Source organism: Columba livia, chromosome 11 (assembly GCF_036013475.1).
Source record: "Columba livia isolate bColLiv1 breed racing homer chromosome 11, bColLiv1.pat.W.v2, whole genome shotgun sequence".
In the NCBI taxonomy this organism is placed as follows: Eukaryota; Metazoa; Chordata; class Aves; order Columbiformes; family Columbidae; genus Columba; species Columba livia.
In genome coordinates, this window is record NC_088612.1 from 19771792 (window position 1) to 20017320 (window position 245529).

At 44.9% G+C, this 245529-nt stretch overlaps 5 protein-coding genes and 1 long non-coding RNA gene across 12 annotated transcripts; 2 read left to right on the top strand and 4 right to left on the bottom strand.

Annotated features, from left to right (window-relative positions):
- Window positions 1-7689: 7689 nt before the first annotated feature.
- Window positions 7690-10607, bottom strand: LOC102094992 (zona pellucida sperm-binding protein 3). Its single transcript, XM_005513035.3, has 9 exons — window positions 10170-10607; window positions 9466-9584; window positions 9278-9381; window positions 8921-9098; window positions 8725-8845; window positions 8526-8617; window positions 8311-8456; window positions 7935-8054; window positions 7690-7856 (listed from the first exon to the last, which is right to left on the bottom strand). Exons 1-9 carry the CDS (start codon window positions 10575-10577, stop codon window positions 7750-7752), a joined length of 1395 nt encoding a protein of 464 aa, XP_005513092.2. The 5' UTR covers window positions 10578-10607; the 3' UTR covers window positions 7690-7749.
- A 1944-nt stretch (window positions 10608-12551) lies between these two features.
- CD276 (CD276 molecule) lies at window positions 12552-27860 on the bottom strand. Of its 4 annotated transcripts, none has more exons than XM_013370650.3 (9): window positions 27838-27860; window positions 25519-25626; window positions 22076-22223; window positions 20381-20725; window positions 19720-20016; window positions 18814-18954; window positions 17570-17611; window positions 17086-17121; window positions 15121-16121 (listed from the first exon to the last, which is right to left on the bottom strand). In XM_013370650.3, exons 3-9 carry the CDS (start codon window positions 22122-22124, stop codon window positions 16099-16101), a joined length of 933 nt encoding a protein of 310 aa, XP_013226104.3. In that variant the 5' UTR covers window positions 22125-22223; window positions 25519-25626; window positions 27838-27860; the 3' UTR covers window positions 15121-16098. The 4 variants fall into 4 exon arrangements, with proteins under 4 accessions (XP_064933182.1, XP_013226104.3, XP_064933183.1 ...); XM_065077111.1 differs by lacking the exons at window positions 25519-25626; window positions 27838-27860 and adding exons at window positions 22321-22592; window positions 22785-22932; XM_065077110.1 differs by lacking the exons at window positions 25519-25626; window positions 27838-27860 and adding an exon at window positions 24639-25481 and having other exon boundaries at window positions 12552-16121.
- Window positions 27861-29697: 1837 nt separating this feature from the next.
- On the bottom strand, window positions 29698-31022 carry LOC135580587 (uncharacterized). Its single transcript, XR_010475484.1, has 2 exons — window positions 30929-31022; window positions 29698-29929 (listed from the first exon to the last, which is right to left on the bottom strand). It is a non-coding gene; the product is annotated as an uncharacterized LOC135580587 (long non-coding RNA).
- Window positions 31023-40347: 9325 nt separating this feature from the next.
- Window positions 40348-93915, top strand: NPTN (neuroplastin). 2 transcript variants are annotated; one of them, XM_065077114.1, is made up of 9 exons: window positions 40348-40598; window positions 63548-63895; window positions 69150-69312; window positions 73576-73670; window positions 82029-82162; window positions 83514-83787; window positions 90897-90918; window positions 92381-92454; window positions 92804-93915. In XM_065077114.1, the coding sequence occupies exons 1-8, from the start codon at window positions 40511-40513 to the stop codon at window positions 92439-92441; spliced, it is 1185 nt and encodes a 394-aa protein (XP_064933186.1). In that variant the 5' UTR covers window positions 40348-40510; the 3' UTR covers window positions 92442-92454; window positions 92804-93915. The 2 variants fall into 2 exon arrangements, with proteins under 2 accessions (XP_064933186.1, XP_064933187.1); XM_065077115.1 differs by lacking the exon at window positions 63548-63895 and having other exon boundaries at window positions 40358-40598.
- A 26-nt stretch (window positions 93916-93941) lies between these two features.
- REC114 (REC114 meiotic recombination protein) lies at window positions 93942-106041 on the bottom strand. Its single transcript, XM_065077116.1, has 6 exons — window positions 105867-106041; window positions 105234-105323; window positions 99496-99579; window positions 97100-97312; window positions 95749-95817; window positions 93942-94167 (listed from the first exon to the last, which is right to left on the bottom strand). Exons 1-6 carry the CDS (start codon window positions 106008-106010, stop codon window positions 94006-94008), a joined length of 762 nt encoding a protein of 253 aa, XP_064933188.1. The 5' UTR covers window positions 106011-106041; the 3' UTR covers window positions 93942-94005.
- Window positions 106042-106276: 235 nt separating this feature from the next.
- HCN4 (hyperpolarization activated cyclic nucleotide gated potassium channel 4) lies at window positions 106277-243359 on the top strand. Of its 3 annotated transcripts, XM_065077113.1 has the most exons (9): window positions 106277-106502; window positions 111977-112068; window positions 175258-175681; window positions 202955-203116; window positions 212508-212726; window positions 224435-224581; window positions 226426-226666; window positions 228366-228530; window positions 238950-243359. In XM_065077113.1, exons 3-9 carry the CDS (start codon window positions 175277-175279, stop codon window positions 240503-240505), a joined length of 2895 nt encoding a protein of 964 aa, XP_064933185.1. In that variant the 5' UTR covers window positions 106277-106502; window positions 111977-112068; window positions 175258-175276; the 3' UTR covers window positions 240506-243359. The 3 variants fall into 3 exon arrangements, with proteins under 3 accessions (XP_064933185.1, XP_064933184.1, XP_021156452.2); XM_065077112.1 differs by lacking the exon at window positions 106277-106502 and having other exon boundaries at window positions 111386-112068; XM_021300777.2 differs by lacking the exons at window positions 106277-106502; window positions 111977-112068 and adding an exon at window positions 146009-148416.
- Window positions 243360-245529: the final 2170 nt, after the last annotated feature.

Here is a 245529-nt window from a genome sequence, read left to right on the forward strand (position 1 = left end):
TAAAACGAGGACACAGCCCGGCCAAAGATCCAGAACGGCAGGTACCTCTGCCACACATCCTGCTGGTTTTTGGCTGGGACGGATGCCCAATGCTGGAGCTTTGCTGGGCTTTAAAGCAGAATTGCAGCTTCATATTCAAATCCTCCAGTTCTGACCCTCCCCACGGCGCCTGTTTGAGTTGACCTGAATTACGAGAGGCTCTGCTGGGGTTTGTGTTTTGAAGAAACTCCTCTGGTTCTCACCCAATCCCTCCAGGCTCGTGAAATCCAGCTGGAAAGTTTCCCCTCAGAATAAGCCGTCTCGCTACATCTCGCTTCAGCGAGGGCTGAAAATAGACCCCGACTTCACTTCTGAGCTCGCTGACGTGAAATGCAGCCATCTAAGTGGATAACGGGATATTTTCCAGCCAAAGGAAGAGCTCCAGCTCGGGGTCAGGCTTTGGGAAGGCGAGTTTTGCAGGGGATGGGAGCCCAAACTGCACCCACAAGCCCCTGTTCTCATCCAAACCTTCACTTTTGGCTTCCCAAGGGTGGTATCTCCATAAACAGATGCAGCTTTTTTGCTCAGATCTATTAGGATCCGCTCTCAGGGGACTGCAGCAACCTCTCCCCCCACAGAGTTGGGCTGGATTTTGCATAGGCCTGGCTCAGACCAGGCTACAACCAGCTCCTCCTGGCAAAATCATCCCCAAATACTGAACCGCCTGCACTGCTCAGGGCTGGTTGCTCGCTGTGGCTGGAAGACAAATGCTTTGTTTTTGAAGGGAGAGGCTATGCCTCCTGCCTCTGCTAATGTACAGCATCTTGTCTTATTTGTTCCTCGCTGTTCCACGGCTGAATTACTGCAAGTGATGTACCGGCGCTTTGTACGACACTGCTTCTTCAGAGCTGCAAAAAGAGTGCTCCTTCATCCTCCCTTGCTGGCTTTCGGGAGTTAAATCCATCGTGTGCTCTGCCAGGTGGCCACTGAGGCTCTTCACTCCTCATCCTCACCCTTCCATCCAAAGCGCTGCTCTCCATGGGAAGAAAAGGAGCCTCCCCCCAAAACAACGGTCCCTGGGGCTCAGGTTGGTTTTGCTCCATGGTGCAGCAAGCTGGGGGTCGCATCCGCCATGCCTCTCTTATCTCCAGGCTCGGAGGCAGATAACTCCCCAGCAGCAGTTATCTCCTAGCAAGAAAAGGCTGCGGGGGGGGGAAGCAAAGAGCTTTGCACTGTGCAGAGCACTCACACGCTGCTCACAGCACCCCAAAACCATGCCCACCCAGCACAAACCCAGCCCTCTCTCCCCGAGGAGCTCTCACAGCATCCCGCATCCCTTCACCTTCTCACCTCCAGCCCAGCACATCCTTGTGGGAGGGGGAAAGTGGCTTCAGGGGCACCCAGTGACTCACAGATTCACCCCAATGCAATTTGGCACTAAAACCCCAGCCAGAGCAGCTCCCCTGCTCACACTCCTCTGCCAGCCAAGCCCTCCTGGCAGCCACGGGATGGAGATGCATAAGCCAAACCCAGCCAGACATGGGCCTGAAATGGGTGCTTATGGCCACGGCGCACTAATTAATCCTTGTTTGCGCCTGGTACTCGCCAGCCTGTAATTTCACAGCTTCCCCGGGGCCTCCGTACTTCAGGATGGCTGCCGATCACTCTGTGGCCAGGACAGCTTCCCTGTGTTTATGCTTGGGCTGATAACCCCAGGATGGAGCGGTGGCAGAGGATATCTGACAAAAAAACCCACCCAAACAACTTTAAAAGGGATGGGTGGGGAGCTGGGCTAGATATCCAGCAATGGGCAGGAGCCTTCAGCAAGAGAGAAAGGGGACGAGGGGGAAACTGGTGTCAACAGGGAGCTCAGAGCATCAGGAAGGTGGTGGGGATGAAGGTCCAAAGCAACGTGAGCAGAAGCTGGTGGGCAACGGGCATGGCTGGAAAGCAGCATCCCTGCAGCCCAGCTCAAGCTGGGACCAATGACCACAGGCTGAGCTTAAATGGGCTCCTGAGGCCACAGGCAGGGTGTGAGTGGGTGTCCCAGGAGAGGCTGCCCGGGCCATTTAATATCTCTGGGGTGGTGGGAGGCCAGATTTGAGGTGAAAATCTCTGCCTGACCTGCTGAGCTGATCCAGCAGCTCCACCAGCACCTCCAGCCCAGCAAACCCGCTTCTCCAGTGGCTGCAGCTCCTGGAGCTCAACCCTCCAGAACCTCAACTTGGCCCTTGCTACGCCAATAGGAAACATAGATTCATTTATTATGTTATCTCGCCTTCTAAAATTAATTTTCTGGGTGCTCTGCCACCACTGGGTGGCAGTGGGAACACACGTGTGCCCCACACAAGGGCTGTCTCCATCCTCATCACCCCTTCTGAGACCTGGGATAACGTGGTGGCCCCATGTCACCTTTGTGGGTGGATGTTGTCACCACCCCATGTGCTTCACCCCTAGGGGGGGACATGGGGACAAGGCAGCTTTGGCCTGGCCACATTCTGAAGAGCATCTCCCCAAAAAAACAACCAGAAAAGGCAAATTTAAGGCCAAAATTGCTTCTTACCTCCACGCCCTGGTGGCGGCAGCAACCTGGGTCTTGCCTTGACCATGGGATGAAGGTGCTGGGCCAGAGCATCCCCTGTTTGCAGGGCAGCACCCCCATGATGATCCCCAGCCCCCTCGGAGCCACCGGGTCCAGCTGAGCCCGCTGAAACGCAGCCACACTGGAGGAGCCCTGGAGGTACTTGTAAGACAAGGGCTGACATGCTTGATGGGACTTCTTAATTAGATCTCGCTAAACCAAAACGCACCGGGGCTCCCCTGGCAGAACAGCGTCAGACAAAACATTAATCACGCTCCAAATAAATAATTAAAACTTTGGGTCTCTTAGAAGGAAGGGGGAAAAAAAACATACACCAAACCGCACAGACCACACAAACAAGAAAAATCAAAGGCATCAGTGCCAGCCCATAATACGGAGCAATGCTACTGGGTCTGGCAATGGGGAGGGAGCAGAGCTGTGTCCCCAAAGCCACCTGAGCCAAATGGGATACAACATGCTCATGGAAATCCATGCCCAAAGTCTGGAGAGGTGTCAGGATGAGGTTGGAGACCTTGTAACTTCACACCTGGAGTTGCAGGATTATATCCCCATCTCAGCTGTACGCTAAGAAATGGATTTTAAAAGGTATTTCCCTAGCAGTTGGCTCATGCAGTGCCCTGGGACATCATCGCTGGTTCACCTCTGGGACACCATCCATGGTCACCTTTGGGATGCTGGACAATACCCAAATCTCAGGTTTTGGCAAATGCCTGATGAAGCACGAGAAAGTCTGTTCACCCAGCACTTAAGAAACACTTTTGGGAAAACACAACAACAAAAAAAGAGGCTTAAAAAAAGCAAGCACTCCTTTCTTGTCCCTGCTTAGCTGGAGTGGAGATGATTATTCAGTATAAGCAACACAGAGCTTAAATTATTAATGGAGCCATTTGCATCAAAGAGCAGGATTGAGGCAGAGCTGGTCCTGTCCCTCCCGTCTCCCTGCCCACACCAGTGGGATGCAGGAAGGTTCCTTGGGACCACACAATCCCCATCCCTGCATCAGCCTTGGCCAAAGCCTCTGGTGTAAGTTTAAAGGGGGAAGTAAATAGGGGACAAAAAAGGTGCAAGGGGCTGCAGAGGGATGTTTTCCCCTGTGTGACCATTGAAATCACTTGGTACCAGCCTTCACAAGCAAAACAGCTTTCTTCTTCTTTATCTTTCCTACAATATATTTATTAAAGAGCAATCTATATTCATTAAAAAGCAAAACCAGGGTGATGGTGGGATGGTGCTGCTCCCCTTGCTACACCAATGAGTTGACAGCTGCTGAAGAATTTGATTTAGCTTCTGGTTTTCCCCCCTGTAAGGCTGCGATGCCACAGGGAAATAAGGTGTTTTCTGCCAAGGATGCTGTTAACCCAGAAAGTGGGCAGCATCCCTGACCTTCCTCATCCTCCCAGCACATCACCTGGGTACCGAACTCACTGGGACTGAAGGACTCCACCAAAACCAGCTTTATTGCATTAATATTTACTGGTAATGAAGTCAGCTAACACTTAAAACTCCAATCAAATTAGGGAAGCTATAATGAACAAGAAGTGGTGCATTAATTCATTAGCAGGGAATTACGCTACATTATCTCAGCAAATACAGCAAAACTTTAATTGACTGGCGGTGTTTTCAAATGGCTTTTGCTCCTTTGTCTCCATTTACACTGTGGTGTTTTTTTCTGGCAGCAAAGACAGGAGAAGTGAATTAACTCCAGCTCCTTGGGGAAACGCCTTTGTCTCTTGGATGGGAACAAATACCCAGAAAAGATACTAGAAATTTTCCTTTTCAGTTCCTTCTGCATGGAGAAAATGAATGTTATTTATAATAAGCAACTTAAGTGCTCAGGAAACACCTTTGCAAAGGTCACTGCCTGTAAAAGCTCCTCTAGCAGCATCAAGACTTAAAATAACATTCTAAGTGAAAAAGGAGAGGGGGAGGAAAAATGTGTAGCAACTTCCTTGAATATTCATGTACATAATTGGGAAATTAGCCCTGAGAGCCAGCTGCCACTTTGTATGCACTTTATATATAAAGTTTGGTATCAAAAAGTAACATACTCTTTAATGTCCATGGACCTGTGCAGATGCACAGGGCTGAGAACAGACACAACTCAATAAATCCCTGCACCCTTCACATCCAAGCACATCACATGTGGGGTGACTTCCACTTGCAAGAGCCAGCTCACATCCCCTCTACCCCATCTCTTCACTTAAAACACAACACTCAAAGAAACTCCAGCCTTTAAAAAGACCAGAGGGCATTTTCCATGCTTTTTCACATAGAGGGAGTATTTATTTCTTTTTAACGAGCTTCCTATGGCTTCACAAATCTCCAGGAGCTGCTGATTTAGGGACAGCTCTGCAGTAGAAGAGTGTGGCTAAAGCCCCTTAGCTGGGGTCTAAGGACAGCAAATAAAGCAGGCTGAGATCCCAAAGACATAAGAAATAAGATCCTTGGGACATCAGGGAGTTGATTCCCGGGGTAAATAGAAGGTGGAAAGGAGCTCCTTGCACCACAGTGCATCAGCAGCCACAGCAGCATGTTTAAATGGCCAGGTCTGCACCAGATCTATGCAGCATTTAAGGCAAGAGTGCTCTTGGATTGGAAAAAACACACACACAGAACAGCAATAAATAACACTAGGAAGTCCTTGGGCTGCACAGATGTAGCTCCCTGCAGCCACAGGGCTTCACAAGCCAGGTTTTATTTGTATTTAATTACAAGGCAGGCAGCTCCAGGATCTTCAGGGAGGCTTCCTGCTTTCAAAACTGGGAAATAAACCCTTGAAATGACACCCCGGCCTCAGCAACCTGGAGTTTTCCATCACATCCAGAAATTTAGGTTAAAAAAAGGCAACTAACCTACCTTACAGAGCAGGAATCCTTCACAGAAAAGTCCCTTTTGCTGTAGGACAGGTGACAGTGCAATAAAGGGGACAGTCCCATGGGATGAACTGAACCACCTGGTCAAATATCCTGCTTAAATATAAATCCCAATCCCCTGAGTGGAGGATGAGGGTGCACTGGTCTTGATAAGTCTTCCATTAACTAATTATTTTACCCAGCCTTTAATTGTTCTTGCTGAGGTGGGTGTTAGCACTCCCACCACTTCCACAGCACAAATCTGCAAATGAACATACCAAGCAGCTCATTTTTACCTCTAAATTCCTGTAAGAAGTACCTAATCATTCTCCTGTGTGGCAAATTATTTTTCTTTTAATTAATTGTCTTGAAGGCCACTTACAGCCTATCACCAACATCTCCATGTAACAGGGTACTTCCAGCAAACTGGAGACACACATGAATAACCCCCACACATCCTTGTTCGCATTATTAATTCCTACACATTGATTGCTCCGCCAACATCTACAGCTTTCTAATTAAGTCTTCACTCAGACATTCATGTGTGCAAGCAAAATGAATGCTAATAAAGGCCAGAAGCGGCAGTTCTGGGATTGGGGTTGCTGATGTTCACAGGTGGGGAAGAGCAGGTGAGTTGAGCATCACCACCAGCACATGCCACGTATTTTCTCTCTTCAGGAGAATGAGAACACCAGGTCCTTCTTGTTGGTAGATTCTTGGGAGGATAGGAAGAGAGTGGCTTTATAGAGGAGTGAGGAGCCTTAAGACACATGGTTAGAGGACCATGCATGTGGGACCACCCATGAAGGACAATCTCCAGCACCAACAGCCCTTTGGCACAGTGACATCCCAGCCTGGCCACACACTCAGCCCAGCCTCACGCTTTGCATCACAGTAAAAACATTCATTAAAAAAACAATAGTTTTTAATCTTCTGCAGCTCCTTCAGGATGTAGCTGGTGCATAAAACATGAAGGCTGACAGCCTGATCTGGGAAGATTTCAGCCCAAAACAAAAGCTTACATAGCTGCCTCATTTTTCCACCTGATTATTTCAGCTCAGCTGCTTAATTTCTTGAAAACAGAAGCAGAAACATTTGCCCTAAGCACAGACATCCCCAAGCTTTCCAACCCAGCCTGCCCAGGGAGGCCGTTCCTGCTCCGAGCCCATGGAGCACAGACACCAATTTAATTTCTCAGTGTGAGGAAAGGCTCATTTACAGAGCTGTAGCTGCACTGGGGCTTTGTTGGAGAATGTCACATGGAGAATCAGCATCACTAGATTGCAGCCTAATGGTTGGGGGTTTGTAGCCCAAAGAGCTTCAGGGCAGAAGTACCATTTCCAGCCTTGAGCCGCCAAATCTAAGTAATGTCTTTAACAGCAGCAGTTTTCCAAAGACACTAGTAAAAGCAAAAGGACCAAACAGCTGAGAACTGGGGCTGCTGGCATTACTCTGAGATGAATTTGCTGCTTTGCACTTTTTCTGCTCCTTATCCAGGGCCAAGAGCAGTTTCCTCAGCTCAGAAAAAGCTGTTGTGAGCATCAGGTCTCTGACTTCCCTATTCATCCTCTTTCTTTCAATCAGAGTGTCCAGCTCCACCTCCCCATCCAGCCATCACCCCCTGCTTTTTATACAGCCAAGGCCATACCAACCAGAAGTACCACCCATCTTCAGCCCTTCTCCATCTCCAATACCAAGTCTTTCACAGTTGTCCCAGTAGCAGAAGCCATGCTCAGCCTCAGCACCCACAAAAATCCCAGGGTTAGAGCCACCTCCTTATCCAAGCTACAACAAACCCAAGACAGAACTGCTGTTATCATGTTCTCCAGTATCATCACTGATAAGGAAGAGCAAACTGGACTTCTCAACCAGGAATCCATTCAAGATCATATAGTATTCCCTCATTCACCTGAAAACATGAGCCATACCTTGTTTGCAGGCAGTAATTTGGATTCCTTGCTGTCAGGCACAGTTTTGCAGGCTGGGCATCCACCACTCATGGAACCTCAACAGGACATTTGGAAAGTCCTCCTGCAGAGAGGCACCTTCCATCTCCAAGTGCTGTGGTTTGGGAGATGCTTTCAGGTTGCAACAGCTCTGCACATCTTTGGTTCATTGGTGGCTTCCCAAGAGCTTGTGGCCACCCCCCCAGTAGGTGGCTTATCTGGAGGATAGTCCATGAGGACAACCCCAACTCCCATTTGAGCAGAGCAAAGGCTGCCTGCTGTCCCTCCTCCCCACTGAGGACACAGGAAAGGACAGAAACGCTTCTCTTTATTCAGGTTGAGGAGTTACAGTTAGGCTTCTGGAGGGCAGCTACATTTTTCTGCACCCAAGAAACAATCCAAGAGCAGTTAAGCTCAGGACAGCGGCTGCTATGAGCAGTGCAACTTGGACCAGCATAGGAAGCCCTTCAGCAGCACCTGGAAGAGACAAGAGCCACTTACCAGATCACCTTCAATTAAGACCTGAAGATACCCACCAAAAAAACCCACACATACCATGTGAAGTCTTCCCTGATGGCACAAGACCTCCTGAGGAACTTCTTAATCCCTGAGCTGAATCCAGGATTAATAGCGGTCCAACTGAGACTTCAGCCTCCGCTGCCCTTGAGGACCCACCTAAGAAGGTATGGACATGAACGAGTTCACAGGAGAGGTAATTCCTGCTTAGGCTAGACTTACAGAAGAGTAGCTTTCCAGCAGTTTTAAACAGAAGGACATACACACACAGTTACTTGCCCAAGGATGCTGGAGAATAGCTGGGTTTGTCCTTAAGGCAAGATCAGTTTTCTTAAGATCTTCCAGCATCTTTGGCCATCCCAACCTATAGGCTCACCCTGCCTTGGGGATACATTTTGGAGACCCAGAGCCCTACCTTGCTTGGAAGAGATGTCTCTCTTGGATCGTCTTGCTGGCCATCTGGCCAGAGGGTTAGTTCTCCCGGGGTATCCTCCATACAGTGGACAGCTGCCAGTCTCACAGCAGCTGCAGATGTCTCCAGTACCCTCCACAGGAGCCCACCTGGAACAGAATTACCTGTAAAGCATTTTCTCCAGGCTGGTCCCCTCCCTTCATGCACCAGCTACTCACAGGCTGCTGGCTTTGTTGAAGGAACAGGCCTTGTTCAATGGATTTGGGGCTTGGTCAGCCGGGGAGACCTTCAGGTGGCAGGTGATATAGATCTGGAAGGGGAAATTAAAGAAACATCCAAGGTTAATTAAATTCATCCATGCAGAACAGCACAGCTTCTGAACACACCAAGGGTAGAAGAGTGGCCACCACATCTCACCAAGTTTCTGTTGTCTCCTGCAAACTTGAATGCATCAACTGTGAACTGCAGCGTTTCCTGCCTCAGCCTTGGAGAGATGAAGGTTGAAGTGGTGTCATCTGATCTCCCATCCACCAAGCACCTAGACAAGGGTCAGAAGTCAGGGACATCCCAGCCAGCTGCAGCAATATCACCCAGAGAGCCCCACACCCCTTACCCGCTGAGGTCAATGAAGGCATATCGGGGAGAAGAACTCCTGTCAGGACTCAGAGTAGCAACACAGTCATCCACAAAGAGCCTTAGAGGTACATGGTCCCCAGAAGCAACATCAGCCTGGAGATGCAGACTTTCCCCAAGCTGGAAGCCATTGGAGAGCCTCTCAGCACTCCAGTCATCTGGAAGGTAGATTCAAACTTACAGGTTAATTTAGAGACTGCCCCTTACACACAGGACAGCTTAACTGAGCAGCAACCCCATGTGCTACTTTCACAAGGTGTGATTTTAGCCCAGATTAGAGCTCCAGGCTCTCAGCATGTGACGAAGAAAGACAAGGGGCTGCCAGGTCTATACCTACCATTCATGAGACGTAGGGAGAACATCAGCTTCTCCTCCGCCGACAGGGTAGAGCGGAACGGAGCCCATGTGGGCTTGATGGCGCTGCTGCTCACGTTGCCCTTCCTAAATGCAAAAGATGGGTGTTAACAAGGATATCACCATCACCTCAGGTGCGTGGGAGGAGAGACACTGCCCCCATTTGCTCACCTGGGATAGTGGCACTCAATAGGAACCACAGCTGCATTGGTCCTTACAATCACTGGGTTACCAGAAGGAGTAGGTTTGTAGGACAAAATTGTTTTGTAGATCAAGGAGTCTGGGGTTATCTGGGAAGAACATTTGGGAGACTCAATAAGACAAACCAGTCAACTAGAAGCTCAGCACCACCAAATACCCAGTACTGCCTGTACTGGGACACACAGGTCCCTCAGGTGTAAAGGCACAGGGTGACCTCCATGCTCCCAATCCAGTCCAGACAGGATGCTGTGAAGCTTTGCATTGCCATCCCAGCCCAGGAGAACATACACTCACACAGTTGCGTCTTTCTAAGTCATATAAAAGACCACAAGCCTTACTTGCTGCTGGGTCTACGCCTGACCTAAGTCCTCAGGATGATACCTCCCCACAAAGAACTACCTCTGCTATAGTCACACCATCAGAGATCTGCTGCAACCAGCTGAGCCCCTTCTCATGGCAGCACTGTGCCTCTTCATCGCCAACCCTGTTATCACCTTTACTAGATCATCTCTAGGACCAAAGATGAATTAGGCAACACAACTGCACATTGCTCTGTAGCAGTTAAAGTGCCCACAATAATTCTCATTTCCCCAGCCAGTGCTGGTGAAAGCCCAGGGAAAGTCCATTACCCATGCAAGGATGGAGAAGCCCCTCACCCCAGTGTCCCACCTCACCTGCAAGATGCTGCCACACTCATGCAGCCCAACCACAAAGGTCACCACGCTCTCAGCAACATCCTGTGCCAGAGGTAGGCAGGCAGCCGAGCCCAAGGTCAAGTCCACAGCCTTGACAAGACGCCCTGTACCAAAGAGGTCCCTGTGCACCGTGACCACAACCTGCGCCTCCTGGCACTGCACAGCCACAGGGTGCAATGGGGCAGCAGCCTGGAGCTGGGAAACGTCCACCCATGCCCAGGGGGAGGGCTGGGAGAAGGAAGGGACACGGGGCCGGCTCCAAGAGGAGTCCCCCCGCACCCTCAAGACCGCCAAGTCCCTTTGGGGCAAACCCCATGGACTGTAAGATGCTACTTCAACCAGCACCCAGCAGAACAGAGTTGCACCCAAGCTGCCTCCAGACCCCATCCTGACCCCAGCAAAACCAGTTCACAGAGGAGATGCTGCTCAGGAACCTTTTATAGCAGCACTCCCAGCAGCCCCAGCCCAGATGGGACACACCTGGGGTCCCCACCCAGCCAGGAGCAACCCAGGGCAATGGGATCCAGCTGGGACCATCCCTCCCTCTCAGGGCATGGAGGGTGATTTCCCTGGAGCAGTTTGTCCCATGTCCCTCTGTCTTGCCTGTTTGGGATAGCATCAACTGCCATCACCTCAGTGGCCAACTGGCCACAAGCCCGTGTCCTTCTATTACATGAGATGAAGCCAATTTTGGACACCAACATGCCAAGGGCCCAGACAAACATTTATCCTCTCATCTCCTCCACAACATCAGCATCAGCAGTTTCCCAAAATCCAGGTCCTGGAGCACCACTCGAGGTGGCACATTCAGAAATGGAGAGGACTCTGACTGCAAAACCCACCTGGGCTCTGGCCCGTGGGTGTTGACAATCTGTCCGTGCTTGATTTCATGGGTATCCGTGCTGGGTAATCTTCTATCGAGTAATGAAGGCATCATAACCAGCTTATTTGCATAGAAAGCAGAGGTAAAAAAGCCGATCTTCCCATAATAGCAGCTGATAAGTGAATGGCAGGCATAACCAAGAGATTAATTGGCCCTCGTGTCTTAATTACGCTAATTGGCACAGCTGCTCGTGTGTGCAGTAGGATGACTAATGGCTCTACATCGCTGAGCTGGATGAAGAGGTTGGGGTCACCCAAAGCTGCTCGTGACGGTGGCAGAGCCCAGTGAGCGATGTCCCCCCAACACGGGAGCGATGCCCCCACTCACACCCGCTCTTCAACGGAGCAGCCGGACAAACCAGGAGGGTTTTTTAGCCTGAGTGGCTGTGTTTCTACCAGTGCTTTACATGGGTATGCAGGGAAATGGGGTTTACTGGCTGAAGCATCTGTCGTGGTTGAGACAGACAAACGACATAGACCAGGTTCTTCCAGGATGAAAGTAGTAGATACCATTTATTGCCACAAATGCATTTTTATACAGTTTTACCAATTCATGGATCTTTTCACTGTTGATTACAAGTTACAGCAGTAACATCTCATTGGCTATTTTTGCTATCATCAATGTTACTCTTTTACTTCCTTCTCTCTCACGGGTACATCCTGAACATCTCTGGATACTCCTTTACTCCCATCTTTCTCATGGGTAGGCCTTAATATCTTCAATGCTAATTTCTGTTCCTATGCCCTCCATCAGGGAATCCACAGATCCACTGTAGTCCCACAAGCATCTTCCTCCTGGTTTGCTGGGATCTGGGGGGTGGGTTTGGGATGGGGTGACTGGTCATTTTTAGGGGAGACCCCAGCAAGGAGCTGGATGAACAAAGCTCCACCAAGACCAGGGGGGTGCCCAAAAACTCCTGGGGGGATCCCTGCATTGCGCATTCGCTGGTGTCTCCCCGAAACATGAATAAAGCCACACACACGCACGCCATCCTCTGCTGGCATGATCTCCATGTCCCAGCCTCACCCCTGAAATTTTTATGAGTGATGAATAAACGATACAAGAAAAATCTCGCCGGTGGCTCGAGCTCTCTTTATTAATTCAGCAAGAAATGGGTTATCACCAAACCCAGCTCATCCCTGTGCTACATCGGTGGCTTCCACCCCACTGGGACATGCCAGCCGGGTTTGCTCGGGGGTGCTCCTGCAGCCAAAAGCATCCAGGAGGATGAGAGGTGACACTTGTGCTGCCCACAGCCCAGTCACCCTCCCTGGCACTGAATGTGCAGGGGCTGATTCACCCAACCTCCTGCAAACCGTCCCTACGGGGAACATCCACAGGGATGGGTGCCTGCACCCCGCGCATCTTTGCTCCCGCTCCAAAGGGAACGGGATGGAGGCGAATAAATTCAGGTGTCTGGGATGAAACAGGGACGGGAGATTAAACAGTCTGAAAAAGCCTTAAAGAGTCTGAAGCCGTTCAATGGGGAACTGCTTTTATTCTCGTTCGGGTGCAAAAAGAAATCAATAGGCAGCAAACAATAAAAATCATCCACCACCTCCCTTCTCTCGTGCTGCAGCTTGTGCCTTATCCATCACCGTAATCTGCATTTAATAGCCCTTTCTGTCTGCAGAGTCCTCCGAGTATAGATTTCCTCCGGGAACAAAGGACACTGGGGGACATCTTTTTGCCGCAGTGGGTTAACAGAAGCTTGGGGTCTTCTGCTAGGTGGGCAAGACCAATGGCTGCGTACGTCCCATCCACGCTCCTCGGAAAGCCTTGGGTTGAGCACGACGACTCCCACGGTGAAAATCTTGGATCCATGCTGTAGAAAGCAATATCCCAACCTCCCTTTGGGATGGGTCTTCTGAATTTTTCAGTTTTATTCACAACTTCAGCACCTGAGATGAGAAAAATCATCTCTCTGTCGGGCACGGCAAAGAACTGCACTGTCAGGGCTTTATTTGCCAGGGTGCTTCTTCACTGGCGTGTTAAATACTGTATTAATCAGGGAATGGAATACTTCTCCGGCAATATTTAAGCAACATTTCCTTACCTGAGACAGCACATGTTTCTCTAAGGCTCATTAAGCAACACCAACCTCCCTCCATCGTCCCCGAGAAAATGATGCTATCATGGCTCAGATTCCGCTTGCAAAAGCATTGCTGAGGGGTTTGTCTCATCTACTCCGAGTAATGATGGCAAAACGACATTGAAATGCCACCCGATCATAAAATGACATAGAAACATCACCCCAGTTCCCTCACCCCCATGCCAGCCCACAGAGAAATGCTTGGCCAACATGGGAAATAAAGGGGAATTGGAGTTTGAAAATGGCATTGCTCATTAATTTTCCTGGCTGGAGACAACTTCTTCACGCCAGGTAGGGGTTTTTTAAAGCAATGTCACTGTTTCGTTTCAAATCTCTCTTAAACGGCTTCTGAGTCACCACGATAAATATTCCCTGTGCTTCCTTTCTGCTTCGGATCCCTTGTAACTGCTGAGGGATAAATTGCTTGAGTTACCCGGGATAAATCACGCAGGATATCCAAATCTGTAATTAAAACGTCTCTCAGCCCCACTGCTAACTCTGATTTAACAGAACCAGATGCACGGGGAATAACCCGCTTGGGACTGGGCTCTGAAAAATGGGTCCTGAGAGGGAAAAACTGGCTCTGAAAGTGCTGACTCCACAACGTTTCCTTAGGAATACCACGTCGCTCGGCATCCCCCATCAAAATGATTTGGGTACCAGCACCGATGGCACAAACGGAGAGTTTTTCAAGGCCTTTTCTTGCCAAAAAGGAACTTTAGAGCGTGCCAGCGCTTTGCATTGGCTCCGGCTTGCCCCTGGAAAGCAAATGCGCAGAGCTGGTGCTGAGCTGGGGGGTTTCCCCATCTCACTTGTTGCGCTGGGAGAAAACCAAAGGGAAATGAAATGAAAACCTGTCACCCACAACAAATCCTGGAGTCTTTGACAAATTTAAATCTCCTTTTGGTTATTGCTCCCCAAGCAGAGGTAGAAAGGGATTTTCAAAATGATTGGATGGGGAGACTCATTCTGATGCTTTCTGAAATAACCAGCCAAATGCGATTTAGTAGTTGTTTTTTCACCCGTCGAGGGTGTTTGGATGAACTCGCAGCCTCGCCTGCTCCCGGGAGGGATAAGAGCAAACACGAGCGAGCTCCAGCAGCTGAGCTGCTGCCAGCTCTCCATGCCGGGTCCTTCGCCCTCTGTACCCCTGTTAAATCCCACTTTCGTGACTGGAAACTCACTGTTAGCCGGGAGTGGGAGGGGAAGGATGGAAACCCCTCAGATCCACCCAAAGAACTGCCCCAGAAAGCTCCAGCTGGAGGAGACATCCCCAGGGACGCCGGCACCATCTCAGGACCTTTCAAGATGGACATGGGGACAACACATCCCGCCACCCACCAAGGAGCTGGAGGTGGTTAACGGCTTCATTAATGATACCTCCTGGCATGTCATTAAAAATGGCACTGGCACTTAATTCAGGCTGTAGATCAAAGCCCCAAAATAAAATCCATCCCCTCCCTAATCTGGGTTTGATACCAGCACGCTTTCCCTCATCTCGCTGTAAGAGATATTTTTCTATCAAAATGTAGAGCCTGGCTTCATGCCCAGGGAAGGACAACTAAAAATAATCTTCCACAGGTGACTTAGGAAGGTCCCTTCCCCATCAGACCCCACTTGCATCCCATCGATGGCATTAACCAGCCTGAATTTCTGAGCAATGTCTGACAGATGACAACGTCCCTTCAGGATTTTGCTCTTCGTTCTGCTGCTTGAAGTGTTAAAATAAAGCGGAACAAGAGGTCCTCCCCTTCGCTGGAGTGGTTTTTCCCCCATGCTGGGTGAGGGATGAGGGTGGCAAAGTGTAAGGTATCATGGTAGTAACAAGGGACCGAGGGACAAACAGGGCAGGTCTGAAAGAGGGACACAAAGCTTTCACTCCGGGAATTTCAGTATTTAAACTAATTACGGCTAAAGCTGCATCCCGGAGACCACGCCAAGCCCAGAAAGCAGTGTCCAAAACAACCCCCGAATTTATTTCGTCAAGGCACAAAAGTCCCCTTCAGCTTCTGGATTTTAAATAAGGACAAAAACCAGCAGAAGAGCCGAAGGGCACAGTGGGGACTTCACCCACCGGAGCAGGACCAGGGACACGCCACCTTGGATGGGGCTTCGAGAAACCTGGTCTAGTGGAAGGTGTCCCTACCCATGGCAGGGTGGGTGGAACGAGATGTTTAAGGTCCCTTCCAACCCAAACCATTTATGATTCTATGATTCACCTGGCCAGCAGGTCACCCCCAGGCCCTGCCTTTTAACCACCCCTCAAAAAAATCTCCCAGGTTAATTTGAGGCAGGGGATACCCACCCCAGTGGGATTTTGCATTTAAGGCAAAAATCAAAGTCCAGTGGGAGCCACACTGGTGTAACATGAAAAAATAATCGTCCCCATACGTCCCCGGAGTGACACATTCATTGGGGCCAAGAGCATGGGCTCTGTCTCCCCTGTGCCTGGGCATCCCGCAGCTCCCATCCATCTTCCCAGAGCTCCGTCGGTCGCTCCCAGGGACCTCGCTGAGCCCATCACCCATCCCAAGGTCTCTGGCTTGGAAAAGGCACCGAAATTTGCCCCGGAAGGCACCTGGAAGGCAACTTGTTTGGCTGTGGCCACCCAGAAGCAGGCACAGAGGGTGCTCAGTTGTTCTCAGCCCCACATGGGGACGGACAGACGGACGAGGAGGAGCCTCCACCCGCGATACAGCATCCTTGAGAAGGATGCAGTGGTCTTCAGGGTTCACCGGGGATAAAGAGATGCAACCTCTCTCCAGCCCCAGGGCACCCCGAAGACACAGCCGGGGAAGGTGGAGGGTGACAGGGCCTGGGATGAGGGTGGCAGCAGGTCCGTGCCCTCCCCAGGGGACCCCACTTGTCCCCAACTAGGGACATCTCAGCTGGTCCAGGGTACAAGGCGCTGCTTGGGGGTGTCCCAACTCCTGTCAATCAATTTCTTGCTCGTTATCTGAGGAGAGAAAAAAAAAAGACCAAATAAAAATTGGCAAAGGCATTAAAAAGAATAACAATTCACAAGTTAATGAGTTAATTTGGTCACCGGCAGCTCTGGGCTCTCCTTGCCCTGGAAAACTGGGATCCCCACTCCCAGGGCCTTAGGCAAATACAACCAGGTACATGTAGGGGTGTTTTTATCCCTCCATCCATCCTCCTGGATAGAAAACACCCCCACAGGCAGCAAACCCTGGGAAATGTTATTATTCAAGCTTCGTTTCTGCTGCAGAAGTGGTTGAGGAGCAAGCGGGAGACGTCTTGCACGCGAGGTTAAGCAAACAGGCTGCATCGGGGATGAAAAGCCGAGGGGCTGGGAAGCCAAGCACGGTCTGCAGCGGCTGGCGAGGGGGAGATAAGGGCAAAGAGGGGAAAAAAAAGAGAGGAAAAGTGGAGCAGGTTGATGCTTTGCTAACCGAGTGAAGGGAAAGGGAGAAAAGGCTTTTAAAAACCCATCGGGGTGGCAGGATGGGGGAAATTGCATTGCAGAGAAAACAAGGCTGGTAATAAAAGAGGAAGGAAGGGTTAAATTAGCAGCAATTCACTGGCAGCAGAGGACAAGCCTCTGCCTTTAATAAGAAAGGAAATAAATTAAAAAGATTTTGATCTTGGGAGGAGGATGAGTCGGGGAGGAGCGGGGCTGACCAGGCACCGGGCTGGGATGGGTGATGGGCTGTTGGCAGCATCGAGGTTGGGAGAAGATAATGAAAGAAATAGGAGCTTTGACTAATTCTCATGAATTTCCACCAGTAATTTGGTGCTGGGCTGCTGGTGGGGAATTCTGCATGGGGAGGGATGAAGCTCATGCCTCCCTCTCCACAAGGGAAGAATAGACCCCAGCAATTCCCCTTCCCTTTGCAAACTGATGGCAATGCTCAAAAACAGACCCAAATTCCTCGCAATGCCCCGGGTTGGGCACTCACCGTCTTTGCTTTCCTTGCTCTTCAGCGGCTGCAGAGCTGCGAAAAGCAAACCAGCATACAGTCAGTCTCCACCACGTGGGACGGGGGGAAGCGAGAAAATGCCTCCCAGCCCCATTTTGGGGAACACACCCCAGTTGCACCCACCAATTTCCATCTCAAACCAACCCCCAGTCCTGAAATCTCCCTGGCAGTGGAGCCGGCATGCCAAGCAGGCTTGCTCTTGCAGATAGAAGCAATGACTACACGTATAATTAACCTGTTTAATGACACCAGAGCACTATTTATTACAAGATAGCGTGGCTTATCACGGAGCTGCCAGCCTGAGGGGTGCATGGCAGAGCAGGGAACATGCACAGCAGGGCTGAGCATCACTGGAGGGTGCAAAGCACATGAGTGTTTGCTGGCGTTGGAAACAGTGGCACGAACATATACTATAAGGCATATATATAATAATAATATTAATAACAAGTATATAATGACCCACCTGTCTTGGACTGTTCCCCCTCTCCGATCTGCTCCTCTGTCCCTGCAAAAGAGCAAGCCGGAGCATGTGAAGCATCTGCCGGGCTTCACCCCACCCTGAACCTCATTTTCCAAGGTTTGGTGGGTGTCCCTTAGACCACCACCGTCCCCATCACTGCACATCCCGGGCTTTGCTCGGCACCAGGCGCTGCCGAGCCGCTGGTGATGCTCGGAGAGGAGGCGACTGGTACCCACTTGCACCCAGCACCCCGTGGAGGGTATTTCCCCCATCTCAAGGCTGTGCAGGGTCCCTGCCTGATTTCTGGCTGACCCAGAGCCACAGCAAAAGGTTACTGCTGAGGGCGTGCAGCTGTCAGTGCAAAACATCGCAGGCTGGGTGCCGCGTCCTGATGCTAAAGGACTGAGGTCAGCTGGCCTGGGGCCATGGCTGAGCTTCACAGTGCTCCAGATCCCCTGGCCGAGAAGAAAATACTCTGTTACAGAGGGAAAAAAATACATATATACATATATTTCTAATATATATATCCTGCAGATGGTTCTCTGCAATCTGCCAGGGGAAAACCCTCTTGGACCCCACTGCTGGGGACACCCCACAGCCAGATATGGTACCCCCCGGCAGAGAAAAGGGGAGCGAAGGGGGAGGCCCCGGGGAGGGAGGCGGCGAGTCCAGGCCCCGCAGCACGATGCTGGCAGGGAAAGGCTTTGGCAGGAGGTGGCGAGAGAAAATGAACAGGGGAACGTCAGCAAAGCTGCTCCTGCAGCCATTTTTAAAGCAGCAAAGCCTCCCCTTTTTGTGCAAGTATCCCTCCATAATAAAAATATAAATTTAAAAAAAAAGGAATTAAAAAAGCAAACAGGAAAAGGATGCGGAAAACAAGAGCATGGAGCATCTCATGTTATTTCCACGTGTCAAAGCATGTGGCATTTCCACGGTGGCACCTTCTCAGAGGAGATGCTCCGCATACCTCCAGGTGTGGGTACCACAGAGGATGCTCAGAGCAGGAAGATGAAAGGGGGAAGATACATTGGGTGGCAGGAAAACCAGGTATATGTTTGAAAAAGCCACCTGGAGTGATGTGTGCAACCAGCACGCAGCCAACCCCAGCAGCTCCAAGCATCCCTTCATCCTCTAAAAGATGCCCCACCAAGAAAAACCCGTGCCAGGTAAAATTTGCCTTGTCTCCCCCATCCATCACCCCCTGCAAACCCCATCCCTTTTAGGGGGGAAAATAACCGCAACATTACCTGCGTTTTCCTCCTCTTCCTCACAGCTCTCGCGGATTTTCTTCTGGCACACGTATGCCAGGACGATGAGCAGCCCCAGGACGCAGATGGCGAGTGCCACTGTCACCCAGAGAGCCACGGTGGGGAAGCGGGGGTGTTGGCCTGGCAGGGAGGGGGGAAGAGAAATACCAGCATGGTGAGCATCACTACTGGACTTAATATTGTTCTTCTCCAAATAAAACCTTGCCCCAAACCCTGCCCCTCCACAGACGTCACCCCAAGACTCAGCATTTGCCCGCACAAAAGCTCCCCCTCTGCTCCCAACTAGCAGCATCCATGGGAGTTTTCCTGCAAGAGTTCGATGCATCCAGCCATAAAGCTTATGCTCCATCAGGGACCCACCTTCCCAATCCAGTAAGTGCAATACCAAGAGCAATTAAACACTAATTAATGTTCCCGGGGAGAGCACAAGGTTATAAAGAGCTCCAGGAGGGCAGTGGGAGGAGCTCCAAGTGAAGGCATAAGGCTGAAGGCGCTTGAACTCCTCCAACTTGGGTTTCTGAAGCAGGATTGTCACAGCTGAGATGGAGAGCCTCAAATGGAGAGCATCCCATGGCCACGTGCCAAGGAGAAGACAACTACCATGCCCTGTGCTGGGTTTCTGCGGTGGTTTCAACTTGGATGAGGCAACCAGCAAAACGAGAGACTAAGAACTAAAAATGTTAGTTCTAGCTGGGACGCCAGCATGGGGTGACAGGGAGGACAGCACAACCCTTGTAGGTCCATGGGGAGAGATGTAGAGCAGGGATATGGGGCAGCAACCTCCTGGGTGGTTCTGGGTCACATTAGGGACCCTGGTACCACCATGGTCACCTTGAGACAAAGCCCATCCCATCCTTCCCCCAACTTAGGCCCTCACTGGCTCACCCGTGATGGTGACGGAGGCACGGGTCTCCTCCTGCAGCACCGGGTTTCGCACCAGGCAGAAGTAGGTGCTGCTGGGCTCCACCAGCACCTGGAGGACACTTTGCACATCAAAGAGACCTTCCTCGTTGGCCACCTGGGACGTGGTGATGTTTTCCGTGATGTTGCTGCCCTGGCCATCTTGCCAGAGGACGCTGGCCTGGGGGTAGCCACGAGAAGCGTGGCAAGTCACAGCCACAAGGTCTCCTGGCTTCAAGTCCTTGTTGGGCTCCAGGTACATACTGGGCTTGGAGTACGGAGCTGCAAAGGAGAGGACAGTCAGGATGAGGCAATGGAGAAGAACAAAGCAGCAGGATCTGGAGTAAACCAAGAGGGTGAGCAAGCCCTAGGACAGACTCTAAGAAGATCAACAAGTTGAAGCCTCCTCAGTTTTCACTCATGTATGGCCATGCTTCCAGGTGGATGGCACAGGAGGAAGCACCTCCCCCTGTCAGCAATATTTTGGGGAGATGAAGCTGGTTGGTCTCTATGAGACACCTGACTTCATGGGGAGACTACAGCAAGGGTGGAGAGAGAAAGAGGCTCCACAGAGGACCAAAGCATGATGAAGAACCCTTCTCTGTGGGGGAGACATAGAGAGACACCCCAACTCTCCATCTCTCACCTGCCACCTGCAATGTCACGGCCGCGCTACTGGAATCCCGGACAAAGCAGGTGAAGCTGCCTTCATCTGAGACCTCCACACGTCGGAGGAGCAACGAGACATTGCCCTGGGCCAGCTGGTCATAGAAGAGGGCCGTACGGTTGGCGTAGTCCCCGCCCTGGTCTAGCAGCTGGTCCCGGCCACCAGAGAAGCTGTGGACCAAGCGCTTGGTGTCCGTCAGCTGCCAGATGAGAGTCAAGTCGTCAAGGCTGAAGTTGGCATCGGGGGAGAAGGAGCAGTCCAGAGTGGCATCTTGGCCAAAAAGAGCCACCACGGGCTCATCCGGGACCTGGACCTCCATGGCACCTGGAGGACAGTGGCGAGGGCAAAAGCACATGGTGGTGAGACCTTAGAAGATCTACTTCCTTAATTCTCCATCCATTTAACATCTAAGCAAATCGAGGGATGCCCACGGGAGGGACCTGTGGGCAGGTGGCATCTCAGGACCCTTCCTAGCACCAACTCCCAGCCAAGCCCACAAACCTGAGGCATTGCTGCCTTCAGCTGCGGCACGGGCACCCAAACCTGCACCCTCCAGGACACACAGCCCATGTGGGAGAGAAGGTCGGTGGGTGACAGCAGTGGGGACACAATCCCATGTCCCCAGGATGAGGCAGCTCTGGGCAGGCAGGCGCTAGATGGCACCAGTGCTCCAGCACGATGCCAACTGGTGTGCCACAGCAAGATGCCAACAGCATTCCAGCACCACGGCAGGATGCCAACCGCATCCCAGTGCCACGGCATGATGCCAACCATGTCCCTGAGTCACGGTAGGACGCCAACCCTGCCATTATGCCAGGGATCAGTATCAACCGTGCCAGGGCTGCTGGTCCCTTCACACTCAGAGCTGGTCCCATTGGCAGCGAGTGGTGATATCACCCAAAACAGACCCTGGGCACCAGCAGCGCTTCGTTCACCAATTCCTCCCAGTCCCAGCAGGAGGAGGAAAAGGGGAAAAAACTGACCTCAGACCAAGTTTTTGCTTAATATTCTGACTTTAACAGAACAGAGCAAAGCTGTTACCTGCACCAAATACCTCCTTGAGGATGAGGGCAACAATGAGACATTAAATTTTAAACAAGAGCCCGAGTGGGGAGGATGAGGAGCCACAGGAAGGAGCTGGGCTGCAGAAGACCTGCCACGGATCTCAGACAGGCAGGAGAAGAGTCCTCAGGCAGCCTCCCTGGCTCTTGGCAGACTCGAGAGCGTCACATCTCCCCCTGGCTAATAATAAATGCCAGCACGTTTTAGGAACATCACCCAGCCTGGCAGGAATCGCTGCTGAGCATGCCAAAAGGCTCCTGTCCCCACATCCCTCCCAGGCTGAGGTGCTGCAACCTGGGGGGCCAGCACATGGGGACAGACCCAGAGAAATAAGAAATTTTCAGGACTGAGTCCTCCCCCGCCTTTGTCATTCAGCTTTAGCATACAGGAGATGATGTCCCATGCTATGAGAGTGGCCCATGTACACCAGAAGCCATCACACCTATGGGGTGATGCTCTGGGCAGCTGGAGGACCACAAAAACAGGAGAAACACCTTGTGGGCGCTGCCACCAGCTCAAAGGTCGCTTTCTCAGGATGAACATTCAGGACGTCTCCTTTGGGCTTGTGACACGCAGACAACGCCAACCCCAAACCCTCTCAGCCCCACTCACCTGCCAGGCTGAGCGCCAGCGCTCCCAGGGCAAGCAGCGGGCAGAGCATCCTCGGCAGGAGCAAAGCCGGGGTGAGGAAGCAGATGCAAGTGAAGTCCCGGGTGTCCTTCTCAAAGGGAAACTTCTCTCTTGTGGTAAATGCCTTGAGCTAGGAAAGAAACAAGAAGGAAACACTGAGATGGTGCTGGGGAGCAGAGACAGAGAGCGAGAGGGCAGGAGAGACACATGCCAACCAGAGCCCCCACCCTGTCATAAAACGCAGGAGGGGCTTTGCTTCCAGCCTGGTACCGGCCCAGGGAGCGGTGCAGCCCCTGCACCGGGCAGCCGAGGGACCCGGAGGCAAATCTTGCGCCGGAGGCGTTGGCCGGTGCCCTGGGGAAGCCACGTGAGCCTCTTCCCCTCCTCGCTGCTTCTCCTCCCCTTTTGTTTCTCTCTTTCTCAGCTTTTCCCTGCAGCTTTTGGCTGTTACATCCCCATCCTCCAAGAGGAAGCAGCTCTCTCCCGGTGTCCAAAATGGCTAAAAAACAAACATAAGGGATTTGCAGATTCCTGGCTCCACCAGAGGCTTGAGGACTGTGAGGTTCAGCCCTGCTCGCAGTGAGAAAGTCTCTGGCATGAGGTTGCCCCAAAAAATGGGGAATAAAACCAGAGCGTCTCGGAGCTGGGTGTGGGGAGAGGCAAGGGCAAGCTGCCCAGCACCACTGGCTACCGTGGCTCGCTTCCCGAGCATCCCTCCCCAGCCGTGCCAAGAACTCGCCGAGCCCCTCGTGACCCGCGTTCCTCCCTCGCAGCATAAACGAGCTCCAGATATCGCAGCCCGCGTCACCGCTGCCGTGTCCCATCTCTCTCCCAGCACATCCCAGAGCCCCGCTGCTCTGCCTGGAGCCTTTAGCACCGATGATTTTTGGTGTAATAGTCGTATTTGCAATTAATCAGTGTTGTGATACCGGTTTCCCTGGGTGCAGCGGGAACAACCTCAGCCATTGGCACCTTCCTCCTTAAACCCTCTTTAATCATGGAAATGGGCAGCCCCGAAGCTCTGCTCAGGTCCCAGAGGGGAAACTGAGGCACGGCTCTGCCCCAAGAGCTCTGGGGTAGCATCTCCTCTCCTTCCCTCCTGAGCATGAGGCTCCTTTAGGCAAAACAGATTATCCAGCTTTTTTTCTGAACCCATATCCCTAACTCTCACCCATTCCCAAGCCGATGAGCCCGGAGGAAGCCAAGCGCCAGGCAGCCGGGAAGTGAGGGAGCTGCAGGGTGGCGGGACATCGCTCGGCTGCCCAGGCCAGGGACACGGTTACTCATCTCCCCTGGAGCTCTTTCCTTTTCCTGGTGATACTAAAATAAATACTATTTTATAGTTTTCACAACCTGCCGGACCATCTCAGAGGTGTCACAGGAAGGGGACACCCTGGTCCCCAACTTTCTTTCTGCAGCTGGGAGCCAGAGGGGGTTTTCTTTGCCTTTTGGTGGGTGTCTCGCCTTTCCGTGACCCAGTTTCCCCATCTCTGTGATCTGAGCCTGGCCAAAAGACGGGCTCTGCCCTGGACCTCAGCTTTCATCCTAAGTCAGGATACAACGAACCCCACAAACATGTCCCTTGGAAAAGGGATGCCCTCGTGCATAGCAAATCAGGAGGGCTGAACCCTCCATAAACCCAAGAAATAATTAAAACCCGTTACAAAGCATCCGAGCACCATTACCGAGCCAGGCAAGCACCACCCGCACCACGTGTGCCGTTTGTTGCAGTGGGACCTCGGGGACCATACGTCACCTGTTCTCCTCTTTAATATTTACTATGGTGCAGCCAAAACTCTGCTGGTTTTTTTTATAATACCCGGATTACCAGCTGCCAAATTATCACCCTCAGATAGGTGGAGATGTAAAGAAAACATCTGCTGGTCCAGGGGCAAGTCCTCACCCACCGGTGCGGGTCGGTCCCGGCTTTTGTGGGTGCCTGGGCTGAGCCCCAGGCTTTGCTCCGCTCTTGCCCAGGGTTTGTGCCAGTGAAAAGCTCGGCTCTGCTCTAGACTATTTTTAGTCCCTGCTTAACTTCTCGGTGTGCAGCAGAAGCTCAAAGCAGGACCCTGTGGGGATGGGGGACACGACAAAGGAGGAGTGGAAGGATGGGGTGAAACCCCCAAATCCCGGGCGGGGATTTGGGGTGCGATATGTGGCGGTGGGAAGGAAGGGACATGGAAAACGGGCACAATCGCTGGGTTTTTTTGTCCCACGCGTGGGGTGGGGTTTAGTTCTATACATTAAATATGGCATTTTCAATTGGATGGCTCTATAAGCACCCGGGGACGCTGCCGTCGCTGCATCCACACGGTGGGGACACCGCCTGCCCTCCCGAGAGCTCCCCGCACCCCCCAGGGGATCCCCGCACCCCCCTGGCACCGGCTCCCGGTGGGAGCCTCATTCATTTCGCCCTCCCGGAACAACGCCCCGGGGTCTCGAACCCGTGACCCACGGGAGCGGAACCGGGAGCGGCGGGTCCGTGTCCGTCCCGCTCCCCGTCTCGCCCCCTCCCCCTCCCGCCGCGCCGGGCGCGCGCACTTACCGGGCAGTCGGCGCGGGACGGGCGGGAGCGCGCGCTCCGCCGACGGGCGGGGCTGGTCCCGGGGCGGCGGCCACGGCCCTGATTGGCTGCGGCCGCTTCCGGCCGGGTCCCGCCGGCGGAGGAGGAGGAGGAGCCGCGACCGGGAAGGACCGGGGGGTGGCGGGGACTGGAGTGCGGGGGAGCAGGGAGCACCGAGCGGGGGATTGGGGACACCAAGCCAGGGATTTGGGGTGCACAGACATGCGGAATTGGGGGCACCGAGCCAAGTGATCGGGGTGCACAGAGATAGGGAGTTGGGGGCACCAAGCCAAGGGATTGCAGTGCACCAAGATGGGGGGCACCGAGCCAGGGGATTGGGGTGCTCAAAGTTGGGGGACTGGCGACCACTGAGCCAGAGGAACTGGGGTGCGTGGGGCCAGGGGATTGGGGGAGACTGAGGCAGAGGAAGTGGGGTGCATGGGTCTGGGGCTTTGAGGAGCACCAAGCCAGGAGATTGGGGTATATGGAGCCAAAGGGTTGGGGTGCACCAGGCCAGGGGAGTGAGGTGCGCAGGGCTCGGGGGGTACACACGAAGCCTGGGGACTGGCATTCACAGAGCTCGAGGATTTGGAGGGCACAAAGCTGGGAAACCAGAGCATATGGAGCCAGGGGGGTTGGGGTGCTTGGAGCAGAGCCAGGGCATTGGGGTGCACAGAGCCGGGGGTCAGGGTTTACAGACCCAGGGAGCCAGAGTGCACTGAGCCAGGGCATGTTGGGGCGCACAGAACTGGGGGATCGGGGTGCATAGAGCTGGAATGTGAAGCCCTCAAAGCTGGGAGATTCAGACATGCAGACCCAAGGAACTGGGGTGCACAGAGCCAGTAGATTGGAGCGCTTGTACCTGGGGGTCTTGGGGTACGCAGAGCTGGGGCTTTGGAGCCTTCCAAGTCAGGGCACTGGGGTGCACGGAGCCGGGCTGTGGTGAGGCAGGAGGGCTGAGCCATCTCGTCTGGGGAGAACAAAAGGCAGTTGGAGTTTCCCCTGTGGAGATGAGGCCACTTCCTGGGGAAAAAACTGGCTAATGCTTGACCCACAACAGCTGCCCAGAGGCACCAAAAACCACACACTATGCTTGGTAGAAAATGCTGCTGGGGGCTAGAGGGGGACCCCCCAAATAGCTGGGAACTGCAGTGCTGGAAGGGGACACCCATGAGTGCCCCCAACTAGAAGAGCAGGACTTCAGATGCATGAGGCATCGGGGCAGCCTCCCTCCTGCATCAACCACCAAAGGGACCGCAGTTCCCTTGGAAAACACATCTCAGCACCTTTGGGGGTTTGGTTTTCTGGGGGCACAGGCTGGCTGGGTGCTGGGGGGACACCACCATCGCTCCCATAACCCATGGGGTCAACTTTAGGCTGGGGCAGGGTCACAGCACTGAGCTCCCACCCACAGTCTTGCACACAATGTCTCCTTTTATACAGCCCCGGGCAGGCAGCACCCAGCACCACTCCCAGACACGCACGGAGGGGCCTCATCAGGACTGAGACTGGGAAAGGGAGCACGGCAGGAAAGGAGGAAGAGGAGGAGGAAGGCAGGAGGCAGGCTCTTTGCAAGGGTGACTTTTCAGCAGCACACACACACACAACACAGATGTTTCCCCAAAGGAAGCAGCTTCTTGTTTTCGAATCTGTTTTTCACAGAGGGTCTCTCAGCACCAGAAGCTCTCGCCGTGTCCCCAAGGCTCTGGTGGCAGCGGCTGTGCCCCACAGCCAGGTCCCTGCGTGGGAGGTTTGGGTCTTTCACAGAGCAAAGGAAGCTCCTCACCCCTTTGATTACAGAGAAAAGCTGGAACAACCAAACCTGGAAAGCTTAAAATGAAAAGGCAAACAAAAATAACCTGAAACACACTATATTTAAAACCAATTCTTTTCCCCTTGCGTGCAAGGAAGGATTTTGCAGTGAAAGACCTGAATGCCTTGACCCAGGCACCACAGGTGACAGCAGCAAGAATGAGAAAAGATGAAGCCAATAAACTTCAGAAGCCTGTGACTAAATTGGGAGCCCTGTGCTTGATTCACAGATGCACCCTGTGAATCAAGAGGATTTTCCATGCCCAGCTGGATGTGCGGAGCAGCTGTGTGATCCCAGCTCCAGCTAAGGACCACCTGCAGACCAAACTTGAGCCATCTCATGTTGGCACATTGTCCCCATCCTTTTTTGGGGGCTGATGGTTGGATCTTCTCCATCAGTCCCCAATGCTGCAGCAGGAAGATGGTGTGGGTTGCAGGGACCTTTTTGCATGAGATTATTCCCGCTCCAAGGAGCAATAGGTCCATGGGCATCTCCAGCATCAAAGCTCAGCAACCCAAAAATGCAGGTGGAACCCAAGGGTTTCACAAAGACTCCCCAAAAGAGACACAGGGGCTTCACACCATCACAGCTTCATGGCTTGGTCCCTTCTCCCAACAGTTCATGTGATAAAAGCAGCATCACTACTTTGATATCTTAACTGTGAGTGCAATTCAGCTTCTGTTGGTCTTTGAAGATGCAAAAGTGAGCATCTGAGCACCAGGAGCTTTCTTAGTGTTAAATACAAACACACACAAAAAAAGTAAAAACTAAGAAGCTTGGAAACAAACGCGGATTTTTCAACATCAAAACTAGCTAAAAATTAAAACCCATGCTGCTTGCAAGTCTGCTCATAATTAACAATGAAAGGGCTTCCAGGGAGGAATTTAAATAGTAGATTTTCTCCATCCCAAATGATTATTTTTGGCTAATTTTCCTTCCTCAAACCCTGCAGTACCCAAGATATGCGCATAAGAAATGTGCATAATAATGAAGCTGATGAAAAAAATATACAGAAAGACAAAGAAAAAGGCTACAATTTGCAAGTTTAATTTCATGCTCAGCCAGAATTTGATCAAGGAGAGGACGGATGGAGGCGCTGGGGCAAATGTGGAGCCTCCCGACAAGGTATCCACAGCATGCAGATCAGCTCCAGGCATCCCAGGGAGGCTTGCATGGCTGCTTCTCCTTCCCATTAACCCCATGGATATACTGCACAGCACCAGCAGCTTCCAGCTGCTAAAGTTGGAGAAATCACACATGCAGTGCCCAGGAGGATCTCTTGGATTTCCTTCCAGCACAGGGTAGTATGCACATGTCATCTTCAGAATGTCTCTGGTAAAAGGCAGGGGAGCGGAGGGTAGATCCCACCTTGGCCACGTGCAGATTTCCATCCCCCGAAAGCTGCCAAGATCATCCATTTTGAAGCACTTTGGAACCGAACATCAGCTGGATCCACATGGCAGCTGCTCCACCGCAGAATCCTTGGACGTACAGAAAGAGGCTCCTGTTCCTCTCGCTGCCGCCTCAAATGAATGCAAGGAACATTGCAATGGCAAAAGGCAAAGGATGTGGAGGAGCAGGAATGTGTTTTTGAGGCTGCTTTGAACCAAAAAGGCAGAGCACCAAGCCAGTCCCAGGACAAGACACACCACAACACTAACGTGGGCTCCTGAGCCTTTGTTGATGAGGCTGCATCTGGAAAACCTCATTCCTGCTCACTCAGGAGGAACAGAGCTCAAAGCGCTTTGGATGTGGCCGTCCCGAGACATGGGGTTGGGGCTGGGGACAGCGAGTCGCTCACCACCACCCAAGCGCAGATGTTTGAGGTCTGCACATGTGACAGGAGGCCACTTTGGCGCCAGCTCAGCATTTTTTGCAGCACACAAAGGTCATTCATAAGCAGAGAGCCCAGCGATGGACTCCAGATGCAGAACCATCCCAGTGGGATGCTGGCAAAAATGAGTTCCCGGATGTGGGTGCACACCTAGCCAAGCCCTGATCCTGCACCTGGGTGGCACCCACATACACACCAGCCCTTTCCCTCTCCTTCCCAAGCACAGGCCCAGCAGATCCCACCACCAGGAGATGCTCAAATTGGGGGCTCAGAGCCTTCATCTGTCCTTCAGTTCAAAACAGCTGCTGCAAATCATTCCACCCTAAATTTAGAGGGGCTTTATCTGTCCTAAAATCTGGATGGAACCTAGGATGGCAATAGCTGAAGTGCTAGAGGTCTGGGTTGCTAGTGCTGGTGCTCCCACAACTGCAAGATGAACCAATCATGCTGATTTTTATTTGGAAATTGAACAAATGATTGGGATCAGCAGCCCAAATTCACACTGGGGTGCCCCGGTGCGACGAAAGGGGTGGGAACATGCACTGGGGAGCAGAGATGGGGCCAACACTGCAACAACCTTTACTTAGTTTTGCCTAAACTGTTGTGAAGTTGCCTTGAGGGTCCACAAGGTGTAATGAGAGAGGGTGAGCACAGGGTTACCCCATGACATGGGGGTCTGCACGCCCAGAAAATGTTTTCAGAAGCCCATGTGAGGAGAGCCCTGCCAACAGTCAGCCAAGCCCACGCAGCCTTCCCAGTCACAGCCGCAAGGGTATTTATTGTTCAAGTCATATTACATTTGCAGCAGCGGTGGATGCAATCCTTGCACTTAGACCTCATGTCCGCTTTGCCAGACACAGCTCAGAACACATCCTCAGTGGGACTGGCCATTCCCCAGAGCAGAGCTGGAGCACGTCAAGAAGTTTTTTGCCCAGATCTGGTTTCTGGGAATGTCTGTGCCCTCAACACCCCAAATCCATGTCATTCTCTGCCTCCTGGCTTCACGCAGGGGCTCTCAGGAGCAGGAAGGTGAAGCTGCCCTGTTTGCAGAGGTTTTCATGCAGCCTGCCTCACAGCAGACACTGCAGGGTGAAAAGGCTCCTCTTTGTTTCAGCTGCATGGCTTTTGAGGCACACAGGGGTGAAGAGCAAGCTGCTAGGCTGAGCTGCACACCAGGCCCTTGGAGAGGACTTCCCCTCCTCCAGACATGGAAAATTAGGCTTTTTTCCTCCTCTTCCTCCCCTCCCACTTTGTTTCCACATCCCCCAGTCCTTCCGCCCAGCCTTGCTGCTATGAGCATCTACAGCATGAAGCAGCTTTCCTGCACCCACCTCAGCTCTCCAACAAGCCAACTGGACTAAGGGACTCAGCAAACAGCCAGCAAGGACAACATAAAGGAGAAAAGGGGATTTATTTTCCCAAATCTAAGACATAGGAGAGCTGGTCCCCAAAGGCATCGCTCCTCTCTGCATCCAGGCATCACCAGAGCCTTCATCTGTCCCCACAACATCCTCTGCTGTTCCAGAGCCACCCTTGTAGTGGGGTCATCGGGGTCTGTCCCTCCTCATCCTGCTCCAGCCGGGCCGTGGGTGCCAGCCTGGATGGGGGCAGGCAGGAGCATTGCAGCTGCCAAACCCAAGGTCAGAAAAACGCCTCAAATCCAGCGCTGACAGCTTCGCAAAAGGCATGTCCCTGTCCTCCAAGGGCCTGGGACACTGGACAGCCCAGCTCTGGTCCTGCCATGTGTCCACTTTAACGTAGACTGAGCTGGAGGTGGGGGCAGAAATGGGAAGCTGCAGAGCCCACCCTAATATGGGGTAAAGGTCCCATAGTGCTGGCAGCTCCCTCCCAAATTTCACATTGCAGAAGCAAGAGGAAATTCACAGCAGGGATCTCCATGCTTTTCCCCCCTTACCTGATGGCTGCCTCCATTAAACCCCACAGCTTTCATCGCTTTGACACCAACAACCAGATGCAGCTTCCCAAACACTGCCACATGGCCACCACCATCCCCAGCAAGCCCATTTACCTGTTGTCCCCATACCCATCATTGTGGGCTCTGTCTCCTGAACACACCAGACATTCTGCTTATTCACAGAAAAAGCAGACAGGAGAGCAGGGTTTTCTGGTTTAGTTATAAAGCATGTCCTGCATTTTGATCTCCCAGGAAATTAATTCCATTCAGAGCAGGCTAGCTATCTGTAAATATTAGTAAGGTATTTTCTTATCAGAGAATCTCTGCAAGATTAGTTTCACTACAGCTTTCATTAATTCATGATTTGGAAAAAAAAAAAAATCTCTCTAAAGCCTTTTCTTAAGGTGTTTTCTTTAATAAATTCGACATTGCAACCATAAGCAAACTCCATGCAGGCAGAACAGCAGCAACAGCACAGCCAACCTCAAGTGCATGCACAAGGGAAATCAAGCAGAATAAATACCCAGGCAGCACCAAAGCGGAGCCGCGGCACCACAGGACAGGATCACCATGTCCCAAGGAAAGCAGTGACACCGCAGCCCAGCCATGCAGAACTTCAAAAGATCAGGCACCGGTGAAGAACAAACCACACAGAGAAGACAGATTTGCCTGGGCCATTAGGTACTCAGAAGATACGCTGCAAAGGATACATGCTGCGCACAATCCATGTGCGTGCAAGCACCAGGTTTGCTCAAAAGCTGCACAGTCTTAAAGGAAACTGTTCCTGGTTGACTCAATGCTTCTATTTACAATTACATGGTATGTGAAGTTGGCTAAGCCTTATAGCAGGGCGTGACTGAGCTAATGCAAAGTGTTATGCTATTCCCCCACAAAACACAACCGTAATCAGCTAATGGGGCTAATTTGATCTAACCAGTGGGGAGCCTGAGGCTGCATTACATATTAATTACATATTAGTCCCCCTCCTGCCTGGGGGATGCCCCCCAGAGCCCACACAGGACCTGGCAGAGCCTTGCACGGCTGGGACTGCTTGGCAGCTTCCACCACCCAGTCATTACTCACCAACTGCTGCACCAGCTCCTAAGTCAGAGCCTGCAGACAGACACACAGCCCAGATCTCTCCTGTGCAGCATCCCCAGCGCTCCAGCAAAATCCTCCGCAGCACAGCAGCAACCCTAAAGTAAAGGAACCATGATGCCACCAGTGTCCCTGCTGTTAGACACACCAAATATCCCTTTTAAGCCCAGTTTTCTAGGGCAGCTTAAGTGCTGATCACATTGCTGGCTGTCCTCCTTCTCCCCAGGAACATACTAGCAAATTTTACCTAAGCCTGAAATGAGGTCAAAGCCTAAGGGGTGGTTTGGTTCCTACCAGCTTGGGTAAAAATTTAGCAGAAGTATTCAGAGCAACACACTGCAACACATCCCAGCTGCCCATCAGCTACTCCATCATCACCATCATCTGTGCCATAGTGGTCCCAAGAGGTCATGGGGAGAAGGAGTTATTACAGCAGTGGGTAAGGTATGATCCAAAGAAAAATGAAGCCTTCAGAGGGAATAACCCCCACGCTGCTGCTCCCGGAGTAGCTGATGTCAGGAAGCCAAGCTCTAGTGTACCACATTTCCAGACTCTCCCACACATTTTTGGAGCCCACCCTGTGCTGCACAGAACAGAGCCTTTTCCAAGAAAAGCCCTTCCCAAAGCAGCTCCTCCATCTCAGCACCATCACCATCCTCCTCCTCATTCTTCTCTTCCTCCAAGGCAGCTGCCAGCAAGGAAAGGAATACAGCAATTGCAGAAGTCACCACGAAGCTTGTCTACATCTGATGGCTTATAAATTGCAGCTGCCCCATGGCAACGTGTCAAACGTATCATGCACAAGATGCCACATTCGCACCATCATCCCCATCGCAGTCCTCCCCACTGCCATCTGTTTGGAGATGGGCCCCCTCAACAGGTGGTTGGTGGGACGGCAAGAGGAACCATCAGCTTTTTAAGGGATCTTGCAGCACGGGATACACCGAATCTCTCCCAAATATCCTGTCACCTGCTTAGGCACAGTCCCACAAGGAGATTCCCACTCACAAAGCCAGGCAAAGATATTGTCACGACAAACTGAAGATCAGCTGTTCCTTCCCCCACACTTTTGCAGCAGCTTGATGGGCATCAGGGGAGGTTTGCAGCATGGACCACCTTGTCCCACAGCACAAGCCCCATCAGACACACAGGTGGCTTCAGGACAGTTATTTGAGCTCACGCAGACACACTCCTCTAGCAGCCTTCTTTTTTTAACCTTTAGCCTGTGGTTTGTTTGCACTGCGCTTAAATCGAGCCCAAAGAAGGGCAGATGTCAGCAGAAACCTGAAATAACCACATACCTCTGCACTCTCCTCATCAGCTTTTTCTAGAGACCAGAAGGCCTCAGGACCAAGGTTTACCTGAAGTTTGGGAACCTTTCCCAAAGCCCACCGGCATCCCAGGGTGCAACAGTGTGTGCTGAAGACCCTGCGGAAGGGAGGGATGGTGAAGAGATGCTGTACAAGCACCCACCTCTGCTCCCAGCAGCCCAGCCTTGCTGGAACACAACCATCCTCCACCGCCCACGGGCTCTGAGAGGCAAACCAGCCAGGACAGCTGGCAAGGACCTCCAGAGATGAGATTTCCAGCCTTCCCATCACTCTTCAGGCTTCCCCAGATTTGCCTCTCACTGCTGGCAAGCTCAGAGCAGTTCCCTTTCCATGCACAAATCCCTCAGGCTCAGCATTGCTCTCTAAGGTCCCTTCTTAACACATCCCTTGCTCTTCTTTAGGGGTTGCCGTGCCTATTTTACATCTTTTTCTTCCCCAAAACTAGTTCTGCTTTCTAAAAGCACACATGAAGGTTTCAAACTTTCCACCAAAACCAGCTTTTTTCCCCCCATGCTTCCCCAAAACTGTAATTCAAACAACTTTAATTGTCCATTATTTTCTTTCAGAGTTGCCCCTATGGATAATTTATCTTCTTTTAGCCTAGCTGTAAGGAGTACAATCTTATCTTTCAGCTCCAGCAATGCTGACAATTTCCTATCTTCTGATGCCTTCTGCTCTTTACTATGTTGGGGCTTTGTTATATAGTTGATTAAAGCAAAATTGCTTTTTGCTGCAATTTTACTGCAATCTAACCCAGAAATGCCCAAAGAATCATAGTCATCTTTCACAACACTCATCTGTTCACTGCTATAAAAGTCCTCCCTGCTCAGTCTGGAGTGTCTCTAATTCTGTACCAGCCATAATGTTTGCCATCAATTAAACCTCCCCTATTGACAACTCCTCTGAGCTTTTTGTAGGTGAGATACTGAAGATATTCAGCTGAGCCCACGGTCACTCACTGCTACCCCCCATTGTTCATTTTCTTCTATTGATTAATAATTCCTCTGCTCAGAAATTGCTTTTCTTTTTGCCTTTGCATCTATAAGCTCTTCCCAAGCCCTCTTCAGTGCAGCTTCCCCTGGAACTTTTGTTTCTTAAAGGTGCAAAAAAAGCCTGAAGCCCAGATAATTATCCCCAACACCAGCAAAGCCTAAAAACTCCATAGAAACCCCCAGTTCTCCCAGTCTAGCCCATTTCCAAGCCTTAATGTGGCATAGCACTGATCAACACAGCCTGAAAGCCCAAGTTAGGACAGACTCACACCAGCTCAAACCAAGAGCAACCTCCTGGCTCTGAGCTTATATGGAGCGATGGGCAGAGGGTGTGTGGGTGGGGGTCTCAGGTGAAGCTGCTCAAGGCCATTAAAGCCTATTAGTGCCCACATGGCTGGACCCAGTTCTCTCATAGGACTGGTATTTATTTTAGGTGTCATAGTCTGAAGGGAAAAGGGAGTGTCACATTTCATCAAATTGCTTTTATTAAGCCATGGCATCACTGGCTAAAATAAATGCCCCCCAGGCCAGCACAGAAAGCTCCATCTCGAAAGTCCTGACCAGAGGAAGCCAAGAGAGTCATTAAGGCTAGAAAAACCCACATCTAATCTGACCTGCATCACATAGGATTAGGAAAATAGGCTGAGCTGAGCTAATTGTATCATTTACCATACTGTAAAGGCTGCTTAATACCTTTAATTTTGTTTTAGCTGGTAAAAGCTGACCTGTAGGGGATGCTAAAAATAGATAAATGTCACATATAATGCGATAACCAGCACACACAACACGTATGGTCTCCCACTGCCCACCATCATGAGTGATCCATGCTGCCACGAGCTGTTGTTTATCAGCTGGATAACGAACTCCTGACTAGGCTATTCCCTCTGTCGTCCCCCTCAATGATCCAAGCCTGATCATCTTCATTTCATTTTAATCATCGGCATTTAGTCCAACGTATTGGCGTTTCCGCCTGGTTGGCTGTGCATGGCCGGGACCCAGGGGGAGGCAGCGAGAGGACTGCGGTCGATGCAAAGCTGCAATAACACAGCTGTCATCGATGTCTGGGTCACTGGGCTGCCTCCAGCTCCCCCCCAAACCAGACTTAAGCACCCCCGCAGTGACACCCGTATGTGGGTGCTCCTTTAGGAAGAGACTTACGTCATGGGGGAGCTGGGACTGGGAACCATGAGCCCAGGAGGGAAGAGCAGAAGGCCAGGGTGGCACAGCCAAATGCAGCCCTGAGGAGGAGGTGAGGGGCTGTGTGACTCACTGAGGTGTCCCTCGGTGTATTCATTAAAATATGTATGCTTAAAAAACATTAATAAAAATGATGTATTAATAAAACACAATGTGCGGCATTTTGGGGATGGCACAAGCTCTTCTATCACTTGAGCAAGGTGACCCCAGATGACAAGTCCTGGAGGCACTGATAGCCCTGAGCAGTCCCACCTGGGACTCCCACCCATGGGCTTGGGAACCCATTTAAGCTCAGCCCAGGACACTTAGTCTTCATTTGAGCTGTGCCCCTGGGGTGCTGGTCTCTAGTTCAGCCCCAGCTACATGTATACCTAGCTGTGAGTCCTGTTGATCTAAATCCTGATCCAGGCTGATTTCTTAGTGTGAACTCAGGTCTGTTTTGTCACCTTGGACCTGCTTAGGACTCACCTGGCTGTGTCTGACCCTGGTTGCCCTCACTGGGATTGATCCTGCCCTGTGGATTGATTTCTCAGCTTGATCTTATTGCTGTGAATGTACCTGATGATTTGGGCTCTCGGCTGACCCTGGCTGCCTCCTGCTTTCCTTGCCCAGGTACCCTGGGGCTGGTCCTTTCCTGTCAGCCCTGGTGTCCCCCTTCTTTCCCTGTCCCTTAGTGGCCTTGGCACAACAGCTCTGCTTGCTGTGGGCAGCCCTTGACCAAAGCCAAGCCTAGCCCCTAGGCTAACAAAATATGATGGGAATAGCCTGAGTACCTTGTGGGGAATAGTCCCAGGACACAGAGATGTCCCTGCATGCAATTAAAATAACCCATTTCCCTGCTTTTCCAGGAGACAAAGCTAAACCCGAGCTTTAGGCATTGCCCAGCCTGGCTTCCACTCACCCTGAGCAAGCCCTGTGTAATCCATGGGTGCCACCTGCTGTCTACTTCTGATGGCATCACCCACAATTTCACCTTTGCATCCTGCCAGTTGCTCCAGGTATTCAGCTTTTTCCCTTTGTGCCTTTTCGAAGGCCTCTGGTTGGGACCTACAGCATGTGGAACAGAGCTGGGGTGTAGCGTAGCCCCCGTGCACCCTGGAGCTGCTCCTAATGAGAACAGGAGGATAACGATATCCCTTTCCTTGGGATAATGAGGTCAGGGAAGAGCTCTTGTGTGTCTGTAACTGGAAACTAAGCTATTAGACCCAGTTCTCTGAAAAAAATGGGTAGAGAAAAACATTACTGTGTGGCTGAGCTGGATGAAAGATCTGCAATTGAGAGAAAGAGCTTTGGGGTTGGATCAGAGACAGGAAAAAAGCACTTTATTTTTGTATTTTCTTGCTCTTTTTCTGTAAAAAAATAAGGTTAGACAAACTTCAGGTGTTCTTTTAGTTAGTACAAAGATGAAATCAAATATGCTGATACTTCCATTGGACTCTTTATTTACATTGCAGATCATTCTGACCATAATTACCCTTTCTGTCACAATGTTTGTTTTGTTTAAAAAGATAATTCTTCTCAGAGGGAAAAAAAGTCAGTTAAAACATTTTGACCAGTTCTGACAGGAACATTTTAACACGTGGGAGGATGGGAGATCACTCTATATAACCAAACTGCCATCACCCAGTGGGGCTGAGATGTACAAAGCCAGCTTTCTGCAAAATAAGAAAGCACATCTCTATTGTCTCCTCATTACTACCCTGGGCTCTTTCCTCTTTTCCTCAGAAAGCCCATTTCTCCATAATTTCAGCAGCTTTCTCTTTGCCTCTCACACCTCAGAGCACATTACTTTATGATTTTATGAGCTTTTCTTTTGCCTCTTGTTCTTCCAACTTTTTCAGTTCAGTCTTTCTCTGGCTATTTAGGATGACTGACTGGTGACTAGCTGGGATGGGTGTCACCTCTGTCTGGTGGCTCCACTCAGGTATCTGATTGCGTTAATGATGTTCCCCACCCGCCATTGTGCCTTTGGGGCAATTAAAATAACATTAATGATGTGTATAACCCAAAGGCCAGAGCTACCTTTTAGAATGCTTTACCTCCAGTACACCTCTGCAATGACTGCCAAGGGCTGGCAGCCTTATATAATGTATATACACGTATAGATTGCATTGTGTTTGCTCATTCACCTCTCCCCCTGCATGCACAAAACAAACAGCGCATTATCTTTTGATTGCACACTTAACAATGCAGTTTTCCAGTGTGGAGGCATTCTGGTTTGCCAGCACACCACGTGCGTGTGTCTGTGGACGAGGCTGCTGGATGTGGATCTGGGTTTTTTTCTAGCATGTCGCCCTCAAAGCATTAACTGCTGTTATTCAGCATTTCTCAGCCCTGAGAACAGCTGCAATAGCTGAGTTTCACTGATACACATCAGCGAATGTTTCATGCTCTACCTTACATTTTCAACTTGCCAATAATAGATTCAAAAGAAGGAGAGTCTTCTAGAGGCAAAGCTTTCTTTGAGTGCCAAAGCGTATCAATAACTACATTGAAATAACAGGGATGCCTTAAACACTTCCAGCTGCAAGAAGACATACTCAAAGATCATACAGCAAAAGTCTCTTTGCTGTTCTGCAATGCTACAAGAATTGAAACTCTTTCCTGAATTTGCTGCTGTTGGCTTGTTTTTTTCTTCTTCTTTGCTTGTTTCAAATCCAAGATTTTCTGTTGTACTGAGGAATAACCGGAGAGTAACAATTGAGACACCCCAGGCAAAAAGAAGCTGGGTCTTGACTGAAAGGGAAACACAGGGATTTTGAGTTACTGTATTTGGAAGCGTTGTTGACACGTCTGAGTTCCCCTGCCACTCAGGAGGTCAGGAATCGCCATACCCACACAAGCACCCACCACAAAACTCAGCCTGCCTTTGTCAGAAACATTTCCTTACTAACAAGCTGCTGTGTTGGATGCAGTGCTGGTGAATCCTATTTTCCTCCACAACAAGAGGAACCTCTTGTAGAGGATATGCTCTTGTGTGGTAAAAAACCAGCTTTTTACCTGATGCTTAACATGGCTGGATACCTGAGTAGGGCAAAAATAGATCTTGCTATATTAGGGATCTGTAGGAACCCCAAAAGACTCTTGAAGGCAACAGACTGGGCCCGTCAGCACAATACTCTTCTGGCCGTGGCAATCTTCTGCTTTGGTTTCTTGCATCGTATGTTCACAGCACGTCTGTGCCAACCACAAACCCACAGGTAGCTGAGTGTGTGCAGCACCTTCGCTAACCGCTCTGGGTAACCATCTCCGACCGAAGCCTCCGAGGGAAACCCCGGCAAAGCGAAACCAGCCGTAAGCGGGGCAGGGTGTCAGAGCCAGAGGAATGCGAACCTGACGGGTGAGTTATGCAATTGTGGGGAGAAGACCTAGCAAAACAACAGCGTGCTGAGCTGGTTACAGAGGGGAAAAAAAAGCCTTCTGCTAACTTTGGCCCAGGCCTCTGGCAGCATGAGTCACTGTGAGCTGCCATGGTTACGAAACAAGTATTACTGTGCAGATACAAACCATGCTCAGAGGCAAGTACAGCGCTAACTAGTTCCAAACTTGGAAAACATTCGAGTGTAGGTAAGGCCTAATACTGAGTGGGTGTTTGCAAAAGGGAGAGCTACAGCAAAGTCCTCTGGAGCTAACATTCAGCAGGCAAAACACCATGCAAAGTGCGGAAAGAAGGACACCGCTGTGTGAAACCTTCATTTTTTTTGCCTGTTCCTTTTGGTTTGCAAGTGCTACTGTTTGAACTGTTCCACAGAGAGGTGGGGAAAAAGGATGTTTCTGCACCATGGCAAGAAAACAAATAGTAGAGTCACAGATGATTCAGCTGGCATGAATAGTGAGTCATGGAAATGCACCATGGAAATTCTTCGGCGCAGGATACACGGCACAGTGGAATATCCAATGCATATCAAATCGAGCACCGCGGCATCCTTGGGGAGTTAGGGGCAGCCGGGATTACGTACAGCACCTGTACATGCCCAAACGTTTCTCAGCCCCCTGAAGATTGTCATCCAAGTCCTGAAGTGCTTGAGCAGCGATTTCCAAGCGAGGAGCAGGGTTTTAATGGAAAAGGTGTGTTTGATCTCCCTTTTCAGTCTTTGAGTCAAGCCAACAATAAAAGGACTGGGTTTGCAAACGACCAGCTAAGAATAACCAGGATGAGCCAGTCCTCCCCATTGTGGGGACACCAATGCCTGCAGAGATCTGTGTTGGAAACAGAGGAGTCTGCAGAAAATCTGGTTTTCAGGGATTTTCTGCCACCCCCCCATTCTTTTTTTCTCTAGCATCCTTGTTTGCTGGTCCACCCCATGGTCTCCTGCATCCCCTGTATCTCCTCACTTTGGGTGTGCGATAGAACAGACTCACATTCAGCAGCGCAACCCAGCAGTTTGTCTTGTCCTGAGCAAACAGCAAACTGAAATCTGGCTTAAATACCACGTTGAGTTTACCATGGGCTGGGCTCACCAGTGCAGTGCTAAGCAACTGGAGCGTAAGAAGTAGATCTGACCTGGGACATGTGTTTTACAAACAGGGAAATAAAGAGAAAACCTGCCCAAAGCTCGGCATCGGATGTTTTCTGTGACACTTGGCAGGTCGGGTGAACCGGGAATGAGCTTTTGTGCTTTCTGCCCCCAACTCCCCCACTGACCTGGGGAAAAATCTTTGCTGCCTGTGGCCTTGGACTCCTACTTGTGCCAAAAGGAGAAGGTGCTTGAAAAAACACATTAACTGCTTTATTTGTTTAATACAAATGAGTAGCAGTGATTGATAAAATGGTGTCTAAAGTAATTTTGGTCTTTTGTATGTGTGTGGACGCGAAGCGGATGGGGGAAATGGGAACAATGTAGGAGACAATTATTCTGCAAATATAATAGGCTCAGGCAGGATCTCTCAGCAATCTTTTTAATAATGATATTGCAACAGTATGTGTTGTACCTAAAGGTCGGCACACATAAAGGGGCAAAATGCTCCTGTTAATATCCCCCAAAATCCTGGCTGCCATTTCCCTCCCCTGTTCCCCACTGGTTGGTACTTCAGGGTTTACAGACCACCCGACCCTGCCTCTGTTTATATAAAGTAATACATAAAAAGGGGAGCCCTTATCAATCCATTTAATATATGGATTCCTGATACTTTGGCTACTCATCCCCCAAAGTTAACTTGTAAATACAAGTATCAGTATGTATACAGGTATCAGTATATATTTTGGGAAGAGACTGCGTTTTAAATTAAGGATTCACAGTCTGCTGTCTCTCGGTTCTTGTCCCTAAATTAACGTGTAAATACGGGTATCAGTATGTATACACGTATCAGTACATATTCCGGGAAGAGACTGTGTTCTACATTAAGGATTCATAGTCCGATGTCTCTCGGTCCTTTCCCTTTGCTGGGGTCAGGTGCCAGGTTTTTAGTTATGTAAAAACAACAGTTTTTGGGTAAGCGTTCCTCACGACAACATGGCGGCCGAGAGGGGCGGGCGGCGCCACGCCCCGTCCTCTCCGCCGTCCCGCTCCCTCCGCCCCGCTGAAATCTCGCGAGAGTTGGCGGCGGCGTCGCGAGAGCGGGCGCAGCGCTGCGGTAGGAGGTCGGCGGAGAAGGACGGAGCCGCTTCGCTCCCGCCGCCGCCCGCCTCGCCCCGCCGCCCCCTTCCTCCTCCTCCTGCCTCCCCTCCGGGAGGATGCCGCGCTCCGGGCCGCTCCCCGCCGCCTTCTCGTTGCTGCTGGCGACGGCCGCGCTCCTGCCGGGACCCGCCGCGGCGCAGAACGGTGAGGGCGGCGGGGCGGAGGGGAGGGCGCGGGGCTGTGGGGGCGGCTGGTTATTTCGGGGGTGGCTGTGGCGGGGGACGGAGGTCAAGCGGTGCGGGGATACGCTGTGTTCTACCCCCTGGACCTGTGGCGGGGGGGCGGGGGGGGCGCGACCCAGGGTTTTGTGGGAACCCCCCCCGTGTTTTCGGTTCCCTCAGGGGAGGGGGCGCTGACAGGGCCGCGCCGCGGCGGGTCCCCCCCCACCCCGCTTCTCCTGAGGCTGCCGGTAAAATGGAACATCTCCTCCCGCCTACTGAACCTGCATCTGCCGGGCTGCCTTAAATCATTTATAATGCAATAAAACCGTAGTTCCTTAGCAACTGAAGAGGTCCTCTGATAGGAGCGTAAAAGAACAAGGAAAAAAAATCTAAAAAACCCACCCTTCTCTGTTCCTTGAAGGATAGCGTGAGCTAAATGGAGCGCGGAGTGCCTCCTCCCTGTGAGTTTGCAGCCAAGTGCATGACAATTAGTGGCAGAAGGAAGCGGGGCCGAGGGGCTGGAGTGACCCCGGGTGAGCCTCCTGCTCCCAGGGACGTTCCTGCAGCGCTCTAAAAATGTGTGTTTTATCGTGTGGCGGGGAAGGCAGGTTTTACCCGCTCCAGGAGTGCCCGAGCGCAGGCTTTCCGAGGCGGCTTCCTATGCAGCATCATGGTGAAGCTGATGGCGGGGGTGCTTTGGCCTGTAAGTGCTGTGAAGGGCAGGGATCTTGGCTCGCAGTTGATGTGCATGGGGAAAATTTACCTAATAGGAAGGGATGCCTTACTAATATACCAGTCCCACACAAGGCTTTGTAGTTTCATCACTCTTTCCCTCTTCTTCCTTTCTGCTCTGCAGAGATTATTCACTCCTAGCGCTTTCCTTCTACCGAGGTGAATTTGCCTTGCAGCATGTCAGTTGCTTGCTCTAGAAAAAAATGAGGCTTTCAGCAATGGTAGGAGAGATGTATATGAAAGAAATAACGTCCTGAAAATCCCAGATCACAATTATTGTCCTAGTATGTGCAGACTTTGCAGTCTGAAACTAGAACTGAGCCTCTGCTAATCAAACAGAAGCAGCTTTGACATCCAGGCTGGATGAATGGAAATCGTGGGCTTTCTGCAATGTGAGGGACTTCTTGTGGAGCCTAAAAGGGTCTGGGCAAATTCCACTGGGGTTCAGTGGGAATGAGGGACCTGGCAGGAATGTGCTAGTGGGGCTGAGCAGTGGTGGAGGCTGGTTCTCTGTTGCAGAGATGCTGTCTGCTTCATGTGATAGCTGTGCTATCTGAGCATCGTCTCAGGCTTAATCTGCCTGTGCCGTGGGTGTTTCCCGTTGCCTTTGGATGAAGCGAGGTGAGAGTGGTCTTCTGACGTTCAGTTTAAATGGGCTGTGTGCCTGAAGCTGTTCCTGTGCAGAGTTAGCAAGCAAGGTGTCAAATGCTGGCAGCTGGTATAACAATTCCAAATAGCTGGTAGGCAGTACAAACATTTGGTGTTTGACAGTAGTTATATGTCTGGAGGTCAACAATGAAATAAATTTTTGGGATAGGTGGAAGGCTTCAGCCTCTTTGTGTCTTAATCATGACTTCCATACCTGACATGAAGGTAACCAAGCAGTAGCAGATCTAAGACTGCAGACCCTAGATGTATCATGAAAACTCATTAATTTTTTATTTGACTTACTAGGGTCATCCAAGCAATTAAATGGTAAGGGAGGCTCTGAGTGTCTCTGCTGCTGTAGGAGTTTACACAGGCGAGTGTGAATTTTCTTGGAAAGGAGTTAGAGCCCTTTGAAGCCAAGTGGAAGGTGGAGGTTCTTCTGAATAAGGTTTATTGCTGCTCTTGATTTTTTTTTTTACCCCGATTTGAATGCTGTTGTAACAGAAGGGAAAAAAAAATTAAAGACTGTGGTCCCTGCCACAGAGGAACTGTTTTCTTGCAGCAAATAATGGCAAATGAGATGCTTAATGAAACGGAACAATTCCTCTTTGGCTTTGGCATGAAGAATAGGTACAGCCTTTTCCTGAATTGCGTATACTCCTTGTAAGTCATTAGGAAAAATGATGTTGTGGTTTGAACAGGCATGTGGAAGGATGTCAGTGACAACTCTTTTTTTAAAAGAAAAACAAACAAATCTAACACACAGGTGTGGGCTTTGGAGGTATTCGGAAGGATCCCAAAGTGTACACACAAGAATTAGGTTACTTATTATTGATATGGAGCAAAAGGTGATAGTCCATGTGCTGTTGAACGTGTAGTAACACCGTGTGAGTTTATGGTGATAATGGAATGGTAACGAACTTGTTGAACCTAGAGTAACACCATGCGAGTTTAGGATGATAAAGGAATGGTAATGAACTTGTTGAAACTGCAGGGCAGGTCACCACTCACCTGGCACAGAAAATGCCCAGTGGAATCCTGAGTGTCTGTGGGAAGCAGCGTTTTCTTCCTGCTTTTGACAGGAGATCACTGTTGAATTGTCAGTGATTTTTCCAGAATTAATGTAATTTAGAATATGTTTAATCCAACCCAACTGTAGACTTAAATTTACTAAAACTGGAAGTAGGTTCTTGACACTCGTATGGATTACTTTTAAACTCTTGCGTAAGCACCTAAAGATCACAGAAAAAATTGCATGTCAGATATTTAACTTTTCCTGAATATTCTTCTGAGAAACTTGTCAGGTTCTTCAAGGCTGCATTTCTGGTGCACATTAGCTCATCACTCGTATCCAGAGCGTAGTTTAGATGAAGTGGCAGAAAGGAGGGTTAGAAGAGACATGAAGAAACATGAGGAGGAACAGCTGGAAAAAGCCAGTCTGTCAAGATGATCTATGTTAAACCTGTAGTTTCCAACTGGTGTTTGTTGGAAAATCACTTCGGTGCTTCAAAACAAACATCCTCCTCCTTACGGAATGGTGCTTGACTTGCTGTTTGGTGATGAATAACATGCCTTTTCCAGTTGCTGGTTTTTAACCTTTGCAATACCTCTGTTTCTCCAGCTGCTTGTTTAGAAATAAAGACTTCAGTGTACTAATAATTTCACCTTGAAGTGTTTGAAGTAGCATGGTTGTATTTGACTGTTGTCTAAAATAGATGCTTGGACTGCCCCCATGAAATCCGGAGTGTTTGTTCAGCAAACTGACATGCCCGTTGAATTGCTAGCAATTTTTCAAGTTCTTCCCTTTTCAGAGCTTTGGTCTGGTAAAGTGAGCTTAAATCCAGAACCAAGTCGTGTTCTGTAGAGGAGGGTGTTCTTAAACATCACATTTTTAAAACTGAAAACCGCGTTATTAAAATTGCTTGGGTTATTATTCAAAGCTAGACTTAAGTGGAAATAAAGCCAAATGAAGTTAGGTGGTGCTTGTGTAGCTCTGCTCTCTTCATCCTCTTCTTGGATGAATGAGAAAGAGCTAGCTGGCTAAAAAAAGAGTGTGGCTTTTCGGGTGGCAGAAACCAGTACAGAAATGACCATAAAATCGGGAAAGAGTAGCTTCTTAAATGAGCTGCTTCTTAAAAGAGCAAGTGAAAAAACTTGCTTTTGTACTTGTTGTGCTATTTCTGACTGCTGATTCTCATCCATTTTGCACTGATTGTATTCTGACATAATTTTAATGGTCCCCAGATAAAACTAAAAAACAGTTTCATACAGCATTTATGGAGCGAGAGTGTGGGCTGAGCAGTGAGGAAAATGTTCAAAGTTCTGTTCTCTTTCCCACCATTGCCATTCTCCTTCCTCCTACAACTCCCGCATAGGAGAATTAAAAACAAGCAATATGACTAATGTACGTATCCTTCTCAAACATTGCACCGAATTCTGAGAGATCTCAGCTAACAGGTAAAGAGGCAATAAACTGCTAGTTGTTTCAAATAAGTTTTAATTCTGTCGACACCCAGTTCAAAGCGAGCAACTCAATGGAACTGCTTTTAATGATGAATATGCTGAGAGTGTTAACTGTCCTTACAACACAACTACTGTCTGAAGACTCCTTCTCGTAAAATTCATGAATGAGGCGCATTGTCCCCTTCACAATGAGCTGTTTCATTTGCTGTAAGTACTACTTGAGAGGAGGCAATTGTAAAAACTTGCATTGCAAAGGACAATGCTAGCCTGTGATTCATCCTTGGGTGGTAAAGCCCGAGCATTCAGACTCTTCTACAAGTGCTGGAGGTGCTGCAGCTCCCACCAATGAACCGGTTAAGATTGAAAGTTAGATAAACTATTTCTGCATATCTATTAGCTGGAAAGATCTTCTGGAAATCAAACATAAACCTGCTTTCCTATGGTCTTGGGCTTTTTATTCTTTTTAGCCTTGCAATTTAGAGTGGGGAGGAGGGTGTTACCTTCTCGTCAGCAATGACTTGCTGTACTTCTCCAGGTTAATTGTCAGGGTTGCTCTTGGGAAGTTTCATTTTCCTGGCTGTTCCTGGGGCTTTTCTGTGGATTTTCTGCAGTCACGTTTTCTGGAGTGTGATGTATAAAACCGGACATACTTCTAGTTGGGACCAGACCAAGGTTCAGTGGAGTGGAAGGATCACTCGATGCGTCTTGCAGATGGCATTCCTGTTTGCATCACCTATTTTATCTTGTGGAGCATCCACCCCTGCTTCAGCTTGCTTCAGTTTCATCATTTCAGCTTGAGAGACCCATCATGTCTTAATTTCATTCTGTTTTCCATCTACTTGTACTGTTATTTCAGAAAAAACACGCGGTACGCCAAGCTACATTAATGAGATTTTATGTTTTGTTATGAGGCTCTTATATAGAGCAGTGCTAAAAGCTTTGCTACATTAGGGAAACTGTGTCTGTTCTTTCTCCTCTAGAGTCACCTTTGGCTTTTATTAACTTTATAGTAGGAGGTCAGATTGTCATGGGCAAACTATTGAACCACAGGCAGGCAATACAAGTCTGTTCTTCTTCCCTTCCCCAAACCCTTCTCTGTTTTTATGGGTATTTCATAATTTCATATTGCACTTAGAATATGAAACCTGACTTATATAAAGGTGGAGGAGGGTGGCTGTTAAAAGTTAACTCTGGAGCTATCAAAGTTCTGTATAAAATATAATATCTGGTTGTTCAAATTGCTGTAGTTATCTGAAATGTTATTTGCATGACTTGATATGTTAAATTTATTTTCACTCTATGAGTTAAACACTTTTTTGATGTCTTGTACTACATGGTCTCTTTGGTGTTGAAGGAGATTGAGTCTAAATATCATTTCAACCTGGATTGAATGTATCTGTGTCAAAACTTGAAAATATTTATCCCCTAGTAAGACAACTACCATAGACTTTTAAAAATTCATGCCCTGTTGATAAGCTTGAAGCTTATCTGGGTCATCCGGGTAGTTGAAGTCACTGCTTACACACTGACGCAAACTCATTCAAGAAAAAAGCCAATAACTTTTGAAGCTGTGAAGGGTTCCTCATCATGTGTCGTCAGAAGCTGTGGGCCTCTGCTATAATAAAGAATGATAAACTTTTTTAGAGCATAATGTCCTGTTCTGGATTGAATAAAGAAAAAAAGTGGGCTTAGATTGTACTATATTCATATAGGCTTGTTTTACGTTAAGTATTTTAAAATGTTGCATTAGTGAATCTGTTGAGGGGGAAGTGCTATTTAGTGTAAGTAAGTAGCGCAGGTATTTACTGTTTCCCACGGTTTGTGGATTATTGCTGGCTGTGGGTGCACGTAGGGATCGTTGTAGCTCTTCCTAGAGCTTGTGTGTGTGCTTGGAAACCAGAACTAAATGCATATTGAAGAGATGAGAAAATAAGAGGAAGGGGAATATAATGGGCTAGAAAAGGGGAGGTGTGAAAAGACACAATCAGTCCAAAACTTCAGCAGTAAAAGTGGGTGGAAAAAAAAATAATTCTGGGAAGTTGATGAAACTGATAACATTTTAAATGAAAAAAGAAGGAAATTGAACTTAAATGCCTAGAAAAGAGCTTGACAAGGATTTTGGCAATGCGGTAAGCTCTCAACAGGCATCATGGCAGACCCGAAGCAGACTGCAATAATTCACTGGAGGCATTCAGCAGGAGCTTGAAAAAAACCAGATGCTTGAGTGTATTTTTAAAAACCAAGTAGATACCATCTTGACTGATCACTCTTAGATTTTTTTTTTTTTTTTTGCCTAGTTTGTTAGAAAAGCTTTGTGGTAGTTAATGAAGATAATCTACTTTAGCAAGTTCAGGTTGTGAATGTAGAAGTATTTTAATTCCTATTATATTCATTCAAAACTCCTAATAATTAAGCTATGCTAAACTGGTTGAAATGCAGTTATAAATTGGAGTTCAGCTGCATTGTTTCTGTTAGTCTTGTTAAATTCTTGCAGGTGTTGTAATGTTAAGAAGCTCTTGTCTTTCCATGATGCTATATGTAATGATTGACTTAAGTGTTCAAAATATTACATGATGCTTTCTTGCTGGAGGAAAATCTGAAACTATTACGGTCCAGAGCTTGGAAAGGGAAGGAAGGTCCCTTGATACAGGATCTGAGATTGTCAGACATTGGGAGAATTGGATATGGGTGGGTTTGGTTTCTGGTTTTTTGTTGGCTTTTTGTGTGTTTGGGTTTTGTTTTTAATCTCAGTACAGTGAAGTTATGGCCATTGTTACGCAGGCTGTCAGAGCAAACAGTTAGAAGATCCATGACATACAGTTTTGCAGTATGTTGTTGATTTTTGTATTCTATATATCTTCAAGGACAGCGAATTTCCATTTATTGTGCTTTTGGTTGTTAATATCTGCTTGAGGTATTCTAACCTGTATGTACAGATAGTTTAATATTGCTTTGTTCTCTCTGCTTTGCTTTAAGCATCCAAGGTTACAAGCAGCTGACTCCCACTCTCACATTTTATGCTGTTGCATATCTATGATTTTTATAGAAGCGTAATGACATATTAATTCACATTTTGGGGTATAGTTTGAAATGAGAAAAACATATCACAGTATGTAACTGGAAGTAGTTCTTAGATCTGTATATTCAATCTAGAAAACTTGTAAAAATTCTGTTTTAGAAGGAAAATCTTTGCATACGATTACTGAGATATTGAGGACCTTTGCAGGAGAATTAGTATTTTCCAAAATTATTTTTTTTTAAATTTAAAACTCATATAATAAAATGTCATAGTTGAGTCTTTAATAACAAAGTGCATGCTAGGGTGTTGTACAAGAGAAAGAGGAGATCTGTAACGTTTGGATCCTCACTGGTAGGCATGCCTAAAGTTTGGTAGACCTGAGCAGACGATGTCCTCTGCTGTTCTCTGCAGTCCTGGGTCATCTTCGTTCAGAAAGGGGCTTCATAGCAGAAAAAGACTGAAAACTGTTCTAGTGAGGATTGAGGAGGGAACTAAGAGATTGAGATCAAAGCCAAGAATAAATTATGTGGAGGAAATATATGTATATATATATATAGAGAGAGAGAGAACAAGTCTGGTGAATTTAGTATAGCAAGAAATGTGGTGATAGGATGTAAAAATTGCAGTTTTAAGGCAGATAGTCACCAATTAAGTAAACATTTAGTCTGAACAGAATTGCATTATCCTGTGTTTCTTGAGTTGGTAGCTGAAGACTTTCAGTGTAGGGTCAATCGGGCAGCTTAGTTTTTGCTTCTGATAGATTACCTTAATGTGTCTGAATAGGAAATCTAATTATTTGGAGATATCATTTCATTCAATGTTTGCATGTGGTAAAACAAGTTCTGTAGCAAACTTCCTTCTCTGGTGCTGCCAGGCTACACAAGGCTGAGTTCAGCAGTTATTGCTATGGAGGTTTAGCACTTTGCTGGAAGAGAGTTGCCTTGGGGAAGTGTTTTCAAAATCCTGAAGCAGCTGAACATGGAGGTTTTGTGACTCTGGATGGACTCCTCTTCTATATTGATGTATGTTGGGAAGCTACAGCTTGCCTGGTCTGGCTTTTTTTCTTTTCATGCAGGAAGCCTGAGAAAGTGAGCAGAGCCATTACTGGTGCTGTGCTGTATATGGCCCATCCTATCAGAAACAAGTGATTTTAATTTAACCTAATGGCAAAATCCAGGTATGTCTCAGGCATGCTGGGACACTTGGTGCAGATACTTCCAAATTGCAGGTGAAAGGATTGTCTTTAGCAGTTATTTGAAGACATAGATGTTTTAGTTAGACTGGGAGAGGTTTGCTTTTGTACAGCTGCTCTACATCTGCACTGAGAGAGAAACATTCAGATTGCCACTCCCTTTGTGCTTCATGTTATTTTAAAAAGTGGTATATTTGGTGCCTGTTTGGCCCCCATAATCTACCAACAGTGCCAGTTATTTCTGTATTTAATTCAGGGTACTTGCCTTTTTTGTTTTACAAGCTTCCTGCCTTTGTGCAGACCTGGGGATCTCCGTGTGTCTCTGGCCCAGCACCAGTGTTCTCAGAACTGCCAAGAAAAAGTTGCATTTCACAAAATTGTCTTCTCTCCCTTCTACTGTATTTGGGCTCATGTTTTTGTTGATGACTGGCACCCATCATACAACGCCTTAGGTTGTATTCACCTTTGGGTTTCCCTCACAATCTTAGTGCTGTCACCTCTGACTCTTGCACTTCTGGAAATACTTGAGCTTTATCCTATTTGTTTGATGCAAAGGGTTGGGAATGATGCTTGAGTACCTGGCTGTAACCATTCAGTACTGTAAAAGGCATTTCCGTCTGTTGTGTCATTTGTGTTTAGATTGGATATAGTGCAATGCTCCCCATTTTTTACCCCTTAGACCCAACATGTTGTAATGCAGTGTTCCCTTCCCAGCTCTTTCCTTCCAGAAACAAACTCCTGGAAGTAGACAGGACAGTTCACATATCTCCCCAGTTTCGAGGGTACTGAACCAAATATGAGACTTAGATGTGCGGTATTGATGGTTTGCTTTCGGATTTAAGTTGTTAAATTTTGCACTTGACAGGTTTTTCAGCACTTTGCTGCAAGTTCTGTAGTGCTCAGTAGCAACTTATGGTCCCAGCCCAGGGTCTAAGATTGTTTTAAGCAAAGCTGCAGACTTGCAAGGCTCCTATTTTTAGCAATACCAGGATCAATTTAGTGACCCCAATCTTGAACCATATGGAGTAAGGGGGATGGGGGGAAAGTTGTTTTTTGGTTTCTAGGAAGAGAAGTAGTTGGGAGAATGGGGCAAAAATGACAGGAGAGAAATAACTTCTAAGAAGCTATAAATAATAGCAAAGCAGGAACTGTGAAAGGGCACAGATGAATACAGACCTGTTTTCTGTCCCTGTACCTCCATCTTCATCTTCTTGCTTGAAGTAGATACAATAAGGTCTGTGGCTTTGTAGTACCCAGTGAAAATCTGGGAGTTACGGTTGTTTGTCAGTGGCCTACATTCACATTTTTTTTTCAAAGCATTATCGCATTTTGTTTCCCCTTTTTAAAGAAAATTAACTGTAGAGATGATTTATCCTTTTAACAGCACCTACTGAATGTTAATCTGACATTGGCTGCCCAGTCAGTACCTTGTCCTGCGTTGCTGCTCTCCTGTTTTGGGGCCTCAGTGTGTCAAAAATAAATGGATTTATAGTTCCCAAAGGGTTTTCCAAATATTAAACTGTTGTCCTCCTTTTGCAAACTGAAACAGAGCTCTTGCTTCTCAGAGATGGAAAATTACCAAAGAAAGATTTTCGGTTTCTTTGTGGAAATATAAACTTGCTCTATGATGGCAATGAAAACATCACCTCTGGTTTAGGAAAACCCTCGGCACTGAACTCTTGCAGGCTGGCAGAAGATCACTGCGTGTTTGCCCTGTTCTTATATTCTTGCTGTGACCACCACCATTATCCTGGTAGAGGAGAAATTCTTTTAGTGCAATTTGTCTGGTCTTTAGTAAGGTATTTTAAAAGTATCTTTTAATGCTGTTGTAAAATGGCTGCACAATTGAATGTGGTCTTTGGTTCAAGAGCACATGGAAGATTCTTAGTGTTAAGTACGACAGCTCTTTATCGGTGCTGTGATATTAAGTAGATGAAGTGCCTCTCTTACTTGGTTTAAGGGAGGTGATCCAAATTAGATTTTAAGCAAATTGTTTAGGTCACCATTTATACTCTTCTCGAACACCAAAAAAATCTCTAAAATGTAGTTAAATACTCTTAAATACATCTCAGCTGGGTCTGGATTCCCTGGTATATTGAGTAGGCCAGGCTTGAGTTCTCTTAATGCTGGCTCTTGCCACTGGCATCTGTGTTGCACTTTTTTCATATCTCATCAGTTTTATAGTGAAGTCATGTCGAATCCTTGCCTTTCAGTCTTCTCGATTTCAGTCCTGTCAAGCTATCTGTTTAAATTCGTTGTATCAGTGATGTGCTGGTACTGCTGCTCAGGTCAAAAAAATCAGAAGAATTTCCAAATGAATGTTTAAAAACTGCTTAGTGAACTGTTAGGGGGCTTCGCTTTCATTCTTGCAGAAGCCTTATAGTAGATACAGCTGTTGTTGTTTGCGTTGGGTTTTTTTTTCACTTATGATTAGTATGGTAGCGCAGTGGGGTTGTTTTGTAAAGTTGCCTCTTTATACTGAACAAAGGAACAGGTTTCTGTCAGTATTTTATGTCAGCTGCCTTTTATGCTGACTGCTGCTTGAAGAGTCCAAATCTGCTTGGCCCTTTGCTGTGGAGCAGGGGAGCCTAAACAGGAGGGCTGTACATTGTGTTTCAAGCTGTGAGGCTGACTCTCTCAGCTAAAATTGACCCCTTTAACCACAACTGGCATTTGGTGGGGGCTTGTTGACCGCCTGCACTTTATCTGGAGTTGGGGGGTGACACAAGTCAAGAGATGCAAGTGACTCTGTTCCTGATGACAAGCAGCTTGCGGCTGGAGGAAGGTGATTTCTGTGCGTGGATCAGGGTGCACGGTGTGGGTGATCACGTTAGGCTTGTGTTAATCTTGACCGATACTGAACTTGAATTTCATCTCATCAATAGCCACGTTTGATGCTGTAGAGGAGCTGCCCTCAGCAGTTTATTTTAGTACTCATAATCTAAGTGGTGTCAGTAGGCCATGCGAGATCAACCCCCCGGTCCGAGGCGGGATCCGATTTATGGCGTAACCCTGATGCAGCTGTGTGTGCTGGCACAAAGCTCGGGGAAGGCAAAGGCTATTTCCCTTGGCACATCCTACATAAAAGCAAGAAGGTAGTCAGCTTGGTGTGGATGTCAGAGTTTGCAAAACTTTCCTGTGGTCAGAGGCATCGTCAAAACGGGAGAAGCTGAACATTCCTGTAGAAGTGGCTTGGGGAAAAATATGGAAAAATGCAACTTGAAGCAAGCATCTCTCCATTTTCGAATGGGCGTAAATCTGGCAAACACATTGTGGCATCCTTGCTACATTTTAATACATTTCATTCCTGCCTTCATCTTCTCCTGTAACTGGAATATGTTATAATGTTTTCCTGGAGAATAACCTGGCTTTGGGCTGCTGGCTGCCGCTTGTATAGCTTGTCTGACCAGGGAGATCAAGACCTGACCTGCTAGAGATGTGTTACTCTGAATTTAGCAGTTAGCGGGCAATCATTCTCTCCAGCTACAGGGAGCATAAACTTTTGAAATAAATAAAACATCCCTCCTCTAAACCCATCTCCTGCAGTGGAGCTGGTATTTTATACATTTACATTTTTATATGTATCTAAAATGCGTTGTACCTTCTGCTAATAGCATTTCTTGTGCATGTAGATGGAGTTTGAAATTTCTTTTCTTCACTGAATGACTTGTTCTCAGCCCTGCCTGAGATTGTGTGACCTCTTACATAACCCAACGGTTCTGCAAAGGGCATTTCTTTAAAAAGGTCGGTGTATTCAAATGCCCTGCTTCTCCATCACGGATGAGACACAGCAGCGCGGTACTTCTGCAGAATGCATAACAGGGGAAAAAAGAGGTTTGCGATTCAGGATGTGCTTCCTTTGTGCTAAAGAGAAGTGTAATCAGTCTCCTTTCAAACACCCGTTTGTTGGATCAGGAAAGGTCAAAGCAAAATTGAGGAGTACTTTAAACCTTTAGCTCTCTAATGGTGTAGTCTGAGATATTTTTTGTTGTCCTCGCCAGCATTTCGTAGTGTTCTCAATAGCTGTAGGGTGCAAATCTGGTGGTCTTAATTTTTGTTTCAGATCTTTAGCTTGCAGGTTTCGGTTGCTGTGTTACATGTGAACATTGGACAAATTTAAATTGCTGTCTACTGAAACTCAGCTTTTCGGTGTTGTGAAGCTGAATTCCTTCCTGCTTATTTCCAGACAGTGGGTTCTTAGTTGTTGACAATTTTTGGCGATGTACAGGAGCTTTTCTGCTCCTGTGTGGTTTTGCTTTGGAGAAATTATTGTACATTCATTAACTACAACAATAGTATTTCTGTAGTAACCTAAAAAAAGGAGTTAAACCTAATAAATGCTGGCTTATTTATTTTTCTCTCACTGCATGGATAATTGTAAGTCGTTTGTCCCTAAGTTGTGGAAGTGAGAAGCATAAATGGAAAGAACAGGAAAATAATGCCTACCTATTCTGAGGATGATGCAAGCTTATTAATCTTTGGAAAAACCATAGAGAAAGTAGCCTACAAATTCAACATGGAAGAAAATCTCTTGTGATAAATGCTTCTTGATGCATTCAGACCAGCTTCCTGACAGCGTGGGCTCTTTTGAACAACCAGGCCTGCAAGAGCAGCGTTTGCTGCACAGTTAGAGAGTTGTAAAAAGGCTTCGTGTAGCATCCTGTGCTGTGCCAGCATCAGGCAAGCAACCGGCCCAGCTCCTTCAGGTGATGAGCTTGAGTGCCTGATTCCAACAGCCACTTGGGGATTTTATTTTTGGCCTTCAAATTAGAAATAGTTTATAGCTCAAGGTGGCTACTTAGTGAGCATGATTACCACTTACATGTGTGCTTTGGATCCCTCGTCAGAAGATGAAAACTGCCTGAAGTCGCTTGAGTCTCACATCAGTCCTGCAATGCTGAGCCCTTCGGTTTGCAGTCAGCCCAGGGGAACCTTTTCCAGCCATCCATGTAGTATTCAGGAACCTGATTATGACAAGCCTCTCTTGTATTTTAAGCTATTTTGATATTAAGACTGGCTTGCGTTCTGCTGGCGCTGCCCTGAGTTGAGATGCGTGTCCTCTGTGAGGATTGACTTGCCGTTTTCCTGGGCTCGCTCAAAAGCCGCCTCGTCACCCACGTTTGTTTAATTGGTGTTAGGCAGGTTGTTGCTCTACGCAAACTGCCAAATGAAGTTACCCAGACTTGCCTTTTTCAAAGCACCTGATTGAAATGCCACATGGCTAAATATAATTCTGTTTAGGGTTTCGTCTTCTGTGCTGCTTGTGGTATACATGAGCTGCTCTAAAGACAGCCAGGTTAGTTATTGACTGATATCCTCTAATGGTTTCTTTGAAATATGAAGAAATATGCTTTTTAAGGCACTGAACGAATTGGTGCACTTACTGTTGATCTGGACGTCATTAATTATTTGACAGGCAAGTTGACATGTGCGTCTTAGAACTGCTTTGAGCTGCATTTGAAATGTCTCCATTAATCTATTGTTTATTTGGGGAATGCTGGTCCCAGTAAATGAGGGATTTTCTTATCTTCCTGTGGAAGAGAATGACTTAATATCATGTCTGCAGTGATATTTTAAAATGTCTCTTCAACTAAAACAGAGAGAATCACTTTAATAAACAAACTCAACTCATAGGGCAGAAGAGAGGCTTGGAGCTTTCTCGTTAATACTCCTTCGATGCCTCTAAGCAGATGGGCTTAGAAAAAAGGGAATACTTTCATAATGAAGAAGCTATAAATCGAAAATAGAGCTTGCACTCAGTGGAAAATGGGCTATGATAGGAACTGCAGAGCAGACCTTAGGGACAAGCCTGTGTAAAAATAGCATCTTTAACCCCATGTCTGCTTCTCATGGGTCATCTGAATAGTTAGTTTATACATGTAAACCACTACTTTATTTACCAGCACTTCTAAGTCCCTTACAGAAAAATAGAGGAGTTGGTGAGTTAACTAAGTGAGCAAATAAATGTTGATATCAAGGCTTGCTTATAATTTTAAAGTGGAAGGTATTTCAGCTTTGTTGCATCATTTTTCCAGTAACTAAGTAAAATACCAAGTTTCCCAATTGTTTGTAAAAGACTTAAGTCGGTGTTTTGGTTACTATATACTGGAGAACTAGAAGAACCTGGTTCTTTCCAGCTAAAGAACTAGGAAAAAAGATCTGCGTAACTCCTACACTGCCAAAGGTGACTGTAACCAGCGGGCTGACATCAACGTGGGGCCAAAATGAGGGAGTAGGTATTAATTTCATCTTCTGACTGTTCTTCTTTTGCTGGGTATTCCAGACTTGAATTGCTTTTCATGTCTTCATCATGATATCAAACATACAGATATGGGGTTGTTGCAAAAGCAGAATTGTAAACGCTGCCCACAACACATGAAATCATGTGCGAATGAGAAAGATGCCCAGAGAAGGGTTCTGAACCCAAACAGTTTATATAATGAGAATATATTTGGGGTGAAAGTAATTTCCTGAAATTGAAGCATGTAGCTGTAAATGCCACAAGTGTCTTTTTCTATCCAGTAATGTTTCTATGAACTGTCATTTGATGTGTTTTTTCATGTATGTGTTTGTTTTTCGGTGAATTATGGTTACTGAGATCAGTGTTTGCATAATAAAAGTGACCGTACAATAATAGTTGCGCTCGGAAATCATTGTGGTGTGAAGCTGAGCATTGCTTTTTTATTCTGAGTAAGCTCCGGAATAAAGCATCTGCACTGGATGTACGTGGGAGAAGATGAATGGGCAGCTTGAAGGCCTCAACCTGATCTAAGGCATTTACATTTGGGGGAGGCAGTTGGACCAGAGGACCTTCAGAAATCCTTTCCAGTCTGAATGCGTTTGATTTATAACCCAGAAGCTGATCAGTGTGTCCTCTCCCCATCCATTTGTGCCAGAGAAGCGTCTCTTGGCTATGTGGGGCATGTTCCCAGGATGGCCTTGCAGCAGTGAAGGCTCTGAAACTTAAGGACTCTGGATTTTCCTTCAACAAACAAGTGGAATTAGTTCATCCATAAATCTTTTTGCATGTCAAACTAAGCCTGGGTTTCTAATGCACAGAGAAATAAGGAATGTTGGTCTGCATCCAGAAAATGTTAATCCTCATGTCTGTGGACCTGGAGAAAAGTAATTCTCAGGTTTCCCTCTCTGTGGAATGAATCTAACGCTACATCATGAGCTCATGCATTTTACATGATGCTCTCTGGGTGGCGTTTTCCTCTGTAGCAAGTCATAACCTACCTTCAGCTATATAAAGCTGCAAGATGAGATTGCAGGAATTAATTTCTTGTATCGCTCTAGTTCTCATTATGCTTATAGATGGTATAGGCTCATTTGGGTATCTGATATGCACATCGAAGTACTGGTCTTAAAGCTGCTTCTGTAGTTGGCTAAATAGGGCAAAACAAACTCAAAATTAATGCCTTTTGTTTAGTTTATGGAACTGGTGCAGTGCACTTCTAGCCAAAGGTTGATGCAATATAGAATGTGTAGGAATGCTGTGGCAGCTGGTGAGTCACCTGCAGCAATGAGGACACTGTAAAACTGTGAAACATCTCTTATCAGTGAAGTGATTAAAGCCAAACTCATTTCTTGCCATTGGTATGATGAAAACCCATGCTTTCTAGTGATAAAAGAGTGGGAAACCGTCAGACCTACTAAATAATAGGCAAAACCAGGCAGGATGCTTTAGTGCTTCCATGGAATTGAGATATTTTCAGGCTTCTCCAGCTGGCTGTCACTTTTTTTGGTAGATTTGACTCATTTCAAATACTTTGGTTTAGTAAAGGTGAGTATTGGAAAGAAACTAGACATTAATTAGGCAGCCTTTTGCCCATCCTAAATGAAGCAAAAATGCAATACATTGTCAAAGTGATGGTGGGGTTTCTTCTGCCCACGAAAAATTGTCACCTAATTAACACCCTTCAGTGAAGAAGCAAAAGGTATTAATTAGACAGAGTACGGGTTTGAGAAGCAGACACCTGGTGCTTGATTTTGGAAGCCTGGGTGATGGGTGCAGAAGGCAAAGGGAGAGGGGCGAGGAGGAGGGCAGTTTCTTATGGTAATTTTCTTTGATATTCTGATGCAAGTTATCACTGAGACTGTTGCTATGTAATAAAGGTGAAAGTAAGCTGTGCGTTCATATTTTAATGAAGTATTTTACAGCTAGCACTTAGCTTTGTGCCCCCTTCCCTGAAACCACAACCTACCTGATTGTTTCCTGATGTTCTGACCAGGTTTTGTAACCCTGAGTCCTGCTGTCACCACCAGACTTGATTTGGAACAAGGTGATTGTCTCTGAGACAGCACAAATGCAGCATTTCAGGAGCATGCATAACAACTGGTTATATTATATTATATTCTTCCCTTTTGGACTCTTATAATGGCGGTTTATTTGTAATTCCACTACAAAAAGATGAAGCCATTTATCTAGCCGCTCTGAAGCATGTGCTAGTGGTGGTAAAGCTTTGCTTCATTTTCCCTATGCAGAGCCTGGGGTAGCTGGAAGAATTAATGTATATATTACAAAATCAGACTGCGTAATCCACAATAGCAGTTAGGAAAAAGGTGTAAAAACAGCTTAATGAGGAGACCTAACTGAAATCTTCAACCCTAATCCCTGTTTCAATGGTGCAGCTTTGGTACCAAGAGTGATGGCATTTGCTGGAGTAACACATCGGTATCTCACCTGGAGTATTTTGGATAACACTGGTCCATAGAACATATAAAACTTCACTTCAGGAAAGATATTTGGCTTTTTGCTATTCCATTTAGGAAAGGCTTTTCTGAAGGCACATATTTACAAAAATAAGTTGCTTTAATGAGGAAATTTCAAATGGGTTTTCCAAGACAAAGGGAAACAACAAAGGGCTGGTTTAGCTCTGCTTTATTCAGTCTATAAATAAATGGAGTTGCAGGCAAAGCTCTCAACCAAGGCACAGAACTGTGCTCAAGGCCTGGGAGCAGTGGAGAAGCAGTGAAATGCAGACATATGGTGGGTTAATAGGACAAATAAGAAACATCAGCCTATTGCTGTTTACATGATGGATTTCACTGCCAATGTAGACAATCTGTAAGGCATTCAGTCCCTAAGGAGTCTACATTTTATCTGTGTATTGTGGGTTCATACTGAAAATTCGGGTTATTTTTGCACTAGCTTTGCAAACTCTCTTTTTTGAGCTTCGAACCATGTTTTCTTTCTTTATGTAACTGGAACTCACCACAAGCTAGAGATAGGATCAGTATAGGAGCATTATCTTCCTTGACAGAGACACGCGCTGCTTTGCCCTGACAGTAAAATTGCTTTATTACAGCTAGAATTGAAAATGACCTTGGGAACATATTGCATTTCCTTCATTTGGGTCACCTTTGTATGTTGTGCCCATGTCCTGCTTTGAAGTTCTCTCATCAGCCCCTGTGCTCTTGGACTTCGTATTTTCCCATTTCCCGATCTTTGGAGATTCCATTTTCAAGACTGTTTCGTCTTGCTGTTTGATGTTGATGGGCTTGTGCTTGTTTTCAGCTTTAATCTTCACACTTGATGTATGTAAAACATAAAGAAATTTGTTTGTTCTATGTTGTTAGGGCTTCTTTCTGCTGGGACCGGTTTAATGTTCTTTCCCTCAGCTAGCGCTTATCTACATTTTCTTAAGGCAAAACCTAGCTTTATTTTTTTAAACCCCTTTCTTTAAACCAGGCTTTGACCTGGGAAGATCAGTATTTGCTCTGCTTTGCTTCTCCAGTGCCATTGGCATTGACTCTTTTGCATCTCGTGTTACTTTCAGTAACAAAAGGATGCTTAAATCAATAGTGCAATCATTTCTGCAGCTCAAGAATGATTTTTGCCAGGTACTGATTTCTGTATATTCCTAGGCTGGTAGATCACTGCTAGCATGCTTTATAAGAATCGATTTCTCTATCAAGATCCTATTTTGTATGTTCATTCTAGCAGGTGAGGAAGTTGGGAAGCTCTGGTCATTGCAGTACTGGTTTTAAGCTGTTCAGGAACTACCTTTTGTGTCGCTTTTTCATTTGGGCTCCAGCCACCGTAGAATCCAAACCCTACAGGCTCCCACAGCTAGTCAAATTACAGTGAAATATTTCCATAAATATCTAGTTGTATGCTCTATTTAATCCTAAAGTTACATGATGGTGTCAGCAAGAGGATAAGCCCCGTTCCCTCTCCCTCCCGCACCTCTTCCAGAGGTACTCGCTTCATGACTATTTTCTGACTTCTGTGGATGAGGAAAATAGCCACAAGTTGGAAAGGGTGCTGCTGCCGGCTGAGGTCGGAAGGGGTATTGCTAGTATGTAGAACTGTCATTCATTTATATGCCAAGCTGGAATGTAGCTTGGCTTGACCTCGCTTGAATTTCAGCCGACGGGTGGCTCATAAATATTGACAGAAGAAAAATTAATCTGCAAAAGGTGTCTTTCATTGATAAAGCCTCATTAATGAAAGCGGGTCGCTCAGGAGTGGTAAAGCTAAGCTTTCTACGCTCATTTAAACTCCCCATCTTTAGGCTTCTTGTCCACTCTCCTCTTCTGAACTCTGGATTTGTTTAATATGGAGCTTTTCCAGCTTTCTGGCTCAGGGAGTCTGCTGTACATGTTTCTTACTGCATATGGAAATTTTTGGCTGCCCTTTTGAATAGCTCTTAGTTTCTCTCCCACTCCCAGTTGAAGTGCACCTGTCTCTCAGAATGCATTTTTATTTTTAACCTGGATTTAGCAGTTCTTCACTACAGTACAAATTCTAACACAGAGATTTTGCAAATGTGAAGAGCCCTGCTGTGCACTGGATTTCATTCATCTTTGGCAGAGTTTTATGTAGCGACTAATTTGTTTCTCTAATTTTAGAGCATTAGTGCATTGCTTTCCTCACCTTTATCCTCACGATTGGCGATTGAGATCAAATCTTCAATGAGCAAGCATCGCTTCAGAAGTGATTGAATATTATTGCCACTTGTTCTTCATGCTTTCAGGCAACCATCAATTATCAAAAAAGAAATTACTGGAAGTATAATAGTGTACTTGAATAGCTACACCTTCTGGAGCATCATGCTTGCTTTTTCTTGTGTTCTGGTCCATCGTGAAAATTTGTAAAGTCCTTGTGAGGGATATTTAACAGTAGATTTTTTTCCCTTGTTCTTTTATGCATGACAGCAACTAGTCTTAAAAAAGGCACAACCCAGCATTTTTATTTTAATGGAGAAAACTCATTGTGTAACAGAGTAACTTATTGATGCCTATAATGAAATAAATACAGCTATCAATAATATAAAAATAGAATAAATTATAATAAAGTAAGATTTTCTTGAAAGCACTTGAAGGTGCTTCTTCCTATTGTACTGGATGTTAAGGATTCACTTAAAGTTTGGGCTGTTTTGCTGCTTGGCAGGGATCTGTATGATCTGAAGATATGATCTGTGCATTATTGCCTCCTTCCTCCAGCCTCCCGAGAGTCCTGATCTTCGTGAGCTTTTGCGTGCTGACTGTGGTTCTCTGCTATTCTCTATGGAGCTGACACTTGCAAGCTGAAGCTGAATATCATTCTTGCAACCAGTGCTTCCTACGGTTTACATTTTTGGAATAAGACAGCTAGAAATTACAAAGAAGGGCAGGTTTTCAGTTTTAAATGGCTAGAACATAATCACTTGAACAAAAATCTTGACCTTTTCTTGCCTTGATCTGTTTGTATTTTGGGGTGTATTTGTTCTTTTGATGCTCCTGTCTGTAGAATTGTGCAGAACGTAGTAATAACAAAGCAGGGAGGACGGTGCTTGGAGAAGACCAAGTAAGGAAACTGTTGGGCTCCGAAAGCCTCTTATGTAAGCAATGAAATCTGTATAATGTCATTTTCTGTTTGGTTTTGAACAATTATGGAAGTGGCTGACAATTGCCAAAAAGCTGGAGTGCTTCAACTTCCAGACTCCCGTTGTGTTACAGGGAGCATTCTCTGGAATATTTAGCCTTTTTTACTCTTTTCTTTTTATTTCTCTTTTAACATGTCTTGTTTGATACTGGCAGATTTCAGCCCTTTTTGTAGCTTCTGGCTGGATATCTTAATTGGAAATGGCCCTCTGGCAGATGCACAGTAGCTGGAAGCATCACCTCAGCTTACTGATGCTGTTTGATGTCTTGCCTTTGCTGTTTCTGAACGACTGAAAATGCAAAACATTAACCCCAGACTCTTGTGTAGGGTTTTTAATAGCATTGCCAGTCCTTTGTAATGCAAAGTTTTTATTAATTTGCATGTGGAGGCTTTCCTACCACCCTCATTCCCACTCGTCCTCCCAGGATTTTATTCTAAGCTGGAATACCTTTTTAAAGAGTGCGTTTTATCTCTTGGTGGGGTGTGGAGGGCCATCAAATCCAGTTTGCTCTTTTCTTTGCCGTCATTATGGAGTTATCGGTGCTGATGACGTGGTTACTGAGGTGATGATAGCGTTGAAATTTATCATAACCTGAGACATTGTTTTACAAGAGGATTTGAAACTGATGGAAGCGTAGGGTTTAAAACTTAAACACAGAGAATATTTACTATACAGACATTTGGATGCAGTTGTCCAGTTTAATATTTTAAAATTCTTTTTAGGCTTTATGCAGAATTGCAACACTTTTAACAGCTTAGCAAATGCAGAATCAGATTCAAAACTGAAAGCTTTTGACAGCTTGTTTTATTCAAATTATCGGTACTCCTTTTAATAAGAGGATTTACAGTCCTCTTTCGTGCCTGTTGTGTATCTCCGGTGGCAGTGCAGCTCACACTTGTTTTAAAATGTACAATTACAGCCCTTCAAGGCCAGGTAAGAAGCCTTTCTTGCAGAAGTGGTTGCTTAGTAGCTGGCACAGCTGGAGAAATAGGATTGGATTGCAGCTTTAGGGTTTTGGGGTCACTTGGCCTTTGACTGCAGGGATGGATTTCAGTTCATCATCTTTGTGCGTCTGTGTTTAGTGGAAACTGGGAACCTGTAGAAGAGGAATCTCTTTCTGAGCAATCTTCCCCGAGCTACCATCATCTTTTTGGCTGTGAGTGGCATTTCAATATTACAGTAGGAAAAAAGAGAGAGAGAACCGCTAGGATTTGGAAAGAAGCTCGCCCACGCCATATGCTGCTGCTTTAGTCTTTTGCGTCTAGCAAACCACATTGAGATAAATGCCGATCTCGCTGTTTGATGGCAATACAAAGCCTTCCTCGTTCAGCATCCCTTGACATGTGGACAGTCCAGCAGAGCACGGTCATAACCCCATCTCCAGCAGTGTGAAAACAGTGCGATCCTTGTTAACCTTAAGAAACAACCACGGCGGTGGGCTGAGTGGGGTTTGGAGCTGCTACTAATTAGGGCACTTCTCGTGTAATAGCTTTTTTCCCCCCTCTCCCTCCCTGCAGCAATGTGTTATTTGCGGTGGTATTTTCGTAGAGCTCGCCTTCTTTGGTGCTGGAGCACAAGGCTGGAGAATCCTTGTCAAATGAGTTTAATTGAGACAATTTGTGGGGTTAATATTCTGCCGCACAGTAGCTCTTCAGACAGGACTGTGCTGGCGAGGAACAGTTTCTGTTTCTGCTCTGGAGACTCCTGATCTTGTTTTCTTGCCCAGGTGAATTTTTAGAGATACATCTCTAGTGCAAATTACCCTTGTGATTGTCTGTCAGTGTACAACTGTTTGTGTCACTATTTCTAGAGTGCGGTCAAATGATGGGAGGGAAGAATACTATTCAATGAGTGTGCATCAGAATTTTTTCCAAGGCTTTAAGGCCACCTTTTCCCTTTTCTAAAGAATTGTCTTTCAATCCTCTTCCTGAAAATAAGCCGTGAATTTAAAGGCGGGGGATGAAACAGTTTTATCAGCTGTGTGGCACTCTGTTTGCTGATGGGAAGTCCCGCTGCCCAGGGAACACAGCAATATGACGGGTTTTGCTGCATAATCTGTCTGGCCAGCTGCATTCTAATCTTTTAGTTTTAGGAGGGGCCGGGCAGGGAAGGAGGCTGGCTTTAAGGCAACCCTGCTTTCAATAGATACTTTTGAAAATGGGATTGAAGGACAACTTAGCATGTCTGCGCTCTTAACACAGCTCTGAAGCTGGTAAGTATTGAAGGATTTCATGCCATAATAAGGAGATTTTGGCCTGATCTCAAATGCCAGCACTGCATCACATTTCAGAAGGCGAAAATCGTGCGGTCTGTTGAAGCACCTTAGTCCATTTCCTCACTAATGAAATGCTCTTTTGGCCTGTGTGTGTATATACCACTGCAATTCCCTTTACCGTACAGGGTTGTGAGACTCCTGGAGCTGTGGCGATCCGGCTACTTCAGGAAAGTAGGTCACTTGTGTCTTGGGGAATTCCCCGCCTCGGAAATCCGAAATAGATGGAAGGAAAGGTCAAAGCAGAGTTCAGAATTGCGAGCTGCGTAGGGCAGCAGGTTAGGGTTTTACCCCTCCCTCCCCTGTAGATCAGTTGAATAAAGCAAGAAACCTTCAGAGAACACGCATCTGGTCACGAACACTTAACACATACCAATTACAAGGTCCATGCAACTGAGAAAGGCTTGAAAAGTCAGTCTGCTCTACGGCTTGGAGGTACCTCCTGGCATTGCAGCCTTTGGCTTTGCCAGTACGGCTGCCAGGGATGGAATCCCCCGAGTGGCGAGGAGAAAAGCGCTTTGTGCCGTGCATGCTGTCAAGTGGGAGTATACTGCTCTCAAACTATCAACCTCCAGCTGCCAGTGCTCCTCGTTGTGCTTTTTCTATAAAAGTTGTGTTATTGTAGATGCTAATGTCTTCTCTCTTTGTTTTCTGCACCTCATTGCTTTGTTCTTTAAAAGATCTTTTGTTTTCTGCCGCTCTGTCACTGCGTTTCTGCTGCCCCTCCCTCTAGCTGGGTTTGTCAAGTCGCCCATGTCAGAAACTAAGCTCACGGGGGACGCCTTTGAACTGTACTGTGATGTGGTTGGGAACCCCACTCCAGAGATCCAGTGGTGGTATGCTGAAGTCAACCGGGCTGAGTCTTTCAAACAGCTGTGGGACGGCGCTCGGAAGCGCCGGGTCACCATTAACACTGCCTACGGGGCGAATGGGGTGAGTGTGCTGAGAATAACCCGCCTTACCTTGGAAGACTCTGGGACTTACGAGTGCAGGGCCAGCAACGATCCCAGGAGGAATGACTTGAGGCAAAATCCCTCCATAACGTGGATTCGAGCCCAGGCTACTATAAGCGTCCTTCAGAGTGAGTCCGGCACCCCGTAGTAGTGGTACTGTAGTATCTAGAGGCAGTCTAGTGACCCTCACCCCCCGTTACCCCCGTCAAACCCTCTGCTACCTTGTGCTGTTGTTTGGAACCCCAGGCTGCTCCTCTGCCCGTAGTGCTGACGTTGTCTGCCATCTGTGTCTCTCCTCCTTAGGATCAAAAAGGACTTGTGAAAATCTATAGATCCATTTATAGCTTCTGTGTGGAGAAAAAAAAAAAGCAGCCCGGTGTTGAATTTGTGTTTCTTCCCCTACCCCTTTTAGTTTTGTAGTAGGTTCCCAACCACTCTATTGCTGCCTTCTTCGTGAGTGCCTTTATATTTGATTTTTGTGTTCTTCCCAGGTCTAACCATTTTATTTTTATTTCTTCTGTTCTCCTGGAATTTCTCTGAATGCCTTCTCACGCGGTTTTGGCTGCATCCGTGCTTCTGTTCAGATCCTTCCCTTTCAGTTACACGTGACCGTGAATGTTTAGATTTTTCCATGAAGTCGTGGTGTTTCTTTTCCTTTCTGAACAGCAGCATGTTCCTCATGAGTTCTCTGATGCAGTAGCACTGAACCGATGCAGCTATTCTTAATCCAGCCTATGAAGGGAGGGGTGAAATATCTTCCCCCAGCGTTGAACTAATAACTTTAGCTAAATGACTTTCATCTGAGAATGCGACTTTTGGCAGCAGAAAAGCTTTCAAAAGCAGCGAGTATGGTTGGCACAGAATTGCTTTTTAAAGCAGTCCCAGCCCAGTTTGGGAATTTATATTGCCAGAGCCAGCAGAGAAGAACCACGTTTCATTTTCCGTAAGACGCACAAGTCTTGCAGTTGCTGATGAGAAGAAGCAAATGTCTAATGAGTTATAGGTAGAGTGGATTAAATCTGCAATGTGAGCCTGCTGCGTGGAGGTACAGGACAACTTGCTTTCTGGGTGAGTTCTCAGTGTCCTAAGGCAGCAAAGAGTAAGGCATAGGTGTTATCTTGCTATTGTGCTCTGTGCGTAAATAGATCATTTGTGTGCCACTCTGAGTTTTGTCTGAGTACAAAAATGCCGAACTCTGTAATTGTGTGTCAGTTGTGATTTTGGATACCTGAAAGAAAAACACACCAAATTTTCCCTAAAGCACAGTGCTGCAGTCGGCCCTGCTGGATCAGAGACCTTCTTCCCTCTGGAAAATGGAAACAACATTGATACATGTGGAAAAATAGAGCGCCCAATGATGAATTGACTTGAAATATAAGTGGCATTGGGTTGGTCAACTCGAACCTGCTCAGCTTCCAGTCCTGACGCCCGATCCCTCCTTTGTGCTTTGAGGTACCAAAGGATTCCGATGGGTAGATGGCTTGCATGACCTCCAAGAGCAAGAGCCATGTCATTTTAGGAAACGATACCACCTTGAGAAAAAAGCTAAAAAAATTTGCCTTCTAGGAAGTGATTTCTCCTGGATAATCCTCCCTGCCCCTGTTTAGCCCTTTAGTTTTTCTAGTGTGTGGCAAGCCTGTGGTGGTCCTGTGCTCCTCGCTTTGTGTTTAGTCAGTTTTAGTAACCTGCTGAGGGAGAAAATCCTTTTTCATATGACAAGTCACCGTTTGGGAATGAATTACTGTGAAGATGTCTCCGTATGGAAAATGGGTTTTTCCTCTCTCAGGCACTTGATACTAATAACTAACCTGCTCCGGGGATTGAAGTTTAACCTTCCGTCTTTCTCCCCAGTAAACGTCGTCTTGTTGCATCTGATTTATTCTACTAATTCTGGAGTGTGTATCGTGAGTTTATTGCTAAGTGCCTTGTGCTCGGGTTAACTCCTCTGTGTTTTATTCATTGCGGGGGGGAATATTGGACAGGATACTTTAATGTTCTGTGATACTGTGTATGTTCAGAGATTTGACCAGCTACCGCTAGACATCAAATTCCTGCATAGCCATGCTGGAAACGGAGATAAGTGGGGGAAGTAGGTTGCTAAGCCACCCTTGGAAGATGGAGATTATCGTATCTGAAGCTGCCCAAAATGTCTCATCTGCTGTGCTATGTGCACGAACACAATTTGTCGTTGAAATGGTGATTTTTCTGACTGCGCAGCATTGGAGTTTCCAGCTGGTGGTGGCTGTTTCGCTGCTGCCTTGACTCGACATCAGCATCAGTGTCCTTTGAATCGACAGCTTGTCTCAAGTACCAAAACTTGAATTGCAAAGAGGTCAAGTGTGACATGATTCGCAAGTTAGCATGCAATAACCAGTGTCTAGCTTCTATCTCATTCCTAGTTTGGATAAAGAACTTCAATTTATTTTTTTTTTTTAAATTTTAAAACCTCATCCTACATAAAATAGGCAGTTTAAGTGATGTGTAAAACGAGACTCCTCAGCATCCTGCTCTTTTAAGTGGACATCCTTTGGATGTTGCCATCCCAGCAGCATTCCATTTGCAGTTTGGCTTCTAGAATTAAATCAGGATAGGATTGCCCAATTGCTTTTTTTAAAAAATAAAGTAACGTAAATGCAGGTAAAAGATGTAAATGAGACTGCAGTTGCTTCCAGTGGCCTTGAATTTTCTTAACCTAAAACACAAAAAGTTGCAAGTCAGACACAAAAGGCTCCAGCAAACTGCAGCAAAGCGAGCTTGAGACAGCTATAAATGTTTTTTGGATATCTCAGCTTAGTGGGGATGTAGGTAAGAATAGGTGTGAATTAGCAGAAGTAGTTACTGGAGCTCCAGGCATGTTTGGTTTTTAATTTGTATGTTCTGTTTCATTGATGCTGAAGAGCTGACCCAGGAGGGTCCATTGTCAACAGAATACAAAAGTCAGGAGATTACCACTGTCAGACCCCTTCTGCCTTAAATCTTTAACTTCTGCGGGGACTAGATGGATATATTTTGGTGATATATTTTTCCCCGTTGCTAGCATTTGTGTAATTCTTTCTGCTGGCAGCAGGTACACTCTCTGTTTCCAGGATCGCTGCAGGATGCGTCTCAGCACAGACATCAGCATCTCTTAGAACAGCGCTCGCCAGATGTGGTGCAGTCTCGCTCACAGCAGCCCGAAGCCCGTCCCGCCAGCATCCTCCTTCTGAAAAGAAAACGCTGCGTTTATTTCACAGGCTACACACTTGAAGCTGCATCTTTCATCATCAAAGAAAAACGCTTAAAACAAAACAGTGTGATCAGTGGCAAAAGTTGATTTCTCTAGATAAATGTTTCTGTTACCGAATTACTGTTTCAAACACACAGCTAAATATATTTCCAGAGCTCTGTTAGTATTTTTCTGAGCACGCACACAAGCTTTTTGTGGAGGATGGGGAAGCATACAGGGCAATCCAATAATGATACAGCTATAATAAAACAATTTGATGCCCCATAGGACCCAAACAGGTCAAAAAAATTCCCAGCATGGGAACAATGAGGCAGAAGCACAGTTGAAAATGTGTGATAATAGCGAAGTGTCAAAAAACCCTCACTAGAGTATCTGCCAGTTTTTCTGCAGATAAATGCTAGTCCTAGTTTTAAATAGAAGCAGCTCTGCAGCCAGCCTGCTGAAGAAAGGGGGAAACGACATACAGGACTCAAATGGCTTTGTCACCTTATTAGTAGGTTGTTTTTTTCTCTCTGGGCAATACCCTTAAGTATTGTACTGTTGGATAGATGAATGTTTTATGTGTTGAAAAATGCAGTGTTTCTGACAGTCCGGGTATTTTCCACTTCTCCTTATTCTGTTTCATAATTTGTGTTCCAAGTGCTTTGCAGATGAATATTAAAAAAAAAACAACCCAGCATGGGTATGACTAAATTTCTATTCCAAAGATGTTACCACAAGGCGTAACAAAATTGACAGGATTAAAAATCCTTTGCTGACTTGCAAAACATCGCAAAGACGTTGCTTATTGACCGTCTTCCTCGGGCTCCTGCCCTTCGCTGCTGAGCAGATGGTGGAGGAGGCAGCCCTGGAGTTCAGCGGTGGCTGAAATGAGCAGCTGGCAACAGCGACCGCTTTGGAATTCGGTTCACCTTTTAAAGTCAGGAAGTACATCGAAGACTGAGGACGCAGCAGCATTTACATGGCAGACACTGCTATGGGAATGGCCTTTAGTTCAAGCTGAAACTATCGCCAATACTAAATCTAGGTATTTTTGGAAGATTAAAGGCAAGAATTCTTAAATTTCCTTTAAGCTCTGTCATCCTGTGTTCTTTTTCAGAATAGTTGAAACCAGATGTGAGCCCTGAGACCTTCAATAGAAAGGTCTTTTTTCCAAGCTTCTGAAAAGACTTGTCTCCCCCTATTCTAAAAATTCATCAGCCTTATATGTTAGAAAGTAATAGCCAGTCTTAAAATAACCCCCATGATTATCAAATGTAAGGACAGTGCCCTCAGAATAATCTTTCCCCTAAAAACCTGTGAGTTTGATGTTCCCAGGTAAGATGGTAAAGTGAAGCAGCCTGGGTTCGGTTCCCAATGCAGCCAGCAAAGTATGTAACTCTTGTGGTCTGTTTATGCAAAGAGGCTCACATAGTGTTTTTTCTTCATAAATGTTTATGTTGAAGGTTACTTTAGAAACAAAATAGTTCCTGACTCTAATATTAACATGGTGTATATTCTTACTTTTTATTGTTAGGCATTCAGGGCTGTTTTCAGCCATTCTTCATCAGATTTGTGCCTTATTCACATTGGGTGTTCGCTCAACTTTCAGATATCAGAAAGCTGTGCTATTCGAAATATCCTGTATGCACAGCATATTTTCCTCAGTTACACGTTAGTCTTTTTGCACGAGGAGGTCCAGAAATATTATGCAGACGACTGCTTAATTTTAGGGGCTATTCTGTGTAGAAAACGGGTTTGTTTTAAACCTTTAAGTAAGTAGAGGAACTAACGAATAGCCAAAAAGAAGCTGCTTGCACAAAGACTAGCTGGTCTCCCACATATAGTCACAGGACGTGCATTTTCCCAAGTTATGGTCAGTAGCGTGTAAAAGATAATTAATGATGTTACAGAGAAATCTGTCGTGATGTTAAATATTAAAATAATCTAAAATTAATTCTTTTTTTTTTTTTCCACGTAGGGGTGCTGATCCATAAGGTGTTGCCTTCACTAGTGGTCAGCTGTTTTATTGTGACTTTCTCGATGTCTCCCAAATTAGTGCAGTGACATTCCTTGTGTAGTCTTTTTCCCTTCCCCATTCCCCTTTGGAATTTTAGCCTAGCGCTGTGCGATTGCCGGTGCAGATTCGTTGCTATTTACTGTGTCCTTTGTTTCAGAGCCCAGGATCAACTCCAGCGAGGATGTAGTCATTCGGAATTCAGCCGTCACATTGCAGTGTAATCTCACCACAAGTCCCAGCCCCCTTTCTGCCAGTTACTGGGTGAAGAATGGAGAGGAGATCCCTGGCACTAGAAAAGCTTCCAACACTACAGAATACAAGTAAGTTTCTCCAGAATCATCTTCGTGTTATACTGGAGAATTACGAACCTGATAGATGTACGCCTTTGGGGTAGGTGGTGGGATGCTGGGACTCCACGGACCCCCAGACGAATTGAATTCATCTGCGCTAGAGGCTCCACAAAAATTACACCTGGGAATAGTGTTGGAAGAACAATTCTGGAAAGATTGTTGTCTACGTCTGTACCAACTGGCTCCTGTAAACATAATGTCCACAAAAACACACTGTAAACTTCTCTTTTTCAGTCTAAACTTGAGTTCTTCTCTAGGGTACACATGATGTGTGGACACAGGCACACATAATCTAGTTTTCTTTTTGTCTAAGTGTATTGCGCAGTCTACATAAAGGTGGACCTGCAGCTGTGCATCTTTACCATGCACGGCAATGCAGCTTATAAATCACAGCTGAAATCAGCTGGTTTAGTCGTTCTCTGGCCTTGGGAGATGAAATACGATGTTCTCCGAGTTGTAACTGATGAGCTGTCAAACCGCTACTATGAAACGGTACCAAATCTTGATTAAACCAGTACACTTGTGCTTCTTATTTGTCAGCGCAAACTCATTTTCAGCATTAATCTATTCCACGTGCCCGTGCTGTGGCTTTGTTTCTACCCTTCCCTCACGGGGTGTGAAGGAAAACAATGTGTGCAGCCACCGCTCGTGTTTTACTTTGCTTGCATCAGGCAGAAATCCTTTGAGGGTTTCTGTATTCCTGAAATGTGGCGCTTTTGCCATGGATTTGATGAGAGTTTATGCTCAGTGGTGCCCTCAAATCTGTTTTGTATGTGTGATTTTTCCCTTCCATTTTCTTCACTTGATGCCAGCACGGATAGCAAATGCACCTTTGTGTTCAGCGTTAAGCTAAGATGAAGAGCACTTCAAGCATGTTTAACCACTGGTAGCAACTGACTCTTTGGAGACATTAGGCCACTGCTGAGCCACCTGGTAGGCCAGAAAGAGATGCTTCTGTCTGCTCAAGGCCCACGATATTACACCGCATCTGCTTTACTGTGCCTTGTCACTGCACTAAAGGAAGGAAACTTCCTGCACACTCAACTGGCAAGATTCAGAAATACTCAAGGTTTTCATCGCCTTAGCATAGCATCCGTTCATCCACAGGATTTTCTGCTTGATTCTGATAAAGATGTGTTTAAATATTTCCTTTTGTTTTGTACTTTAGCTCACTTGGCGTTATCTGTTCAGTTTTGCAGCTTAAAAAGTAGTCTCATTTAGTTCGATAATTCCATCTTGTTATTTTTTTCAGTACAGTGTTTTAACACTGGGGCTGAGTTCTAAAGGCTCTGCTTTCTTATCTAGTCATTCACTTGATGAGCAGTCTTGTCCAAAAACACCAGCTTGAGTGATACAAAAGGACCTTTACATCAAGGTTATTGAAAATCGCACGTTATTATTCAGGAATATCATGGCTGACTTCTCTATAATCTGTTGCAAGCTAGAGTGGACTTTTCCTTCCAGATTCCTCTGTAAGGAAGAATTAAACTTGGCTTTGGCTTTAACTTCCCAGTGAATTTAGTGTTGGTAAAGCATGCAGGAATCCCAGGAAATTTGCATTTGCGATGCAGACCTCAAATTTCCTGCCCATTTATAAACTGCTTTGCTGTGTGTTGTGCTTTCAGGCTTCCTGTGGCATCTCTTTTGTTTCATATGGTCACACTGCGTTTGATCTGTTAACTTCCAGTTTGATTTGGTTATTTTAATTTAGATCCAGAAATACCAAATTCATACAGGCTATATCAACATAGTTGTAGTTAAGAGGTTATTCAGCTTCAGGATTTTTCTAGATGATTGTTTTTTTGCATTCTACTTATTATCCTTAAAAAATAAAACATTTTTCCAGGTTCTCGGTGTTTCAGTCATCGAGATGTTGTTTTGCTGGGAAATGTAGTTCAGTGTTATTCACCATCCAGTTAACTTCACAATTTGTGAATTAAACTACTTACCTTAAAAATCCTGCTTTTGTATAACATTAGAAATCAAACTCATAGTTGCTGATTCTTCATTCAAACTTGTTGTAGCTGCTTTTTCTGAAAGGCAGTTACAGTCAGAGTTAAGCGTAGTTTTTAGTTCACCATTTTAATTGAAAATGGGCAAGAATTATTTGCGGTGTATTCTTTTACAAGCAGCACGTGCCTGGAAGTGGTTCTGGCCATCCTGTGCTTTCATTCTGGAGACCTGTCCTCTAGTCTGTGTTCATGGTTTGTAGCAGCAAAGTAGGGATTTCTTTCCAAATTCACAGAATCCCAGAATGTGAGGGGCTGGCAGGGCCCTGGAAAGCTCATCCAGTGCAATCCCCCCATGGAGCAGGAACACCCAGATGAGGTTACACAGGAAGGTGTCCAGGCGGGTTGGAATGTCTGCACAGAAGGAGACTCCACAACCTGCCTGGGCCAGGCTCTGCAGGGGCAGGAGAACCTCTCTGACCTACTGACCACCCCCTTCTAACCCACCCCAGGTACCATTGGCTTCCTGGCCACAAGGGCCCAGTGCTGGCTCATGGTCACCCTGCTGTCCCCAGGACCCCCAGGTCCCTTTCCCCTACGCTGCTCTCTAATAGGTCATTCCCCAACTTATACTGGAACCTGGGCTTGTTCCTACCCAGTTTTAAGACTCTACACTTTCCCTTGTTATATTTCATTAAATTAATAATAAATTCAGAGTTGAGCAGCAGGTTACTGAGCTCAGTTGAAGAAAATCTGGGGTTTGTTTTGGTTTTACATCTGCTGAAAAGTCTCCATTGAGGAGAAGCTGGGCTTGTCCTAAAACCACAGGGCTGAGGGACGCTGTTGGCTAAATAAACTTGGTTCAGGTGTTTGTCTTTAACTTTGCTGCTAAATCCATTTACACTTGCTTTAATGACTTATTGCAGTAATACCGTTGTTTCACCCTTTAAAAAGCAGTTTGTGGAGAACTGCGAGAATACAATGTCTCACTTTTCCCTCTCCTCCTTTTAAGCATTGACTCTAATGGATTAAATAAAAGCAGAGGTCGAAGTGTGATTACTTCACTATTAAGATTATTATGTTTGATACCGAATGATCGTTCTTTCTGTTAAGATAATCTTTAATTTTAACTCTGTGAGAAGTGGATATATTATTGCTTGATAACTAACTTTATAACTAACTTTAGACTTCCACTGGCAATTCTGGAAAGTACGTGTTTTAAACAAAGTGGAGACTTGAGTCAAAATATCGTGTTAAACTGAGCAGCTCTTTCTATGTGTCTAAGAAGTGTAAATTATTTCATTGCAGTGGTGTTCTGTGAGGTTGCTGTGTGCTATTTACTTAATGTGTTTTACAAATATTGATAAAACGAAGCACACCAAGAAACCTTTCAGTAAAGGGAGGGCGGGCTGTGGAGAGCTCTGCCTTGTTCTGTGCTGTGTGGAGATGTAAATCCTGCATCGCATCATCATACTTCTCTATAGTTTAATATGTCTTCTGTAGGTAAATACCTGAAGAACATGTGTAGGGCTTTTAAGTCATTTGTATCTGAAAGGTTTTTGAAGGACAGCAAAAGCTGGTGGACTTAAAGTTAATACCATCTTAAGTGCAAATTCATCCTGATTTTATGTGTTTTAATTTTTGGCATTTGTTACAGCTCTAATTTTATTCTTTCTGGCTTGCATCTGTATTTCCCTCTGCTAGTTGTTATTGCGTTAGTCTTGCCTAATTTAAAGCGGCAGCAGATTCCTGCGTGGTGCTTTCCTTCACGAGCTGACCAGCTTTTGCAGTTTATCTACATCCAGGCTGAGCTGGAGAAAACTACGAATGGACCGGCCTCAGATCTGTTATGGGAAAATGAAAACAGATTGAGATGACAGCATGACAGTGTTTGTAGTCTGTTGTTTTTCGATTGTCCAGATATTACATGTGAATCACTTTCTTTTTTCCTTCAGTGGGAGGTGATATCTGCCTAATAGGCTAAATCAAACTAACTGCGGTGCATAATTAATAGTTGTTGGGCTCCTTCTCTGCTTTTTAACTCAATGCAGCTTCTCCAGTTAAGTTGGTACTAACTTTCCAGACTAGAGCTCGCTTCCTAGGCGAGCATCCTCTATTTCAAGTAGGTAAATCTGTACAACATACCTTGAATAACAAGTAATAACTGCGAAACTCAGTTAAAAGCTTTAAGTTTATGGGGAGGGAAAGAAAACTCCTAGCCTGCTCGTTTCTGGTTGCTAACACAGTACCTAACACGGCTCATGTGTTCTCTCCCTGTCTGCAGGATTTTGAAGCCCAGAGCAGAAGAGTCAGGGGAATACTTGTGCGTGTTTGTGTTTTCAAACTCTCCTATAGCCAACGCCACTATAGAAGTGAGAGGTACTATTTTTTTCTTGTTGTTGTGTTTTGTTTCCTCTCCCCCAAAGAGCTTTCACTGCCTCTGCCACCTCGCTCAGAGCCTGTATGAAGGGCTTTTCCTCATGGAATCAAACCTGTGTCTAATCCTTGGTTGTAATTTCGGGGGAGGTTTTGCATACAGTCGCAGAGGAAAGATTTTGCAGATAATGGGAATATGACCATTGCGCTTTTGGTCTGCACGGAGGCTACTAAAACACCTCCTAGCGCACACTTCTGCTCTCCTTTGCTAAACCTGGCTATGGCGAGAGCGCACGGCCAGCAGGGTATATTGCTGTAGAATATGTCTGTGCTCGTGGAAAGACAGCTGTGGTTTCCTCTCTGTCTCACTGTAAATGAGGCCATCGGAAATGTATTCAATGTACTTTGAATTTGGCTGTTCTGAATACCAAAAAAAGTAAGAACCAGCATCTTGTGTGTGGCAGCTTGGAACCGGTTTTTGTCTGCAGGGACTATTTCAGTTGCTGGGAAAGCCTGGGTTCTGGTTAGGACAGATGCCCTGGACCAGATTGGAGTTTTCTACTTTCATACCCTTTTTTATTCCATCTTGTGCGTGTTGGTGCTCTTCTGGCATCTTTAGGATCCTAAAACCACGGGTATAAAATGCAAAATGTGAAGGAGAATCTTGCACTGCAGCAAGTGTGCCGTTTGCGCTGGGTTTTATTGTAGTTGTTGAACAATGTAACAGTGTTTGGGCCATACAAAATAGCAGTAACACAGAGCTGATGGTATTTGGTAGAGTGTTAAACTGCTGCCACAATGGTTGGTTGTTCATTGAGTAACTGGAATTTACTGCTGTAGCCGTGGTTTGTCCCTTCTGTGCCGCACTAAGATGGAATTGATGCATCGCGGCAGCTTTCTTAGTTAAAGACAGATGAGTTAATGTGAAAATGTGTTTAAAAAGTCTTGCAACCAGCCTGTGCGTGTCTGGAACTATATTGATGCTTGTTTTATGAAGGTATACTGTAAACTTGTTCGAAATTTAAGTAAGAATTACTTACTGTCTTCCTTACATCGCCAGCTTAAATGTAGAGCTGCTTCTGCTGCTGTTTGAAGAAGGCAAATGGGAAGGAGGATGCTCGATGCTATTTCTTAGCATCCCCGCCCCAGCGCTGCAGCCCGTCCTGCTCTACATAGTGATCATTGCTGTTTAAATTCTAGTAGGTACCACGGATCGGTAGCAAAAGCCAAAAGCTGACCTGTTTCTTGGGAATTTCTGGTGCTCGCTGCATGTCCAGGATCCTGAAGCCAAAGCGAGGGAGTAGGAGTAATTCTATCGGTGTGAGGTGACAAATGCACAGTGGCGTTCTGAATGTCATCCTTCCAACCCGGGGAGCAGCATCTTTTGAACCACACCAACAGTTTCCTGGGGAAGAAAGATATTGCCACATAAATAAGCGTTCTGACTGATAGCATACCAAGAAAAGCTTGGTGATTTCCTGTGTCGGCTTTAAGGGCTTTTTTCTGACAATCTTGCATGAAACGGCCCTGTGTTGAATCAAATTTGGTGCAGAAGCAAGCTCTGCACGGGAAAAGGAAATCTGAAATAGATGCTCATGTGAACGCACCGCAAGTTCCTCTTGGCCCAGCGGAAAGTTGTGCGGCGTGTGGACACAGGAGAAGGGGACTTACTGATTGAAAATCTGACTGCACCCCTAAAAATAGTTATTGCCTCTCTTACAGCAAGTTGAGTTCAAACTTAATTTATACTTCTGGTGAGTTTGTCTTTTAGGTGTTTGAGGAACGTAGGTGTAGGGATTTTTTTTGCGTTCTGCTGTTATGCTCTAATTGCTAAATCTTCTAATATTATCTTAATTAAGATCTTAAGTACTTTCTGCCTTCCCTAGGCTATTTTGAGTGACAAACCGCTTCCAAAGACAGGAAATTTTGCTTTGATAATAGATGAAGACCTTTTCCAGCTTTGTATAATCTCTCAAAAGGCCTTTTAGAAACATTTGGCTTAGGGCTCCGCTGCTGTCCGGTGGCAGGCGGGGACACCAGGAGAACTTGGCAGCGAGATTTACAGGGACACGGGATGTAACATTGCAGAAAGAAAACCCAATATATATCTGATTGAAACGCTGGCACGAAGGGCAGAGGGAGAACCATAATTAATCCTCCTAACAACTTTTCACAGGTAATTTATCTATAAATATAAATGAGTAGTCAGAAGTTAATGACTCCAGTACTGTTCTTGGGAGGTGTGACACCTGTAGCTTGCTCAGCAGTCTTAAAGCCAGGACTAAGTAATCCCATTCTCCAGCTCCTCCTGGTGGGCCTTGAATTCCTCCTTAGCAGAGAGAACTACCGGAGCTTGTTTAGGGTGAAAAGCACCTTCTTGTCAAGTGTTCTGCAAAACAAATTAGAACATGCTTGCACTTTTAAGCTGAAAAGATGCTTTTCTCATGCCTGTTGTTAGGAAATTCTGTAGTAATAAATTGGGACTGCATTGAAAGCACCAGTTAAAGAGAACTTTGTGGTCTCCTTGCAGTCCTAGTGCTGTACGTAATTTAATTTCTGATCAGAGATGCTCATTTGAGTCACTGCTCCTGGAAGAGACATACAGGTATGTTGGTATGGTGTCACACATGTTTTCCTGGATGTAAATGTCTCTGAATAATACCTGTGCTAGATGCAAAGAATTTGCAGGTGTTTCTTTGCTTTGCTTTGTGATTCCCGCAGTTCACTGTAAATATTCTCTGTGTTCTGCCAGAGCAGTTCTTGTTCTCAAAGCAAACAGATTTTTGATAGTAATTCATGTGCGGAGAGGTTACCTGGTTGCTAGTCAAGTTGTACATAGTGCATCGGTGATGCAGGAATCTTGTTTTCCCATGCAGATGCTGTAATTTAATGCTCACCTGCACGTGTGACATGTCCCAGTATTTGTGGGAGAGCAATTTTACGCAAATTTAATTGCTTAATTGCTAGTTGTAATTGTATTGCAATTTTTAACTGCTGAGGCACACAGAGAAGATGCTTCTGAATACCAAAGCGCTTGTGGACCAAAATAGTGACTTTGTGACAACTTGTGAACAACTTTAACAAATGCCTCGCAGCAGATGTAATCCAGGATGCACCAGTGCCATTTGCCTTTTATGTAATGCTGCCTATTTTCTTCCTGAATCTCTCCATGTGCCATGTAAGAAGATAAAAGCAGAAATGTGAGCATCACTGGTAGGATTACTTGGTGTGCTTGCATCTTTAAAGCAGATTTTCTTGGTAAAGAATTTGCTAGGACAGCAGTAGTGTAGCAGCAGTTGAAAGTACTGGGTTTGATGTCAGTCTCTCCAGATTTCCAAGAATGTTGGAGGTCTGGTTTCCTTCATACAGTCGACTTTTGGATGAAACATCTCATGGAGACTTGGAGAATTGCTCCAATTATTTCAGAGCGCAGCTCTGAAGAATTCTGCCTCTGCAGTCTTTCTGCTCTTATCAAGATCTTGGGAGGAGGAGGAAGAAATAAGTTTCTTTTTGTCTTCTGCTATTCTCCCAGCCATCGTCTGCAGCAGCGAGAGCCAGATGGGAAAGAAAGCGCTTCCAGTTCCTCTGGCTGCCCAGAAATAGCACAAGCGTCAAGAGAGATGTCGATGTACGTAGCATGACTGCTGGGGACATCTGTTCTCCCTGCCTTCCCACCAAAGGCTCCTTTCTTTCTGTGCACCTGGACAGGTCGAGCTTTTAAATGCCTCTTGTTTAAAGCCTTTCTGCCATCACTGCATCGAGGGGGTTCTTCTGACTTCCCTCCTCACCCCTCGCTCATTTTGCACCTTCCTTTTCTATCCTCCCCGGTTGCTATTGATTTCCCAATAGGCCAGTCCTGTTCAGTGCTTCTGAGAGACATAAAACCCACCACTTTTGACAAGTGCTTGTTATACCCCCTCACTTCAGCTGAGCTTTTGTTTCCCGTGCAATACTTGCACTGCAAATTTTAATTGTTCCACTTAAACTCTGGCTCCAGCCCAAGCAGCGTGCTGGAAAATGAGTGGTTACTTCAGCAGCCTTGAAGGATCTCGGTGTCTTGACTCCTGGTTGCCTTAAGAAACCTCCACAGCAGTTTTTGGGCCAGAAATTAATGAAGAAATCAAACGTTATCTTAGCACAACTGCATTTTAGAGTGGTCCTAAGCATGACACAGAAAATGCGCATCACGTTCTCCTGTCTTACAGTGCCTTTGGTCTTCCAGCTCCCTGCCCAGGCTGTAAAGGTAGATGTGGATTAGGATCGTAATGCAGAGAAATCAATCTTCCCCTGCCCTTTTACTAGGTCACATAATAGTTTTTACATGCAAGAATATTTTTAGGTGCTGTTGCCCTTGCTTTAATTTTGGCTGTTAATGGGAAAACTTGAAGGGGTTTTGTTAAGTGGGACATGGTTTGGAGGTGTTACGCATATTAGTTCTCCTCTCCTTTTTAGGAATGCTAGTAAAATGTCTTGAAAATACCCAGAAATCAAGGGCTGAATACCTCCTATGTATCAAGAAATGGCCTTGTAACAAGAAAAAAACCTTCTTTTCAGGGCTGTATTGAAAGCATATCATTCAGAAAGCACTTGCTGCACGGTGCATTTTGGGCATGTTTGGTACTCACAGCATAAAGGCCCAAATGGCACGAAACCTCTTTCTGTGATTCACTTTAAAACTATCAAAAGAACGATGCTTATCAGTTTACTCGTGTCAAGAATGACTAAATCTGTATTTATTTTGAGTCTCTCTTAGTAGCAATTAAACTAGCCCTGCCTTTTCCTGCTTTCATATGCTGCTTCAAACAAACTTTCAGTGTTTAATTCTGCAGTTTCACAGTGTAGGAATATAGAACTTGCTTTCTTTTATCAGGGGCATTATCTTGGTTTCAGCGATTAGGAGCTGATGTAGCATGTTGTGCTCATGTCTCGACAGCCAACCGTGTCTGAACAGAGATGTGGATTCCGCTGCTTAAAAGCTGAAGTGAAATCTAAATCCTTTCTGAGCAAAACCCGCTTCATTCTGTGCTTTATCCCTCACTGGCGCTGGAGCTGAACGGTGTAAGAAACATCTCGACTTGAAAAGCTTCACGGGGAAGCATCGCTCTGTTGCTAAATCTGTGATCGAGGTCACTCGCAGCGATGTTTTAAATGTCGTTTGTGCGGCAGAATGCAACTAGCCCAACAGTTTGGTAGAATAAGGACTGGATTAATATCTCAGGCGTATCTTGCAACTGGATAGCATGCGATGCCCTGAAATATTAATATTCCGTGGAGTGCGTACAAAAATAGTGCGTTCCCCAGCAGAGCTGGAAATGGCTGCTGCACCGCCCAGCAAAGAGCTCAACGTGTTCTTGTCGCTCGTGCTCTCATTAGGATAACCCGATGAAGATGCCCTCTTCTTCAAGAAATGTAATTATCTCTTGGCTGCAGGAGGACGCTCAGGTCACCCTGCAGTACAAGTTACTGTGTCCTAGAACACTGTCCTTCTTTACTTTTCCTTGCTTTGCTTTCTCTATCAGCAATGTCACCGGAGAAGTGGGCCAGCTGCGGAGCGCTGACGACCTGTCCCTTTTTCCCCGGCAGGGTTGTGCTTTGGCTCGCTGGCTGCGGGTACGCGGCAGCACAAACCAGAGCGCTGACAGATGGAGACTGCGCGGGGCTTCGGCTCCACGGTGATAAATCCCATTTCTCCTTTTCCCAATGAGGCTAATTTGCCATTGCTTTTGGCAGTGCCAGTTTTGGGACCGTCGCCTTGCCGCCTGACGTCTGTCTCTTGTGCAAGCCTTTCATTTTTATTGGGTTGGATGCGATCTCTGCGGATCATCCTCAAGTAAGCAAAAGCCGCCAGCTTACCTAGCACCTGCCTAAAAGAGACCTTTGTAAGCCTAGCGAGGCAGAGATGACACCATTCAGTAGATCATGAGATGAAATTGTGCTGCTTCCTAAAGAATCATTGCCTTTTGGAATGATTATATTCCTTGTTGAGGCTGCAGACAGTGGTTTGAAGGACCATTGCAGGTGCGTACTGATGCTTAGTACCAGTACAGTCAACCTTAAAGCTGATTTATTTTCTGCTTGGAGACCTTCAGCTTGAAAACTGAATTTCCTCCAAGCGTTATTGCCGCTCACAGGCACAGGTATGTGACCGCATAGCAAGGGTGGGATGTTCTTTCCTTTGCAGCTTGCTGCAGTTTCTACACCTGGCAGCTTCTTTTTGCACAAGACCAGAGAACTGTTAGGATCTGGTGTCTTCATTCAGTTCACGTTTTATGGCTCTCAACATTTTCATGCTTGATACGTAAAGATACATGTTAAGAGTCAGTTTTCTTGGAGAAATGAAACTCTTAGTGCTGTATTCTTATATATTGTGGTTATGGTCAACATCATCTTGCAATTAGTTGGCGTTTGTCTAATTTCATCCATTGGTCTTGCTATACAGTCACGTATATTGAATATTGTCAGCAAAGCCATTATTTGCTTGTGTGGCTTGGATCAAGTACTTGTTTCACCTTCTTTATGGAATGATACAATCATAGTATTTTTCTATAGTAATGAACTCCTTTTCAGCTCCCAGCTGAAAAAGCGTTTACTTAAAATCAGGAGGAAGACGAGAACATGCTTAACACATTAAAATATTTTAAAATGGCATAACTTTACTGCCAGAAGTTCTGGAGCTAGTTCTAATTTCTGATGGGCAATATCTCTGCTGAGGAACCAGCCCCTTCATGCTCTGCAGCATCTTGTTAGTGCAAATCATCCGTTAGAAAGTGCGACTAAGAGTGAATAACTCTGTAAGCAGCAAGTGCCTGTTTCTTCACACGGCAAAGGGGCAGAACTTCTGCAAAGCTGATGATGGTGTTGGAAATCCTGTTTGAAGTTACACAGGCATTTTGAGAAAAGCCGGGGTTGATCAGCCTCTCCTGTCTTTACACACATACGAAGGAACGCTGTAGCTTTAATATTCTTACAACCATGACTTTCCAGTTGTTCAGAAGCTTATTTCAATTCTGCCTCTGACAGCACCATCAATCGGCTGCATTACTGGCCACAAAGAATCCTGCAGGAGTAAGGCGTGGGATACCTTCTGCATTCGCAAAGCCTTTGCATTGGAATATGATAATTCCTTTAGAACTTAAACTCGCTGAACGTTTTCCCAAAGAATTATGATGTAAGTTTTGGAAGGAGCATGCTCAGCTGATGCTGTGTTGTTGCCCAAGACATTTTGCTTGGTTTTCTTTTCTTGGACTGCTCAGGACTATGAAATTTGCTTAATTCTTTTAGCTTGCAGCTGCAAATAAGCTGTCACGAACCCATGTTCCCTCTGTACGCTTGTACAGGCATTGCTACTGGCGAAGGGAACTCTCCTTGAATATATAATAAATTGCAGTGCCTGTTGTTTTTTTCCTGGAGCGCTGGGATTGGACTTTGACTGGATTAACAGATCAGAGTCCTGCCATCACACAGCAGGCCACGTGTGACATAATTAGCAAGCTAGAAAGCGAATGGGCTTTAAAGGTGGTCAGCACGGCACCAAAGCCATCTGCTTAAGCGAAGGTTCAGCTCGGGCGCTCCAGTGATCCAGCGTAATCTCTCGTGAGGTCTTAGGCTGCACCGGGCGCTGCGACAAACGTGGCGAACGGCGGGGACATTATTTATAGAGAACTGAATTCAGAAGCCCCTCTGCTGATATTCAGGGCTGTGTTCTGTGTGTGGTTGCGCAGTTTCACCTGCAGCCTTCCTTAGAATGTATGGATTTGTGGGTAGGGTGAACAAAATGATCTTTGGAGGGATTTTGACTTCTGCTGCATTCCAGATACCCAGGAGCAGTTTCCCTGTAAGGTATAAGAAGCATAAAGCATAACAGGTCGCAGCATGTTTGCGGACCCAACCTAAAATCTTACTGCGAGGCAGAACACCTTGATTTAGCTTTCAGACGCTGTCACTTCAGAGTCCTGACGTGATGGGCAAGTTGTAACCAGAGTCTCCGACGGCTCGATTTCAAAGCCGAAGCAGTGGGGGGGGACGTGAAGGTGTTTCTCAGCTCCCTGCACCGGGGAACAGCTCAGCCACCTTAGCTTTGTTGGTTTGTGGCAAATAACTCAAGTCTGAAGTTGAGATTTCTCCCTTGCCCCTCAATTTGTGTGTCAAATTGAGCCTGAAGGACATTCTTGCAGATATTCAGTTGAGATATTGCTTGGAAAGACAATTTTTCTTCTGTAAGGTGGATTCAGTGTGGGCAAGGCAACAGCTTCCGGGGAACTTGTCACTTATTTTCTGTTCAAATTCTCAGAGCTTGAATTAGCTCTCACTGGAATGAGCAGCTTGTAAACGCAGAGGGGTTTATTTGGTTTTGTTCCGTAGCTATTCCTGACATCACTGGCCACAAGCGAAGTGAAAACAAAAACGAGGGGCAGGAGGCGCTCATGTACTGCAAGTCCGTGGGCTTCCCGCATCCCGAGTGGGTCTGGCGCAAGAAGGTCAATGGAATATTTGAGGTAAGAAAACTGCGGCATCAGGCACGTATTAACCTGCCAGAACCCCCGGTAAGGAAGGAAACGAGCACCTCGGATTTGGAGATACATTGTTTAGGGTGCCTTATAACTTGTCAGAAGGCAGTTCCTACGGAGTCTGATACGTTAATGAGTGAAACAGAAATTTTTCAGGATAAAATGGATATTTATATTGCTGCTGTGTGAATGGAGTTGCTTGTTGCATTGCCGCTGGGCAAAGTTATGAACTGTCCAGAAAGCCTCTGGCGTTCAAGGTACATGCTACAAATTGCAAAATGTGAGTTATGAAATGTGATTTTAAAATGCATTTGATTATAAATTTCTCAAACTATTTTCCAGTTTTACTGGTTGAGCTCACAAGACTTAATACGAGGATGTCAGGGATACTTATTAGTGTTTAAGTGATCATAGATAAAGAAAAATGTTAATTGATTGTTGATTGTTAATTGATTGTTCCCTGTCAAGTGCGAACTTAAATTTTTACGGGACAGTGCTGTGTGAGTGACTTACCAAGAGCTGCGCGTTGTCAGAGTCCTCCAGTCTTGTGCACGTTGCCCTTTACACTGTATTTCTGAAGTTACTTAATGAATTCATCCAAGATGAACTTTCAGCATGATCAAACATCCATATTTTGCCCAGGTTTTGTCCCTTTTAAATTCTTTAAAAATAAGCAACTCTGCCAGTCTTTTTTTTTAAGGGTAGAAAGAATGTGATGCTTTGAATTCCAGCTTCTCTCAATATTGCTGAAGTCAGTGGCTTAGGCTGCCCTGACCTCAAATCTGTGAGCAAAGGCCAAGTTTTATTAGGGCTGTCATACCTTAAATAGTTAGAAAATGCTCTGTAATGTGGAATAACCTTAACTGGTGCTGCTTTTTCTTTTGTAGCCCCTGTATGTTGACATGGTTTTGTCCCCTCCTAGGGAGCGTATCCTCTCTCCTGTGACTTGTCTCACCTGTTTAGATCAACCTGTTTGATCCTATTGCTGTGAACCGGTGATGAAGCGTAGCGGTTTCTCTTGAAGCAAAAGGCTGAGGCCGTGGTAGTTTCCACAGTCACAACCACTGGCATTTCATGGCTGATGCTGTTAAAGGAGAGGGAAAAGAATAAGAATAAAAATACAGCTTGTCAGTCAAGCTGGTATTTGTTGTCGTTTTGAAACGACAATTCACTTTAGGGAGAGATACGCTGGCAGTGGGCTTTTATGTTGTGTTAAGGACCAGCCTCTTTGCAAGATTCCCCCAAATATCTTCTAGTTTCCATGCCATAGATACAAAGAGGCACCAGAACTTCCTAAAGCTCTTGGTCTTTTCCTCTTCCACCTTTCTTCTTTTATCAGGACATCAACAACTCTTCCGGCAGATTCTTTATTTCAAATAAAGACAACTACACCGAGCTCAGCATCACAAACCTACAGATCAACGAGGATCCCGGCGAGTACCAGTGCAACGCAACCAACCAGGTCGGCTCTGCCTCGGTCACCACCATCCTCCGCGTCCGCAGCCACTTGGCTCCTCTCTGGCCCTTTCTGGGGATCCTGGCAGAAATCGTTATCCTCGTTGTCATCATAGTTATTTATGAGAAAAGGAAGCGGCCGGATGAAGTCCCAGACGGTAAGTGTGCTCAAAGCCGCTCGGAAGGAGGAAAATAAAGGCAAAGCAAACGTGCGGAAGCAGAATGGATGGGGTTTGTGGCAGGAAGGATCAGCAGCCCAGTTCGTTCCGCTCCGAGCTCTTTGCTTTCTCATCCGTTCCCTCTCCAGACATTAAGCCCAGCGAGCACAGAGGGTCCAAGTGCTGTGCAGAGTCCTAACCCTGGATTTCCCCAGCATCTCAGACTATTGGGTGGGAGGGTAGTTATCTTGATATCTCTAAAGCTTTTGTTGCACAAGGGGTTTAGCGTCCCCGTCTCTTTCTTTGCCCCGAAAAATCCTGCATGTCAGCCCTAAGAAGCATAGGGCAGCACAGGGGAGCTGGAAACACTGATCTGCCGTTGCACTCCTTCCGTGTCACATCTGCATTGGACACTGGGCAGGTTTTGGAAGGAAACATTACATTTAAAAGAGATTGGGACCACTGAGATGCTTCAAAAATATGTTTTCAATGTTAAAAGAGTGGGGCTAGGGCTCTAATATTGGTGTGTAACTGAACTTGTATTTAAGGAATGCTCTGGAAACTGTATCTTATTGTAATAGCCACTGAGTCGATATTTTCTAAAGATTAGGTTTTTATTATCATGTTTGGTAGCAGTAATTAGTTAAACTGTGTTGGGTATACACACAAAAGTAGTAACTGTTTCATCTCTGAGCTTCTTCTGCATACCTTCATTTTTAAAAGACAGAAGAAGAGGCAGTTTGAGCCTAAAATGAGTCCTCGAAAGAACCAGATCGGAAAACAGGTTAATACGACACTTTGCTGCTTACTACAGTGTTTATCAAGAAAAATCCTTGCGAGGAGCGGCTGGTTATGCCATCGTGCTGTAGGAACGTGACGCGGCCAAGTAATGGAGCCAATGCTTTCGAGTAGGTGGAGGGAAACATGCTGAGTCAGCCTGGGAAGCGCTGAGTCAGCAGTGCCATCCTGGGTCAGACCAGCCCTCAGCTGTGGGAGAGAACTTCCAAAAGCAGCAATAACTAGTTGCCGCTGAGCTGCACAAAGGATTGATAATGCAGCACAACGTTTGCCTTTTGGGATGGAAATAGAGGTGCTGAAGCGGGGATCTGTGTGTAGAGTTTGGGCAAAACTTCATGGTTGCTGAGCTGTGTTTTGGAGAATGAAAAACAATAATCTTACAAAACAGATAACAAAGGAGAATGACTGAGGTGTCAATCCCTTCTGTAGTAGATCGAAACTTTCTTAAATAGTGCATACCTAGAGGAAACTAGCTGTTGATCTTAACCACTCGAGTAGCGTTTACTAACTGCTTACAGAGCATGCCTTGTTCTGGGTGTGTATCCAAAATTTAAACCATGTAGTGCATGTTCCTCTGCATAACTAACGGCTTCACAGTTGCTAAGAGACTTATTCTGCCAGCAGTTTTTGAGTGGCTCTCAACCAGCCCAGAAAACTTCAAATGTATTGAAAAGAACAATTTGAGATGGTCTCTGTTTCACGTTGGCCTAACTTTGGTGTCAGGGTGGCCAGAGGGTATCTGACCTCTCTGTTGGTCTCTGTTCAGAGTTCCCTGCATCGCAGGTGAAGTCTCACAAGGTGTCAATAATTATCATTTGATATGACAGCATTAATTGCAAGCAGCCTCAAATGGGCTTAATCCAATAGAAATGGGCTTTGACGTGCCCAGATCACGATGCAACCACCGTGTTAATGTGATTAAGCACATGGTGGAGGTGAGGACTTTGCTTCCAAAGGCTGAAGTTTTCCTGGCTGGAAAACTTTTCCTTTTCCACCTTTTTGGAGGACAAAATCCCGTATCACAGTCAACATCTGGGCAATTATTGCCCAGCTGAAGAGGCACAATCGGTGTTGCATCTCAACTAAAGGCCGACTTGGGTCCTACGTTCCCTCGGATGTTCTTGCACTTTCTGTAGTGGCATTTGAAGCTTTCTGTGGTATCGTGGTGGGAAACACCCCCCAAGCAGGGGCGTTTTACGAACGCGTACGTGAGAAATCCTCCATAGGCTGCTGATTTCCACACTTGGATGTTTTACTCGGGTTAATCTTAATTTTATTATTTTTAAACACATTGTTATGGAATGCCAAAGTTATCATTTGGAACTGAAAGTTTCTGCTTCCGAAATCATACTGTGCCTCCACACTGCAGCGAGCTGAGCAGTAACATCAATGAGCCAGCAACTCATGCACGTATTAGTTTAAGCATCATATTAATATAAAGATTATTTGGCAACAGCTGTGATCTCTCGAGCATCAGCTGAGTGTCCCCTCCAGCCCACCCAGACTGACAAAGAACAGGTTTATTTAGAGGAACATGACGTTTCTTAGGTGCATAACCCTTTGGCAAACCCTACCGACAATTTCACCCATTTCATTTGAAGTCCGTACAAGAAGGTATTAGTACGAGCTTCACAGAAAAGCGAGCGGTCTTACAGTTGGGCCAGCCTTAAGAAGAAATTAAGCAGGGCTTGTGGGCTGTACCTTTTTGAGTTCAAAGAAAAAAGTGGACAAAGGGCTGCTTGTTAAGGCACTTTTGCAATGTATTCCCTGGAAGCGTTACCTCCATCTAGAGGTGCTGCCGTGCTGGGAGGGCAAGGATGCTCCTTTAACTTTGGCATTTCCTAACCGTGTTTTTGGGTTGGTTTGGGTTTGTTTATTTCCGCATGGACCTTGCTTTTTGTCTTTAGTTTATTTGCTTGCTATGCCATGGAACAGGGCTGCTCAGTAGCTCCTTTGCTGATATTTCCTCCTTCACATAATTTAGTTGATTTTTTTTTTTTTTTGCCTACTGCTGTATAGCAGAAAAAGGACCTTTTGCACTCGTGAAATCTCCATTTCTACCAGAAATGGTGCAAGGGTGGTGCCCAGTGCAGGTTCTCACTGTCATACCTGTGGACTTAGGGGTGGTTTTGTCCTCCTGGAAGGGGCAGCGACTGCAGTGACCCCCAGTAACTGCGAGCCCCCTTGCATCCAAATTATGTGCTGGAAGGAGGAAGGGAAGGCAGATTGCGCTTGAATTTCTGCATCCTTTCAAAACGCGACTTTAAACTTGCTTTTCCACGTGGGAGAGCAATGTATGGATTACAGACCTTTCCAGAGGGTCACTGCATGCACCAGGAACGGGCTCAGAATGCAAGTTGCTCAACAAGAAAAGGAAGCAAATAGCTTTTTATTCCTCTCTGGTATAGCTGAAGCTGCTTATTTTTGAGAACTGTAGTGATCAGCCATCGCGACCTGAATGTGGGATATATCAAAGTTTCCTAAAGAAAGTGTTCAGGTTTGTTTTCTGTTGTTGTTGGATCAAATAGCCTAAAATTAGCAAAGACGCTGTTTTAAAGGGTGTGTGCTGGGGTAAGTAGAAAGTAAAAACTTCTTGGCGACATTCCCCCGTTGGAATGTAAACAGTTTTTACTTTAAAATCCATATTCTACGTGCCCTTTAGTCCGAAGCCATGAGGTGACTGGGTTATAACATGTCCTTTTTCATTCTTCCCTTCTCATTTCTCAGCTTAATACAAAGACTTCCCCTAAAAGTTTTTCTGCTCCAGCTGCAGAAGCTCCATCCATATCCCCACATTCTTTCTAATACTCATATTTTTTTTCTTGACTTTCCCCGTTCCTGCTATTGCTGTAAGTAATTTAAAGAACAAAATGTTTTCACTGAAACCGTTTACCTTGTAACGAGTTAATTTTTGTTGAGGTTTGTTTTTCTTTTCCTATTACCCGCACCTTTTCCTTCCAAGCTTAATATTCATCAAAGGGAGGAAACGGTCAGAAAGGCACATTGCGTAGCTCTGACTATACCCTACAGTGTTGTATCACCGTGGTAATCAAATAACCCAGCTCCTCTGGGCCTTTATAAACTAATTTCTTAGCTGCTATTACGGGATGCGAATTCCTCCAGTTTAATGTAAGTAATCTCGGCCAGAGAGTCTCCGTTGCCGATACGCTTTTGCCTTCATTCCATTGCAGAGCGACCGCTTTTATTTGTATTGATTTGCTTTACGGAGCGAGACGAGCGTCTCCGTTCGCCTCTTCTTTCCCCGTCCCTCCCATTAATGAAGCCAAAGAGAAGAGCGTTACTCCAAACCTGTCTCAACTCTTCTTTTCTATAGATTTTACGTTTGTGCAAGTTTGGAAGCGCTTGAGTCCCTTTGGGTGCAAATCTTAGTGATGGAAGTACCCATCAGCATTGCGTTTAAACTGCTACCAGTCGTACGATTCTACAGAAGATGAATTTGATATTAAAAATAAACACTTGAATCTTGCAAAGGAGGGAGAAGAAACTGAGTAGCATATAAAATACCTTCTAAGTGAATTCTGAAAGAGGACACACACACACAAAACACAGCCCCTTTTCAGGCTGGAGCAGGAGTTACATTCCCAGACAAGTTAATGTGAATCTATTTGTCATCATCTCGTGATTTTAATGTGCAGATATTTTTGCCTGGAAGGATTGATTATACATTACACGATGCAGCAATTCTAACCTTTTGGTTCAGAAATGTGCTTTTTCAGGGCAAGACTAAGCAGATAATTCCTCGTTATAGCCACAAGAAGAGCTTGGCTGGTGGGCTTTTTGAACCCTGTATGATATCAACAGTGGGGTTTTTGGAGCCTGCAGAATTCAAAAGCAAATTCCTGCCACAGGAGGAGCTTTTGATACAATTACAGCTCCCCTGGCAGCATTTTGGGAGCAGAATGGAATGAAGCAGCGTATGGGGAGGATGTTCTCGATGGCCACAGGTTTTAGCTACTGTTAGACTATCGGTGACTAGAGCAGGTCTTCTGGCATAAAGCTTTTGAGTTATATTGATATTTGTCGGTTACTATGACTTCTTTTTTTGTTGTTTTTCTTTTTTTCTTTTGTTGTTTTTATTTCCCCCCCCTTCAATTGCATCATACCTTTAAAAAATGGTGGTAAGTGAGAGATCTGCATGCTTTGGAGTTTGTTTAATCTCCGCTTTAGTCTATACAATGCACAAGTCATAATGTTAACACTTTTTCTTACAACTTCTTCATTCACGTTCACGACTAATTTGGATTTCAGTTTGCTGTTTTTAATCTTTATTTAGTCTAATTTTGTACTTATTTTTCTGTTGTTCTGTTGCCCCCCCGATTTCGCTGAGGTTTCGGTCTTTGTCTGTACTGTACTGGGGACACTTTTCCAGCAGTTAAATGGCTGAGCAGGAGAGGAACACACAGGAAAATTGTCCTCGGGTTTATTTTCTTCAGGTTCTAGATGGGAAAGGGGTGAGAGGTGGTGAATCCACCGTGTAATCTGAACTATTCCAATAGGCATTTTTGGGCAAACACCCGAGGGCAGCCTTTAGAAACGTGAGGCTTTTTAAAAAACAAAACAACCACAAAACTACCTATCTGAAATAGCTAAAGATTTCCTAGTGAGAGCTTGAATCTTATTTCGGAAGTCAAGCAAAACAAACTCTCAAAGGTGTCGATGCTGCTTGTTAGAGAGCGGAGATAAGTCTGAAAGCAGCGGGGGAGCGGGGGGCTGTCTGTCCGTCTGTCCGTCCGCCCCGCTGGGCTCGCACAGCCCCACCTGCTTTCAGATCTTGGGCCGAACCAAAAAGCCGTTTGCGGAGGACAGTCGTAGATCTCCCGCGCTTTGTGTTTCAGTACCCGATGTGTCCGTATATCCCGCTGTACAAACACCAGCACTTTGATGTCTGGCTGTCCCAATTAGTCCCAGTTCTCTCTGTCCCTTGTCCGATAGTGTCACTGTTGCTGGTAATGGACTTCTGTGGACACCGGTGTGTCGCTAGTGTGTTATTTTTTGGCCGTAAAGCTCTTGGTTTGTGGTTAGTTCTTTATTTTTCTTTATTTCTTTTAGAAATATTTTCCTTTATTTTGTTCTGGTCACTGTCCGTGCTAGCGGTGGCTTTGCCTCTCCGTTGCCTTGAAGGTCCAGGTGGAGTAATGTCCCCCGTGAGCGACATTACTCCCGGCGTGTGCTCATGCGGATGCCTACACTGTTTTAAGACTGTAACTTCCATAACTGCTTCATGTGCACTGAGCACCCTTGTGGAATCCTGCTGAGAGTTTCTTAAAGACTTCAGTGAAACAAACCAACCAAAATCCCTCCGGAACAAGGTGGGAACGGCAACTGTTGAGTGCCAAAACCAGCAGGTCCTGAATTGGTCCCCCCAAAAAAGTCCTTCTATGGGAGCGTTAACTTTCTGGATTGATTTTTTTGCACTTTTGTATTCTGAACTACAGCTTTGGGGGCAAAATAAGGTATTCTCTCATTTAAAAAGTTCAATTGGTCATGAAAGAAGCTGGTGCAAAACGTTACTCATTGGCGGATCTTTTTCCAATTCCCAAGAAAATTATCTTGCCAAAAGACAATCTTTTTTGCCACGAGACACAGGCAGAACGATGCCGTCAGTCTTCTGTAGCTGAAGTCTGTTGTGTCCGGAGGTGTTGGAGCCCTTTGCGATGCCCATTGCTATCCAAGGACTGCCTTTGGATTCTTAAATTTATTGCACCTTAAAGTAATTGCACCTTCAACCTCCTCCTAACCTGGCCTGTTGTAATTAGACCTTGAGAAAAATGGAATATGTAGAGGTTGTATCATCCCTGGGGAAAGATGAGCATGTGGCGTATATACCCTGGTGTGTATATACCAGTAATTACTGTTTGAATCGCTTAAAACAATATATATGTATATATATTAAAAAAATCAATGCAAGAAAACAACCAGCAGGATTTTACAACTGAACCGTTGGTTTGTCCTCTCATCTATTTTTTATGAGATTGAACCACTGGAACTTGGGGACAAGATGAGTCTGACCATATTGCACCAATCTGTCCGCTACAGTTGCAGTTCTTCATGACCAGCATTCCAAGTGTTAACTAAAAACCATTGAAGCAACATACCTGCCATTAAAACCTGAATCCAGAAAAATAACTCCATGAATCTTTGCACTACCCAGTGGAATGGCCTTTCCTGCTGTAGATAGATCGGTTTGCTGTTCGCGGTTCGGCCGGTGCGCGGGGCCAAAACTCACTGTGTTTTTGTTTTTCTTTCCTTTTCCCATCTTCCCCCGGATTGCATCGGAATTTCTGCTGCAGATGATGAACCAGCTGGGCCAATGTAAGTGCGTTTTAAGGAAAAAATTATTAATGAGCATAATCTGAGGGTTTCTGAGAATCGACAGTAAATAGGTCGCGAACTGGCTGAAGGGAAGAGGCCAGAGAGTCGTGGTCAATGGGGCAGAGTCCAGTTGAGGCCTGGATCCAGTGCAGTGCCTCAGGGGGCAGTGCTGGGGCCGGTATTATTCAATATATTCATAAATGATTTGGACGAGGGAACAGAGTGACTGTCAGCAAGTTTGCTGGTGACACCAAGCTGGGAGGAGTGGCTGACACTGGAAGCTGTGCTGCCATCAGAGACCTGGACAGGCTGGAGAGTTGGGCAGGGAAACATTTAATGAAATATAACAAGGGCAAGTGTAGAGTCTTGAATCTGGGCAGGAACAACCCCAGGTTCCAGTGTAAGTTGGGGAATGACCTATTAGAGAGCAGTGTAGGGGAAAGGGACCTGGGGGTCCTGGGGACAGCAGGGTGACCATGAGCCAGCACTGGGCCCTTGTGGCCAGGAAGCCAATGGTACCTGGGGTGGGTTAGAAGGGGGTGGTCAGTAGGTCAGAGAGGTTCTCCTGCCCCTCTGCTCTGCCCTGGGGAGACCACACCTGGATGATTAAGGGAGTGGAGCATCTCCTGTGTGAGGAAAGGCTGAGGGAGCTGGGGCTCCTGAGCTTGGAGAAGAGGAGGCTGAGGGGTGACCACACTAATGTTTACAGATATATAAAGGGGGAGTGTCAGGAGGATGGAGCCAGGCTCTTCTTGGTGACAACCAGTGACAGGACAAGGGGCAATGGGTACAAACTGGAACACAGGAGGTTCCACTGAAATCTGAGAAGAAACTTGTTCCTGGTGAGGGTGGCAGAGCCTGGCCCAGGCTGCCCAGGGGGGTTGTGGAGTCTCCTTCTGTGCAGACATTCCAACCCACCTGGACACCTTCCTGTGTAACCTCATCTGGGTGTTCCTGCTCCATGGGGGGATTGCACTGGATGAGCTTTCCAGGGCCCTTCCAGTCCTTAACATTCTGTGATATTTTGTGTGAGGTTACGGATGGTAATGGACCCTTTGGTTTATTGCTGGTGGAAGGAAGTGCTGTGGGCAAGGTCTTTGCAAGGAAAATAGTGCTGAAGGAGTTAGAAACAAGTATTTGTGGTCTCCCTGACAGGCTGGCGTAGCCAATTTGATGTACTTGTTACAAATATTATAAGCAAAAAGCAAACCAAAAAAACAGCACCAACAATAAAGTGGTAAAACTAGGAAGTAAAATGCCAGAGAAGGGGCACGAATTGCACTGGGCGAGAAGGCGGCAAGATACAAAGTCCAGAAGTCACGTTGTCCTTGGCCACTGAAGAGGAGGGAAAAATTAAATGCTGTTTAACTTCTTATTTATTATTATTAAACTTAAACATTTTTTCCTCTGCTTGTGACTGATTTTGGTGTGATTTTTTTTTTTTAATTCTTTCTTTCTCCAGGAAAACCAATTCTACAAACAATCATAAAGATAAAAACTTACGCCAGCGAAACACAAATTAAAAACGCTTCTCATGTAAGTATGACTCGCCCGCATCTCAGCTCCGCTCAGGCTAAAGCCCTTTTGCTGTAGCGCTTGGGGTGCGTAAAGATCTGTTGTTGTATTAAACCATCCCAAAGTCACTAGGAACGGCGCTGGCCTTCCTGCCACGTTGTCAGCAGCACTGGGGGGTCTAAAGAGATTGTTCATAAGTGATGCAGGTAGTTTAATGACACCAATCATCGCTATCGCTAATAATAATAATAATGACCCCCCCTTTCTGTTGGTGTGACCGCGGAGCGCTTGGCTTTGCACGCTGGGTCGGGAGGTGACGCTGGGAGCGCCGCCGGGCATTGACTGGCACCTTTTCTCGTTTCTTTTGTAGAGCTTTAAGTTTCTGAGAGACTGATGGCAATATGACCTGCTAAATTTAAGGGTTGGAACTCTTGGTTCTAGAACTCCAGTTCTGTCTGATTTATTATTATTTTATTATTTGATTTTCCTTTTCAAGTGAGCAACAATATGACTGTCTAACGCATGCCTTATTTAGCCTCTCCTGTAAGGATGACCTAGCCAGATAAATTTTAATAATGCTTCAGTGTAGAAGGTGTAAACTATTTTGGGCTTGATGTGCTGTGAATGTTGCTTTTTCTTTTTAATTTTAATTTTTATTTTTATTTTTTTCCTGGATCTATTTAAACATTAGGAGCAGTAAAGCCGGTTCACGCATGCGCCATTTTTTACTTCCTGTAGCTGTTCAAATTGGCAAAGCTCTAAATCGCACCGCTGCCATCTAGTGAGACTTTTTGTAAAGTACAGCGAAACTTAAAAATATATACAGTATATATTTATATTTTGGGGGAGGGGGAAAACCAAAATACAGTAATTGTGTTTCATTTTTAAGCTGCTGATATTCATTCCTTACTGTATGTCTGAAAGATGAGAGAATTATAGTGTTCTGGTACTTAGAGACGTAATATAAATTGAAATTATCTTAAGGGCTTAACCTGTATAGAGAGACTTGGGTGTCCTATAATCAGGCTTCAAAAGCTGGAATGGTTCGATGTGGTGGTGGAATGCAGTTGAAAACGAAAACAAACCTTCAGTTTATAAATATATATATATGATTGCTTTTTAAGTGATTTTTTTTTTTTGTTAACTCATGTAAATTCTCAAATCCTTTTGCACTGATGTGTTCAACATATTCTTGTACATTCAATTCAGGCAAACTTTTATAATTTTCTTCTTTTTTTGTTTTGTTTAAATGATGAAATGTTACAGCATGGTGATATTCTATGCAACTAGTTATACTCTTTAGTTTGACACTGTAATTTCTCATGATTTAAAGACTGTAGAAATAGACCTAACAGGGTTCTCATGATGTGCGTAACTGTAGATGCATGAACTTGTGTTCTGTGTATTTGTTGAAGTGCAATGATGTATAAAAAGTGGATTCACCTGTTTTTAAAAATAAAACACTGACCAAAAAAAAAAAAAGGCATGAGACTTGTTCAGATATTTAATCACACTTACGCGTGTGCATCCCGAGTGTTGGGTATCCTGCAGCATGTCGTAAGCTGGAATTTCTCAGCCTTCCGCGAGTTTTCTCAGTTCCTTCTCCACGTCCTCCACAAAAGCGGGGAAATTCTGATCCATGAGACACAGGCGGATGAAGGGCCCCAGCTCCTCTGCGCGCCACACCGCGCGCTGCCACGCGAGCGAGAGCTCGGCCGGCCGCCTCAGCACACACTGCCAAGATTAACAAACACAAGGTACCATTACGCAGCTCTGGTAACAACGCAGCTCCAGTAAAGCCGTCAGGATTTAATAAAGATCTGCCTTGTTTTGAATGCTTTCCATTGGGTAGGGTTGCAGTACGGTGTGTTTGCTGCAATACCCAGCTCCAGTCTGGCTTTTACGCAAGTAAAGGGGAACAAACCCATTTATTTGGGTGTGCCCTCTGGGTATTTGTTTGCTTTCAGTGTGGTGCTTTGTTCTTATGCAAATGGCTTAATGATTACACCCCAAAATTCCTGGTTTTGTGGCTTATTTCCTAGCTCCAGATCATGACAGGAGATCCCTGGGTTTTGTTGGTGCAGATGATGGCATCCTGATCAATTTTAAATCAGAAATGGGTGGCGTGGCTTCCTGTGAACCTCCATGCTGGAAAAGGATTAAATGTGTCTAGCACACCCATAGGTTACTGGGTGACCCCCGAGGGCTTTCCTGCTGCGGTTCCTATGACAACCAGCTGAAGCAGCTTGACTACAACTTAAATTTTTCCATCATTTGGGCTGCAAAGTGTTCTCTAGACCTCCCCACCTTTAATTCTCTGTACCCGTCTGTGCTGAAGGCACTAAAGCTCCAGCATGGTTATCGATAATTTTGTACACGAGAGCAGATGTAAATCACTGAAATGCTGAAGGTAAGTATGACGTGTAGGGGCCTTAATATTTTTGCTAATGATTGTTGGTTCACACTGCACTACTGCTCTTTTCCTGGTGCAGAAAAATATCTGTAAAGATGGTTGAGGAGCTTTTTTTAAAAACAAAACTGCAAGAAAATGCTTAAAATCAGTGTTTGTGCTTGCTTCCTGCAGTGGTGGAAAAGGAGCATTGAACCCCTTTGTTTGAAGCAGGTATCGTGTTCCCATCTTATACAGGGGCCACAGAATAGTTTTTAGAAGCTAAAGTGTTTATTATGTTGGGTTTAATTTACATTTCCTAGGATTGCCTCTTAAAGCAGAGGTTGGTCATGAAAAACACAGTTGCTAAAAGCAAAGTGCCGTGTTTGATCGCTTGCTTGGTGATGTGCTCTCACTGCTTTGTACGAGCAGAAAAGTAAGAGGCTGGAAAGAGTTTGCTCCTTAATCATCTGGTTCTGTGCAGTCCCAGATTCACAGTAAACAAGCAACGGTAACTTCCAGTTATTTTTAAAGCTTTTCCCTCGGTGAAGCTGGCAGTTCAATTACGGGATCTTTTGTTGTGGGTTAAGGATGGTTGATCCTTTCAGACTTGAACTACAGAAGAGTCATCTTTGCAGTCAAAGGGGGACAAACCCATTCATTTGGGTGTGCCCTCTGGGTATTTGTTTGCTTTCAGTGTGGTGCTTTTTCTTATGCAAATGGATTAATAATTACACCCCAAAATTCCTGGTTTTGTGGCTTATTTCCTAGATCCAGATCAAGACAGGAGATCCTGGGGCTTTGTTGGTGTAGATTATGGCATCTGATGTTCAGTGAAGATACTTACCTGATGTTTCCAGCATATCAAATAACTTCCTGTGCCCATGAGAATCAGTTACAGGATCTAAATACGAGATTATTCTTACCTGTGCTAGCTGTGTTACAGATCTTCTTTCTCCAAGGCTTGTGCAGGAATCTGGTAGAGGCTCGTCTGGCTAAAAAAATATCAAATGCAAATTGGGGCTGGTTAGCAAGCGGAGTGTGGGTTTGTGCAAGAAGAGAAGTGGTTCCATTTTTAGAGATAACGCAAAGAGCATGTGCTCAGCTACCTTCTGCAGTAAAAGGGCATTTTTCCTGGAACCTGAATGCACATCTGCTCAAATCTTTAAAAACGAAAGACATGAACTAATGAGCCTGGAGTTAAACTGTCATGTCAAAACTAAGACAACTTTTAAACTACTTACACAGTGTTGTCTAAAGATACTTCCAGTATGAATGCTCCCCAGGAGGATTTTTCCTTTCTGGGGGCCACATCACTGAGAAGTTGCTTGAAGTTATGTATTTTCTGAGCAAGGTTTTCAGTGTTAGCTTCTGGAGCAAAAGCATTATTACTACCAACAGTCTGACTGTTGCTGTTCAGTAGCATTCTGCCATCAAATACTTTCTTTACCGCTCATTTTTTGCTTTAGCTTATTGGAAAATGAGCAAAGCCTTAAGTATAGGTTGTCTCATAAAGAACAAACAACAAATCTTGAGTATCAGCTGTTGAAGGTCTCTTGTATTCCTTCCAGGAAATGGTGTGAGATTAGTAATGTATATATATTTTTTTTCCTCACACTTTCTCTACCAAATACGATTCCAGTGTCCAGTAGAGCAGGACCTTCCTGTCATCATGAAAATGATGTAGCTGAAAGCTTTGCCGTTCCTTTTTCAGGGCTCAGTCTTGGTCCTGATACTTTTATCACGTACCTAAGGATATCCTGGCTAAGCTGGCTTGGGGATGTGTTTTTAGAGCGGGTGAAAATGATCCTCTGGATACCCAGGAGAGCAGCTATTTAGGAATTAGTCACCCTCAGAAACACTTTTCCATATTTACCTTGGATCTTTGTCTTGGAGAGGGGAAACACTCTGTTCCTACCCTGAATACACTTGCTAATATTCCTCCTATAGTCATGTGACATGTATATTTTAGTTATTGGAGACTGAAACAAGGTATCTAATTGCTCTGAGGTATACTGCAATAAGCGTGAGGAGCTGGAACCATGTTTTTGAGCATTGTTAACTTTATTCCAGGCACACTGAGACAAGAGCAAGATGATGACCAGCGTCAGCAGCTGCTTCCCTGGTCACTAACTCAGTTTCCCTGCATGTAAACTGAATTTTGCATTTCCCAAATCTACTTCCTCTATTAATAGACTGTCTCCTAGTTTAACTGTTGTCATTTACAGCTCTAGCACTAATAGTTGATTGTTTTTCTGTCTCTATACTCTTACTTACCATAAGTAGGACTGATGCATTTTGTTCGGTGTCCTGCTCTTGATTTTCACCGTTTCCCAACGGGTGGAGAGTGTGATAGAGCTGCTGGCTCTGCTCATCCGTGACCTGCACTGGGACGTACTCTGCGAGTTTCTGAACGCAGCTGCAGCAGCGTTCCAGCATCTGCTCCTTGGAATCGCCACCAAACTGCACACGGAACAGGCGGCATTCGTTCTGCTCCACAACCAAGGAGAAATTAAATTAATCATGGATCCCCTCCAACTATTTGGATTTAATTAAAAACTCCTATTTCTTGTGGTTTGGAAGAAGGCGATTAATTTTCGGATCGCTGCACCAATTTAGATGCAAAGAAACAAGTTCTCGCTGCTATATCTTCGTTTATCCCAGCAGCTAGTTTGAAAATTACTTTAAAAAAAAGCCTCAAGAAAATGGTAAGTGAACAGGGCCGCTTGTCAGCCAAGTGAACGAACCTTGCCATGACAACACGGGTTTTTACAAGTATAACAGGGAAATTGGGTTCTTACACTTGCTGCAAGGAGTATCCTATGAGGACGTGCCAAATCCACACAGTTACTTGTGATATAAAATAAAATGACAGTACAGTAAGGAGAAGGTAACTTTGGAATCTAAACTAGAAGCAGCTAAACATAGCAAGTCAGCAGTTGGACCAGGAGCACGAGAAACTCAAATGCGTTACTTTAGTGAAATAATACTAAAAATAAGAAAAACTGGATCGATCTGGCCCCTCTGTATAGGTAGTTGTGCTGTACCATATAGAATCTTTCTTCTAAGGTATATGAGATCCAGCAAATACAGAGGGGTGCAGGAGTCTGTCGTGAGCTGTCCCAAGCGCATTCACCTGATGTGAGGCAGATACACATTGAATGCTCTTGTTTAGGGAGCGAATTAATGGGACTTTCAGTTTGATCTTGAAATTCTGAATTCGAAACACAGTTAAAGTACTAGAAAAGAAGCAAGTTTTCCTTGGACTGATGTAGCTTATTGGCATTGTAAGCATAAAAGCTCGCATCGGTGCCTTTTAAAGGGAAAAAATGTCAAAATAATTCAAACTGTAGCACTCACTTTACCAGTGCCCACTGACATTCGCTCCAATTAACTAAGATGTCAACTCAACTGGCTCAGCATCGCATCGCCAAGAACTGCTTGGTGGAATTGCCGGACAGGTAAGATCTCATGACAAAAAAAGTAATATGTGTCTTAATTTTAATGCCTTTTGGAGGCTTTCGAAGCACACTTGTTTCAGTTACCCCTACATTCCCTACATCCATCCTGAACTTCTCAAAAATGTAGTTTGGAAACCTATTCTGCTAGCTAAGAGTCCACAACAGCCTATGAAAATAATGCTCTTTAAGAAATGAGTAAGTCTCGCGATAAACACAATATTAGTGACTTAAAAGCCCAATCAGCTAATGTCCACACAGTTTCTTCTGAAGTACGCGATCCCAGTGATTAAGCTCCATGTTTCTTTGACATGGATTACTCAATAACTGCAAAGCAGGTAACAGGCAGCAAAAATGCAAACATAGGAAAGAAACTGGAACCAGTGAAGCAGTAAAATAAGACTGAGGAGGAGCACAAGGTAAGTCAGAAATGGTGTAATATTTTTGAAGATTGGCATAGAAGTTATATACACTGATGGCATTTCAAGGATCACTTCAGCTACATTTTAGGATATGAAGTAGAGAAACTATGACAGGACCACTGCAGTGCCACTAAATCCAGTTCAAGGCAGGTGACTTTATGGTCAGTAAACATCTAGATGCATTAAACTAATTTAAGACTCTGTTAATATTCTTCCTTTTCTGAGCTGTCCCTCAGAGCTTTTGTTCAAGCCTCAAAAAGTGATTGTGATATTGATTTAATGTTTCCTGTGAGGTGCAGCAGAATCTCTCGACACTCTGCTGGGCAATGGGTTCTGTTAACTGTAAAGAAAACTGATGACCTACTGATTAATCAGAACTAATTACTGGAACGGCTCAGTAGTTCAATGATAATAAGGACTGACAAAAATCAGAAAGCCAAGGTATTTTGGTTTCAGGCAAGCATAGCCTGTGAATCTGAAATAGTTTAAGACACTTACGCATTTCCTAGTGGCAGCATTAGACTCTGCTTATTCTGAAATGAGTCCTTATATTTAAGGATAGATTCTAAAATAAAGACCAGTCTAACTGCTTGAGTAGATAACTCAGAAAAAGCCTAAAAGACGTGGTACTAGCAGTTACCAAAGACATTATGATTCAATCCATTGTAGTTTAGAGTAAAAAAACCAATCTTGTAATTGATACAGACAATTCACAGTATCTCACAGTTTATCCACTGTTAAGAGATCTTATACAGAACTGTGTCAGCTATTAGAAATATCAAAAGCAGCTCACCTTTGAGTGCGCGCGGAGCAGCAGGCAGTCTGCTCTTCTGACTATCTTTAACCACTTATGGGAATCAATTAACGAAAAGCCTTCCTGAAATGAAGCAGAGCACAAACACACAGCACTCAGCAGCTCACACTGAAGTTACATGATGTAATTTAATCCCTAATGCAATTAGTCTTTTGTATCTGTCAAAATATTGCCTGTATGTGATTTTTACTGTGCTAGGAATTCACTGTGCTGTGCTTCACTGAGTACTATTTCCAGTAGTACAGCTGATTTTCAGCAGTGACCTGTGAGAGCTATCTTTACGTGTCTTGTTCCTTTAAGTACATTAACACAAAGCCTCTCAAAAATACACCGCACGAGGAATTAAATCTGAATCTGCAGCTCCAGTAACAACATTGAGTCAAAGTACACTCCAATCTCTGTAATTTTTTACATTTCTATTTATGCATGTTATGAAATACATAATATAAACCAGCCGCAATCAGAGCTACACATTCTTCTGCATCCCATGGAGTTGCCCAAGAGGGCAGCAGAGAGCAGGAAAACCTCAACGAGGGGACATTTCGTTCAGCTCAGGCCTGTTTTCTCCAGCTGGAATTCGGGTAAACGAAGCATCTTGATAAAGATGTTTTTATACTGCAGTTGTGTTACCTCTCAGTCTCTTCAGGGAGGAGACGACAGCGGAGAATATACGGAGCAAAACACCAGTATGAGGTTAGTGGGGTAAGAACAGAACACAGTACTGTTACAACATTGCCAGAATAATCATGTTAAACTGCACATTAGAATATATTACTTTGAAATTTGGCTACAGCTGTCCAGGGATGGGCAGAGTTTGGCCCCAAAATATTGGTTAAAGCTGAAAATAGAAAAGCATGGGCAAGTTAAGGTAGTGATTGTGCACAGCAAGAAGTTATGTCAAATGTCACAAATTTCAGTCATGCCAACATCGTGGAAATAGCAGCACCTGTGATGGCAAAAAATTGGCATTAAGTGTGCACACGCATTGCAAAGAGGGCTCAGTACATGGCGGTACAAAATACAAGACCAAGTGCATTTATTTTTTTTGTGAAATAAACACTAACTTAAATTCCACATCAGCACAAGGACTTAATGCCCCCATTTAAAGCCATAAATCTTGGAACATGTTTTAACTTCTATTGAGGGGAACATCCATCCTTTCTCAAAACACAACGGCCACATTAGCTTGTGGTTACTTGTGCTGCTTCTGTTCATTTCAAATAGTTGCTGTTGACACAGCAAATATGTTTATTTAAATACAGCTGTTCCCATAGTAAGTCTATTTTATAGGGGTTTCTCCTATACTGTAAATGTAGGTAGAACAAACATTTTTCTCCTTAAAATAATAACTGTTTACAAATAAATCATAAAAATCAGCCAGTGTTTAACATTCCTACCAACTCTTTTATTGATGTTTCCCAAGCTGTCATCCATTATATGTCCTGTAAAAAATGCTGGGAAAAAAACAGCATTTGGAATTTTTAGTTATGTACTCATATTAATTCAACTTCAAAAATGTAATTAACTGAAATGTAATTTAGTTCAGGTTTAATTAACTGAAGAACAAAGCAGAAAGTGTTTCGTTTTGTCTTGCAACTTTTGGGTGATTGCGTATTGCTAAGCAGAAATAATTAAGAGTAGCTAAATCAAATAGAAATCTCAGTGCAGTACTCCAGCAATACACAGCACAAGTATTATACCTGCAAAAGGAGAAGAAATGGTTTAGAGCAGCTCAGCTCTGCAGAATTACCGTCCTCTTCATTCCATTTGCCTGATCACAAGCAGACTGCATTTTTAAAGGAAAACGGATGTTAAGATAGTTTACAAACATGTCTCAGTGTCCTTAATGTTTAAAGTCATCTCGAACACACACCCATTCCTCAAAAGTTTACCCATGAAAAATACGTAACTTGTTTTCTGATAGAAACACTGAGCATGTCCACAATTATTTGTTAAAACAGCATCAAAGTGCTTTAATGAGCAGTTCTGGAGCTTTCTTAGATACCATCATCAATTATTTCAAACCTATGGCACCTCCCCACACAGCAGTGTACGCTGCACAAGGTATTTTACCAACCTGCCCTGTTTAGTTCAGTTTACATCACTGTTCACCGCAGAAGAATCAACAAAGGAGAGTTCTGTGTGAAATACAAACCAGCCGAACCCTGGGAGTTCACACTTCTTATTCTGTGACTTCGATTTTTTGCTGGACTTTTTAAAAAGCAGCCACCTGCAGTCCTATCAGCATAACGCAGAGCTTGCTGGCAGCTCAAAGGTTCATTTTGGCTTTTGTAAAATGTACGCACCACCGAAGAACAGATGCACCCTGACTTTTATCTTCCTAAAGAAAACAGAAGGTACAAACCACGACAGTTTGCATCTATTAATGCACTGATTTTACTACATTCCTTGCCAATTTTAAACTGGAAGAGATCAGAATATATCAACTACAGTATTATCTATTTTAACAGCATCCAGTTAATAAGTTTTCTTTGTTAGAGATGCTAGATTAAAACTATTTTTTAAAAAAATATTACCTAGGATGATCATGTTAAAATTCTTGGGGTGGGACAAGGGTTCCTGCTCTATCATTACTGCTGCAGTCAGAAAGACAAAGTTAAGAACATTCACCACTGAATGGATTATTGAATTTAGCTAGCAGTTTGTTCTTGGGTTACTGTCAGAGGGGAAGAAATCCCTTTATTATTCATCCACAGAAATTGTACAAAAATGCAGCATAGTTATTTGAGGTGAGAAGGAAAAGGTGCCCCTGTGACACAGATCTCGTGCCTCGCTGTGTTCCTATGCGGCGGTACAACGTACAAAGCTGTGATAATCGTTATCCAGTCCCCTCAAAACTGGGAGCCTGTAGTACATCAAAATGTCTGAAAAGCAGGGATTAGAAGATAGATCAAAAGCCTAGACATCAACAACTTAAAAGATGCACTTACTACATAGCAAGAAACAGTTCTGTTAAGTAGATGAGAGGGAATTTCAATGTAAGGAAGCACGGACGTGTTGAAAATTCCTTGGCAATAAAAGGAAATACTCAGTAGCCCAGGCCAGCAAGTAGAAATGAGTGTGGGCAGTAAAAACATGAGCTGAATCATTCCAGCAATTGCAGCATTCTGTCCAACTTCATACATTCCCTCTGCAGCAGAAACTTGTACATTATCCTCTGTGACAGAATGTCCGTTGTGATGGAGCCCAGTGAGATGATTTGGTCTGTGACAGATTCAGAACTATATGTACTTAGTTGTGCAAAGCCTGTTTAGATATTGTGACAGGTTTCTGACAGCTCCTGAGAGTTGGAGACTAGAGGGAGATAGAACCCGTGAGATTAACCGTTTCTACAGTCTGATAATTTCTACAGCAATAACACAGACTGCACAGTATTGCAGCTTTTTTGTTATAGGGCAACTCGTGAAGGAGTTTGCAAAATTTCAGCAGGGGCCTGTGCAGTTCTGGCTGGCTTTGAGTCTACTGCGTTTTAAGCTGCTCCTGCTCTCCACATCCTGTTGTCAACAGGCTTTAGAAGACACCTGGCCAAAGACAGGGGTGTAAACTGTCCTTGGACAATGAAGAAAAGCATTCAGAGAACCAGTAATGGTCATACTTATTTTTATATCAATGCTGTTATCAGCATCACGGCCCGTGCAGCCTTTTTCCAGCACAATCCCTCCGCGTCACCTCTGTTTGATGATCCTGGCTGCTTCACTAGAGACGTTCCACAGCCTTTGTTCTTCAAAGACTGAAAAGATACCTGTAGGTTGGGATTGTCCCAGGAAGAACAATTTTACCGAAGTGTTTCGCACTGGGTTAGTTCTGTATGCACAGAACACACCTGCAGAATGAGCCCAATTACATCAACTCAAGTGCACTCAAAAGAATCATCAATCAGGTTTTAAAACACATACGACACTGGTTTCATATAATATTTCTCTAAAACTTAATAAAATGTTGTTGGGGTTGGTAGAGAAGCATTGCCAGAATAATTTAAAAAGCAAACAAACTTTTTTTTTCTTTTAAACTCTCAGATTTTACCAAGCATGTCTGTTCCTCCTCTATTCTGCACTATTCTCAGCTGTGATTGTTACTGCAATATCTCAGTGTCTCTTAAAAGCTGATAGCACTCCAAGATTCCTCAGCTGGCATTTCAAGCCAGGCAGCCGCCTGAAAGCTTCACTGGCCACTGAACCCAGGAGCTGCAAGAAAGTGCTTTTCTCAGCCAAGTCTTTATGAAGCTTTTCTCATACTCCCCGTGCTCATCCCTCAGGACAGTGCTTTTATCTGCCCGCTGGCACTTGCCAGATTCAGTCTTTGCCAGATGTAGGCTTTGAAGGGCTACAGCTTTTGCCTGTGCCTTTTATCCTCTTTAGTTAGTTATTAAAACTTACTTTCTGTTAGCCTTTATTTGGTTATTTCAAGGAGACTCTATAAAGTAATATGAGTCTACTAGTTACTAAACATTTGCAGCCATCTCATTGGGATACTGGAAACAGGACCAGCCCCAGGAGAGGTGCAATCCAAGCAGAATTTGGCAAGAGATGGCGCTGAGTCTCAATTCAGTTGTGTTTCTTCACCTATCTGGACTTTCAATTACTCCATTCTTTTTTCTTATGCAGCACAACTGCTGAAACACTTTTCCACGTTCTTTTTTTACCTTGTTCAAGAACATTCAGCTTGTCCTCACGACATACGTGAGACAAATACTGTGTCAGGGATGTATGAGGGATATTCAGACAGACAGCTCACTGTTAGCTCATCTATTCCACACTCCTAACACATTCACTGGACAAAAAATTTAAACGGTATCCTTGGTTCTTCCCCTATACTTACAAAATATTTCTGTAAGTTTAAGACGTTTTAAGAGGCACAGCAAAAACTAATTTATAAGCTTATACATATTTAAAGGTAGAAAATGTTCTTTAATATATTCTATATATATATATAAAAAAGTTTTTGCTATCTTAATGCTGCAGCATCTTCCAGTGGATCGTAAGAGCTTTCAGATCTATTTATCAGCCAATTCCTACTTGTTGTCATCACTGAGTGTTGGTGATACGCACTGAACACACTTGATTCCACTTCCCAGCACAGGCCTTCTCTGTCCTCCTAGATGGGGTGTTTTGTTTAACCTCTACAGTGTCACTGCGAAATCTCTACAGTTTAGTTGCTGCTCCTGCTTAAGTACAGGCTACAGGAAAATGAAGCTGTGATTTTGTCTCCATGAATATATCATGTATGTCAGATCGTATTACCCAACATAGAAAAAAAACCAAACCATAAACTTTGATAAACCAAATTATCAAAACCAAAATATTCACAGTTCATTGGCAAAAAAACAGCTGGACCATACAGCACATCTTATAGGGACTAATAGTTATATTTGTATTCTTAACAGCGTGTTTTTTCTGTTTTCTTAGGCAGAAGAATAGTGAAAAAACCAGTAACTTTAAACACCAACAGCCCTTAGTATTACATCTTAATCTAGATTTTTAGGGGCACAGAAGAAACAGTGTTCCTCAGTATGAAATAACACCATTAATATTATTCTGATAAACACAGAGAGAAAGCAGCACATGAGAATTACCATGAGCAAAATAAAATGGGCATTTTCCTTCTAGTGGGAGAGACCATGAAGGTGAGAAGGGAAACTAAGTTAATGCTGACGCTAACATGAATCGAGCAATATTCTTTATACATGAGAAACTCACCAGCACTGCTCGCCCTTGGGAAATAAAGAAATGGCCAGATACCACAATGGTAAGGATCAGATGGCCTGATTCTTCATTTGATTCAAAAACCTTTAAAAAGATACACAAAATAAAAACCTAGCCCTGTATGCACAAAATATACATACCCCATTTCTAATGCAAAATAAGTCACTTCAGAGGTCAGCGCTAGAATTCAGGTGCATCATTTACCTCTCAGCACGCAGTTTGCCTTCTCCCACAGACAGGAAGCACATTTAAGAATTTTTTTACTAGTTAAAACTGCATATCCAGGTTTGAATGACTTTAAGCAAACATCTAGACTCTTCCAACTTGATTTCTTAGGGATGTGGTTTAGTGTCAGTGCTAACGGTTGGATTTGATGATCCTAAGGGTCTTTTCCAATCAAAATTATTCTAAGGTCTATAGTTTTTGATACAAGTCACTGCCGAAAGAATTTTTTTAAAAAAAAAAAAAGGCCACTATCATATCATGGATGTGTTTACATTAATGATGAAACTAAATCTCTCCTGTTTGCTGCATTAGTGTGACAAGACCCCTGCAAAGGCCTCAGTTGTTACTGCTCGATACCCACTGGAGCCAGTCACAGCCACACCAAGCAGCACCCCCCCGCACCTTCCAAGAGGAGGTGTTTTGCCCCTCATCGTCGGATTCTGCCGGGGGCAGGAAGCGGCCGTACCGCTTCAAGGGCCACGTTGTGGCGCTGCCGAGGAGGGAGGAGGATCCGCCGCCGCCGCCGCCCCCGCCCGCCGCCGCCATCCCGGCCTGAGGGGACCGCGCTGCACCGCAGGCAGCGACACCGGGCAGGGGCTGAGCGGGAAGCGGGAGCCAATCGGAAAGCAGAGAGAGCGCGACGGTGGAATTGTTCACCAATCAGCGGGCGGCAAAGGAAAGGCGAGCCAATCAAATAGCGCGCTCGGGCTCGCGCAAGTCTCTCTCTCGGTGCCGCTGCTCCGTTCTCCTCAGCGGCGCTTCGTGCCGTCCATTCCCGTTCCCTCGTATCTCGTCTCCTTTCGAGGGTTCCACCTCTCCGAGGGGAGCGTGTCTGCCGCCCCCCCTCCTCCCAACACCCGCCGGGCTACCGAAGTAGCGGGACCGCCCGGCGTGAGCCGCGGGAGGGAGGAGCAGGGCGCTGGGGCGCGTGCGGCCGCCATTTTGTGGGTCTGAGGGATTCGGTCCGGGCGGCGCAGACAATGGAGGCGGCGGCATGGCCAGCCGGGGCTGTCCCCGTCACAGGGCGGCCTTTCTCAGGTGAAACACGTTAAAGTCCATGTGCAAAAGCTGTCCTAAGCTCTTAAATTGCCTTTTCATTTCTTGGAGTTGGGCTCACTATACAAAACTTTAAACAGTGCTTGGAATGGGATCTGTGTTAAATGTCCAAGAGCAGCTCTCTTTATGTTTTTTTTCCCCTCCACTGCGGTGTTGCATGTTATTAGTCCAGGTTTGCACAGCTGGATTATTAAAATCACACTCTCTCCCTTCTCATATTTTCTCTGTCAGTAGGTTGCTCCTAGAATTATGTAATGCCACGCTTTCTCCAGAAAAAGTGTGAGGGTGAAATGACTCATATAAATAAGACTGCATTTAGGCATTCCATTTATAGTACATATCCTGGCCAATTAACGATAAAAATATGTGCATTAGGCAGTCAAGGTCGTGGAGGGGGTATGGAAGAGGCAGTTACTGTTCAGGGAGATGTGCCTGAGAGTCCATTGACCTGAACAGGCTGATGACAGCTCTAATCCCAGCTCTCAGCATTGTCTACCACCAGCAGCACATACTTGATCAACATTAAGCTTGGCTAAATAGTCACGCTTCTAAAATGAAGCAGAATAGAGAAGTTAATGCTTTATTTTTTCCTTTTTGTTAACCTGTATGGCTTGTGCTTATGTTGCTGGCTTAGCTGATATGAATAAGGTTAAAATGGAACAAGTGGCTACTGTCTCATTTGAAATAAAACCTTCTAGGACAAGGTTAAGCTGTTACTTAAACTGCAATGGTTTAATCTATTAGGAAAATATTAGGTTGACATTTATGTCATGCGACTGTTGTGGTTTTCATCACCCTGAGCGCCAGATCTGAGGAACTGTTTCCATAATAAACAATTTTACAGTGTTTTCTAAAGGAAGGTGTTTATCTGAATGCAGATAGGGAAGCACAGGCAGAAAGGCATTAAATAACTTGACAAGGTCATCCAGAAAAGTCGGTAATGAAACAGGGAATACAGTGTGGGCCTCCAAGCTGCCAGTTTTCTCTAATCGCTGCTTCCCCAGAAGGATTTCTCAAATTGTGCTTGTCAAACATTCAGACTTGGACTGTAAACTTGGGACTTTCTCGGAAGCTACAGCAGCAGCTAAATATTATTGTCAGAGAAAGACACAACGGGTGCATCTAGTGATTTTCCCTTAGTCCAGCTGAAGCTGTGTGGGAAACTCTTTGTTAGCAGCATCTTCTAGTGTCTGTTCTCCAGAAGTGATTTCTGGTGGATGTGCTGGAGGGAAACCAAATCTCAGGCTTTTACCAAAACAAAAATTAGAAACTGTGGTTTAAAAAAAGGCGAAAGTAAACCAAGAGCATCAGATTGTCCCATCAAATCCTTTAAAAATAACTTCTTATTGGAATGGCATGTGAAAAGGACGACTATGATTGGTCAGAATCTCAATCCGCTCTTACCCAAACGTACCAGTCAGAGCCGTGTTCACTTGGGATGCTGAACCTGAAACATGATTCTAGCACCCTTTAGTTTCTGATCGTAGCTTTTTGCTTGGCTAGAGTCTATTAGTTTGCTTTTAGCTTTTGGACTTGAATGAGCTATGGGTTTAGATGTGTATAATTTACAGTTTGAACTGGGAGAAATGAGCATTGTATTAAGCCTATTCTGATTTTTTTAGGGAATTGCATGATTAGTTCTGTATTCAGAGAGCAGACATGTAGGAAGATTGTTAAAATGCTTTTTTTGTAAAAGGCTGCAGAGGTTGCCAGTTCTTTAAAATTACCAAGCAGAATGTAGACGAAGGAGACTGGTAGGTGAACCTGACAAATTAGAATGCGTTTCTTCAGAGATGAGATTGCTGAGGGTTTATCACTGTGGTTTGCTTCAGATTTGCTTGAGACTTCCCAGCCGGCAGTGGTAAAAGTTAATTCTCTCACTGCAAAAGTCCATAGTCCTGTTAATAAGTTAGAGAAGCGCTGCCAGGAGCAGAGAGATCCATGCAGGAGGAGAGATCTGTTCTGTTCCTGAACAAAATGGATTTGATAATGTGCTAGTAATTGTTATATGTGTAGCAGTTGATTTTGGTACTAGGCATTTTGCTGAGCCATCTACAGGATTGATTTTTAATAATAATGGTGGTGATAACAGCAATAATAAAATCCTATAACTTTATTGTAAAGTGTGTCTGTCGGTTGCCCATAAGTGCAAAAGATGGACTGGAGGAATTTATACAAGTTGAACAAATAATGTATTAACAAAATAGAGGCTACCAGATGCATGAAATGAATAAAATAAGCAACAAAAGGTACACTTTAGAAATTCTGAAGGTTTCCATGTGGTACTGACAACTTATCATCTGCTTCTACCCAGCTGTGTTAAAGGGATAAATAGGGTTATTCACAGTGGCATAAATAACAGGCTAATGAAAACATTCTATTCAGAATACTGGATTGATTGCTTTGATTTTTACAATAACCAGTGTTACCTTATGCTGTAGTTGCTTTGTTAGTAGTTGTGAGACTCTCAGTAACTGACAGGTTCATTCCATTAATCACCACTTCACATAGTTAGTTGTACCTACTTTAATCAATGCGATTTGATATTGGGCAACCTCACCTTTCAGATCTCTTAGTGCTAATGAAATTACAGCATCTTGGTATTTGATTATCATGTAGCAGTTGTGTATCCATTACAAAAATACCTTCATCTAGTTCTGTTCTGGGTTCTGGTGTGGCCTCTGCTGTCCTGAGGATGTCAGACTTTCACACACCTCTGAGGAAACCTCATTCCCCAGCTGGCACCAACTGCACTCACTAAATTTTCCTCATCACATTTATCCTGTTTCACTTATTTCCTTGCCAAAATCTGCCCCTTGCAATAAGCTTTACATTTTTAAGTGAAAACCAGAAACCAAATCAGTGCATTCCTGACTGAATGTACTTCAAGTATTGTTGTAAGGTAGGAGTGAAGTCTGATGACTTGTGTTAGGCATCAGGCTCAAATAGTAATTTGCACTTATACTTCATAGTTCCTCTTTTCAATGGCCGTATCAAGATTAAGACTGAGAATCCACTAGTTAAATACCACCATAATTAAAAGGTTCTCCTGGCTCAGAGTCTTTCAGAATTTTAAGCAGCTGATCCAAAGTTAAAACATTTTCTCCAATGAAGTCATTTTGTCCAAGGAAAGTCTTCAATTGTCTTTTTTTTCCCAACAAATTATTCAGTTTTAGTATGCCTCCAGAAACTGAGACTTTTGAGACTCTGTCCCATGAAGTGTTAGACTTTTTCTAGGGAAGGTCACATTTATCCAAAGCGTAATTTATTTGCATTCCCTTCCTTTCGAGTTTTCTAACTTTATCACTCATTGCACAGGTGAAGGAGCCTATGCCTCACACCTTTCGCATTTACATAAAAAACCACCCACAAACACCCATTACTGTCAGTGCATCAGTTTTGCTGAGTGCCTTTCATTTTCCGTGACCTCAAAAACATAAGGGCGTTTGTTAATTAATTCAAATTTACAGATGGGTGGAGCGGAGCATTGCAGATTGGAGATAAGCAATTTGTTGTATGCCCCTTACTTGACGAGGATTGTGGAAGGAGAAATAGTCCTCGCCATTGCCAAGATTTCCTGTTCCAATCAACTGTGTTTTTCATTTAACCGCTGGTTAAATAGGGACGTGAGCAGGAAGAGAAGAGTGTGCATGTAAAGTAATTATTGTAAACCGAATTTCTGACAGTATTGGATATGAACAAGAACTGTAATAATCTCTGCTTTTTTAATTCTTACGCCGATTGACTGTGGATTTTTCTTAGTGTAAGCCTGTATATACTGCTATAAATGCAGCAATAATGAAGGGGACTTCTGGCTTCTACATGACTCTGTCATTTGTTTCTGCCCAAACATATACCAGACTGTTAAGAGATTTGGCAAAGAAAAAAATAGATATTTTTTCTCAAGCTGCATTTAACTGTTTTTAGCAGTTCTTGCAGTGAGCTTGTAGGGGAAAATATCTCTTTTATTATCTCTTTAAGTTTCAGCCCCACAGCTCACATCAGTGAGAGTTATGTGTGCATAGAGAAGGAAGAAAATACATCTCAAACTCCTGTGCGTTCTCAAAGAAGGATATTCTCTTCCCAACACCCACCTTAATTATGAATTTGCTTTCTAGTAGACTGGTGTATCGTGTTCAACCTAGGACTTAGCGGACGGGTGAAGAGAGGACTCTATGTCTAGTATAATATAGTTGCTGCATCTTTGAATAAAAAGGATACTGTGTGGTACACTTAAAGTCACCCTGCCACCTTCAGCTGTCCCTCTGACCTTATGAGACCCTGAATCCCACACAGTTTGGGAAGCAAGCAGCAGAATGCCAACAAACTTAACTTACTTGCTTAATTTCCCCTGTGTTTTGTATTTATATGAATAGCATTATAGGAGCAGGGGTGTGCTTATATAACAAAATGTTCTCTTTCAGCTTAAGGTTAATGTAGTTACTCATATTTACTGCACATAAAATCGAGGTCTGAATCTCCTGCAGCAAGATACAAGTAACTTCAATGAGAGTGAGTTATATTCTGTGCCAGGAGTTTCTGCACCAGGGAATGGGATATCACGTATTTGTGGTTTCCCCAAATCATGTAATATTAGATACTGGAGGCATTCCCATCGCACCAAAGATGACAGAATCAGTATGTGTAAAAGAGAGTATTGATCGGAAGCATGTGGTGTTACACGGGAAATCTTTGTTTGCTCTAACAGCCTCAAACAAAAATTAAAGACCTGGTCTTTCTCCAGCCCTCAAAGGCTTCTGCTTTGGCTCGCATATGGTGCAGTGTAGAAATTATGCTATACTGTCATGTACAGCGTTGTTTTCTTGTTAATTAAAATATGTGAGATCCATCATTTTTTCATGTCAGCACCTTGGGCCAGGTTCTCTTCAGCTTACATTGATGAAATCTCACTGCTAATAGTGTTACAGTCTCTCAGCATTTGACTGACGTTCAAAGACATTCAATGTAAGATAATATTCTGTGAGATTAGTTTTTTCCCCCCAGTTAGTATCAGGCATATGATATCTCCCTATTCTTGACTGTTATCTTTCTGTATATCATAAGAAATTGATCTGTTGTGGTAAGTGCAGATATCAATCTCTCATGCTCCTGTATGAATGATACAGGTGGCCAAACATAACTCTCATCCATTGTCCCCAGTTTCACTGAGGCCCCTTGCCAAATAGGAAAGCATTATTAAGCTTTGGACATTTATTCAAGATACAGTTTTATAATAACCCATTTTTCATCTCTGAGCTTGCCTTAGTGCATCTTGGACAAGAACTGGTTTTGTTTTCCCATGTTTTTATAGAGCCGAGCATTGCATCACCGTTTCATAAATATGGAATGTCTTCTCTGTACTTTAAGTTACATTTTTGTTAGTTTTAATACAGTTGCTTAGTTCAGTCTAATTTTGTTGCTGCATGAAAACTGCTATCTATTGTCATTCTTTGCAGAACTTGCATACGATTCTGATCATCCGGCAAATACACAGCAGAACAGTTTTGCCAGCTTCAGCTGATTTCTTCTTGATATTGTTTGACAGAAGGTAAGAAAGAGAGCCTCTCTGTCATATTTGTTGTTGTTACACAAGCCCTAAATAGACAGGTATGGAAATAAACAGAATTTTAGTTGTTATTCTCAGCAAAAAAAAAATCGAGTGTGATGGATGGAATGCCATTTGTGATACAAGATATTTTGTTTTCCTATCTTAGCATTCCACAGGTAGGTTATTTGCTAACATTTAGCAACAGCCTGATGTCAGTGGAAAACTCAGATGTCATTTGACATAAGCTCTCACATAAATCAAGAAAAATGTAATTTTTAATAGTCATTTCTGCTGCCTGAACAGAAGTGAAGGGTAGGGTCACACTGGAAAGTTGGAGATTGTTTTAAAGCTGCTTTTTCTCCTCACATGCTTTTTCAAAGACAACCCCTTTCCAAAGCCAAACAACTGCATGGCTCCACTACATTCACTGTAAAGGTCAATATAAAAATGTCTTAGTTGTAACAGTGGTAATGTCAAATAATAGGTTTGTGTCTGTGTTTCAAGATGCTGACAGAGAATATTTTGACTTGAAGGACAGGGGACTGAAAGAGAAGGATTTTAGTTTGTGCGAACATTTCCAGTGCTTCACAGTCTGTTCCATATTCTGTGTAGTGTGGCTCTGTGACTGAAAGCCACTGTTGCAGAGAATCTACCAATCACCTAAACTTTCTATCACTCCAGTATTTCTTCAAAAAAAAAAATCAGATGATTTTGGTATGATTCTCACATATTCTTCACTGTGGATTTTGCGCAGTGTTTAATGCCGTGTAGAAGGTGCTGGGCAAGATGACCCTGCTGGTATGATCATGGGTGCTGTCTTTTCTATGTGTAGATATCTCACTAGTGGAGTGCAAGCCAGCGTACCAAAGAGGCTCAGTACTTAAAACAGTAGCATGGAAACAATTTTAGAGTGTTTGACAATTTTAAAAGTATTATTGGACAGTGCACAGCACAGAATACTTTGCTTTTCAGTAGAACCGCAGACTTAGACACTTACAAGTAATGCTAAGCACTCATATTGAGAGGAAGTGATGCTTTAAATCTGTCTGGGCTTTTCATTTGCATTCAAAGCAGCATAGCAAGGTGATGCAATCTGTAGCTTTTCTTCTCCAGCAGCTTTAAGTTTTGTAAGACTGTTGTTTCATAAGGTTTTGAATAGCAGAGTAGGCCACATTAAGCTGAGAGTTTCCTGTAATGCAAGGAAAAATGTATTATTTCATATGTTTAAAGGTTTCATTCTTTTTAAGAAAAATGCATAAAAATACAGAACACATACCTGACTGCACAGCAGCACACAATTCATCTGTGGGCTTCTTTGCTGCAGAGTGTTGTGGAGGCCAAAAGTTACATGGGTCTGAAAAGTAATTAGACAAATGCAAAAGGAAAAACAAACTTGTAATGAGCTGTTAAGCACAGAGATGGCCTTAGAACAACGAAGTCCTTGAGCCACAGCTTGCCAGAAGCTTTGAGGATATTGCAGGGAAATGTTTTTATAGGATTTTCCCATTCTTATTATATACTTTTCTCATGATTCCCTTCCTTCAGAATAGTTAGTGGCCTTTCCCTAGTGAAAGCCAAAAAGCAGGGAGAGAGGTCCAGGAAACAGAGACCAGGAAGAAGTACAAAACCAAGTAAGTTCAGGGGACAACAGAACAAGGAAAGAGAGAGTGTTGAGGATTGAGGGAACATTGAGCAACACACTCCCAACAGTGCCCGCTTTTCCCTCAAGGTATCCAGTGAGATGCTGGATGCTAAGAGAGGTTTCACAGTCACTTCCCAGTGTACAAAAGGAAATCTTGCGATCTAGTGCAACTTTGAATGAGATGAATATAAATAAAGCCATGAGGGTAAAAGCAGAGCTGGCAGAATGCAGCCTGGCATGCTGAATGTACACATGTGGTCTCCCTCTTTGTCAGAGGAAACACGCCTCAAGAGACCCTGTGAACAGCATCATGAACATGCTACTGGAGACTGGACTCGAGCTAAACAGATCTTAGTTTGCACCCCTCTTGTCTGTTTTTCTACTATATGATTCTTTTCTTACTTCAAAATCATGCTTTTCTAGATGCTTCTTTGAATAATAGAAATCATACAGAAATATATGCTGTATTAGCCATGCATAATATGCAGGAAAAAAATTCAGGCATAAGATCCAGGCACCAATCTTTATCAATATTACGGTTTTGAAAAAATGCTGTTTGATTTATCATTTCAAAAGGGATGAGTAAAATTACTTATTTGTTCTTTAAAAAAAAAGGTTCAAACTAAAAAAATCTCTCAGTGTATCATGTACAGCAGCTAGGGAGGTGGAATTTTGTGAATTTTGCACACATGCACACACATTATTCATTCCACCAGCGTGCACACATTCATCCTCTGTCTTTTACCAGCTTCAATAATAAGCTTTCAAGAAGCAAGAACACAAGTTCTGAAACAACTTCTCTTGGTTACTTAATTGCTGAGTGACTTTTTCTAGATTTGCCAAATCACTTAAACCCAGGCACCACTCATCAGTATTTAATATATAGCATGAAGTGCCACTCAATTTTCAGATACTTATCTCTGAACTTAGCTCATCTCATACAACTTTTTTTCACAGAGTTGTTATTTCTGTGAAGAAGGAATTCCAAATTATTCCCTGTTGGCAGAATGCAAACAAAACTGGGTAAATCCTCAGCTACTTGAAACATCCTCCCTAGCCTATATCTGTGGGCCAAAGAAGAAATTGGATAACCGATCAGTGCCATATGCAAGCTTATGGGCTTAAACTATCAGGAATTTTCTCCAATGAAAGCACATGTAAACCAATCTTTTCATGGCACAATATCTTCAATTAGTTTTTGAAAGTTCTGTCACCTGCACACAAATATGTAAATGAATAATATTTTCTCCCTAACAATCTCTCTGAAAAAAATAATAACCAAGAATTGATGGGTTAAGGGTTCATCTTATTGCAGTGAATTATGCAATTCGTAATGCCTGAGCAGAATAATGTATTTGCTTTTCTGTGAGCACTATGGGGTACTTTAGCTATAAAGTAACAACCTCAGCCTTGCCATAAATTTCTTTGGAATTAGCACTGGCAAGCAGCTACCTCCTGAATCCACTAAGGCCATCTTGCTTGCCTTTCACAGACACTGGTGGACAATTTTTACAATCAGCATTAGTTTGTGAGCCAGTTCATCGGCTATTTCGTTCTAGGATGCAGTAGGCTGACGCAGTTTTCCAAGCTCTAGTTTACCGGTTTTTTTGCAAGAACAGTGGGAGTATCTGGTAATGATGTGACACTAAGAAGTGAGATCCCAGCATGTGTTACAGCTTCTAAAACTTAATCTGGGTCACGTGCCAGAGGGATCATGATACTTATTGAAGTGTATGGATATATTATTGCAAGAGTATAGAAGAACATTCAAGAAAGAAACGTACAAAAAGGAGTTAAGGTCAAATAGACAGAAGGCAAAATACTGCTCTATCTAGTTGCTTCAAAATGCTTTCTGAAACAGTGGGGAGATCCAGAAGGCACTGGCCAAGTCATTGCTGATTAAAGAGAACAAGTCAAGGAGTTCAGCTTCCAGCTGATGACTTTTGTATGAGAGTTTACAAATTCCACTACGCTCATGTTAACTTCAGAATTATTCTTGCTTACTTTCTCCATTTAAGTGCATTGCTTGATAAAATAGAAAAAATAATTATAAGTTTGGCTCAGAGACAGACAGGAGCTATGTCTGGTTGGATCTGTAGCTGTTCAATGTTCATTTTTCTTCCTTTTGCACAGTGAAAGGACACTATTAATTTTTACAATTGTATTGAGGTATTTTGTGATGCTATCAGATGAGCAATTCAGTTGGAATCTTCTCACTATACCAAGAAACTCTTCTTGGTCAGTTCATTTATTCATACACTACAGAATTCAGGCCTCAAGGAAAAAGGAGGGTAAAGAACAAACTTCATGTGGTCCCATTGTTTAGCACACAGCTGGATGACAGCTGTAGTGAGGAAAGCTGTATAGGTATCTACATAACACACCTGTACGCTGCACTGTGGAATGCTACAGTACAGTTCACAAGCTGTTTCTTGAGAATCTGAGACTTCGCTGGGAACTTCTATCCTGACTTGTACACCATGAGCTGTAGGATTTAACTCAGTGCTTCTTAACTGCCGCTTGTAGATGAACTAGAGCATTTCTCTAAGAAACAGTGATGCAGTCTTAGTTAAAAAATGCTAAATGATGCTGTACCATTTCAATTTAATCATCTCAATTAAGAGAAGAAATATTTTCAAATAAATCACCTTGTAAAAACAGTAGTACCTCCTCTTCACCACTCTTTGAGGAGTAGGCCATGCATTAGGTGCTGATGGTGACATACAGAGTAGGATAAATTGACCGGTTTGCCCTGTGAGCCATTGCTGTGGCCAGTGAAAAACATTCCTGTGGGGTTTCATGTGTAGGTGCAGGTGCTGGGGTTAAAAAAGGAAGACGTTAGTCTACCAGGAAATTCAAGGAAGAAACTGTGTTGTCTCATAGTCCCTTTGACTTAGGTTTGGGTAGGAATCATAATTCCTGCTGACTGCTGGAGAAAGGTGGTGGAATCTTCCTCCTTTTTTCTATATGTATGGCCTCACAAATTGCTGTATTAAAACACTTCATTGAATTGTCTCAGATTACCAAAGTGGTCTCTGTGTTGTGCTGACAGATAAATCATTATTTATCACTTTGCCAATCATTGTTTCATTCACAAGAGGAATTGGCAAAGACTTTGCATGTATGTGCATTCTCAGGATGTTAGTTTGAATGTGTTTGTGTGTATTTATGTGTGCAGATGCGCATTTCTGTTTGCCTTATTATCACTGATAAATGTCAGATCCAGAGCTGTTATTTCTGGTCTCTTTTTCCCAGATAAACTTTGACAGCAACTCTACCAAGACAGGTTTGTTTGGAAATCTGATTTCCTGTTTGTTCCTGTTGCGTTTTAAGTGTAGGGAAGTCCAATTCTAGCTCTGCAAGCTACGTGGTGAAGCTTTGCCAAATGGAAAACCTGTGCATTCCCAGGAAAGCAGTTAGACCTTCATTTGCTGGGTTTGTGCATCATTTGTACAAATGGATGCAGTTCAGGTGCTAGTTTTTGTTAAATTGTGAACAAAGGAGTACTTGGATTCCACTCAGTCAATTTGCAGCAGTCTTTCCTTGCTCTGAAATACTGTCGAAGTCTCAGTAATCCATATCCTGCCTCTAAAAACATGCATTCATTGAGTTTAAAATGATGTCTGCTTGATGTTCAGAAAGCTGACAGACCAGTGTATTATCCAGCAATTCCAACTGACTGTAGTGGTTTTCTCCTGTAATATGTAGCTGCAGCAGTACCAAAGTGAATAAGCCAGTAGAATACTGGTCTGTTTGGTCTCAGGATTTTGTTGAACACATGTATATGCCCCAGATGTGCAATCATTTCCAGAAAATAGGTAGCATGAAGCCCTTCATTTCAGCTGAAGTACATAACTGTTCTTACAATGTGGAGGGAAATTATAGGGTAATTATTTCTCTGGTGTTATTGATATGAGGAAAAGAAAGAAGATTATAAAATCTGCTTGTTGATACTGGTTGCGAGGCAGAACAGAGTGATAGTCTTTGCCTTTCCTGTTCAAATCTCTATGGCCAGATGTTCTTTGTGTAGCTGTGAAAATGAATGAATGAGGATTGTACAACACAGAGCTGTACAAAACTGAGGGGCATTTCCTGGTTTGTCCCCAAGCATTCTTTGAACTAGCAAGATTGTGTATTCCTCACTCTGTGCCATACTTCTGCCCTCTAGTTAGAAAATGGGAATGTACTACTCTGCTTTATGGTTGTGAAGAGGGAGAAGTAATGCGAAAATGAGTCCACAGTTGTGATGCATTCCTGCTGCAAGGGTGTGGAGAGGGCAGTGCCACTCGATAGGTTAAAGCTGCTTCCTGAGAAATACTAAACTATTTTATTAGATCCCTATTCATTACAAAGGAATGCAGCTCCAATTGCTTGTTGTGATTGCAGGAGAAGTCAGGAATTTCTACCAAGTATATATTGTTTCATTCCAACCAGCCTGTTTGTTTCCAGATAATATAGAAAATGGTTCCAGTCAGTCAGATGCTGCTACTGTACCTCAACTCACCAAACACTGAAGCTGTTCAGAAATCCAGGGTAATTGTGATACACACTTTGACCCTACTTGTCAAAACAATCACTAACTTGGGGCGAGGAGATCTACCAAGGCTGCAGAATATTCCTGTGGGACATGAAAACTTCTCTTCTGTGTAACGGAGGACATGATTAATTCTGACTGTGTTGACACAAGAAGGTTATTGAGTAGGATTTTCTTGTGAGTGGGCAAATTCATTCCCAGCAGAAAACCATTACAGAGATGTCAAACATACTCCCATTGTATTCTGAAAACACATACCAAGGTTGCATAAAATCAGCTTAAGGTGAGTGCGGGTAAAAAGTACAAATAAGCCTTTAAAAACTTGTCCATTTTGTAGTATTATGTAGTTACAAAACGATATAGAGAAGACTCATCTTATTGAAGAAAAAGGTTAGCTCTGCATCCTCCCTTTGTCTCCTCAGTCTGTCTCTGTGTTTTCAGTAGCAATCCTCTATTAGTCTTTAAAACTCTGGGCTTTTGGTTCGTGTTCCTGTGTGTCCAGAGACTCTGCTTCCCACTCAAGGCAGTATATAATCACGTTACCAGAGTGTCCAGCCCATTATAGACACAGATATACACAACTAGAGTGAGGACCTGTGCCTCCATTGATTATGAGGAGAGGTGAGGAAATTACTTAGATCTACACTGCAGACATCCATGTTTGGTCAAACAAATCATACATCTGAGTGGTGCATTCATCACTATTATCCTCTAGAAAGAAACTAAGAACCGTGACAAATCTGATCATTTTTTGTTTCAAATGCAAGGGATGCATCACCTTGACATTTGACAGCAAATCTATGCATGTGTAGATGGGTAACAATTCACCTGCATCTACTTTTCTACCACTGAGAGGATTTAAAAACAAGTAACATCTATTACTCATGGTTCTCTAAGCACTGATGGAAGATATTTTGATGCAAGGTAATGGACGTAGTATAGGTGTATAGAATTCCTACTGAATTCAGTAAGATGTAAGTGTGCTGCACTGACTAAAGTAAGCAGTCACCTTTCTGTTGCTCTGTTAAGCTCACTAAAGTCAGTGGAAAGACTTGCAGCTATTAAAAGCCACAAAGAGGTAACTGTTACCTCTCTATGAAGTTCAAAAATCCTCTTTTAGCAACTGTTGAAAAATTCTGCCCATGACTCATAAAGGCTTCTCTTTTTTTATGACCGTTTCTGGCAGGTGTATTTTGGTGGACAGAGCAGCATGTCCTGGAAGGTATAGATAGCTGTGAATACCATTGGATTTTTATATTTTTTTGGTGCCACAAGAGGGCTAGGTAAATCAGCATAAAGTATTACAGCAGTTAACATGGTTGGTGTGATTGCAGGGGCCCTCTTTACTATGTGGTTATGTAGACTCCCTTGGAAGACATTACTGCTTATCATAGTCTCAAAAGACTGCTTGACAGAGCGCCAAGTCTCAAAACAAATAAGGAAAAGAATTGATTATTTCTGCCGTCTCGTCTACTTATTGGACACCTTCTAACCAGAATATAAGAACTCTGTGGAGAATCAAGGTATTTTGTACGTTTTCTTGCAGAAGAGGTTTTAGGCCTATGGTGGGTTTTTGGAATTTATTGATTAACTGAGTCCCTGCCACAGCTTTCTAGGAGCACCAAGCCCATTAGGAGGTTATCTGTTAAGATACTGAATGCTATTTGGAATCTTATAGTTTGTGGAAGAAAAATATTGGGAATCTCACTGTTAAAACAAGTTCAAAAACTCGGTGCGTAGAGCCAAGGGAAAGGAACCAGTTCAGAATGTTTTCTGTCTTCCAGAAGTCAAGAATTACGCTATGTCCTTTTTGAACTTCAAGTACTAACTAATATTTCATATACATAAGTGCTAGATGTAACCTACATGTCACAAATTCCTCAGTAGCAACTATTATATTAAACCCTGTAAATACATAAATTAACTAAACGATGTTATTATTCATGTTGTTAGTGTGGAATCTGAGCATCATCCTGTTACTTGGACAGATTTTACTGATCAAGTAAGATTTGTTTCAGTTAAAATCTAAATTCCAAGTAAATTTCAGTCTTGGTTGCAAAGAATAAATAAGCAAACCCATGTATTGGTCACACAGCACTGTAAGGCACAGCAGAAACAAAAAGCGGTATAACTGGAGCTGTAAGCAGACCTTTAAAAGCAGTGGGTTTAGTCCTTAAGTATTTAAAAAGTTAATAAAATTAAATATGATTTTCAGCACTGTGTTTCTTTTAGAATTTCGTGGGATTCCAGATAGTTGCCTGATCTATTTATTTCTGCTTTTGTATAGTAAGTGGTTATACCATTCATTCTGCTCCTGAGGTCCGAAGGTGAAAACTTTACAGCTTAATTTATCAGTGCTTTTGCTGTTTTTATTGTCTGTGGGATTTGGAATTGGTTAGGGTTATTTTCCTGCTCTTCATAATGTTTGGACCCATTTGTGTTTTGCCCTGTGCATGTGTAAGGAAATAATTGAGGCCTTAAGAACCTGTGCATTCTCAGAAGTGTAGTGGCTGATATAATGATTTTGGAATGTATACATAACTTTAAGTATTGGCTTCAATGATACTTAAACACATTTGTAATGCCAAACATAAATGCTAGTCTGACAGTTTTTCATCAACTTCGATATCAAAATAAGCATTTCTTGCTGGTACAACTTCTTTGAAATGCAAGAATTTAACCCTTAAATATTTGCTTCTTGATGTCTGCAAGGCAAGTCCTCACTTAGGCAGTTAACCTGCCTTCAAGAGAAAGGTGTTGGTGACTGAGTGGCTGCTTATTTGCAGTAAATCTTTTCCAAAGCATGGCCAGCTTTGGGTCTGAATATACAGGCTTCAACTCTGCTTTCAGTCTCACCAAGCAGATACACGGGAATTCTTCCCAGTGTCACCAGTGAAGTTACTTTAGAGTTTCTTATATTAAATCAGATTTTTCAAAATTCATTGTTTTACTTTGTGTGGTGGTGTAAGCAAGACAGATCATTTTTCCTATGTAAGTGAACAGCCCGCTGTTAGAAATCTGGTATATTTTAAGTTTACCTCTCTGAGCTTGTCAGCTACAGCAGAGTAAGTACAGTTTCTTCACGAATATAGTTAGATCTCAATTTTTTTTTTCTTTTAAATCTCAAATACTTGGTACTTCTCAAATGCAGCACCTTCCAACTTAAGAGTACAAGCCAAACATCACAGGTGCATGTTGTTATTTGTTTTGGGGATGGTGGTGGAAGATAACATTTGTAGATGTAGAAGCACATCAAGTTGGGCAGTCATTATATTAAAATAGATCTCTTGCTTTTGAAGGCATGGTTGAAGTGATAATGCTAAAGTAGTAATTATTTCTGAGAAGATATGAAGCTGTAGCTTCAGTATTGTGCAAAAGTCTGTCTGAACCTGAGCGAGGCTGTGAGGGCATCCTTGTACGCATGTATTGGATGCTAGATAAGTGTGATGGAGGGAGGAGAGAAGATGATGATGAAGTGAAAGGAAATATATTCCTTAGTAACATTAACTTGTTTTCTTTTGGAACAATGAGGTAGTTGAGGTGCCATTCACAGTCAAGGAACAAAACTATTCATTTTGTACTGACTCCCAGCATATTTCTAGTCCATGTTACTCAGCATCACTTGTTTTATGCCACAAGTTATATCTACACAGGTTGGGGGAAGGATCAGGTAGATTTCTGCTGTTGTGTAATTCCTGGTTTCACTTTAGAGGGCTTCTTTCTGTAGCTGCAAGGAGTAATTGTTTATGGTAACTGTAGCATCTGTAGAAAGCCTAAATCCTTACCACAGATTCAAAAAATAAGCAAATTCCTGGTATTCCAGATCTAAGGAGTGTCGTGGTTGAGACGGACAAACGACAAAGGAGTGAGTAAATAGAGGCTGTGTGCAGCTTTGTTGTACGTCTCTCTATCTGAATAGCAGTGGATGTGATGTATGAATAAAGTGGAGGTGTCTTTTCTTTTCAAGTGCACTAGTTAGACTGGGCACGTATTGGATAAGAAACCTTTACACTGATGTGGCACTGATTTATTTGTTCATTGTCTATGTACATACCTATATGTTCGTATAAATGTACACATATACGTGCATACCTGTATTGACTCTGGAAATGAAACCTCAGTTTGGAGCTTGTGTTTTGCTTTCCAGTCTGCCTATATGATTAGAAGACTGTACAGCTGAGACTTCAGATGACTGCCAGAGATGGATCGTTGTGTTTTCTGAATGCTGCAGTTTGTGTAGCTCACTATGGCTTCTTGTGTTCTGTCTCACCTGCAGTCTAAGATTGCAGTTAGAGTGAGGTGTGTTGTTCAGCAGCTTGACATTGCTCATTGGTAGCACTAGTTAGGGGACTGGCTTTGTTATATCCCAAGTCAGTAGGTGCCTGAACTGCAAGGGAAGGTTTTGTGTAATTCATACATTTGCTGTTTAATGAACATCACACTTTGGACTCCATTGAGAATGCAGCTTGATTTTTGACTTGAGATAAAATGCTGGACCACCACTCTTAAATTCAGCTTGAGCTAAAAGACCAAGTTAGAGAAATAAATAGTTGCCAGTAAAGGAGCACAGAAGGAAATTTATATCATACTCAGACCAGTGTGGTGTACAAAATATTGTCAAAGCTCGACAGTATTACTGCACATACTTCAAAGATAATACATACCTCAAACAAACTCAAAGGAACCCCAAAAACTTCACTTCAGTGGGGAGAAAATAAGTGAATATACATGGTGTAGAAAATGGATTTTTATCCCAGTCTGATTATCAATGGGGTGCCTCTTTGTCTAAGACATCATCATCAGTTATACCTTTTCTTCCCCAGAGCTGTTTACTGTAAAAATCTATTTTCAGAGCTGTATGTAGTAGCAACAAGAGGAAGAAGGGCAAAAACCCCCGACATTTTACCCTTCAGGTACAGAGAAAAGGATCTATTAGTGGTAGGGGATGCTATTTTAGAAGCATTACCACTGTCCCACTTATTCACTGATCTGATACATCCATCTACCTTTCAAAAACCTGTAACAATGGCAGGGGAAAAAAAGCCTTTAGAAATATATGCGTGCCTTGCTCCTGTTTAATTGGTGTGTTGGGTGACTGAGCTCAAAAGGCCTTTTCCGTGTCAGTCTGTGTCCCAGTTCCTGCACTGCTGTGCTGGCCGCGTTCCTGCTGCGTGGAACACAAAGCTCCAGCACAGCTGCAGAAGACTTTGGGTCCCTCTGCTGTAGATTGCTGTCACTGACAGCAGGAAGGAAGATGAACTCTGAAAAGCACAGATGTACAAAAGGCCGTTTATAACTGCAGGGAAAAGTGTCATTTAGTTCTAACTGCAGTGAAGCATTTAAGTACAGTAAGGGCCAGAATCCCCAGTCCTTGTAAGCTGTGCTCCACACAAGCTTGCTAAGGCTTTTGACTAATTGTAAGGCTCCATGTTTAGGTGCAGGGCGTGAGGGAATTTGAACAACGTGGTTTCATCTAGTTTGTATTGTCCATTGAATAGTTCTAGAATCTTACTGGAGTTCAGTGCACAAATCCTGACCTCTGTTTCATCTAGGTTAATTTGGGAGCAAGGGAAGCAAATGGCTTATGAGTGTGTGTGTGGCAAATAATCCTTCCAGAGTTAGATCTGCACTGGCTTGAAGGCAGTTTTGTTTCTGCAGATCTCCCCCAGTGCAATAGTTTCACTGGAAATTTGCATTGCTTAGTAACTGTCTAGGGTTTAGACTGGCAACCAAGAGAGTGTGACCTTGGGGAAGTCATGAAATTGCATATGACCTTATTTGCAAGTTTGACATATTAATCCTCTTCTTGAAGAAGGGCGAGAAAAAGTATATTCGTTTTCCTAGGAGAAAGACTGCTGGGAAAGTGAATATAATTGAAATTCACATGCTTGAGTGAAACATGAGTGCAATTTGGTGTGAGCTCCGCAGCATTAGCAATATTCTCTTCATTCTGTTGCACTGAGATTTTATAATGCTATTACTTTAAAATCAATATGACATGAAGGCGAATCAACCTATGGAATGGAGGTATACTTCAGTGCATACTTTTTGTTATCTTTAGACAGGGGTACATCCCATTGGAAGCAGTTCATGCCTATGTTGTGAAAAGCTTAATATGGGAAGTTGAGGCACACACATCCTTCAGATTACCTGCCCCAAAGCTTGTCCCATTTTTCAAATTACAGCATTCCCATCGAATATGTGTGATTTTCTTAAAGACAGATATTTAACATCCCTGAAGAACTGCAGACTTTCACACATCTTTCAAATGATTCAAGCAGAAAAACTTGGCCTATCCTTGCATAGGCTACTATAAAAGGGGAGAGAGTTTGCTTTCCATGGCTCATCCAGTTCTTAATAGGCAGTTTTTGTCTGGGAACAGAACTGAAATGGTGTAATGCTTTCTATCCTGTAATCAGGAAAAGACATTGATTCTGGTTCTCTACTGATGTGAGCTACATTTGTTCTCAAGGCTCTAGTTACCAGTGCCATTCTCTACTCGCTTTAACCCTATTCCAAATTCTTAAGACATTCCTTATCCCCCATCCCAGTTAGTCCTGAGACTATAATTTCATTTTGTTACTGGCAATGAATTACATGATGAGTATATGCAAAAGGAGGGAACTGTGATAATGGTGGAGGAATCGCTGCTTTAATTCCACCCTCAAGCATCTTTGGGCAGGGCTGGTGGGGCAGTTAGGGCCTACTGGTGCCCTGAGAACCCTGACACTACAAGTTGAATAGTGATCTTTCTTTGAAGTTGAATAGTGATCTCTCTTTGAAAGATGCGTCTGCTTTCCTGTCCCCTCACACAGCGCTCGCTGGCATTGTGAATGCAGAGTTGCCGTTTCCTTCATTAAAATGAAATGAATCTACTGAAGCCAGTCGCAGCCCGACCATTTCAAGCAATTTATGGTGAAGCAATTCTGTTGTTTTCCAAAGTCTCATCACAGGCCAATTTGCAATGCAGGTTTATGTGTTCTCCCAGTTCTTTAACTGCTGTTTCCTGCAAATTCACAGGATAGAATAAATGAAGAGCACATAGTAATAAATTACTCTTGTTGAGGCTGCTGAGTGTCCAAAACTGCAGACAGAAGGAGATGTCACATCATTGTTATGGTGACAGTAAAGTCAGTGAAGGATGATCCTTCCTCTATCCTCAACTCTAGTCATGAAAATTCAGCTATCATATATCTTTAGTCTGTGATGTATGCCAGCTGCCACTCATTACAAAGCAATAGAGAATTTGCATACATCCCTACTACATATGATTTACTAACCAACAACTGGGAACCTTTTTTAAAGGAAACAACTTGTTTCTACCTTCATTCATACATACAGTAGCTTGAGGTGGGGCTGTATTTTGTTCCTTAACTCCTAAGTATTTCTTTTTGAGTCAACTAAATATCTAACTTATTTCCTAACCACTCCAGAGTCTTCATATCTTACAGGCTCTTCCATGGGCTGCTGCTGAGCTGTCCTTTTAGGCAATGCACCTTAGCCTCTGCTCCACAGGATACTTTGCTCTAATTCCAGACTAAAACGTTACGCTGTTCTCCAAAAAAGAAAGTCCATATTTCAGTCAGGTGCCACAGCTGAGTGATGAGGCCGTTCAGGCCCATACAGGAGAAGCCCTACAGAAGTTGTTCATTAAGGGAGAAGCTGTTTGCTCATTTGGTGGCATTGTTACGAGGTACTGTTCAGGCAGGGGCCCTGTGTCTTGGCTCTGCCTGAGGCATTGCGTCTAAAAAATGCTGGTTTAAAACATACTTTGCATCAGATTCCTAAGAGTTAAAGATGATCTGACAACATTTAGGGCCATAACTGGTTGTCTTTGTGCTCCCTATTTTAGCACATTCTTAGCAAGAGAGCTTTGTGATAATCTCTCCTTAATCCTGCAGAAACCTGTTTTTTACTAGGCTGCCAAGGGCTGTGATCTGTAAGGGCTGGATTTGGGATACAGATGCATTCAGGAACATCATCTTTCTTATTCCTGACAGGGTCTTCCCAGGAATGATCACTCTGATTCTCAGCCTCTTCTTTTTCACTCTTATTTTTGGCTACTAAGAAGAGCCTTTGAGAGCCAGGGATTCTTCCACAGATAAAATGTGATCGGCTTACAAGTCGTTTCCTTTTTGATGAGAAATGCCACTTCTGCCTTCAGTTTACTGACTAAAGAGAAGCCTGTTGCCTGAGTTACAGCTCATGTGCTCCAAAATAAACTAGATATTACTGGGTAGGTCAATACATTGCATCTTGTACCAGTTTGAACCAGATTACAACTGGTGGCGCAAAAGCAGAGGGGGGATGCTGCATCTTTTTGTTCTACCAAGACATCTAATTTCATAGAAGAGGATATAAATATTAACAAATAGTTAGTGATCTGGTTAATAAAGGAAGCCATTTTCCATCATCCCAGGAACAGACATTGATTTCTGTAGAAATCCAGCAACCTCTGACCCAGAGAACAGATCTCTTCACAATTTATGACCTATGCTGAAAGGTTTGCTAAAAAAACTAGTGTGTCAGGCATTTGATCTTGAGTGATTAATGAAAATCAGAAAATAGTCAATCTGCAAGAACAAGTATTTCACAATTGCAGCAGCATCTTCTCAGACTTTATTCTTGTTGTTCGGTTAACATGTTTGAACTCCTTATTAGTCTGTGATTTCTTTCTGTCTTGCCCATAACGATCCTGACTGAATCCAGGGACAGGCAATTCTGTCACTGTCTCTGTTAAGCTCACAGCATTAGTTTCTGAGTTACCACAACAACAAGGATTACGTGACAAGCAAATGAAGAACCAGACAGATAATGGAGTTTTTAAAATGGGGATTACTGGTGCTGAAGATGTAATGGCCTCTTTGATGCTGTTACTATCTATAGAATAAATCCTTCTCAGTCTTTGGACTATTGACCTGACACACTGAAAAGGCTTCTTTGCAGCCCCTATTGTCCAAAGAAAGGAAAAAGCTTTGAGCACATACATCTTCAAGGCATAGGAAAAACACAAGGCCAAGAGATAACTTTAGTAATTTGAAGGTATCTTATTTCTTTCAAGCACAATCCCAACGTTTTAGCTGAAACTGATAGCCTGATTTTATCTGTGTTGCTTTTTCTTCAAGGTGTGCACTCAATACTTTGTAATTTCTAAAGATATCCCGAGCTGATTTCCTCAGCCTTGCAAATCAGCGTCTGCTGAAAAGGACTGTCTAATGAGATTTTGGAAAATCAGTTCTCCCTGACACTTCAGGCACTGTACCTCTTGGAGTTTGTACAGGCCTCTCAAACTGTATGACTGGATATATATCTTTACTACCCAAGAACAAAGAAATTTTGGGATAACTAGGTTGATTGGTTTTGGCTTGGGAAATGCCAGTTAGTGGCAGTGGAATAATTTGTAGAAAGGCGAGAACTTTTAGCTTTTGTCCCTAACATAATTCTAACTCCCTGCAGAGCTGTTAATGTACAGAGTCTGCTCTGAATTCTGAAAACATGAACTGTTTGTGCTTTCATCCAGAGATCTCTTGAGGTTTTATCAGGTTCATAATATTGTGAGGAAGTGGGGGAATGTAATTCTTTCCATTTTTACAGATATAAGGTGAAATTATTTCCTGAATTAGGGCAACATTACGCTTCATAGCGGAGTTGTGAAGACTGCCTGCAGGAACTTAACAGGTTTAGCTGTGCTTCACACGGGTGCGCACACACACGTGCTCCCTTGCTTGTTCTCTCGTTAGTCTCTGGTTTTGTGAGAGCTCTGTGGGATATCTGGCAATTAGCAAGTCTTGGACCAGGCTCATTTTGCTCTGCTTTAGGTGGGTAAAAGAAAACCAAGGGGTGAGGTTGAAGGCTACACTTGTATAGATGTTGCCTCCTTCAGTTTTGACTCTGCTCCTCCGCTGCATTTAAGGACAGGTGCGTGAAAATGAAGAATAGTGGGACTCATTCAAGAGCCTTTTCATACAAACACCTGATGGTGACTGTCACCCTGAGTCCCTGTTACACAACAGATGCCGTCACTTAGTGCGTGAACAAGCCTCCCGCTGATGCTAACACATTTGTTATATTACACTGCCCAAGTTCAGAGAGGCTGGTGCTTTCTTTTTCTTGACAGCTCATTGTTGCCTGTTTGCAACTAAGGACTCAAAAAAGTTCTCCAGGAATGTGAAAGAGGTGAAGTGTTCTTCTACAGTGACTTCAGAGTGTTTTCCTGGGCAACAGTGCTTTCCCTTTCTGTGCTCCCTTTCTGTATATCAGAGCTGGTTATGCAATTGTGCTCAAGACCTTCAGTTCCACAAGTTTTGAACATTTTTCTTTTACCAGTTGCACTGTTCATGTAGTAGCAACATCTCACTGTTGGGAAGCTCTCTTGGGCTTTAGCCTATGCCGCCTATACTCCATTCCCTTTCCCTTCCTTCTCATTACAGCGCTTCAAAACAAACTGAATTTCCCTCCCTCGTTGTATTCAAACCCTTCAGCTATTGGTACGTGGCTGTCATGAGTCCCCAGTCATTGCTGAGCCAAGCTATATATATTGATTTTTTTTTTTAAATTTAATCTTTCCTCACAAGTCAGTCCCTTCAGGTCCCTAATTACTTGCAATGCTTTTATCTGAACTCCCTACAAAATCTGGCAATGTCTTTATGATAATAAGGACCTCCCATCACAGAACACCACATTATAGATACAATTTCACCACAGTGGGGAAAGAAGACATTTTCCTATTTCTTTGTTTCATAATACAACACTGCTGCAGATTCTCCCTTTAAAAATGCTTTATCTTCCTTTTTTGCTGATATATTTTTCTGAAAACTCCAATTTTCTGTTTATCCTAAGGCCTCAGGTCTTGCCCATGGTCACACATAGTATGTAGTTCTTGGGGAAGCTATTGCCCTTAAGTTATTTGTAAGAACAATCCAACTTCTTTTGATAGTTTTGTGTGTGCGTGTGTGGGAAGGATGGTGGTCTGATTTATCAGAGTGGACAGAGCTAGTGGCAGGAGTCCTGCAAGGCATACCAGTTTAAACACAACTGGATTTAGGTAATGAGTCATGGCCAGAGCTGAGGACAGGAGACAGGAACTCTAGTTACTAATTTTCTGCATCAGCCTTTGATCTCACACCTCAGATACACAGACATCTTCTTGAGGAATGGCTCCTATCAGAAACTGCCTGCTTTTAACTGCCTGGGGCAAACTAAACAGCATCACTTACAAATTTCTGTTTATCTAGTGTACAGGCACACCAGAGCTGGTTGTCTGCAAACCGCTGGAGGGAAAGCAAAGTTTATTTGCAAAAGCAGCTATTCACATTCTAAACTGCACTGTGTGAACTGATCTGTTTAGATTGGAGCTGGTTTAGATGTTACCTATTACACAGGTAGCGACAAGGTGAAACTGTGCAAATGGAAAATTAGTTGACGTATCAAAATGTCGTAACAGTTGGTGTATTACACGGGGCTGGTACTCAGGAGACCTTGGCCCTACAGCTGCCTTCACCACTGACTGACTCCCTGAGCATGATTAAATCACCTTCCCACCTTCATCCTCTCTTTGCTCTCTGACCCTTCATCTGGAACATCAGCCCTCTGCAACAACAGCTGCCTGTCACGGTATGTTTTACGCAGTGCCTAGCACAGCAGGGCCTGGTTTTAGCTAAGATTCTCCTGTAAATCACCATAACGAAGCCCATCACAATAGAACAAACTACAGAAATAGAGCAGAGTGATAAGCCCCTCACTAGGTTATTTGAACTACAACGGGGCTAAATCCCACAGAATCTGCTGAGGACAAGACTGGCAGCAAGGGGGATTTAAGTAATGTAAAACATGTATGAGCTAAGATACACTGGGACAATACATGGCTGCCAGTAAAATTTGGGCTGAAAAGTCTTTAAGCATCAAGCCACGGATGTTCTGGATGAGTTTCCCACTGAGGAAGTTGGAGGCAAAAGACCTAACTTTTTGTACTAACTCTTAATACCCTCATTAACGTTCATTAATAACAGGGTATAGGGCTTGCTTAATGCTTTATTAAAACATGGGCAAGTAATAGAGTTTAAGGACAGATTCCTACTCCACATCTTCCTTTCTCATCTCAAAGCTATGTCAGGTCTTCCTTCCTTCTCTGTTCTTTTCTAGCTTTAATTTTGAAGAAGAATTTCATTCAGTTACCTTGAACAAGAATCTAAAACATTTGTGAAATAAACAGCTCAGATTGGAGAGTGTGACCTGTCCATTCTAAACCCAAAAATATGTGGCTTCACAGTCAGGACTTTTAACAGGAGCACATTGTCATAATGGAGATAATTTGTCCCTTGATTGCATCAGTCCACTTAAGGAAGTTTGCAACTTAAGTGTACAAGCAAGTGCACATTCTTCACTATCAGTAGGAATCGAGCCTCTGCTTCCCTGCCTGCCACATTTGATTTATGCAGCACGCTCCCTAGGACTTGCCTGTTTCTTAAATAGGTCAGTCAATATGGAAAGTGGAACCTTAGCTAGTTATCGCAGGTGAGAAAATTGGTATCTTGGGTTTCGGCACAATCTGCTGATACAACCTGGTGGGAGAATGACTTCAGTGGAAAAAGCTACTTTTGTGAAGGAACAAAGCAGAGAGGAATTTGAATCTACTTCAGAGTAGCTGAGAAACTCCGCTTGGTAGCTGCCTGCCTTTGTCCCACCTAACAATGCATTTGCTCTAAACCATTTATACGGTCCTAAAATTACATTTGGCCCTTTGAAGGCAACTGTGAGGCTGATGTGGCCCCCAGCAAAAATGAGTTTGACATCCCTGCTCGAAGCTATATAGCAGAGGAACAAGCCCAATACTTCTTGGTCTGTAAAATTGCAGGAATTCTACCTGAGCTGAATGTGAAGTCCAGTCAGAACCAATCATAACCTCAAGGCCCAGGCACCACTCTTTTGGTAAAAGTTGGGTTTACAGCATTCTTTCCAGAAGGTTCTGCAGGATAATGCTGACTGGTGGACAGGACGATCTTACATAGAAGAATTAACACAATGTGGAGTGGGAAATACAGTCTGGATCAGTTGTTTGTCCTTTCTTCCATGATGGCTCATCCTGGAAGGTGAATCGCAGTTGCTCTGCCCTCTTTTACAGGGAGTTATGTTTGCTGCAGAAATCAGAGCCCTGAGCCCCCTGTAAAGGTACAATCTGATACAGCCCACTCAGAGCCCAGTACAGAATGTTCTTCAGGGCATCCAGCACTTCTTTCTGAAAACACCTCAGCAGCTTTCCTGGCAAGGAATCCCTTCCTGATGTCTCTATCTTACTGTGCTATTTCATGTGTCAGACCAAGCTGATCAAAAGGTTACTGCTACTGAAAGAGAGAAGCTTTATTTCTTCAGCTACCTGCTTCCTACATTCTGCTGCTCTTTACTGCCTCTGGCTCTCATCAGGTGCTTTAATAAACTGGTGTACTCCACTAATCTGTCAGACAACCAAAAAACCCACACTTTTTCTGAATTAGGGAATAGAAATGTTTGTTCGTGAAGGTTCTGTGAGTGCAAGGAAAGAGGAAGCTCGAGGTTGAAGATGACATCTCCTCTTTTGACATCTGCCAGCTGGTAGATAAGAGTGTGAAACCACAGCTGTAGTTTCATCCTGTTTTTTTAAAACATTAGGAAAAACTGGAAACCTAGAACCAAATTTCATGATTCAGGGAAATCTCTCTCCTAATTATGCAAAAATATCTACAGGGTAATTATCACAGACCACAAAGCACATGAATGTAGTTTCCCTTTTAATTCTAGTTCTAGGTATTTTGGCAGGGTTCCACCCTTAATAGTGAATATTCTTCTCCTTGGGTAGAATCTAGGCTAGACTTGGATGTTAAAAGGAAAAAAACCACAGCAACCTAGCTTTGTCTCAGTAAAACACAGGATGGTGATTGTCTGTATGTCTGTATTGCTGTTAGAATTTCAACAGTTACTCTCCATGCAGACTGTTTTCTTCTGCTTCATACTCAGCCTGGTTTCATCTGTCTGGAAATGGTAACTGCAAAGGTTTGATAAATGGATTGAAAGGTTGTCCAGTTTCACTGCGAGTGTCGGCTCAAACTCGCTGATGTAACAACGAGCTCCTCGCTGTGTCACAGCAGCTGTAGTGCTGGAGCTGCAAGGGTCCATTCTCCTGCTCTCTAGTGGTGGAAGCACAAAAAAGCCAAAAGTATCCTGCTTCTTCAGAATAAGTTCATACATGCATGCCTAATTCTTGCTGTGCAGACCTGAAAATGGCTGCCAGATTTCAAGTTGGTAAATTGGAAAATGGAAGTATCTAAACTACACAAGAAAGAACAATAAATAATTTAACCAGTGTATATCTACATGTGTAGTGTTACTTGAGAGGGTCAGAGCAATCATTATGCTGAATTCTAGTTGCTTTTAACATGAGAATTTTATGCTTTTCTGGGAGCCCTTTCAGGAATTACTTTGCAGAATGAAGATTTCTCAGTGCCATAGGCAGTAGATGGCCCAGGACACACAGTTGCTCACTGGTTACAACCAGTAGATAGCAGCAGTAAGCAGACTCACCGGTTTGCTGCTGCTTTGTGCCAGGACAGGCAGAGAGCAGCACCTGGTGAGCAAGAGTCTGTTTCATGCCAGAGTTCAACAGTCCTGTGATGTGGTTCATTAGAGAATAAAAGTGAGGCCATCCTGCATGCTGAAAGAGCCAGCCTGCTGTAGAAGGTGGTCATCAGCAGAAAATTCAGAGATCAGCCCTGACTCATCTCCCTGCCTTTATCTCAGGGGTGGCTAACTCAAAGTTTAATTGTGGCTCGTGAGTGTCTGCTGAGGACATCCCTTATGCTGGTGTAGCTACTGTGATCCACGGGGAGTGATCCGTCTAACTACCACTCCACGTAACACTGGGCTCATGTAGTAAAAGCAGTAATAGAGGGAGGCTACTAGCTCAGTGCCTGCCCGCCAGCTGGGGACACAACCTTTGAACACATACCTATAGTTGAGGCCATACTTTATTAAAGGTGAATCTGGATTTTAAACATGCAAACATTTCAGAGCAATGTCATGTTTTGGAGCCTTCCTACATTCCTGTATGATAAAATAAACAAAAAGTTCCCTTTAAAGCTTGCTTTAACGTGGGCAACTCAGAACAGATGGGTCAGTGCTGGAAAATTGCCGATTATTCCCTTCTCCTTCCCTATCCAGTGGAAAATAAGGAATATAAGCTTTTTCCTACAGTCACCTGCTGACATGTAAGTAATACATGGTTTGGTACCTGGATAGGGAATCCTCAGCTAAACTGCCTCAGTTGCTAAAGCATCTATTTTAATCAGTGTCGCACAGCACCCTCTTCTGCTGAGAGGTGATGAGAAGTGCAAGTCCCTGGTCTGTCTCTCTTTTCCTGCCTCTGACAGGCGTTTATATACTGAAGAACAAGGTAAGTATAAAAACTCAGTTACAACAAATAGGGGAGAATCAATAAAGGAATGAGAAGCTGGCAGCCACGCAGATGGGGATTTATCTCCACAGCAGAATCCTGACACACGACATGACAAGAACGTAAAGTGCTCAGATGAGTTATGAAGATTGATATTTAAGATGATGACTTGCAATTGTGCCATTTAAAAAACCCCACCTATTTGATAATGAAAACCTGCTGGCAAGATCTGATCAGAGAGGTGAAATTGCAGGAAAAGTAAAATAAGATCGGTAAATGAAATGCTCTAAATCATCAGAGAGGCACACTACAATTAGGTTTGAATTCAAGAAGGCAAAATTATTGGAATTGCAAGCATAAATCTGTGTCATGCATGTGCTGCCATTCCTTCTGGGAAACACACACCTCGAGCATTTCCAAATTGACCTCTGTCAAGGGCAAAAAGATATCAACTGTCTCCTAACAGAATGACTCCCATTGACTGCAGCATGTTTCAGTTCAACAGAGGCTACACAGGCTTTGAGGATCCCCATTTCATTACCTCAGGAAGGCTCTCCGATTTTGTGTCTTCTCATCAGCTTTCTCAGTATATGGTCAGTGATGTTCACGTGCAGAAGTGGCCCACGGTGCGTCCAGCTGGATACAAGCAGGGAGACCCAGGGGGCTGTTGGTGGAGGCTCAGAGACCTTAGCTGATTTTGCCTGGGAGATTGCTCATTGTTATTGATCTGAAATGCAGAACAACCTTGAAACAGCAGTGCTGCTACCTTTTCTGACTATAAGCCTTGTCTCTCTTTCTCTCTCTCCTTTTTTTTCTTTTAATTCCACTTGCTCTATTTGTCTTACGTTCTAGTTCCTAACCCTATACTTGTCGTTGTACGATATCCGCAGCACAGGAATCAAAGGTGAATGAGGCCATCTGAATAACGCAGTACAATCTCTTGCATACTGCATTTGTCACCTCCTTTCTTATACATTGACAAAAAAATACATGAAAAAAAAAAGTGAGACTATCTAGTCATAAAGTTCCAGCCAGTGATTTCTTTTTTGGTCAGAGATGTCTCCTTAGAACATTCATATCAGATGGAAATTGAAGTGAGCTGTTCTAGTTTCAGTGGTCTGGCAGCTGGAAGATCAGGTTTAGTGCAAAAAACATGTTTTGGAATGCATTTAGGGAAATGCTTAACAAAAGCTGCTTTGAGTTCGGTGACAACAGCTGGATTTGGGGTTTAAGAGACAGTGTTGAACAAGCACAAATGGAGAGAAATAGCTTGTTCCAATGGACTGATTATGGGATGAGGAATTAGGAAATTCTGTAAATTTTGGTTTCTGCCCTGCCACTGCTTTGCTGAGATGAAATCTGTTAGATTCTCCAAAGTGAGCCTCTTACTGATTGTGTCTCATGTAGCATTAAAACTTGCTTCAGTGAACAGTCACAAAGGCTAGCAGCTTGACACACTACAAATGTGCCTTGCTTAGAAAATTAAGCAGTGCATATGTTTTCTCTCTTTTAATTTTTAGTGGAGAAGAAAATACTGACAATTAGCATTGTCCCAGCAGTGCACATGGGAGTGATAATGTGTGTGAATTTCCTGTTCTCTCTGGGGGGAAAACACAGATCTAAGAGCGCTTCCATCTGCTTTTCCCCTGTTTCAGGAAATCTCTCTCTTTGGTCCCTTTGTAAAGAGGAACTACAATGAAAGAGTGGATTTATAAGGAAAGAACCCCTCAAACTAATTTGGATTTTGAGGGATCTTTAGCTTTTTAACTTTCTTCCTTTGTAATATGCTGCAGAATGGTGACTACCAATTAGGAAGTGACAGTGAGACTGTTCCAGGTCTTTAATTCTGGGGCCAGCATGGACTTTGTTGTGGTAATCTGGGCAAGGTAACCATTTTTCCTCCTTTTCCCTACACAGAAACTAGACATAAAGTGCTGGAGTGAATTTGTGCGCCTACTGTTAAGTAGCATCTGTGGTGCAAGGTAGAATGAACTTATTTCAGTAGCTCCATGATTTTCATTCTATGTATACTGAAAAACTGCTAGAGGGAGCTTAGTAAATGAATGGTTAGTTATTATTCTGTCTTCAGAATGGCTCCATCCCATTCTATAAAATGCCAGTTTATTAGTCATTTTACTTAGCTACAAGGCATTAATAAAACATGAAAGGCTCAAGCTGACTTCATTGCACTTGGAAATCCATGCAGTATAGTTACATAGACTGGGAAATCTTGTTATTTTGCATTCATTTTCTACAGGGAAATGATCATCGTGAGTCTTTCTTTGAAGCAAGTCCATATTGAAACTGAAATTGCAATGGTCCAGCCTGGTAGAAACTCAATACTCAGTGTGTATGTACTCCCATTTCATATGGGCACAAGCATCTGACAAGTGTGTGTGAACCCTTGGGGGACAATGACCCAAAGGCCATATGACACTGTCATTTTCCATGTAGGCATGTCAGGAGTTCCGTCAAGAGTATGCTGCGATGCTATTAAAAATGCAGCACAACAAAATTTGTGAATGGCTTTCCAGCTTAGAAGGAAATATTTAATAGTCGAATAGATCACTGTAACTAAAACCAGAAACCTCCTACAGGACACAAACTTGGATAAATATGATCTAGTTCAGACTACTTGGGAAGTGTCAAAGTGGCTTTCGTAAAGAGGAGTCCTACTAGTTTACAAACCTCTCGGACGTCTTTGACAAGCTATTAAGAAATGGAGTGAGGCTGTGATCTGATTTATACTGTTCGTTTGAATTCTCAAAAGGCTTTGGCAAGTAAGTTTTTGAGGAAACTAAGCAGCTAAAGAGGATAAGGGAAGGCCCTAACACGGGTAAGGAGTTGGGTAGACACTAGAAACAGATGGTAAATTTTTGAGCCTCACATTAGAAGGAGAGTGCCAACAGAGTCCTTTAGGCGTTTGTGCTGGGGTGTAGGCGGTTCAGCATATTCGGAAATGACCCAGAAGAGGGTGTGAGCATTCTAGCCGCTATTAGTGGTCATTTGCTTTTCCAGTTTTCCACATCCTGTGTTATGTGTTGAAGGACTAACCCAAATTAATTGCAGATTCAAGTCTAGTATCTGGGATTGAGTTTAAAGCAGATCTTTTATAAAAAATATCTAATCTTGTTTTTTAAATTTCCTGCGACAGAGAATCTACAAAAACTTCATCATGTTCATCTAGAGGTCAGTTGCCCTCACCATTAAAAATTATTAACTTCATTCTGGCTTGAACGTGTGTAGCTTCCAGGCAGCATCGCTTTTGCAACTGTGTCTGCTGGTGTTAGGATTCCTCTGTGTTCAGGTCTCCACCTCTCCGTGTGGGTACTTATAGATTATTATCAAATAATTACTTATACTTCCCTTTGCTTGACTAAAAAGAAAAAAAATTAAAAAATGAGACTCTCAGGATCTTTTCTGTTAAAGTATGTCTTGCAGTTCTTTTCCACTGAGCAGGATCTTTAGCTTAGATTTGGTGCTAACATCTACCACAAGTGGCACAGACAGTCCTGAGTCCAGTTTGACCACCTTTTGAGAGTCTTCTGCACTGGAGAGGCCTTCCAGAAACAGGAGAAGGACAGAATCACCAAAGCAGCTCTGATACCACCCTCCTGTTGAGCAGGGAGTAAATGCATGGTTGAGGGCTACATGTTCTAGCTAGTTTAGACTAATGGATCTGCCTCTTGGGAAAAGCTGAAGTAGGGTAGCAAAGTCTTCAGACTACTTAAAGTCCCAGGAAGGTGTTTTAACATAATTCCGTGTCAGCCCTAGGTTTGATGGGAAGATCAAGTCATTCTGAATCTCACATTCTTTAGGTCTCACAGCAAGACTCAGTCTTCTCTATTGATTTCGCTCCAGACTTCTCCCAGCTAGAAAAAGTTAAGCATTCTCTAGTACTGAAAACTGTGGGTGGCAAACACCTGATTTGAACCTTTTCCCCTGCTGAGAAGTTTGAATTCAAAAAAGCAGCAACAAAATTGTGAGCTTTTCCCCCTGTTATTCATGAACTGGGTATTTTTATCACCACACATTGCTAAATAAATCCTAACACCTAATCCTGTTAAGTGAAACCTGCAAATCCAAGCAAGTAGAAGTCTTGTTGTTCCACTGAAACTGGGGTTTGTGAAGGGTTTTGCAGAATGGTGAAAAACAAAGACAACTCTTAACAAGCACAGAAGCGGCTAATAATAGATACATTTTTTCTTCGAGCAGACTTTGAACAGCAGCCTGTGGAGCATCCGCTATGACATGAAGTTGTTCAGAAGAGCTAAAGGTGGTATTTGTTGTTGCTGTTCTTTAACCTTAAGTGCTTCATCTGGGGTAGAGTGTGCACTGAGATGTCGCCAGCTTCACGGCACTGTTTAGTCTGACATCCCTCTATGAGAGCAGCTGGAAAGAACGATTGCAGTGTCTAGGTCTGCTTTACTAAGCTACTTTTTTAATATGTATGTATGTGCATAAACAGTTTTTTCTTTACAGGAGTAGTAAGCAGGAACAGCAAGCAGAAATAAAAGGTTTTTGCTTGAACTTTCTGGTAGACCATAGGAACCTATGGGCCAGCCTGTGTGCTGAGCAGAACGCAACCCAGCCAGGAGAGGAACGCTGACAACATCAAGTAGCTGCAAAGTGCTTCTCCCTATCATCTCACCACAGTTCAGCCATGTGCAGGGCTGCATTTAAGCTTTTTAAAAACAAAAAAATCAGAACAGTTCTCACTCTTATTTCCTAAACTGCAGCTGGTGAAGCAAATGCTACTTTCCTGTTCCCCAAGTGTCCCACAGGAAGCATCTTTGTGAAGCTGCTTCATTGAACAGAAGATTTAAGATTCCATCAGTCGGTGGGAGAGCACAGGAGGGAGTATGGTTCTGTCAGCGAATGGTTTAGGGGGAAAACAGGCAGGCCTGACTTCTGGTCCTGCTCCCAGGAAGGTTTCTACAAATCACACAGGAAAGTGCATTGTCTAAAAAGAAGAGGATAAAAAGAGTCCAGGAAGCAGCATCTAGAACTGCTGTGTATTGTCCTGCCCTTGCGTTAAGCAGCACAGAGCAATAACATTAGATGCAGTGTGAAGTTTTCTCATTGATTTCACTGAAGAAGTGTCAGTATTCACAGAAGAGCCAGGTGAGCAGGATCCCTCCCCTTCACAAAAACACACACACATGAACACAAGACGACCATCCACTGAGACAAATTTATACAATGATGAACTGATGCTATCAAAGCAATGGCCTCAAATGTCTGTAGAGCTTTGTTTAAACTCTTACACAAAGGTCAGCGGAGTGTTGAAAACAAATGAAAGCACAGGCTGTGAAAATTAATCAACGGGGAGTCCCTGGGTGGACTTGTGGAGCTGCCACAGTGTGGGGCAGGGCTGGTCACTCCTGCCTGTGCAGAGGAGCATCCGAGCATCTGACAGTGTTTAATCGGGGACAGCTTGTGTGGCACTCTGCAAGATAAATGCTTTAGTCCTTAGTCTGGATGCCCGAGAACTAGGGAGATGCCTGCATGATAGATAGTAATTAGTACAAGGGCATACAGGCTGAATAGATGTGGCTGACAAGGAGCAGCCGGGGAAGGGGAGGCACAGATAAGAAAACGCTGAGTGAACTTTCTGGGTTTACTGGGTATTTAATCTTTGTCAAGTGTACAGTGTTTGCATATCCTTTTATTAGGAAGTCCAGATCTCATTTTATTATTAGGCTCTTGGGTAACACATTGGTTCCTAAAATACCATTTTAAAAAAGGAAAAGTGCATTTTCTTGTTTTTCTCTTCTACACATACAACCTTCTTGTTGCCAGAACCAGCAGGTTTTGCTTGAACTTTCACAAAAAAATGAAATTCACTTTTTGGTAAAGATAATGTTTCCAGAATTGTCGGCTCCGTAGCTTGAGAATAAGAACAATCATAAAGAAGTGCATAATGAGAGGTCATGCTGTCCATAACGGTGGCATTTGCAGCACAACTTCATACAGAAAGTTGAATGCAATGGAGACAATTCTCTCCCTGAACTCTTGCCACATTCTTAGTTTTTTCTCTTCTGCTTTGGATCCACCCTTCTTTGTCTTTTTTCCCTGCTCTAGCTCTTCTCAACAAAGCCTTTGCTAAAACTAAACAAGCAAAAAGGAAACACGCAGCACTGAACTGGCATTTGAAGAGCAGGAGATTTAGTCTGCTGCTGCGTTCTGTTCCTCTGCTGTTTAGACTGGGGCTGGACTACCTTCCTCTGCTGGGGCTTTGGTATCAACAGAATTTTCTAGATGCTTCAGTAACACAATTAAACAAAACATATGACAGAGGCCCTAGAGTGCTTTCTGATGCCAAATTGAGGTAAAAGCTTGATTAGCACAAACACAAATGTGCATATGTAGACACAGACATGCTTAAACTCAGGAAATAATATCCAGATTTAGGCTAACCACAAGATCTCTCTGGTGTTGAGCAAGGTACATGCAGTATCACTAAAGGGCTGATTTCTAAAAGGACAGGCCATAGAGAGGAGGTCTTTTTAAAAATTTCCTATAATTATTGGTAGCCTTATCAAGTGAAGCCTCTTCCCTTATCTGCTGGCTCACCGAGGCACTCGGCATTGCTGACAGGCGCAGACACTGTGGCTGAGCAGCAGACGTGGCGGTGGCACAAGTGGCTCTTTTTCTCTGCAGCACTAATGGGAATGTCTTGAGGATTCAGACTGGCCTAGCCTGGTTGCTTGGTTGTAGAGGATATATTACACTTATGCCAATAAGGAATGAAATGCGGACAGAAATACTGTATCTCCCTTGCTTTTGGCCTTGATTTTGTTGGTAGTGGAATTCTACTCCATTGCAGTTCCTGAGTTAGACGAGTAACTGCCCGAAACATCTCGCTGTGGGTCGTGTGTGACCAGGGGATGTGTAAGGGGTAGTGATAAACTAGGATCCTCTGCCTGGAGCTCTTCTACTGCCGTATTGCTTAGATATGCAGGCTAAACTTGTTTTTGCAATTTTGCAATGTTCAGGAGTTCAGAAATCATGAATAAGCATGAAAATGTCTGAGTTTGCTCTCCAAAATCATGAAATGGCTTCTTGCTGCTTACCTGAGGAAATGAAGCTTATACAGTCGTGCTTTGTATCCATCAGTCTGTCAGTTCCCTCCTACTAATATTTCAACCTGTTTGATCGTTTAAAATAAATTTGACAGAGTGATTTTATCTTGAAGATAAAATCTTCCTACACGTTTGTGAACGTAGGTAGCTGGAGTAAAGAGAGAATTCCTGTTGAGTCATGGAATTAAAGTGTAATTTAGGTTGGAAGGGACCTCTGAGAGTCTTCTGCTCAAAGCTGCTGCAGCCTACAGCACTGGCATCATAAATTACTACACATCAGGGAATCCATGGGTGACAGTACAATTATGAATTATAGAGGAAAAGTTTATATTGAATCTTGCACATTGGACGTGGGAGACTCCAGTCACAAGGTGCAAATCTATGGAACATTTCTTTCATAGCTATTTTGCTCACAAGAGCATCTTATTTCTAATTAGTCTCTTCTTTCAAATTTTTAGATCTTCTGGCTGTCTTCAGCAGTTTGCTGCGGGGAGGTGTTGTTAAGATACATCCATTAGGATGATGAGTTCTTAAATCAGAGCTGTCTAAATGTCTGACAGGTGGTATGACTGCGAAGCATTGGTTTGCAGTTGCATCAACAGCACGATGTTGAGTTAGTTTGATTCGCTTACTGAGGAGGAGAAAGGGTTGAAGTCAGCCCTGACGATTCAGCTCACCAAGGGCCGAGTCCAGACTTCCCAACCTTGGAGGCTGCCATTACTGTTGTTGGAGACAACAATGTGTTTCCCATCAAAGCCATGATACAGGGAATTGACAATTAACTAATTAACACTTAAAAAACTAACACTTGACACTTAAAGAGCTAACCCTACCCCACATCACTAAAGACATTTAGAGAACTGACCCTTTAACCCACATCACTATTGCCTAGCCTTGCTTAACTCTGTGTAACTTATTGTACGAAAACCAGGACTTCATTGACGCCTTGCAAGGGTAATAATCCTTGGGTGCATCCTTGATGCATCCGTGGGTGAACTAGATTACAGAAACTTGGGCACAGGACAGGAGATACGCCAGTTTTAACCAACTCAGCAGCCTGAGACCCAAACAACTCATCACACTGGACCAAAGGTGACGGTGTACAGAGAAAGAGGACGCGGGGTCGCAATCACAGCGCAGCTGCAACCAGGAGGAGCCAGAGGTGGAGACTATGGAAATAGTCTCCCAGAACTCATTATAATAAAAACCGCCTTCTTGGGGACAGGTTATGAATATGTATAGGCGTTCCTAAAACTTTCGTGAATATGTAACACTTTTCTGCATTTAACCAAGCTCACAGGTACTGTAGTTTTACACACGCATTAGGTGAAATGATTCCCCGTGTGTCCAGCCTCGTAAATAAATGCATACCTTCCTTATAACTTCAAGGGTTGTAAGGTCATTCCACGCCTCATCCAGCACTGCATGATCATCAAAAATAGCACAGTTCACGTAGACGGAAGACACATCGTTGGGGACAGACTCATGAAGAGGGATCCATTATTCTTTGTGAAGCTACAGCTCATTAAATGCTGGTGAAAGGCACTATTTTGAGAAAGAGTCTTTTGATAGTCACGGAATTGATCCGGTTTGAGCAAACCTCCCCATGCTTTCTCAACCTTCTCCTGAATAATTCCAGCTGAGGGTAGAAAAATAAGCTAGTGCTCGGTTTTTAAATAGAAATTTGATGGCATTATACATTCGGAAGGCAAATTTTCTTGAAGTCCAAGATACAAGCTTAATATGAGCATTTCAATGTGAATATTGGAAAATTCATTGGTAGAGTTCAGACCATAATGTAAAAATGTAGATACTTTGTAAACTAAAAGTAATTGTGACTAAATCATATAGTTGCTCTCATCTCAGCAGCTTCTCAGATTCTGTGTAGTTTCTCATAGCTTCATACTTCATTGCCTGTCTCTTTTTCTATTTCTATTAAGTTTTTTGTTCTCCATGGGGAATATTAAAGGTCAGGTGGCGAGATGCTCCTGCTAATCAATCTGTTTCTAGCCACGATTTTTAGCTACTTGCTCCAGTGAGGATTACCAGCTCTTGCCAAATGTCTGAACATCCTGAAAACCTCAGAGGTTTATTTTCTGCATAGTCTGTATCTTCTTTCCATAGATAACCAACACGGCTGATTATTTGGATAACATTTCCTTTTCTGAAGTGCAGCGGCATAGCTGTTTGTTACTTATAAGCACATTCCCAGTAACCCACCAAGTGCTGTATTTTCGTCTTGGGTGAAGAGAGTGGGATTGCTGCAGATTTGTTTACCACTGCAATGAATGAAACTTTCCAAGGACTGCCTGATTCAAGCTTTCCTGTCCTGTTGTGTATCTTGTCTCCTGCCGCTGCCTCTCTTGCCAGGCTCCACAGTCTGCTGTTGTCAGGGATCTGTTTAGTATCTCTCTCCTCCCACTGATGGACTTTGAACCGTTCTTTCACCCAACACAAACCAATTCTTGCACAGCAGAACTTCTTCCTTCCATCCTGACGTCCCACTCTGTGGGACTCCTCCCTGTCCTCCTGCCCTCTGGTCTGGCTCCCTGACTCCTGCATCCTGCCATGGATCCTGCTTCCCATCCTTCAGCTGTTTCTTTATTCTGGCCAGATGCTCTTGTGCCCTCTTGTCTGTACCTTAAGTATGTTTCAGCCGGCTGAATTTCAATGAGTACAAGTGTGACAGCACACTTTGGTAATTAATAGAGGCGACGGGGGGGTAGAATTTCTGTATTTATGGTGATTATTTCTTTATTATCTTCTAGGTATGATATGAGCTGCAGAGACGGCGAGTGCCGACTCTACCACTAAAACTCTGAGGTAGAATTTCCCCTGTTTTGTAGTGTTGAATATTTCATGAATTTCAAATGCCAATTATGAGTTCCTTGCTGCCTGCTAGGAACAATAGGCAGCTTTGAAAGGACTTGCTCCTGTTTTTCCAATCTATACCACATGTTTTTTATCTGCGAATCCAAGTTTTCAAGGGTGATGACTGAAACTCTGACCCAAACAAACGTGGTTGTAACAGGCCAACGTGCAGAAAGCTTGTGATGCTGCATTCTGTACCCTGAGCTAGAGGATATCAGTTTTTATGGTTCTCAGTCTATTCTTCTAAAGTCCTGAGCTCATTAGGAATGTGATTTTTCACATTTGCATTGCAGCACTGGATTTTTATTAAAGTAGCACTGCATGTATTAGCACATATTTATATATGTTTATATGAGCTGGCAAAATCCCCTAAGAAACAAATTAATCTTTGGCTGTTGTACCTGCATTCTCCCTACTAAATCCATTCCCTTTGTATCTATGCCAATTCTTGGATCAATATCTGACAAATATTATTACAAAGGAGATAGTTTCCCTCAAAAACACTTCTCCCTTTTTATAGCAGGTGGGTTCTCTATACCCTTTCTGAATGTACTGTGCAGCCAATGGTAGGCAAGACAGTCCTACAACAGTCCTAGCTTTTCTGAAATGTTCTAAAAATGTGCCTATAAAGGTCCGTTTGCTGACATGGAAAGCACCACCATAATGCCAACAATAAATAATGTCCATGATAGTAGTTTCATACTGTTAGACAAGGATAATTCCCAGCCTCCTGCACTTAGTTCTTGGAAGGCTCTCAAATAAAGTATCATTGCTTTCAAGTTCTCTGGACACAAAATTGTCATTCCATTTTAAGGACTTTAAAACTTCCGCTGAGTGTTGTTGCTGTAACTCTGGAGCCAAGTTTTTACAAGTGTTTAGTAATCCACACTTGGAGACAGAACTACCCAAGAATGCCCTTTGGGCTGTCTGCTGGACAAGGCCTAGATTCAGTACAGCACTTACACTCTTATTTCAGGGTTTTTTTTTTTCAAAATGGGGCTATAGTATTTGCTAAAATGATGCGCTCAAAAAATTGCTTCAAAGCAGGTGTGACACTGAAGTGAAACTTCATGCTTCATAGATAGATGTAAAGGTGAACAAACGTGGTCTCAAAAAAATAACTTAAAACCCCTCCTCTCTATCCAAGGAATCATCTGCATCGTATATCGACTGGACACTGGTGGCTGGGGAGTGCCAGGCAGGATTGTGGGCATGAGGATACCATCGTGCTTCTGTGATTGTGCAGCAGCGTGCTAGCCTGACTCAGTCTTTGCACCTGAGAATTGCCTTTCCCAGCTACAGAAGTGATAAAGGAGCATTCTGCTGCTTGGATGCTCCGTTCCGTTCTTTCCCCACTTCAGGGCTGTAAGAGAATCTTCTTTGTGTCATCAAATAAGGCAGCACTCACAGAATAATCCCAGATAGGCCAGGAAATAAAGAGTGTGGGTATTTTCCGGGAGCTGGCTAGAATACCTATAGCTGAAAGAGGACGAACAGCTTGATTCCTTGAGCACATCCTTTATTGCTCTGTCATTCTCTGGGAACATAAGGGACTGTGTTTAAGAAGCTGTATCAGTTTCAGATGTTATGCACCTCATTAATCAAAATGCATCCTTTTGGAAGGCAGTTGATTGCAGCTGAGGCACAGAAGTGCTTACACCTCAGCATCCCCAGCGTCTGGAGGAGGGAAGAGGAGGAAAAAGACCTTTAATGCTATCACTAGCTTAGTTCACGTGATATAGTCTACAGGAGCATTTCAAAATAGAGATCTGTTTCCCCAGAAAAGCTTCTTCTACCAGAAGTTGTGATGAAAATAATAATATTAAAGAATATTTCCACTGGGTAGCTTCACTGGAGAGTATTTCAAGTGAGTCACAGCCAGTCTCAGTTGTGCCAGGAGGTGGGAGAAGAGGAGCAGGTGAATATTTCAGAGAAAGGATTTGAGTGAGAGGGCAGGCAAACAAAGGTGAGGAAGCATGTCCTGTCTGTGTGGTGAAATCACTGCTGATGGTTGCACTGCCTTGAAGCAAGAGCTTAAGTAACCTCCTGCTGCTTTAAATGGCAGACTTGCCTTAGGCCAGTGGCAGGTGACTCCTGGAAAGGAAAAGGTGGATATTTGCAAAGATGGATATTTGCTGATGGGAGCAAAAGCAAAGAGATGAGGTGAGGATTTCCTTGCTGCTCACAGCCTCCTTGCCTGTCTGCACAGTTCATGTGGTTTCCTTTTCCTAGGAGGCACAATTTAAAGTATATAAAACCAATAAACATTCTAGAAAGCCTCACATATTGAATCTGTGCAAAAATATATGCATGGCTAAACAGATTCTCAATTCCACTGGTTTCAAAGGCTTTACAGTAGGAAGGAATTTGAACTAGTTTATCAGTCTAAGAGCTTCTTAAACATAACAGAATAAACGGTGTAGGATAGAACAGGGCTGATTGCCACCTCTTTTTGCCGAAAAACACCATCTCAAATAACAAAAGGTAGGGAAATACCTGATTTTTAGCATTTTTTTTAATTTCCCCCCGACACCGATTTGCCTCTATTACACGAAATGCACCCCAGCCAGCAGCCCAAGGCAGGAGTGTTCCCAGCCAGAGCTGTTATTTTCCCTAAGCCGAGGCTGAGCTGCACAAAGTGCTGACTCAGGTGCCCACTGCGAAGTGGGTTTCCCGTGTGGTGGGTGGGGAGAGCCCACGCTCTGCTCCTTGCCATCCCTGGCATCCCCGCTCTCCTCCTTCCCATCCCCATCCAGCCTCCCGCAATCAAGCGGGGGAGCTCTTGGAGATGCTGCCTTTTTTATTTTTTTGAATGACTTCTACAGATCCAGCCCCGCAGGGGAGAAATAGTAGCGGTTTGCATGTGTAATGGGGAAGGAAAGCAGCAGAGGGAAAAGAACTGTTCCAAACCTTCGGTGGTTTGCAGACAGGTACAAACCACGACGTATTTCCCAGCAGGCAAACTTCTGCTCGAAAAAAAACAGTCCCCACACCCCTGCTTTGCATGCAGCTGAGATTTTCAAGGTGAACCGCTGTTTTTCCTTTAGGTTTGGGTTTGCCCCTTCCCCCAAAAACCCCCTGAGGCTTCACAAGCAAACCCGCAACAAAGCAGCTACGACTCCCGAAGGAGAAAGGATCATCAGCATCTAAAAGCAATCTTCGTAGTCTTTTTTATTTCAATGTTTATGATGCTGCTATTTTTAAATTCACAACTGCCTGCTAATTTTTGCTGTTAAGCCGAGGCTGACACTAAGCCTGGCAGCAAAGCCGAGCCGCAAGTGACTTCAGCTCAGCAGTTGTGCAGCGCCAGGGCGCCGCGGTCCTTGCAGCCCGGCAGCAGCAGCAGCGATGCGGCGCCGTCCATCCCCACACACCCTTGGCAGGCAGGCGTTGCCCTTTTAAGAAGCCTGGGTGCTGGCTCAGGTAGGCAGAGCCTGCGTGCAGTAGTCGCTCCTATGGCAACCCAATAGAACGGGATCGCTTCATGAATATTCCCAGGAGCTGGGGCTGCATGAGGAATAAGTGATGACAGTGATGTAAGCAAGCGGTGGCTGCTGCAGGTTGCAGTTCATTGTGTTATTGGCCGGCAGGTTGAGGAGTTTGGAGACAACCGGGCTTGAGCTTGAGCTTGGCTTTCCGGATGATGTCTGCCCGCCGGGAGATCCAGCACATTTGCATCTCGAAGCCAACATGGCAAGGCGGCTGCTGCCGCTGCTGCCGCCCTCCCTCGCCTTCCAGCCAGAAGTGTGTGGCTCTCCTCTAGACTTCTTGCCCGGTGCGCTGGATTGGAGCAGACAGGGATTGCAGTAACACTCACCAAGGGGCGACAAGCAGCAAGTAGCCAAATCGGGACAACAGAGGAAGGGGGGGGCTTTTTTGCCTTCCTTCTTTTTATTTTTCTTTCTCCTTCTCTTCTGGATGCAGAGCCTGTGGATACCACAGTCTGGTAAGGAGATGACACGCCAGTCTGTGGTCCTTTCAGCCCCTTGAGCTGGGGGCAGGGGCCTGGGGGCAGTGACAGTTCCCCTCGTTGGGCAGAGCGGGGGGGGGTCTCTCCTTCTAACTGAGCAGCAGCAGCAGCAGCACCGGCCATGGACAAGCTGCCCCCCTCCATGCGCAAGAGGCTGTACAGCCTGCCCCAGCAGATAGGACCCAAGGCGTCGATCATGGACGAGGAGGAAGACAGCGACAAGGACACCCGGAGGAAAAGCATCAGGCTGAAGCCGCTGCCCTCGCCCTCTGCTGGGAGCACCCGGGCGCTCGGGGGAGACCCCGGCAGAGGTGGGGACCCCGGCCTCCTGGAGACGGAAGCCGGCAGCAAGAGTGCCAAGACCAGCACCAATGGGGACTGCCGCCGCTTCAAAGGGAGCCTGTCCTCGCTGACCAGCAGGCACCTCCACGACGCGGCCGAGGAGAAGAGGCTGATCGGTGGGGAAGGGGAGCCGGCGTCCCCCTGCGAGGACAAAAGCCCCCCCGGCAGCGGGGAGCTGGAGCAGGGACTGCCAGCGTCCCCACCGCCGGCGTCCCCACCGGAGCCCCAGCAGCAGCCCCCCAGGGCTTCCTCCTCTACCTCCATCAAAGTGGAAGGAGGTGGAGGATGCGACCAGATCACCCCAGATGAGGAGCAGAGGCTGGGCCAAACCGGTTTCATTCAGAGGCAGTTCGGGGCCATGCTCCAGCCGGGGGTCAACAAATTCTCCTTGAGGATGTTTGGCAGCCAGAAGGCCGTGGAGAGGGAGCAGGAAAGGGTTAAGTCTGCCGGGTTCTGGATCATCCATCCCTACAGCGACTTCAGGTACAATGCCCCCCTCCTGGCCCATTCAAAACTACCTGGCCTGCCCCTTCCCCTGCCATGTCCATCTCAGACCTTTCTGCACAGAGCACACACCCAGACATAACTTTCCTTATTCATTTCCTACTCAGAGGAGCTGGAGGACACATCTTAGATCTGCTCCAGTCAAACAGTCTGCAGGTTTCATTTCTCCTCAAGCTTAATTTTAGATTCCTCACTCTATCATTAATTTTAAATTGTGTTTTTAGAGCAACAGTCAGTCTTTTGCTTTGGCTTTTTAAAAGGGAAAGCCTCTCCGTAAGTTCAGTGTAAATGGGGAAAGATGTTTCCACCTGATGCACAACTCTAGCCTAAAAGCGCCTCTGCTGCCTAACTAGCCCTACGTCTCCAGTTCAGAACAGATGATCTGGTTGATTAATGTTTCAGTTCCCATTTCTGTACCTCCAAGTCCTCTCCCTTCACCTTCCCCAAGAGTTAGGGAAGGATGTTGCCACCATTGCTGTTCTGTAGGGCTTCTTACTGCAGCATCACTTGTGGGGAATTGGTATGTGCAGGGGATAGCGGCATCATTAAGAAGGAGCTTAACACCTTCAGAGTCTTATCGAGAAAGATTCTCTCTTTTACAGATGTAAATCCTTATTTGCAAAATTCATTTGGACAGGGAATAGTTAACATTGTCTTTATGAAAGCAATGGTTTTCTTGCACTCAGCAACATTTCCATGAAGGTTAATAAGGAAATTAACTTGTAAACCCTAGAGCCAATTTTTGTAGAGTTCTGTGTAGCAGAGGGGTTGTGTTTGGATATTTCTGAGTAAAGTACTGTCTACTGCACAGGTGAGTCGTCCTCTGCAATATGTATGTAAAGTACTACAGTCAATAATTAATTACTTAGTGCAATCAACGGCTAGGGTTTATTGCTTCAACTTTAATTACTACTGGCTTATATCTCACATTTAAAAGCACACAGTAGAAGAACATTATTCAAACACGTATCTGTCATACTGCATGATTTTATTGAATTCTTGGACTCTTGAAGAAACCTTGCATTATTCCCTGAAACACAGTTAGCAAGATAATTGCAGGAAGGAGTTCCGGGATGGATTTGGGTGCCCAAAACCAGAAATGCCAAACCTTTTGATGCTGCCTTTTATGGATTTAGCAAGTAGTCCACACGCTGAGAAGATTCAGCACTGGCACTGTGCAGATTCCTTAATATTTGCTTGGATTAACAAATGTTATTAGAAGGCTCCATGAATTGGAAGACTGCACTGTCGTTTGAATTCAGTGCATTTGAGTGTCCCAAGCGCACAGCTGACCGAGCACATGCGGGTTTCCAGCAGCTACATCATGATACATAGTCCTTGCAAATAGAACCTTATTGAAACCCAGATTGAAAAGGGTATAAAATTGCCTCCCTGTTGCGAGTGATCAAGTAGTACCTCACAAACACAGTGAAATGCGAGAGTTATTAGCTTTATAAAGAACAAAACCAATTTCATTCTCTTAGCTCTAGATCTTTGTATTTGCTCCAAGTCTGGAGTTAAAAACTAACTCCTCTGGGTTATTCTACCAAGGTGTTTCCTGTATGTCACACCCTCAAGGCGTTTGGGATTTAATATCTGGATTATATTTGGATTTATGACAAAGTAGTGTTCCGTTTTCATATCTTTTATGTGTCTGTGTAGTGGGTTTATTCCATCTTTTTGACTACGCTTTCAGCATAGAAGCAGACTGGCAAACTTCAGTAAAAGGACTGTAGCAGTTGCTGAGGTAGCCACCTTGCCCAAGGTGAGATGGTCTGAAGAGTTCATTTTTTAAGATTCCTAGTGCACCCGTGCTTATTCCTTAAAATGGCAGAATAAATTAGGAGGTTTTTATTTCTGAGGTACTTGGCTATAGGGCTACTCCCAGTCTTACACAAAGGAATGAAATACGCGGGCGAGCCAGACTCTCCCAAGCCAGCTGACCACACTGAGTCTGCTAAGGCTCAGATGTTCCTGTGTATGCAGATATATACGAATGAATGTATGACTTGTTAGCATTAATAATAAAATCCTCCCCTTACGTAGCTGTGCAATTGTGCAGAGAAAGCAGAGTGAGTTGGATCTGTGTGCCCTGGTGCAAGACGCTCTCTGCTTGGGGTCAGATTCCACGTAGGCTGATACCTTCCCTCTTGCTGTTTCTTCTAAACTGATGCACACAAATGCTTTCGCCCTCCTACTGCATATCGACATCAGATGGGGCAGTGGTATTGATTGTACAGCGAGACATCTGAGGAGAGCAGGAGGAGCTGCTGTATGGTCGGTACATGGATTTTCTGGGAAACTTTGTTCGCTCCTGTTTCTAGGTCACTTGCAGCATATCTGTTTGAATATGAATGCTGCTTAGAGAAAACGTGTGGGCTTCCATGAAAAATGACCTATGAACAACGGCTGCGTTGAAGGAGAAGAGTGGGAGCTTCCCCGAATTCTGTTTGGGTTTTGTATTCCCCCCTTCTCTGAATGCTACTAAAGCATCTGTCTTGGAAACAACTCACATGAATCTGAGTAACATTTTTTGACCTCTGAAATGCAGCAGATTGCACCAAAGAGCAGATATTGTCAAAATATTTGCAAAAGCTATATCCTTGACCCAAAGGACTTTTATTTTCTGCTTTGCAAATTACGCAGTGCGATGCGTGATTGTTCCTTGTTACAGATGGGTGCAGACTCTGGAGAGTTAGGATGTTGTAAGAGGCACGAGTCTCCATTATCCTGCACTGTCACTGAAGCCGTGCAGCATTTGGTGTACAAGTTTCAAGTTAATATTTCAATATTTAGACCCAGATCTTGTTTTCTGCTTCTTTGGAGAGAAACCAGTTTCACCTGTGAGAATGAGGTGAATGTCCAGGTGCTTTGGTAGAGCTCCAGAGCTCGTGGCTTCTGTCTCAGTGCAGCTTGAGATGTGAAGCTTGGGACTGAACACTCTAGCCCTATTTACTGGAGCTTGATTCTGCTGTGAAATGACATTGGTGTAATTCCTCCAACTTTATGGAGCTGCTTCTCCTTTGCACTGTGAGAGGAGTTCCTGGTTTAGAATAGAACAGAGGCTTTCATCATAGTCTCATTAAATTATCATTTTAGCATCTAATATGGCTAATTTCAGTGGCAAATCTATGACCCTCCAAGAGTAAAGCAGATTAATATAGATTAAAGCTCTGTTGATTTCTGCTTTTAGTCCATTGTGAGGGGAAAAGACGCCAAATGACCTTTATAAAAACCAAACTCAGTGCCCCTGAGTACTCCTGACTAATGCAGTGGACTAGTTCTAGAAGCACTTAAAAGGTATCTTAGCAATTTCTAATGAAAATAAGAATACCAGCTCCTGTGCTGAGGTGCAGATGTATGTGCCAGCTGCTTGTTTGCATCTATGGTTGATGGCACATCCGTGCAGAGCCGGACTATTACCTAGATCAAGATTTATCTGTGACTTTGAAAGCTTTTTCACTGGGTAGGTAGAATTGTAACTTATTGCTTAGAGGAAGCATTGATCCAGGAAAATTGGTTTAATCAAAAAATTCCAGACAAACAATGATCTATCTAGTCTGTAGCTGACTAAAACATATTGGTTGTCGCTGCTATCCAGAATTGCTTGCAAAAAAAGTGTAGCATGCTGCTTTTAGAAAGGCCTGAGAACAGATATACTATCTGAAGGACCAAAACAGTGGATGTAAATATAACTGCACATTATTCACTGCCCAGTAATCTATTAATTTCTTCACAGAAAAGAGAAGCGGTTGCCTCCTTGAAAACAATGGAAAATATTCCACTCAGTAACAATCCCAACTTCAGATTTCAGAATTTTTCTTTTCGCTGGTCTCTCTTAATTATAATACTTGTCTGCAAATAGATCCCTTTTGCATTTGCTCCCTCCGCCAGAGCCCCCTGTCTGCTTGGGAACCTGGGGAGGTTTCTGTGGCACCAAAAGAAATAGATCCTCAAGTGCGATGTATAAAGTTGGGGAATTCCTGAAGAACAAAATCATTTGCTTCCCTTCATGTCTGGACTTCTAGGCGGTGTTGTTCAGACTGCCTTCTTGTAGGGAATCGGGGGAGTTTACTAATCACAGTTCTAAATACTAAATGAAATAGCACTGGGGGGATTAAGCAGAAATGGGGAAGATGCCTGTTTACCTTTTCCGCTCTCCTGAGCAGAACTGATTTCCGGAGTGCCTCATGGAGTGCTGCTCTGTCTGTGGAGACTGTTTTCATTCGTCAGCTTTGCACTATTTTGTTAGAAGGATAAACAATTTGTGAAGCGTGCAGCATTGCTCACGGACTTCAGCAGTTCACTTGGGTGGGTGTTGCTGTCCCTGCTCTCAGACAATAACGCCCTTTTCTTTACCTGCTGCTCGTGTCAGCCTACCCGCATTCAGATGCTGCCCACAGTGGCAAACCCTGATCTTGTGACTTGCCCACTGCTCATAGCAAAGGAAAATGAAAGCTATCTGTTGTGTGAGCCTTATGTACAGCAAATTGAAATTCTGGTTCAGTGAAACCTCTGAAGGTCGGGGAAACAGTTGCATTAGTAGCAGAACCTGTGCCTGTCAGTAGAAACAAACTACAAAGGGTAGATCGGGCACAGGCTCATTGGTAGGCAGCTTGTAGGCTTGGCTGTCTTCTTCTCTTGTTCATGCTGATGGCAGTTGCCTCAAAACAGTTTGAGGACACTGGTAGCTGAGGAAGGGGAGATGCTTTCTTGAAGTCAGAACTTGCTGTCTTTACTGCAGATGACTTTTCCTGCTGATTCCCAGGGCAGTTTTGCTGAAGCAGAACTAGGGGATCCAAACAGGAATAATATGAGGGATGATCATAGAACAGTTTGGGTTGAAGGGACTTTCCCAGCTCCCCCAGTGCCACCCCTGCCATGAGCAGGGACATCTTCACCAGCTCAGGTTGCTCAGAGCCCTGTCCAGCCTGGCCTGGTATGTCTCCAGGGATGACGCATCCACCACCTCTCTGGCCAACCTGGACCAGTGTTTTACCACCCTCATTGTAAAAAATCTCTTGCACATGTCCAGCCTGAATCTCCCGTCCTTTAGTTTAAAACCATCATCCCTTGTCTTACCATAACAGGGCCTGCTAAGAAGTCTGTCTCCATCTTTCATATAGGCTCCTTTTAAGGACCTGGCACTTGGCCTTTTTGAACCTCATGAGGTTTGCATGGGCCCATGTCTCGAGCTTATCCAAATAAACAGCATGGATTTGACCTCTGTTGCCTTTAGTGGACTACAAATCAGGAGAAGCATCACGGTTTTGTGACGATGAAGAGACCAAACTGGTGCAGCCATACTGTCCATATCTATAGGCTGGTTATCACAGACATCATGCCCTGGTTCACATGTCATGAGGCAAAGGATAAAAAAATTCCACACTAGACAATCAGTGTGAGGATATAGTTTTTTGTATGAGAAAGGTTCAGTTGCTACAAAGGGCAGCATTTGAAAACAGGAAGGCTTCAGTAAATGAAACTGTATCATCATAAATGAAATGTATCATCAGAATATGTTTTAAGACTATAATCGTATATTATTATGGTATTTTCGTGTATGTTCATGTGAGGAACATGAGATAAAGGAGTAAAAGTACTAAAGCAAGCATTGGGATTTAAGGAAGTGCTGTGATTAAGTTTTTCTGCATAAACTTAATTCAGGCCCTTTGTACGAATCTCTGCCAATAGATGAACACATTATCACTTCCGCAGAAGCCCATGTCTCATTCAGTGCACACAGTGATGGTTTCTTTGTGAAAAACTACGTAACATTTTCTCCATCTCTCCTTGTATTTATTTCATCTCATTCAGATCATATTCTGAAAAATACAGGTTAATTTCCTCGTGGCCTTCTTTTTTTTTTCTTTGACACTTAAAAAATATTCAACTATAACAGCAAAAAATGTTCATTTTGCTTCCTGACACCTGGAGTAGGGAAACTGGTACCATCATTCCCATTTTATAGCAAGGTGGCACAGACTTCTAGATATTAAGGTCAAAAACGTCCGTCGGCTTGGTGTAGTCAATTTGAGGACCTGTTTTGCAGAGTACGTAGCATTACGTGGTGTATCTGACATTCAAAGTTCTGCCTCTGTGGGTGCTCAGTAAGAAATCAGACATTCCTGTGACCCAGAAGACAAAGGCACAGAGATAACTACCTGTTTTAAGGCTAATGGGTGTTTGAAGAGGATTGGGACGTTCTGATTTGGACCATTTCTTAGGCTAGCTTGGTGAGCAGCCAGACTGAGAAATAGACATGCCGATCCCACCCACCCTCTTCCCAAGCCTCGGTTTGTTATGTTTGTTAGTTTATCTGTTTATACAAAAAAAAAAAAACCCAATATTGCTGTAAACAATGACATAGTGTTCTCTTTAATCATCACCTAAGAATATTGTTCTAATTACAGTTTTGCATTGAGCGATTTGCCTGACACCTCTGCAGGAACTTTTTGGCAGAGATGGAATCTCCAGGGCACCGCTCATCTGCCTCAGCCATCACATCTCGTTCTGCAGTTCCTTATCTCTTACTGCAAACCTTCCAGATTGTGCAAGAAATGAGCTCCTATAGAAAATCTCTTTCCTGCACACATCTGCCTCGAGCCCTTCCTCTCATCTTGAAGCGGGATTCTATGGGAGGAACTGTTTTGCATCATGTAATGACTGTAACACAATAAATATGTACAGCTAACATCCGTCCTGCTATTTCATAACCTCCACTTTTGACTTTGCAGTCTAATTATTGATATAGTGGCTTTGTACAGTTGTTAAGGTTTTATAAAAGAAATCAGTCCTCGTCCTCATCATAATATCATCTCTGGGTTTGTTAGCAGGTAGGGATCTTTTTGGGGATATGCTGCACTACCCTCTGCTCTGAATTAAGCAATGGCTGTAGCAAGAAGTTATGGCATAAGAACGACGATGCACCAGATTCTTGGGTTACTCTCCAGGCTTTGAAGGGAAACATATCCTGCTTATTACAAACTCTCGCATGTTTTCTTCTCAGTACTTAAGCATGACGCCTTCAGCCCCACTCTCTCCAACCTGTTGTTTTCTCCATCCCTCACTTCAAGTTTGTGTTTCTTAACCCACCAGGTCCATCTCCATTTTCTGGGCTTCCCGTGGTAGGTTTCTTCTCCGGTCGGTCCTGGATCCCAACACCAAGCTTTTCAGCTGGTCACTGTTTTCATTCTCACCTTAGTCTTTAGTACTGCCTCTTTTCTCCACCCCCCTCCCCATGTTCTCCTTTCAGAATGTTGCGCTTGGCAATTCATTTAGTCCAGTTTCCTCTCTTGCCAGTCTCTATCCTTACCCTTCAGGTTTTTTTTTCTTCTGGGTGGGTCCCCCCAAATTAGTTTCCTCTCCTTCTAGATATTCTTAGTTGCCGTCGTCCCTCTGGCTCTTCAAACAAGCTCCGTTTTTTTGGTCCCTGCTTTCCCTCTTGATTGAAGAATGGATCATTTTGCCTAGTAATTTAAAACCCTTCCACACGATCCCTCTTTCCATCCTTGAAGACCACCAGCCCAGCAATATTTAGACAAACTCTACCCAATTTTTTTATTTTTTAAAGTTGAAATATCTGTGTCCTTGGAGCTAGATGTTTCAAATGATGAATTTGTATAGAAACACAGTCTCCGCTGCATTAATGCAAACCAGATCTTATTTGATGGAAAAGCGTGTCTTCTAAAGGTGTTTATTAGTAGGCACACACAGAATCAGTGCCGGAATTTTCAGTACTATGGTAAGCAGGTAAACTGAAGTGTTTGGTACAGTGTTATTCTGGTTAGGTAGCTGTGCTAGTGCTTTCTGTCGCACTGAGTTTTTTCTGCTGTAGAGTCACTGCTGCTGCACTGAAATCCATTTATTATACAGATAAAAGAGTGATCTTTGTCTGCAGATAACATAGTGTCATTTTAGCTTGAAACCATTGAAATTTGTCTTTGTTTCTGATGTGTTATGAGCATCTCATTAGCAAGCCCATGAATCCCTCAGTTTGCTTTTGAAACCAGCTATCTGGGCTCTCATCTCTGCCAGAGCACAGATTTCTTCCTTTCTCTTATTTTTAAAAGCTGTGTTGGTGCCAAGGCAGTTATAGGTCAATTGAGTTATTGTTGGTTCTAATTGGCACTCTAACAAGCTATTAAATCAATTTACCTACAGATGAATGTCACTCAAAAAGAAAGGTGCCAGCTCCTTTTTTATCTTTGGGAACTTGAAAAACAACAACAAAAAAATCACCCCTAAATGTTTATGGCACAAGGCCTATGGCTGAACAAGGTCCAGGCTGTTGTGTGTGCGCAGAGCTGAGACGATTTGCAGACCTCAAGGCAAAAGGAAGAATTAAGAAAATCACCAACTCTGACAAATGCTCTCCTGCCCTTTCCATGGTTTGGGGTTTATTTCCCTGTGTGGAAACCTACATCCTCTTCTCCTTTACGGATTCCCAGTGTCCCATATGCAGGTGTGGTATCCACAGCCATCTTTCAAGTCAGGCAGCACCTGGCTGGGGACATCATTACCTTTTTGCTGTGCAGTGATCTATAACTTCATGATATTTACTTTGTGCTTAAGAAGAGTTGTTCTGGTGAATAGGAGTTAATTTCAAGTTCTGTTCTGAAACATTTAGGTAGCCTCTTTGTCTAGCAGCAATACAGTGCTCATTCCCACGTTGTCTGAGCATTTCTTAGTGAAGACAGTTGTAAAATAGTTGCTTTTCAGCTTACAAGTCCGGACAAGGTTTCTTCTCTAAGCCACACTGCAAATCCTTCCTGGGGTCTCCAAATCAAAGCTGCTTTATATATTACAAGCAGCAAGAACTGCTCAGGTATCCTTGCTTTTTTTGGTGAAGCACAAGGCAGATGAGAACGCAGCTTGGCTCTGTGCAGCTCTACAGCTCTGCAGTGCTGACAGCACTAAAACCTGGGGTTTGTCAGCAGACAAAGCCGTGAGGACTTGAGAAACACACGAGAGAGCAGATGTGTGCTGGGTTAACAAGGCGCTATTATAGAGACCTTTTTCTTCCCCCTTTCCTTGTTGAATGGTTTGCTACCTGGGAAGTCCCTTTACAAATTGAAATTCTTCATTCCATGCAGTATATTCATAGTGGCTGACATCAAATATGGTCACCCCATGCCTGGTATTAGCACCAGACTGTAGTAAAACCAGGCTGTTGACTCCTAAGAGCTGCTGCATGCAGCAGGGGAGGACGGTGCCACTGAGCACAGAGATGAGCATTCCCAGGGGAATTCCAAGGTCAGCTCCAGGCCCCACCACTTGGACATTAGAGGGGCACAACTGCTTCCCCAGCGATGTGCAAAAGCTAATCTCATTCGTGGCAACTCGTCCAAATGTGCTAATTAAGGATTTAAATCTCTGCCTCTTTGGATGGAGAGGTTGTCTGTGTTTATGCACCTATTGTTAAAGAGCTTAGAGGCAGGAGAGGTGCTGCAGATTGCCAGTTGACTGTAGTGTAGCAGCTCTGAGTCCTTTTTTTTAAATTTTTTTCTTTTCACCGCTGTGCCAGGGGTTCTTGTGACTGCCAGGAAATCAATACTTGTACACTGAGTAACTCCTCATCCCTATACACAGCTCCAACGAGACTGTATGCGTGGGAGCTCTGACAGGATTCAGTTTTCCTGGTCAGAGGTGCTGAGCGCTGTGGCAGTGTGATGCTCAGTTCCACCCTCTGTGTGTTTTGGGGATGGAAATCCTAGTGAAGTGCATTTGAATTTGTCTGGGTGTGGGAAAGAAATGTCTTGCAAAGTTATCAGCGCTCCAAAGCTTGCGAGTGAGATAACAGCTGCATTCCAAAGACTCGGGGACTCCACATTAATAGGTCCTTTCCTCCCAGCCATTGCTTCACACGTGATTTCAGGGCGATGCTAACTCATTGCAGCGTTAACATCATCCGCAAAGGAGCTGTGTGTGTGTCTCTGGGGAACAGGGGAAGCTTTGCGGGTTCTCCCCCCTCCGTCCACGTTTGTGACCGGGCTGGGGGGACGGGGCAGGGACAGAGGTGTGGGCTGAGCCAGCGCAGTGACATCTTGGCTCTCTGCAGAGAAGCAGAACTTGCATTAGGCATAGCGAAGCGGTGCAAAGGTGACGTTTTCTGGCAGTGTCAGGCTTTGGACAAGCTCTCCCAACAGTCAAAAATGATAACAGAAAAGATAATGATGACAGAAACTATGCAGCTTTTTTAACAATAGCAAACCCGCTTTCACTAAGCACAAATTCTTGATGCTTGGTGTTTCCCCCTTTGCTTTAAAGCACTAATACACACACAAGTTATACTTTTGTTCATAACAAGAGCAATGTTGTTTTCCATCCCTGGTTTTCTGTGAATTGTGGGGATGGCAGGAAAAAGGAACAGTCTAGACTACAGATCATGGTCTGTTCTCTTTAATGCCTGTGCAGACCATTTGTATCATTCTTCCATGCTCATTTAGCTGCTGATATCCTTTGAATTATACACAACGTACAACAAATAGAAGGACAAACTGGAATGCAGGTCAGACATCTAGTTTTGACCCTACGACCTATCCTCAACAGAATACTCTGTACCTTGATTTCTCCAGCTTTCAGAAGGGGGTGATGGTGCTGCCAGGGGCCATGGAAGATGCTGTAGAAATCCGAAATCTTTTAATGTAACAGAAGATGCCAGAGTAGATGTCAGCAAGGGTGTGGTTAATATCTACAAGGCAGTTTAATGAGAATTTCTTCATATTTATCCGTTTCTGTGTACTGCTGTAGATTCGGTTAAATTTCTTTGCTAGGTCCGCAAAAATGAGTAGATCCATATACTGTTAAGTGATTTGTGAATAATTGGTCCCTTTGTCTTAATAAGGAAACTGGTTACCAACACTTGTACAGTGTGTATTGTACAGTATTGTGGGGCACGTTTAGAACTAGGTTGGAAAAAAAGATAGAAAAAGACCTGCATGGGGAGGGAGACAAGATGGTCTAAAAGGAAAACGTTTCATCTTTTTCTCACCAGTCACGTGTACTGCAAGGTGTGCTATGCTTTTCTTTGGGAATATGTGATTTCTTGACTTCCGCTAACACTCCTGAATAAAAGGTCAGGCACACGAGCTGGCAAGATGTTTGTCCATTTCTGCGATGGGGCACCTTTAGAAAGCAGTGTCTAAGCTCACCAAATGTTGAATCTTTTGGATAATCTGTTGTGACCCTTGGATTTTAGTGCAAAGACAAGTGTGCTTCAGGTCATGCCAGCTATGGTTAAGGTGATACACTGTGTATGCCATGGTAAGACAGCAACTAGGCTTGTTCCACAGTTGGGAGCTGGGAAAAATGCCTGGGTCTAACACATACTTAAATACCTGATTAGGCAATGACTGTTGGCTCAACCCCGACTGCATTTGGAAAGGTTCTGGTCCTTACTTTTGCAAAACCTCATGTAAAGTTAGGTTGTTCTGAGCTTCTCTGGCTGTATTCCTGTTGTGATTGAGCTCCTCTGCTGCCTCTTAGTACCACAGGCACTCCTGTCATCTGCTCCTGATCCATCACCCACATGGGGCAAATTCCTCCAGCTTCTTGTCTATACACATTGATTGAAAGTGGTGCCAAAGGTTACTTCTGCTGGTTGTGTGCTTCTTTTTCAGCACAAAGAGGAATTTAGGCTAACACTGGCAGATGTAGGTATGGCCTAAGGCTCCTGCCTTTGAACAGGGGATCTAGAAGCCTCATCTGCAAGTAAATTCACCCAGCAAAATCTGCACTGCAGACAAAAAAAATATTTGCCTTGACATCATCTGCCCTGCTTTGAGATCCGCAGTCAGGAGAGCAGTGCACAGCTCCCAGCCTTTCTAGCTCATTAGAATTAAGGCTAAGCTTCATCATGAGCTAATGCAAGCTGTTCCCATCCCAAATAATTGGCTGCTTGATGGCTTTGTGTCTGTCTAACCATCACTGCATGTGGGTGGATGTGTTGTGTGTGTGCAAATGAATCTGCTTGGGAAATGAATACATAACATCAGGGGTGCATCTAATATTATAATACAATACCTTGTGAGTGATGTGGATGTGAGAAGAGTAAAACAGAGCTGAGCGTGTCAAACATCTGTACAAAGATCACTTGCCCTGGTACCACGGGATGGTGATTCCCAAGTCCAGACCACCGCTACCCCTTGTTTGCTCTTGCTCCCACCCTAAAACACTAACCATGTCTTTCCAGTCTGAAATTTAAAACCATGGGGAAAAAAAAAAGCAGTGACATTTCTCAAAAGCTCACTCTCCCAATCAGCACAACCCTCTTTGCAGGGCAGAGCACCCCATGGTGAATAGGACATGATGGAGGTGTTGGCTTGTCCATAGAGATGCAAGACAATGCGTATCCATGAGCAATAGCAGCTGGAGACACGAATGTACATCAGTCATGCATGACTTGGGGAGTCGGGAGATGTAACCCCTCTGGGACTTGGCAGCTGTTCTAGGATATTATGTTCACAAGGCTGAGCTGTTCTTAAACACTTCCTCTAGTGTAATCATCACACACACATTTTCTCAGTAATGGCAGGCCATCAGCTTTTCTTTCCACTCCTCTTAGATAAGATGTGCAGAGACAAGCTGTGAAAGAGCTGAACAAGATGCCTTGACATTAGTCATTCACATTTCCTCAGCTTGGCCCACAAATAAGCTTTAGGCCTTGCTTGCTGTGCACATCCTTGTGGCTGGGGATTTTTTCCCGTGGAAAGAGCACCTCTTTCAAGTAAGGACAGATAAGCAGCAACTTGTGCCTGCCCCATACTTGGATACTTGGATCTGCACTCTGGTTAGGGAAAAAGACATATGGTCAGCTGTATGTCAGGTTGGAATGGTTAAAGGTGGAGCATAGCTTTCCTACAGGAGGGGAAAGAATTCTTCACAAGCTCTTTGAAAACTTCTTTTTCAAAGGAAAAACATATACGGTCCTGTTAGCTCAGAAAGCAGAAGGGAAAATGTTCCACGTGAAATAGTTTTTTAGTGATATGAACTACCCTGATCATTCAAAATCCATGGCTGTTGATGGAGCAGCCTACTAGCCTTATAGGCAGCCAGATAACGCTGTAATTTTAGTACAGTTTAAATGATGAGCTTTTTATTCATACCCTGCCCTGAAGCACTAGTTGTATGTTCTGCTATGTACTGCCTTGCTGCTGTGTTTCACCCCAGCGTTAGCCGTGCTACAGTGCTGGGTAAAATGTTTTCTCCATATTTTGGGGTTCTTGTGGATGCAGAAGGATAGGTCATCATTTCTTTGAAATGACTTTTTATTAGTAGACATATGGAGCCAAATTCCTTGGTGAGACTACATCGCAGCTAGTGGGGGTGACATTGGGAACCCATTTTAGTCCTTGGAGCTACTTCTGGCCTGTCTCTCCTGTATATGTACCTGAGAGGCACATATGGGCACTATGTCTAGCACTGTACGAGACCTGCTCATATTGCACTACAGTGGGAGAGACCAGGTGACGTTCACATTTGGATGTTTGTGGAATGGATCTTCGAAGCAGGATTTAGTGAGGATAGCTCTCTCTTGCTGCTGTGGAAGCATTTTAGAGCGCTGAATTTTCTGCTCTTTGCCTACCAAGCAGCTATTTCTGATTCAATGATATCTTTTGTAAAGGAGATCCCTAATTTACGATCTGAATATCTAATGAGCTCAAATGTTTGAGAACAGAGCTAATCTGCTATCTGCTTTTCCTGAGCTCCAGCAAAAGACCTTGGGCTGTTCCCTGCTGAAACCAGGGAGCGCTGCGGATGTTGGCTGGAGTGACTTGCAGAGCTTTTTCCAGGTACCCTCGGCACTCAACCATCTTTATATTTCTCTTTCTCAGCCTTCCCGTTGAGTGCCAGCCAGTTGGGCTGAGTCATATCACATATATTTCTGGTGGGATGAATTTGAAACCACACAGAGGAAAACCCTAGCCTTTGCCTAGCTACTAATCTTAAACAGAAGGACTAGATTAACTAAAAAGAAGAAAAACATTAAGATCACATAATCAAGCATTATTGAAGTGCACATTTCCCAGCTCATTTGCATAATATGCTGGCGCATCCCTGCTCCTGTCAAAATCAGAGGTTAAGTCAGTGCCTGCTCCAGTGGCCTTGAAATTGGGTCCTGTATGTGTAGATGTAAAAAAAGACAAGTATATTTCATATTTTAGAGAAAAGGGCTTTTGAGAGTGTGTTCTTGCGTTGCTTCTTGGGAAAGCTGGAATTCACTGAGACGTTGCTGCCATCCTGGGTCCCCAAACCAGGGCGGGGAACTGACTTGCCTCTAGGCACCACAAGCAAAGTATAAGACATGTCTTTTGTTTTAAGACTCAAAAATTCGGAATAGTCTTTTGTGGCTGTAACTTTCAGTATCCAGAGCACGCTCAAGTTCTTTTGGCGTTTCTTCTTCCAGCCTGGGGACAAGTACATCTCTCTAGACTGGGGAGGAGGGCTGTGGCATCCACCAAGTGCCATTGCTCATCTTGCAGTTGTACATTCTTCTCTGGGCACAAACAGCCCCTGTCCTCACCAAAAGAAGCAAAGAAAATAGAGAGAGCTCTGTGATGAGTTCCTGTCTTCAAGTAAGGGGATTTAAAATTTACAACAGGATCAGGTAGATTTAAAATAATCACTTACCTCTCGTTTGTCAGTGGAGTCTGCACCTTAAAGAGGCAGGAAAGTGCTCAAATATCACTGCCTTGGTGTAGCTACCTGTCCTGCTTTCCTTTTGGTAATTGTTTACTGTGTCAATAAAACTACTTGTGTGTTTCAGTTATACCTGAATTTTGTGGGAATGATGTTGATCATACATCCAAAAATCTTTAAAGAGAACCTTATTTCACGTTCAGTTTGTAGCACATCTAAGCTTTGATGCTGAAGTGCAAATACAGGGGTTTTTTATTATTATTTATTGGGTTTTCATGACTATCATATCTTCACTGTCCCAACTGTTTATAGAAATGGCTTTGTAATATTTCTGTGAAATAACAAGCATTTATATTCCCATTTGATGCCTGGAAAACTAATATACAGAGAAACTACATTATTTTCTAGCAAGTTGCTCACAGAATCTGAACTTGAGTTGTGTAGGCAGCACAAGTAGTTCCATGGTGACAGGACTGCCCCTCTAGGTACGATGGGAGCTGAGCAGACTGGAGCCTCCTTGTTATGGATTGATGGAAAATGGGCTGCATCAATTTGAATATATTTCTGAAACAACTTGTTTCTGGCACATTGTTCATTCTAAAAATATATTTATTTATAATTTCTGAGAGGAATGCTTAATGAATTCTTCCTTCCAAAGAACAATTAATCAAAGAAATTATTGAGGGCTGGCACTTGCTCCCCCAGGGCTCAATGGCTGTGTTCCATTGACTTAAATAGTGATGATCAAGCCCAGCCCATATTGGAAAAGATTTATTTAAGCATTTTTTAATGGTGCCCATCACTATTTGTCTGGATGTCTCTGGCAGAAAAGCGCTGTATATATTGGAGGAGCAGCACTGGACGTTACCCTAGTGTTACCGCAAGCTGCTGTGTCTTGGAACCAGCGTTTTGTATGCTTTTTAAAGAGAGGTATTCTGCAAACTCCCATTGATTGTACCAGGGATTCGGAATGGTGAGGAGAGGCTGCAATTAACTTGCTTGAGGTTTCTTGACTAGAGCAAACTGCTGGAGTGGACTGCGAGACCCTGCAACACGGGTTAGAGCTTTGGTAACGGAGAATCCCCTGAGAATCCCCACCATACCACACAGATGTGCAAAAGAAATTTGCAGCATGTCCTGGAAAGAGCAGGAGAGATCTGTCAACATCCTGAGTGTTGGCAAAAGCCAAGATAGGAGTTCACTGAAGATGCCCAGATCTTTTAGCAGCCGTGTCCTTTACAGGAGAGTTACGTAGCATGTTCTATGCCACACAGAGGGTGAAAAGCCAATCTAACACCAGCCAATCTGCCAGTCTAACACACCTGCCAATCTAACACCCCAAATATAGCCATTGAATTTTCAATATTCTGTATAATTGGTGATTCAAAGCATCCTGTGTGGGTGAAGAGTGGGTCTGACTGTATCATTTCTAGGGGATAATATATTTTAAATATCCAGAGTTTCTGGGTCTTCTGTCTCAGAGCTTGCACCGAGTCGTGCTCATTTTTCCCGAAGTCTCCGTCTGCCCTTAATCTTCTGCTGGGTTTCCTCATTTCAGGTAGTTCAATGCAGAAATGTTTGTGGGGACAACAAATAGATTCTCAGGAACCAAAAAGGTCTTTGGAGCACAGCGGCTACTTGCATAAGGAACTGCCTTTCTGTGGAGCTGAGTTGTGAGCTGAGTGTCCTTCAGACACTGGAGTGGGTGTTAGGATTCCTGGGCTCTCTGGACCTGCATGTGAGTGAGGCACTTGGGAAATGCCTGTGGCTCCGTGCCTCAGTTTCCCCGGCTGGCACATGCTGGTGGTGAGACTCGGCTACCTGCCATAGAGTATTTTGAGGTCAAAAGGAAAAAATCTCTTGTGAGCTACATAGTGTTTCAGTACATGCAGTAATTAATTCAGCATCCGATGTTTGGAGCGGATAGTGGATTCACGTGGATGCCTTAGATAAGCATAGCCTCAGCACAGTATGTTTCTTCTGAGACCTGAAATAATCAGAGGCAATTGGACTTTTTTTTTCCCCTGAACTCCTGCATTTTTAGATGATGATTCATCTCTTGTCTGGGGTCTCACATACCTGAATAACCCCGAGATCCCAGCAGCATTAGTCTTTTTGAGGATTCACTGTGCTCCAATCCAGCCTGAATAACTCACTGCAAACAAGAATCTGATGTTAGCAGCAACAGAGTTGGGGAGGAAAAATATTTTCTGATTTTGAAACTAAACCACACGTGACTTGGAAGTGTAAATGGGGAGTGAACTCTCACTTCCAGGTCTTCTTCCCCCTGTGCTGCACAAACAGTAGGTCTATGGTGAAGTGTCCTTGTTGGAGATGAAGGCTACACGCAGGGAAATGTTCTGTCACTTCAGCTTTCTCTTTCCTCAGTGAGCATGTGGTTTAGGAAGTTTTGAGCCTTTGAATGTGATGATTCCAGCAGACTGCTGAAAAGCCTCACACTACTTTCTCTTACCTCTTTCTGGCAGCGTTTTGGATTCTCATCATGCCATTAAGCGAGAAAGGTTAAAGTGTTTTCCCCTGCCCCATCTGGCATGGCCAGGGCTCACGCGGAGCGGTAGGCATAAGCGTGCATGGGTGCTCAAGTCTGGCAGAAGCTGTTGCTTATCTCAGATATAAATCCTGGGAAGTTTAAAAGTTGAAGAAACACTATGAGAGAGCACGTGTGCCTTATCCTGCAAGCAGAGATGTATCTGAGTAAATTGGTTCACCAGGCTCAGGTCTGAACCATCCTCAGGCACAGGAAGCTATTCCTCTCTTTTTCAGTCTTTCATTGTAAAGTAGCTGGATGTAACTGGCCAGCTACTCAGCTAAACGACATAGATCTTTGTTTCTTTGCTTAAGCCCACTGGTGACCTGCTGCACAGACGGTTGTCCTGGTGGTGCGTGGTTCAAAGGTTACGGTGAGTACCCCAAACTTGGGTCTCTAGGAGCCTCTGTGAGAGCTTAGATGTTGTAATAAGAGACCACTTTCCATCTGGGGAGACTGGAGTTGTGATTCCTAATGAACACCAAGCCGTGGCACAGCAACACCTAGGAGGAACATTTTTAGCAGTCCAGATGGCTAGAAGTCTTTTTCTCAGCCTGGCAGATGACTTAGCTACCTGCCGCATGTGTTGTCACCTCTCCGTGGACTACTGCAGAGCATGAGGGCTTAAATATGTCAGCCCAAAGGAGAACAGCTGGCAGAAAGCCGAGATATGTCCCCTCCAATGTCTCCCACTTTCTCAACTGCGATTCTGATCTAGTTGCGTGACTCACGCCATCTCTCTGCCGTGTTTTAGTGCTTAATTTTAGTAAATTTGGGTTCCTAGTGGTGAGGCTGATATCCTCATCTCATGTGAACTCACATTATGTTAAGAGAGCCATATCAATACTAAATAGTTAAGAATCTGGCCTGTCATCCTTGTAACATACTGAGAAGATAAGTTGGTGGAAAATACCTCTTACATCAGTTGGTGTCATGTGTCCTCTGCCGCTCTTGCAGTAGCATTTACACTGAACTAATAGACATACCTACATGTATCTGTACCATCTATATACATGTAAAGTTTGTACGTGCAGCGCCAAAATCTGTAAGTGTGAGCTGCTGTTAATATTCTGGCAAGTAAAGGTGAAAGATCAGGCTCAGAGAAGTAGGCTTTGCAGTCTCTACCTGTATGTCTCCCAGAAATTGGAGTCTGCGCGCTCTGAAATAAAACACACTCCCTTTTCTTTGTATCCTTGGGTACAAATCAAACCCTTGGCCCAATATCGCTGCTTGTTGAGACAATTCAGAACTCCCTGGTGCAGATCCACCTTTCTAACAGACTGCCCAAACATTTGAATTTGAGTCATCTGAGATGCTGGATATCTGCCAGGGCCTGGACTTCCTAATGTCACAACTTAAGCATGTCTTTAGGCTTTCGTCCTTCACATTCCGCAACGTACTCATGATGACTTGGAAGCTGCAGCCCTTATTGATCTATTCATTCTCTACAAGAACAACATATGGCACGTTTCCATGGCAATAGGTCCCCCTGAAGGGGCTTCCTTCCTTTCCTCAGTTTATTGGTCTTTTTCATTATTAAATCATCGGAGATAAATGCACACAGAGAAGGGTCAATGTCTGGATCAATGGACAGCAAGCAAAAAGGAACTTTTCCATATTCATACAAATGAGAGATTTCAGAAGATCAAACAATGCAGAATCGCCAGGCCCTTAGCATGTCAGTCTCATACATAATATATTCCAGGAGCTTTATGGAATCAATACGCATTGGACACCTTGAAAACCTTTGGGATTCAGAGGAGGGGGTGCAAAGGAGGGGGCTGTCAAGACATTGATGAGTGCAGTAGGGTGGGATATGAAGAGAGGGTTAAGCTCTCTGCCCTGATTTCCTTCCAGAAGAAACTTGTGCTGATACAAGTCCCACTGAATTTGTACCACTTTATCTTCCCAGTGGTTACCTCCAGCCACTGCTGCGATAAATTCCCACTGCAGAACAATATATATCTGACCATCTCAGTGGTGCTAGGAGCACAATAATAAATTGTCTAGGTTGAGTGTGTAAATGTTCTTCCTTTGAGCCTTCAAAGAAGAGAGAGAATAATGTTCTGTACAGATAATACCCACAAAAATTTCACTGCTTTTGCAGCTTGTTACAGGTGAATTCTTCATGAGCTTGGAATAGCTGCATCAAGGCAAGTGAGAAAATATTACTGATGCTGTTTTTAATCAAAATGAGATATGTGCTCTGTTGGCCTCCGTACTCCAAATTTAGAACTGGAACAAACAAAATCTCTTGTGGCTATCTCTGTTTCTGTCCATGTGTGCTCCCCAAAGGGAGAAATGAAATCTTATTTATTTTTACCTTTCTGAGAAGATCAGGTTCTAAGTATAGATTTCAGATACGGTTTACTTTGTTAGGGTGATATCCGCAGGCAGGAAGGCAGCAGTTGAGGAGAGTGGTCAATTGACTACTTCGTGCAGAATCCGCCATGGCTTTTCTTATTCTTGAGACATGTTTATGTTTCAGCATTATTGGCAAAGAAGTGCAGGAGCATATTGTTTCTGTGTGATACAGTATGTTTGCGGACCAAGGATGACGTGTAAGGGTTCCAATACATTTGCATTTATCAAATGGCAGATTGCACATAAAACTCTTGAAAATGCATGTACAGTTTCTATTAAACGCACTGCAAGGTTGATTTTACAGATGAGATGTCCAGAACTCTCATTATCCCAGGCCAAGGCAGGTGGCAGCACCGCAGCCTCCAAGAACTGCTCTGTCACATACACCGAATGGCATCTGCGGGGACTTGAGTGAAAGATAGCACTGTAGTGGTTAGAGAGCTGTTGTCCTACCAAGTCACTGAAGTCCTATCATCAGCATCCCTGTCGGAGTAAAAGTTAAATACTCTTATGAGATGGGGTGTCAGCAGCTCTTGTGGAGAAGGTTCTGTATTGTTTTACATGCTTGAACAATAGTTGATATCATTTTGTTTCACGACTGGTGCCCTTCAGCGCAAAGATAATAGAAAGTGCTTGGGGTTTCGGAGGCAGAAAAACAGGAAACAGAATGAAGTTGTTCCAAAGAAGTCACAGCATCAGGACTGTCTGCCTTGGCCAATTTACAAAGCCTGTTCTAAACTGACTAGAGGGAGGTCTGTATCTTGATAAATGTAGTTTTTGGGAAGGACAATCTGTTTCTTGGTGGCTGCTGTAGCAGCTCCCACAGGCAGTGCTGGGTGTCCCAGCTATGGGGGGACGTGTCCCCTGAGGTCCCTGCACCTGAGGTCCCTGCATGTGGCCTGAGCCCATGTGAGGCGACAGCTTTGCAATTTCTGCTTTGCTAATACTGTTTATTCAGAGCATTGAGCTGTTTTATAGGTCAGACCAACACGTTCCCTGGGAGATTACCATCAACATAAGGTCTGCTTTACTAGTTCTCAGTTCTTTTGAATTCTCTTGTAAAAATCTCCGTCACGCAAGTCTTCATCTCTTTAAGAAGCCTGACAGTAGAGTGGGTGTATTGTAGGTACTATCAAAGAACTAATAATTTAAGCTAGCTCATATTGGTATAATGTACTGTGTTTTGTAAGTTAAAGAAAGGGCATAATTCATAGTGTACTATGTTATAATTGGGTAAATGCATCGGTGCCTCAAACGTGTTGTTTGCAAATTGTCAAGTATTATAGCTGGAATAAAAATTTCACTAAGTAATGTGTATATTTATATTTTTACAATGGAAGAGAAAGGAAATCTCCCCTTTGCTGCTACTGATCAAATTACAGTGTATAGCAAGACTGGAAACCTCTTCTGAAACTAGGCAACCATATTTTCTGGATAGTAGTTCTGCCTCTGAATAAGTTACTCAAATCTGTAGTATCTCATAGTCTATCTATGTGTAATATAGGCTGCTAATGCCTTCTTACTTTTATCTGTTGGGATGTAATTAATGTGTGAACATTACTTTAAAAAATGCAAGGTGTTGATTATTGTTTAATAACATAGTGTTAGATTTAAAAATTGACGATAGAAAAGCAATAAGAAGCTAACATGCTACCTTACTTGGACTGCAACTGCTGGTTTAAACTATTACATGAGCAATAGCTTTCATAATTTTCCACTCAACAAAATCCATGTAATTGTATTTCAAGATAATAATATGAGCATATGTGTTAAACTGGAAACATTGTATGGAATTCTGCACTGTTCAGAGGGGATTAGGTGAGCAGTTCTGTAGATTGGAGATAATCTAAGCGAAAGGCTAAATCCAGACCTCAGAAGATATCTTGCCTCAAGTAAAACTGACAGTTGAATTCAATTAAAATTTTGTCAAAGGCAACACATGAGTTTTAAGAGTCCTGAGACCCGTGGGTGCCGGTAATCTGAGCGGATCAGCCCTGGTATATCTTTATTTTCTCCGTATTTGCACAGCAGCAGTGGGCAATGAAGCGGAGTTCGGTGCAGCCCATGTTCTGTACCAGCCAAGGACAACCGAAATAGGAGGCCAGGGGATTGGAGAGGAGGCTGGGACACAGCACAGCTTTTCCTTTTGCTTTTCCTCCTGCTGCCATAATGCATGGCTAATTATCAGCACTCTCAGGGGGTTTATTCAGGATGGCAGAGGACACATATTATTTGCATAGGTTGGTCAGAAGGAATTAAAACTGTTTGTCTTCTTCTTTAGCTAGGTCCCTCTAATCATTTCCCATTATACAGCACACAGAATATTTTGGTAAGTCGTTTGACTTTTTTTTTTTTTTGGTGGATATTCATTTCAAAGAGGTTTTCAAGTGCACAGGTATTTGAATATCTCACTATAAATAAATGAATTCTTCTAGCAAGCGAATTCTTGGACTCGGTAGCTGGTTAAGTGTCCTTTAGTGCGTTTAGGAGCAGTGAATCACCGTGTTCCTCCTATTACCTCTATGAATAATGCAAAGTTTGTAACTCTCCAGTAGAAATACGCCTACTCATATCTGGGAGAAGTAATGCTTCCAAAGGCAGGGAAGGATCCTTGCTTCTCTCTCTCTCTCCTCTGTGTTCAGTTACCTATGGGAACGGCTGCGTTCTGGAGTAAGCTTTGCTCCAGCCACACTGACATCCACTAATGCTCCTTACAAAAGATGATTTCTATTTCTAGCCTAACTAGCAGTCCTGGGAATTAAAGTGCGACCTCTTTCCCGTCAGGATAGTTGCTGGGGAGCACGGCAGCATCTCATTCAACGTGCGATGCAGAGAGGGGGAAAGGAGCTGCCACTTGGGGGGAAAAAGGGCAGATTTTCAGCAGCTCTTCAAAAGAATAGTGCAGCAATTCCTGGCCATGCCAATCAGAGGCTGGAGCTGTCATTTGTCACTCAGTAGGTGGCACTCTGTTTCTGGAGTCAGCGCTGAGCCAATGCTGCCCGGGCTTCTAGAGCAATTGGATTTGTCTTTGGGCTTGGTTTTAGCAAGATACATTCATTAAAGATCTGTTCTACTGAGGTTAGGAAGGTTGGTCACGGTGTCTGAGCTGAATTCCGTTGCTGGTGAAAATGCCCTGGCTCGCTGGCATTTTCAGTTAGACGCATTTTTATTTTTGCTTCCTTTGTGTGCACTTTGAGGCTGAGCCTCAGTTCAACCTGGAGTTGGCTGCCTTTCAGCAGAAGCTGGAAACATCCAAAAAGCTTTGCTAATTTAGAGATTGCTCAAGTCTATTTTCTCTTGACAGTGCAAACACTACAGAGCAGGAACAGAATTTAAGGCCACGAATGTGCCTCGCTTGGGAAGGCTCTGAACACCAGACCGACATAGAGATGCTGGGCTGACCTCGACTATTCAGAGTCTGATCTCCAATTGGTAACTGTCCTTCCTGAGCTCATGCACTGTAATTGATTACACTTTGAAAAATCAAGATTTATTTAATTAAAAAAATGACATCCGAAAGCAATATTCCTGGCCTCCTGTTACATCATGCACTCAACGGAACGGAAAGATGATCTGACTCTGATCAGAAACCACAGACTAATACCTACAAAGTGTACATACTATTAAATCAACTGAGTGACACCAACTACACTTAAAGAGCATATATTCTTGAAGTGCCTTTGCCATGCTAATTCTCAGACGCATTCTGTTACAACTAAATAATATATTAAGAACTAAAAGATGAGAGGTAGCGGTGCATGTTAAAATGTGATTTTCAGATCTAAGAAGCGTGCGCAGAGTAGGATGTTGTATAAAACACAGGTATGTTTGAACAAGACATCTGGTTTATATAGTACTGGCTGTTCCCTGTGCTGTGAGCTGTTCAGTCGCACTGAGTCAACTGTAATAAAACAATACATTCCTATTTATTAATTTTTTATGTAGGCTTTTGAAAGCAGGAAGAGAAGTGAGAAGAAGCCAGGGTATCAGAGGAAGCTGTCTATGAGATGCATCTCTATTAAACACTTTTTTTCAAGCCATATAAACAGCTTCAGATCTGGTTAGACTCAAGAACCAAATTCAGGTCCTAACCCTTATTTAGCCTCAGACTTCTGTGAACAAATCCCATTCTCTTAATTTTGCCATGTGTCTTCTCTATGTGCAAGACAGGGATAATAATTCTATCTGCCTCTCATGGGTGCAGCGGAGCCAATTTCATCACTGTCAGCTCCGTGGAATCCCTGGGTGAAAGGAACAACAGAAATACAGAAAACATGGGTTATTAATAGCTGGTTCTTGCCCTTACATACATCACATGCACCGTTAGTCATTCTGGCCAATAATTTACGGGGAGTGAAAAGATGTGCCTCAGTGTAAATACAAAAATGACACACGGATTATATTAGACTAGTGAGCATCTATTCTGTCTCAATCCAATGATGCTACCCTGAGCAGATCGTACTTCATATGTGGGTAAAAGTAAAATGTGTAGGAGCTGTGGGGAGTCTTAACTGTAATTTTCTGTGCTGGAATGAGCCTGCAGACCAAATTCTTGGTGGTTTTCAGCTTTTTCTGTCTCCTTCGTAGGGTCCAAAGGTTATCGCCTCCCTGACACACTGGATACCCTTTTATTAGCAGGGGTGCACTGGATACAAAAGTTTGCCTTCTGTGTTTTGTAAGTGATGGCTTTAAAGGTCAGAACTGAGGGGAGCCTGTGACAATAATCTTGAGTCACTAGTACACCCTTGAGGAGAACTGTGGTTTAAGAAACACATGGCAATGAATTTTAGCACTTCATCTTTGCTTGCCCGCATTGTAAACCATGATTCCGTGTGGACAATTTAGCAGTAATAGCAGACTGGGACTGAAGAGCCTGTGTGAATTTGAAGATCTTTGAACTGGAATAGCAAGAAATGCTGTAAATCAGGACAGCTGACTCTGGTATGAGCAGGCTTGACTAGAAGAGACTGGGGTGGGAGGTGCAGGCAGAAAGTGTTTTACTGGGGTTGTGTGTGTGGAAATCATCTGACTTAAACTATGAACCAGCCTAGCCACTGTTGTCATTGTCCCCACTTCCCACTAAGTACTGAAATCACCAGCCAGTGTAGAAATAAGTGGCAGAAAAATCCCAAGATCTCTGAAGAAAGCCACTTACCTTTACATCTCTGCATGTCTGGCCATGTCCGCCTCATGCCATTAATTTGAAACTTGGGAAAAATAATTTTCTGTGTGCATATCTCCTTCTGTATCTCCCCAAGGAAAATTAAAGATGGCTGGGAGGTTATTTATTTTCAGTAATAATATACACGCTGCTTCCAGACTTCCTGCTATTGTGCGATTATCTAGATTAATTGACTAGGAAAGCTGCAGCATCATCTCAGGCCCTTAATAAGGAAGACCGCAACATGGATTTATATGGTATTAATGCACATTACTGCGTGACACAGCCTTGCTCTTAGAACATATGGACAAATCTCATTGCTGAGTGTCTTCCAGCACCAACTATACGTTTATTCTAAGTGAAGGATTGCTTGCTACCTTGCCGGTGGGGGCATGGCACCTTGAGAGCAAGAAAGAGATGGTTGATGACATTTTTTAGAAACCTCGTTAGCGGGTAACTTTGTTCATACTAAAGCCAGTTTCCATCAGGCTCTGCTGAATGTTTCTGAGAATTGCTGGCGTGCTGCTGGTTTGTGACCCTCTCTGTACATGTGTAATAGCTGGAATCTTAAATATGCTTTTAGGTGCTTTAAAGTGTTACGTTCTTAACAGGGAGAGAGCATCTATACAGAGAAGGCTTTCAAGGCATATTCTGCCCTTTTTGTTTTCCTGCTGAGAGTTTAACAAGTGAGCGTAGTTGCCTCACTCTACTGATGCCGTTTTGCAGCAGCTCAGCCTGGTCCAGGGCCCAGGCTTAAGATGAACAACTATTACCAAACTAGATTGTGAGGATCTTTGAGGCAAATCTGTTTCTCTTCAAACATTTTCAATGATTTGGAACATAATCTGTCAGTTGAAGAAGCAGCATGTGCATATCCTTTTACAGCAGACCCAACAGTTTTGTTTGTACCTCATTGTAAATCCAAGGTCAGTGTTGACTTTATTGAGACGATTGGTTTAAAGGAAGGCACAATTCTCTCTTGTGTTAACTTGCTCTCACCTTTTTTATGGTCTAGAGTTATTAAGCTTATTTGGTACTCAAGGGTTATTTGGTACTCAAGGGTATTGTAGGCTTATTAGGCCTGCTTGGGACTCAAGAGATCAACAATGATAATAATAATAAAAACACCATGCTAATTTGTGTGACTGACTGGAACAGCCACAGCAGCTTTCTGAATGTTGTATCCTCAGGTTTAAGCAGCCAAACCTGATAATCAGTTTGCTCTGTGTACTGCGCTCATTTGCTGTGACATCTTCATACAAGTTATTTATGATACCTCACAATATTGCAGGAGCTGCCCTGTCGTGTACAGTGTAGAGCTGATGAAATCTTGGCAAAGTGAAACCACAGTACATTGGTGTGTGAAACTTTTGGAGGGGATGGGAGCACCACTGACTCTGTGGGGCAATGAGGCTCCTTTCTCCTTTCCTCAACAAAGACTGAGACCCAGAAAAAAAATTGTAGTCCTTACTCTGGGTGAATTGAGGCACCATAATGTGACTGTGTATCTTTTACACTAATACCCAGGGAAAATCTTTAAAAAATCCCCAACAAATTAATAAGGAACTGGATTCAGTCTATGTGTGTCTTCAAAATAAAAAATGAATGTTGTAAGGCCCACTGAATAACACAGACTTGTCACTAAAGTGAAGATAAGCTTCTTGGAGAGTGTGCTTCATGGAACAATAGTTAAATGTTGTCATTGCTTACTTTAGAAATGAAATAGATATTTCCAGGCACATGACTCCAAGCTTTATCGATAATTTCTGTACCACAAAGGAGTCTATAGAGTGTGGACTAACCTCCTCAAGTCCAGGCTCAGTGTAAGCTTGGCTCAGCAAGAAATCTAAACTGAACTCTGTAGGTCACAGCACGGTCTCCAGTTCCATCCTGATCCCAATGCTATCAGTGCTAGCTCATTCTAAGGAAGGAGCAGGCAGCAGGAGCAAGCCTGATGATTTTGACCCTCTGAGTACATCAGGAGGACAAGCAGAGCATAGGGAATGAATGACAATAGAGATGTATAAAGCACATTAGCGCTGTTGACCTGGGCACCCTGATCTCCCACTCTGTAGCTCATCTCACATGTCTCTGTCTTGCTGTCCAGGTTTTACTGGGATTTGACCATGCTGCTCCTGATGGTAGGGAACCTGATCATCATCCCTGTGGGCATCACTTTCTTCAAGGATGAAAACACCACCCCGTGGATTGTCTTCAATGTGGTTTCGGACACGTTCTTCCTCATCGACCTTGTCCTCAACTTCCGAACAGGCATTGTGGTGGAGGACAACACCGAGATCATCCTAGACCCGCAGAGGATCAAGATGAAGTACCTGAAGAGCTGGTTTGTGGTGGATTTTATCTCCTCCATCCCCGTGGACTATATCTTCCTGATTGTTGAGACCCGCATTGATTCGGAGGTGTACAAGACAGCCCGGGCGCTGCGCATCGTGCGCTTCACCAAGATCCTCAGCCTCCTGCGACTGCTGCGGCTCTCCCGGCTCATCCGCTATATTCACCAGTGGGAGGAGGTGAGCACAGCCTGTGATGCACTTGCATCCTAAATCTTTTCTCCACTTATGCTGCTATTACACAAAAGTGCCTTCTTTGAATGCCCATTCTCCTACTTTATCCCAGTGTGAACGCTAAAGAATTGTGTCTTGAGTCTAATGCTTTGCTTTTAGCAGGTTCCCGAGAGGGCCTTCAGCATATTGTTACATAGTCGCTTGAGGCTGTACTATCTGCTTCACGATCATAATACATATAGTTTGTGGAGATGGTGCGTGGGCTGGGAGGAAAGTAAGCAGAGCTGCCTGGGAGGGGAGCAGTTAGCCAGACAGTGGGGTCTTGTCCTCTCAGAACCCCAAAATGTCCAAGAACAGCTGGTCTAGAGACAGACCATTTTCAGAACCTGTGGCATTTGTTTACCCAAGCATCATCTTCTTTTACATGCTTATCTCTTGAATAAATGGCTTGGTGATGTATTTATAACTTTCTCGCTTTCTAAATTCTCCAGCACTGTGTTAAGGGGAAAAGGAAAGAAGAAAAAAAACTCAGCAGACAAATAGTGTCTGTTTAAAGACATAAAGGTCTGGTGAAAAGCAAGAGGAACTCCTATGCTGTTTCCAGGGGAGTTCCAATACTCAGGGTGGGTTGTCAGGCCTAATGTGAGCAAAGCCACAGCCTTACAAGTAGCTTGACAGTTAGTTATTTTTTCCTGTCTTTGTGCTCCCCAAAGCAGAGAGGAAGCTCCCTGCAGCTTTCTCCACATGACAGGAGCATATTTTCAGGACAAGGAAAGCTGGTCAAGGCAATTTTGTCTTCCTCCCTGTACTTTCTCCCCTGCTTTGGAGCAGAGCTTGATGCAGAGCATGATCTAATGCAGAGTGTGCTCCTGAGAACGTGAAGGGAAAGCAGCCATGCAAGTCATGGCTAGATTGCACCCAGCTGTCAGAACACTAATTCATGATAGAGCTGAAGTGTTTCCTCCTCCCGGCATCACAGACTCAGAGGGAGAGCACTGGTGCATACTTTACAAATTTCAGGCTTCATCTTTGTGGTGTTACAATTTGCGAATGCTTCACTTAGAGCAGAGCATGATGCCTTGCTGAAGTTTGGGATGACATTGTGCAAGGTGCTCTACGGATGTATCGGGAGAGATGGCTACAGCCCTGAAGAATTCACTCTGAGGTTAATTTGCTTCATAACACAACAGGCAGGAAGTGCATAGAGAGATGGAGATAAATAAAGCAAAAGTGTCTTTCTCAGTGTGACTCAGTAAGTCAGAGACTGAGCAGAGCAATGAAATATCTCCACATCCGTTGTCCTCTAATCTGGGCACGCTCGGGAAAGGCGAGTTGGTGGCTTAGGCTGGTGTTCAAGTAGCTCCTTCGTACAGATTTACATGTAGCCCCAGCAGCGCAGAGCTCTGTGCTTGCTTGTCTCTGCTCCGTGACTTACTTTCCATAAGGTGGCTGAAAAGGATTTAAGTATATTTGCTGTTGAGTGTACTGAACTTGTTTTAAAAAATAATGAAATCAAAGCAAATCAGTGCCCTTTTCCCGCCTCGCTTTGCATACAGTTTCACTGAGCAGCCATTTCCAGTTTCAGTCCTCTAACATGAATTGGTGGGGTGTTTTTCCCTTTTGCTGCCTGTCATGGGTACCAGGGGACAGCACAGCCAGGCACTCTCTGGATCTCCCAAAGAACAGAGTCCCTGAAGTGATGCAGTGCTGCAAGTGGAAGAGACAGATGGTGTTGGATTGCAGTTTGACACTGCAATGCAGACGCTGTTATGCATTGCAGAGCCCAGCAGAGCAAACATGATAGTCTTTTTTTCAAACAGGGCTTAACCCAAGCAGCAGTTTCCCAGAGAGAGTATGATGCTGGGAGGTTTTCCACCTTCTCAAATGGGGGAGGGATGCAGAGAGAAGGGTCGGTCCTTGTCGTTGGTGCAGTCAGTGCACGCTACAAAGCAATGAGGAGATGGAGAAGAGAAGTGCTGCTTCATCTTTGTGTGGAAGTAAATGGTTGTGCTCACTGGAACTACACTGACAGTTCTTTTTTCCTCTCTGAAGTGCCTGCAGATGATCCATCTCTGAAAGTTCACGTTCATCTTTCCTAACTGCACCGATCAGCAGTGGTGATCTAGAAGTGTTAGTTCCTGTAGGATGGAGCAGTGTTGCACTAGACTTACTCTGGGTTTACAAAAGGGGTAGAGGTCTGTTGGGAGAGAGGATTGCTGAAAACTTCGAGTCTCCTTTGCTCCCCACAGTATCCCACCCTATGCCTCATATGCTTGGTAGTTTCCTTCTCTCATAGGCTCTTTGCAGATAAACTGGTGCCATGGGAAACTTGGCTCCTTCCTTATGACTAGTGCTGAGACTATGCGTCCTGTACAAGGAGTAGAAGGGGATCCAGTACACACAGAGATGTTAATCTCCTCCCTCTGCCTCCTAGCTGAACATTACGTCTGTGCTTTAGTGTAACTCTGAGTGAGTACAGGGATAAGTGGCTACTTCCCGAGTTCACCCTGAGCCTCTCCGTTTCTTCCCCTGCAACTGTCTATGCTCTGCATGAATTTATCACTCACCCTGCAGTGAGGAGAGCAGCCTTCTCCGAGGCTGCAATGCTGTAAAGCAGCCAGCCACTCATCCGTTCCACATCAACGCTACTCGTGAGGCTGTGGGCTCGAGAGCAAGTGGTTTGAAGTGCCTGCACCGTTGTGGCTCAGCAGCAGGATGCTCTGACATCCTCCCCAGCTCTGAAACAAGAGCTCTGGGCGCTACAGCTGGGCAAACACCCTAAAGAAAAAAAAAAAAAGAAAGAAAGAAAAACAGTCTAATGTTCTCCTGTTCACTGGAGTACGAAAATAAGCTTAATTCCAAATGTAGCAGTTTCATTTGCATTATCCATTTTGCATGAGTGGTCCAACGAATGAATTTACCAGTAGGGCAGAATATAAATAGAGTCTTTTTGAAGTGTCTGCTGTATCTACCCTGCAGTAGGAAGCTCGATTGCAATGTAGGAAGGCACACTCGCGCTGGCTTGAGCCAAGCTTGCCTGAATATCGTGTCATAAACTTCAGAGTGCGGTAGTTAGCCAGTCCGTAAGCAGAGATCCAAGAGCGCTGGCGTGGTCTGTGGCTGGAGCTGCGCTGCCTGGTTTGCAATGAACTTGCGCACCCTGGTCATGCCGTGGTCATACCCGTGGAAGCTCTCGTCGTCTCGGCCTTCGAACCACCCCAGCAGCTCTTCAGGGTGTCTGGGCCGGTCTGTGGTTCTTGACCGTGTGAACGCAGAGGCACGTTGTCGCTCACGGAGCCAGAGAATTGGGTCTTCTCTGAGCAACTCGTCAAACAAAAGCAGACTCTGAACATTAACACGCTACAAACCTCAGCCAAGGTCACCCAGCAGCAAGAACAAAAGCAGAATAATACCGTGTAATCCGTATACTCAATCAAAATGAACCAATGCAGTTCAGGTTGTGGGTGTTAGACAAAAAAAAACTTTTCAGGTTTTCACAGGCAAAAATGATTGCATTTTTTTTTTCCTAAGATTGATTTGCTAAGCTTTCACTATTTTCTGCACAGCATCTCCCCCTGTGTTTGGTGCCAGGATGCAGTAACTTACATTTAAGATCGAACTATTTTGACTTATGAACAAGAAACATTTATTGGGACAACAGTGAAATCCTACTCCTATAAACTGGTTTTGAAATAGCACATACGCTAAGATAAAATATTTTTATTTCAGGATCTATATAAGGGCTCATGATGGGAAGGAAAGGAACTAACTGGGTTTGATACATAGCACAATGATAACATTATCATGAGAGGATTTTTTCAGATTTTTGTCAGAAGAAATATAGTTTTCAATTTTTGCAACTGAAACCTGAAGAAAAGGTGATTTTCAAACTATTACATCAATGAAAACTTTCCCGAATGCTGTCCTTTTGTTCCCCTGACTTTCCATATTACATAGAAGTTGTAGAACTGAGGGAATGCATCTTCTCAGGTCCGTCACTGGGCTCAGATTACATCACCTGAAGGATGACTTCACTTTTGAGCAGATTCAGAGATATTCAGAGAATTGATTCAAAGGCTACAAGACCCATGTGGAAGGACTAGGAGAGAACCTCCAAAGACTGTGAGAATATGGCTCCCAATTGATTTTCTATTGGATTTGAACAGCTAATTCCCTTATTTTTTTCTGACCTATTTGTAGCCTTCCTTAAATTAAATTAAAACAACGTGGCTAGTGGCCTGGGGGATGTAATGTTAGGCCAAATCCATAACTAGATCCTGAGAGGGGAGGAGCTCGGCAAAATGATTATTCTCAAGCAGCACAGCAGGGTCCCATTCCATAAGCAGTTCAAAATAGCTACGCAGATTTTTTATCGATATGATTTGCAATTCTGTCATGTTAAATAGCAAGGCAGACCCACGAGAGTAACTCATTAAAACCTCTGGCCACCCTTGAGTAAAATCAGACTCAACAAACACTGGTAATGTGGCAGGGAGGGGGAGAATGGGCTGATTTTCTTCCTAAATTTGCATTACCTCATTTCTGAAGGCAGCATTATCAAGCTTTTGTCTTTAATGTCATTACTGGAGCTTATTAGAACCATCATGCAAGTTACAGTAATTTTCATTCTCACTGCACAAAGTGACCCAAAGCTCGAGCACCTTTCCTTGTAGAGAAAATCCCAGCTACACTGAAATCAATGGCAAAAAACTCTCGTTCACGTATGAGAAGGTCGTTGGAGGTTTCACTACAGCCTTTTTCGTTGAACAGTTTTCACTTGTGCAGCGTGATATCCTTTCAGAGGGAGGATAGCCAACAGAAGGAAGCAGATGTTTTCCATTCCTGTACAGATGTTGCATTTTCCCTCAGTTGCCCACGGGCAAGGGATCCATCCCCTGCCCTGTGCCATATTATCTTTCAGAAGAAAGAAACCTGAGAAAGTTTTCTGGTAGAATTTCTCTTTAACAGGAAGTTCTAGTGCTACAATGCAAATGAAGTTTCCCACCTGGGCAATGGGAATACAGTTTCAAAGAGAATACCATAAAAAATGGGTTATAATGAATTATAAGGAGCCAGGCAAATATTTGAATAGCTGCGCAGCTACAGGGGTTGCCATAAAAAGGAAAAAGCCTTTCATTTTTTTACAGTCACCTTCTGGCAGTGCTTAATGTGTCTTCTGTCACCAGGATGGTATGATAGGGGGAATCGATGGCTTGAGGGCTTGGGATTAGGGCATGGAGCCATTTGTCTCTAGGTCAGTAGTTCAGATCCAGCATGTAGCAAGTGAAAGGCATTTGCTCTCTCGTGGATGCTTTTTCTCTAATCTGTTGGGTGTAGACAGGTGCCTGTGTGACAAAATCAGCCGGGGGACTGGCCTTGGTGAGCCTCAGGCTCCCCATAGCTGCAGTAAGGGGGTTAAATTCCCCCCACATCTGGACTGAAAGCCCCACTGACCAGGGCGTAACGCATATTATTAATAATAAGGGGTCTTGCCTGTGCTTATCCTCTGGTTCTCTGTATCACAAAGGCCGTCAATCTGGGGTTTTCTAAAGCTTTTGAAAAGAGTTAGGCTGCTCTCCTGATGATGTCTGATCACTGTGATAGCTGGTCACTGCTCCAGCCTTTACCTTTCCTCTTCCCTCAGACTCCTCTAGCCTGTCCCTTCACTGGATGTGGTGGTGGGTTTGCCTTTTGGGGAGCTCACATCTCTGTATTTCTCTGCCAGCACCAGCTGCCTGCAGCTCTGTGCCCATATCTTGCCAGCCGCTTGTCATTTTTCTTCAGGCCATTGTTTTTGGAGGGGGATTTCTGGCAGGCTTTATTGCTGTGGTGATACAATAACAGAGGGTCCTCAAAGGAGAAATACGTGAGGATTCCTCCTGCAATCAGTGTTCTTTTCTGAGATGTAATATCACGGAAGCTACACACTCTTGTGGTGGGGCATGCTCCAGCGATATATGGGCCCCAGGCCCACAGCGTATCCACACAGCCTGCCGTGTTGCTGTCATATAGGTGACATACAAGGTGTTGTGACCTATATGAAGTATGTTTGAACAGAAAGAGGCGTCTTGACAACCCTGTGCTCTGACTGCAAAGCTTAAGGAAAAGATAGTGGTGAGGTTAGGGACAGCCGATAGAGCTTTTGAAGCCATTCCATGGGAGATCCTGTTACCATTTGGGTTGCTGATCCAACGCCAAGTCTGGTTTTTGTCTTTTAGCAGTATGGGAAGCATGTTCTGCCAAACTCACTCTGTACTTTAAGGCCAGTGTCTCCAAGGCACAGTGGCAAGTGGTAGCAAATTAATTGCTCCTCTTGTTGAAGCTTCTTCCAGGAAGGCACTATTGATTGCATTCATATCTAGTGAAAAACTTTAATGAGGTAGCTGAAGAGAACAGCATTTCCTCGGCTCATTTTTTATATGTAGCAAGACAGGGTTGGAAAGGAACGTGCCGAATCCGTGAGTTGTGTGAATGAAGCATGAGCTTGGCCCAAATAGGACCATGGAAAAAAAAAATTCAACTTGGTTAGTGGGGAAGGAAGAAAAGGGGATTTCTGAGTGTTAGAAAGAGGATGGTAGTGTGGTGTTGCTTTTTGCCAAGAGATTGAAGTCGGTTACTTCGTCTCCCACAGAGCATCCTCCTGTGCTCTGAGCCAGTGCCTGGGCAAGCGCCAGGTGGGGACCCGAACAGCTGCTCCTGCTGGAGTTGGAGTGGAAGGGACAGCAAAGCTCTGCCAGCGGGAGAAGAAAAATACCCCACTCACTGCCATAATTAAGGGCTTGGATTCTGGAAAAGAATCTGTATTTGAACAACTCTTTAGATATGTGTGTGGTTTCTTCTGTCTGGATTGCTTTGCTTGTCTTCCCCCTCGAAGCTGCTGGGCCCTCTGAGGCACCACCGGAAACCAGAGGAATCCACGGCAGCGGGTACCTACCCGGTCCGTTTTATTCTAGTAAGTGGATGGGGATGGCGGGACAGAACAATCAATTATCAATACAACTCCCTGTCTGCAGACACAAAACCATGTGGCAAGTGCTGTTGTGTTGTGGAGCTCAAGGCAGAGCAGAAACCTGAATCCCTCTCCCAGACAAAGCTCAGTAGGATGGCATGCAGTGTTCAGACCTCAGGCTCCAGCACCACCACTAAATAATTCTGTGAGTTGAAGAATTCGTATGCGTTGCCTTGCAAACAAGGTAGCCAAAGGGAAGCGCTTGCCTTTCAAAGGTTCTGTGCACCGAGGAAGGGGAAAAGGGCGTTGTGAGCCATGTAGAAGGGCAGGATGGGGCTGTGCGAGGGCTCGGCAGGCTGGAACGGCCTGGCCCTGCTCAGACAGACTGGGGAAAGAAGGAAGGAAGGAAAGCTCCTCTGCAGGGCAGTAAAACCCAAGGCCAGGCTTTGGCTCTGAGCAGTTCTCACTTCCACTCCGGAGAAAAAGTTGCCAGGCGCAGTGCGAGACTCTCTGCAACACACCATGTGTGGGTAACCGGAGCTGGAAAGCCCCAGCCCTGAGAACATGTTTGGTTTTCACCCTCTTTTCTTCTTGCAAGAAATATGCTGATGTAATGCAAACCAGCCTTACTTTCTCCACTAGTTTGTGGTGAAAGGAAGAAGTCATCTTTCTGGGGAAGGACAAACTTCACTCTTGAGCAAGGCACAGAGATGTGCGAAGGTTTAGTGGGCAAGAGCCTTATTGATGAAGTTATTTTCTGAGCACTGCTGTGAAAAGAGCCGTTTCGAAGACAGTTTCAGGACATGCAATTATCCAGTTTGCCAGCTTAATGCATTCAACTTAACCTCATTTTTATGAAGCAGAAATCAATGTGGTAACTTTTTCACAGCTGAGAGATGACATTTCATTCTTGCTTTTCTCATAAGGATGCATATTTTTAAGCTTCCTCTTCTACTTTAACTCCTCCCTCTCTCAGTTTTGATTAAACAGGAGTACCCCAAGGACTAGAGGAACGGGTGAGACAATATCCACATTCACAGAGTCACATTAGAATGGAAAATATTTCTGAAATGTCTTTGCAATACATGGCAAAAATTTCCTTATTACCTTCTTGGGAAAGGACTTGGAAGTACATCTGTGACTTTAGTACATGAACTTTTTTTTATTCATTTCATTCAGCACCACTTCACCAGGATCAATTCCAAAGTGGTGTTGATGGTGCTGATCTTCACCCCAGTGTTTTGTTCCAAGGAACGCATGTGCCCTTCTTCTCTTTTCTTCCAGCGTCTGTTACCTTCTCTACTCCCACATGGCAATAGATATTCTGGTAACTAGTCCTCCCTTGTGTCTTCTCCCCTCTGTAAGCAAGAAGTCCTGCAGAACAGCGGCTGCCACCTGTGGGCTGGATAATGCCTGGCCAGAAGTTCCTCAACAAGAATGTGCCATAAAATTGAAGAAAGGAGGGTAACTGCCATGCTTTTCATTAATATGCCCACTCTCCTTCCCCTGGCACTTCTGAAGTGGGTTGCACCGCACGTACAGTATTTTAGTCTAGTGACACATGCAAATTCCTTGCAGACTAAAGATAAACTTCAGAACAAAAATCTTCAGCCCAAGCTCACTGTGCTGCCACCTTACCTGCTGTGATTCTCTTATGTTCAAGAAAGTAAAAGTGCTTTACTTTTTTGATGCTTTCAGATAAATCTGAGTTATACTTCCCCCATTCCCCAATCAGTGCCCAGTGACTGGATTTTTTTAATCACAGAAGCTAAGAAAAACATTTCTTTGTGGCCCCTTGTTTGGAGCTTTTCCTCACGGACTGATGGCACATCGGTCCCGCAGCGCAGAGCAGCCCAAGGCTCTAGAGTAAGTCCCAGTGTGACTCAGCAGCGCTGCCAGGGACGGACGCTGGGTGTACGGACGGAAAGGGGAATGGAGACTCTGCTCTTTGGCTTTTTAATCTAAGGAGGAAATTATTTTCCCTGACAATGTAAAATGGCAATGGTTGCCCTATGTACCTTGGCATGGCCGTGTAGCAGGCAGTTCCCTGCTGAGCTGCTGGTGATTTTATCTTTGCCGTTTGCTCATCCAATATTTAGGAGGGAGAAGCCAGAAATCGGGGAGAGCCCAATCTTGGGAAACATTCTGCTTTTGTGACAGCTGGAAAAAGAAAGTAAGAGTTGTGATCTGAAAACAGAAACACCAGAATTATTCCTCTGGCTTCCTTCTGGGTTTAGGATAAGCCACATGCCTGGAGTACCACAACATTCTTTTCCATAAAACAAGGATAATAATGTAGTCACCTCACAGATCTTAAACAGCTGCAGTTCATTCACGCTTCTGAGGTGCCATTAGGTCTGGGATCTGCTCTGACATAGACCCTGAGCAATCCCACATAAACATCTACTTCTCTGCTCAGTACTCTCCAGGGCCAGGGAACACAGTTCTACTCTTCTATAGAAACAGAGCCCTAAACCAAAGTGGGACATCTATATCTTTATCTTCTCATTCTGTGATGTATGTAATTCCTCTCCCGTGACCTGCTGACTTGGGGTCACCGAGGTAGATGAGCACAGCAGAGGATGGTGTCACGTTAGGTCTGCCCTTGCCCAGGATCACGTTAGGTCTGGCTCAGCCATCGCGTGGTGGAGCCCGTGGAGGGTGAACTCTGCAGAACCTCTCTGTGTGCTGGCAGTGACAAGCAATCAAACAAGCAGCAACAGCGCTTCCTTGTAAACACTGGGAAGAAACAGTGAGGATAATGTCCCTTAAAGCAGCTGACAGGCCTGCTCTTCCTCAAGTCCCTGGAGGGGGTGGAGAGCAGTTAAGATGCAGCAGCTGTGTTTGTGTGTTTTTTCATTTATATACTTTTTTTTTTTTCACCCAGCAAACTGCCGGGTGTTAATTCCTCTTGATTTGCTCTGTCTCGCTGCAGCCCAGTTTAGAGAGGCTGTCCCTCAAATAGGGTTGATTAAATTCCTCTCCAGTATGCATCGCCCAAACATCCTCTAATTCCACTTTATCCCACAGTGTGCCTGGCTTTTCTGATGCTACTAAGAATTAAGCTGAAATTGTGTAGTTAATTAAACAAACTGGGTGCAGCCAAAGTCCAGAGACTTCTGTCAGGGCCCAGCAGTGATCGCCAATGAAAGATTGTGAGCAGAGAAAGAGCTTTTGGTCATCTTCTCATCACCACCACCCAAAACTAGTCCTGTCTACTGCGCCCAGCTCTAACTGATTTGTGTACGTAGCAGAGTGTCCCTAGGGGAGATGAGACACATCGATGTGACCATGGCACTGAGAAAGCTCCTCTCTTTTGGTGCTAGAAGGATGCAACATCCCTCTAAATTCACCACACTTACAAGTCTTCCTGAAGCTGTTACAGCACATCCCAGAGCTCAGACAAGCCTGGCCTGTGCCAGAGCCTCCTTGCTCCTCTGCACTCCCAGCACTTGCCCAAAGCTGATCCCGCCAGGATGCACAGGCATCTTACCAACCACCTTTTTCCGCTGGTAAATCACCTCTGGCTTGTAGGTATGAGGAAGGACAGATAAGAACTCTTCACTTTAGCTCTCTTCCCTCCAAAGACATACTTGTATTTTGTTTTGAACATAAGGCAGACCCAGTCCAACTCTGGAATGCAAAAGGAATCAGGAGGAAGGCCAGCAGAGTGGGAGGAAAGCAGAATGCAGAGGGCTTCTGAGATATGAGATGGTAGCAATGAGAGATAGGGAAGGCTCACTGCATCATCTGGTCTGTGTGGCAGAGAATTGTCTGTTCCATCTTCAAGGGCTGTTGTCAGATAAGTTTTAAATGTGTCAGGTAGCAATACCTTGTCACTTTTTCTGAGATGTTCATCTTGTAGCGTTGTCTTGTATACTGTGAAGGGGATTGATTACTTTCAATGTTGTAGATTGCTGTGCTTAGCCAGGGTCTCACTGTGCTTTTGGCCCCAGAGTATAAGTGGGCCAGATAGTGGAGAGGTGTGTTTCGTGTTGCCAGGGGGAAGAGATTGGCTTTTGCAGCACGCAACGCCAAAGGAGAGCTCTCCTATCCACAATGAGAGAGAGGGGGGAGCATGCAGCAGTGAGCAGATTGCAGCTCCGTCCTGCTTTGCTGCCTTCCATGAGTGCGTGGGGGTACAGTGCAGTGATGCTTCGGGGGAACCCAAGGAACGACCCGGGCAACAATGTTGCTAGTGATGAGATGCAAGCAGACGATCCTGCTGCTTCTCATATACAGGTTTTAACCCCTCTCCTTGCCCTCTTCAAGGTCATTTTAGTAGCTGGCAGGGAAGGAAGAATGCAACCCATTTTAGGAAGATGGAAAAACCCTTTGGTTTCTGTCCTGGCTCGCTGTGAGTGCAGGGAATGCAGATGATGAGGTCTGGAGCCAGGCTGGAACATGTTCCTCTGGCCTTTCTCCTTTCCCTCCTCCCCCCTTCCTGAGGCACAGCGTGCTGCAAGCTCCTACAGGAGATGGTTCCTTTAAAATCAACCTTATCGCAAACCACTCTCCCCTTATCTACAGCCTTCAGCTGTGGACGTGCTGCACAGAGTGCTGACTGGGGACCTGCAGCAGCTGGCAGCAGCTTTCCATCTACTGCTGCAAAGGGAAGCTCTCCCAGCCTGTCTGCAGCAGTGCACCCGCTAAACCAGCAGTGCACTCTCATGAGAAAGCCATCCCTCCTGCTTTTAAAGGTTCATCAGCATTGCACAAAAATGCAGACGTATCTCTGCTGACTTTGCTCAAGTCTGGATATCAGTAGCACCACGGAGGGGGGACCTTACCGGTCAGAGCAGGATCATAACCCCACCAAATACCCGTGGGCCTTGGTGAGATTTGCGCAGCCCCGGGGAGGCTTGGACTGCTCCAGCTTCCCTGCTCTTTGTATTCTAGCAAACCTCTGCAAGTGCAGTGCGGCAAGCTCCTGAGCGTGAAAGCATGGACTGCTCTGCCCTTTCCTTTCCTGATAAATGTCACCCCAGCCTGAGCAATTGCCGGCAACAGGATGGGCTGCTCATTTCAGCCTTTCCTTCCTACCTCTGCAGCATCTGGCCAGACAGAGGGGAAGCAGCCTCAGAGCCCAGCGTTTGACCCCGATCAGCTAATGGGGTGAGAGAAGGGACAAGAGCCAGTGCTACAATCAGTCGTTTGAGTGAAGCAGTGCCTGTTTTGATTAGCTAGCAATTTTTCTGGTCGTTTAGAGGAAAGTTCTCTCCTTCCTAGGGAAGACATGAACTGTAGGACACCACCCCAAAACTATTTTGGAAGGGGGGAGAAACTATTTTGTGGAGAGATCTTTCAAACAGATGAGGAGGGGGAGGATATTTCCGCAGTGATTGACGTGGATCCACCAAGCTAAAAAGGACAGAGCATATTTAATTCCAGACACGGCATTTCCTCAGCATGAGGGCTGGGCATCAGCACTGCACACAGTGACTTCTTGCTCCCATCACTTGTGTGCAGCTGGTCCAGAGCTGACCCTGTCTGACAGCTAACAAGCGGCTCCTCGCCTCTGAGCCTGGCACTTCAGTGCACCGTGGGTTGCTTTTTGGAGCCGGGTAGGTGGGAAGGTTGCTCCAATGCGCGGGCTTAATTGATAGCTGGCACAGAAAAGGGGACGCGCTGATGGATGGGAGACAGCTGCCAGCTCCAGATGCCAGCAGTGGCATCAGAAAAGTGACAGGAGAAGGGGCCAGGAAGCAAGCTGGGGTGGGAGTGGGGAAACAAGCCTGGGACATAACCGTGTGAGGGGGATTAGTGCATAACTCTGTTAAAAGCCAAGGAAATGTGGCAGACCAGGTGGCTGGCTGGGAGGCTGGACTGCAAGGGCAGCCGAGTGCTCTGGGTCCTTGGTCTGGAGCCTCCTGGGAGCAGCACAGCAAGCTGTGCGCTTTTCTGCTGACTGCCGGGAAGACTGGAAGCCAGGTGGGAAGAACTGAGCTCCCGCAGTCGGTAAATATAGGAGAGCACTGTTGGCCGGTTCACAGGCTGACCGGGGAGAGAGACGCTTGATTCCTGGAGCGGTGGCAGCAGGAGGTCATCTGTGGTCATCAGTTCTGCTGGAGACATCTTTTCATCTTGCGTACCAAATATATATTCATGTGTATGAGGCTGACAACTTAGCAAAGCCCAGCTGGCTTGCTGGAGGGTGATGGGACATACTGGCCAGACACTTGTCTTTGTTGCTGGCTTGGTCTTCCCTTTATGTCTTTTGCAACAGAAGGATGTGCCAGGTCACCTTGGGTGTCCTGAGTCATAGTGAGGATGCGCTGGGCTGGGCAGACACAGGTGCTAGTGCAGATGCTCGCAGAAACCTCCTGTACTCCAGAGCATCCCTGATTTCTGATGCCCTAAGTGATGAGTCTTCCTACCTTTCCTTTAGCAGCTGCTCAAGGAGCCTTACAATCAGGATTTTCCCCTGATGTTCCATTTAGGGTTTTCCCTAATTGCATCCCAGTACATTCTACTCCATGCCTTCCATCCCTGATGATCCTCAACACTTGCCTTCTCACCTCCCTCTTGACATCTGGCAGATCTGAAGGAGAGACAATTGCCAACTTCCTTCTCATTAGTCTTGTCAAAAGTGTTTGCACCCCCATGATATTTAATTTACAGATGGGAGATGGATCCCTAATGAAATCCTGATGTTCAGATCATTTCTTGTCTCTTACATAGCTCAGATTCAAACACCGATCATTTGTTAAAAATTTAGACACCAGTCTAATTCTTCCAGAGATCGAGGTGGCTGGGGTTTTAGGGAGATCCAAACTAATAACTAGGATATCAGACATCTCTTCCCAACTCTCTTCCATTTTCAGTCTCCCTGCTGGGGACTGCGATATATTTGATCCCTCAGATTATTTTGTTTACTGCTCTTCAGAGTGCCCACACCCATCTGTGTGCTTCCGAGCCACTTCTCCTGAGGAAGTCACTGGTTCGTAGGTGGTCACGAAGAGAAACTTCAGTGCGGTTCCCATGTCTCACCAGCTGCCCACCATGTGCACAGAATTCTGAAATATGATGGTGCTATGAACCCAGAAGATGATATTTTGGTGAAAGGATACAAAATCTTGCGTCGTGTGAGATTTCAGCTGTCTCAGACATGGAACTGGGAAATTAGATCCCACAGTTTTGAATTCATGCTGAGCCCTAAACTAGTGGACCGGGCTCATATCTGGGTTCTCCTGTTCAGGCTTTGGAATCTGAAGAAGTTCAAGTTTCGTGCCCTGTGTTTGCTTCACCCTGTGCTCTGTTGCCATTTTCAGGCATCCCACCACCCCTTCTCACACTGCCGGGATGGCAGCAGCCTGAGAAGGGTCAAGTTTGCCAGACGGTGGGTTTCCAAACAGCATTTCTTACCGTGTGTTGCTCAAGCAGAGCTCCCTGTCTGCATCTTAAATCCCTGTTCACTTAGTGGAGGGGAAAGCACCGTGAATACAAAGAAAGAAACCAATAGTATTATTTAAAGCAGAGAATCGTGTAATCCCAGCGCTGAAGCTTTCTGAAATGAGTATTTTCACATTGGCTAGGAAGAATGTCCCTGCTGCCCTGCTTGTTCTCCTTGCCTGATCCCATATGTTGCAGCTGCTCCTGGCATCTCCATCCTCTGCCTGACTTGTGTCCTGATTCACATTTCTTGCTCTGCCAAGGCTTTCTGGGGTCAGGGATCTGGCTTCGTTTATAATCACCACTGACACTTAATAATAATTCTGCCTTAGGTTAGAAGTGCTCATGGAAAAGACACTCATTACAGTAAATGCAAACCACTGAAGCGCTGTACCGGTCCCTTCTCTGTCCCTTGTTACAGCATGGCTTGCTCTCTAGGGCAGAAATCTAGCCCTGTGTTGTAGTTTTACTGCTCTATTAGTACTTGTTTTTGGGGGGGGAAAACCAATGTCAGCCTTTCTTGATTCTGGGTTGATACTTTGAGCAGGTGCTACAGCCCCAGCCACCGCAAGGGATGGAAGAGTGTGTGGCGCAAGGCTGGCTCCACATACCTATCACTTGCTTGGAGTCCATTCCTTACATTCTGGTGTAAATATAGCCTCTATGTACTTATTCGGTAGCCTTTGTAGACATAGTGCGTGTAGAAATAGCTCTTGTAAAGCCCAGCCAGTCACAGAGGTAAAGCAGATTCTACCCTAGACTTAATTTCTCCGAATAAATATTCTGAGGTATTGACAAGGCAGGCTGTGCTGCAGCAGCGAGCTGCTAGGGGACTGAAAAGAATGATCAGTGCTGTCATTTCCATGTGCTTCATTTCCACTGGTAATTTTTCAGTGCTGCTACTGTCATTTCTTCTGGCTATTTCTTCTTACACTGATGGGGGCAAATTTTCCTACTGCTGGACCAGGGGCTTTCACAGCAATGAGGTGTCGTTAAGTCAGACACGGCCGCAGAAGCTCGGGAATGATCCACACTGCAGAGGGCAAGGCAGGAGAGGGCATATGAGCAGGTTATGAAGTGAATTCCCAGAGGACTCGGTTTCTTTTAAAGCTGAACAAGAAGCCGAGCAGAGTAAGGCTGAACTGGTAAAGCAGCTCCATTTCTGTATCATCGTATAGCTTCTTTATAGAAGCCGCTTCTGTATAGCTTCTTACTGGCTGGTTCTCTGCTGGAGGGGATAGAAAAGCAGAACGGGGATTGACGGAGCACAGGGTGGAGACAAGCATTAAAAAATAATATAAATGACCATCATAGCATAACTGAGGATAAAAATATCCCAATTTGAATTACTTGGGCTACTTCTGCACTGTAGGAGTAAAGTGGATTCAGAGAAAACTGATGAGAATGATTGAGAACCTGGAATAAATGAAAAGTTTGAAATTCTTTCCTCTAAGGCGAAGAGAAAAAGCCTGTAAAGTAATAAGTGAACTAGAAAAAAAGATGAGGGCTGTATATATTTTCCGGCTGTATTCAGGAAAGAAATGGAGCAGTCAATGAAATTGAAAAGGCAGCAAATTCCAAATGCATTCAGGGGAAGGTTCTTTCAGACAGCGTGTACTCAGACATCAGAGCTGCTTCCACAGACAGCACAATTCAAGGGCAGGTTGGATGTTTGTGTGAGCTATAAGTATATCCAGAGTTATAAGGTAGACAAGAGCTTTGGAAGGTTAAAAACCACTCCTGCTTCCAAGTTTAAATCAATCTCTCACTATTACACATTCAGGTGAAGTCTTCTGAGGAGCTGGGTTAGCATCCCTCTGCCTGATGGGAGGTTCTTAGGCCTTTTTCTGAATTAACTGATCCTGGTTGCTGCCAAAGAGAGTTTTCTGGAGCAGCTGGGTCCACATCTGATGTGGTTTGACCTTGTTCAGTTGTGGTTTCAACTGAAGTGGGTGAAATGATTCTTTGAGTTCACTGGTGTGAAGGAGGCCAAGAGAGGAGTGAATCCAGAGAGGGTGGTGGGTCCCATTCCCATCAGGATAGTAGGAAAAGTTGAATAGATGTAGCAGCAAAGCCATTTCAGAAGGAAAATAACCAAAATTGGGCCAGAGCAAGTAGCCTTGTTTAAATAATTCTATCATGCATTGTGCTTTTTGGGAGAGAAACACCAACAAAATACTTTCTGATCTCGTGATGCAGCAAGAGGAAAAGGTTTAGTTAGGATTTTGTTAATATTTGTGTGAGCATCTTGCAGTGCCTTGGCAGTGTCTGGGTCCATTCTGGCACTGACAGACGAGTATTTGGTATGAAATGCCTCTTCCTTTTCAGGGGAAAAAGGATAAAAACCTGGCTGTGGAGAGTGTGGCCTTTTAAAAGCACTTCCTAATATCTTTTGCCTTTTGGGGGCCTGGTTGCTGTGGGTTTGTTGCAAACTGAGGGTGTCAAAGTTGTGAAGATTGATTTCAAGACCAGCAAAGCCCCATACTGTGAATACGAAGAGGGACTCCCCTTTGCATTTTCAACTTGGTGACGTGTCTCTGAGGCACAGGGGGGACAGCAGCACTTTTGTATAACACCCTCATATTTTGCTTGAATGTACAGCATCCCTGTCAAACTATTATTATTACTATTATTATTATAATATAATGTTATACCCCTAAAAGAACTGTGCAAATCTCTTTCTTGCTGGCTCCAGCTCTGGGGATTTTTTACTTGATAACTGTCATCAGGCAGCTTTTCCTGTTGGATTTCTAATTAAAATGGCAGCCTTCGGGGACTGTATTCCTGCCCAGCATATATTAATGGAGGTTTAAGAACATTTTAGGTAGAGTTTAAATACTGCTTTTCAACATCTGTGTTCTGACTTTCTATAATCAACCAAAAGTGTCTATATACAACCACAGCAGGAATTAACCTGTCATACTTCTCATAAATATCATCTGTGCTGCCTGTTGGTTAAAAAACAGTTTTCCCTGCCCCAGATTCTTAAAGCAAATAAAAAATGCACCCAGCTCCCCTTCCTCTAATTTCTCTGTGCCTCCTCATCTGCTGCTCTGTGAAGGTTATTGGAGGGTACAGGTTTTCTGAGGTATATTACTCAGAGAGTTATTTTCACTGCGCTTTTCTTTTAAGGATGTCTTCTCTAAGGTGCTTCTCTAACTGAAAAGGTTATATTGCTATTATTATTCTAAAAGAGTAGGAGGACGTTTGGCTCTCCTCTTACTTGTCTTGGGCCGGATGTGACATGTATGACATACTCTATGGAAATAAATTTGTATCCGTCTGCAATGAAATGGTTTGCGCTCTGTCAGCAATCTGTTGAGGTCCCCCAGAAGATGATTCAGATCTTTTCTGGAAATACTCAGACAAGCCTCAGTCAAAGCAATTTAGGGAAAAAACCCAACACTAACAAAGCAATTTAAATTTGCACTACTGGGGACCAAAGAGCAGCCTGGCCAGCAAGCAAACCTGCTTTTTCTGAATTTGTCCAGGGCTGCAGTGAAAACTGTTCATCACCATGGTGTGAAGTGCACCAGTCGTTTCATCTGCCATTACTGAAACGTTGCTAGCAAGAAAAAGTGCCCAACGGGGATCAATGGAGACTGTGCAGGCAAATGCTCAGCCTGTCTGAAAATCAGGCCGTGTGCTGAGCATCCTCAGGCTGCGAACTTTGGGCTCTGTTAAAACAGCATCACCGAGTTCACAGCCACAGGAGCTTTTGCATTATCTTTGCTCACACACTCTGCCTCATGGCACGTGGAACCATCCAAGTGTCCAGGCCTGCCAGGCCGCTTCTTTTCGTGGGTCTTACAATTGCTATCGGTATAAAAAGTCAAGGGGTGGAAGTTGTGCTTGGTTGCCGTGGTTGTGATCGAATTAAGCTAGAGGACTGAGTTAGGTGGAAAGTTCGCAGCCTCCCTGCAGAATGCGAGCTGTGCTGTAAGCAGCAATAGTTTATGCTTTTGTACATAAATATAGTCAAATGTAACATGCTACCAGCGTTTTGGCCGATGCCCTGATCTCTGTGTGCTGCTTCTATAGGGTCCCCCATGGCTATGGAGCCACAGGCCAGGTTTCTGTAGGGACAGAGCCTAATAAACTTGTGCTTCAGACTGCTCAAGCCCGTTCTAGGGTGAGCTGGAGGCCTCACCTGCCTGTGCAAAGGTTGCTTTGTTAATGCAGAGAAAAGCGTTTTGAAGACAAACAGGCACGTGCTGATTCCATTGAGGGATGTGCATTTTTTGGCTCAGCATCTTTCAGTTCACTCTTACAGATATCCAAATAGGGCTGAATAGTGGGTTAATATGCGTGTGCTTTGCTCTCTCGATTGAAATGCAAGATGCATTAAAGAAGTACTAATTGATGAAGAGTAAACTGCATGGGTTCTGCAGTTCTTCAGCAAGTTTGCACTTACTGGGCAGGACCTAATGGGTTTATATTATATCCCAGGTGGTAGTCATATGAATCCGTACATACGTTAAGTGATAATCTTAGATTTTTTAAAACCTGTTAGGAATATTAAACTAAAAAATTCAGCTGTGACTGAAAGAAATATAAAGATAAAGGTCGCTGCTAATTTCTTTTGAGAAGACAGTTTTCTTTCTCATTTGAAGGGTCTGTTCTCTTGATGTGATTTCCTTTCTCTCGTGTTCTGGTTGTGTGTTTATGGATACAAATACAGCTGGCAGTCCCTAGGTCTCTGGGTCAGCCTTGTTCATGTCCGTAAATGGGGACAGGGAGGCACTGTGGCAGACCAGATGTTCATTTAGTCCACTCTCCTGCTCTTAATAATCATCAAATGTTTCAGTGGGGGCACGCGATGAATTCCAAAACAACAGCTATACATGAATCTGCTCACAGGTCATATTTATTCCTCAGGGTTTTTGAAGCGCTGAAAAGGAAGAATATAAACAGATTTTTTAAAAGTTATTTTTAGTCAGCCATTTATTTATTTAGGCATGCATTTAATATCCTGCCAAGCTCCTGGCCCAGAGGATTACACGATACTCATGTCTTTCTGGGATATTTGTGTCTTACCTGCCTGGCAGCATTTTCTCCCTGGACCAAACTGTCCCAGAAGGTGTTCTATAATATAATTACTGTTTTTTAACTCCTACCCATTAATGAGGAATCTTTGAACTATGGTAAAGCCATCCCTCAGTGGAAGGCAAACAGCTTCACAACAGTATGTGACAGCACACAGCTCTGACACCTGGTGTTGCTGCTGGGAGGAAAGATGATGGGCATCCCCTTCCTCAGAACACCTCTTTATATGAATTTGTAATTCACTTGCTGAAAATAGGTCTGTGCTCCAAGGGAAGGGGTGTCACTGACCTAGGTAATAGCATAACCTGATCAATATTGCCATGAGTGCTTTGTTTCATTACTCGTCCATCCTAACTGTTTTAATTGACTTTGTCCCTGGTAGCTCAGTGCACTCAGGGAGTGTTTTCCCCCTTAGCTCAGTGAATTTTTGATCAGACCACAACTGAGGTCCTTCTGACACAGTCTGCAGCCTGGACTCACCTCCATGGTCTGACTCATCCAGCAGTTACCTCATCTTGCTGCTCGGTACCTGCGCCTGGTCCGGTCCAGCCTCTCACCCCACTCTGAGCTCCTCGATGCCGTGTCCAGGCCGTGACAGGTGTCACCTCTTACCCTGTGCTACCCATGTTTTCCTAACGCCCACTTTCAAACCAGTTACATTTCTCATCTCCTTCTCAGGTATTCATGCTTCCTTTCCTCTCAACCTCCCAGATATTTCTTTCCCTAGGCGTATCTATGTATAGCTACTGAGCTAGACAGACCTTTCGCCTGATGACTGTGGTCATTCTTAAACTTCCAAAAAAGCCTGTGACCTATTTCCAGAAGTGATTCATTGCCAGCCTCTCGTAAGAGCTACAATTCCCAAAGATGCAGATAAGAGCCACGAGAGATTTAAAAAAAAAAAGCCTAGGGAGGTAAGATATCTAATTCCCACAGAGAGCGAGACACCTAACCTACTTACAGCTCTGGGGGCTTGATTTCTTTTCTCCAAAAGCATTTAACTATATCAAGAGATACTGCTGCAAACCTGAGCAGTAGGCATATGGAACATAAGCCCCATTGAAAAGCAAAGGGGTGCATCCTCCAAAGTTATAGAGGTTCATAAAAAACCCTGGCCCCAGTCCTTGCATCGCTGTTCTGGGACACATTTCCTGGGAGGTGACAATGCCGTTGTCCCTCTGTGCTGGTGGCACTGGCCAGCTCCTGTCCCTCCTTGCTAGCATCCATGTCCCAGCTCAGCTCAGTGCAGGCAGAATCCAACCCTGAAGATTTTTCCCTAGAGATTTAAAGAAAATGATGCAGGAAAGACAGTCGCTCAAGTTGTGCTAGAAAATATTTTTAAAAGTCTGTGGCGTGTTGCCATGGTGACAAAAGTTCTTAAAATGCTGAAGATTAAAGTCGAGGCTGGGAATGGTGGCATGGGGAGGGGAAATGGGGCTGTTGTCTTGACAACCTCCACTCTGAGAGTGCAAGAGGCAAAACACATGGTGGTGGCGGGATCTTTGGGGTTTATATATATCTATAAACATCTGCCGTTTACGCCAGCTTTCTCGGTGCTAATTAGTCCTGCTATTTCACCTTTCTCTGCTGTGAATACTTTCCAACGGACACAAGTCTCTGAGGGAGAAGGCAAGAAGAGTTAGATCGCCTTGGGAGGTGGCAGAGCCTTGCATCGTGTTCCGGCAGAGCTTTAACAGGCTGCTGCAAGATCACTTCTCCCTGCCCCGTGTGCACATACACACTCCGGCTTGTCCTGCTGCTGAAGTGGCTCTTTATGACCATCAAGGGGACCTGCCTGGGCTCCAGTTAGTCAACAAAATACATGGGCAGTGGTTAGAGCAGGAGATCAAAGCTGGCATCCCTAGATTTGACTCCAAACTTTGCTCTCAGCTTTCTCTGCAACCTCTGGGAAGTGGCTTTTCTCTTTTATATGCCTCATTTTGCCCATCTAGAATAATGGAGATCACACATTCGCTGGAGATATTGAAGCATACCAGATTAATGTCAGCCGAGCCCCTTGAGACCTTCAGATGAAATCTGCCACAGCAGCACAAAGGATTATTGTATTTTAAGTGTAAAATCTACTTGGGTATCTCTCTTAACACCTGGCACTCGGTGCACTTCTCTCAAACTCGCTGTTCCAGGCAGCTCTGAGACAAGCACACTCCATAATATGTTCCCCCGTGAGTGTTAAACCTAATGAATCACAGACCCGAATCTCCTCTCGCACTGACTCAAGGCAGCATCAGCAACTCTGCTGACATTGATTATGTCATTTGGTGCAAAGCAAGCATAAAAAGAGAATCAACCCCAAACTCTGGCCTTCATCTGAAACTTGATCTTCTGGCTATAGTTTTCCTTGCTGGCACAGCAAAAAGCAGGCAAAACCAAATCTCACACCGTCTCAAACTGTTGAGCGCATCCCTGATTCTGCACACTGCTTGCAGATGTATCTGTGCGGCACAGATGACTTCCCATCTCCAGCCCATCTGCTCTGTGCTGGCTGGTGCTTTCAGCGTTGTCCCAATACAATCTGGATGTCGAAGCTCCCTCTCTCCCTCCCGTACCATTGCGCCGTTCTGCCAAACACATGGTGATGAGCACGGCGCAAAGCTGTCTGACCCAAAGCTGATCCTTCATAAGGGACTCCTGCTTCCCAGTACACTCTGGAGTTGTAAATAAGCCCAAACTGCTGTCCTTTACATAATTTTTCTTCCTTAACTAAACCTCTTTTCAGCAGGCCAGCCTGAGCAACAGTTGCCTCAGAAATTCAGACTTTGTATGTTTTAGTGGCAAGAGCAGCATTAGCAGCATTTTGTCACTTCTTCCAAAACAATCAGATGTGTGTCCTGGTGAGTTACTCAAGACAACAAACCTTTTGTAGTAAAATTAGTTTATGTTTTGGCACAGCTTAAGCATGACATTACTGGAATAATGAATAGAAAGTTGGGGAGGGTGAGGAAGTAGAGGGGTTGTTGATGCATTTCTCCTTGCAGCATCAAGGAGAGGGAAAGAGCAACTGAGATGTTTTGTTTTGCTTTGCTGAAACATTGTGTTTCCCAGCAGTGTGGGTTTCCTCAGCAGGCTGGATTTCTTGGGGAGCTGCCCTTTCTTTCTCAACTCAGATTTTTATGTGTGTCCTCACAGTGTCTGAGTTGCTCGGGGCTTTTGGCTCTGTGTGAGCCTTGTGTATGCTAGAGCTTCCACGCTTCGGTGCTTTAATGTGCATAACGCTGTGTGGGCCTGGAGAGGATTTTTCCTCCTGGGGAAGCCCATCCTGCGAGCTCCACATGTTGTTTGTCTTTCCCCTCTCTCCAGCCTCCCAGGACAGAGCTGCACGCCAGGGCTCCCAAATCCTTCCTCTCTGACGTGGGTTGTGTCAGTCAAGACTTGCTGAGTGTGGAGAAGGTGACGTTTTAGCCCTTGCCACTAGAATTTGCGCTGATTCGTGGTAGTGACCCCTAAAGGAGAAAAGCCCCTGGTTTTGTAATGAGCTGCCTTTAGTTTGCACATTGGCCAGAATGAGTAAGAGCTTAAACTGTTGTCCAGTCAGTTCTTGGAACTAAATAGGACGAGGCCCAGTCATGATGCGGGTACTTAGTACAACCACCCTGGAGTAATCTAACAGTATTTTAGGCCCAGAAAAGCTCTGCACAGCAACCACCTGTCCCCAGTATATCAAGAGATTAGCACTGGGATTTGAAAAGGCAGCTAATGCCTCTATGAGGAAAATGTATTTTTACCTCTGTTGTTATCTACAAAGGCCAAGAAAGGAAGAATGAAAGACATCTCAACTTTCTCCCCCATAGTTCACAAATACTCTACTGAAATATAAGTAAATATGTATTTCCTTACAGCAGAACAACCTTAACTGTGACTAGAGCACTCAGAATAACATATGACACTGTTTTGATTCTCTTTTGACATTTGTGTTTCCTTTTAAGGTCTTTGGTTTTTTGAAGCCATAAATTAAGAGTCAATTCTTTGCTTTCTGTGAAGCTGGAATAGTGTAATAGCTACTTGATTATCCACAGGGGCTTTATCACAGTTGTTTATTAACCATAGCGAGGATACAGACACCAGCACTGGCTCAGGACCCGCAGGCTCTCTTAGTTTGGAAGTGCTACAGGAATACTGATGCACCATGGCTTTCAAAGAGCTGAGGAATTCTGGTGACCTGTTGGTGTGGGTAGCCACACCAAGCTGTGTGCCAACAGAAAACAAGGCGCCTAATTAAACATACGAGTTGGACTTCAGGCAAAGCCCTTGTTTCACTGCCAGAGCTGGGTCCCCACTTCTCCAAGGTGTCCTTGATTTCTTCCAACCCATGGGAGCAGGTTGGAGGAATCCTGCTGCAGTGCACAACTGTACGCAGCCGTTTGGGGCTGACAAGATTTCAGATTCATACCGATGGGATCCTGGTAGCTTGTTCTGTATTAGCAGGATTTCCAAGATGGAGATATTCTTTAAGTAGAGATGACTTTGTTGAGGAAAGTTTTGGTCCTCTCATTTTCCCAAGCTGTTTTTTCAGAAAGCATTGCAAGCATTGCAAGAGACAGCTTTGTAACAGGGATTCTGAAGACACAGGTTGTTTTGGACAGTCAAGAAGCAGGGATATTAGCTCTATCAGATAATACCCTTGGAAAGAAGTGCCTTTAAATGTGAATCCATGCTTTGTCCTTCTCCTCCTCGCTCCCCTTTTCCCAATCAGAGGCAGCAGAAAACCAGAAAGCACAAGCAGTCCCAGGGGCAGAAGAAGCTCTGAGACCCAGCCTGGATTGTGTTACAACACAACAAGAAAGCCCTGAGTGTTAATGATGAGAACCAGAGAAGTTCCATTCACCATCCACATTCCTCTGCTCATGGTCCAGCTATTCTCAAATGTTTCTTCCCTCTGTCTCCCTGGTGAGCTCCAGACTGCTTAAGGGCACTGCAGCTCTGACTTAGACACTCTCCAGCCTACCAGTGGAGTTAATATTCCTGCAACACAGCCACCCATTTACACGAGGAGCTTCTTCTCAGTTATTCGTGTGTGCCACACAGTCAGTGTTTCTTATTTTTCTCTTGCACGTGAATGCAAATGTATTCCAGGGAGTGGGCCAAAGCTGGTAACTCCTGAGACTGACATTTGAATTAGGATTTGTCTCACCTGCACTTCAGACATTTACAGTTGGAGTTCGTTATTTAGGCTTACTTTATGGGCAGCAGAGAGAAACAGGAATTCCTGTGTGTGATTAGCACATCTCCTTCTCTGGTAAATAAGTGCCACAAATCAGATGTCCTACCCTCTGGATGTGTGTCTCCATCCAGTGGCTCTAATGATAGGTTAGTTCTCAAGATTCAAAGAAGCTGAAACCACCACTTCCTAAATCCCTGTCCCTGGCTGCAGTTCACTGGGTTGCAGGAGGCCTGCAGCTCTTTAAAAAACACACATAGATGGGAGAGGAAAAGTCATTAGCACAGTAAAACCCTGGTGATACAAAAGATCCATTCAGTGATCCTTCTGCAAACTACTGCTCTGGCTTTGTTAAAAGCATGGCCCGTGGCTGTCGCTCAAATAGGCTGGATTCGCTTTGGGTTATCTAAATGAAAATGATCATTTCTGCAATGGGAAAAAAAAAAAAGGTGAAACCAGTAGGAATTATTCTTTAGGAATTATGCGCTCAGCTTTCATATTGAGTCGGCATTGAAAGTCAGATTTCCTAGAACAGCCTTTCATGCGGTACTTCGGATATTTTCTTCTCTTCAGCCCAGAAATATCGCTAGAATGGCCTTTCTCACACCAGGTGACACTGTGGACTCTACCTGCATCTTGGATGTGGTGGAAATAATGGGCTTTAGAAGCAGTTAACCAAATCATTCGTCCTTGTGGCTTCCAGCGTCCTTCTCTGGCTTCCTCCTGGTCCGAGTTGAGCACGTTGGCATCTCTCAACACGTACAACCTCGTGGCATCCCGATTAGGTGGGGAAACAGAAATTCAAATTGAATGGTTAGCTCTGACAGCAGAGCGATGAGCCAATTCAGCTAAACCGACAAACCACGATTCCTTTATTTTATAACAAAAGTTTTCTGCCTTTTTAGCTGCTTGAACCAACTTGCAATGGGATGTGGGCAGGCTGATCCTTGGTCTGGGCAGATATGACGGGTACATAGGTGTTCAGCACTCAGGTTTTGCGAGATGTGCTGCTCCCTGCAGTTTCAGTCCCTGTTGCAGCAAACCGCTATCTTCTCTAAGCCTGTGTCAGTGACTCTGTGCCTTTTGACCCACTGCCTGGTGCCCCATAAGAGAGTTTTGTTTACAGGTTTATTTTCCATCCGAAGAGTGGATAGTTAATGCAGGAAGAGAGCTGGGACATGCAACCTCATCTGCTTCATAGTGCTCTTGTTTACTTCCTCCCATTCCTCTGCTTTTTGTTCCCTTCCATTCAGTCCAACCAGAATGTTGTGTCACCAGACTGCAGGCTGGGCTGCAAACCAGCCAGGCTGGATGTGCCTCCCGAGAAGGCTGAGCTCATTCCGCTTCATTCACACACAACACTCCAAATATTTCACTCCTCCTCTCCCAGAAACAGCAGGATTGCATGTGGGGAGATGTGATTAACGTTTCTTCAGGTGAAGCTCTAGGGCAGGGCACATTGGCAGAGCTGGGACATGCCTAATAGGCCTCTGTCCGTCGCATCTCTGTCACAAATTGCCATGGTGACACAGCACCATGTGGGAGAGGATGCCAGATGTGTTTGGGGTCTCTGTTTTCAGAGTGGTACAGTCAACTTCTTTAGCTGGAAGCCAGCACACTATGAGGACTGGTCCTTAGTGGATCCAGACCGTTGCCCAGCGACGGGTTGAAGGTCTCTTCTCTTCATGAACTGTGTTAATGGCAAAAGAGGCCAGAAGGTGGGCTCTGTGCTGAACCACACTCACCAGAGCCCAGCTCTCCTCACTGTGGCATGTTGTACAGAAGGGAAATCCAACCCTGGGTCAATATGTGGTGCAGTAGAGCAGTCGCCGGCATGCCCTGTGTGTCTAGCTATCATCACAAAGCTGGCCATAAAAAGCACCCCCAAAACTCCAAAACACACTACCCATAGGGAAAAAAATAAGTGTCCATCAAGTTAATTCTTCATTGTATGTGCCGCTTTGATAATAGGTCACCTGGATTTCTCAGTGTGCCCTGCTATGGCCAGTACTATGGACAACATGGCCATAAACTCCGTTTGCATTAGAGAACTAACTGCAGAGATGTGGTTGCACCTGCCTGTTTCCAGGTTTCTGGGTTTCTTTGCTAAGAACTGTTTACAGCTCTGCCATGTTTCTCTTTTCCTTGCACACCTGCACATAAGACTGGAAGTGATATAGCTGCAGAATACAAGAAAAACAAGAAAATGGTTGATTCAGATCCTCTTCTAGAAGTCTCTGCTGAGTTTGAGGCCATTCTTTCTTGCGTTTGATATTTGCAGGGACTGCATCTGCCATGCAGTACAAAGACAGCTTCCACCATGGGTCAGCGCCTAGCACACATTCAGCAAGAGCAGAAATCAAAGAAGGGCATTGCAGTTAAAAAGATGTAATGATAGAGTTTATTTCTGAGGAGTGGATGGTGTTCCAGAAATATTTGCAACCAACTTATTTTATAAAATTAGTTACAGAGCTTTTAATATAAATTAGCAGGCAAAATCAAAGGGCAGAAAGGATGAATGACTATGATTTTGTGTTTTGGTTTTTAATCTGTTTTTCAGCTGGTTCTGCTTGCATGCTGTGATTGACCTGAGCTGAGCTGATGCAGCCTTTTCTGCTACTTTAGCAAGGTTCTTGACCCTGATACTGCATTTAATTATGTTGGGTTGGTCGTTTGGGGACCTGCCATCTAATCCGCTCCCTCTTGGCCCCTGCAGATCTTCCACATGACCTATGATCTGGCCAGCGCGGTGGTGCGGATCGTGAACCTGATCGGGATGATGCTGCTGTTGTGTCACTGGGACGGCTGCCTCCAGTTCCTCGTGCCCATGCTGCAGGACTTCCCCGACGACTGCTGGGTGTCCCTCAACCGCATGGTGGTAAGTGCCTGGCCTAAACCGAGGCCCTCGATCATGGCATTGACCTCCCAGCGCTGACGTGGCACCCTCCAGCTTCCTATCTAAACCCATGTCCTTTTAGGGTATTTCTCCACTCTCCAGCAGTGTGTTCAGGTGGGATCCCAGTACATATTCTGCCACACCACCCACAATTGTATGGATAAGTTTTGTATCAGTCTGGACCCAACGTGCCTGGGTTTTCTTCCTCTGATTCATGCCTCTGCCTCAGCCAGGAACAGCTACCTTAGAGGTTCTTGGTTTGGCAAAAAATGAGTGAAAACTGTAAGGAGTGTACATCACTTAAGCTTTAATAGCATTAAAAGGAAATAAGATAACCACAAAAAATTAGATTGAAAGATACAAAAAAGCACTAGGACTTTCCACAGGCAGAGGCTGAAAAGCCAGGGCAACCCCTAGGAGGCAGCAGGTACGTTTGTAACATTAAGATCATTTGGAAAGACCACCATTCAAATACGTCGTGTAGATTTTACATTAGTGAGAAGAGAATTAAAGAACTGCTTTGTTCCAAAACAGTACCTCTTCAGCACCCAGTCAGGGTTCATGCAGGGGTTCCCGTCCACAGATGGTATGAGATATTTTCTGCAGCTCAAAATTTATAAGGCTTCTTTTTAATAATTTGGCTACTTCATAGCATTCTTTAAAGAATATCTTGGATTCAAATTCAAGGTATTCACCTTGATGTTCTCTCACAGTCACAAAACCTTGAATTCAAATTCAAGGTATTCACCTTGATGTTCTCTCACAGTCACCAAGTTTCCTTACCTTGCCACAGACAATTTCTCCAAATCTTGTATGTGTTGGTCTGGATTTCCATGGAGTACCACGTTTCAAATGCTAGGGACCTGGCGTAGGAAGGATCCTTTTTCTGGTTGCTAGCTCATGCCAAGGAACATTTTGTGGGCATGGAGGCTCCTTTTAGGCAGTCTGTGCAATGAGACAGTCTCAGGGACACAGAGCAGGAACCAGCCCCATGAGAGCCTGCCTAAAGCAGAAGGCAGGAGCCAGGCTCCCTCTCCTGGCAGGAGACAGCAAAGAGCAAGAATGGAAGCTTTTCTTCTGGGGTCTGGGCATCCTGAGCCAAAGGCAGGAGGCACAGGGGGTCCTAGAGCCATGGCTGGCTCTGATCTGTATTTCCCATTGCTGATCCCAAGGAAAATTGAAGGGTGGATCACCCACACTTCACCCCAGGGAGCTGCACAATATTCCATTAGAGTGGGATGAAACATTCTGCCAAGCCACAGTTCAACCTCCCTTTGCCAGACTTCCCAATAACTTCCCAAGCTGTGCTGCTCACTCTGCTATTTACTGTGAGGGAGATTTGTACCATATGGTAAATGCACGGGGAGTTCACGGTACCTTTCAGCCATCTCGCTGAGAATTCAGGATCTTTTATTCAAAGGGACAATGTCCAGTTGATTAGGCAGCAAAAACTGACAAAGCTTAAAAAATTGCCTCTTATTGCAGCTCTTAACCTCCGGATTCCCCCAGCCAATTTCTTCTTAAAAGAAATATATAATCAGGCACTTGGGCAGAACAGAACAAACGTAAAATGTATAAAAGAACTGCCAGCTTCCCATGCCTCCCACATGCAGAGCTGTGGGCTCATGGTGCCCATGCCTGAGAAGAGTGAGCATCCACGAGAAAGTCATCTGTTTGGTGTTTATTTATTCATTTCTTCCCTCTGCAATAATCGTTCAGTGTCTGCTGTTGAAAGGCGCCAGACTGACAGTTCTGGAGACTAGAGTCCTTCATTTATCTACAGCAGAAGAACAACCCATGTAGCAGCTGCCTTATCTTCCCCCATGCTGCCTTTTTATTATTTGTATGGCAGGAGCAATGGAAGATCAGGGCACCATTGTGCTTGTGCTATTCGGATTCAAAAGGACATAGAGCTTTTCGTCCTGGAGAGCTCAGAGGTGCAGACAGAAATCATCCTCATCCCATGAAGTGGCTTGGCCATGGTGGCCTTGCAGGACAGCTTTGGAGCAGCTGGTTTGGGTCGTGTTTCCTATACCTTAACACTGGGGTGGAGGCTCCTGTCTGATGGCAACAACTTCTTTTGCTTTTCCCATCTGACCCTGGGGGAAGAGGTGAAAGCCAGGATTGCAGAGTTACACACTTGGATGGAAGCTGCAACACAAACTGCAGAGTGACATGAAGAGTCAAAACAACCAGGTCTACTGGTAACTGGTGCATGAAGAACCTTCACAGAACCAGCAATGGCGGACACACGTGACCGGGGGAAGAATAATCGCATGGCTGGAGCACTGACTGAAAGCACAGCAGCTGGGTTCGTTCCCAGCTCAGTTCAGTGTGATTCCAGGCGAGTCAGATAAAGGGGCTCTGAGAGTTGTTCTCCTTCCCCAGTGTCGAGGGTTAAGATTGCGGGGTGACAATAAAACCCTGGCAGATGTATTGTTAACCCCCTCTCCCTCCCCCCCCCGCCACTTCCCCCTCCCTCTCCCCCCTTTCCACTAAGGAGAGGCGATTGGGAGGAAAAGAAGGACAGAGTGAAGAGAGTTGGAAAAAATTAAAGATGTTTTACTAATGCTACTAATAAGAATAGAGAAAATAATACAAAATATACAAAACCAATCTTGAAAGTCTCAGCAACTGCAGAGCCGGCAACCAAAGTCCTGGATTAGACTCTGCAGCCAACCGGAGCTGGATTCAGTCTCTCACTAGGCCTCAGTTCACTGGGACTCAGTTCACAAGGTCCTCTCCTAATGTCAGCCATAAGCAGAAGGGAAAAAGGGCAAAAGGGACGAGATCCTCGTGATCTCCCACTTTATATGAAGTATTCACGTGAATGGGATGTTATACACAGTTGGTCAGTTTCTTGCTCACTTGTTTCTCGTCACCCCTCTCACGAGATGTCCATCCCTGCTTATCAATAAGTTTGCATTCCATTGCTAGGTTTACCAAAACATGTGTCTGGTTCTCCAGGAAAATGCAGTTAATATGAAGCTTTAGCTGACAGGCAAAATTAACTGAAAGAGAAACTTGTTTTTAACAAAACCAGGACACCCAGGTACTTTCTTGAAAGGTGGCAGAGAAATAAAGTCAGGGTAAAGATGCATCCCACAGGCAGGAGGGCTCAGCAGAGTCTTCAGGACAGGCAGAGTAGGAAGTTTCTATCCAGAGCAGAGCTTTACCAGGCAAAGACTCATGCTGCAGTAATTGTCTTCCAGCCTTGAGAGCCTGTGAAGCTGGGAATTAAACTTGCCTTGTGTGATTTTTTTCTGCTTCTCCTCTGCAGCTAAATCACCTTCACTTTTTCCACTTAATAAAAGTGGGAAAAAAAATATGTGTATTATCTCAGTGACTGTCTCAGAAATGGGGCCTCATGAAACTGGGATGAAGAACTTGAGAGATGATTATATGCCCCACTTCAGCTCCAGAAGCTGTACAGGAATATGCCAGCCCCAAAATAGCTTGGTTTTAGAATATTTAACAAAGAGAATAATTAGTTCTGGAATAAGATCGTTTCTTCTCTGTCCTCTAATCTCCTGAGAAGATTTCCAGATGTTATAGTGGGACCAGCAATGGATGTGGATGGCGTGATTAGTGCAACAACTTACATAGTGTCTATACCGAAGTAATATTAGAGGCCACTGAGTCAGGAAACAAGAATAAAACGGTGGTTTGGGCTGTTCTCAGACTTTGGTGCCAAGATCTTGCTGGTAGTTTCTGTGTCTCTGTTGGAGAGCTGTGATGGACAGGGTCGGGAGGCCAGGGTGGCATCTGTCTGTGACGGAGTCAGTAGGCTGGATTTGGGGACATTCTGTACTGACCTGGTCACAGCTTCGAGGAGATAAATGTCCTTGGTGCATGACTGCCCTAATTGCACACAGGAGCCAAAAAGCTGGGATGGAACCACTGTAGGAAAGAAAGGAATGTTCTGGAGCTGCTACAGCCAAGGGGAGCTGAGAGTGAGGTGCCAAATGCTTTGGAGGTTTTCTCCTTGAGTATCCTGGTGCTGCTTTTCCACTGCTCCGGAGTTTCCCACCCAGCCACTTGGCAGTTCATAAAACCAGCTCTGATTCCGATGCAGCAGGGAAAGAAGATTCATCACCTCTCATCTCCTTGCTAAAGGTTTGATCTTCTTCCAGGGGACCTGTGAAGGGTCTGCTGTTGCCAAAATCATATCAGGGGCTCGATAAATCCCCGGGTCCAATTCATCTTGGTGTTTTCTACATGCTCTGTGTTTCCTCTTTAGCAATTGTCAAAGGAGTCTCTGTAGGACTTCTTTCTGAGCTGGCTCTGAAATGGTAGGGAAGGATGTTTTCAGTATTAATTGCTCAGCCTCAATCTCATGGGCTTCAGCATTAGCTTCCCTACAGGGCACATTATTAAAAAGAGAAACGCTAGTGAGTCAGCTGCAGAGCATCTCCCCAAGACCCTTTCCTGGCAGCTTCTCATCAAAAGAATCTGAGCTCTCCTGAGACCCAAAAGCTGCTGGAAACACGTGGCTCCCTCCCTTGGGTATTGTGCTGAACTGATAAACCCTGCAGGGAAGGCAAATATCCCCATGTCAAATGCAGCGACCTTGCATAGGAAATACTAATTATCTTAACTTCTACCCAAAGAGGGAGAGAAGCTTTCCTTTGAAGCTTATACCCCCCTCCCTGCCACCCAACACATTCTTGTGGTGTTGCTGGTAGAAAGGAGGAAGAGAAACTGATGCAGCGTGTGTTGTGGAATTCAGATCTCCCATGTGATTCCTAACCACCCCCCAAGCTTCTGGTCATTCAGATCCCTCATATCCTCACCCAGCAGCCATATCACAGAATACTTCAAGTTGGAAGTTGTGTAGTAGATTCTCATGTTTTACAAAATCTAGTAGGGCTGCTTCACAATAGGAAATGAGCCAGGAGCCAAGGGTGGCCCTTGCACAGGCAGTGCCCTCACCGACTATGGCTCAGTCCTCCCACGGAGTCCAGGTGGAAGCAGCAGGAGATGGGATCAGAGGCAAGGCTGGAAACAGAGTTAAACAGATGTTCAGGGCTGAAGGCTGGGCAGCGGTACAGCCAGCTCAAGCTAGGCCTGGATGCCCAGGCCTGAGCTGAAATGGAGCTCCAGGAGCCATGGGGGCATGGGCTGACTGGGGCAATTAAAACATACTGGTGTACTCAGAGACCTGAGAAATCTTCTCTTCTGGTAGATGAAGGCTGTACAAAGCTCTTCTTTGAAATAAGCCCAGAACAGGCAGGTTCTGTCCGATGTGAAGTCTGACCCATCATCTCAATTTCTTGTCCCCCTATTCCCTTCCTCTAAACTGGATGGGAAGGTCTGTTTTCCCTGCCCAGCAGCTACAGTGTTGTCCACAGAAGGGCAGTGATGTTCAGAGGCCTTATTTCACAGCTTGATGTGAGTGGTGTGCAGCAGCAAACCTCTAGAAACAACTTCTGGCCAGATAAGTCACTGTTCCCACAAACGTTGGAGTTCACAAGACTGAAATATAGCCTTTCAATACAGACAGCTCCTTAATACTGTGAAATGTTAGTGGCATAAATCAGACATAACATTGTGCCCATTGTGCCCCTACCTCAAGAATTTGCCAGTACTTCTCTGTGTCCTTACTCCTCTCTGTCTAGTCTTCTCCTGTGAGGGTTCAACCAGGTGCACTCACATACACATCAGACCCAGAATATCCTATAAGACACGGTACTGTTTCTTTAGGTGCTTCTGTAAAGTCCTGCAGAACATTACCTTTGAAGAGTTCCAGGAACATGTCTCTGAGTATTCAAGGATGGATCTGAACAGAGGCATTACAGTCCAGACACTAATCCCAGAGAAACCCTTATAGTCCTGCCAGTGTGGATGTTAAAAACAAGCTGGTGTGAGAAACCACTTCAAAGTGGCTTTAACTCCCTTTTGCAAATGCTCTTAGTGCCTGAGATGTGGCTGAAATAACATCCCTCTTGACTGTGTTCAAGCACAGATCTGTAGCTGCATTTTAGCTTGCTTTGAGGTCTGGTTAACACGGAGTTATTTTCTTTCTGCAGTTTAAGGCCTTATTTACCTACCCTAATGGACCATTTTGGCCACTCCAGTGTATATGAAAAAGTACAACCCTCCCATTGTGGGGACTGGCATATGTTGAGTATAGGAGTATGGCTCTTAGGGAAACAAGCTGTATCAGGATAAGGCACTGTGATGCCATTAAACTGGTGTCCGCAGTACATTTGGAACCACTTCTACTGGTCTGGCTTAAAGTACTGCATTCTGACCCTGCCTGCTTATTCTGTGGGAAACAAGAGTGCAGAGCAGGCCTAAAAACTACAGATATACTGAGACCTGTAAGCAAAGAGTCATCCCATAGACTGTACCATGAGGATCCAGTGCTCTTTACAGATGCTCAAAGAGCTCAGAGTTTGTGTCCTAAAGGTGCTTGCTTGGAAAGGTTTCCCCTTATGGAAGTGCCTCTCTTGCAGCAGTCCTTGCTCTCTTCTCCCAGCAGACCGCATTGCTCAGGATGTTTTTAAACGCTCTGTGTTTTGCTCCAGCTCTCGCCCCTCGATCTGTCATTACTCAGCACTCTGGGTCTGGCACGAAGCAGGCTGTCCTCCCGGGGAGCTCTGCTGCTGATGGCATTGGGGTTGTGACTCCTAAGTACAGAGTTCCCAGGGAGCCAGGAGTGTTTCTGCAGGCTATGGAGGCACAGTCATGTTGGACGTCGTGGTTTTGGATGACTAGTTCCTACAAAACACTGGCAAGCCTCCTCCTAAACAGCAAGTTGCTGGAAAAATGGCTTCTAAAACTTGAACCTGCCTGATACCATATGCTCCTCTTAAGCTCTGATCATTTGTGGCCATTAAAGACTCTGGCAGCCAGTTTCCTGATATATCAGATTCCAGCTTAGCTATTCTTGTTCTGTCTCCCCAAATTCCCTTTTGAATTTCACCTTGGTATTTCTTTTATCGCTGTTCTCCATTCTGTTATGGAGATGCGCTGCCCTATTTAACTGCTGCCACACTGAACTCTGAAGGCAGCAGCATTTCTGCAGTGGCCTTTGAGAAGCGCCTGCATGGGAAAGAAATTAATTTTGCAAGGAAAGGATGGGACAGGACACTGCCCCAGTAAAGCTGTGAATGCGCTGCCCACCTTTATGGGTGATGCATCATTTTAAGCCAAGGTTGGTCAGGAGTGACTACTGGTGCCTGTTGTCTCAGGATGATGACTTCCCTGCTTCACATGGACAAGAGATGGGCTAAAGCCATGGAGTTCACAGCATTTGCTGTTCTGTAAGTGCCAGACGCATTGGCTTTGTGACTGCAAGTACCACAGGGCTGAGGGAAAGGGACTGTGTCTCCTGGAAGTATTAACAGTGAAGATGCAGGGATGCCTGTGTAAGGTGTGTGGGCTGCTTGATGCCTTCCGAAATCAGAAGTTGGTCTGCAATGTTACACAGAACCTGGATGGTGGAAAAATAGCCCCCCCCTGCTTCGTTGGCCAGGTCTCTGGGAGCCACATACAGCCCTGGGTGAGGCTGAGGAGCAAACAGATTTGCTGCTTTGGTGCTTACACCTTGGGCAGCCCCTGTGGTCGGATCCTTCCTACTGCCCTGTACAGGCAGCGAAGGGCAAATGCTCTTTGCCCTCACCCGTAGCTGTCTCCAATTTGAGCTGCAGCTCCTCACACACAAGACAACTGCATAACCAAGAATAGACACCAATGGCCACATTGTCTCTTGTCTGTTGATCAAGGGTAGTTTTTTCCAGTGCAGGAGGGGAACAGGTGCCTGCTTTGTTGGGGAGGTGAGCCCAGACAGGCTGGCGCCAGCGGGGACCAGTCTCTACTGGGGCTGTGAATGTGCCGCTTCTCCTGTGTCTGCTTCCTTGTCACTTCTGTTGCTTTGCCCTTCTCGTTACAGCATGAATCAGGCCTGTCTTGCATAATGTAACCGAATATGGCCAGAGTAACGCTATTCCGTCTTTATCCATGTGCTTATCTCCTAACCGAGCATTAACACCCTCCAGAGGTTCCAGCTCTTTGCCACGGCTCACAAACAGCAACAGTTTCTCTTTACTACTTGTAAATTTACTGAAATTTTCCATCAACATTAGTGACACTGTTTGCAGAGAGGTCATCAGCCATCCACCTGATTGTGACTAGATCCCTCCAAGGAGGTGCCCAGTAAACTCCAGAGCTCACAGCATGACCAGTCACTGGTGCTGGGGCTGCTGCATCTCTCTGAGTGGAGCTCACAAGCGTGTTGTCTGTCTGACAAGCCACAAACCAGACGTTCTGTACCATGACCTTCTAAGTTGCCGTGGTATATGTATCTGCACAGCTATATCCATAATGTTAACACCTTCTTAGGAACAGAAAGATGACTGATGAATGTACAGGTTATGTGCTGCAATGGATGTCACTGTCGCAGAGGTATTTTTTCACATACCTTGTAACAGCAGTGTGTGATGACAGTGCATTTACTTTACAAGATTTTGTGGCAAGGACTTACCAGCATATAATACAGGATAGTAAATGTACCTTTGGCTGTTCCATGAACTCAGGCTAATCAGAATAATCATGAAACTTATGCTGTTTTTTCTCCCTATCCCATGATGTAATTGCTGAGGTGCATCTTGTGATAGTTGCAGTGGGAGAGCACAGGGTGACCAGAAGAAGCCATTGACTTCAGCTGGCTTCTCACAGTGGATTGTTGCGTCTCTCAAATGAGACCATTTGTAGTTTTCCCAGCTCCCTGGAAAAAAAAAAAAAAAAAAAAAAGGCAAAAAAACAAACCCAAAAGCCCACCCTGTTTAACACCGAGAAGAACTTGCTGTCTGGGCATTATCCTCTTAATTTTCTGCCCTTCCCATCTCTTCAGGTAATGACCAGAGATCCTGACCATTTCTTAAATTGCTGGGGAGTGATTTTCCCCACTCTAAGATCTTGCTGCTGGCAAGCTTGCTCAGCCAGCTCCCTTCAAGTCCATTTCCCAGGGGAGTAATCATTTGCTTCAGTTCCTTCTCCCACACGTGGGTCATTTTGAAAACACCCCAATGCATCATCTCAGTTTATCGCAGGTTACCAGTATGTCAGACTGGCTGGCTTCTTTTCTGGAAAGTTTTGCTGGAAAGAGTACATGGAATCTGCAGAAACCCTGGCCAAAGTCAGTTGATGTCAGTTGGCTAAATTTGAGTTTTTTGTTTTTAAACCGAGGGTGCCCAGCCCTTACAAGCCATCAAAGAAATGAATTGCATGTTTAAGATATAGAGATGCCTTAAACATGGAGTTTTGGGTCTCATGTTAGGTATTCTTTTTCTGAAATGTGTTCAGCTTGGAGAATGTCTTGTCCCACTGCTAAAGCTTTGTCTGTCTGTCTGTCTGTCTGCCTCTCCAGAACGACTCCTGGGGGAAGCAGTATTCCTACGCGCTGTTCAAGGCCATGAGTCACATGCTGTGCATCGGGTACGGGCAGCAGGCGCCCATGGGCATGTCCGACGTGTGGCTCACCATGCTGAGCATGATTGTTGGCGCCACCTGCTATGCCATGTTCATTGGCCACGCCACAGCCCTCATCCAGTCGCTGGACTCCTCGCGGCGTCAGTATCAGGAGAAGGTAAGGACTGGGCTTTGCAACCCTTCTGTGAGCTGGCGTGGTTTATACACTGGCTGGAGGAAGCCGGAGCTGTGAGTGACCCATGCAAGAGGCCAAAGGTGCCGTGTCTTTGTTTATTGGGAATTCATACCCATCCATTCACCCAAGCAGACCCTTAGGAGGAAGTAGATGCAAGATTAGATTAATAATAATAGGGCAAGCTGTCTTTTTAGATCAACTTTATCAATGACACTGGTATCTAAAATTGTAAAGCACTTTTTACTTTCCGAGATCTTGTTTCAAATCCCAAGTGAACGTTCCAGAATGTGCAGCTTTTGTTTAGCAAGTACTTTCTTTAAAACCATCCAGATTATTTACTTTGGTGCTCGTGAGTGAGACTACGTAACAAACTCCAAAGCACAGATCAAAGCTCAGGAGCACTGAACAGGTTCCCCAGGTAGCTATCAAATTAATTGCATGGTTGTTGAATTACATAATGTAGGGCACAGACAGAAATGTCACAACTGATCAGGTTACCACTGCAGCGCCAGGAACTGGTGGTCGTGGGTTCAAGGCGATGCTGTGAATTTATACTATGCTAAGGGGCAAACAGGGTCAGTCACCATGATTCAGCCAATAAGGAGGAACTCCTGGAACTGCATCGATTCCTTCCCTCTTTCCGTACCGTCAGTGTGTTGCTGTGTGCTCAATGACATTTAGTTATCTCAAGCAAAGGGGCTGCTGGTGCGGTTATACTTTTCGCTCTAGGACACAGGCAGGCAAAAACTTCTGTCTTCAACCTCTGGTTCAACCTGTAGGCCTGCATTTGATCTGAAGGTTAAGAAGAGGAAGAATTAGGTGCTAGCCCTGTTCTGATTCTACCAGGTGCAGTTAGGTGAAAGAGTAGCTGTTCAAGTGGGTAAACTGTGGCTAGATGAATTTTAAGTTTGGAGGTGGGAAGATGGGAGAAAGGATTTGTTAGATGGCCTAGGAACAGGTTTGAGACGTGGAGATGACACCGCTGAGCTGCAGAAGGACCTTGCAGTAGGCCAGTGAGTGAAAAATCAGAGGTGGAATCACGCTTTGAGAATAGGGAAGATCTCAAACCACAGCTAAAGATAACAGATGGAAGAAGCACGGGAGAAGAAGAGTGGAGGACTGGGATGCAACTGGAGCCTTGGGCTTTGTATAGAGTTTTACCACTGTGTAACACACTGGCTGGACTAATGCTAATTGAGAGCAAGACATGCCAAAGAGAAGGACACTGCAGCACTAGGAACGCAAGCTGATCAAATCTGTGTGTGCAGAGCCCTTATTCAAATGTGTTTGAAGCGGCAGAGAAGTCAAGGACTTGATTTGCACATCCAGCCACCTGGTCAGCCGAGCTGCAGCCAAGTTTACATCTGCAGGACTGGACACGGTGATTTTTTTCCCAAACCAGGTCCCCTGACAAGGGCAGAACTTGACCCTGGAAGTTGGACTCCAGTCAGTGCTCAGGGAAATCAGTCACCGGTAGCCAGCAGGGACTGCGGCAGGGGTGGCAGAAGCATGAAATGTTAAAGCCTCCTTAGAATGTGGAGATGTGAGTGAGAGGGTTAACAGATCCAGGAGAAAAGCTTTGTGTCAAAAGCAGCGGGTAGAGGGTTTAACAAAGGGTGTATTTCATCTGTAGTGTTATCGGAGGTTCATTTCCCAAGGTATTCTCCTAGGAATAAAGCCTCAGGGATTGAGTACGTTCATATTCCTCTTGCAAATGGGACAAATGATGGTCTCAAAACAAATATGTATTTACTCTCTGCATTCCTTAGCACTTGAATAGCCATGATTAAAATGAGGCTGCTTTGTGATTTGCAGCCCTGCAACTCAATTTAGTTCGGTCCTCAGGGGACAATGTGTCTGTTGAAGCATATTATAAGCAAAGAATCTCAACAAGTTTGGAGGTCGATTGGTAGAAGCAGACAGTAGTTTAGAGACCTCTGCTGAGTACAGCTTTGGGCTGCAAACGGGGCTCAGCAGAGGCTCAGGCTACAGAGACTTTAGCAGCTGTTCTGGGAGCAGCCAAAGAAAGGGGAGACAGCGGGGAGTGAGAGGAATAGCAGAAATAACAAAATACCCGGGCAGGAACTGTACTGAGAGGCTTTGCTTTGTGTAACCGTCAGGACGAGCTTCGTGAGTAAGTTTGTGGTGAAGTCTCGGATTGTCCAGATCTCTGCCAAACCAACTTGTTCTTCACTTGTACAAACAGGGCTTTTGGGAAGAGGAATAAAAGCCAAGATGTATTGTCTGTTGGCTTCAGCAGCAGGCTTGTCTCGCTCGGAGGTGGATTTATTGAACACTTGGAGATTCAATCCCTGTCCTCTCCAGATCTCCTCCTGTAGCAGCTGACTCCATGCTCTGCTGGTTTTTACAAGACAGGGAAGCTGTGTAGGATCGGTGGGGTGGAAGGAGGCCTGGAGAATTTGGAGAGAGAAGTTGCACCCTCCGAGACAGCATAGTGCTAAGCTTTCTGAGTATGAGTGGAGGGTCCCATGTGGCTCAGAGCATTCACACCAGCTCAGGCACTGTCAGTGGCACAGCCGTCGTGTCAGTCTGTCTCTGAGCCTCACTTAAAAAGCTCTGAATCAGAACAGCTCTTTAGATCTAGTACTCTGAAGTGACTGTTTTATTTCCAGTCCCAGAGGCAAAGTGAGGAGGGACCTGTCTGTCCCATCTTGCATTACTGAGTGTGTTATGCTCTACATTACTTGCCCGTGCTCACAGAGAGAGTCAACGGCAGGATCAGGACCTGACTCTTCTCTCTTAACCTCGGTCTGGTGTCTAACTCTGAAATATCTTTGCACCCAAGACTCGTTTCTATTGCTTACATGTGAGTCGATATTACTACAAGGATTCAAATAGAAAAATTTCCCAAAGTCACGTTGTGCAGTTCCGTGTTATAACTGAATTGATCTGACAGCTCTGAGTGGAGGGGAAGCCTCACGGATCTGTTCTCACCCAGTGCTCCCTGCTGCTGTTCTTCACTCTTGTGCACCACCTTTCATACTCCTCAGACCTTTACTGCACTGTTTCCTTCTTCCGAGTTAGTTTTGTGCCAGGTTAGCGGGTTGGGTTATCTTACTGTAGAGTCCGGTGAGTGCCAGAGTGCAGGGTGCTGGGGGAGGAGGTCCAGAAGCAAGAGCAGAGGCTCAGGGCCCTTCGCAGCTATTCTTGGATTATCTCAAGTCATAACATATAAGTTCATAATTGACTGCAAAATTACCCTACAACCTGCAGTAACTCTGGCTCACGAGAGAGAAAGAGTGTTTCCTACCCAGGAGCTGGATAAACTAGGCTGATATGCAAGTTATTTGCATGGTTTTTGCAGGTCCCCCTGGTAATTTCTTTCTCTAATCCTGGATTAATATTTATGTCGAGTCACCACACACACACTCATCCTCACCAGCAGACTCAGTAACCTCGAGGCTTTGGGGAGTGGTGATTATCTGCAGCCATGCTCCCTGGAACAAAGCAGAGACTCTGGGCTTCGCTCTCCCATCCCAGCAGGACGCAGGCAGTGCAGGGCATCCTGCAGAGAGCCTCAGCTCTCCCGCCTTATCTTGCCAGGTACACACGGAAGAATGACTGATGAGAGGTAGGAATTGCTGCTGTCAGCACCGCAGAGCCCAGTAAAGCTGTAATCTCTCCTTCCAGAGCCTCATCTCTCCTCGAGATCTGTCTGCTACACTGGCATTCGCTCAGGCTCTCTGTGCTCCACATTCATTCCCCAGCTCCTCCTTCCTCCTGAATGATCCATTCAGTGCCTCTTGTTCTTAAAATATATGTTGAAACTGGGTAGACACTTGCATATTCACTTGTCAGTATTACGAAGAAGCACCTGCTGCAGCACAGTGGCAAGGGGGTGAGCAGGTAACTCTAATCACTTTATAAATCCTACAGCAGCACTAATGACATCGGCTCTCGGTTCCTAAAACAGCCCTGCTTAGCCATCAGCACAGTCCTTCTTGCCACAGTTTTATCCCATGGGCTGGCTGTCCAAGCAAAAAAGCACTTTACTGGCCAACTATCAACATTTCAGCCCTTCTGTCATCAGCTTGAATTCAAGAAAGAGTAATTGGGGAAAGTTTAGTAATTGTGAAGGCTGAAGCATGACAACTGGAACGTTCAATCTCTGTTGGATGACAAAGCAAATGTTAGAGCAGCATTTGCTAGAGGGGAAGTGAGACATTGCTTACTACACTGAGCTGAGGATCTGTCTTTCTGGGCTTAGGCAGTCCCTGCCCTCTTTTGGAGACTAACAGTAGAGAGTCTTAATAGGCAACAGATTTAAGAAGTGATTTTTTTAATCATATGTAATTATAAAGTGTGGTGCTCACTGCTACAGGGTGCTGTGGGGGCCCAAAGTTTGATTTCAGGCTGTTTTACTATGCAGTTTGTGTTCTGAACTACCTCCAAATGAAGGTGCACAGGGAATTCAGTGCAGAGCTCCTAGCTGGGGTCCTAGGTATAGTATAATCACATTACCCTGGCAACATGCCCTTGCTGATTAGCCCCCCTCCACCCCTCATTTAAGCACAGCTAATTAACCCAAGCACAACACTGTACCAAAGTGATATTAATTGTTGTGGCTCCAGGGTTGGCTTAGCCAGTGCTACCTTGGGGACGACACGGCGCAGATATATTAAGATAACCAGTGTCAGCTGCTCTGTTCATGTGAAATTGGGCCAAAACTCCCATTATTCCCACACCTACTCTGCCACAAACCTGTCAGATGGGAGATTTCATGTCCACTCAGGCCAGGATTTGAAGTGCCATTCCCAAGATGTTTGGTCACCAATGTCTGTAGGTTCTCAGGTGGCATTCCCAGGTTATTAGAGTCCAAAGGGATCATATAGAAGTCCCCTCCTGAGGTAGCATCTCAGTTCTGCATGTCAGGAAAGCTGCAAAGCTCCTTTACTTTTCTAGTGATGTGTGTGAAGGAGAGGAGAGGGAGGGCGCAGCACTCCAGAAATTAAAGGTGTCCGGAAAATTTAATCAAACGCAAAAATTAATCACTTTTCCTAAATGGAAAAAGTTTGGGGTGCTTTGCTTTATCCTTTTGTGACTGCACACTAGTTGTGTGTTACCTCAGCCTGTTAAGAGATGGCCTTGAGTACTATTATGTCCCGTGTTACTGTCAGTCAAAGCATTTGGGGTTGCTAACAAGGCTAATAAATAATATGCTGTATTGATTGTGTCTAGAAGGGCCTGTGCTGAGCACCAGCTTGCTGGCTCAGCAGTGCCTCTGCATAGTTTCTTCTGGAAGCAGGACTGGGTTTTCTGGCTGGTTTGCAGCCCAGAGTCAGCAAGTGGAAGGAGCAAGGTTAGATCCAGCTTAATTTTACAGGAGGGGTCCAACTTCCCCCCCCTAAATGGCTGGAATAATAGAGGGTCCCCCATCCCCATCTTCTCTGCGTACCCACCCACATGTGAGAATTGCAACCTGCCGTAAGCTGGTCCTCCTTTGAGCGGGGATTCGGACCAGATGACCCCCCAGAGGTTCCTTCCAACTTAGATCTTCTTTTGGTTTAAAGTCCCCAGGTGTTTTCAGGCAGTGAGCTGTCAGGTTTCAGTGTGCAGGATTGTGCACGCAAGGCAGCTTTCCTTTTCCAGGTACCACAATTACATCTCGATTTTAGAGTGTTTATAAGAAATAGGTAATGGAGTAGTATAAATAATGATTTGTTCACTTCAACTCAACTGAAAAATCAGAAGTTTGTGTCAGTTGTTCTAAGGTTATTTAATCCTTTTCATTATAGAATCCTGGGCTGGTTGTAAATGCAAATGTGTTCTGAAAGAAATACCTAATGATTTCTTTTAAAAACATCTTGCAGTGCAAATTGCCTTCCCTTTATAGTCTTAACTAATCTGATGTCAAGTAGTTTTTATTCTTGCAAGAATATTTCATTGGTGAACGTTTTCTTGAAACTGTTTACCCACGTGTTAGAGGGAAGCCCCACTGTAAAACACATTTTCTAGATATGGATGCAGTGGTGATCAGTCAGCACTTAGAGCAGACACTATGTGGACTATATAGTCATAGCAGTGCCTATATGGAATGTATGGCTGCCCTGAGGTGCAGAGGAACACGCAGTACCCGCTCCGTGCTCATACAAACAATGCAAGGAAGGAGTCAGCAACATTGCAGCATCTTTACAGGAAGAAAAATGAAACTGCCAGGTCGATTGCCCTCAGTCAGCAGGTTTACACCAGAGATTCATCTTGGGTTGCTGTATCAGAGATACTGTGATGATAGGTGGGTTTTTGACATCTTATTTCTGCGAGTGGAAGGCACACGGTTGTGTTCTTTGAGCTTTGTGTTTGTGCACGCACAAGCACTGCCTGTGTTGTCATGGGACAGAAAGGGTTGTCGCCTCAGCAGTTCCTCACATCCCAGTGTGGGATTTCAAACTTCATTATCAGTTTTGAAATTCATTTTGTCACTTGGACTGTAAATAAATAAAGAAATACATCATAATGCGAAGAGCTCAGGCTCCCTGCTGAGCTGTCTCTCCTGGCAGAAAGCTGCTCCCAGCAATGCTGATTGCAAATTGCACAGACTCGCTGTTCCCTTTGCCCCATCCCAGCCTTTGTCTGGTAGCAGATTTTACCTCATCTCGCTCTTTCTGCTCTTCTGATGAAGGTAATGTTGATCTCTTTATCCCCATTGCGCCTCCAAATATGTGGATCTAGTGACAAAACCTGACATCTCCAAACCACCCTGTGATGTTTCACGGTGCCTAATGAATAATAAAAGATTCATTGAGTAGGTCCAAAAGTTCCCTGTGCTGAACTAGTGACTCCCACCAGGATGCGGCCTGTCCACCCAGGCAAAGCGTTCTCCTCGTGTGCCTTTCCCAGGCTGGAACTTCTTCTGGAAAACAAGCTGTTTCTGTAGCCGCGATGTACAAGTTTGTACATCATACATAGTGCAAGCTCAGCGCCTTGTGCTGGATGGCACCGTCCCCCGTGGTGGGTTCCCTGGCTTGCGCCGTGGCTGCTGCAGCCATGTGTGAGGAAACAAACAACTGTTTCATCAGGCTCACCATTGACTCTGCTCAGTCTGTTGGCATCTCACAGCCCAGAAATATTTGAAGCATGATCCTTGCCTGAATAGGTGCTGATTAAGAGCAGCTACCCCAGCTGATCAGTACAGCCATCCTCAATGTAAGGAATGTTGTATGGGAAGTGGAGAAGAAGCTCCAAGAATTTTCTGCTGGTGTCTGTGGTCTTTGTAACACAGCAAAAGATAAAGAGCCTGATTCTAGTTAAGGTGTTACAATTTCAGAATGCATCGCTGCAGTAAGGGTAAACATGTTCCATGCTTTTCCAGCATGTGATATGCAACACTTAAAAATCACCTTCCTGTACCAAATTGAGATGATAGTCTTTGGAGGAACTGAGAATCAGGACATTACGTAAAGCTTTTTGCAGAATCAAATGGCTTCCAAAAGCTCTAGAGTAGATGGACGTGGGTTTAAATTTAGCTCATTAATCAAAAAAGCAAAAGTAGCACTGATAATCTTTGGTGCTGTGCTGGATGTGGTCGGAGTTGTTCTGCTTGACTTGGTACTGAAATAATCCCCGGTTCCCCCCATCAGCTCTCCCCTTGTGCAGACACCCCAGCTCTTGTCCACTTACCGCTTCATGTAGGAGTTTCCTCGGGTTCCCTCTGTAAGGAATCCAGCTGTAAGCCCAGCTTCTCACTGCCTGGCAGCTGGAGGCCATAGAAGGGACAGTATATGTCTGAGTACAGCTCCTCTCAATCACTTCCCTATTGCTGCAGAGAAGATAGCCATGTGCACATTTAATTTGATGAATGTCTGTATTCTTGTTGGAAAACAGCAGGAACATGAGTATGGGTGTAGAGCCAGCTGCCTTCTGAGTGTTGGCATGGGATAAAGTGTGATAGCCTGTGCCACTTACCGTTCCGAGCAAAACTTCAGGAAAAGAGCGGAATTCTGTAAGCAAGATCTGACACTAAATATGCTCCAAGCATGGAGCTCTGTACAGGGAAACCAACAAAGATCACCCCAGCAATGTCAGCATGGTTTTGTGTTAGAAAAGTTCACTTTGCTTCCCTTAAACTGCTCACTCCTGGAAGCGTTTGTCTCCATGAGAACATGTTTCTTGATCATTTTGAGTAAGGTGGAGATCTCCTGCTTGTAGAACAAATCCTGAGGATGAGAATATGAATGGTTTAAAAGACGAAAAATGGAATTCAACATCTATTTGGTTTTGATGATTACTAAATGCTGGGGAGCTGACGTTGCAGCACTGGTTTACTCCTAATCATAGCTCAGAGAAAAGAAAACAAAGATGCAACTGTGTCCCATCAGGACACTCCATCTGGTGAATCTCATTACTTGATCTTTGCCCCTATGAAGCATTAATCCACAGGAGAGAGCCACAGCATTGTATATCGTGGCTGCTTATGTGTATCTTAATCCAGTCTCACAGGATATATACTACCAGCTTTTGAAATACTGTTAGAGCCTCATAATTTCGTACTTAATTCAAAATGTGTTACCCTGCTTGATTCTCCTTTTTCTTACACGAGTGCATCTCTGTTGACTTCTGTGATGTCCAGATTTGAAGCCTGTGACCGGCATGAAACACTGTCGCATGGTGATTACAGCCTCTTTCTGGAAGGGTGCAAGCAGTATAGCTCTGTATAGGAAATGTATATTTATTTATGGATGGAGGGAGACAAGCATCCCAAGTGCCTTCATTACAGTAGGTTACATGTGTGTGCTCATGCTGTGAAAGTGTCTAAGTGTGTTTGAACGAACTGAGATGCAAAAATGGAAATCAGGCTCTGAAGAGTGATGTGTGTGGACCGGCAGAGGATGCAAAGAGCTGTTGGTGCTAGGACTGGGATGGGAACAGCTCTGCTCAGATGCAGGATCTTTTTCATATTCAGAAGCAGGACAAGAAAACAGTCCAGCCTTTTCAGGCAGTGATTTATGACTGCCAGAGAGAGGAGGATTCGTGACAGAGATTGAGGGCACAAATGGGGTTAAAAATATTTAGTTCCCTTTGGACTGTGAATGATCTGAGCTTTGGTGGAAGGGGAGGGGAGTGGTGAGACAGCCGTGGAAAGTGGCCAGTTATAGAAGTACTCAGCTAAATGATTCCCTTTTGATATATTAATACCTCCTTCAAGGGCTTATTTGAGGAAAAACAGACTTAAGAAAATGAGTTAGGATTTAAATGGACTCAATTGTCTTCAGAGAGATTGAAATAATTCCTAAATGAGTCTTTTTAGTTGAACTCAGATTGGCCACTAATCTCTGCGCATTCCTCTGAGCACGGGTCAGACTGAGGACATGGATGGAGATGAGTAGCAAGACAAGTGCAAGGGAGAAAGGAAGCAAAAGGGGCTGTGAGGTTCGTCCTGGCCACCTCTGAAGAGCACTCAGAGGGGTGTGAAGGAGCTTTGGAGAGTGCCAGGTTTGCACAGCATCAGGGCTTCAGTTGGAAAAGGAAGACCTGTACATTCAGGGTTATCAGGCAAAGTCTTAAATCCCCATGCGCTCTGTTGTTGATGTTCACCACACAGTTCCTGTTACTCCTTTGCTTTCAGTTTCTGGTGAAAGAAACTTGTCCTGTTTTTACTCTGAGCTTTGCCTAGGGACCGTTTGCAGGAGAATCTGACAAGCCCTGGGGACTTTGCAGAGCAGTAATTTATTACTCTTTGTTACAAAGCGATGAATCTATGTACAGTAGTGAATAAGCAAAAAGTCTGAGTCGCCCCATCCTTCCTGTGCTTGTGAATCTGCGAGTATTTTTCCCAAGAAGCAAAGGTCAGTTGAAGACTGGGGAGAAGAGGGGCAGTGGGCAGGTGACTGGCAGCAGGCGGTGAGAAGCATCTTGTGACACTGGTCAGTGGTCCAAATCAAGACATGGCTAAACCCCTGAGTATAAGGTGATATTTTTGACAAATAATTTATTCAACAAAAATGTGGCATTAAACCAAGCAGAACCATTTGTGGATTTAGGATAAATTTAATAAAAGCGAGTCGGCAAAAGCTAGGGCCTGATGATTTCCTTTTCCATAATGAGTGGATTCATGATGTCTAATTTGCCAGGTCCTACATATGTCTCAAATGCTGCAGTGCATCTCCAGTGGCAATAGACATCTGTGTTTAGGCATCTGAGCCAAGCAAGGCCCTAAACTTTCTGCATTTAAGAACATAACCTGCAAAATCCTCCGTGGGCTCAATCCAGTGAGTTGCCCCATGTGAGGTATTGGTTTCTGCTCCCTTTATCTTCCCCACTCGCTGCTGCAGACTGTGCAGCAGCCAGCACGGAACTTCAGCAATCCAGCTCATCGAGTGCGACGCTCATTGCTGATTCTCTGCCTGGCTGCCTGTGGGGAGGTGGTGACTCGCTTGACTTTGATCATGCTGTAGTCATCATGAATATTTACAGCCAGCTCCTCTGCTGCTAGCTACAGACAAAAAGCTCTGGAAATGCCAGGAAACCCCGAGTGTCCCCTCCGCCACCTTGGCTTCTTAGAGTAATTCCTTCTCCTCTCTGGTGCAGATCAAGTTGTTAGCATGCAAGGCAGCACCAGCACAGACTGTACGGAGAGCGGAGTGACACTGATGTGTGCAGGGGAGGTCTGTAACGAGCAGAAGTTTGGTAATTAGGCTCTTCAGCACAAGCTGCAGTAAAGGGACGTTCAGAGACACAGAAGAGGGGAAAGAAGTATGGAAAAGAGGGAGCATAGTCCTTTTGTCAGCATTATTTACATGCTTAGGATCATATTGGGAGCATGGCCATTGCAATGCACACCCGATGTCCCTGCAGCACCTTCAAGGCAAGTGCACACATTTACAGTCCTGTGCCCTTGAGGAAGTGTCATTTGATTATAGAAAGCACCATTCAGCCCCAAATACTGTTCTGGCATCCGTCAGTGTGCCCTTGTATTCCCCTCTAAATGACATGATGGAAGCGTAAAACATTAGGTAAAAATACAGGCAGGTTTGACAGCACAAGTGCATGGGGCAATAGGTGAAGACATGCCAGACCTGTGCAGCCCTAAGTGGGAGATCAAAGGTGCTGTCGTAGCTGGCACGGACGAGAACACAGAGGAGGAAACGCGGGCCATGGCTGCTGCAGCTTCAACCGAAGAACCATCAGATTTCTACGTGTGTCCTTTGGTTTGTGCTGGTGACCATTCAAGGCAGAACCGTGTTCTGCTGTTCCGTACAGCCCCTGGGCTTGGCTGAGGCCTTACTGCTCACACACCCTGGCCGCCATTCTGCTGTGTGGTGTGGAAAAACCTTCTGTCAAGGGCACATTGTGCTTTCCTTGCTCTCATTCTGCATGGAGTTTGGACACTCTTCCCTTGGCATTATTTGCTGAAAGGAGATTCCCAGCTGAGCACTTGTTACTCGTCTCTGCTTCCAACTTTTGCTGTGTCCGTAGGGGAGAACAGGCACCAAGGCTGCTCAGCTCAGGAAAAGTTTAAAGCTTAAAACATGGGGCAGCCGTTTGGGGAATATAGCAAAGGTGTCTGCAAACTCCCCGTGTGTTCAGACAGTCTTCTGCACCAGATTTATCTGCCTAATGGCTTAATGTGAAAGGAGCAGGGCTGGGTACAGTCTGCCATGTGCTTGTCCATGAGTGGGCACCGTTTGTTGCATGTCCTGGTAACTCCTTCTCTTCCTCTCTCCCTTGCGCAGTACAAACAAGTGGAGCAGTATATGTCCTTCCACAAGCTCCCCGCAGACATGCGGCAGCGCATCCACGATTACTACGAGCACCGCTACCAGGGGAAGATGTTTGATGAGGAGAGCATCCTGGGAGAGCTCAGTGAGCCCCTCCGCGAGGTGAGGAGAGGGTGGTGAACAGGCAGCGCTTCTTGCTGTTGTCTTTGGCAGCTGTAGAGTTCCCAGTGCGCAGTGTCCCGTCCCAGTGCTTTGCTCTAGTGTCATGCCCAGCAGACGTGTCTGAACAGCCATAAATGCCCCATTTTTCCTGACATTGTGCCTGTTCCTCTTGGCCTAACTTTCTGGGAGAGGAAAGCCAAGAGGAATATGGTCCACAGCTTGGCTATGCTCATTCAAAGGGAGTGACTGTCCTACTCATTGGTGTATGTCTGGGATTCCCTTGGTCATGGCAGAAGCCACCGCTGTGGAGAGAGAAATCCAGGCCTTTGGCATTTGCAGGACTGCCGCCCGAGTCTGCGAACTGCTGCAGCACAAGTGCTGTCTGACATAAAGGCCATGGGGGCTACAGCACGCAGGCCCTGACACACACTAGTCATGTGAACAGCTATTAATACATCTGGGCACCTTTTGAGGCCGTGGCGATGTCTGGCTGTGTCATCCCCTTTCTCAAATTGCCTTGCTGTTACCTCACACTTCTCTCCCCACGCAAACGTGCACCACAGCATCTCAGTGAGTTCCCACCACATGCTCCCTAACGTTAAGCTGTAGCTCATATATTTATATAAACCTCTATGCAGTGTGCTGGCCTCATCTGTGCTTCATCCATCATCTGTACCAGCATGCAGGGTCAAAGGAAAGGAGGAGCAGGGCCCACACTTGAAAGGAGTCTCCACAGAAAACCCCTTTCCCCAGCTGAAGCCAACAATGCAGGTTCTCCCTAATATATGCCTTTGATATGTTACCCACGAGCACTAGAAGCAGTCTTCCTCCTGTCTTCCCCGCCTCCCTGGGTAATGTACTTCCATGGGAGGGAGGAGGAGCTGAGGATCTACCAGCTGTATTTTAAAACTACTTCTGCCAGAGTCTTGAAGGGCAGTCCTGAAAAGGACCCTGGTGAGGAGGAGGCACCTGCTTCCCCAGCCCTCCTTCTTCCTGCACAGATGCTCCTTCCCTGCTTGGCTGGGGAGTGTTATGCTGAGGTGATTTACCTGATACCACTTTCTGCTGCTTTCAGAGTCTGAGCTGACACGGCACAGAGCAGCTCCTGTGCAGCAGAAAGTGCTGTCGCACCCTCCGAGTGACAGCAAGCCACAGGAGGAGGCACAGTCCCTGTCTGCTGTGTGACAGCTGAACAGCTGAATTGGGTTTTCTTCATGCAAGGCTGATGATCCAGCCCATGCCCCAGTGACTGGTGGGCACCTCTCCCTCCCCTCCCTTGACACTGTCCCCAGCTGCTCAGGATAATTCTTTCTCTGAGCGCCTCGCCGCATTTGTGCTGTTTAATATCTCATTGACAAGGAAGGGCAACAGAGAATGTAGGGCTGCCAAGGTGAGTTATGACATTTTCCCAGAGAGGAGCCCTGGGCTTTTTCATTCAGTGTTTCACCGACGCTATGCACCTCTCTCGCAGTTCAAGGTTTCCTGCAGAAAGAGGTATATTGTGTCTGCTTGGAAGGTTGGGGGGTATTGTCCCTGCTCAAAGAGAAAGCAGATGAATGGAAGCAGTGGAGCGTGGTGTCAAGCTATCAGCCTCAGCTAGCTCTGCTACATGCTCTGAGCATCCAGAGGCCCACTCCAGCCTGTGCTCGAGGGAGCCAGACTAGGGGAACCGCATCTTTTTTTGTTATTTTTAACTTTCTAATGTACAGGTCAAGTGGGGGATCTTCATAGGTTATTAGATATTGACTAAATATATGTGTGTGTTTTTTCTGCTCCCTGTCCCACCTTTCCTCCCTCTCTCTCTTTCTCTCTCTGTCTCTCTTTTACACTCACTTTGTGGTCAGGAAATCATAAACTTCAACTGCCGGAAGCTGGTTGCCTCCATGCCCCTCTTTGCCAATGCAGATCCCAACTTTGTGACGTCCATGTTGACCAAGTTGCGGTTCGAGGTGTTTCAGCCGGGGGATTACATCATCCGGGAGGGCACCATTGGCAAGAAGATGTACTTCATCCAGCACGGCGTGGTGAGCGTCCTCACCAAAGGCAACAAGGAGACCAAGCTGGCAGATGGCTCCTACTTTGGAGGTGCGTGTTGGTCCATCACCCACAGCAACACCCACTGCTGTTGCTCATACATTCCTTAACTTGTCCTTGGCATGCAAGGGTGGCAACATGTGGAACTGGTACCACAGTAACCTCCTCCTCCTCCACCCTCTGTTCTTCTCACCTGTCTTGCAGCTTTCCATATAGTAAATTGTGCAATGAGAGGTGACTGGGACTCACGAGTGGTGCAGGAGTTTAGATAATAAATGATAACAAAACAGAGAAGGGGAACTTAGTTCTTGTCGGTTCATTTCTTTTTGCCCCAAGCAAATGAACAGGTCTGTGAAGCTGAGAACCTACAGAAAAAAAATGGAGCGATCTCAATTCTCCAGGCACATTTATGGTGTTGCCTAGTCCTGCTATCTGGCATCTGTTATATGAGGTACTGTAGAAACTTGGAGGAAAAAACATAGTCCATTATCTCCCCAGCCTGTGGCTGAGCAAAATGTCATGAAGGTCAGCAGGCAGGCGTAATGTATCATCTGGAACAGTCAGGTCAGAAAAGCATATGAAACAAGATTTAGGATATTGTTCTTCTGAGTAACACAGAGACACCCACCCAAGCCCTACAGAGACCTCACTGACAGCTCAAGACAGACAGATCTCTGGTAGGTGCATGTTTCAGTACAAGCACTGAATGCACCGCAATTAACGGCCTACTGAGAGGGGACAGAATGAAACCTGCCTTTCATTCCCTTCTGTAAGGCCTTTTCCTTTTTAAAAAATTCCTATCGTGCATTTCCTACACTCTTCTTAGTCTCTTAGGTCCTGTGAAACAACCTGTCTGCATCTACCTGCAGTACAAGGATTCTGCACATCCCTAGTAAGTTGGGTCAGTTTGCTGGGATTTGGAGTTCCAGGGTTGGACTCAGGATACCCTGACTCTGACCAATTTGATTAAAATTGCTGATGGCATTCAGTGTGTTTTAGATACCATACACACGGCTCTGCACACACATTCAAAGATGACATGGTCTTGTAAGCACGATGTCCTTAGGAAAGCAGCCTCAGGAGCTCCCCGCTGAGTGTTCAAGGAGCGTCTGTGTCTAAGTCAGGCATTTAAGGTAAAATCAAGGGCTTTCTGGTCTATATCAAGCTGGGCATCCTCCTAGGAGTAGCTGACTGCAGTGTAAGTACACCATGAATTAGTGAGCAGCACTAACTCAGTTTAGTCTGACAATCTGTAAGCTTGTGGCACATCTACAAAAAACTTCACAAACTTTGAAAAGACAAATGTTCCAGGCATGGGGTTCAAAATTACTGCCAAGCACCAAAGCCACAGGTCAGCACAGAGCCTTTACTACAAATCTAGAGAGAGGACTGGCTTCAATGAGAGCACAGCTTGACCTGCTCCCAGCGCCCATGAGGAGCTGGAGAAAGGCAGCTTCTCCACTCAGAATGAACGAATGGAATCTTTGATAATCCACCATAACAAAACTTGACTGGCTAATTAGATCAGCAGAATCCCTGGGCTGCAACTGTGTGTAGCAGCTGCCACAGCCAAGCCCCCTGGTATTTTTAAATGTTATCGCATATTGAGAATATTACCGTTGTTTGTGTTTTCAGTGGGAGAGCAGGTAGAGTCCAGCTCGAGAGGAGACTGGGTGTGACAGTGCCAGGGCTTGTGTCACAGGGTGACAGTGTCTGTCCCCATGTTCTCAGGCTGGCTCTTTCATTCCAGAAATCTGCCTGCTGACGCGTGGCCGCCGTACAGCCAGCGTGCGAGCTGATACTTACTGCCGCCTCTACTCCCTCTCCGTGGACAACTTCAATGAGGTGCTGGAGGAGTATCCCATGATGCGGCGAGCTTTCGAAACCGTGGCTCTTGACAGGCTGGACAGAATTGGTAAGTAAAAGGTGTGAGGGTCTCCTTCCCATTACCTGCTGCCCTGGCACCCCGTCTCCATAGAATCATACAATGGTTTGGGTTAGAAGGGACCTCAAAGATCACATAGGTCTGTAGTTCCTTCTCTGGAGTTGTGAAGTGAAGGAGATTCCAACCTGTCTCTTCTTGCCTGACTTCAGCCCCTGCAAGGTGCCCCATTCACAATCATTTAAATCCCCATCTTTCTCACTCTTTTTCTTTCACACGTACACATTTCTGCTGCTCCTGCTTTCATTTGTTTCCCTTTCTAAGAGGTCTTTTTGAAGAACTGAGATCTGCAATCTGAGTCTATCAGGGCCACGCTGATGAATTCCCTACATTTTGAATTTTAGCTCAGAATGTGTAAGTACCCACAGCCTCTCAGGTCCAAGAGAAGACAGCCCAGGCTGTGAGCCCAAAGTCCTGCAAGCAAACCCCAGTATTTCATTGAAGTGTTTTGTGGCAGAAATAATCTCTCAGCACAGGGACTTAAGTGTTTGTTACAGTGTGACCTGATTTTGCAGGGATATGGTTGTTGGTATTAATTTTTTGTAAGACAAAAACTGGCAGCAATGTTGATGAGGAAGAGAATTCTTCTCTTGTTTATCAATGCATAATGAAATGCAGACATAATACTCCTTTTTTGGACCTTTTTTTTTCTGGCCATATTTGACAAGCAACTGGAGAAGCAGGTAGTGCTGTAGGGAAGGGAAAGCTTTGGGTGCTTTCTGATCCTAAAGAGACTCTTGTGCAAAGCCATCAACCAAACACAGCCACAGAGGACCTGCCCAGCTGACTGTCAGAGCCCAATTATAAATATATTCAGGAGGAACAGGCACCTGATGGAAGGAGGCATGGAACAATTGCTAAAACCTAACCTCCCACAGCCCAAAGGAAACACAGGTAACCAAGGAGTATTGCTGGATGGTTCTAGCTCATAGTGACCCATCCCAGGATAATCTTGTGTCTGTGGGAGACATCACCTGTGCTGCAAATATCCTTGTCTAAACAGAAAAGCCAAGGATATTATTCCTTGGTCACAACCGGAGACGTTTAACACAGAGTGATTAAATGACAAGGTTGTGCAAGCAGTCTTTGCAGAGCAGGGGACCAAGCATTGCAGAGTCCCAGTCTAACTCCTTTAGCTTCTTATTCTACATCTCCTAAAACCACTTGCATTTTCATCGCTTTTCAGCCTCAAAAAGGTCAGCGTGGGTCTGAGTACAATGCAGAGGCAGGAGGATGATGGGGTGAGGGGGTAGGGAGTAAGCTGGCATCCCAGCAAGGGGTGCAGTGCCTCTGGGGCTTTTCGTGCCAGGAACATTGTATTCTGTGCATCTCATTACCTGCTGCAAATCAGAAAGTGTGACCCCTGAGGAAAAGGTTATGAGCTAAATATGTCGAGTTTGGCAAAGCCCACACTAATGAGGCCCTAGTGTAAGTGGCAATAGTCCCATCACTCGGGTTATTTAAATTAGACTGTACAAAGCACTAAGGAAATGTAATGTCAGGTGCAACCATGGATGGGTCAGCTTGACTTTATCTGCAGTTCTTCATCTTTAGACGGTCAGTGCTGCTCAGCACCCTAGTTTGACACTCTCTGTGACTGTGTATACACATGGGCAGGGCGTCCTGTGCCCTTTGTCTTTTGCTTTGGGTGCTACTGCACACACAACTAAAATTCATGGAAAATTCTGAACCAGCATGAAGAGCCTCACATGCTTCTTCCCCTAGGAGAAATTCCCTTCCACGCACAGCGGCAAAATGTCAGTGTAAGGTCAGAAGGTGACACAGAGCTACTGGAATAACAGGCCCTTTGGAGCAGAGCTCTGGCACTGTCCTCCCCTCCTTTTGCCATTCTGCTGACCTGAGACAACATCAGTTCTGCGCCATATAAAATGCAGAGACCTTCAGAGTCGTACTTTTCAAATCCCTTTTTCCCTGGCAGTCAGACTTGAGGGCTGCCTGTTCTCTCAACTTTACATCCTGTGCTATTGCAAAATAGCATCTTGATAGTACCTTCCAACCCTATTGTGCCCAACACTCTGGAATTTCATAAATAACCTAGGATAGTTATGCACACCCTACTGAAACTAGCAGATCCTATGGAAATCCTTGTCTTTATAAATAAGGCGTTTCTTCACCTTCCCCCAAAACGTGCACCATCCAGAAAGAGCAGCGCAGTAGCTGCGTTAGTCTGCATGGATTGACTAAGGCTGGGATTCCACAGAGGTTTGTGTCCCTGTTTCACTCTGCGCTCTGAGTAACTTCAGACTCTGAGTAACTCCTCAACCTGCAGAGCATCACACACCTAACGCTCAATGGGCTCCAGACCTGAAGGCTGAGACTCAAGAAAATTAGGCTGATCACTGATTAATGACCGTTTTATCACTGACTGAATCTTCCTCTTGTTCTTGACCAAGCTGTAAAATTCTTTGTCATATTTGTTCAGTTCTCCAGTGAGTAATTCTTTGTGTGACAAGCATTTGTGAATCGGCCCAGTTTGTGATGCACCAGTTACGTAAGTCACATCGTTCTGTTCCTGACTGGCTTTGAAACTGGCTTTCAGTGACCACTGAAGCTTAAAATTAGATTTTCACAACTGTTCGCACTTGTAAAACACAACCGCTTAAATGTTCATTGAAAGTAAATACAATACAGGTCGTGGATATTGTCGAGTCAAAATTCACTGATGCATTGAAAAAATATGGGGGGACAATTATTGTGTATTGTTCATTGTGCTGTAATAAACACCATAAATGTGTGGCATAAAGTTGCTTACCATCCGTGCCGAGGCCGCTGGTGAGAGCTGAGAGCATACTTAAAGCCAGAGGAAGTTATTGATTCATTTTTAACAGGAATTTTTTGCCACATAGTTTGCAATGCATACACTTTGAATGCCCATTGCATATGTTGCAGTTAACCCAGGGTTAAAAGTGCCTTGCACTTCCTCCAGGCATTGCAGATGCTTCTAAAACTAAAGCTAAGACATCACAATACCAGTCTCCAAATATAATAATATAATAATATAATACTGTTGCAGTAAGAGAGTGTCTGTTCAAGATAGATATTAGAGTGCTAGAAGTTTGAAAAGCTTTATCATATGAACAAGCCACAAGAATAGCTGTTCCCAAACTTTTTGACTGGGCACCCTGTTTATCAGCTCGTGATCATGCTTTTGCAATTGCAATCCTGTTGGGTTTGCAGCCCCGCTTGTCCAGGTCGTGCCTAATGCTCTGGGATCTGCTGCCTCAGAGGAAGGGCTGGCCTGCCTTGGGCTGGCTGAACTGGGAATGAGAAGAGCCGGGATCTGTGCCAAGCGCTGCCACACATTCCGTTTGTCCTTGTCGTGCCTTTGCTCTGTGCCTCGGCACCTCATCTCTTCCACAGGGAAAATAAAACCAACACAGGTGGAGCTCTGTCTTTGAATGCTTCTTAGCTGTCGCGTGGCAGGGGCTTTGCAAGATCATCCGAATAAATGAAACGAACTGAAACGTGTAAATTAAACAATAAATACTCAGCATAAATTTTACACTGTATCTGCATCCTAGTCCCAGATTGGTTTGCCATACCCCGGTGGGTAACCCCTGAAGAGCTGCACATGAGATGAGCAAGCAGATTTGGTCATAAGGCTGTATACATATCTACATATACTTATTTGAGGCTGCTGATACAGACACAGGTGATGTACAGATACAAGTTCCCATGCCCCAGGTAAACAACGGCAGAGTATGTGTGCTTTGGGAGAGAGCTTTATTTCAAAATCACATTGAACTCTGTCCAGCCCTTTAAGGAGGTGGAATCTTATTTATTATCCAGGTACAGAGCAGGTGAGGGTGTCCATGGCTGACAAGAGATAACACAGGTTCTTCGGTGTTGTGTCCTCTCTAATAGCTTGAATAACCCACAAACATAACTGTGAGGAATCAAAGTACCGCTATGTGTATTCCTCTGATTTGAAATCCTCTCCCATCATTTCCAACAGTACAGTGTAGAGATATGAATCTGACTTTTATAGTCAGCAGAGAGAAAAAGATGTTTAGAGTGTGGTTTGTCTTCTCTGAAGGTGACTATTCAAAATAGCTCAGGTGAATCCCACCCTGGAAATGCTGCCTAGCACAGATGTGCAGGGTAGGAGCGTGGACTTCAGCAGGAATGGAATATTTGAAGTTGTTTTTATTTGGAAGTGAAGGCCCAGACTCAGAGTATTTGCTGTTCAGCCTGAGGAAAGATGCCAGCAACCCACCAGCTGTGCGTGAATGCAGATTACTTCAGCTTAATTAAGGTGAACTGGCAACCCTGTTCACCTGAATATGAAGTGCCATTTCTCATGCAAAACTCTAGAAGGAAAATAAAGCCAAAGATACCCCAGCAGGAGGGACAGTGCAGGGTGGTGATGAGATCCAGGGAGACCTGTATTTGAGTTTGTAAATGACCTTGGTCACATCAGTTTATCCCAACCCCTTGCAGGGCGCAATTTCTTTGGGCAGTTTGGTCTCCTAGGCAGGAGTCACCAGGACTACCAAAGGGTAGTTGATTTGCTGGGAGACAAAAAGAAAAGTGGGGGAGTTGTAGGAGATAAAGTATATTTGTGCCTCATCTCTGTGGGTCCCCCAAGTTATGGATTCCTTTTATATTCAGGGAGCCGCATCCACACCTCTTTGCATCTGCATCAAAATAAAACACCTGTTCAGATGACATTTTACCATTCCAACACCTTTAAAGATAATTTTCAACCCTCTCCTTACTTATATGAAGTAGTGCCTGTTTCCCAGCTGCACCTCTAGACTGAGGGGGCTTTTCTGCCTGGAAGGCAGTCCAGCAGCTGTCTGCAACCAGACCAGCTGATGGCAAACTGGTGACTGCCCAAGTGTGTCCCTGTCACAGCTGTCAGCTCCAGCAGGCACCGAGGATGGAGTGCAGGAGCTCAGGCTGCAGACACAAGCACTTGGAGGAGGAGGCAGCTCTTTGGTCTCAATCCGCAGCCATAAGTAACATCCAGGACACCGTGCGTGTGGCAGCCCAGGGCGTCACAGGCGCTCTAGAGTTACACAAAACGTGAAGAGGGGGAGTGAAGAACTTACTTGATTTTCAGTTTTGTTTAACTGCCATGAGATTCATCAGACAACATCGTTCACCGTGTGTCATTTGACCTACAGCAGTTTGGCCCAGTTGAAGTTTGTGTTCCGTCTGTTAAAGAAGATGCCACAGATTTTGAAAGATGTCTGTTCAGTTTATGGGAGAGGAGAAGCAATCAGTGGCAGGCCTGAGCTGTAAGGGAGGGAAGACCTCCACTTGAAAAGATAGAGAATTGTCCATTTTACATTTTTGAACTCATTATTGTTTGTTAAGATGGGTAATAAGACCGCAGATTCAGCTGTCCCCAGTAAAATTTATTTCCCTTATAATATGGCATTTGGATTTCCCACAAGAAAACCTCTGTGTGCAGGTATAATTCCACATCGGCTTGCAGGAGAGAAGGGAATATTCGTGGCACAAGAACACACGTATGGCAAATACTGCAGAGTGGGTCAAGAGCTGCACATCCAGCTTGTAATGTGTTTACACAGCCAGGCTCTCAGGGAAGTTAATCTGAATTAGTTTCCAGAGCAGATTTGTTAAGTGCACCAGACTCTTCTGTTGATGCTCTTAGATGTGATCCAGCTGGCTTGGCTTTGCTTTCACGAGCTGCTCTAATTGTGATCAGAAACCTTTGCATGCCAGTTAATACAGTTCAGTGTGGGTTAGCCTACCTCTGAGAGAAAGTCAGGCTTGGACAAGAAAAGAGCACATATACTGGGAGTTAAGAACTGTTTTCAAATCTCTGTTCCAGCTAGTACATACTAATGCTCTGGGATCTGCTGCCTGCAAAGCATACAGTTTTGTACATACTAGCAAGGAGAGGAGGGCCAAGGAGAATCTCCATCCCCTGATGGAGAAACGGGGGAAACATAGTGACAGAAGGTGAATAATAAGAAGCGAAGACCTGAAAGAAGTCAGCATGTGTCACTTGGACAGCAGGCCAGGGCATAAGCCAGCCTAATAAAGTGAGATTATTTCAAATACATGCAAATTCAGAGAGGAATTTAGTGACCTGAATTCTTAAACTGCAGCCGGTGGGCTTAGAGCTGAAAAGAGAAATGAACAGAAAGTCAGAGCTAATTTCCCCTGTGTCTGTGCGGAATTTTAACAACTGAAGGCTAATTTTGATTATTTGATGGAAGAATTATTGTTGAGTGCTGGCTCCTTTTATGAAATCACATGAGCCTTTCTCCTTGGTCTTTTGTGTGCTATCTACAGTTGAGGAAAATCTGACTTTGCAGTTCTTTATTAAGGGAGAAACATCTATTTGCTTAGTTTCCATAATTTTGCATACCCTACTCCGCTTCAAAGCACCAGTAGCTTTGCAGTGAACATCTTCTAGGCTTTAAATATCTTCCTTTTCTTTTTCTTCCCCCTGTGTTTAGCCTATTGTTCCAGTGAGGAAAATAGGGAATTTTTAGAACCCAGAGCACTCGATTAATGGTATTTATTTTTATCTATGGGGGGAAAAAAAATCATATTGTGTGGGGAGCTGTACAAAATGAACGAAAAAGTCAGTTGTGCTGTGGAGACCTTTTAGTCCTAAGTCCCTGTGCTCCGGTAGCAATTCCATAATTAAGACAAGGAGGAGAAATAAATTCAGAACCACTGGCGCAAGCAAACTTAGTCCTGCTGCCTTGTTTCCCGTTGGCTTCTGTTTCATGCAGGACCTTAGTCAGACCTGCCAGGAAAACGTCTTTGTCCCAGCAGGACTCTGCCTGCTCTCGTCTGCTGCTGCTTGGAAGGAGGATTTTCTTCAGAAGCAACTAATAAGACTTAACGTTGGTGTGTGGAAACATCATGTAAATGATACAATTAATTAGAATAGTGGAACCGATTAATTTTTCGGTTTGCTAACCACTGACAATTCTGAAAAATGATTTGGAAAAATTGCAATATTCTGTTTTAAAAACAACAACAAAAAAATCCAAGGTGTTTGCTGGAACTGCTTTATGAATTTGACACAAATTTAAGGAGCTTTGATGAGACCCTTTTCTGGTAAATAGTATGCACGTTTGGAAAATGTTAGCATATTCTCTATCTAGTGCTGTGCCGAGGAAACCACAGTCTGCTGTTCAGCTCTTTCTGTGTTTCCAAGAGCTCCGGTTATGAAAACATCAGTCCCCTCAATTCACCCGTGCAGGTCTGATTAACATTGCTGTGGGTTCTCATTTGAATTGAGGGCAGCACTGGAAATTGCAGACTATTCAAGCACAGACGAGCAAATCAGAAGCCAAAGACAGGTGAGATGGAACTAAAAGAGTGAGCTGAGGTGTGATGATGGAAACACCGAGCGGTTGCTGGTATTGAGCTTTTTGGAAAGCTGCACTAGCAGCATCTGCTGTTTCTCCTTCTTCTACCCCTTGCTGTTCCTCCTCAGCCCAGTTTTGCTACAGTCTGTTAGCAAGAAAGCAAATGTGGCTGGGCATTTTTTTCCCTGGCTGCTTTGAACTCAGCGTGTGCCTCCCATCCGCATCCTGACCTCACAATTGTGCAAGGTAGCGGCAGGTTCCCCATGCTGGGATTTGTACCTTCAACTCCAGAAAGAATGATTTACAAACCTGCAATCCGAGTCCCTCTTTAGCTCCTGTGCTGGCCAGCATCTCTCTTACCTGTCTGTTTTATTTAAGAAAGGTTGGTTGTTCCTTCTCTTGGAGCAGTTAGTATTTCTAGTTCTGTTTAAGCAACTCTTTGCAATCTATTTTGTTTGTGGGCACGTATGTGGTTCTAGTAGATACCAGGTGGAAATGACTGTGTTGACCCTCTGCGCCATTCACTCCCTTTCACTCTGTTCACTGCAAAAATGCTCAGGAGTTTAAAGGTGACATTCATGCTCCCTCTGGTGTGCCTGGCTGCGTGAAAGGCAGGTGGATCTGTAGATAGGAGCTGTGTGTTCTAGTCCAGTATACAATGACACAGACATTATATACATTTTTGCTCATTTTTTTTAATGGGATTGTCTAAAATCACAGTATCTCTTAGGTACTCCTGGAACTGAAGGGAACGGTTCTTAGCAGCCTGTGAAGTTCCCTATAAATCAGTATCAAATCGCCTCTTCTCTGAGAGAAGCTGAATACATTGTACTTATTCACTGATGTTTTTCAAGCCCGATTCTTGTAGTTATTTTCTGTACCTTTTAATGCTTTGCAGCTGGACACCAGAACTAAAACATCATACTACATGTATGCCTTCCCAGCATTATGTGTGATAGTGACTATTATCTCCTTTATACTTTACAATTTCCCCCTTACTTGTGCAATAATTGTTTCACCCTTTTTGGGTGGTAGATTTGGAACTCAACTATTTATATTCAAGACTCCACCATTTCAGAGCTACTTTCTAGGACACCAGGGTACCAGCTACTGTCTTCAGAAGGTCATTCAAGTTCTTTGCTGCCAGGTGTTTGATTTTACATTGGCTAGAGTAAGAGGCATGTCCTTAAACTTCTACTCTTTAATCTTTTACAGATGTAAAACATACATCATACATTAAAACACCCAAATGACAATCCAGATGTCATCTATGCACTGTGTACATAGAGATCTGAGAAGGAAATTCCTCTGGAATCTCACTGGGCTTTACTACCCAACGTAGCTGTCCGCTCTTAACCATTCCTCCTCAGAAGCCATCTGCTGGCCAGTTTAAGCTAGGATGCTATAAGGGACAAAATAAATATCATACTGTGGTCTTAGTCGATAATATCAATGGTTGGCTTATCTTGAGAGTTGCGATTTCATGAAAGCATGAAGACAAATTTAGCGGATGAGGCCTTGGTCTCAGGAAACTTAATTGACCCGGGCTGTGCTGCCAGCCTTTAATTCTTAAAGCATGACATGATTTGGGGGTTGAAATACAGAAAAAGAGGCCTTTCCACATCCACGCCTCCTTTCCATACCTGCTGCTATGTCATGCTCTGTAAATCCACAGCGTTTGGCAAGATGCTCTGTGTTTGCCCTGGTCCTGTGTGGGATTGAGAAGTGATCAGCCAGGAACCAGCAGAAATTACGTTTGAATCAGAGCAGAGTTTTCTCAGAGGATGCGTTTGGTTCAGGAGCAGGGTTAATACAGCTTTTGATCTGATCCAAACTGGCTGGTGCCTCATCTAGAGGTGACCCCTCTACACTCACCCCCTGAGCTTCAGCTACAAAGTGAACTGTGCACAGACACACAACCAGGGCCGGGGATGTGCACACACACAGACACAGAACTTACTGCGCTGAACCCTTCCACTCCAAACAGCTTCAGTAAAATTAAGTGAAAAGGAAGCCTGTAGGCAGGTGCTATCCACACTGATTTTGTAAGAAAATCATTCAAACCGGCATATACCAGCTCTTTATGAATCAATGCTGGCACATTTACCGATTTGCACTCTGTTATGAGAACAGAGGTATGAAAACCACTATGCAGAGAGCTTGTCCACATCAGAAATCTTATTTTTTGAGAAGGCATTTGTGCTCTGATGAAAGGGCCTCACGGGCAGCATCTCATCCCCCAGCTCTGACCAGTCCTGTTCTTTGGTCCAGCAGAGAGCATCCCTCCAGTGCCAGCTGCATGCTCAGGCCAGACAAACTCATTACGCCACATTTTCCAGCCCATTTAAAAGGCAAAACGCTGAGCTAATATTTTGCTGCAGGTGAGGAAGTTCAGCTGGCACCTGATGTTTGCTGGCCTGCAGATTCCTTAAAGTTGGGGCTAGAAGGGCACGGCCAAGTGAGGTGGAAGCTGCAGCTCTTACTTGGGCCAGCTGAGCTTTTCCAGCATGTAAAGTCCTTCCGTCCCTTATTCCATAGAGAAATTTCCTTTCCAATAGAAACACATATTTGTCTCCAGACGGAACATGTTGCACGAGGCAGATGAGGAAAAGGTGTAGCTGAAGAACATTAGCTGAAAACTGAGGAGACTGGACTGGATTTACATTTTTGAGGTTTTCCTTTGCAGACACAACAAAATGACAGCCTTCAGATTTATTCTCTTTTTCTAATGGAAGTTCAGATTGTGAGGTGCAAAATGAGAATCTTCCAGATTCATAAGCTTTGCTACCAGTCTGCCACACTTATCAAAAGTGGCTTTACTGTCTAAGTCAGAATACATGTCCTGTCGGGCACATTTTTATGGGTTCTTGAGGTTTGTTGATCATATGATGAAACCAGAGGATGTGACGTTTGTACTCTTGTTGCTGGAGCACAGAGACTGTGCACAGATCCCATAATGACAGAAAAAGTGCCGACAATCCGAGGAAAGTCTGGCAGGAGGCTTTGAGGAAGCCTCCTGTGCTTTGACATATCCAAATGACACTTTCTCTCTTCACTTTCTCTACAGGCAAGAAAAATTCCATTCTGCTGCACAAAGTCCAGCATGACCTCAATTCGGGCGTTTTCAACTACCAGGAGAACGAGATCATCCAGCAGATTGTGCAGCACGACAGGGAGATGGCACACTGCGCTCACAACGTCCAGGCTGCCGCTGCCGCCGCCGCCGCTGCCGCGTCCACCCCGACCCCCGTCATCTGGACCCCACTGATCCAGGCGCCCCTGCAAGCTGCAGCGGCCACCACTTCTGTGGCTATAGCTCTGACCCACCACCCGCGCCTCCCCACTGCCATCTTCCGTCCTCCGGTGTCCGTGCTGGGTTCCTTGGGCCAGCAATCCAACCAGACTCCGAGACAGCTTAAAAGGCTGCAGTCTCTAATCCCGTCGACAGGGCCTTCTGCCGTTGGCTCTCCCTCCAGTACTCCATCCCAGCTGCACACCCCAGGAGCAGAAACGCCTTCGTCCTCTTCCTTCCACATCCAACAGCTGGCAGGGTTCTCAGCTGCCGCCGGCTTAGGCCAGTTCCAGGTGGGATCCCCTCCGGGTGGCCCGAGCCAGCCGGGTTCCAGCAGCATGTCCTCGGTGGGACCGAGCCAGTTCCAACATGCGCCTTCTGGGTCACCCCTGGGGACAGCTCAGCCCGTGCAGCAGCAGCAGCCGTCAGCCCTTCCCAGCGCTGGCTTTGGGCACTTCCAGCAAGCCACAACTAGCTCCCCATCAACATCGCTCACCCAGCTCTCATCAAACTCACCCCCCAGTCTTCTCAACCAGTTCCAGCCTACCACAAGACCGCTGCAGGGGGGACAGTTACAGCAGCTCTCGGGTAGCGGGACTTTGGGGGGAATGAATCACTTCCAACCCCCTCTTTCTTCCAACTCTCCATCCTCCAGCCTCAGCCAGCTGGCACAGGCCTCTGCTGGGCCATCCTCAGGCCTGTGCCAGACACATCCAAGTGCTTTAGGATCGTTAACTGGAACGATAGCCCAGCTCCACCAAGAACGGCCGCCCTTTGCCTCCGTGTCTCCGCTACAACAGTCTGGCGTCGCCTCTCCCTGTTACACCCCTTCCGGCCTTAGTCCTCCTAGTCAGAGCCCGGTGGCGACAAGAACTTTTCAGTGTGGCCCTTCGGGGGCCTCAGGCTCTCACGGATCTCTGCTCCTGCCTCAGACCGCCAGCCCACCTCCGCAGATTCTGCAGTCCAAGAGCACGCCGCCTGTGCCGCCAGGACGTCTGAACCAGGACATCAAGTTGATTTCTGCTTCCCAGCCATCTTTGCCCCAGGAGCTGGCTCAGACGCTGAGCCAAAGTTCTCCTCATTCCTCTAGAGAATCTATTTCCAGCTTCTCTCCTTTTCCTGGGGGAGGGACCGGACTTCTTGGGAAGCCTTGTAGCTCAATTCCTGGGCGTGTGACTTTACCGCGTCAGATGTCCTCAGGCTCTTTACCGCATCCGCTGGTGTTTGGGGCCGGCGCTGCAGGCGCTCTGACTGCTGGCGGGCGGAAAGAATCCATAGTGCTCACAGGGGATCTGGAACCTGTCAGATCCAAACTGCCCTCCAATTTGTGAGGACTCCTTCTGAGAGCTGGTTATGTCAGCCGTGCAATTCAGTTCCCGATTAGACTTTCATGAATCATATTTTTTTTCCTTTTTTTTTTTTTTTCTCCCCCTCTTTTTTCTCCATTTATTTTATTTAGGTTTAACTGTGATTAGAAACAAACAAAAAACCACATGAAAAACAACAACAAAAAAGAAGATAACCAGGTATTCTTAGAGCTATAGATTTTTGGTCACTTGATTTTATAGAATATTTTAATACATGAAACAAAAGGATATGAGCAAATTTAATCCAACGAGGTAACGCACAGACGAGGCGTGTGCCTGAGCTGGAACATATGAATGATCAGCCATAGAAGCCACCAAAAAAAAGGTTTTCCTGTTGAGACAAAGATCTGAGGTTGACGTGGGCCATGATAGGGACCATCAGGTTGGGCCTGTAGCTGGTGTGTGTAGAACAGCTCTGGTTGGCCTCAGCTTGGCCTGGCTTTGCACCAGCTGTGAACCCAGCACCTGTTGATGGGGGAATTGGATGGCTCACTGTGCGCATCAGAAAGATTCACTTGCCCCAGGTTTGCTCCTGGATCAGCAGGTTGCAGAGGAAGCAAGAAGAGGGGCGAGTGTCATTAATGCAGTCCCATCTAGGGATTTCAGAAGGGCTGAGTTTTTGCTTGGACTCCATCTGAAGAAGATAAAGGTGACCAGGAGATGGACGGGCATGACTTGTCTCCTTCTTATTCCACTGATGCTCTAGTTGGGAACAAGAAACAATCCCTTGTAAGTCCCAAGGAGGGCAGTGAATATCCCCTCTGTATTATTGTAGGCGTCACAGATGTGGGTTGTGGGAGAAGTCCTGTCTCTGCCAGCAGAAGAGCCCAAGCTTCAGCCTCCCCGTGTTTTTTTTTACCGTGTGTGCTGCCTGCCAGGGCAAAGCGAGGGGAGGGACGGGGATAAAGGCAGCACTTTGGCCTTCCCTCCCTCAGTTTAATGTCTCAGTGTCCATGGGCTGACTGCTTTGAAGACAACTGGGTAGAAAAAGATGGAGAAGTGGGGTGCAGTCACCCCAGCCCTCTTCCTCCTTAGCCCAGGGGAGTCTGAGCTTTGAGGCACCAAGCCAAGAATCCTCCAGATTTGCAACTACGTTTCTACCATTTAAATCAGATTAGAGCAGAAATTCGGCCGGCCGTGGTCCATGCTTCTCTGACGGGGGAATTGAAATCCTTTGCTTGATTTCACCAGCAATAAGCGCCTGCATGTGGCTGGCGTTGGGCTTGTCCTGCAGCGTCACGGACACATCTGGGGCCTGGCAGGCACGTGCAGCTGGATTTTTCAGGCTCCCCTGATATAAGGCAGTCAAAGCGGGATGGAGACGGTAAGGGGCCATTGGGTGTGCGCAGTGCTGAGAAGCGACAGCTTTTACCTCTAGAGCAAACGTCTCCTTTTCTTTTACTTCGATCCTTTCTTTCTCTCTCTTTTTCTTTTCCCGTAGGCCAAGAGGTGTCTCCAGCCACCTCGCTGTAAAGAGTCAGGTGCTCAATTTTTCTAACAGGTCTTAGAAACACATGTCCAGCCTCCCTCTGTTCCCAGCGATCGCAGGGTCCTGGCAGCCCTCAGAGGGAAAGCCGGACTTCATGCAGCAGTGCCAAAAAACTTCTATTTCCACAGTAATGATACAGGTCCATAAAACTCCCTCTTTTACCTCTTCCCACCCCCAACTCTCTCCCGAAACACTGGCTGACAGTCGTTTTTTATACAGAATTGTTTGCAAAACTCTTGACATGTGCCTGTATCTTGAATGTCGCTGCAAGCATTACTGGGCACTCCTGCTTCAACGTGCTTTGGTGGCTCAGAATTCAGATGTAATCAGCTTTGGTCTTCCTTAAAGGGTCAGGGGAACTCTGGAAATGTTTTTTCTACTAGCTACATACAAGTATATATGTGTGAGTGTGTGTGGTGGGAGGGGTGCGTGTGTGTGTCTGTGTGTGTGTGTAGATTTTATATATCTATCTATATATACACACATGCTTTTCTATATATAGTATACAGTTATACACATATGTAGTCTATTTATGCACATGTGTAAGCACGCACACACACACATATATATATATCTCCTAGTTTTAAAATACATGTCAATTTTGACCCTCCTGTAGGACTGATTGGCAGGTGATAATTATAATCCATAGCTCCTGCTTTTCCAAATATGTACAGGTTCATCTTGAAACAGAATCAGTTGCCGGAATTGAAGCAGACTCAGACCCTCTCAGATTTTCAAAGGTATGAGGCAGTTCCTAGAAGCAAGACTCACAATATCCTTTTAAGTTTGATATTTCTTTTAGCGATCTTTTTTTCCCCGTGTGCTTAGAGGGCCCCTAGAACGAGCATCTCAAGAGGTTGGGAGCTGTTTGGGTCTGGGGTATTTAATAAAAGGAGCTGGTTTTCAATGCCGAGCGCTCTTGGATGACGGTCCCGTGACTGCTGCATTGGTACTTGAATCTCAACAAGCCCTGTGGACACTCAGACAAACGGAGGGGCACAGCAACACCCCGAGGGCTGTCTCTGGTAGACGTGCGTTCCATCCACCAGTCTGGTGAACATCCTTCTTCGGTTGGGTTCCTTTGCTTTGTTTTTCACGGGGATATTTGATTTTCCAGTTCTTAGCAGTGCAGTAGCCAATATTGAGTTATTCCGACTGGACCCCAGTCAACACTAGGCTTGTCTCAGTAGGTGGAACTATATTTATTATTATTACTACTGTTATTTTTTGGTTTCTTTTTTGGGGGGAAGGGAGGGAAGAGTTCTAAGGGTGGGGTTTGCAATATAAAACACACAATAAAAACCTTAGTAAATAAAAATATGAAAAACCCATCCCTCTGACTGGCTGTCTGCTTTGAGTGTTGAACTTCAGGCAACGTGAGGTGAGGTTTCAAGAAGTAAAAAAACCTTGGGTGACATTTCAGTCCTCGCTTTCCTACTGGACAGAGGAGCTGGAGGGTTTTGTCTCACTACCTGTATTTTCCTGATGTCTTTAGAGCTTTAGTAGTGCATTTACCTGCTGCCACATCTCCACCTCACACGTTCTTGTAGGAATTAAGTCTTAAGCCGTTGACAATAGAAGTTTATAACTTTTGCCTACACTTGAATTTTTAACAGTAAAAAGGAGAAATCTGTGATCCTTGGAGAAGAGCCTGAGGAGCCCTGCCACAGGATCTGGACCTTAACAGCTCGGAGTAGGAGCTATCACAGAAAGCAGACAGGAAACCAGAGAAATGAAACAGCTGTTTCGAGGTCTCACACTAAGCTGGATGAGGATGTCAAGGTCAGGACCCGATATATTTTAGGAAGGTAAAACTAGACTCAACTCTTAGCTGTCCTTTCACTCCTCTGAGCTCCTCTTTGAGCCTTTGTCCAGCCCCACTCTACACACAAAATTGATGATTTGGGTCAGTAGCTCAAATGGGAGCTGTTACCTCGTGCCTTTTCTTTCTAGCAAAAAAAATGTAGGGCCGAGCAGCCCGGCTGCTGGAGGTAGTGTGTCCCACAGCCCGTGACAGCGAGGTGTAGCAGATACCATCCTCCACCTCTGCCTTCTGATAGTCTCACATTCATCTTTCCTGCTCTGAAACCTCATTTTCATGGTAACTTCTCATCCAATGGTTTTATTTAGCCCTCTGACATCTTGTCCAGCCTCTGAAAGACTCAAATTTGCTAACACATCAATTGTGTTTCTTCCCTGCTGAGATGAGAACAAGGTCCAGGACCTTCTTTGCCAGAATGCCCAATACCAGATATGTCAAAAAGAGAAAAAAAGGAGCCCAAGGACTATGAATGAAATCAGTATTTTGCAGAGAAAGATGCACAGACACACAGACTCCCGCTGGCACAGCCCAGCACAGGCTCAGTCCAGGCAGGACGCTCCCTTTCCCTCCTATTTCTGCCAGTACAGGAAAACGGGAGAGCCTGAGAGTCTCCCTGCAGCAATCCTGTGGCCTCGCCTGGCTGTAAATCAGCAGGAAAGCATAAGGGTAAACCAGATATTTTCATCAGAAAATGCTGTTCCCTTGAAATGAAAGGCCTCCTCCCTGGTAGGTCAGTTCAGGCGTTTCAGTGAGGGAAGCTCAGGCAGTGAAATATTGGTTTTGCCTTTCAAAATGAATGTCTGTGCCAGCGTTTTTTTTTATTTTATATGCCATTACTATTACAGAGGAAACTGAGATGGAGAGTCAGTCCAATTTAAAAATGTGTTTTAAAATTACATTTCACAGAAGATTTGTAAACTTCCAAGGTTTTAATGCTGGAATAGAACAAAGATCTAAGTTTTGACCTTTAAAACTTCCCTGTGAAACCTGCTTTCTGTTCTCCACCAACACCCAGCAGGGATTCAAACACAGCCACAGGTTGCAGAAGAATGGGCAGGACTACATCAGGAGGGTCTCATGCTTTTCCTGAGGGCCCCCAAACTCATACGTCTTTGACCCTGTGAGACATTTTGAGGTGCTGGAGACCAGCCTTATTCCTGGCAATGCTTTCGGAGCCCCTGCACCAGCCTTAGATGGCAAGGAAAGTGGTGCCAGAGGTGCGGCGAGAAGCCGGCTGGGGCTCAGCTCTTGGAAATGAGGCTTTTTTCTTCCTCTTTGCAAATTCACTGAGCTGTTTCGGACCTGCGAGGTGATGATGAGGTTCACTGAGCACAACATTCAGTGCTATGTGGGCACGAGCCTGGCATGTGGGCTCTTTGCTCAGCATTGACCTCCAGTTACAACCACTGTAAGACACCCTGCAACATCTCTGATGTGTCTCCAGGAAGCCTGACGCTGGGGTTGCGGTTGTGCATGCCCTGGATGAGTCTTTTTTTAAATCTCTGCAAATTCAGGGATCTTGTAGTGCCGGGCACAGGACTGGTGAGCTCAGAGGAGGAATCTGGTGCCCTACAGAGTACTCCAGTGAGTGCCCAGGAGGAGAAGGGATTTGTACATTTCTCCTCCTTGCTAGGGGAGACATCATTACTAATTGAGGAACCACAACTTCAAAGAAAC

Excerpts from the sequence above, each read along its gene's own strand:
- LOC102094992 (XM_005513035.3), bottom strand. The coding sequence starts at position 10,577 with ATGGGGTCTGGAGGCAGCTTGGGTGCAACTCTGTTCTGCTGGGTGCTG. Across the intron at positions 9,585-10,169 it reads AGTGTGGCAGCATCTTGCAG|ATAACCCCAGACTCCTTGAT; the intron begins GTGAGGTGGGAC and ends TGTTCTTCCCAG. Across the intron at positions 8,055-8,310 it reads AGACATCTCTTCCAAGCAAG|GTGGGTCCTCAAGGGCAGCG; the intron begins GTAGGGCTCTGG and ends ATACCTTCTTAG.
- CD276 (XM_065077110.1), bottom strand. The coding sequence starts at position 25,466 with ATGTCTGAATCTCCCAGCTTTGAGGGCTTCACATTCCAGCTCTATGCA. Across the intron at positions 18,955-19,719 it reads TGCCTCCGTCACCATCACGG|GCCAACACCCCCGCTTCCCC; the intron begins GTGAGCCAGTGA and ends CCTCCCTGCCAG. Across the intron at positions 16,122-17,085 it reads GAGCAAGGAAAGCAAAGACG|ATAACGAGCAAGAAATTGAT; the intron begins GTGAGTGCCCAA and ends TTCTCTCCTCAG.
- NPTN (XM_065077114.1), top strand. The coding sequence starts at position 40,511 with ATGCCGCGCTCCGGGCCGCTCCCCGCCGCCTTCTCGTTGCTGCTGGCG. Across the intron at positions 40,599-63,547 it reads ACCCGCCGCGGCGCAGAACG|CTGGGTTTGTCAAGTCGCCC; the intron begins GTGAGGGCGGCG and ends CCCTCCCTCTAG. Across the intron at positions 90,919-92,380 it reads GATGAACCAGCTGGGCCAAT|GAAAACCAATTCTACAAACA; the intron begins GTAAGTGCGTTT and ends TTCTTTCTCCAG.
- REC114 (XM_065077116.1), bottom strand. The coding sequence starts at position 106,010 with ATGGCGGCGGCGGGCGGGGGCGGCGGCGGCGGCGGATCCTCCTCCCTC. Across the intron at positions 105,324-105,866 it reads AAAACACCTCCTCTTGGAAG|GTTTTTGAATCAAATGAAGA; the intron begins GTGCGGGGGGGT and ends ATCTTTTTAAAG. Across the intron at positions 94,168-95,748 it reads CTGTAACACAGCTAGCACAG|TGTGTGCTGAGGCGGCCGGC; the intron begins GTAAGAATAATC and ends TAATCTTGGCAG.
- HCN4 (XM_021300777.2), top strand. The coding sequence starts at position 147,713 with ATGGACAAGCTGCCCCCCTCCATGCGCAAGAGGCTGTACAGCCTGCCC. Across the intron at positions 203,117-212,507 it reads TGTCCCTCAACCGCATGGTG|AACGACTCCTGGGGGAAGCA; the intron begins GTAAGTGCCTGG and ends CTGCCTCTCCAG. Across the intron at positions 226,667-228,365 it reads AGATGGCTCCTACTTTGGAG|AAATCTGCCTGCTGACGCGT; the intron begins GTGCGTGTTGGT and ends CTTTCATTCCAG.